The sequence below is a fragment of the Rattus norvegicus genome, chromosome 2 (assembly GCF_021556685.1).
Source record: "Rattus norvegicus strain SHRSP/BbbUtx chromosome 2, alternate assembly SHRSP_T2T, whole genome shotgun sequence".
Lineage (NCBI taxonomy): Eukaryota > Metazoa > Chordata > Mammalia > Rodentia > Muridae > Rattus > Rattus norvegicus.
In genome coordinates, this window is record NC_141535.1 from 114,023,565 (window position 1) to 114,311,922 (window position 288,358).

The 288,358-nt window shown below is 44.3% G+C and overlaps 6 protein-coding genes, 2 long non-coding RNA genes, 3 other non-coding genes and 3 pseudogenes across 60 annotated transcripts in view; 10 read left to right on the forward strand and 4 right to left on the reverse strand.

Moving 5' to 3' along the window:
• Nucleotides 1–7,357: 7,357 nt before the first annotated feature.
• Nucleotides 7,358–10,787, reverse strand: LOC147996204 (uncharacterized). The gene is made up of 3 exons (XR_015674377.1): nt 10,421–10,787; nt 9,580–9,654; nt 7,358–9,153 (listed from the first exon to the last, which is right to left on the reverse strand). It is a non-coding gene; the product is annotated as an uncharacterized LOC147996204 (long non-coding RNA).
• Nucleotides 9,111–35,874, forward strand: Lrrc31 (leucine rich repeat containing 31). Of its 3 annotated transcripts, none has more exons than XM_087621895.1 (9): nt 9,111–9,294; nt 16,512–16,637; nt 17,529–17,696; nt 18,774–18,941; nt 19,473–19,640; nt 20,807–20,974; nt 25,404–25,571; nt 30,041–30,208; nt 33,173–34,509. In XM_087621895.1, the coding sequence occupies exons 2-9, from the start codon at nt 16,514–16,516 to the stop codon at nt 33,502–33,504; spliced, it is 1,464 nt and encodes a 487-aa protein (XP_087478021.1). In that variant the 5' UTR covers nt 9,111–9,294; nt 16,512–16,513; the 3' UTR covers nt 33,505–34,509.
• Nucleotides 12,630–13,506, forward strand: LOC147996205 (heat shock cognate 71 kDa protein pseudogene; annotated as a pseudogene).
• Nucleotides 35,875–39,146: 3,272 nt separating the features above from the next.
• Lrriq4 (leucine-rich repeats and IQ motif containing 4) lies at nt 39,147–55,297 on the reverse strand. Its single transcript, XM_087640260.1, has 4 exons — nt 55,068–55,297; nt 49,691–49,829; nt 47,925–48,121; nt 39,147–39,437 (listed from the first exon to the last, which is right to left on the reverse strand). Exons 1-4 carry the CDS (start codon nt 55,077–55,079, stop codon nt 39,285–39,287), a joined length of 501 nt encoding a protein of 166 aa, XP_087496386.1. The 5' UTR covers nt 55,080–55,297; the 3' UTR covers nt 39,147–39,284.
• A 6,074-nt stretch (nt 55,298–61,371) lies between these two features.
• On the forward strand, nt 61,372–84,171 carry Lrrc34 (leucine rich repeat containing 34). 27 transcript variants are annotated; one of them, XR_015667460.1, is made up of 14 exons: nt 61,384–62,221; nt 64,436–64,653; nt 65,224–65,331; nt 67,478–67,598; nt 69,157–69,278; nt 69,378–69,442; nt 69,899–69,982; nt 76,377–76,505; nt 76,943–77,038; nt 79,546–79,700; nt 80,046–80,201; nt 80,798–80,924; nt 81,605–81,812; nt 83,538–84,171. XR_015667460.1 is itself a non-coding variant. In XM_087630644.1 (13 exons), the coding sequence occupies exons 4-13, from the start codon at nt 67,489–67,491 to the stop codon at nt 83,739–83,741; spliced, it is 1,248 nt and encodes a 415-aa protein (XP_087486770.1). In that variant the 5' UTR covers nt 61,384–62,221; nt 64,436–64,653; nt 65,224–65,331; nt 67,478–67,488; the 3' UTR covers nt 83,742–84,171.
• A 5,171-nt stretch (nt 84,172–89,342) lies between these two features.
• Mynn (myoneurin) lies at nt 89,343–106,636 on the reverse strand. 6 transcript variants are annotated; one of them, NM_001399703.1, is made up of 8 exons: nt 106,010–106,636; nt 105,059–105,225; nt 100,454–101,247; nt 99,274–99,433; nt 95,830–96,008; nt 94,927–95,010; nt 93,873–93,959; nt 89,343–91,324 (listed from the first exon to the last, which is right to left on the reverse strand). In NM_001399703.1, exons 3-8 carry the CDS (start codon nt 101,169–101,171, stop codon nt 91,062–91,064), a joined length of 1,491 nt encoding a protein of 496 aa, NP_001386632.1. In that variant the 5' UTR covers nt 101,172–101,247; nt 105,059–105,225; nt 106,010–106,636; the 3' UTR covers nt 89,343–91,061. The 6 variants fall into 6 exon arrangements, 4 of the variants coding, with proteins under 4 accessions (NP_001386632.1, NP_001386631.1, NP_001012178.1 ...); NM_001399702.1 differs by having other exon boundaries at nt 104,929–105,225; XR_015665270.1 differs by having other exon boundaries at nt 89,410–91,324; nt 99,350–99,433; nt 104,929–105,225; nt 106,010–106,069.
• A 905-nt stretch (nt 106,637–107,541) lies between these two features.
• On the reverse strand, nt 107,542–107,614 carry Trnav-aac1 (transfer RNA valine (anticodon AAC) 1). The gene has a single exon. It is a non-coding gene; the product is annotated as a tRNA-Val (tRNA).
• Nucleotides 107,615–108,719: 1,105 nt separating this feature from the next.
• Actrt3 (actin-related protein T3) lies at nt 108,720–110,735 on the forward strand. The gene is made up of 2 exons (NM_001108942.2): nt 108,720–108,942; nt 109,776–110,735. Exons 1-2 carry the CDS (start codon nt 108,743–108,745, stop codon nt 110,689–110,691), a joined length of 1,116 nt encoding a protein of 371 aa, NP_001102412.1. The 5' UTR covers nt 108,720–108,742; the 3' UTR covers nt 110,692–110,735.
• A 5,291-nt stretch (nt 110,736–116,026) lies between these two features.
• Nucleotides 116,027–124,511, forward strand: LOC147996206 (retrovirus-related Pol polyprotein-like; annotated as a pseudogene). The gene is made up of 6 exons (XR_015675272.1): nt 116,027–116,251; nt 116,469–116,924; nt 117,542–118,826; nt 119,506–119,632; nt 119,978–120,531; nt 124,059–124,511. The product of XR_015675272.1 is annotated as a retrovirus-related Pol polyprotein-like, transcript variant X2 (transcript).
• An 819-nt stretch (nt 124,512–125,330) lies between these two features.
• On the forward strand, nt 125,331–125,718 carry Terc (telomerase RNA component). Its single transcript, NR_001567.1, has one exon.
• Nucleotides 125,719–131,498: 5,780 nt separating this feature from the next.
• On the forward strand, nt 131,499–132,207 carry LOC108350239 (serine/arginine-rich splicing factor 7 pseudogene; annotated as a pseudogene).
• Nucleotides 132,208–168,869: 36,662 nt separating this feature from the next.
• Nucleotides 168,870–169,000, forward strand: LOC120101297 (small nucleolar RNA SNORA17). Its single transcript, XR_015679368.1, has one exon. It is a non-coding gene; the product is annotated as a small nucleolar RNA SNORA17 (small nucleolar RNA).
• A 40,025-nt stretch (nt 169,001–209,025) lies between these two features.
• On the forward strand, nt 209,026–210,391 carry LOC147996207 (uncharacterized). The gene is made up of 2 exons (XR_015674378.1): nt 209,026–209,259; nt 209,573–210,391. It is a non-coding gene; the product is annotated as an uncharacterized LOC147996207 (long non-coding RNA).
• Nucleotides 210,392–214,352: 3,961 nt separating this feature from the next.
• The window catches only part of Mecom (MDS1 and EVI1 complex locus), a 555,388-nt gene continuing 481,382 nt past the window's right edge, over nt 214,353–288,358 (forward strand). For all 16 annotated transcript variants that reach the window (NM_001389282.2, XM_087618730.1, XM_087618723.1 and 13 more), the window contains 1 exon segment: nt 214,353–214,666. In NM_001389282.2, coding sequence (NP_001376211.1) covers nt 214,630–214,666 — 37 coding nt within the window. In that variant the 5' untranslated portion in view covers nt 214,353–214,629.

A 288,358-nucleotide genomic window follows, 5' to 3' on the forward strand; every position in this document is an offset into this window, starting at 1 on the left:
ATCTGTGTCTCACCATCTTAGCAAAAGTCCTATTGGGTTATGATCCCAGCCTTACAGCCTCAAGACCTCAACTATACATGGCTAACTCTGCTGGCCTAATATAGACATTGGAGACAGGACTTTAATGTGGATGAATTTGAGGGGAGCAAAGAACATGTTTGCATGAGGTCAGTTTGAGCATCTTTCTCTTGTAGAGCCAAAATTGCCTCCTCATTACTTAGTTGAAAATAAATGAATTAAACATTCCAAGATGGTGATGTCTCTTGTCATACTGTCATGGCCACCAAACCAAGGGCCTAACTTATTTCTTCTGCTTATCCTGTAACAGAAACTCATTGACTAGAGAGTCTCTGGCCAGGCAGTGTGCCTGAACTGAAGAGGCAGCCAAGGGACCAGGACATGTTTTGCCCAGTAGCCACCCCTTGACCATCTTTGGGAGTTTAATGAAGTTGTTCCCGACAGCTGGGAGCACGCCTTAACTTCCTCAGCAGGACTTCTGTAGACCAGGGTTTCTCTGATATTTGATGCTTCTGTAAACAGAGAAGGAAAACGCGGCCACTGAATGCTGGCTTGAGTTGGAACCGTGTTGGTTATTGTTAGTAATACCCATAGCTGGGGCTGGAGAGATGGCTCAGTAGTTAAGGACCTCTTCCTAAGGTCCTGAGTTTAAATCCCAGCAACCATGTGGTGGCTCACAACCATCTGTAATGAAATATGATGTCCTCTTCTGGTGTGTCTGAAGACAGAGACAGTGTACTTATATATAATAAATAAATCTTTTAAAAAAAGTAATACCCACAGCCTATCTTGGCCACTTTATCCTCATGGTATTCTTCTGCCCTGCTCAACCCACGTTTGAGGCATGGTGAATCTAAGACTTTGAGAAATTTTGTAACTTGTGCACATAGCTACTTATTGGTGCCAGGTCTAGAGCCCAGGTTGTTTGCTTTTGGGGGATACAGATGCTGTGAATCCCAACTACGGTCTGGCTCTTTGGGGAAGGAGACCTGCCACTGATTTCATTCAATACTCTTCATTGATGGGCATTACCAAGATCCTACAGCAGCTGTCCTTGGTTTTCAGGGATTAAGCTTGCAAACTGAGCACTCATCATCTTAAAGAAACTTTGGACATGGGGCCTGGCCTATAGCATGCATAGGATACCTGCAAAGACGTGCTTTGTCTTGAAAGCTGAAGTGTAACTGTGGGGCTTTCCTAGTTAAGCATCATTAGGCTTTGGGGCTAACTACCAGTTGTCCAGTTAAGTCACTAACATGCTAATTAAATTCCTAAAGAGTTTGGTCAGTATTCAGAACTTTGTTCCATAAGTTCTGAATCTCTAGAGAACCCCAGCTAATACAGATTCTAGCACCGGAAGTGATTCCAGAGCAACAGAACTATAAGGACGGATTTTTTAGAAGTATCCTCAATAGACTTTCCATTTTGCCAACACCTACAGTTACTGAAGCCTGTCCTAGAAGCTCAGAGAGCACTGAGAGCCCGTGGTGTGAATTATCTTAACAACGTAAGGAAACTAATGAATTTGATTGTCCTGATTCACCAACTGTGAGAGATTTAATGAATTAATCAGATTCAATGAGTTAAATGATTAAATCATTTAATGATTCTGTACATTATAAAGCTTTGATAATTTGTGGAAGGTAGGGAAAATGGGGGCGCTGACTGATTGATCCTAGCATCTCAGGATAAATTGACAGAAGAATAAAGTGAGCTCTGTGACAAAGTTAACCAACTTCTAGCATTTCGGGATAAAGTGAAGGACAGCAGTGAACTTGGTGATAGAATTCACCAGCCCTGGATGCACAGAAGCAGTCTAAAGCTTTCTAAGTGTGCCCTGGAAGAGAATCTTCTTTCCAGTAGCTACAGAGCTCAAGTTGAAGAAAATCAGACTGAAGCCCTCATTATAAGGGTGGCTAAACTCTAGCAAAAATCTGAGTCCCAGCCTCGGAGGCTGTCAGAGGTTAAAATAATAACAATAACTTCAGAGAAAAAGATCCTATAACTTGAGATAGGGGTGTGTGGGAGGGGCCTGTGGAAGCTGTGAACTTTGAACCCTCTGATTCTCAAGGGTTTATCTCATCTGAGGAAATCTCTCCCACCACAGTAGAAGATGTACTGCCCCCACCCCCTGATATATTATTGCCTTTTATATCTTTGACTGAAGAAATTAATTCTCACGAATTAATCACTGCTTCCTAAAACCAGCAGTAACTTCTGTGGAAGGAAATACAGTATTTATGTCCCTCAGGGCCCACCAGGCCTCTAGACTCCATAGTCAGACTTAAGGAGAAGCAGGCTCCTGGAAGGGAGGTAGAGAGTGTGGTCCACGAGGAGATATGCTACACAACTAAGGAGCTTAAAGACTTTTCTAATTCATTCAAGCAGAAGTCTGGGGGAATGCGTGTGGGAAGGGATTTTAAGAGTGTGGAATAATAATGGAGGGAACCTAAAACTGAACCAGGTTGACTGTACTGATGTGGGGCCATTGGGCGAAGATTCCAGGTTTAATATGGTTTAAAAAGATATCAAAAGTTTGCAAGAATGGTTGCCTGAAGCATTTGTCATAGGATGCCCTTCTGAAAAGGAGTTGGAGATGCCTGATATCCTTTGGTGTAGTGTTGATGAAGGGATTTTAAGGCTCTGGGAAATTACAATGCTGAAGTGGGTTCATCGTGTAAAACCTTATTCCCCATAATGGGAAGGCCCAGGAGACAAGCCTCTCACTGATCCTATAAGACACAAAATGGTGAGAGGGGTGCCAGCATATTTGAAGAGTTTTGTTGTTGCCCGTTTCTTTGAGCCAGACCTTAGGGTTGGAGATGCTGCTCAACTGGATGAATTAAATGCAGTGGGTTTAACTGGGTCCCAAAGTAGCAGGGGCCAGGTAGCAGCTAAAGGCAAGGTGATTGTAGTTATCACAATGGGCACCATAGACAAAGCAATGTCCACAATGGTCTAACCTGTACATAGTGGTCAGCACAGGCAAAGTGGTTTTTATGGTTGCATGACTTCTATGGACCATTGGTACTCATTAATCAATCATGATGTTTACAGACATAAAATAGATATGAAGCCTGCTGCAGTTTTGTTTGAGCTGTATAAGTGGAGAAGTTCTTACACAAACAAAAGAAAGGCTGCACTAGATTGTGGCAAAAGGAAATCTTGGCCCATCAACCAATTTCCCAACTTGAGCCACTTTGCAGATCCAGAAACTCTTGATTAAAGAGACAACCAGTTATCCCTGAGGAAGGATCTTGATAAAATACCTAAAAGTTTTGCTGTTAGCCTTTCTCCAGTTCTTCCCCAGAGTGACCTACAGCCTTTTACAAGGGTAACTGTGCACTTGGGAAAAGGAAACAATCAGCTTTCCGGGGTCTATTAGATATTGGTTTTGAATTGACACTAAGAAGCATTATGGCCTTCGGTTAAAGTAGTGGCTTATGGAGTTCAGTTGATTAATGGGTTTTTGGCTGACATCTGACTCACAATAGACATCCAGTGAGTCCCTGAACTCATCTTATGGCTACTGCCTCAATCCCAGATCTTATAATTGGTGTGGATATACTTAGAAGTTGGCAGAATTCTCACATTGATTTCCTGACCCATGGAGTGAGGGCTATTATGCTTGAAAAGGCTGAATAAAAACCTTTAGAGTTGCCTCTGTCAGGAAAAATAGTGAATCAAAACCAGTATCACGTCCCTAGAGTAATTGTAGGAATTAGTACCACCATCCAGGATTTGAATGACACAGGGGCGGTGGTTCCTGCCACTTTTCCCTTTAGCTCTCTTATCTGGCCAGGGCGGAAGCCATATGGATCATGGAGAATGACAGTTGACTATCAAAAACTCAGTCTGCTATTAACTCAAACTGCAACTACTGTACCAGACGTGATGCCCTTCCTTCCTTATTTGAGCAGATTAACACATCTGGTACTCGGTATATACCTATTGATCTCGGTTCCTGTCCGTAATCACCACTAGAAGCAATTTGCTTTCTGCTGGCAAGGCCAGTGGCACACATTCACAGTTTTATCTCAAAAATATATCGTCTCCAGCTTTGCTTCATAACTTAGAAGGATCTCAATCATCTGTCTTCCACAAAATATCACATTGGTGCACTATAATGATAGTGATCACTTTGGACTTGTTGGTAACACATATGTGCAGCAGAGGACGGGAAATAAATCCAACCAAAATTCAAGGGCTGTCTCTCTTAGTAAGAGTCTTAGAATTCCACTGGGGTGGGGCGTGCAGAGCTATTCCTTCTAAAGTAAAGGATCAGCTATTGCACCTGCCAACCACCAAGAAAGAAGCACAATGTTTAGTGGGTCTATTTGGATTCTGAAGACAGAACATTCCTCAACTTGGTGCATTATTTCAGCCCTATACCAAGTGACTCAGAAAGACGCTAGCTTTGTGCGGGACCTGAAACAGGAGAAGGCTCTTTAAAAGGTTCAGGATGCCATGTGGCTACTCCACCACATGGACCATGTGGTCGAGCAGACCTTATGGTACTTGAGATAGCAATGGTGGAGAGAGATGTGTGGAGCCTCTGGCAGGTTCCTATAGATGAATCACAGAAGAGACCTTTGGGGTTTTGGAGCAAGGCTGTACTACTACCATTTGTAGACAACCATTTTCTGTTTGAGAGACAGTGCTTCGTCAGCATTGGGTCTTAGTGGAAACTGAGTGTTTGACAGTGGGTCACCAAGTTCCCATGTGATCTGAACTGCCCATCATGTGCTGGGTGCTATCAGACCCATCGAGTCATAAAGTAGGACGTGTACAACAACAGTCTAATACCAAATGGAAGTGGAATACATGCGATTGGGTCGAGGCAGGTCCTGGAGGTGCAGCAAACCGAATGAAGTTGTAAAATGCTTGTTTTCTACTCCTGTTACAATGCTGTCCACTGCCAAACATGCACCATACCCTCATGGGGTGTTCCCTATGATTGGTTTACTGAGGAAGAGAAGTGTTGTGTTTTATAAAAAGATAAAGAAGGAGGAATATGTTTGGTGGAGGTGCAGTATGGTGTGGGGGAAGGGAGTGCCTCTGCAGCCCCATGCTGAGGCATCCCTTTCTCCTAAGGTACCAGCCAGTTTACTTAGGGCATGGGAAGTAGAGACAGAGAGAGTAAAGGGAGAGAAGAGGAGTAGAGGCTGGCCATGAGCACGTGAAGAAAGAGGGAGGAGGAGAATGGGGAGGAAGGGGGAAGAGAGTAAGGGAGCAGAAGCAAAAGGAAAAAAGAGAAAAGAAGAGAACAAGAGAGTGAGGAGGGGGCAAGCAGCCCCTTTTTTAGTGAGTCAGGCACATCTGGCTGTTGCCAGGTAACTGTGGGGCAGAGCCTAGACTAAATGTCAGCCACTAGGACCTGGTTTACCATGGTTCTGCATGATGTGCAGGCACCATCCAGAAGTAAGACAGCTGTGTGTTACAACCCCTTTCTGAGACAACCCTGGGAAAGGGAGGGAGATCTTCACCGTGGGTAGAACTCTGGGCAGCACACATGGTCGTACCTTTTGTTTGGAGGAGAAATGGCCATGTGTGTGAATATTCACTTATTGATGAGCTGGTTCTCCCTCTCTCTGAAGCCATTAGTTGCCTGAAGCATGAGGAACAGAACTTTTGTTGTTGGTCTTATTTATTTCCCCTCCCCAGTCACCACTGCTTAGGTTTTCCTATCTAAGAAGTGAAAGATTCAGAGCTGCAGAGACTTGCCCTAGTGTCTCCTGGGAGTTTTCACCCTTCTGTGTAAGACTTCAATACATTTTAAGTTAGGTTGCTGCTGGTGCGAGGTAGGTGTCCACCCTTAGCAGATGAACGTGAAGGATTACATGCGTACTCAATTCCATTCCTGGTAACAGTCCTTAGTCCTGGGAACTGTCTACTGTTGGAGATTGGTTCTAATTCTTTGATCCAATCGGGAATCTGCATATTCAAACGCTAAAGATCCTTGCGGACAATTGGTTTTTGACTGATCAATAAAGATGCCTGCAGCCAATGGTTGGGCAAAGGAAGATGAGGCGGGACCCTTGGAGTTGTGCGGGTTAGGATACAATGGGGGGGAGCTGGAGGATCGCCATGGTGCCGTGGGAGACTGAAGAGATTTAGAGCTGCAGGAGAGAGAACCAACCAGCCATGTAAGAATTCAGGTGGGTTGCCACTTCCCCGATTGGGCCTGGGGTAGCAGAGGAAGGTTAAAGAGTGTCCAGCCTTTGAGGTAGCCGGGGAATTTTAAAATTAACTGGTGTGCGTGTTTGCATGTGTGTGCGTGTGTGTGTGTGTGTGCATGTGTGTGTGTTCCATTTGCGAATTCAAAGAGCTCCATGGCAGATGGCTGGAAGTGTGAGACCCACCAGGACCATAAAGCCGAGTAGCTGAAAACTCCTGCTGTAGTCTACTACTCTCTAAAATAAATATTAGCTGCTGCTGGAAAACCTTATGACAGCTGGATTCCTTCCCTTACCAATGGTTTGGCCTTTTACCAACCCCACCCCCCACCCCTACCCCCCGCCCACATCAGAATCAATAGTTTTTGCTAAACATGTCTTAGTGTTGCCAGTTTGGGGTGTATTTCCTTAGTCATGTTAGCTCGGTGTGTGAGTTAGTTATGAGGCTCTTTCTCTCTTTTAATCTTTTTCTGAGCTACAGGTCTCAGTGTTCACTTTCGGGTCTTATTGTGAGGAATCCTGTTATGGAGAAGGCTAGTTTCTCTCTGCTTTCCACTTGTACATTTTACTTTCTCACCAGCCCTTTTTATACTTTTAGGGCATTAAATTTTAGGGTTTAAATGTCCAAAATTTTGTTGATATTCTTTTTCCAACGGGTAGATTCCCCTCACCATGGTAGTATACTGAACCTGTGGACTCACTTTTTAAAAATACTTACTTAAAAAAAATTTGTACTATGTGAGTGTGCGTTTGCGTGCAAGTCTCTTCTTAGAGCTGGAATTATAGGTAATTGTGAGCTTCCCAATGTGAATTGACCCTGTGTCATATTATAGACATAGTGTAGACATAGCATAGACATTGTATAGATATAGCATAAACATAGTATAAACACAGTATAGACACAGGGCTCTTTGCACCCCTCAAATTCATACATACTGACATTCTGCCTCCAATGTTACTACTGTATTAGAGGTGTAGTATTTCGAGGTAATCAATTGAGGTCTTGAGGAAATAAAGGTAGGATTCTAATCTCATAGGATTTATAGGAAGAGAGGAGAGGCAGAGGTTTCTGTGTGGATATAAGAACACAGGAGGAAGGCGGCTAACTATACAGTACAGGGAGACTCAGGTATCAACGAAACAGCACCTCGACTAGCTCTGTATCTTCATCTATGAACATTTTCTTTTTCTTTTTGTTTATTTCCTTAATACAGGAATTCTGATGAAAACATACAAATTTAAAAGATTCAAACCCAGGATGCACATGTAAGATAGGATATGGTGTTAGTCCTGGTGGGTCTGTATTATCTCATTCAGAATGGCTGCTTCCAGCTCCATTCATTTGCTTGCACTTTTCCTCCCAGCTGAACAAAAACCCCATTGTATAAAATGAAACATCAGGAGAACAAGCGACCATCTTAAAAAGTGAGCTAGGAAGCTCATTAGCAAGATCTCAAAAGAATGATTACAAACGGCTGATATTTCTTAAAAATGTTCGGCGTCATTTGCTATTGGAAAAATGCAGATTAAAACTATTTTGAGATTTCATTTTACCAGAGTCAGAAAACAAATGACACAAATGCTGGTGTGGATGTTTGGGTGCGTGGGTGGACGAGTGGGTGCGTGGTGCGTGGGTGAGTGGATGCATGGGTGCATGAGTACTTGGTGCGTGGGTGGGTGCGTGGGTGTGAGGGTGCATGGCTGCGTGGGTGCGTGGAAAAGGGACATACCATTTGCTGTTGGTGGGAGTGCAGATGGGTGCAGCCGCTGTGGAAATCGTTGTGGAGGGTCCTCGGGAAGCTAGAAATGGAACTACCATGTGACCCAGCTAGACCACTCCCATATCCTACCAAATACATAGTCCTCCTCCATGTTCACAGCTGCACTATTCGTGATAGCCAGAAACAGCCAACATGTCCGTCTGTCAACTCTGCATGGATAATGAAAACACGTCATGTGTTGTAGTGACCATTTTCAGTGTATGGCTCAGTGGCGCGGAATGTACCCATCCCGCTGTACCACAGATGGCCAGAGCTTTCTTCTAGTCCCACTTTGCAACCTGAGCCTCCACATCCATTTCGTTTCTTCACCACGATTGCTACTTGGTTCCTGGCAAGCCGATCCTCCTGTTTGCATGAATTTGACTCTCAGAAACTTGGTGTAAGTCGTCTCATAAAGCACCCGCTCTACTGTAACTGGCTCACCTCTCGGCAGAATGTTCTCAAGGCTCTCACCCTGTGATTACAGGCAGCAAGATTTCCTTTCTTCTTAATGGACTATGTTTTGCGGGAGGATGGGGGTGGGGGGGGATGCACCTCTCTTTAATAAAGCCCTTAGAAGTGTTCTTCAAAAAAAAAATCTAAAATATGTTCAGTCAAAATGTAGTGACAGCAAAAAATCAATTATTCTTCACCTATCCAAAAGGAATAAAATAAAAACAGCTTATATAAGAGAAATAGATGAAATATTAATTCTTCTTCAGATTTCATGGAAAATAACCTCAACCTACCAATAACATCTTAAACATTAAAAGTTAGCGCTGAGTCAGTGCTGTCAACCTGAAAGGGAGAACACAGCCTAATTTAGTTTTTGCAGACACATTTTTGAAGAAAAATGAATAAAACGTTTTCTCTGTGTGAGTGTAGTAACCTTCTACTCCAAAAACTGTGCTAAGAAGATGCTTGCTGTGAGAAGATGCTTGCCCTTAACTCTTAACGCGTCTCCTTCCACTGTCCCTTGCCGTCTTCCCAGCTGTTGACCTGCTTAGCTTCTTTTTCTCTGGCTCTCTGCTCCCAGGGCCGCTTCCACCCAGCAGGCAGCCTGGCGAGGCTCGTTAACTGGGTGGGGCTGATCCAAGCCGGTGCCCAGGACATCGTGGACAAGGCTTGTTAATGGGTGGGGTTCCACTTGATCAAAGGCCTACGCTTTGGTACACCACCTGACAATTTCTCCTGAAGACCTGGGGAGTGGAGTCAGTGTGTTTAGGAAGAGGGGAAAAAAAAAACCCAAAAAAACCCCTGAAATCCTTTTCTGAGTCAGCTCTCTAGAAAACGACCCTGCATAGAACTTCTAAAGGTGAAATTGGAAAGACAAACTGGAGGTAAGCCTTGGATTGGGACTGGAAAACCCCCAAAGGAAGATTGTGGTCAGGGAGGTGGTGGGACTGAAGGTGCCAGTTATGAATAGATTTAGGAGTCAGTCTCTGCAAAAGCCCTTCCTGCCTCTTTCTTACCCAACCCACGAGACTCTGGTGAGCTCCGGGGTTGTAGGGCTGTGGTTGGGGGCAATTGTCTGGTTCCGTTGCTGTTTTGGGGTGTGTCAGGGCTAAGGGCTGCTCTACCCTAAATCATGAAAAGCAAGCTGAGCGAGGTGTGGTGATGCTTACCTTTAATGCCAGCACTCGGGAGACAGGCAGGTGGAGCTTTCTGCGTTTGAGGCCAGCCAGGGCTGCACAGTGAGTCTGTCGAGAAAAAGAAATAGAAAGAGGGAGGGAGGGGAGGACGGACAGATGGATGAACGGAGGGAGGGAGACCAGGAGGGTGGCCTTCCCTCCTTCAGATAGGCGCTGTAAGAGCAGTTGAGAGAACTGGTGTTTCTCAACTTCTGGGGGATCAAGCCTCTTTTGGGGGATCAAGTGGTCTTTCCTCAGGGGTCACCTTAGACCCCTGGAAAACATTGATTTTTACATTACCATCCACAACAGTAGCAAAGGTCAGTTATGAAGGAGCAGTAAAAATAAATGTATGGTTGTGGGTGACCACAACATGAGGAACTGTATTAAGGGGCATTAGGAAGGCTGAGAACCATTGGTTTAGAGAGTTCCCTGTGTAAAGTGTTTCTTGGGCCATTCTACAACATAGTATCACAGAGAAGCTACTTTACAAGGGAAGAAAGACAGTGTGCTTTCTAAGGACAACTAACAGGCATTGGTGGGTTGAGGTGCACACCTTTAATCCCAGACCTGGGAGGAAGAGGCATAAAGAAAGGTATCTACAACCACACAGATATTCTTCCATGCTTTCTCTCCTTTGATACAGACACCTAAACACATTTTTGAAGAAACAGAAACAAATACAATTGTATTTAGTATATTTTGGAATGCCTTTTTTTTTCCTTTTCAGGTTCATGTCTCAACTTCATAACCACCAATACGGTTCTATCTCCTTTCCCCAGCTTCATTGATCTGTGTAGTTAACTCCCAGCCACTGGTGCTCACTGTGCAGTACCTTAATTCTCATGGGGGTTCCTTTGTCTCCTCTCCTTGGTATCCTGGTCCCATGCAATCACCGAGGTGAAGGTTTCAATGTCACTGAAGAGAAGAGCTGTGACTTGCTCATAGTTGAACCTCTTCTGACTGGAACAGTAATTGCCTAATGGTCTTTTTCTCTTATGTTTAAGAAATGAATCAACTTACTACCGACATGTTTTTAAAGAGAGGGTGGTGTGGGACAAGAACAGAGAAAACGTGGAAATGACAAAGGGGACAGAGAGAAGAGGCCAGGTCATCTCTGGGGACAGCTTTGTAAACAGCCAACCCTATTTAGAGGCATGGGGAAATCCTTCTGCATTGACAGCTTTTTACAGGGGAACTGTAATCAGAGAGGACATTGAAAATGTATTGACACACTAGACTTCCTAGCCAAAGTGTTTAATGATCTATGTGCCGTGCAGTAAAGTGGGGCGGACTGGCACACTCAAGTCTGCCTTGGGTTTGTATCTGATAGCCATCTAGTGGTTCCAGGATGCTGGGTCACCATTCCCATTTTTACATTAATTATTAACAACAATGAAAACAGAAAGGTGAGAGTAGGAAAATAGGTCTTACAGGCTTGGCGGTGTGTTCCTTCTCAGACATCCTTGAAGACAGAAAGCACCAGGAAGTTGTCCTGTTTAGAAAGGCCACATTCAACTTGACCATGAGTGAAATGACTGAGGCAAACTCATCAGCTGGAGAAGCTAAACCCCACATTGTTTGAGGAACCGGGACAGACATGCTAAGAATAACGGGAGCTAAGGATGGGCGAGAGATGTAACTAGGAAACTGGTCAGAGAGGCATCTCACACAGTTGTGACGCTCCACAAATCTGTCCTTTGTTTGCAGGGGTCTCCATCCACCATTTGAAATGTGCTCCCATAAAGCCTTGTGTTTCCCTTCCCATTCCCTCTCTCATTGCTTTTCAGTCAATAAAAATATAAATTCCTAGAACAGGGATTGTAATAGCATAAATGTTGCTGTACCCCTCTCCAAAGTCATATTATACTCAGCTTCCCAAACGTCGTCAGACCTCAGTGTATGTGGGGCAGCTCCCAGGATTTGTCACCAGCCCAGCTGGGCCTATATGCAAGCAACCATGTCTGAGGGACCTGCTGTTGTCATTGATCATGGGGCCACCTACTCCGTGTGTGTGTGTGTGTGTGTGTGTGTGTGTGTGCGTGTGTGTGTGTCTTTCTGCCTAGCGGGATGGGAATAATTGCCAATAACCAAGGGTAAGTGAATCAAACCAGGTGCGATTGCTTTTACTGACACAGACTGAGGATGCTGTGAAAAATAAGGATTCGATGAACCCCAACAAACCAGTTCTTAATGCCAAATGTCTGATCCAGGGCAGGTCTGATGACCCTGAGGTTCGATGATGACGTTGTTCAGTCTGATATGAAGCAGTGTCTCTTCATGGTGGTGAATGATGTAGCAGGCCCCAAGGTCCAAGTAGAATACAAAGGAGTGACAAAATGTTTCTACACAGAGGAGGCGCCCTCCCTGGTTCTGACAAAGACCACGAAGATGAAGGAAGTGGCAGAAATCTGTCTTGGGAAGCCTGTTACAAATGCTATGGTCACTGTGCCAGCTTACTTCCATGACTCTCAGTGAGAGATGACAAAATATGCTGGAACTATTGTTGGCCTCAATGCACTTGCTTATGGCTTAGGAAGGCTGGGGCTGAAAGGAATGTGCTGATGTTTTATTTGGAGGTGGTGCTTTTGATGTAGCGGCCCTCACTATTAAGGATGGAACTTTTGAAGTGAAATCTACTGACAGAGATACATACAGAGTGAAGAAAACTTGGACAACCAAAAGATCAGCCATTTTTATTGCTGAGTTTAAACAGAAGCACAAGAAGCACATTAGTGAGATCAGAGAGTGGCCCACCTCTGCACATGGCTCATGCATGGGCTAAGCATACCCTCTCCTCTAACACCCAGGCCAGGATTAATGTGGATTTTCTCTGTGAGGAAACTGACTTCTATACCTCCATTACCCATGCTGGATTTGAGGAGTAGAATGCTGGCCTGCTGCATGGCACCAAGGACCCAGAAGAAAGGCCTCAAAGATGCCAAACTAGACAAGTCAGGCATCCATGATACTACTGCCCTTGTGGGTGTTCCGCACTGCTTTAGTGGGACAGAACCAAATACAAGTATTAACTTGATGAAGTAGTTGCTTACATTGCAGCTGTCCAGGAGGCCATTGTATTTGGCCATGAGTCTGAGAATGTTCAGGATTTGCTGCTCTTGGAGGTCACGCCCCTTCCCCTTGGTAATGACACTAGTCCCTATCCAGAGCATTCCCACCATTCTTACCAAGCAGGCACAGACCTTCAACACATACTCTGACAATCAACCAGGCATGCTCATGGCAGCGGGAGAGGCATGACCCAAGACAACAACCTGCTTGGAAAATTCGAAGTCACTGACACACCTTGTGCACCCCATGGTGTCCTCAGAACGAAGACATTGGTGACGTTAGTGCCAATGGCTTCCTCCATGTTTCTGCTGTAGATAAAGGTACACAAAAGGAGGACAAGGTCATTATCACCAATGACGGGGGCTGTTTGGACAGCGAGAATATTGATCCCATGGTCCAGGAAGCTGAGGAGGACAAAGCTGAACACAGGAAGCAGAGAGATAAGATATCCTCCTGGAATTCACTGGAGTCTTGAGCATTCAACATGAAAGCAACAACTGAGGATGAGAAACCTCAAGGCAAGATCATTGATGACGTCAGACAGAAGATTCTAACAAATGTGATGAAATCATCAGGCGGCTGGATAAGAACCAGCCTGCAGACAAGGAAGGAGCCAGACACCAGCAGAAAGAACTACAGAAAGTCTGCAAGCCCAGCATGCACCAGAGTGCTGATGGCTTGCCAGGAGGAGTGCTTGGGGCATTCCCCGGTGGGGAGCTGCTTCTTCTGGTCCTGCTTCTTCTGGACTCACCCTCAAAGAAGTTGGTTAAGTCACATCCAAATAGAGATGTAGCATGGATCCACAGGCAAACATTTGAAGACCCAGAATTAACAGGTTCTGTGGCAGCTTTAAGTTAGGCTGCTGCAGTAGCTTACACGACATTCTCGACACTTGACCTTTGAGTGTGAGCTCATGGAAAGGAGAGAGAGTCTTAGAGCTCAGGAGCTTGTTCTCTTGCTTCCCAAACTCACCCTGAGAACTTCTGGCTTTATTCAGAGCACAGGCCACGAGCAAAGGGTCCCCAATGGCCTCCACTGAACACAGGCCCCTCTCTTTTACACACTAGTGTGACATAAGAGACTAAATAGAGTAAACGAAGTAGAAATGCACATTGCCGAGATGCCAAAGGCCATTCATAAAGATGCACTCATTTTGATGTTTTGATAAACATTTCTCACACTGAGTTGTTTGGCAATTAAGGAACTGTGAAGACAATATAAATTATTATTCTTCACCAAATGCATATTTACCAAGTGTCTCTCAGGTCCCCTGTCCCCTTATTTTGTTCCAGGGAAACACATCAGACACGGACTGTGTCTGTTCTGCAGGTGAGTAAGCCAAGGCACCAGGGAAGTGAGGTGAGCTGTATCTGTCCGACTGACTTGGGATTTGAACCAGATCTTCTAACAGTGCTGCCTCAGGGTACCCACGTGTTCGCTGGACTGAGAAGAAATTGATAACCTATTAGTTCAGAGGCATTGCTGGTGACTTTTCTAAACTATTTGGATAAGTGAGTGTGTCAGCTGGAGGTAAAGGGCAAACTGGTGTTCGTGGTTTAGAGATTGGGCTGGTTATGCACAAAGTGATCCTTCCAGATGTTTGACAGTAAAGGGAGAGATTGGTGGAACAGTACCTCAAGGGGAAAAACAGACAGACAGATAGGCAGACAGACAAGAAAGAAAAACAGATAGAAAGGCAAGAAAGATAGAAGAAAGACAGACAACTTTGATAAGGCCAGAATTTATAAGTGTGATTATAAGTTGGACCCAAAATGAAACAAAACAAACTCATACACATAAGATAATACAAATAAATAAGTCTTTTAAAAAACTAGAGAAATCAAGGAAATGTGATGTGGAGAAATACTTTAAGGCACCAGGAGTTACACACACAAATACATGACATTCAGAGGACATTGGGGGAAACTGTTCTGGGTTCAATGCTGACTATGCTTTTTGCTGCTAATGTTAGTCCTCTAGGTCTCCAAGGCTCTGAAACAACTTAATTGTGATTTCTGGGATTAGGTTTGGAGAAGGTGGTCTGTATTTGCTGGCACAGGGGATACAGAGGTCCCTCCTTGTTCCCTGCCCCACTCAACACTGAAATTGTCTGATAGATTACATGCAATCATGAGGCATACTAAAAACAATTTTTTGTTTATCTAGAATCTGAGTTGGCTGGGTATGTGTTTTTCCTACATCTCTCTGCCCTACCAGCCCTCCCCAAAATACCTTGGCTCTAATGAGCCATGATAAAACTTAACATTCCATAGGGAAAATGTGAACTGATGTGTGGTGCTGCCCCCTACTGGTAGGCTACAGCAACACCATCCGCCTTAAAAGAAGTGCCTCACTGATGGTGGTCTGTTGCTGCTGTTTGTTTGTTTTTGTTTTTGTTGTTGTTATTGTTTTTTTTAACAGAACCACTGAGCATGGACACATAGCTAAGTGGAGTTTGGTTACCTTGACTCCTTTAATACAAACCTACGATCACATTAGTTCTCACTAGCACCTAACTGTGTGGCTTTACAACTTTTATAGGCTTTTTGTTGTTGTTGTTTTTGTTTTTGTTTTTGTTTTTCGGAGATGAGGACCGAACCCAGGGCCTTGCGCTTACTAGGCAAGCGCTCTACCACTGAGCTAAATCCCCAGCCCCCAACTTTTGTGTTTTAAGACAAGGTCTTGCTATGCAGTCCTGACTGCCACAGAACTCACTAGAGACCAAGGTTGTCTCAAACTCTTGGTAATCCTCCAGGCTCATCCTTCCAAGTGATGGGATTACAGATATATGTCACCATACCTGGCTGCTCGTAAACTTTTTGTTAGGGCAAGTGAAAATATCTGTAAATTTATGACTTAAAATTTGCATTGGATTTCAATATGCTATACCTATTTCTTTAAAATTGTACATTTTCACTTAACAAAACCATGTTATGGCTGCCATCAGTACATGCATGTTCTTTTGTTATGACAAAAGTATGTTGTGTGCCTTAAGTGCTAGTATATGTAAATACATGAAGAATTGATATGTAATTGGTGCTTAGAAAATCACTGACTTTTGCTATTATGTGTGTGCATGTGCATATATGTACATATGTGTGTGTATGTGTGTATATGCAAGTATATATGTATGCATGTGCATGTCTGTGTGAGCATGTATGTATGTGCATGTATGTGTTTGTGTGTGCATATGTGTGCATGTGTGTATGTCTATGTCCTAGATATTTTAGCATGCTGTTGCTACAGAGGAACTTAGAGGGGTGATGCAGAAATCATCCCAAATAGTGAGGAGGACCCAGAGGCTTTCGGAAGGCAACCCCTTCCGAAGTACAGCAAATGCTACAGCTCTCTTTCTCTCAAGGACTGCTCTCTCTCTCTGCACCTCTTCTGTGTGTCCGTGTCTTGGAATTGACCCTCATGTCTTTCCTCACTCCCAACGGCCATCTGGAACTCCTTGATAGCGAGATCAGCTCCTGACATTCTTCATCCAGTTGGTTTTAGGAGTTACCTACATTGTACTGGCCAGATGGACGAACGCTCTTCAAACAGCACATCTTTGAAATGCTAGACTAAGCTGCTCAGTGCACAACTCAGTACTGAAGCTGAGGAGCCCAGGGCTGGCCGGGAGAGGAAACCCACTGACTGCCTCAGACTGTAGGGTGCGGAGTCTGGACATGTGGTTCAGGACCAGGGGCCACTGGTTATCCCAGGCTCCCATCTCCCACCTTGCGAGTTTCCTAAGGGAACTTGGGGCTGTTACCTGTCTCTTTCCCCACTGTATTGTGGGTATTTATATTTTTAACTGTTTTTAGAGCAAATTCTTTGATTTTATGTATCTATACCTCTTGACTTAGAAATGGACCTGAAATCCAATATGCAAGAAAGCGACTGGTTCCAGATGAGGCGGAGCAGAAGGGCTGCTGACACATGTCTAGACCTGAACAGCTACGGATTAACAGCAGTGGATACGAAGGAAGCTGGTCTGTATGACGTTAACGTTGTATAGAGAGGGTAAGGCCTTTATAGGGAAGGGTACAGTCAAAACCTACACAGTGACCTACGCTAAGGTCTCTCTTGAGGTCCTGGACACTCTCAGAAAGTGGCAGTGCTACTATTTACTTTCAAAGCAAATGAACGTTATTAATTAAGGTGTCTTAGTCAAGAGAGCCTAGCTTTCTCCAAGCCCTGGTTCCCACCCTAGCCCTGTACAAACCTGCATTGCCACACTCAGGAGGCGAGAACTACTGGATCACAAGTTCAAAGTCATCCTTGGCTAAGTAGGAAGTTTCAAACCAGCCAGGGTAGGACCCATGAGCTCACAACTGTGAAACAAAACAAAACAAAACGAAGCAGCACCTTAGGTTCTAATAAGAACCCAGTTTGACCATTGGTTTTGAAAGTACTGTCAGTTGCTGGATTGATTCTTGTTTTACAGCAAAAGGTACTGTTCCTTTAAAAAAATAAAAGCTTTTCATGGTTGCTTCCCACTAAAAAGAAGTTAATTGGTTTTCCCGAAGCTTCGCAGATTTGACTTGAGCTTAGGGCCTCAATTCACTTGTTTTCTTCTTGAGCAATTTTAGCTACTGAGCGTCTGCGTCTTGCTCTTTGAGATAAAATCTGTTCCGTGTTTACAGAGTACATTTTTTTAAGGTGCAGAAATAGAAAATATCCCAAGAAAATAGGAAATTCAAATGGGATAATTTCACTTGCAAGCAAGAGACCCCTGCTTTGGTAAACGTCAATGTGCCTGCCCACCGTGTTTTCATATAATCCCAAGCTCCATCCTGTGCACATAGGCACTGAGCTCTATTTATTACAAATCACAAATACAGGTCTCACACACACAGGTCTGCATCTTCTGCCCCCTTTAGCTTCGCTTCTGCCTCTCCTCTCAGACTTGGAAGAATTGGACGTTTCCTGGAACGACTTTGTCAGCGGAACCCTCCACTCGTTCACTCAGCAAACACATCCTGTCAGCAAGTTAAAAGTCCTGAGGCTGAGTAGCTGCAGACTTACCACAGAGGATGTTCAAACACTAGGTATGGTGACTTCTCCCCTCAAACATGACTGCTTCCTGTATGCCAGCTTGAAAAATAAGTAAAGACAGGGGCTGGGGAGATGTCTCAGCTCATAAGAAGCTTGTCTTATAAACGCAAGGACCCGATTTTGAACTTCAGAATGTATGTAAGCCAAATACGGCAGCATAGGTTGAGATCCCAGGGCCGTGAAGGCAGAGACAGGCAGACCCCTGGGGCCTGCTAGCCAGCCAGTCCACTCAGCAAGCTCTGGGTCAGGGAACAAACAGAGGAGACAGAGGCCCTTGAGGTACCACACCAGAGGTTGTTTTATAGCTTCCTGTGTATGTGCACAACTGTGCAAACCACACATACTTGCATATCCACACACAGATTAAAAACTTAGAAATGAAAACAGAACACGTGTTTTCCCTTGAAGCACCACTCCAAACTGATCCCCCAGGGGCAAACCTTCAGTGCTGTCTCTTCGAGTGTGGATGACCAAGTGCATTCTGGGAATGGTGTTCCCCTGAGGCATCGAGTGACTGCCGAAAAGCTCTGTGCCTTGGACTCCAGCTTGTGCCGAGCTCTATGGATAAGGATGAGGACAGGGACAGAGCTGACCAGGCTCCTGCCTGTCCGGCTCTATAGTGTGGCTGTTGTAAAGCCAGCTCACGTTGGGTCTTATGACCTCATCCATAAATCAGAAGAACTGGAGCAGATAGCAGTTAATCTGTTTTTAAACTCCAGAATAATACCTCCTTCATTTTTCTAACCCACCTTTAAAAATTCATGAAAATGAGGGGCTTTTTTAAAACTGAAAATTGCCTTAACTGCAACCAAAACCTCAATTAAGTTAAATTACACACTGGAAAAAAAAGATAAGATTTGTGAAAACTCATACTGTTTTCCCAAATGCTTAGTGAACTATTGCCAGGGGCAGGGCAGGAACTGGGTCCCTTTCTTCTCCGTGCTCCTCATCAACTAACACAGCCTCTGCCCCAGCTTCCATTCGCCCCAAATGCTGGGTGTTCTGATTGTGGATGATGTTGCTGCCTTTCTGGGCCAGCACCCACTGAATCACGGGGAATTTTGTGCTAGGAGGCGCTCTTGAGTTGATTCCTGACCTTGAAGAACTGAGTTTGTCCTGGAACAGCCAAGTGGGAGGAAAGTTGCCTCAGGTTCTCCACACATTCCAACAAGGGAGCAAGATCCGAACACTTGAACTTGTGGACTGTGCCCTCACACCACAGGATGGAGAGTTTGTGGGTAGGTGGAATTCGGAAGAATTTGTCCCAGAAAAACATAGGAAAGATGCCTGTAGAGAGTTTTCTGTAAGCGCATGTTTTCCCTCCCAGTCCCAAGCTCCCTGCAACAATGACTTTGAGACTCAAACATATCTATAAATACCTAGGCCATGTAGCTAGGCATGTCCCCCAACTGGCTTATAATTTAATAACCCCACTATTCTATTTGTGGCTGATTACCTGTCCTCAGATCATCTTCATGTCTGGGACCCTAATCCTCCGACCTTGGCTTTATCCCAGAATCCTTTCTGCCTACCGGATGTCCCACCTTCTATTCTATGCTTTCCTACAGGCCATAGGTTTTTTTTAATGGACAAGTGATGCAACCATACAGTACACAAGAGACTCTCTCTCTACAGATGCCTGTGATTGGCAGCTAGGAACTGCCTGCAGATGCTCTCTGTCCCCAAGGCACAGAGCACTGCAGTACACTTCCTGCTTGCCCCTGACTTCTGCATGGATGCTCTTCCTGTTTGGATTTATTCCCTTCCAGGTCACTTGCTACCTAAGCTTCAGAGCCTTGAAGTATTTGACCTTTCCAACAACAGAAATATTGGCAGCAGTCTAGACATCATAGCACAAGGATTAAAAAGTACTCCAGGCCTGAAGATATTGAAGTTGCATTCCTGTGGATTATCCCCGAAGAGTGTCAGAATATTGGGTGAGTTAACAGTGGTTAAGTTTAACATCATGCATGTAAGATATAGCATGTATCATATATCATGGTTGGGGAGATGGCTCACTGGGTGTCTCCCAGTGGACATCACTCACACACACCCGCTTACACACCCACACACGATAGCAATAAGTGAAATGTTTTCAAATATATCATATAACATAAATGTATAGCTTATATGTTACTTTAAACCTATTAGAACATATAAATGTGAATGTTTTATTTATTAACTTGCTTCGGATCTGGGAATTGAACCCAGGGCTTTAGTGCATGCTATGCCAATTCATTTATATATATATATATATATATATATATATGTATATATATATATGTATGTATATAAACTTTCACAGTAACCGTACACTTTCATTATTACAAAAAAGAAACAAGAACACAAAAGAAGAGAACCCTCTTAAGTCAGGCTAGATGGTGTAGACCCCAAATCCTAAAGGCTGAGCAAGGAAGGTCGCGAAGTTAAAGCCAACACAGGCAACTTAATGAAATAAATAAGTAAATAATAAATAATAAATATCAATTTAAGAAGTAAGAAGAGAAAGAGGATGGGGTAGCTCACTGGGAGGACTCTCCCTTGCTTAGCCTGTGTGAGGCTCTGGGATCAATCCCACACAGCAGTCAAGCTTCTAAATGGACCAGCTCTACAATAGCTGGGAGATCTAGGGTATGGGCCGGACGCTGGGCAGGTTTACTATCGATGCCGAAGAAGTCAGCATTATTTTGTGCTCCGTGCTAGGAAGGTGGTGATCGATAAAACCAATAATGGCGGCTCTGGAGACATCTGTGGTAAGGACTGTCTCCGTGTAGAGTAGCTTCTTATAGGGAATTACAGCTTCCCCTGTGACTTCTTACTGGCAGCCTGAGTAAATCTAAGGTCAGTGATCAATGGCAGTTGGCGGCATAGCCAAGTGTCAGCATAGACAAGAGTTAGTGGCAGCCACGTGGTATCTGAGAGAGAGCTTGGGAGGTCACCGTTGGGTCTGTTGAGGCCGAGTAGGTAGACCCTGCCTCTATCCCTTTGCCAGGACAGCACGTTCAGTTGTCTCCTCTCCTGCCCTGCTCCCCTCCCTTCCCGCACTCTTCCCCACCGACTCACAATGTGGATTTCAGGACCTGGGTTGGGACCTGCTTTGTAGATGGTGCCTTTGCATCCTTGGATGCGCTGAGGATACTGGACCTCTCCTGCAACAAGGAACTGGGTAGAGGCTTTGAGGAGATGCCTGCTCGACTGGCTTTACTGAAGCATCTGGAAGTCCTAGACCTTCACCAGTGCTCGCTGACAGCCGAAGACGTGACGTCACTGAGTAAGTGACCCTGTGGGGCAGGCTCCGTGGCTATGCCTGGGAAGTAGACGGCGGATGTTCACTGGGCAAGTCATCCGAGTTTTGTGTGTGCACCGAGCACCCAGTAAATGTTAAGGAGTCCGGGATTTAGTACTTGAGGGAGAAACATTAAAACTTCTCTTGTTTTTAGAAACAAGTACCTTAGTGTCACAGCCACGATTACATGCAGATATGTAAAGAGGAGACCAAAACGAGGCTTTTAAATGACAAAGCGCAGTCAAGACACTCAGAGACAAGGGCAGTTACTGAAAAGGACACAGAGATGATACAAATGGACATTGCAACTTTAAATAATGACAGTGATCTTCCTACCGTCGACATGGGTCTGCGGTCGGTCACTACCTGTAATATATAAATGCAATTTCCCACAGCAAGAAGACCAGAAATTACTCTTCTTGCCCATATGTGGCCATATTGAACTTTCAACATATTCAACATGACTTATCACTCAAACCTCTGCTACCTTAGTTTGGGGACCTGACATCCCGTGCCTCAGCTGTTACAAGAGCCCAAACACCTTCCTGTCACTCTGTTTGTGCCTTTACTCCCCACCCCTCACCTCAAGGAACTCCGCTCAGACCTCACGGTTCTCAGACACGCCAGGCACACTGCAGTCTCTGTTCAGAGAGAGGGCTACTCCAGGTAGGACGGGGTCTGATCCTGAATCGCCCTGTTGCTCAGGTGTCGGTAGCTGCACAGTCCCTAGGTAAGGACATTCTGAAAGTCCAAAAGGAATGCAAAATAAGGATAGCACAGATTTTAAAAACAACTCAGGGAGGGAAAGTAGTAATATAAAAATTCAGGCCTAATCATCACCTTTTAGATCTGCTCTTTGCCCTTAATCTGGAAAAATGCAAAGAATTCAAGAATTTCATGAGACTTTAAAATGGAAAAGAGCCCCCCCCCTTCACTCTCCACAGACCACTGTGCGATATCCCCAACCTTTTACTCATAGGTGGACAGGATACTGCTGAGTTACCTGGTCACCACATCTCCACGGCACACCCGCAGCACTGAATGTCACATATTACATCGTTGCTCTCCTGGGACTACAGTGTGCTAGAACTGCTTCATTGTTAGCTGCTTGCATCACACAGGGCTAAACCCTCCTTGTCTTGTCTAGGACATGGGAGAGCTTATGTACGCATGCATGTATGCGTGCATGTATGCACGTATACATGCATGTAGGTATATATGTATGATGTGTGTATGTATGTGTATGCATGCATGTATACATGTATGTATGTGTGCATGTATGTGTGTATGCACGTATGCATGCATGTATATATGTATACATGTATGTACGTACGTATGTAAGAACTGTAGTAAGTGGCATTGTTCTGCTGTTTGATTTAATGGGGTGGAAGGGAGATGCTGCTGTGATGTGCATGGCTTTGGACTTGACCTGACTGGGTGATGGGGGATGATGAAATGGCAGACACAGCTACAGAAAGGCTGAGATCAGGTGGAGTGGAGACACACTCGCAGCCTGGAAACTCAGTGTGTTTATTATCTACCACTGAACGAGGGGGGAGTTTTATTATATACAGCTAACTGAGACGGTAGGCTTAATATACACGCGGAATGAGGAGGGTGGTTATTATGTAAAGCTAGTGAGGAGAGGTTATTATGTACAGTTGACTGAGGAAAGGGCTAGGTAGTCTTGTAGGACGTCTGTGTGGTGAAGCAGTCTTAGGCTGCAGTCATCAGAAGGAGGAAGCCGTGGCTGATACTTTTTTCCCACACTGTCAACATCTATCCTTAGACCAGAGGAAGGCCTTGCAAGTGCCAAGCCTGGGGAAGGCCTCGACATTACTGTGGGACTGAAGCTTTGGGGTCCTTGACATGGCTGTTCTCCTCCAACAAGTACACATTCACTCGAGACTTCATGGGCTCACCACAATGTGCATCTTGTTTTCTGCCTTATGCCAATAATAGTTTTATTTGTTTGTTTGCTTGCTTATTTATTTATTCATTTACCACCTCAAGTAACTATAAAGAACAGAATTACTGATCATTTAGCTTGTAACTGCTGATGAATCTTCCAGCTGGGAGGCACTGTGGCACGGCCTGCAGAAAATACAGCCAGAGCGTCAGTCTTGTAGGGTGGGAAGGAGGCAGTGTGTGCCCACGATGTGAGGTGAAGTGTGAGGTGCTTTGGTGGGAGCTAGGGAATAGTTACCCCAGGTTCCCACTCTTCCTCTTCTTTCCTTCCCCAGACCCCACCCCTATACACCTCTGTGTCTTGACATTCTGGTTGCTGACTCCCACCCTTGGGATGCGAGAGTCTCCCCGACTCAGTGCTTCCTCTCAGTGAGGAAGAAAAGCATAGGTAAGCAGGAGATCTCTGTGCAGTCGTGGGTGCTCTGAGAGAGATGAGTGGTGGCTATTGGTCACTTTCCCGTTGCTATGATAAAACACCATGGCCGAGGCAATGTACAGAAGGCAGAGCTTGTTTGGGCTCACGGCTTCAGGGGTGTAAGCATCCATGATGGTACAGCAGAGCCGTGGCAACCAGTGACAGGCACGGCTGGAGGAACAGAGGCTGAGAGCACATGCCTTGAACCTCTCAAGCACAAAGCAAGAGAGCAAATTGAAATGGTAATAGAGTCCTTAAACTTTCAAGTCCTGCCTCGACTTCTTATAAGACCACACATCCTAAACTTCCCCAGACCACAGTGCCTACTGGGAACCAAGTGTTCAAACTTTGACATTAAGGGACAGTCTCATTCAAACCACTATAGGATAGCGGCTGAGAGGTTACTTTGGCTTGGACCTCCCTGGAGAGTTCCAAGAGATAAGTCAGCTCCATGGACTCCTAGGATAATGGTTCCTATGGTGGTAGGTGTTAGGGAAAGGCCTATAAGCAGGGAATTAGCAGAAAGATAGTAGACTAGGGCTACCTGTAAGTGCCAGTGCTTGCTTACTGGGCAAGACTACCAGATATGGCCAGTGAGAAATGAATCTTTGACTAGGCCCAGGTTGGAAGGTTCACAGCAAGACTGAGACTGTGACACGTTTATTCCAAGCCATCAGACTTCTGACACCTTTATTAGAAGCAGAATATAACGGCAATTGCCAGGGTTCATACAATAGTAGCTGCCCGAATCCAGCAGCGTTCTCAGGCTGTACAAGATTCATGTATAAGACCAGTCGTCCTGTCAAATTCCTGTATGCTTTGTTGACTTCTAGGACATAGAGAATCTTGAGGCAGACTGACTGCTCCATTTGTGAGGAACTGAAAGGCACGCAGCACGCCAGGAGCTATGACCTCTAACCTGGAAACCCTATGATGCATGCCTCTCACGGCAACTAGAGCAGGCCGACTCCATCGTTGTCTCACTTGCCTTACTGGCACTTACCTCCTGAGAAGAGAATGATAATATCAGATGTTAGTATGTGCCAGCCGTGAAGGAAACTCCAAGGAACAAGCCACTTTATGTCTCAGTGATCTTGAGATTCAGAAAACTAAGGTTCTGAGTAGCCAGCTACTGCAAAACTGTACAGGATTTGTTATTGTCAAGGCTCTTGTGGTCCTGGAGTTTAGACCTAGGGCCTACTCATAGCTCACACGCATTCCACCACCAGGCTTTGTAGTGAGCATTTTGGTTTCTTTAAAAACATAGAAGTGCTATAGGAATGTGTTTTTGTTTTAATCCCAGGTATTGGGTGTGGGGCTGCTTCAGACTGTCCACAGCAGCTGACTATGATTTGCCCCGTGCTCTGGCAGGGGTGTGATTTTGCCAGCTGCAGATAGTTTTCACAAGTATATGATGTTTAGAATTCTGGGGACTCTCGAGAGTGTATAAAAATGGCCTGAGAGGGGCCGCAGCTGCTGCTTCTCCTGCAGCTGTTGCTGGTTGGAGATATTCTGATGACAAAGATCAAAACTGTCCCAAGAACCTCGACACCCCTAATCATCAGGAAGTAGTCTAACAATATCGAAGCCCCCTTTCCCCTCTAGCCTTCTTTCTCTCCTACCTACTGTTGGGGTTGAAGGGGTAAAGAGCATGGTGAGGGAAATAAGAACTCTAAAATAGCCAAAGAGTCAGGCTCTGTACCTAGTCCTCTTGTTTGCTTTTTATTTTGAGACAAGGTCTCACTCCGCTGATTAGGTGGGCCTTGAATGACCACCCTTCTTCCTTAGTCAGGCCCAGCTAATTACACAGTTCCTGTGCTTTTGCCTTCTAGTCTACAGAGAATAGAGAAGCCTGAGGAAGACCCTGGGGAAAGGTTGATGTGGCAGTGGTATGGTCTGCGTGCAGATTTCAGGGAGAGTAATGTCATACAAGGAGTTTGGTAGACACCAGGTCAGGAAGCCTGTGGGAGCCAGACAATCCCATGACTGTGAAACGGTGCCTCATACATGTCACGGTTGATATTTCAACAGCTCAGATTGTCCCTTTACTCTCCAACCTGGAAGAACTGGATTTGTCGTCCAACAGAGCCTTGGGCGGCTCCTTGGAGAGCCTACTGAGCAGACTCCGGTTTTTACCATCACTCAAGTCCTTGCTGATTAACAGTTGTGCTTTACAGCGTGAGAGCTTCACAGCCCTTGGTAAGAGAGCCAACTCTAGAACTCTATGTTTGATAACTTGTAATTTTGCTGAGAGGGAACGTGAATTGAGGTTTCTGTGAGTCTGGTGGGAAAATGAGTTGTTCACGTTTGCACTTAGCGGACCACCCAGCAATCATTCCCCACAGAACTTAATGCTCTCTTAGGACCTTAGGGCCATGTATCTATCCTAGCCTATATCACGGTCTACCAGATCTAGACTTTCTTCCCATCATGGCTGGCAAGTGGAGGGAGGTGCTTAGCAGTGCTGGGACACTGTAGAATTTCCCCCAATGAACCACACAGGTAAACCACCAGCACTTTGTGCATTCAGTACTGGGGTCCACAGCACCATTCCAGTTTTATTGATCCAGAGGAAGACTCAAGTCTCAGTATATAGTGACACTCATAGCAAAGATTTATTACAAGAAGATATGATCAGGAATAAGGAAAAATAAGATCAGGAAAGGAAAACATTTTGAGGCAAAGCCCCAAGGAAACCAAGAGCAATCTCCTGAAAGTTCTCTCACAATGAAGTTGTGCAGGTACATTTAACTACTCCAGCAATGAGTCATGACTCATGTGTGAAATATTTTCCTAGTGAAACTCACCTGAACCTACAAGCCCAGGGTTTCATTGAGATTCCATTGTACAAATATCCCCTCCTTAGAACATTTGAGAATTCCAGAATCACAGAAGGAAAACTAGAGGATGTCATAATCTATATTATCAATACAAACAGATTAGGCACAGTAAGCCACCCTTGTTAGTTTGGGATCCATGAAAGCGCTTCCTAACCCCAGGTTCTCTGGGTAGCATTCAAGGGCCAGGCCTGACTTTTTGGTCAGCCATGGGCCTTTCTAGGGCAGTAGTCTTGGTCTTGCTGTGCTAACTCTGTCATGATTTCCCTAGGCAATGTCCCCCCACAGTTCACATATTGAAGGCTTGATTCCCACTGGGGTGCTATCCTGAGGTGGCTAGGTTCTGAGGACTCTTACTTTATCAATGCATCAGCCATGATAGACTCAGCACTGAGTGGGCTCTTCATTTGTAATGGTGGGATCTGTAGGAGGCGTGGCCCAGCCAGAGGAAGGTATCCCAGATCAAGCCCCTGACAGCTGTATCCTATCCTAGGTTCTTTGTGCTTTTCCTCTCCTCTTGGCTGTTAGAAGGTGAGCTGCTCTGCTCCACCATTCACTCAGTGAGACGGTCTGTGTCACCAAAGCCTGAAGTTATAGAGCCGAGTCTTTGCTCCTTTGCTTTCCTTTGGTTATTTGTTTTGTCTTTGACACAAGGTCACACTCTGTAACTCAGACTGGACTGAGACTATCCACGTAGGCAGGCACCACCTTCTGAGGCATTTTGTCATAGCAATAGAAATCTGACTAATCTTGGCTCTTGGTGACATACTACCAGTCTCAGAAATTGAGTCATTATTACTGTCTTTAAGGTATTATTCTGATTCAAGATTAAAAATAGGAATATAAAACAAAACAAACAAGCAAAAAGAAAAACCAACATAAGTTGTAGTCTCTGGCATCGACTCCTGGAGAAGTTACAAGTTGTTCCCCAAATAAAATATTAAAATGACAAAACCCCAAAGAGACCTAATACACTCCTTTTATAATCCTACAGGTGACCAGAACTGTTTGATTTTGGTGTGAGTTAGCTCCTTCCTCAGAGTTGTGTCAAAATGCCTAACAAAAGCGGTTTAAGGGAAGAACTGTTTATTTTGTGCACAGTGTGAGATAGAGTGCCAGGGGTGTGGCCACATGGCAGCCACGCTAACAGAGAGATGTTTGTTGGCGCTCAGTTTGCTCCAGCACCCCATCAGTGGCATAAGGCTGCCCACTGCAGGAAGCATCTCCCTTCTTCAGTTAACCCTCGCAGGAAACACTCTCATAGGCACGCCAGAGGTGGGTTTCCACGGTGACTCTTGGATAATGATGAAAACAGCCCTGCTTTTGAGCCTCATATATTTATTATGTGTTAAAAGTCCATTTAAAATTGCACTGTGGAGGCTGGAGAGATGGCTCAGTGATTAAGGGCACTGACTGCTCTTCCAGAGGTCCTGAGTTCAAATCCTGGCAACCACATGGTGGCTCACAACCACCTATAATGGGATCTGATGCCCTCTTCTGTGTGTCTGAAGACGGTGACACTATACTTAGATATAATAAATAAATAAATCTTTAAAAAATAAATTGTACTGTGGGCCAGACAGGGCTGTAGTTAATGAAACAAATGTACCCTATTAATAGAAATAAGTAGTTATTTTTGGGTACTTATTAATAAACAACTTCTCCAAATTCTAGGAAGTCTATATTTAGAGAGCCCTTGCCCTCCTTCGTGCCCACACACTCGGTCTTTGCTGTGCACTGCTTCCCTCCCTGTCCCAGCATCCCATCTGGAGAAGTCCCTCCCAGGCTACAAAACTTTCAGACTTGATATTCTTAGCATTGGGCCTATCGTGTCTAAAGACGTGCTGGACAGGATCTGTGGGTGCCTTGACGTCCTTTGCAATCCCTCAGTGCAGGGCTGCTTGTTCATCTCCTGACTGTAGCAGCCCTGTGCTCAGATCTCCTCAATCAGGCACGACTCTGGTTCTTGTGGCCCATGTAGCCACAGGTCCCCAAGGCGACAGCTTTTTACTTCCTCATCTGTGAAATAGAGAAAGTGCGGCAACGCCCTGTGCATCACAAGGTTGCAAGAATCGAGTGGCTTTACTCCATAGACGGTTCTGAGGAAGCTGCCTGGCTCTCGATGCCCAAGAGGTTACCTGTTAATACTATTGCAGAGTCTGTAAATGTCACTTAAAACAAATTGGGTTTTATCGGTTTACAAATGGGCAGTGTACTTCCTGTAGTGTCTCAGGTAGAACCCATGTTGCTGGACGTGACCTGAAGGGGCCAGCTCTCCTCTCCAGCATCTTCCTCTTGTGCAGACAGATTCTTTCTGATCCTTCGGTCTGATTCTCAACTCTGGTATGTCTGACTTGGTCTCTCTGCTTCCCTGGTAGTTCCCACAACTTTCAGGTCTGTGTGACTTTTGCTTTTTAACACAGTCGCTACCTAAACTGGGAGCCTCTTCATAGGCTCTGTCCACCTTCATAATTAAGGCAGAGTATGTGCTGCCTGCCTGGAATCCCAACACCCAGGAGTCAGAGGCAGGAGGACCAGACCACTGGGGCCAGCCTGGGCGGTAGAGCAAGTACCCGTATCATGAATAAGATCTACTTCATGCATTTATTTGTAAGTAAGTAGATGAGCTGGCTTCTTAGAGGAGTCCGTAATTCATCAGATAAACACGCAAAATGAGACATTTTGCACTCAGTGTTCATTTGGGAAAATTGCAGAATACTCTGTGTTCGGGAGCATTGTGCTGTTTCATGAATGGAGCTCCTAGTTGGGAAAATCGCTCTTGGGAGACAGCTCCCTCTACACTGGCGGGATAATCAGCAAAGAATAAGGACACTCCACAAACCACATCATTGACGTGCTTACCCCAGTCAACCTGACGTGCACTCTACACCACTTCTAGAGGAAAAATAGAAAATCTGACTCCTCTTTATTATAGACATCTGTGGCAAGTGGGCGAGATTTCTCCTTGAACAGTATTGTTATTTAAAAAAAAAGCATTAAAATGCTTATGTGCTTGGGAATAAATTCTTATGATTTTAACTTAGGCGCCAACTGAGAATTAATTAGCATTGGAAAACTCTTCTGCGGAAGACGTCCGCTCTTTCCTTGTGCCTTAGTTACTTTTATATTGCTGTGAAGAGAGCCCCTGACCCAGGCAACTTGTGAAAGAAACCATTTAATTTGGGACTTGCTTAAGGTTAGAGGATGAGTTGGTGCCCATCGTGGGGAGGATCCTGGTGGCGGCAGGCTGGCATGGTACCTGGGCAGTAGCTGACACCTTACATCTGAGCTACAGGCCCCAGGCAGAGAGAGCAAGACTTGAGAGTTTTGAAATCTCAAAGCCCATCCAAAGTGACACAGGTCTGCCAAAAGGCCACACCTCCTAACCCTTCCACCAGTTCCATCAACTAGGAAGCAAACTTTTGAATGTATGGGCCGATTCTCATTCAAGCCACAATACCGTGCCTGGTTACTTGCATGAAATCAACACAAATACAGCTTGGTATATTTGCAGAGAAGCTTGGCTCCATCCCTGAATTTCAACTGGGACCACACATTGCATAGGTGCCAGTCAAGTCATACCCTGGAAATCCTGACCAGCTGTCCAAGTACCTGTCCGCAAGCACACAGGAAATCAAAGAAATCCTGGCGAATAGTGAATACCATTTAATCAAGGCTGGCTTGATTACTAAGGTTTCAGTAGTGCCCCGAGTACGACCTTCCAGTCCTGGGTCCCGTAATATATTGTCCCATCTCTCTTTGCGCAGATATGAAGCGTATGGTCTCTCTCGGGATCCAAGTTACTGATGCTCTCCATCTTTACGATTTTAGCGGAAGCCTCCGTGTACCTCCCTGCCCTGGAGATACTCGACCTTTCCTGGAATAAGTGTGTTGGTGGGAACCTGGAGCTGCTTCAACAAACACTAAATTTATCAAGGTCCCTTCGAGAGCTGCGACTGAGCAGCTGCTCCCTGGTGACGGAGGACGTGGCTCTCCTGGGTTTGTATTAACCCCTCCGTCTTGGCACAAACATGGGGAAAGTGGTGGACCTGGGGCTGAGGCAGCTTCCTTTCCCTTGGTGTCAGCTTAGGAGGGGTCTGGTTAAGCCAGATGGTGTAATCTTGAAGCCGAGTGGCAGGAGAGGATGAGGAGGAAGGAGGGAGGGAGGTTCCTGCCAGGCAGCTTCTGCTTCAGCCATCCACACGGAAGCCGTCATCTGCGGTGCACTCACACTGACGTTTGCACACTAGGTACAGGGTGCTCTCACTGTTCCTTTTTCCTACAAACTGACCCCAAATGCTTTACTTAAATGAGAAAGGAGTGAGAGCGAAAAGTCATTGGATGATGTCTATCCTCGTTAGCTTCCAAATGATCGAGACCCAGACTGTGATATTTTTATTTAGCTTTAGCAGAAACACTGGGGGTTGACTCCTAATCTACTTTTCTAGTGTTAGACTGAGTACTTCGCCACCTGTGCTCCCCCAAATACCTGTCTGTGTCTTCCTGGTTTATTTCTGTTCCATCGTCGTGGCCTCAGGGTCCATTTCACTCTGGCACGTGCTCCTGGTCCATCACGGCTCATGGAGACCTTCTGTTCTCTCTGTCTTCCTCCTCCTTCACTCTCCTTTCTCCTTCTCCATTTCCTCTTCTTCCTCCTCATGATCCCTACCTGCAAGACCCCCAGCCTGGTAAATGAAACTCTGCCTATTCCTATTCCCCACATAAATGGCCATAGACACTTATTTAATCAATAGCTTTAAAATGGGGAGCAAGGCTTACAAAGCAGCTTTTGTTGTACGTGAGGATCTGCTCTTCAAGGCAACCGGATCTTGGGAATCAGTATTTAGCATTTGAATACATAGCAGTACCAGACCAACCCCCAACATGAGAGTCTAAGGCTGTATCTCAGTGGTAGAGTGCTTGCCTGGCATGCATAGGACCTGGGTTCAATCCCTAGCATCTCAAAATGAGTTGGTAATACAAAGAATTAATTACAGCAGACTGGAGAGACGTCTCAGCAACTAAGAACACGTAATACTCTTGCACAAGATCCGTATTTGGTTCCCAGCTCCCACACTAGGGAACACACAGTTTCCACGGACACCTACAATTAGGTGTGCATAACCCCACATAGATACATACATACATGCATATAAAAATAATATATATTTTAAAATCAAGTATGTAAAGAAAGGAAATAAAAACATGGCTGGCAGTAGTCACACATGCCTTTAGTCACAGTGCTTGGGAGGCAGAGGCAGATGGTCAAGGCCAACCGGGTCTACAGAGTGAGTTCTAGGACAGCTATGGCTTAATATCTTAAATTAAAGATGAAGAAAAAGCAGGTGTCATCATAATCGAAATTTGAGTATCAATTATTACAGATATTAGCTTGCTGAAGGCTTTGAGTAGAAGTTCACTCTTTCTGTGTCAAAAAAAAATTGTGAAGAGGAGGCTTTAAGGGATGTTGTAGCACAAACCTCACACTTTCCACAGGGCAATTTAGAAGTGTGGAAAGATAATTAAATAAAGAACAATTTAAGCTATTGCAGTCCAGGCAAGGTACCTTAGCCCAATATCCCCTCAAATTACAAGAGCGGCGTCCACTTCCCATCTGGGAACCATGGTGAAGCATCATGCACCTCATCTAGCTTTAATAATCCCCATCACCACTCTGCTGCCAGCTGCCAGATTCCTGGAGCCATGAGTATTCCTGGAGATGAACTGACCAAGGTAGAGGGGAGTGACTGGACGGAGTTACTAGAAGATAGGCTGGGATGCTAGAAAGGGCTTCCTTCTGCAAGATCAGCCTCACAATGAAATGATAGAGGACTCTCGAAGGGATACTTCACAAATCACTCATCTATAGGTTTGATGAAGAGACTCCCAATATCCTTTGTTCTGAGATCCTGTATCACTTATCTCTTCTCCTTAATTCTTTTTGGGTTCAGCAGAAGTGGGAGGCAGAGGCCATTTGCCTTGGGTATCTTGCCTACTTCCTCTTGCAGAAGCCATCATCTACTCTAAGGTCAAAGTACATGTCTTAGTTAGGGTTTGTCTGCTGTGAACAGACACCATGACTAAGGCAACTCTTATCAGGACAACATTTAATTGGGGCTGGCTTATAGGTTCAGAGGTTCAGTCCATTATCATCAAGGCAGGAGCATGGCAGTGTCCAGGCAGGCATGGTGCAGGAGGAACTGAGAGTTCTACATCTTCATCTGAAGACTGCTAGTAGAATATTGGCTTCTGGGCAGCTAGGACGAGGGTATTATAAAGCCCATGCCCACAAGACCACGCCTACTCCGCCAAGGCCACATCTCCTAACAGTGCTACTCCCTGGGCCAAGCATATCCAAACCATGACAATGTGATAAGGGCTCTTCAAAGAGGAAATTATCTCATGTAGTAGAAGTCTCTAGAGTGAAATGGAAATTAGCCAGTGTGTTCTATACACTGACTTTACTGTTAGGGATGGTGATACAGCTCAGTGGTAGAGTGCTTACCGAGCATGTATGAGACACTAGACTCAATTTCCAGCACCTCCGAAATGAAAGTCCACTGTTGGATCCATAGCCAGCCTTAAACTTGCAGGTTTAATTCTGAGTACCAATGGTCCTTAATCAAAGCCAGCAAGCCATCCTTCTGTGCATTAATCAGTAAACATCTGCAGGAGAAACTGGGACTCCAGTGGTGCAAAGAACATGAGATAATAATACAAAAATGAAATCCTTCCAGCTGAGGTTTACAAAAGAGAGCCTGGGGGATCTGCTTTCGGGCTGTGTGTGGGATGCACAGAGGTAAATTTTCTCACTGAAATAATTTCTGATGCCCCAAATAAAACATCTGGTTAAAAGGACGTTATCACCAGCTGTCACTAACCTCAGAAGTGGTGTTACGGGAAAGGGGGCCAGTCAAGGGAGAGAGGAGGACCCTTATATCTTGGACTGATTTTGTTTTCCAGCCTTAGTCATGCAGACAGGGCATTTGGCCACGCTGCAGAAGCTTGACCTGAGCTACAATGATGGTATCTGTGATGCAGGATGGGCCATCTTCTGCCAAAACCTCTGCCGTCTTAAAGAGCTCACTGAACTAGACATTAGCCTTCGGCCCTCAAGCTCCCAAGAGTGTGGGCAGTGGTTTAGGCACTTGCTATGTGCTGTAACCCAACTTCCTGTGATCACCGGGATAGAGATGAGAAGATGGGTCATCCCAGCCCTCCAGGAAAAAGAACTAGACTGCTTTACCCAGGACCGCAGAAGGGACATCCGGTTTGACCACGGTGGGTTTCAGTGAGCTGCTTCATAAGCAATGAACAACCCCAGAGGAGGAGAAGAATGCGAACAGATCCTGCCATGCGCTGTGCTCAGCGTGTGGCTGTTTAGTAGCTTGTATAGGGTAAGATGTTTGTCACTATATCTATACGACAATGGTTCTCAACCTAGGGTCACGACCCCTTGGGGGGGTCAAATGACCCTCTCACAGGGGTCACATATCACACATTCCTGCATATCGGATATACACACTATGATTCACAACAGTAGAGGAATTATAGTTACAAAGTAGCAGCAAAATAATTTTATGGTTGAGGGGTTCACCGCAACATGAGGAACCCGGGTTAAAGGGTCAAAGCACTGAGGAATTTGAGAACCACTGGCATATGATAACCAAATATGGAGCTGGAAAGATAGCTCAGGTTAGAAGTGCTTGCCACATAAGCGTGAGAACCGGAATCTGATCTAAGTAGCACACATAAAACACAAGGAGTGATGGTGTGCTTTGAATCACAATGCAGTGGAGGCACAGACAGGCAGATCCCTGAGGTGCCCCAGCTAGCTCGACTGTCAGTGAGTTCCAGGCTAATGAAAGACCATGCCTCAAAAACCAGCTGGGTAGTGCACTAGAGAAGCAATACCAGAGGTTGGTGTCTGCTTTACACACACACACACACACACACACACACACACACACACACACACACACCACATACATCTGTACACACACACATATACATATACAAACACACCTGTATAAGCATACCCATTTGAACATACATATACCTGTACACATATACACTTATACACACACACACACACAATAGTGATAATAAAATGTGAGTATATCTTTAGTTTCTATCTTAGAGCAGGATTTTCATTTGTTTTAGGTGAATAATGAGTCTACTACTGTTTAGGAAGCCCACCAGAATGTTGATATTGTGGTAATGCTTCTGATTTATTTATTGTTCTGAGATTTTTTTCTGCCTGGTTTCCCTATATGTAAACAAAGATTTTTCAAAACCTACTTTAGTAAGGGTTCTTAAACGCTTTGATCTCCTTTGTAGCCTACCACCCAACAGAGGAAAGAAAAGGTTAATGGGGCAAGGGTGGGGGTATAGACCTGTTTATAAATAGTCCTTGGGGGGTGATTCCAGTCTGTGTTGTCAGGATACCAGCTGTTCGGTTCACATGAACCAGCAGTGGTAGCTCGATCCACTCGCAAACACCATTCACAAATCAGCGACAGCAGTTCCGTCAGAAGAAATCATGAGACCTGAGTCCGTGGAAGTAGCAAGAAGCCACTGGAATATCAGGAGTTTTTTGATCTATTATTTTCTCTATGAAGTCAGGACAAATGAAGATCAGCAAAGAAGGCCAGGTGAACCAATACCACAGCGTCATCAGCGTAGACCAACAAAGACCAGCAAAGGGTGGCAAGGTGAACCAATGTCATAGAGTCAGTCACTGTCTGTTTTACTTAGACCCTTTCCAAACATCACGTGTCTTCTCAAGCATCCACTCTAGCAAAATATCACATGGTCTTTCCCCAGGCTGCTTCCAGCAAAACACACATGTCTGTTCTCAGCAAAACATACCCCCAGCCCATGTTTCTGGGCTTTGTTTGTTTCAGCAAAACTCATAAGACAGTTTTCAGGAAAACATCACATGACACAACTGAGTCTCCAAGGAAACCAGAAATTTCCACTTCACCTATATGTTCTATGTATTCTACAAAGGTGTATATGTGTGCATGCACAGATGTCTGTGTATAATTCTGAGAAAGGCACTAACCTTTTCATATTAGTGTGTGTGTGTGTGTGTGTGTGCACATGGAGATCCAAAGATGATACCAGGTGTCTTCCATTGCTCTCCATTTTACTTACTGAGGCTGTGTCTCTCACTGAACCCAGAGCTTGATGATTCCAGCTTGTCTAGTCAGTCACTCTGCCCAGGGATTCCTTGTTTTTGTTTCTTAGTGCTACTATACCTGCATGGACTTGTGTAGGTTCTGAGGATCCCAACTCCAATCTTCATGCTTGCATAGTAAGTGCTGTATGCACTGAGCCATCTCCCCAGCACTCAGGCTATGTTAACTATTTGTGGTGGTTTGAATATGCTTGGCCCAGGGAGTGGCACTATTAGGAAATGTGGCCTTGTTGGACTAGGTGTGGCTTTTTTAGAGGAAGTGCATCACTGTGGGTCTAGGCAGTGAGACCCTCCTCCTAACCATGTGGGAGTCAGTATCCTGCTAGTGGTCTTTAGATGAAGATGTAGAACTCTCAGCTCCTCCCGTACCATGTCTACCTGGATGCTGCTATGCTCCCGCCTTGATAATAATGGACTGAACCTCTGAACCTGTAAGCCAGCCCCAATTAAATGTTGTCCTGGTAAGAATTGTCTTGGTCTTGGTCTCTGTTCACAGCAGTAAAACCCTAACTAAGACACTATTATTGTAACATATAAAATTTCTCCTATTATATTTCTTCCTTAGCTATAAACTATCCACAGTAGCAATGGCTACCAGCACATGTGAGTTTGTTTTCTTTTTTTAAGTAGCCAACAATTTAAAAGCCAAAATCATATCTTCCTAAAATAAAAATAAAACCTTCTTTGACTAGAACAAGCAAATTCCAATAAACATTTCTTCTGGCATTTCTTGCTTTTTGTTTGTTTGTGAAAGCTTTCGTTTTATGTTATCCAAGTTTTAAACATTTTCATTTCCTGGAGGGTAAGTCAATGAATGGCAAGAATGATTGCTATAAATTTATGTTCTGGTACATACATGCAAGTAAACTTGGGTTTATTTTCCTACATGACAACATGAATCATTAGAATTTCAACCATGGCTTAAAGATGTGTAAATGTAAAACCTGTGTGCTGGCTCAGAGGTAAACATGCTTGGTGCCAAGCCCAGCCATTTTAATTCAATCTCCAGGTCCCACACGATAAAGAGGAGATCTGACTGTGGCAAGTTGCCTCTGGACTCCACACATACACCCTGGCATGCACATGCCCTCCCAAGAAAGAAAGAAATAAGTGTGATAATGTTACATTTAAAATCAGCACTGTTCCAAAGCAAAGTCATCAAGCTGAGGGAGTTTTGAGAGCAGTAGAAGGGGTGCTTTGCAGATTGGGTTCTCTTGAGAATTCCCTTACAAACGTAATGTCTATGCAAAGACCTGTGTGTGAATATTCTCTGTAGCTTTATTCATAATAAGTTACCTTTCAATAATGAATGAACACAGAAACAGATTGAAAGACTAGGTCCCATGCCCAGCCACAAAGTGCGTAAGCTGGCCAGACCCACTGCAACAGTGATGCCAGTTAAGTGAGAGACTGTCAGTCAGAGAGCCATGGAGGAGGACACAGCATGTCCTGTTGTGTGATCATGAGCCCATGCATCTGCACACTTGTGTGCACACAAAGAGGATTAAATTAGATGCATGCAACAAGTTGGATGGACTAGAAGTAAGCTATGCTGGCAGTCAGTTCCAGGCCTGGTGAATACAGATGCTTGCCATAAAGCCTGTACATCTGAACGTGAGTCCCAAAAACCACATGGTGAAGAAAGAAAACTGATTGTCCCAAAAACTCTCCCAAAAGTGACCTCCATATGTTCACTGTGGCAGACACATGCACAGGCACACACAGTAAATAAACATAAAGTTTAAAAGAAGTTGCATAGGGTTGGAGAGATGGCTCAGTGGTTAAGAGAACTGACTGCTCTTCCCGAGGTCTCGAGTTCAAATCCAGCACCCACATGGTGGCTCACAACCATCATGCAAAGACCCATGCGTGAATATTCTCTGTAGCTTTATTCATAATAAATTCCCTTTCAATAATGAGTGAATGTCTGATGCCTTCTGATGTGTCTGAAGACAGCTACAGTGTATATAATAAATAAATAAATCTTTTTTTAAAAAAGAAAAGAAATCTCATGTATTGTTTGATGGGATCTTGGCACAGCCATAGCCACTGGAAACCGTGAGAGTCATGAAGCCAGCACGGCTGCTTGACACCGTTCCAGCAAAGCTGAGCTGAATGCTGTGAGCGCTGTTGCTCTGTCTCTCGCTTTTAGGTTCTGGTCTCTGCGTGTTGCATGCTTGGGAACTTTCTGCACTGTGATTCACTTTGTGTCTTTCCCCAAGAGAATGATGCCTGAGTCTTTTTTGAAAAGTCCTAAACTTACTATCCCTTCCGCTTTTAGAGAAATGACTGTATCTGGCCCTATTTTAAAGTCTTCCTCATGCCCTGGAGATTGTGATACGCACACAGAATACTAAGGTGGGCATCTTTAAATGAGGCCATGGCTCCAGGAACCTTCTTGGGTTATCCACTCTAGGCAAACTGAAATAACTGGAACAGGGTACATTTAGAAATAGTTGGCAAACTCCAACTGGCCGGGAGAATTGGTAACAGGTTCAAGGCCTCTTTTTACAGTGTTCTTAGAGCTCTCTGAAAATATAAACAGAGATAATTGACAAACTCCGACTGGCCAGGATAATTAGTAACATATTCAAGATTCAAGACCTCTTTTTACAAGACGAGTAGACCTCTCCAAAAATGTAATTTAAAGATAGGCGTTTGGATGGGGTACACCCCTGGAGGACTAGAACTCTGTAAATAAAATAGATTGAAGTAAGCTTTTCCTATGTTATAGTGTAGATGATGAAACAGTATAGTCAAGAGAGTTATATATTAGTATTCACTATTGATAAAAAGCTAGTTCAGATATTTTCTATTAGTCTGGAGTGCTTTACTTAGAGCTGCAAGCACTTCTAAAATCAGGCTGTCTTATAATAAATGTGTTTGCTCTGGTGGAGACACTCTTTAGATTCTTGGAGTTACAGGGCTAATAATAAAAACAAAATATGTTCTATTTGCACTTTCTAATTATGACTGAACTTGAAACCCTGGACATGTAATGAAGAATTAAACCCATGTCCAGAGACAAAATGACATCATCTGTACTTCTTGGATAAGCATTAGTTTGTTTTGTCCTGTGAAACCTCTAGAAATAAAAATAGAAACCAGTTGTTAGTCAGTCGGACCTGCAAGATGCCCCTGACCACCATGCCTGACTGGCTCCTCCCTTGCTGACTCCGTACCTCTTCTCAGGCCACCCTGTCTATCTCCAGGGCTGCCGTCTAGCAGGAAATGATGGGTAAATGGGATCGGTACACACTGCGTACCTACGAAAGACTGCAAAAGACTGTCACAGGGGGACTTACAAAGAGCAGCCCACGTCTTGACTGCAGTGGCGTTTGTAGAAAGCTGAGCATGACACAATCGCATTGGACTACATGATGCACACATGTTCACACAGGTGCACACACACCTGATAATTAGTGATGCTTATTGAAGCAATGTCAGCTTTCTGGTTTTGGTTTCATACTGTATAAGACGTCAGCACAGGTGCAGGGTGAGTGGACAGGCCAGTATATTCCCACGGGCCTGCTCGTTTATCCGTGGCTGCCCCCAAGTATTTTTAAACAGACAAAGGAATGTGTGCACCCCCACATGCTCCTCACCCACTGCTGTGCTTCTCAGCTTACATCTATCCCGCCTTGCTTCATTTGAACCCATGTCTCCTAGCCCCTTCAGCATGCGCTCTCTCTGAAGCAGTTCCCGGTGTCATATCATTCTTCCCACAAACATTCCAGTAAAATAAGATTCTTTTATTATTACAAACAGCCTTAATTTCGTGGGTAATTTTCATGTGGCTGATGTGTAGCCCCTAGACACGGTGCCCTTCCTGCTCTGTTAGCAATCTTTATTTTCATTCACCCATTTACATAATTATTTTTTATTCCCTTTTGCGGGTTTTCCTTTTGGGGCTGCTTTTCCTTTCTTATCCTTTGGAGGGGATTTTCCTTTCTTCCGGGCTTTTAGTAGCTCTTCGTAGGATCCATATCCTTTCCGGACCATGATTCCACGCCACCACGCCTGAATCTGAAAACAAGATAGACCCCCCCATCTTGGTGTTAGCTATGGTCTGGCTGTGGCTTACTTCTCTAAAAACATATTGAGGGATTGGGGGATGATGTAGATAGGAGTATTTTCTGTTCTACATGAAAACCTGAGTTCAAATACCAAACATCCTACATGTAACAGGCCTATAACCCCAAACACTGTGTGGTAGAAGCAGGCTCACTGGACAGCCAACCTAGCTGAAATGGTGTCCTTCCAGTTGGGTGAGAGCCCTTGTCTCAAGACAATTGGGTGGAGGGCCAGAGATTCTGAAGGCTATGCTCAGTAGTGGGGGTAGAGTCAATGTATGACTGAGCTTGAAGTGGAGCTCAGCTGAGAGAGGGCTGGCTCTAGGTCTGACCCCAATACCACATAAATAGATTTTGTGACCCATGCCTAAAATCACAGCATTTGGGAGATAGAGGCGAGAGGACCAGAAGTTCAAGAATATTCTTGGCTATGTTGTGAGTTCCAGGACAGCCTGGGCTACATGAGACCCTGCCTGAAAATGAAATTCCATCGGTTGTGTGTGCATGTGTGCATGTGTGCATGTGCATGTGCATCATGTAGCTCAATGCAATCGTGTCACACATTGCTTTGTACAAACTCCACTGCAGTCAAGACATGGGTGCTCTTCACAAGTCTACATTGTGACATTCTTCTGTAAGTGTATGAGTTCGCAATGGATGACATTAACAAGGGGGTACAGCAGCATATTGCATGAAGAGTCAGGAAATTGTGTGCAACCCACTGCCCTCTCATAAGGGGGAGGAATTAACAAAAATACCCCAATAGCCAGCAACTTCAGTTTATAAAAAGAACTAATTGAATTCTCCTTCATATAGTAAAAGGGACGCCAATTTCTAGAGCACCCACATTCTACACTGATGCAAAGAAGTCAGAAAATGTAGGTTGCAAAAATGTCAGAAAAAAATATAAGGTGGCTCAGAGCCCTTATAATGCAGTTAAAATTAGAACTGTATGCTATTCTTATGGTATTATTAAATTTTCCAGAATTTCTTAATGTAGTACTGACACTCAATAGGCAGAAAAGGATGTTTTGCGTATAAAAGCTACTGAAACTATTCAGGATCATTCAGAATGAACTTCAACTACAACAGTTGGTTTTTTGATGGGTCAATAAAGAGCCATCGGCCAATGGCTGGGCAGGGTGACAGAGGCGGGTCTTTTAGGATTCCAGGCAAGAAGCTCAGGGAAGAGGAAGAGGGGAGTAGGATAGGCCACGCTGTGAAGGAGCAGGAGGGTGAGACAGCTGAAATGTAGGTGCAAAGGAAAAACAGCCCTGTGCGAGGGCTGCCCAGAAGGAAACAGGGCAGCAAAGATAAAGTATAGATTTAGAAAGAATCACAAAGGGGGGGTGTGTGCTAGCAACTGGGGAGGTTTGGAAGTGCCCAGCCATTGAGCTAAAAGGCATATTAAAAATAACACTGCACATGTGTGCCTTTCACTTGTGAACCCAGAGCTCTTGGATGGGTGCAGAGCCATCACACCTGCCAGGATCGTGGAGCAGCTTTTAAATATTTACCACTACAGAGATCTAATCACACTTTAAATGAAATGCGCATAGAACAGAAAGGGGATAAAAGATCTCCCAGAAACATATTAAATAGTGCCTTATTGACTTTAATATTTAAAACATCAATGAGACAGATAACAGAACTGCTGAAATACACTGAATTTTTAGAAAAAACTGTGTGAATATGTGTGAGTGTGTGTGTGTATGTGTGTGTATTGTATGTGTGTGTATGTGTGTGTGTGTTGTATGTGTGTATGTGTGTGTATGTGTGTGTATGTGTGTGCGTGTGGAATCTTAGAGTGGAAGGCAAGAAATATATTGCACGGGGGAAAAGAATATTCTCTTATTTCAACAGGAGAAGAAAAGATATGCATTCCTTACAAATTGATAAAAATAAGATTCAACAGGTGGAGCTCCCCTGAAGATCTAGGCTGCACCCATGAAGGAAGAAGCCAAGAAGAGCAAAACAGTTAACAGAAATTGCTGATCTCCCTACATGGGAACAGCTCTGAGATGGCTGAGACGTGGAAATGTCTCCAGCCGGAACTTCCAGAACTTTAGTTATGCATAGTTAATAGTTTGTTGTACAGTCCAAACTAACTTATAAAAGAGACAGCTGCCTTACCTGCTCGACAGAGAGCAGAGAGTCATCTTTAACTGAATCATGCACATTACACATCCATGCATGTGTTATTCCAGAAATGTTTATTACCTGTGAGAGTTATATGTTTATAGACACCAGTGAAGTCAAAACATCCCTGACAAGATTTGTCCTCAGGGATGCTGAGACCCTGAGACATATTTACTTCAGCATCCGTCTTGATTCACTGAGCATCCTGCCTCAGTGTTGTTTCCTAAAACATCTGCATCCAGGACAATTTCTAAATGGCTAGCTGAATCGTCCAGCACCACAGACTGTTCCAGTCAGAGCTTCAGTTAAGCACTGAACTTTCTCAGCATGCAGAGACTGGACCACAAATGTTACAGCTGGCTTCTTAAAGACTGAACAATATCCCAAATTGAGGGACAAGGGCGAAAGGAAAACAAATCAGTAGAAAGCAGTTTTAAGAGAGTTGACACCCCCATTCCCAGAAGGTGGGTGGATGGGTTTTGGTCATTGAGTGTCCAGTCAGTGATCCAGCATGGGGAGGGAGAGGCTCATAAGCCCCACCCCTAGATGAGGAGTATCCCCTAGAGGAGAGTCAATTTTCTGCAAGGGTGTGACTGTGGGTATGTTACCCATGCTTCAGTGTCTGCCCCACCTCCGTGAGAACACAGGCTGCGTTAACTAGCCTCGGTGAGTTATGTAAGGGTATGTATGAGAAGGGCAATGTCTGGTCTACAACTCTGGCAAAAGACTCCTGATTTACCATAGGTTATGCCAGCACCTAGAACCCCACGTAAGCCCTGCCAAGAGACTGCCAACTCTCTCTCAGAGCGTGCCCAGCCTACCCTCAAGAGTTCCTGCTCCTCTTTACCATATCCTGGCCCACAACTGTGGCTGAAGCTCCCTGCCCATCAGAGGTCAAGCTGGGTTCTAGAAAATCAGCAGAGGTACCCGGATAGACCAGAGAATAAGCCATCTGCTAGGACTGCAGTGATAGCCAGAGAAAGAGAGAGAAACAGAAACAAAGGGAAAACCCATCCATCCAGCAAAGACAAACACAGAAATCAGACCTAGACCCATAACTACCCTAAACTCAGATGCCTAGATGCCAGCTTAGAAATGTCATCAACAATAGCCAAAGCGACATGTCACTACCAGCGCTCCGCTATCCTGCTTACAGCAAGCTCTTACTGTTCCAAGACACTGAAGTGAAAGGAGCCAACTTTATCAAGATGAAAGGTCCTTGAGGAAATGAATAAATCCTCTAAAAAAATTCAAAGAAAAGACAAACAAAAAAAAATGGAGGAAATGAATAAACCTCTTAAAGCCAAGGGAAGAAACATCAAAGAGTTGAAGGAAATGAATAAAATTGTTCAGAAACAAAAATAGAAGCAACAAAGAAACAGGGAATCCTGGAAATGGAAAACCTAGGAAAGAGAACAGGAACTGCATAGGCATCATCAACAGAATGCAAGAGATGGAAGAGAGACTCTGGCATAGAGGATACAATAGAAGAAATCAAAACAATGATCAAAGAAAATGTTAAATCTAAAAACTCCCAGCAGAAAATGTAGGCATAATGCCCTTACGTCCTGTTTAAAGATTGTCCTTGTGGGGTTGGGGATTTAGCTCAGTGGTAGAGCGCTTGCCTAGCAAGCGCAAGGCCCTGGGTTTGGTCCCCAGCTCCGAAAAAAAGAATTAAAAAAAAAAAAAAGATTGTCCTTGTATTGTCGAAGTGTTGACTTCTGTGCGCACATATCTGGTTGCAATCCTTATTCTAAGAGTCTCCAGTCTCAGTGTGGTGTAATCACTGTTCCCCAATTATTTCCTGATTGGTCAATAAAGCTAGCTGGTCATCCACTGATTGATCAGGGCAGCAAATAGGATTGGACTTCCTTCCTCCCAGCCAGGGGAGGGGGAGAGAGAGAGAGAGAGGAGGAGGAGGAGGAAGTAGGATTAACCACAGGGATAGCATCCAGAAAATAACCATAAGAAAACACATGGAGTCCAGAGAACCAGGTCAGTACTAAAATGGGGATTTTGACTGGGAAATAACCAGACTATTTTAGGGGATTAAAATAGATTAATCCTGCTCAGTTGTTGTATTCTTAAACTTGTTAAATAAATATAATATTCCAGTGTCAATTATTTGGGAGCTAGCTGGGATAAGAGGAAAACTACAACACTCTTTTAAAATAACAACAACAACAACAAATGTAGGAAATTAGGGACACTGTGAAAAAACAAACCTAAGAATAATAGGAACAGAGGAAGGAGAAGACTCCCAGCTCAAAGTCCCAGAAAATATTTTTAACGAATTCATAGAAGAATGGCGGACACCATGCAGGAAGAACTGCAGGGGACCACCACTGGAGATGGCCCACTGTCTTACACGGTTGTGATGAGTGAACCCTAGAAAGGTACAACCCCAAGAGCCTTGTCCAAGGAAGGGTTGCCTCCTGCTGCTCTTGTGTTTTCTCATGTTTGCCATTGCTGTTTTCCTCAATCTTCTGACCCTTTCTGTCTACAGTCTGTTATGATTGATTCCTACATATTAGTCCATGCTATGGAACACATTTCCTGCAAATCAACATGAAAATGAACTTTCATGAAATAATGCTATTTAGTTGAATTGATTATTTTATAATTCCTGATAATTTTTACAGAATTCCGGATTTGATTAAAAGAATTTTAAGAAGTCAGGATAGTTGACGGAAAGTTAAAATAAAAAATAGAACATGCCACCTCCTGTGGCATAGTTGGATGTACAGTTAGAAAAGGAGTTCAGTGAGCTTTCATGTTCTACGAGCACATCAGTTGCACTGGGAAGAAAAATAGGCTTAGAACAAATTAATGATCAAGAAAAGCATTCATTCTAAGTCAGGCCAGGGATGAGGCCACAGGTGTGCACCACGATAAAGTAAGGTCATGAACAAGGAATGGGAAACATTACATAAAGTGATGATGATGATGATGATGATGACCTATTGTTTTGAACTTTTACTAAGTTTATGAAATGAAAGAGAGATGAAACTTCTGCTTTGAACTTATAATCAACAATGCTGTTATAACTCCCTCTTGTGTATTTTATCTGTTTTTGAAGGAGGTAATTATTTTTATTAAATAGAGAATTTTGTCTTCAGGGATATAAAAGGACTAAAGCAAAAAATAATGTTATTAGAGTCTGCTCATTAGAGCTTCTCTTTATCCATCAACTGTATTTATGTGTGTGTGTGTGTGTGTGTGTGTGTGTGTGTGTGTGTGTGTGTATAAAATGGTTAGAACTTGTGCACCACAGTTTTGCTCTATCCACCAAATATGTAGACATGTATATATGTATATAGGTATATTGTGAAATGGTTGCAGCCCACTTTTCCTCATCAGGTGTGTGTATGCATGCATGCACACTTTTCTCTCTCCTTTTTTTCCTCGCTGGTCAGAGATAGTTCCAGGCCCAGATAATTAAGTTTTGCTCTAACCAGCACTACCGGTGCTGACCTTGTAAATTGCCTGCCATTTTTAGCCAGGGCCCTGTTGGTTGTTATAAGCATCAACTCCCAATTGCCTACTCCATACTTGCTGCCTTCCTCAGTTTACCCTGTGGAGTTGAAGTTGACCTTCAACAGAAGAAAAAAATTTTAATCTAAAGAAGGGCATGCCTATAAAGATACAAGATGCTTACAGAACACCAAATAGATTGTATCAAAACCAGAAAGTTCCCTCGCTGTGCAATAATCAAAATACTAAACATACAGAACGAAGAAAGAATATTAAAAGCTGTAAAGGGGAAATGGCCAAGTAACATGTTAGAATTACACTCAACTTCTAAGAGACTCTAAAAGCCAGAAGGAACTGGACAGATTGTCCCGTAGGCTCTAAGAGACAACAGATGCCATCCCAGATTTCTATATGCAGTTAAACCTTCAAACACCATAGATGGAGAAAACAAGATATGTTATGATAAAGTCAAATTTAAACAATATCTATCCACAATTCCAGATCTACAGAAGGTAGTAGAAGGAAAACTTCAACATAACTCATGAAAACACAGAAAATAATTGTATATCACTAAAAATAAGGGAAGTGAAGATAATGTGCATGCACACACACACACACACACACACACACACACACACACACACTCTACCACCACTACAGGAATTATCAATGTCAATGTCAATATCAATGGACTCAATTCCCCAATAAAAAGACATAGAATAACAGAATGGATGTGAAAACAGGATCTAACGTCAAATAGAACTCAACATCAAAGATAGACATTATCTCAAGAGTTCAGGGTTGGAAAAAAAATAAAGAGTTGATTCTTTGAGAAAATCAACAAGATAGACAAACATTTATGCAAACTAAAAAAAGAATATTTAAATTAACAAAGTCAGAGACAAAAGGAGGATATAACAGACTCCAAGGGAACCCAAAGAATTATTAGGTCATAGTTTACAAACCTGTACTCCAGAAAATTGGAGAATATAAAAGAATGGATAATTTTCTTGATAGCTACCACTTAACAATGTTAAATCAAGGTCAGATAAGCAATTTAAGCAGTCCTATAACCCTTAAGGAAATATAAATAGTCACTAAAAGTCTCCCAACTGAAAAACAGCTGTAACGATACTCAATACATACTTGGAAACAGAATCCATGGACACATCTAGAGGATCATGCACCATGATCAAGAAGGCTTACCCCAGAGATATGGAGATGTTGCCACATATAAATTGGTAAAGGCAGTCCATGATATAAGCAAACTGAAAGGAAAAACCCACATGACCATCTCATTAGATGCTGAAAATGGGCTGGAGAGATGGCTCAGTGGTTAAGAGCACTGGCTGCTCTTCCAGAGGTCCTGAGTTCAATTCCCAGCAACCATATGGTGGCTCACAACCACCTGTAATGAGATCAGATGCCTTCTCCTGGGGTGTCTGAAGATAGCAACAGTGTACTCATATATAGTAAATAAATAAATAAATAAATCTTTAAAAAATAGATTAAAAATTAAAATTAAAAAAATAAAAAAATAAATGCTGAAAAAGCCTTTGACAAAATTCAAGACCCCTTCAAGTCTTGGAGAGGTTAGGGATGCAAAAGACATACTTAAATATAATAAAGGCCATTTACAGCAAGCCCGTGAAAAACAACATATTAGATGGAAAGAAAATGAATTAATAAATGGGATGTCATGAAACCGAAAAGCTTCTGTAAGACAAAGGACACTGGCAATAGGACAACATGGCAGCCTACAGAGTGGGACAAGATTGCCAACTCCACATCCAACAGAGGACTAATATCCAATATATATAAAGAGTTCAAGAAACTAGGTAACACCAGCCCAAATAATACAATTAAAATATGGGGTACAGATCTCAACAAAGAATTCTCAACAGAGAAATCTCAAATGGCTGAGAAGCACTTAAAGAAATGTTTAACATCCTTAGCCATCAGAGAAATGCAAATCAAAACCACTTTGAGATTCCAACTTACACCTGTCAGAATGGCTAAGATCCAAACCTCAGGTGACAGCCTGTGCCGTTGAGGATGTGGAGGGGAGGGGATACCTACACATTGCTAGCGGGAGTGTACAGCCACTGTGGAAATCAATATGGCAGCTCAAATCAAATTAGCAATCAATCTACCTCAAGCCCCAGCTATACCAGTCTTGGAAGTATTCAAAGAACCACAAGGACATTTCCTGAACCGTGTTCATAGCAGCTTTATTCATAACAGTCAGAAGCTGGAAATAACCTGGGTGTCCCTCAAGAGAAGAATGGATTTTTTTTAAAAATGGGATACATTTACACAATGGAGTAGTACTCAGCTGTTAAAAAAGACAATGACTCCCTGACATTTGCAAATAAGTGGAACTAGAAAACAAATCATCCTGAGTGAGGTAACCCAGACCCAGAAAGACAAACATGGTGTGTACTCACTCGTAAGTGGACATTAGCTGCTAAGTAAAGGACAATCACGCTACAGTGCACAGACCCGAGAGGCTAAGTCACGAGGAAGGCTCAAGGAGAGAATGCATGCGTTTTTCTGGGAGTGGGACATAGAAGAGATTTTGGGAGGGGAGATAGATTGAGGGGAGGGGGTGGGGAGGGACTTGGAGGAGTGGAGGGAGGGGAAACTATAGTTAAGATGTAATATGTGCGAGAAGAATGAAGGAAAAAAAAGGAGCCTGAAGAGGGAGGGAAATGAAAGGGAGGGGGAGGGGAAAGAATAAGGGGTGTTTATTATCAAGATGCATTGTATGTGTGTATAAAATCACCTAAGAATACATTTTTTAAAAAGGAATCTGGGCTGAGTCTACCTTGGTGGCCATCACTTTCCTGATTCTGTTCTCCTTCAGGTGTCTCCATATGGCTTCGTTGCCCTGCTCGCACACTTCCATGGGAGGGTCCTCCATGAGGTTGTCGGTCAGCGTTAGGACCTTGAGATTCACCAGGTGATCAAGGTTCTCCGGGAGGCGACTGAGTAAATTGTCTTCCAGCAGGAGCTCTCTCAAATCTGGAAAGGTTTCCATTTTAATTGATTAGTTTAGCTTAGGACAGCAGCACCTAAACTCACTCAGATAAGATCGGTTGGTGAGGCGATGGAGAGGGAGGGAGGAACCACAATCCAGGCTTCTAATATCACTGATCAAATGTCTGTGTCTGCTCTTTGACAGCCTAGGAGAAGCCTGTTGATTCTTGCTAAATGAGGGTGAATGTTAAGGAATCAAGTGTGATTATGTTTTCCAAGGCAATCATACAATCCTAGAAATCCCCTTTGCTGGGTTCATCATCCTGGGTCAATAATTTTTCTTTTATTCAGAAGGTTTAATGACCTTAATAAACTTTCACATCAGGACCCCAACTCCCAATACCGTCAAATCATGTGTGTTCAATATCTGCTCTCAGTAGGTGTAGTGAAAGTATGAGTGTATACTTATTTTCTTAGTAACTACTATTTGCTTCTCTTGTTCATTCAAATTATAAACTACCTTTCTAAGACTCTTAGCTACACAAATATTGTATAGAGCCGTCTAAGCTCCGCCCACAGCCCACAGTTACCTGGCAACAGCCAGGTATGCTACACCCCACAGTGTTGCCAGGTATGCCTGACACTATAAAGGATGGCTTGCCCCTCCTCTCCTCTTGTTCTCTCTCTTGTTCTCTCTTGTTCTTGTCTTCTTGCTTCCCATCTCTTCCCATTCCCTTCCCCCCTCTCTCTCTCCATGTGCTCATAGCTGACCTCTACTTCCCTTCCCTTCCCTTCTTCCCTTCCCTTCCCTTCTTCCCTTCCCTTTCCTTCCCTTCCCTTTTCCTTTTCCCTTTTCCTCCCCTTTTCCCCTTTCTCTCCCCCTTTTCTCCCCCCTTTCCTCCTTTTCTCCTCCCCCTTTTCTCTCTTTTCTCCCACCTCCCTCTTCTCCAGCCTCCTCTTTCCCCTCCCCCTTTCCCCCTCCCCCCTCTTTCCCCCCTCTTTTTCTCCTCCCCCTCCCCCTCTTTTTCCCCCTCCCCTTTTCCCCTCCCCCTCTTTTCCCTCTCCCCTCTTTTCCCTCTCCCCTCTTTTTTCCCTCTCCCCTCCTTTTCCCCTTCTCCCCCCCTTTTCTCTGCCCCTTTTCTCCCCCTTCCCCTCCCCTCCCTTCTTCTCTCTCTCTCTCTCTCTCTCTCTCTCTCTCTCTCTCCCTCCCTCCCTCCCTCCCTCCCTCCCTCTCTTTCTGCCTTTATTACCCTCTTAACTCCCCTCCCATGCCTTCAGTAAACTCGATTCTATACTATACCGCCTGTCGCCTGTCGGCCGACATGTGGCTGGTCCCTCAGGAGGAAGGGATGCCTCAGCATGGATCTGCCGGGGCAGCCCCTTCCCCACACCTCACCACACATCCACCAGAACATACTCCTCTTCTCTTTATCTTTTATAAACACATCAAATATGTGTTATAAACTAGCTTCCCATGGAGTTGTTAGTGAGCCTGTAAATGGGTGATGATACAGGACTCAGATCTGCCAAATGTGAGACCAGGCGTTCAAGAAAGCCATCGATAGGAAATACGGGCCTCATTGTACTGGTCTGTGCATCTAGGAAGTCCCTTACCTCGAGTTTGGCAAATGGCATCTGGGAGTTGCCTAAGAAGGTTATGCCGGCAGTCAAGAACCTCCAGGTTTGGCATTAACCCCAAGGATGCCGGCAGCTGTTCCAGTTGGTTGTTCTCTATGTACAGCTCCTTAAGATTCTGCAGCAAACGGAGAGTGTGTGGTGAGAAAACTTGCCTTGACTAGTGAATTACCATAAGCAGACTTTCCTGTGTGTGCCCATCCCCGAGCATTAGGGAAATCGTGCTTGGGACTATGGAGAGACCTGCTTGTTTTTTGTTTTTTTTTTTTCAGTTTTTTTTTTTTTATTTATTTAATACTTAATAATAATTCTTCGGTTTCCGGGCAAACATCCCCCTCCCCCCTCCCCTTCCTTATGGGTGTTCCCCTCCCAACCCTCCCCCCATTGCCGCCCTCCCCCCATTGCCGCCCTCCCCCCATAGTCTAGTTCACTGGGGGTTCAGTCTTAGCAGGACCCAGGGCTTCCCCTTCCACTGGTGCTCTTACTAGGATATTCATTGCTACCTATGGGGTCAGAGTCCAGGGTCAGTCCATGTATAGTCTTTAGGTAGTGGCTTAGTCCCTGGAAGCTCTGGTTGCTTGGCATTGTTGTACATATGGGGTCTCGAGCCCCTTCAAGCTCTTCCAGTTCTTTCTCTGATTCCTTCAACGGGGGTTCTATTCTCAGTTCAGTGGTTTGCTGATGGCATTTGCCTCTGTATTTGCTGTATTCTGGCTGTGTCTCTCAGGAGAGATCTACATCCGGCTCCTGTCGGTCTGCACTTCTTTGCTTCATCCATCTTGTCTAATTGGGTGGCTGTATATGTATGGGCCACATGTGGGGCAGGCTCTGAATGGGAGTTCCTTCAGTCTCTGTTTTAATCTTTGCCTCTCTCTTCCCTGCCAAGGGTATTCTTGTTCCCCTTTTAAAGAAGGCATGAAACATTCACATTTTGATCATCCGTCTTGAGTTTCATTTGTTCTAGGCATCTAGGGTAATTCAAGCATTTGGGCTAATAGCCACTTATCAGTGAGTGCATACCATGTATGTCTTTCTGTGATTGGGTTAGCTCACTCAGGATGATATTTTCCAGTTCCAACCATTTGCCTACGAATTTCATAAAGCCGTTGTTTTTGATAGCTGAGTAATATTCCATTGTGTAGATGTACCACATTTTCTGTATCCATTCCTCTGTTGAAGGGCATCTGGGTTCTTTCCAGCTTCTGCCTATTATAAATAAGGCTGCGATGAACATAGTGGAGCACGTGTCTTTTTTATATGTTGGGACATCTTTTGGGTATATGCCCAAGAGAGGTATAGCTGGATCCTCAGGCAGTTCAATGTCCAATTTTCTGAGGAACCTCCAGACTGATTTCCAGAATGGTTGTACCAGTCTGCAATCCCACCAACAATGGAGGAGTGTTCCTCTTTCTCCGCATCCTCGCCAGCATCTGCTGTCACCTGAGTTTGTGATCTTAGCCATTCTCACTGGTGTGAGGTGAAATCTCAGGGTTGTTTTGATTTGCATTTCCCTTATGACTAAAGATGTTGAACATTTCTTTAGGTGTTTCTCAGCCATTCGGCATTCCTCAGCTGTGAATTCTTTGTTTAGCCCTGAACCCCATTTTTTAATAGGGTTATTTGTCTCCCTGCGGTCTAACTTCTTGAGTTCTTTGTATATTTTGGATATAAGGCCTCTATCTGTTGTAGGATTGGTAAAGATCTTTTCCCAATCTGTTGGTTGCCGATTTGTCCTAACCACAGTGTCCTTTGCCTTACAGAAGCTTTGCAGTTTTATGAGATCCCATTTGTTGATTCTTGATCTTAGAGCATAAGCCATTGGTGTTTTGTTCAGGAAATTTTTTCCAGTGCCCATGTGTTCCAGATGCTTCCCTAGTTTTTCTTCTATTAGTTTGAGTGTATCAGGTTTGATGTGGAGGTCCTTGATCCACTTGGACTTAAGCTTTGTACAGGGTGATAAGCATGGATCGATCTGCATTCTTCTACATGTTGACCTCCAGTTGAACCAGCACCATTTGCTGAAAATGCTATCTTTTTTCCATTGGATGGTTTTGGCTCCTTTGTCAAAAATCAAGTGACCATAGGTGTGTGGGTTCATTTCTGGGTCTTCAATTCTATTCCATTGGTCTATCTGTCTGTCTCTGTACCAATACCATGCAGTTTTTATCACTATTGCTCTGTAATACTGCTTGAGTTCAGGGATAGTGATTCCCCCTGAAGTCCTTTTATTGTTGAGGATAGTTTTAGCTATCCTGGGTTTTTTGTTATTCCAGATGAATTTGTAAATTGTTCTGTCTAGTTCTTTGAAGAATTGGATTGGTATTTTGATGGGGATTGCATTGAATCTATAGATCGCTTTTGGTAAAAATGGCCATTTTTACTATATTAATCCTGCCAATCCATGAGCATGGGAGATCTTTCCATCTTCTGAGGTCTTCTTCAATTTCTTTCTTCAGTGTCTTGAAGTTCTTATTGTACAGATCTTTTACTTGCTTGGTTAAAGTCACACCGAGGTACTTTATATTATTTGGGTCTATTATGAAGGGTGTCGTTTCCCTAATTTCTTTCTCGGCTTGTTTCTCTTTTGTGTAGAGGAAGGCTACTGATTTATTTGAGTTAATTTTATACCCAGCCACTTTGCTGAAGTTGTTTATCAGCTTTAGTAGTTCTCTGGTGGAACTTTTGGGATCACTTAAATAAACTATCATATCATCTGCAAATAGTGATATTTTGACTTCTTCTTTTCCGATCTGTATCCCCTTGACCTCCTTTTGTTGTCTGATTGCTCTGGCTAGGACTTCAAGAACTATATTGAATAAGTAGGGAGAGAGTGGGCAGCCTTGTCTAGTCCCTAATTTTAGTGGGATTGCTTCAAGTTTCTCTCCATTTAGTTTAATGTTAGCAACTGGTTTGCTGTATATGGCTTTTACTCTGTTTAGGTATGGATGGGCCTTGAATTCCTATTCTTTCCAGGACTTTTATCATGAAGGGGTGTTGAATTTTGTCAAATGCTTTCTCAGCATCTAATGAAATGATCATGTGGTTTTGTTCTTTCAGTTTGTTTATATAATGGATCACGTTGATGGTTTTCCGTATATTAAACCATCCCTGCATGCCTGGGATGAAGCCTACTTGATCATGGTGGATGATTGTTTTGATGTGCTCTTGGATTCGGTTTGCCAGAATTTTATTGAGTATTTTTGCGTCGATATTCATAAGGGAAATTGGTCTGAAGTTCTCTTTCTTTGTTGGGTCTTTGTGTGGTTTAGGTATAAGAGTAATTGTGGCTTCATAGAAGGAATTCGGGAGTGATCCATCTGTTTCAATTTTGTGGAATAGTTTGGATAATATTGGTATGAGGTCTTCTATGAAGGTTTGATAGAATTCTGCACTAAACCCATCTGGACCTGGGCTCTTTTTGGTTGGGAGACCTTTAATGACTGCTTCTATTTCCTTAGGATTTATGGGGTTGTTTAACTGGTTTATCTGTTCCTGATTTAACTTCGGTACCTGATATTTGTCTAGGAAATTGTCCATTTCCTGTAGATTTTCAAGTTTTGTTGAATATAGGCTTTTATAGTAAGATCTGATGATTTTTTGAATTTCCTCTGAATCTGTAGTTATGTCTCCCTTTTCATTTCTGATTTTGTTAATTTGGACACACTCTCTGGGTCCTCTCGTTAGTCTGGCTAAGGGTTTATCTATCTTGTTGATTTTCTCAAAGAACCAACTTTTGGTTCTGTTGATTGTTTCTATGGTCCTTTTTGTTTCTACTTGGTTGATTTCAGCTCTGAGTTTGATTATTTCCTGCCTTCTACTCCTCCTGGGTGTATTTGCTTCTTTTTGCTCTAGAGCTTTTAGGTGTGCTGTCAAGCTGCTGACATATGCTCTTTCCTGTTTCTTTCTGCAGGCACACAGCGCTATGAGTTTTCCTCTTAGCACAGAGACCTGCTTGTTGTGGGTGACTCTGAACTGTCCCTCGGGCTCATTTTTCAGGGATTATTCCCTAATTTGTGCTGCTTCTTGATGCTGTTGAGCCTAAGAAGTGAGCCTGACCGGCAAAGGCAAGCCCCTGAGATGCGGCCTTTGGAGGCCATGCTTGCCCCCAAGCTTTTGACTGCCTTTCTCGGCTTCCTGGTCTGCCAAGTTCGAGGAATATCTGCCACATGTCCCTGCTGCCATTGACAAAGTCACTCCTGCTGAGATGCTTGCCCACTGTGATAGGCTGAAATCCTCCAACTGAAGCCATATTAAACCTACCCTTCCTTGGGTTCACTCCTAGTGAGGTATATTGGTCACAGTGACAAAAGGAATAACTGATATAATATTTACAGAATTAATATCAAGAAATACAGCTGCTTTTGAGTAAAGTAGTAAATTAGTGTCCATTTATGTGGTGAAGTGAAAATACTGGGGCTTAGCTTTATCAGAACCTCATGAAAAAGTATTGGATTATTACAGCACGTGCCATTTACTCCGTTTTAATCACTAGTTATCTTTGGAAACGCCTACAGTTTTTCAACTAAGTACCCCAAACCATCTAGGTTAAAGTAGCCCAAATGCATAGACCATTGGTTTGAATATACTTAATTTATCTATGTTCAACTTTATTAGACAAAAACTAATTTTTTGCATTTCTGGCATTGGAAATGATATGTCATGTACAAGGAGTAAGACAATTAGATTAGATAGAATAATAGAGAATTAGGAAAAGGATCTCCGTGTCACACGAGAATTGTCAGTATTATATCCTGACATGGCTCAGTTCTATGACTGAAGGTTATGGGCGGCCCAGGGCTGCTGTATCATTAAGAGTGATGTAAGAGGAATATGGACGAATGGTTCTTAAAGAATACACACATGAAGACACTGTGTGAATGAGCTCATCTTGCTAACATCCCATGGAGAACTAAGGACCCATCCTCGGGTTGCCCAGAGCTAAGCAAGAAAGTCAGGTCATATTTCTCCTTATAGAGAAGTCCAGGGAACAAAAATCAGACTCCCAATCACGTCACCCACAGGACACTCTAACTTCTAAATTAATGTCACTCTCAAGGAGATACTTATGAAAAATAGAAACCAACTAGAAAATGGTGTGGGTCAATTTCTACAAAGAAAACATACTAAACTACAATAGGAGAAAGACGTATTGAAGAACCATGGGTGGAGTAGTGGTCTGGAAGTTAGGGAGATCACCAATCACTTTCTGCTAGGATTTTCAGTCTTTTTCACAGGAGTGTGAACCTGATATCACATGTCAAAAGCCCAAGGCTGAGGACATCATAGGCACCAGTGGAGAAAGTACTCCTGTTGTCTTGTTAAATGCTCTTGTTAACTGCCTTTATAATATACTCACATTTATACTCATAGATCAGTTCTGCCCTCCATTTCGGCTAGAGAGGTTTCTGTCTGTAGTAGAGCAGTTAATGTAGAGACTCATAACTGGTCAGATGTCTGAAAATAGGTGGATTTAAGTATCCAAAATAGGTCATCAATATTGATCCCATCAAACATGGGGGGACATAGTAGAAGAGGAGGCAGAAGATGGGGGGCATGTTGTGCAATGCAGTCTTCTGGACATGACATAGCTTGTGAACTCACAGAAGCTATGTTACCTCACAAGACAAGGTCAAGCCACGCAGAGGTCAGTCAGCGTTCTAGTGGGTAGCAGTAATGGATGGACACGGTGGGACTTTTAAAGAAAAGGAAGGTCTGAGGGCGTGCTGGCCAGGTTTACGTCAACTTAACAGAAGCTAGAGTTGCGTGAGAAAAAGGAACCTCAATTAAGAAAATGGCCCTATAAGTTCTGGCTGTAGGACATTTTCTTAACTAGTGATCATGGGGAGGGCCCAGCCTATTGTAGGTGGAGCCAGCCCTGGGCTATAAGAAAGCAGGCAGAGCAAGCCATGGGAGTAATCCAGTAAACAGCACCCCTCTCATTTTCTGCCCTCACTGCTTTTGGTGATGAATTGCCATATGGAACTGTGAGTGAAATAAACCCTTTCCTTCCCGAGTCGCTTTTGGCCATAGTGTCTTATCACAGCAATAGGAACCCTGACTAAGAAGGCAGCCGAGTTGGGAGCTGCCTTGGGGAGGTATGCAGGAAAGTTGGGGTGGGTAGGACCGTGATGTACTGTGTATGTGTATGAGATTGTTGGAGAATAAATAGAAGACATCTTTTTTTAGGACGACATATTGAACAAGCATAGTAGAGTATTGCGCGATAACAGTGAGCCTGCACATTTGAAACCCACTGTTTGCGACGACATCCCTTACACCATGAGGAAACACCGTCTCACGTTTCCTCAGTATTAGTGCACGGGTGTGGTATATGCACTTCTCGGCTGTTGATTGGGAAGGCTTACCGTCAGTTTCTTGATGTTTTCTGGCAAAGAGGAAAGCTTAGACCCCTGGTCTTGTCCGATATATAATTTCTCCAGGGACACTAAGGAAAAGATTTCCTCTGGGAAGGACACAAAGTCATTTCCTGTGAGCCCGAGGATCTTCAGTTTAGAAAGCGAACTTATGGCTGGTGGTAACTGGAAGTCCAAAAAGTTAAAGTTAAGGTCAAGATTATTTTTAAACACTCAAAACTAAGCTTCCTGGGTGCCCTGGTGGCAGTAGGTTATCAACGCTGACATCAGCACCACAGAAGTCGTGTGCTAGGCCCTGGTGCTAAATTCAACTGGCTTTATGACAAGAATTAAAAACAAAAGTAAGGGGTTGGGGATTTAGCTCAGTGGTAGAGCGCTTGCCGAGCAAGCACAAGGCCCTGGGTTCGGTCCCCAGCTCCGAAAAAAAGAAAAGAAAAGAAAAAACAAAAAAAAAAAAACAAAAAAAAACAACAAAAAAAAACAAAAGTAAGTTGAGCCTTGTGACTTTGAGAGAAGCTGCTACCTAAAAGGTTGAGTTGCTTAGTGTCTGCGAATGATGGGCAGCTTCTATATGTTTATGTTTATGTATGTGCTAGTTGATTTACCATAGATGTTTGCACATTGGCAGTTTGGGGTTCCATTTGTTTCTTGCCAAGGGAGACAACTGTTTGGTTTTGGTTATACACACACACACACACACACACACACACACCCTTGTGTAATACTGGACCTGTCAGGCTCTTTCTCCTGCAGACACTAGGCACATACATTCCTCTCCAAACAATGCACCTAGCAAGCTCAGAGCCCTGGGCAACTCCCACCCGCACCAGGCTACATGCACAGCCATCTCTGATTGGTAGCATAGATTGTCCTGTTCTGGTAATGGTCAAATGTAGACAGTATCTTTTCAAGCCCATTCTCAGCATATCCATGCATGATCAATAGAAGGGCCAATGTGGCCTGAACAAGGGTGTGCGTGCAATACGGTGGAATTGCGTTCTCTTGGTAACCTTTAGGGGTGGTCCCCTGCTTAACCATCTGTGTCTATGCACATTTAAATGTGGGTATCATTAAAATAAGAATCACTGGGCTGGAGAGATGATGGCTCAGTGGTTAAGAGCACTGACTGCTCTTCCAGAGGTCCTGAGTTCAAATCCCAGCAACCACATGGTGGCTCCCATCTGTAATGGGATCCGATGCCCTCTTCTGGTGTGACTGAAGACAGCGACAGTGTACCCATACACATGAAATAAACAAACAGACATAAATAGCGGTAAGAAGAGTGTGTATTCTAGCCCTCTAATACAGTGATTGAATATGCTGCTAGCTGGCTATGCCTCCCCTTTCCTTACCACCTCCCAGATAGAAAGGAGCATCACCTTCAGTGGAAATCCCTGTTAAAACAGTCAGGTTTACTACCTTTTTCATTCTGGTCCTCTAGAATTTCATGGGGGGAAAAAAAACCTCACTCTAACTTACACAACTCTCCTGCTCACTGTGCAACAAAGGTGACTTCTTTTGTTGTTAGAAAGGAAATCCCAGATGCATACTGAACAGTTTCTTAGCTGGCACACTCTTTCATCTGACTTCACTCCTAGCTGGGAAAGTCTTCCTCATTTTCCCACGGCTCCCTCACCTTCTCCCTCGTCTGTGCTTCTCTCCTGCTCTCCTTTCTGCTTAGCTTAGACCAAGGTGCTGCTCAGGCTCCCCACGGCTTTCCACAGCTCAGCACTGGGGAACAGGGTCCACTCACAGTTGGAAAAAGAAGGAAGCTCACCATAAATATAAGCTAAATTTCTGTAAAAGCTCTGCAGAGGGCTGGAGAGACGGCTCAGCGGTTAAGAGCACTGACTGCTCTTCCAGAGGTCCTGAGTTCAAATCCCAGCAACCACATGGTGGCCCACAACCATCTGTAATGAGAGCTGATGCCCTCTTCTGGTGTGTCTGAAGACAGCTACAGTGTACTTATATAAATAAGATAAAATAAAAATTTAAAAAAAAGTTCTGCAGAACTGGAATCTCAGAACATTTTTTATGTAATATGGCTTTTTAAAACATTGCTACAGATTATGTTCATTTTTTTATTTGCATGGGATTTTTTGTTTGGTTGGTTGATTTTGCTCTTTTGAGACAGGAGCTTGTGTAGCCCAGGCTGGCCTAGAACTTGGAATTTGAGGATGACCTCAAGTTTCTGATCTTCCTGCCTCTATTTCCCAAGAGCTGGGGTTAGAGGAATAGGTCTGCAAACCCAGTTTTATTTATTGACTTAGGAAATCAGATCGAGTTGGTCTCCAGGGAAAATGAGTTTAAGTCTTAAGAATCTAAAAATTCTTCATGAAGCTCTGGCTCCCCTTCAAGACCAAGCGCCTGCATTCATTAAGGTCAAAAGCATCAGGAAAAGACTCTGACTCAGCTTTTCATTTCCAAAGCACTCTGGATGTTCACAAGTCTCCACCCCTCACCAGCATTTCCAAGACCTCACAGTTTGCTTCATCAATTCGTGCTAACACACAGTGGAAGTAAATGTAGGCACGCAGACAGGACCTGGTGCAGTAGCCTGAGTCCCATTTCCAGAACCCACGTAAAGATTGAAGGCATAAATCGTCTCCATGAAATTGTCATCTGAGCACCATGTGTATGCTGTGGCACACTTACCTACACACACACACACACACTCTCTCTCTCTCTCTCTCTCTCTCTCTCTCTCTCTCTCTCTCTCTCTCTCTCTCTAATTTATAAAAATTGAAAAATCTAGACACCAGAGAATCTGCAGAGCATCATCAAGTTGGAGCAATTATTTATGACACTAAAATTGCCGATTTAGGGGTTGAATATCCTGCTCTTGCTTTCTCATTTTAGTAGTACTTTATAGGTAAAATTTATTTAGGTACCTATTGAAAGCTGTTTTCACACTTAAGTAGGAAAGAAGGAATTATTGGCCAGGCTTCAAGAGCCAGAAACCAATCAGATGAGTCCTTTGGGTAGGAGAGGGGAGGAGCTAGCTTAAAAGCGGTAATACCACAAAGAAGAGAGAAACTCTGATTTTAAGTTATAGCCTCAGTCAAAAATTGAGAGTGAAGGCTCGAAGGGGGAAAAATATCATCAGAATAACTGAAAACTGAGGACTAGTTCATAAGAACGTTGCCGTCAGCACAACATTTGTCCTACAGGTCTACACTCTGGCGGTTTGGTTTGTGGGGTAAACTGTTAGCAACCTGAATTCATGCCAGCACCTCCTCTGAAAATGTAAAGTTTCTCTCAACAAAAGGTTAGCTCTTGTCCATGACACAGCCATGATTAGGACGGTGTGTCATCCTTCTGTGGTGGCTAATTTTGGTTTCAACTGAACAAGCCTGGAAGGCGGAGACCCGTTTGAGGGCCGCTTCCATCAGATTGGCCTGTGGGCATGGCCACAAGGGGGCATTTTTCCCGATTTCCAATTGATATGGAAGGCCCAGCCCACGGTGCAGTGGGTCCCTATGCAGGTGGGCCTGAACTGTATAAGAAAGGTAGCCATGTGACAGCCGGGGAACAGCCTGTAAGAACCAGTATCTGTGGTTGCTTGCTAAGCTTGTTTCAGTTTCTGCTCTGATTTCCCTCAGTCACAGGTCAGTGACTAGGACGTTAGGATGAAATTAACCCTTTCCTCCTTGAGTTGTTTTAGGTTCTGATGTTCATCCCAGCAACAGAAGCAAACTAGAAAACCTTCGTACATGAATGAAATACTTTCTCCACTGGAAGAAATGTCTCCCCATCTCCTCTCTCTGTGCCTGTCTGTCTGCACACACACACACACACACACACACACACACACACACACACACACACACACCCTTGTAGGGGGACACAAGCAGAAGATGTATGTGGAGGCCATGTATTTTCACATTGTGCCTTGTTTGCGAGGCACTCTCTCTTGTGTCTTCTCAGCTGGCTGGTCCACTAGTTTCTAGGCAATGTTCCTGTCTCTACATTCCCTACTTGATTGTGCTTGTTTGTTTATGGCTCTGGTGATTGAGCTAGAACACTTCCTTACGGACGTGTTATTGCCTTTCTTGATTCCTCTTCCCAAAGGCAGCCAGCCACTCTTGGGAACGTGGTGGCTTTCCTGCCAATTCGTAGTCTTTATTGCTTTTTATATTTTTATTATTGTAAGTATTCATTAAATGGGCAGTATATGTACATGCATGTGTTTATATGTGTAATATTAAGCATTTATTACATTTATTTGTATGTGTGTGTGTGTGTGTGTGTGTGTGTGTGTGTGTGTACCTGTGAGGCCCTATGCAATAGAGTGAGTTTGGAGGTCAGAGGACAACTTGCAGAAGTCAGTTCTGTCCTCCTGCAATGTGCCCCCTGCCTTCCTGGGATCAAATTCACATTTCCAGTGGCAAGCAAGCACTTTAATCCAGCGGGCCATGCCATGGGCCTCTATTGTATGTGCTTCAACAATAAATATGTTCTTTTGGCCTGGGGTTCTTTTGTTTGTTTATTTTTGTTTCTTCTTGTTCTGGTTTGAGATGTCGCTAGACTGGCACACAGTTTTAGTTAGCTTATATTTCTGTATCATATGTCATTCTGTGAGGACCCTGCAGCTTATCTGAGTATTGCCCCCATTGACATTCTAATGGTCTGCTATAGCTCAGATGCTCAACGATGCTGTTATGAGCAGTCCCAAAGTGCACCGTCCTCCCACGGCCCCTGCAGCCATGGGGACAGCTTCTCCAGAAACAAAACAAAACAAAACAAAACAAAACAAAACAAAACAAAGCGAAACCCAACAGACCTTATCTTCAGTGTCCTGAGTGGAGGAACCTTTAAGACATAGGTATTCCCGGGGAGATGATGTGGCCAGGAGGAGCCTACTTTTTTTTTTTTTTTTTTTTTTTTTGGTTCTTTTTTTCGGAGCTGGGGCCTTGCGCTTCCTAGGTAAGCGCTCTACCACTGAGCTAAATCCCCAGCCCCCAGGAGCCTACTTCTTGTGGAAGCTGTCAGGTGGACTGTGTTAGGAGTAGAGATCCTGGCACCCAAAGCCTAGGTTGTAATCATCACGCTCTAACACTTAAAGACAACTCAATTCAGTTCTGTCTAAATGTGTCCTTAAGAACGAACTCCCCCACCCCCAGCCCACCCCAGTGACCGCTGCCCATGTCCTAAGTGAACATTAAATAGATATCAGAATTACTATTATTTGGAACGGAAGCATATGAAGTGGCACCATGTAGGATATCTTCGATAACCCTGTTTTGTTTTGTTTTGTTTTGTTTTGTTTTCGGTAGCCAGTTCAATAGACTTCCTGGCACAACAAGGAAGGGCAGATCAGAATGACAGCCGGAAAGGGAAGCAGTACCTGCTTCACTTTGTTATCATCCAGCGCCAGGATCTCCAGGTCCTTGAGTGTGCAGATCTGCACGGGAAAGTGATCTATGTGATTCTGGCTGAGGTCCAGGAAGCGCAGGTTGACCAGGTGCTTGAAGGAGCGCCGCAGCCCGTGCAGGCTGGTGTTGCGCAGATACAGCAGATGCAGCGATACCCAGTTGCAGAGCAGGCGCGGCACCTTCTCCAGCCGGTTGCCACTCAGCCCCACCTCCGTGAGCTCCGTGAGTTGCTCCAGGCTGTAGGGCAGGGAATGGATAGAGTTGTGGGTCAAATCCAGCACCGACAGCTTGCGGCAGTGGCTCAGAGACTCCGGTAGACCCATCAGGTGGTTAGACGCCACGTAGAACTTCTGCAGCCTCACTAGGTGCCCGATGTCTTCCGGGATGGTCTTCAGCTTGTTGTCGTCCAGATCGATCACCTCCAGGTTGCAGAGGACACATAGGTCGCAAGGGAAATTCTCGAAGTGATTCTGCTTCAGGTAGATCTCCCTGAGCTTGGTCTGGTTCACGATTTCCTTGGGCAGCGATTCCAGGTAGTTCTCTGACAGACCTAACAGCTCTAGGTGGTGCAGGGATTTGCAGATGCCCGAGGGAACCTCGGTCAGGCCGGTGTTGTAGAGCCTCAGCTCGCGAAGGGTGCGGAGGCGGCAGATGACCTGCAGCGAGGAGAGGACCAGCAGGTTGCCGCTCAGGTCCAGCGACTCCAGGTTGCTCAGCGACCCCAGCTCCTGGCACAGATTTTGCAGGCTGTTGTTATGCAGGTAGAGGACCTTGATTTTCTCTAAGTGCTGAATGCCCTGGGGAATTTCCGAGATCTGGTTATTCTCCAGATGCACTTCTTCTAATTCTTTTAATGCCAAAATCTCTGGCGGGATGGTCTTCAAATTCTGGTTGGAACCGTCAATGAAAAATGTTCTATCAGTGACCCGGTGGGGGTCATTTCTCTGAGGAGCCTGGGTTAAATGTTCTTGTCTGAGTAGTTCCTTGGTCAAGCTTTTGAAGGTGTCAATGATTTCAAATCTGAAATACCATGAAAAGGAGGGGAAATCAGATTTCCCTGACAACCAAACTGAATGGTGGTGGGGGACAGAAAGGTTAAATGACTGAAATATTCTGCAACATAAACTTTAGATTTTTTTAAAATTGCATGTCAGGGTGAGAGTTAAAGTGTAACCAACTCTTTCCAGTAAGTTTGTGCACATGTGCTAACACACAGATGGTCTCATTCTAGTTTTTAAAACTTGCTTGTTTAGGGGCTAAATGCCTTTAAAAACACTTTAAACACACTTACTGCTCTCACATAGGAACCCAGTTGGGGATCCCAACACCCAAATCTGGAGGTTCACGACTCCCTGTAAATCTGGCTCCAGAAGGATCCCATGCCTTCTCCTGTCCTCTGTGACCTCCTGTCCTCCCAACTGCTCACCCCAGAAAATGCATGATTTTTTAAAAATTGGTTTTTTCAAAGCTGAGCATAGTGTCGCACACCTTGAATCCCAAAACTGGGGAGGCAGAGACAAGTGGATCTTTGTGAGTTCGAGACCACACTGTTCTACACAGTGAGTTCCAGGACAGCCAGAGATACATAGTGAGATCCTGTCTCAAAAACAACAGAAAAACAAAAACAAATAACTTGAAGAAAAATGCTTATCTTGAGTTTCAAATGAATTCTAGAAGGTTGCAAAAGATCCCAGCTCTTGCCATCACCCCCAAAAGACACTGAGAAAAAGTATATTATATATAATATATAAAATTATCAGAGTTGTTATCTGCAAAGCGGGCTAAGGGATGAGAATTAATGATCAGCAACCACTTATTTTCTCTGTAAGTAGAGACCAGTGAGAGGCCATGTCTGGTGAGGCTGGTAGGCACAGAAACCAGCCTTCCATAATCAAACAAAAAGCTAGCTAAACAAACAAACCATGGCTGGGACAGGAGAACCCAACCAAAGAAAACAACTTTTAATAGTTCCAAGAGGAACCATTTTAATAGTCAAGAGGGGCAAGGCCTCTAGTCCGGAGTAATCGCAAGTGCAGGGTGAGCTCTCCCACTAGCCAGTGCTCCATTCGACAAGAGCCCTTTGAGGATGGTGCAGGTAGGACCAAGAAGAGTCCTGGTCTCAGTTGGCTTCTGTGCTGCTTGCTCCAGAGGCAGAACACACCCCCACCCTTTCTCCTTCCCCTTCCCCCCTCCCTTCCTACCTCCCTCCTCCCATCGCACCCTGCAGCATCTCCAACCGTTCCTTCCTTCCTTCCACCTTCTAAATTCAAAAGAATCTGAGAGAGAAAAGGACAGAGGCTAAGCTAGGCTGCCCCTCGACTTTCCTGGAAAGCCAAGAAGTAAATGCACATGTTTCTGCACTTTAGCACGTGGTGGTATAAGAGGACTCACGTATTTAGTTATTAACTTATCGCCTCTCCTAGATTTCTGTGACTGTTTCAGACCCTACTTCCTAACTAGGTCCTTCATCTGTAGGTCTGCGAGCCAGCATCTGAGGGTCTCGAGCACCCTGCCACGCCTCTTCATAGCCTTACTACAAAGATGCTAGGGCTCCACACAGATATGACCTTGCCTGACTCCATACTCTAGGTACTGACTGTACCTGTCCCTCTGCAGCTTGGCACTGGGGTAGTCTATCTCAGACTAGTCCGGAAGTCGCCCTCAAGGAAACTCTTCCAGTGGGCTCTACTTCACAAAATCCTTTAAACTACTATACACTTGGAGGTTCTACTATCGGATTCCGAGCTTAGCCCTCCACAAAAGGTGAGACAGGCTGGGTCACCAGGGTTTGTAGCCCTGGTCCCCCTAGCCCAGCAGACGAGACTCCTAAACCCTCGACGCTCCTCCTTCAGATTCTGTAACCAAGAGTGGGTGAGCGTAAAGTGATGATCACAGCCTCCCACTACAGGCCTCGAGGTTACAGGGTACCCCGCCCTCTTAACGGTGGCCCCGCCTCTTTCCTCTTCCTCCAAAAGGAAGCTTCTGTGGTTGCCATGGGAGCGACTCGGGTTGCTGGACTGATAGTGGGCCGAGCACGGTGAGGACAGAGCAGGGGCAGACTGTTGAGAAAGCCCATCTGCGGCGGCCTTCCTCGTCAGAGGTCGAGGTCGGCAAAGCGAGCTGGGTAAGGGATACAGGGCCCTGCGGCTCCAGGCCAAGAGAAGGACGGCGGATCCTACCGCAAAAGCCTCAGGTATGGCGTCGCCCTTGACCACCACTGGTCCCCTGTCTTTGTGAGGAGAGTGGCTTTGCTCTGGGGTCTGCTGGGGCCTCTTCTGCGCCCCTGAATTTGTGGAAGTCTCAGGAAAACACCCCAGATGAGCAAGAGGCTCCTCAGACATTTCTGAGTTCCCACTTCTAGACCACCTACAGTTTCTTTTAACCCCTTCATCTATTTTTTACTTAGCATATAGAAGAAAGGATTTCATCATGACATATATTACATCCACATGAGTATGGCTGCATCCGTGAATTTAAAAAATTAAACATAAGGCTGGGGATATACTCAGGGGCTGAGCAGTTGCCTAGCATCCAGAGAAACCAGAGTTCCTGCCACTACTTTGGGACGTCTGTTTGAAAAGTGTGTGTTGGGGGAGGGGGGAGAGACTGCCCAGAGAGACAGTAATAAGAGAAATAAGGTGAAAAAGGAGGGAACTCTGACGCCAAGACTCTGACATGGAGCCTGGTGGAGGAGGAGGATGTGGTTGTGGAAAGACTGAATGCTTTTGTCCTGCACCCATGGCTGTGACTGCTGTCTTCTCAGATCACTGGGCCTCTGAAGATTCGGGGGCCTGCCTTTGCTCTTGGCCCCTAGAGGACAGACACCAGAAGCGCTGGTTTTCCACCAACCCCAAGAAGTTAGTAGCCTGAGGTAGGAAGGGAGCCAGTGGAAGGGAGCCCAGATCTGGCTTTTGTTTAGAAACCATAATAGTGCCTGTTTCCAGGATGCTACTGCACTTGGTAGATGATGTTCCCTAAGTGCCACAGACATCTCAGAAATGGGGCATTCAGATCCCATCTCCCCTGTGAAGCTCGGCAACACAAAGAATCTTTGTGTACCTAAGTCTTTTAAATATCCTAAGTGTGTGTGTGCAGGGGCACACATGCACGTGCGCGCGCGTGCACACACACACACACACACACACACGTTGAAATTGCAATAAATAATTTTAAAATTATAAGAAAAGTTCATTTCCTTTTAACTTACCAGATCTTAAGTCTTGTTCTGCAGCTTTGATTGGTAAACTCTTAGGGTGTAGATGGCCACCGAGCAGTGGATGCTTCTAAGATATAGAAACGCAGAGAGGAAGCTGGCATCTAAAAATCACTACTAAAAGTGTGAGCTCTCAGAGTGCGCTGTGAAACACACGTACATGGAAAGTAGAATAATCAAGTCAGAAGCGTGTGCTTCTTACAAAAGTAAGACCATGACTTCCGTTCTGAAAGACCCAGGGTTCACAAGAAATGCCTTTAAAGTAATATTAAAGCCAGGTATGCTAGCGCACGCCTGTGATTCCTGCACTCAGGGAGCCGAGGAAGGACGAGTGTGAGTTCAAGGCCTTTCTGCCCACATCGAGACCCTGTGTTTAGAAGAAGGAAAGAAAGGAGAGATGGCTCAGTGGTTAAAGCACTGACTGCTCTTCCAGAGGTCCTGAGTTCAAATCCCAGCAACCACATGGTGACTCACAACCATCTGTAGTGACATCTGGTGCCCTCTTCTGGTGTGTCTGAAAACAGCTACAGTGTACTCATCTATAATAACTAAATAAATAAAGCTTAAAAAAGAAAGAAAAGAAAGGAAAGGTTAAGGTTAAAAGTAGTGAGACGATTAGGAAAGCTGTTATGTAACAGAGACCTGTTTGTTTTTATTAAAAGTAAAACTTAGGTGGGGTGGGGTGTTGGCTGAGCGGGTGCAGTGCTCACAGCACAAGTATGGGGGTCTGAGTTTTAACCCCTAACTCTTTTTTTTAATTCTTTTTTATTAACTTGAGTATTTCTTATTTACATTTCAAATGTTATTCCCTTTCCTGGTTTCCGGCCAACATCCCCCAACCCCTCTCCCTCCCCTTCTATATGGGTGTTCCCCTCCCCATCCTCCCCCCATTGCCGCCCTCCCCCCAACAATCAGGTTCACTGGGGTTCAGTCTTAGGAGGACCCAGGGCTTCCCCTTCCACTGGTGCCCTTACTAGGCTGTTCATTGCTGCCTATGAGGTTTTAACCCCTAACTCTTAAGTAACAGCCAGGCATGGAGTGTGTGCCTGAAGCCCCAGCGTTTGGGGTTGGAGATGGGCGGATCTCAAGGGCTTTCTGGCCAGCCGATCTAGCCTAAATAGTGTCAGTTACAGTGGCTCGGTGACCTGTAGACCCATTTCAAACAGTCAGGTGGAGAACAGAGGAAGACGATACCTGATGTCAACCTCTGGCTTCCACATGCACAATTCCCCACCACACACAAAGGAAGTAAAGAAGGAAATCGACCTTAGCACAAGGAAATGGAAGAGGGCCTGGGTAGGGAAGTGCTTTTGTGAGCCAGGCCTCAATCTGCTGTGAAGAGGCCACCAAATTGGTTTGGGGTCAAAGTATCCAGTCGAAGCGGGTTAATTTTCTGGGTCCTTCTGGAGGACTGTTGAATAAAATTGTCCTCACTTAGAAACCCTGTCCTTGGGACCCAAAGGGGCACATGCAGGCTTTAGAGTCAGTTTGATTTCACACAGAGTAATTCCTCTGGACATCTCTTCCTCCGCCGGCAAGCCCAACACACTGTAGAGGTCGTCCTCCTTCAGATAGGTGCTGACTGGAGTCACAGAATCCCCTCTGTCTGCCAACCTATTTACCGCCACCCACCCCCACCCTTAGCTCTCTCTCCTCTCCTTCCTCTCCCTCACCACACACACACACACACCCATTACACACACTTGCACGCACACACTCATTGCTCTGAGAGAAGCGTAGTTGCTGTGGGAGCTTCGGAGAGAATTTATACGTGACGATGACTGTTACATTCATGTTTCCAAAGCTCCGGAGTCTATGGAGAAGCTCCAGGACCAGTATTCTTTCCTTTGTTCAGAAAACATACGGAAAACTAATCCTTTAATACTGAACATACTCCAAAAACTGGATGAAGAAATCGAGAAGCGGTAAGGAGCTTCACTAGTCAACTGTACCAAAAATTCTCGCCGCTTCTCACGTCTGTGAAGCCCTGGACCATTGAGCCATCTTATCCCCACTTGAAAATGGCGTGGTAAAGTGGACATAGTTAATAGGTAGATGCGTGACACTGAGGTAGCTGACAGGGAACAGCACTAGACCAGGAGTCCTCAAGTCAGGGCCCTTGTAGTTCCCTTAGTTCCCGTGAGCTGGGTGAATTCAGGCAAGTCCTTTGTCCTGGTTGTTGCTCTTGTATTTCCGTCTGTTTTGTTTTGTCAACCTGACACACTAGATTTACATGGCCGAAGGCACCACTATTGAGAAAACGTTCCCATCAGGCTGCCCAAAGGCAAGTCAGTGGGGACATGATATTGGTTAACAGTGAATATAGAAGAGCCCAAATCACTGTGGGTTGGTGCCAACCCTGAGCATATGGTCCTGGGTAGTATAAGAAAACAGACGGAGGAATCTAAGGGCAGCAAGTCAGGACGCAGTGCTCCTCCATGGAGTCCTACCTCCAAGTCTCTGCCTTGAGTTCGTGCTTGACTTCCCTCAAGAGCAGGTATGGCCCTAAGGATTGCAAAATGAAATAAACCCTTCCCTCCCTAAATCGTGAGTTGATTTGGTCATGGTGTTTTACCATAACAATGACACCTGAGATGTCCTCAAAGTGTTTGGTGTTCTTATGTCAAACGTGTGTGTGTGTGTGTGTGTGTGTGTGTGTGTGTGTGTGTGTGTGCGATGATTAGCTTTGTCAACGTGACACAGCCTGGCGCCATTTGGGAACAATGAGGAGCTCTCTATGTTGGATTAAGCTGTGCCAGGATCTGTGGAAGATTCGCTTAATTAAGCCAGTTGGCTGGGCAGGCTCTGCCCACTGTAGGGCAGCATTATTTCTTAGACAGGGGTCGTGAATGAGAGAAGTCAAGCTGACCACATACACGAATTCATTTATTGCTGTCTGCTCTTAACTGTGAGTATGACAGCCACTTCAGGCTCCTTCTCCTGTGACCTCCCCTCAAGGGAGGATGACTTGTAATCAAACCTAAAACTCACATGTTCTGCCTTAAATTTCCTTTTCCTTCCTTTCTCTTCCCTTCCCTTCCCTTCCCTTCCCTTCCCTTCCCTTCCCTTCCCTTCCCTTCCCTTCCCTTCCCTTCCCTCCCTCCTCTCTTTCTTTCGTTTTTGTTTGAGACAGGGTTTCTGTGTATAACCCTGGCTGTCCTGGAACTCACTTTGTAGATCAGGCTAGCCCCAACCTCACAGAGCTCCACTGACCTCTGCCTTCTGAGTGTTGGGATGTAAGGTGTGTGCCAACAGAGCCTAACCTTAAATTTCTTTTTGTCCAGATGTTCTGTTAAAACAGAAGAAAAAAAAAAAAAAAAGCACGATAGCGGGGTTGTGAGGGAGAAATGAAACGATGGGGAAATTAGCTATGTTAACCCGGATGGTAGTCTCTTGATATTGCTTCTGACATTTGGGAGGGTTTCAAGCTTTGTGTCAACATTGTCCTCCACCTCAATTTCTTTGTCTCTCTTGTTTTGACAGACCCAAAGAAAAAATCACAGTAAACATTGCTGGTAACAGTCGCTTAGATTCAGGACAAAGGATAACAAGCGAGGACTTCTGGCTTCTTTCCAAAGCTTTAAGAAACCATCCGTGCATCGGTGGTACGTTTGCTTTCGGGTAACCACTGCCTGCTTTTCACTCTCCCGATTTTAGGTCGTCTGTGAGCGGGATACCAGTTTCTTCTTGCCTGTGTGTTTCAGGTGTGGATGTGAGGTATAACCTCATAGGCGATGTCGGTGCCTACTACGCTGCGAAACTACTTCAGGTACCTCGCTGCTGCCTCAGACGTCCTCATCCACCATGCTGCTGAGAGATGAGGACACCTAGACAAATGGCTCACGGCCAAGCACTAAGCCTAGAAAACACCAAAGGTCCTGAATCTGTGTTATGTGTCCAATGCCCGAAATACAGGGGGCCCACTTGTATTTGGTCTTAGGAGAGCTGGTACCTGCTCCCTCCTGAGTTGTCTTTTGCGAACCTGTATGCCATCGTTAAATACGCAGGGATGTTCACGCACCCAATTGCTGAAACTGAATTGAGTCTTTTCCTTTCAGTGACACCACGATTGTAATATCATTGAAAGAGAAAGGTGACTCTGATTGTCCTTAAACGGCGATTGCCTTTGTTAGAATTCTGTTAGCACTTTTAATTAAATAGTGTGCATTGGTTGACTGATTCTGGTAAATACAGATGTAATAGCTTCTTTCTCTCCTTACTATAGAAACAACCAAATATCACATACTTAAACCTTATGTTTAACGACATTGGACCTGAAGGCGGAGAATTGATTGCTAAAGCACTGCAGGTAGGCATTTGCATATCTCAAAGCAGTATGTCACTGCAGTATGTCAAAGCAGTATGTCACTGGCGATCCTGACTTCTAGGAGTTTGGGAACAACATAGCCAAAGTTAATGTGAGGTTATGTTACTTTTTTCCCCATTAATTTAACTATTTATTCACTTGACATCCCGATCGCAGCCCCTCTCCCATTATTTCAATTGTTTAGTCTGCCTCCATGCACTTGTGTGTGAGTGTGACTGTGTGTGTGAGAGAGACAGTGTGCATACTGTGTGTGTGTGAGAGAGAGAGGGGGGGGGGAGAGAGAGAGAGAGAGAGAGAGAGAGAGAGAGAGAGAGAGAGGCAGACAGACAGAGAGAGAGACACACACACACATACAGAGACTATATAATGTATGTGGGTGTTTTGCCTGCGTGTATGTCTGGCACCTGCAGAAGCCAGACGATGGCGTCAGATACTCTGGAGTTACTAAAGGTATGCATGGTTGTGAGCTGCCTTGTGGGTGCTGGGAAGCGAACCTGGGTACCCTGGAAGAGCAGTTCTCTTAGCCTGCATTATCATGTCTGTATGTGCCTGCAGAAGTGAGAAGAGGCCATTGTGTCTCCTGGAACTGGATGACTATTAACCACCATGGACATATTGGGAAACAAACAAGGTCTTTTGCAAGAGCAGCAATTGCTCTTACCCACTGAGCCATCTCCCCAGCCCCTTCAATATGTCGTTTTAATGTGTTTCCGTTTATAAAAGCATGGCTGCTATTTGAGGACTTTGGACTCATTGAAAAGAATTACCAACCAGCTTCGTTGGGTTATGGTGGTGCACACTTGTAACCTCGGAACACAGAAGGAAGAGGCAGGAGGGGAACTGAGTTCAAGTCAAGTCCAAGCAACATACATAGGAGACCTTGTCTCTGAAGGAATGCCACCATCTCTCTCTCTTTGATACTGGCTGTGGTACAATCTGACCAAGTCACCTTTCACCCCTCCTGCCACCTGCCACGCCTTTCCCACCACGGCAGTGTTTCCTGCTCTGCGAACCAAAGACGACCATCTCCTCCTCTAAGCTGTTTCTTGGCAGGATATTTGGTCACAGCAAGAAGAGATGTAAACAATACAGAAAATGCTACTGAGAGACTGTCACTGTAAAAAAAAAAAAAAAAAAACCCAAACCTATATAGTCTGTAGGCCTTCCTGTGGAAGGAACGTAAGAGCATTTGGAGCCATGAGCTAGGACATCCCTAGAAGTGGGGTTTGATGAGCCATTGTGTTAGGAGTTTGGAAGTCTGCGGTGCTACTAGAAATGTGGACATTGAGACGGATCTGTGAGTAAAAGCCATGCAAGCCTGGTGAGCTGAGCTGATTGTCTGCACTTCAGAAGGCAAGAGCCAACTCCCCAAAGCTGTCCTCTGCCTTTAACATGTGTGCCATAGCAGGTACACACACACACACACACACACACACACACACACACACACACACACACACACAGATGATAATGACAATAGAAAAAAGACTTGGCTAGAGAGATGGCTCAGTGGTTAAGAGTACTGACTGCTCTTCCAGAGGTCCTGAGTTCAATTCCCAGCAACCACATGGTGGCTCACAATCATCTGTAATGGGATCCAATGCCCTCTTCTGGTGTGTCTGAAGACAGCTACATTGTACTCAAACATAAAATACATAATACATACATACATACATACATACATACATACATACATACATACACACACACACACATACATCTTTAAAAAAGAGAGAGAGGCTGGAAATAATAGTTGTTCTTGCAGAGGGTCCAGATTTGGTTCCCAGCACCCGCACATCAGTTCACAACCATTTCTTAATTCCAGTCCCAAACGATCTGACATCCTCTTTTAGTCTCTGTGGGCACCCGGCACACAACTGCTACACAGACATACATGCGGGCAAAACCATAAAATAAAAATAAATAAAAGTTTAAAAAAAGAAAAGAAATGAGGGCAGAGGAGACAGGGCTGGTGCAGTTTCAAACGGAACAGACAGAGTGCGTTTGTGTTATAGTCTGGTGAAGAATCTGCTTATTTTCTGTGCCCTAATGTTTTGAGTGAGGCTGAATTCAAAGTTGCTTGGTGGAGGCGATCTCAAGACAACACAGCATCGGGCTGCAGCAGTTGCTGCTCAGTCAGTGCCTTTAGCCACAGGGAAGGGGGACAGGAAGCTATGGAGGCTGCACAGCCGGGGGGGGGGGGGGTGGAGGTAGGCATGGCTAGAGTTCAGAGCGGGCGTGTGCTGACAGAGCATCTGAAACCATTACCATGGGAAGTGAAGCCTCACACTTTAAACCAAACATTGCCTCGGATGCCAGACTGTCAGGTAGAGAACTCCAGGGAGTAGCAATGCAAATTCACCTCAAAGTAAATTTCCTGGGAAAAAACAAAAGCCTTCAAGATACCCTGTTGGAAAGGGGGTAGCTGAGGACGCTTTCTTGACAGCTGTCAACAGTGCAGGCATGCAGAAGCTGCTGTGGTTCAAGGAGGCCAGGCTATCTCATGAGCTGGCAGCAGACCTCAGGGGCATCTTCCATGAAGCACAGGTTTGGCAGGCATGCGAGGTGCAAGTGTGAGAGGTTTGTAGAGACTTGCGCCGAAGGTTCCATATAATGTGAGACCATACAAGATGCAGCAGGTCAGATCCTCGCATGGGGCTTCTGAGCTGTGCATGAATGTACGAGGGGTGAAGCCTAAGTGGTAGTGGAAAGCCAAGGTATTGGGAATACCAGAAACATGGGATGATTTTCAGGGAAAGAGGTGGGTAGGAAGAGGAGCCAGTCCATGAAAATGGCCATAACTGTCACAGGGAGCAAAGTTGGAAGAGCAGTGATCCAGCCCTAGTGGAGCTCCAGGATCTCGCTGCAGCCTGCTCCTTCTGTGTTAAGCTCACATTTCTCTCTGTTGGGATGTACTTGGTACCGCTGTATACAGTAAGTGTGTAACTTTCCCTCTCACACTACAGGGGCTCACAGAGTACCTTGAGTTTCAGAGCAGGATACTGTAAAGCTGGGACCACTAAGACTTAGGGGGATCACGGAAATGAGCTCAGGGCACGCTGCTCGTGAGAGGACCAGTGGTGGGTGCAGTTTCCAAGTGATGCATTTAGGTATCGAGTTGACAGAGAGTCGATCTGTTTAATGTTCGGTGTTCACTGTCTACTTGACTGCACTTGGGACCACAAGGGAGACACACTCTGAGTGTATTTGTGAGGGCATTTTCAGAGGTTTAACCAAGGAAACCTAATGTAAATGTGGGTGGTACCATTCCATGGACTATGGGATTGAATAAAAACCATGGGAATAGGAGGAAACCTCGTGAGCAGCAGCAGTATCCATCACTCTGCTTCCTGACTGCAGAAAGATGACTGTGACCAAACATGTCACTGTCTTGCTGTGCTAAACTGTATCTCAACTGTGAGCTTGAACATTTTCTTCCTTAAAAACAGTAGCAAAACTGATTGCAATATAATTTGCCCATGCAAAACACATTCTCCAAAAGTTTTCAGTTCAAAGGAAAATTTTAAAGTGTATTTAAAGAGGCTGGCAGTGGTGGTGTCCATCTTTAATCCCAGTACTTGGGAGGCAGAGGCAGGCAGATTTCTGTGAGTCTACGGCTGGTATGGTTTATAAACAGAGTTCCAGACCAGCCAGGGTTTCACAGTGAGACTCTGTCTGTCAATGAATGTGTTTAATTTACAGAATTGTGTAATCATCACTACCACCATTATCTTTAGAATGTTCTTGTATGTTTAGGTATGTATGTGTTAGGGATGTTACATGCACCCTCAATATCATTGCTGTCTCTTAGCAAGCCGTAGCCCTGCCATAATTTAGATTAAACTGGTTAGCCAGTGAATGTTCAGGATCTATCTGTTTCTGCACCCTGGACAAGTTACAGGTGTGGGCAGCCATGTTTGACTTTTTACCCGGGTGCTAGGGAGTTGAATTCAAGTGCTCATGTCAGCAGAGCAGTGCTTTTATCTACCAAGCTACTTCCCATCTTATAGAACATTCTTATAGCCTCCAAAGAAAATCCTTGTACTGGTTATTGAAGTCTCCTTTCTACTCCCCAGCCACACTGAGCCACTGATAATGCAAAAAGAATCATACAATGTTTGGCTTAAGATTTCAAGGTTCATCGATGTAAGACACTTTGAAATTTTATGTGTAGAAGTGTTATATCTGCATACATGTCTGCGTACCATATGCTTGCCTGGCACACCGGGAGGCCCGAGAGTATCAGATTCGCTGGTATTAGTTATGGCCAGTTGTGAGCTACTACTTGGGTAATCAAACTTAGGTCCTCTGGAGCAGCAGCCAGTGTTCACTGCTGAGCCATCACTCCAGTCCCATAACACATTTTATTGTTCAATAATATTCTATTCAATGGATATGTCACATTGTACTATACCTTTCCATCTCTACCCTTGTTGAGTGTTCTCTATTTTGGCTGGTTTGGCTAAGGGTTTGTTACTCATGTTTATCTTTTCAAAGAAACAATTTTTTTGAGCCTATGGATTATCTTTTTAGTGTCCATTTCATCATTTTGGAAAGTGTGTGTGTGTTGTATATGTATATATGGACATGGGTATGAAGTCCAGAGGTAGATGTTATCACTTGCCACCTATTTTTTGAGGCAGGGTCTCCGAGCCTGGAGCCCATTTTAGCTAGAGTAGCTAGCCAGTGAGTCCTTGGGAATGTTCTCTGGCCCCTGCCTCCCCCAGAGTGGGGATTCTAGATACACCACTGTGCCTGTGTGATTAGGACTGACCGTCCTCCTGCCTGCACAGCAAGCACTTTACCCTCTAAGGCATCTCCCAGACCTTTGTTCTAAGACCTTCTGGTACATAGTTATCTAGTTGAGTCCTCTGATTAATAAAACATCAAAACTTGGATTTGGGTATGTGTCTGTGTACATGTATGTGCCGTGATACGTGTGGAGGTCAGAGGACAACTTGGGAGTCTTCTTATGCCACATGAATCCTGGGGAATCCTAGTGTTCTGCTGTAACAAAACACATGGCTAACAGCAACTGGAGGAGGAAAGGCATTAACTCTTCTTCCAGCTTGTGGTCCACCATCCAAGGGAGTCAGGAAAGGAACTCAGGCAGGAGCGGATGCAGAGGCCACGAGTACAGCTTACCGGCTTGCTCTGTTTGCTACCTTATTACATGTACAGCAGAAAAGCCCCAGCCCAGCGTGGCACCACCCACCAAGGTCAGGGCCCTCCCTCATCAATCACTGATTAGGAAAATGCACTACACACCTGCCCAGAGGCCAATCTGATTGGGAGCGTTTCCTCAGTTGAGGGTCCCTCTTCCCAAATGACCCAAACATGTGTTAAACTGGCATAAGACTAGCAAGCACAGAACCAACTTAGGTAGCCGGGCTTGGCAGATCCTTCACACTGAGCCAGCTTGTTGGCAATGCTGTTTTTAACGAGCCACAGATTTAAGGATCGCTTCAGCTGTGTCTTAAAGCTTCCAAGAAGTCCGTTTTTTTATTGGGCACTAGGAAGTGTAAACGTCTAGTTCTTCAGTGACCCACCACCAGTCACCACTATGTCCTTCATCTTCCTGCCCCTGGACCTCTCTGAACCTCACCTCCTCCACTACGGTCTAATAAGATACGAGTAGCTATTTCAATTTAAAAAAGAGTGACTTTGTGGCTAAACTGTGATTTCTTTCCTCCATGCAGTCCTGAGAATAGTAGCAGCTTGCAGACCTCTGTGAAAACGTGACAGTTACAGTCTGTAACCCAGACTGGCCTCAAACTCATTGTTTAGCCAAGTATGACCCTGAATGCCTGACCCTGACCCTCCTCCTCTTCTTCCTCCTCCTCCTCCTCCCTCTCCTCCTCCTCCCCCCCTCCAGAGTGTAAGCACCAGTGCCCTTGGCTTGTTGAATCCACACTGATCTATGGCAGTTTAACTCTGAGGTTTCTTTGTTGATCTTTTCTGTGACCTATATTTGATGAGAGTAGATATTAAAATCACACATTATTATTGTATCAAGACCTTCCACTGTATGTCCAGTTGTGTTTGTTTTATGAAATTGGGTGCTCTAATGTTCAATACAATATACTTGCAATCATATCTTCTTGGTCCTGTGGAGGCTCAATTACCCAGGGGATGCTAGGGCAGTCAGGTGGGAGTGGGCAGACAGGTGGGGGGGCATCCTCACAGGGGCAAGGGGAGCGAGGATGGGAGAGGGGGTTTACAGAGGGGAAAATGGGAAGGGGATAACATTTGAAATGTAAATAACCAATAAAAAAATGAAAAAATGAATTTGCAAATAGTAATACAACCTTCTGACTCATGGATTCAAGTTTAAGCCACAGAACTTTGCTTGTCTTGATTCCTTTTTCTTTTCTAGAAAAACAAGACTCTTAAGTATTTGCGAATGACTGGAAATAAAATTGAGAACACGGGCGGCATGCTTTTCGCTGCAATGCTACAGATGAACTCCTCCCTGGAGAAACTGGACCTGGGTGACTGCGACCTGGTGAGTAAGCCGGAGAGGAGGAAAACCAAGCGGCAGGCGTCCTCCCAGAGGGCCTCACAGACCTGGTGAGGAAGGCAGGCAGATGGGGAGGTTCGTTGTTTGTTTTTGCGCATAGGTCCTGGCATGTAGCCCATGCTAGTTTGAACCCATAATTCTACCTTCATCTCCCAAGTGCTAGACTCCGCTGGAATCCATGGGTCTGTCTCTTCATTAGGGAAAACCTAAATGACTCAGGAGAAAGCCCAGAGTCACAGCTAGGAAACACCCTTTGAAATGTTAGGAAACCCCTATGCAGACTCACAGTAACAGTTCACTTCTGGGAAGAGATGTTTTAACCTTTGTACAAACAATTTTATCAGAACTCAGTTAATTGTCTTGTAATTGTAATGTAAGATTAATCCAATGTCAACTTCCTTAATGGATTTACCTGTTTGTAGGGACTGCAAAGTGTGATAGCATTTTCTACAGTACTAACTCAAAACAAAGCAATCAAGGGAATAAACCTGAACCGGCCCATACTGTACGGAGAACAGGTCTGTATTCAGTGTCCATGGCACTAAGACTAAAGTCCTATTGGCGTTTGTGGTACAGGGATACACTGCATTCTTAGAATTATACTGATTGTGTAAAACTGCAGCTTGTTAAGTGAAAAGTTTAAAGGAAAAGTATAACTATGTTACTTCTTGGTGATGTCCATGTTTAGCTGGTATTACTTAAGCAGCAAGTTTATGAAGCTCGGGTTCTGTGTAAACCTGTGTGAAGACAGACAAAAGAAAGTATGTATGCTTTTTTTTTTTTCCTTTTTCTTTTTTCCAAAGATGAGGACCGAACCCAGGGCCTTGTGCTTGCTAGGCAAGCACTCTACCACTGAGCTAAATTCCCAACCCGGAAAGTACGTATGCTTAAAGTTTCAAAATCCATGGTAACAGCCCAATATCAGCTGTTTCAATCATCTGTTTATATAGAGATGACCGAATTATTTTATCTTTGCATGTGTAGCAGTTTGGCAAGTTTGAACTTGATCCCTTCTGTAGATTAAGGTTCTTGGTGGAGGCAGATGAAAATGTGGCTGCTTTTTTCACATTCTTTTGCGGGGGATTCTTCTCCTTACAAGATAAGCACTTAGGCTGGAAAAACGGCTCAGTGTTAAAAACAAAACAAAAAAACTCCCACTGCTAAGCTCCTGATGACTGGAGTTAAATTTCTGTGTGTTGTCCTCTAATTACTATATTGCATTGTGGCATGTGCATACTCACACATACCTGATTCCCAGTTATATATACATATATATATGTATGTATGTATATATATATATACACACACATATACATATACACATACATATACATACACATACATACATATACATACACACACATACACACATACATATGAACTGATTCTATTACAGGCCTAAGCAAGGAGAAAAGAAAGGTCCAGGGTATCGTTTGTACAACAACTTTATAGGTTCACTTTCAAATAAATTTTGAGCTCTCTCAAAGTTCGAAGTACTGTCCATAATTTGAAATTATCTGCCTCAGTGTTCTTCCTTCATGTAACTGATAAATAACCGTATTTTAAAGTGCTATTTTTCATATTTGGAAGTACAACTCTTTTGTCTACATTTAACCAAAAGTTTTAGCATTTTTTGGTCATATTGTTTTATAACCATTAATCAGATACATTCAACAAATTACCGAAGATCCTTAAATAAACACATTTTAAAAACAACAACATTTAATGGGGCTGGAGAGATGGCTCTGTGGCTATGAGCACTGGCCACTTGTCCAGAGGACCAGGCTTTGTTTCCCAAACCCACATGCAGTTCACAGCCATCTGTAATTCCCCTCCCAGGGGACAACATGCATATATTAAGTCTAATTTTTTTAAAGCAAATACAGTGGTTTGTTCATCACTAAGAATGTTATGGGGACTTCTTAACAAAACTGCTTTGGCCCATTTATGCTTTCATTTTGATAGAAATGTAGGTCTATTTGGACTGCAAATTATTGAGGGGAAAATATATGTGTCCATGTATACTTTTTGCCTAAGAGCAGCAGGACTGTCAAATTTAAAATCAGGAAGCAAAACATACTCAGGAACCTGAGATCACTTTAAGAGGGAGTGAGTCATGGTTTCAAAACAGACTCAAGAATGAGAAATGTCCTTGTGTCTTAAGCCAGCAGGATGATCAGTGACAAAGGCATACTGAGAGGACCGAGAACGTTTAGAGAAATAAGATGTAACAAATAACTTTGCTAGTTCTCCTTTTAAAATAACTGTTATTGTCATTGTAAACCAAATTATGTATCTTCTTTTTAAAAGTCACTTAGTTACTGAGTTTTACAAGCTCTTGCTGTTTCTAAGAAGGTCCACATTTCATTTGTACATATCCTACACAGAGTGGTATAGTGTGTGTGTGCGCAAGCGCGATATGATGATATAATTTGGGGCAGTAACAATGGTTTTGTAATTTAAAAAGTATGCAAAATGCAAAATGGTAGACTCTGTTGTTGTTTTCAGGGTCCATGTGTGTCTGTGGTGTATGCATGTGGTGTATGTGTGTGCCTATGAGGGTGCATGCAGAGATGAGAGGACATAGAAGTCTTAGGAACTCTCTGCATCACTGTCTTCACACAGGGCCTCTCACTGAACAAAGTTCACTGTTTGTATTAGGCTAACTGGACACGAGCTCCCAAGATCTGCCTGAACAGCCAACAATGAAGCTCCAGGAAGCTGGCTGTGCCTGGCTTCCAAATGGACACTGGGAATTTGAACTCAGTCCTTACTACTCAGTGAGCCCTATCTCCAGCCCTAGACTAAGAGTCTTAATATAATATTTCTAACAAGCTAATTTAAGGCAGATGTGCCTGACACACCTGCCCTCAGGAGCCTGGAGCAACTGAGTTAAGACTGAGGCCAGTCTGAGCTGCATATTGAGGCCCTGTACCAACTTTAAGAAAATGTGTTTTAAAATGTAATGGCAATCAATAACATGTAATACTTCAAGATTAGAAACAAGAGTTTTATCTATTTTTAGGAAGAGTCTACAGTCCACATCGGCCACATGTTGAAACAAAATCACGTCCTTGTTGAACTGCATATGTGCAAACATGGTATGAAAAATTATGGTATACAACAGTTGTGCAATGCACTGCATTCGAATAGCACCCTACGCTACCTTGATGTCAGCTGGTAAGTGATAACTTACACGATCATGCAGACTGTCTTGAGGGCAGTACACGCAAATATTTACAGTATGTAAGACATGTTTGTTAGACATTATTTTCAGAAGCTGGAAATTATAACTGTTGACAAACTTTTATCGTAAGCTGTAGGATTTATTAGGTTAACTTAGACTGTAATCTACCTATATTAACTTGATTGCCAACCAGATGGGAGCGCCATTTCATGGTGAACCTTCATCCTTGGAAGTTGAGCAAACTAAAATAGAAAGCTTACTAAATGTTTTCAAATATCTTAGGAATGTAAGAATAATATTTTGTTTTTAAAATATTGCTAAATATGCTTCCTCCACAGCAATAAAATAACTCGTGATGGAATGGTGTTTTTGGCTGATGTTCTAAAAAGCAATAGTACTCTGGAAGTACTAGATCTCTCTTTTAACAGAATAGAAAATGCAGGCGCAAAGTACCTCAGTGAAACTCTAACTTCCCACAACAGGAGTCTTAAAGCGTTAGTATGGTCTTTTTATACTCAATCAAAATAACTACAAAATTCTCAATTGTATCTTTTAAAAATTAGGGTGAATCTAATAGGGTATTTGTGTATTCAAGTTCATAGAAAACCTTTCTTTTTATTTATGCATAAGTGTATTTACTGGCTTGTTTGTACACGCACTGAATGTGTGCCCACAGAATCCAGAGAGGGAATCAGATCTCCCTGAACTAGAGCTAAAGATGGTTGTTAGCGGCCTCTCTGGGAGCTGTGAACAGAACGTGGGTCCTCTACAAGAGTAGCAACTATTCTTAACTGCTGAGCCATCTCTCCAACACCCAAAACTTATTTATCCCAAATTCTTAACAAGAAATTCATAAGCACTTAACATAACACTTATATTTGCAATCTACTCAAACATTTACCTAATAGAGGTTAGAGCGACGGCTCAGTGGTTCAGAGCGTCTGTAATGGGATCTGATTTCCTCTCCTAGCTTATATTAAAACAGAATGCTCAGACACATAAAATTCATACATAAGTATTGAAAAAAGTGTTGATGCTGACTTCATCATTCTTTGTGGGACTTCAGAACTCCATTATTGTTTTCCTACAGATTGTCTGTAGTCAGCAACAAGATAGAGGGAGAAGGGCTTGTTGCACTTTCCCAATCAATGAATACAAACCTTGTATTGTCCAATATCTACATTTGGGGAAACAAATTTGATGAGGATACCTGTGTGGTAAGTGACTTCAGTTTTGGCCTTTGCTGGGCTCTTCTCAGTCACCTGTAGAGTTAATTTGATAAATGCTTTCAAAGAATGGAATCACACTATACTCTGGGAAGTTTTTAATTTAGACCCACAAGTAGCTAGGAAAGATCAGATGCCACACACAAGTATTAAGGATCACTGAGTCACACAAATGTCCAATTCCTCCAATTGAAAAAAATTACAATTGAGTTGATGTCAAGTTCCTAATGTGTCGAGCTGAGGTCTCAGAGACACTGTACTAGCTGTGTAACACGTGTTTGTGTATGAAAATTCTGAGTCGCCCGTTCTATTTCATACATGTTGAAACATCCTTGTGTCTCTGGACTGAAGCCTACTTCATTGTGGTAGATGATCCTTTAAATTTGTTCTTGAATTTGGTTTGCAAGGATTTTATTGAAAATTTTTGCATGCTGATAAAGGAAATTGATTTGTAATTCTCTTTGTTATTTATTAGGTTTTAGAGTAACTGTGTCCTCATAAAAAGATTTAGGCATGGTGGAATAGTTGGAATATTGGCATTAGTTCTTTGAAGTCTGGTAAAAATGCCAAATCCATCTGGCCCTGGGCTTTTTTGGATTGGAAAACATTTTCTAATTGATTTATTTATGTATTTGCTGTATATGGTTATTTTGTCTGCATGTATACACCAGAAGAGGGCATTGGATACTGTGGGACTACAGTTATGGCTGGTTGTAAGCTGCTATGTCAATGCTGGAAATTGAACTCAGGACTTCCAGAAGAGTAGCCAGTGCTCTTAACTGATGGGCCATCTCTCCAGGTTCTGCTTGGGAGACTTTAATTACTGCTTCTATCTTACTAGGGTCTGATTGAGACCTTTCTGATCTTGATTTAACTTTGGTAAGTGGTAGGTGGTGTGTGTTTGTGCGTGTGTGTATGCAAATAGATAAATAAATAAATAAATAAATAAATAAATGAATGAATAAATAAATAAAATCTACACCTCTTTTAAATGTTCCAATTTGGTACAGCACAGATTTTTAAAGTATGTTCTTATGATTCTCTTGATTTACTCAGTGTCCATTGGTCTGCTTTGTGTCTCTAATTTTATCAATTTGGATTTTCTCTGTCTACCTTTTAGTTAATTTGGATAAGGTTTGTCCATCTCTGTTCTTAAAGAACCAACTCTGTTTTGTTGAGCCTTTGTACTGGTTGTTGTCTGTATTTTATTGGTTTCAACCCTGAGTTTGATTATTTCCTGCTATCTAGTCCTTCTGAATGTGGGGTTGTTTTGTTTTGTTTGTTTGTTTTTTTGTCTAGAGCTTTCAGGTGTGCGATTAAGCTTCAAACGGAGGTCTCTCCAATTTTTGATGTAGGCATTTAGTGCTATGAACTCGCCTCTTAGAACAGTCTTCATTGTATCACAGGACATACTGTGTTTTCAATTTCATTCAATTCCAAAGTTTTTAATTTCCTTTTTGATTTCTGCCTTGACCTACTTGTAGCAGACTGTTCAATGTCCAAGAGTTTGCAAACCGTCTGTTGTAATATCTAGCTTTAATGTTCGTTGCTCAGATAGGATGCAGGATGTTACTTCAAACATTTTTGTATCCATTAACCTGCTTTGTGTCTAAGTATGTGGTCAATTTTGGAGAAAATTCCACAAGTTGCCGAGAATCAACTACTTTAGAAACAGAAAGCATAGTGACAAAGAGAGAAGAAAAAAAGGAGTGACTTAAAATAAAGTATGTGCTTCCCTACAAAAGTACCCACGGCTCCCAGAGAACTTCCCTCACAGGACGAGCTGCTCGTAGGCTCTGCAGTCAGAGATTGGAAAGTTACAACAGAAATAAGGAGAACTTGGAAGTCTCTCCATGTTGAAATTCTTGCCTGCTTTACTAACATAGCAGCTCACAATGTGTAAGATGCCCTTAGCATACATACCAAGAAGCCATACACAAAAAAATTTCTACAAATTAAAAAAAAAATTGATAGGTCTCTGAGGAATTCTTTTTTTTTTTTTCCCCCTTTTTTCTTTTTTTCGGAGCTGGGGACCAAACCCAGGGCCGTGGAATTCTTTTTTAAAACTAAAATTCCGTATCGAGTTCAAGGGACTCATCAACTAAGGTCCACATGGAGCTGCTGGTTGGTTTTGAGATGCGCATCCCGACTGATCATCAATATGACAGAGGAGGAATGCTGCTCGCTGGCCTTGAGCTCAGCCATCCTCTCGCCTAAGGAGTTCTGCATGTTGAGACTACAGGCCTGCGCAGCACACGTGGTCTCTACTCTGCCCTCTGCTGCCTCTCAAGAGTACCTAAGACTATTTGAAAACTTTGACCATGGTCCAAACCAGGGTATTACTGAGGATTAACTCAGACTCACAAAAGGATTTAGATATGAAAAACATGCCTTGTATGTTAGAACTTAAAAATTGGTTTTATAATATTATACTTACATTATGTATATATAACATTTTACCTATAATATCTGGAATAATACTAAAACTCAGCATGTTATTAAGAGTACTTTAACCTACAAAATAACAGCTCAATTAAATGTTTGAACAACCACTGTAAACTGAATAAATTATTCTTAATGACTTTTTTTTTCTAAAAATCCTAGGCATATTCAAATTTGATAGAGAGTGGCCGATTAAAGCCAGAGAATACAGATGTGGAACCGTACGTGGTGGATGAACACATCTACCTTTCCGAAGTCTCCAACGGCCTTAAAAGGCATTATTACTGGACACCGACTTACGGAGAATGTTACGTGCCGTCATCGTCTGCAGGCTTTGCTCTGGTTCCTGTGGGCGAGCGTCTATAAGAAACAAGCTTGAAAACAGTTTTCACACATTTGCCTCAACACTTTTAGAGACTAATATTTTGTGGACTATTTTTCCTTTTGTAAATTAGAACACATTTTTATCAAATTATAAAATTTTGTGTACTTGCCTCTTGTAGAGAAAAAAATGTGTTTCTTAACATAGAGACTAAAATATCATACCTTAACAAACCACAGAACTATAGTAATTCTTTTTGTAATGAAAAATGAACACAGAAATGAAAGACAGTAAAGTCACGACAGAAGTCTTAACCAAATGTTGGGGCAGATTCGGCTCTGCCGCTGGCAGATTTCCAGTGGCTTTTGAGAGCAGCTCACAAGTCAAAAAGTATTCCGCACAGATGTGCAGGCATTACACACAGGTGTTAACAGTCTTCACAAAAACAAGAAAATAAAGCTTCCTTGCACAGACGATCAGTGTCCTGGCTCTTCCTCATCCGGTATTGAGGAACGTTCCTCGTGCTGCTCAGTGTAGCTGTAGCCTGCTTTCATTGCCTTGGGACAGCATTCCACCCCGTGCTGGGTAAGAATCTACAGGATTCTGGAAGGAGATGGCCTTTTGGGATTACTCATTCAAGTCCCTGAGCAATGCAGTTTGCTTTCTCAGGTCTCAGTCTACTCCTGTGTGCCGCAGGGGGCCCCGAATGCTCCCATTTTCTCCCAAGAGGAAGTGTAGAAGATGGCTGAAGGGCCAGCAGTAAGGCTGCCCGAGACTGCAGTAGGAGGCATGGGCACCCATCCTGGGCTCCTACCACCTGTGTCTCCGTGGAGACACATGTCCACCCTTAGCTGAGGTGAACCCAGCCTAGAGGACAACAACTGTTTCTGACAATGGTAGGGAAACTTTGATGACACAGTAGGACACATTATTTACTGCCTCAGGCCAGCAGAATGCTCAGACCCATTTATTCTGATGCCATTACGTCACCTAGGCCCCTTCACACATCTGGATTCCACTTGAGAATAAAAGGTAGAAGCGTTCTTCCAAAGGACGAGCCTGAGCGTGGGCGGAGACGAGATTGTCCCCCAGACTTACCCTTAGGGAAGGACTGGAGGGGAGATGTGTAAGTTCTGTAGGACTCCTCCTCCTCTGTACATCTTACCCTGTGTAAACTCACCACAATGACTTGTCTATCCCTTGCAGCAAAGTGTCTCCTAAGATCCTGCTTAAATATAGCTGATTATAGCCACGGATCATATGATACTAAGAATGTTCAACTCTGAAAGCAAAGCTAAGTGGCACCGTTTTAGATAGGGATGAAGTGGCAATGGCTGAGAAGGCTTAGTGAAGTTCTGAACATCCTCAGCCACGGGCAGATGGAAGCTGGAGGGACTTTGGGGATCGCATCTTAGAGCAGTCACAACAGGGAGGTCAATAAAACAAATGGCAACTCATCCTGATGAGGATGTGGGCAAGGGGAACAGTACTCGGAAGTACAACCTTTTCAGTTCTTATGCAATCTGTGTGATGGGTCCTCAGGAAGCTGCGATATAGCTCGAGTTCAAACTACCTTTTGGGCATGTACCCAAAGGACCCTCTATCCTACCAGAGACATTTGCTCAACCATCCTCACTGCTGCTCTATCCAGAATAGGCAGAAATTGGAAAGAACCCAGCTGTCCATCGGTGGATGGACAGTGAAAATACTGTACAGCTGTTAAAACAAACGCATGAAATTCTCATGAGCTAGAAAAAGATCCCGAGTGAGTGAACTCAGGCTTCCAGAAGACCAACATAGCCATGTTTTATCTTACATGTTATGACTGCTCTTCTTGTCAACTTGACTACATCTGGAATTAGCTAAGGCTCACGCAGGTGGGCACACCCTGAGGGGTTTTTCTTGACTAGATCACTGAAGTCAGAGACCCACCTTAAATCTGGGCCATACTTCCAAGTGGCAGCTCATATAAAGGACGAGCAAGAAACTGCTTTTGCTTTTTGCCTGCTTGCCCTCACTCTTGCTGGCAGCTTCATTCCTGTATTGGTATTGGTCCTTACTTTTCTGGGATTCCAAGACAGTCATTATTGATCAAAGCTTATAAGGCACTCAAGCACTCAAGTGCTCGCTCTCTCTCTCTCTCTCTCTCTCTCTCTCTCCTCTCTCTCTCCACACACACACACACACACACACACACACACACACACACACACACACACACACAGTGGCCAAACTGAAGTAACAAAATAATTGTATGGTTGAGGGTCACCACAACATGAGGAGCTGTATTAAAGGATCACAACATTAGGAGAGTTGTGAAGCACTGATTTAAGACCCACTTCATAAGATAGAATTTATGCCTGACACTACTCAGTGGCCAAGAACTTGAGACTAGACAGGCCATGGGCCTAAGATAAACCCAAATATTTATTATGCTTCTGTTAAAGAAACTGCAATAAAGTGATTCCTAATAACATTCTACTGCCACCCATATATCAGTGTATCATATATCATTCAGCCATCGTCAGAGAAGCTGCTTCTTCAAGCACTTGGAAACTAACACAGGGACCCACAACTGGACAGTCTGAGGACAATGAGATTCTGGAGCACAGTCAGAAATGGATGTTGTCATCAAACCTTCCTGTTAAAGTTGGGGGCGGGAGGTGGGGGGAGGCACACAGAAGAGGACTCCGTGGGAAAGGCGTCTTCCAGATACAACAGGACTGAGGTACATAGTAAGAGTTTAGAGGCTATGGCAGCACACACAGAGCCTGCATAGTTAAGGTCAGACTGGGCCACAGTGCTGAGAGTGGGAAGTAGGCACGGGCTCCCACCCCTAAGCAAGAAGCTATCTGCTACCGACATCTGCCTGTGAAGGAAACACTGGTTTCTCCAATGGAGTATAGCCGGATATATTAGACATATTTCAGGATAGGTCTCAGGCCCTATAGCCAACATACAAAGAACTCGATGGTATTTTTGTCTTAAATTGCTTTTTTGAGTATTTTCTGTCTTCCTGGTCTTTTGTTGTATATTTTGGTTTCACTTTGTGTGTGAGCTTTTTATTTTGTTTGCTTATTTGTTTTTTAAGGGGGGGGGGGGGGCTGGAGCTGGGATAGGTGGGGAGGCATAGAGGATCTGGGAGGAGGTGGGGGAGGGCAGAGCACAACCAGAATACAATGTATGGAGAAAAATATAAACCCCTGACAGTGCTGACCTCCACACTCATTTTCACACTGGAACTGTGTCACTGTGTTTTCGTGTTTATCGGTCTGAGTTGTGATCCTTTGCTTAAAACACCAGCTTTCTCCAGTACTTGACTCCTCAACGACTTCCTGGCCAATTCCAAAGGATCTTCCCATCTACATCTTACTTAGCACTGCAGCATCCCAGGCTCGAGTTCTGGAGAACACTAGCTGTCTGCCTCAGAACCGCATCTCCTTGCTAGGTCAGCCGAGGCCACAGTGTGGAGTCATGTCACAAACCTGCCCTTCAGCAGTCAACTATGGTAGGGTGTGAGCACACAGGCTAGAAACGGGACCTAGCTAAGTCATGCTGCGTAAGTACTGTTTCAGTGGTCAGCTGGGCTAGACATCGGACTGTTCCCATTCTCCTTAGATGCTGTCTGCACTCTGTCTAGCGTCTCCTCACTCAGCCACAGGGGACATCTCCTCAGTCACTTGTCTGCCCAGGTGAACAATGGCCCGTTCTTTCTCCCCACAACTCCTGACTGCTCACACTTCCTCTCTGAGCTTCCTAGGCAACACCACTCCACATTTCTGCTTATTTTATAGCTACTGATCTTGGCTTTCTCGCTTCCCTGCAAGTGGGCATTTATTTTAGTACATTCCCTGGAAGGCACTATGTTTACAAGATAAATCTTTAAACACGGCAAATCTTTTGTCAATAAGCAGGGGCAGAGGTTGAAGAAGGCAAAAGAGGACTACATGATGGTCTCCAGAGATTAATGTAGAATGTGGTGGTATATAGCTATAACACCAGGACAGAGGAGTCTGAGGCAGCAGGATTACTGTGAATTCCATGATAATCTGGGCTGTTTAAAAAATTCAATCAACATGGTGATACATAATAAAACCAGTCTCAAAACTAAAAGAAACAGAAATCAATGTCCCAATATCTCAATCTCATTGTTATTCAAAATAGTGAGTGAAGACGCACACCTAATCTTTTATTTGGTAGTTTTTCTAACCAAATAATAGATTAAAAATCTCCAGGTAAGTGATAAAAAATTAGAACTTCATTTTAAGTGCTTCTCAAAGATAGAATACCAAGAAATGCTTGGGAAACAGCTCTCGATGTTTGTCCATGCAGAAGTCAGCTGTAAGGCTTCTCTATCGACCACCTGCACCAGCACATCTCACACAGTAAACTGAGTGGGTACAGAAATTCTTAAACTCCAGTCCAACAGGAATAAGGCGTTAAAACTGTCCACCTAGGGGTTGGGGATTTGGCTCAGTGGTAGAGCGCTTGCCTAGCAAGCCCAAGGCCCTGGGTTCGGTCCCCAGCTCCGAAAAAAAGAATAGGAAAAAAAAAACAAAAAAACAAAAAAAACAAAACTGTCCACCTAGGGTGTTTTCATAATCAGTGTAGATAGCTAAGTAGCTATTTAACTGCTTTGGTATGTATCGTTTCTGCAGGATTAAGATATAGAGAAATGTAAACTACTTTTGCAATGAACTGATAGACCTTCAATCTTGAAAAAGCTTTCTACAATTGCCCACTAAAATGATCCTATGGAATTAAACATGAACACTACCAAACAGTAAAATTTATTTAATATATAATCTATAATTCCCTCTTTAAGAACTTTAAAAGCTAACTCTAAAGTAAAATACAAATACAAAACAAAATTTAAAAATACTTTCTAAGGTACTCAGCATTTTAAAGAGTTTGAAAACCTTCTGTATCACTTAAATAATTAAGAATCTTCACCAAAACACTGCACCGTAACAAAATAGGTAAAGAACTCACCTCAATGATTCTTTGTATTAGAATGATTCCCAGAAAGTCCTAAAGGGCAGGCACGTTAGAGTAAGTAACAGCACCGTTATTTAAAGAATGACAACATTCAGCCTTTGAGCTTTCTTCACAAATAATTCTGGAAGAGCAAACGACTAAACCAGAACTTTAGATATGCACGTAACACAAATTTAAAACAGTCTGACCCACTCCACATTCCACTATATGAAATAATGCTGAGACACACAACTCAGGAGCTTTCCAAGGCTAGTTCCAAGGTCCGGGCTGTGTGGCTAGGTGTGCTGTGCACGCTGGGGAGTGCAGGAGGAGGACACTTTAGGTTACACAGAAGTCCTAGGCCAGCCAGGGCTATGAGGTGAGGGCACCACACAACTGAAGAGGGATAAACAAACAAGAGGCTATCGTTACCTTTGAGGGAACTGGGCAGTTTTGTCCTCATATCGAAGACGTATGAGATAGCAGCTTTTGGAATTTTTTTAATCTTCTTGCCTTAACTTTCCAGAATGTTGTGATTATAGGTATGCACATGCCCAACTAACTACAGCACTTAATAAATGTTCATGATGTGCTTGGATTAATGAAGCTGTGATTTTAAACATAACCTCTCCACTTTGGCAAACTTGTTAAAAAGGGTTGAGTCTTAGTTTTTTCAGTTTTGTTATATTCCAGTAAATTTTTATTGATCTTAAACCAGAAAAGATTAGCTGAACATTTTATACCTTACAAATTTTATTCAAACTCAGTATGTTCATTTAACATACACACAGATTTTTTAGCTGAATAATAAAATAAGTTTATTATACAAAGGTGGTATTTCATACTCTCTCGCTAGTTCAGTCAGGCTCACCGGTTGTAATTTACTGTGGAAATGTTATAGCTCTAAGAAATGTGAAGACACCCGCAGTTTGTAAGAACTGAGCGTTCGATTATGTCTTCTTAGTTCTATGACTTGGACCCAAACAGGAGAATTATGATCAAAGAGTTCAGTATCAGTGAACACCGTGAGTCTGTTTCAGTGCAGTGTAAATCCTGAAAACAAGTGAGACCTAACTAACTGATGGCAGAGAAGAGAAACAGTCACCATGACTTCATCGGCCACAGGAACTGACTGGGAAACTGTAACTTACAATGCCAAGTGAAATCAATGAATATGCAGGAAGAGAGGGAGCAGGCGTGAGGGATGGGGTGCCGCTGAGTTCTCTACACCCAGCTGGCATGGAAAGGACCACTCTAAAGCTACAGCCAACAACCAAAAGTTGCAGTTTAATTCATAAAATCGGAAATCCCATGTTTATAAAAAACTCAATATAAAATGGTAAACAAAATGATAATCCAAAAGTATAGCTTATAACTGAAGTTAGGATATTAATTCTATTTGTGTGTATGTGTGCTGCCTTAGGCATGCAACACAAGCTTCTTGATTTTTCTAAGTAATATATCAAATTTAGAAGCCAAGTGATTTCTAGTATGTATTTTATAGCTAGAAAATTCTTTTTAGAACATTTATTTTAAAAAGTGCATAACTGATACAAGATAGGCTTATCAAAAATTTCCAAAACTTGTTATATATTCACTTCCAATAATCTACAAATCTAATAAAATATAAAATGAATCAAATTCCAAAACTGTCTTCTGACCACTTAAAAACACCAAATATCTATTTAAAAAAATATAGTTTCAACTCAAACAAAAATTGATCTGAGTACTGGTTTTCTTTTTCTTTTCTTTTTTTCGGAGCTGGGGACCGACTGGTTTTCTTGAATACTGAATTCACTCTAAATGAACAAAAATGTACACACATTTTCTGGGTTTTAAGAGAAATACTTCGTTTGGCCTCATTAGAAAAGTTACCTCTAAAGGAATATATTAATAAATAGCACAAGTCTTCCTTAGTATCTAAATGTTCAGACATAAACATGAACTCCAATCCCTCCGAAAGTTTCCACACTGGTCCACAGGCCTCACAAACAAACACTTTGAAGCTGTTATTACTGCAGACTTTGTTTAAACAGCAAGGAGAGAACAACGAAAAACCCACAGGGCAGATTCTACCTAAGGATCAAGTAAGTCTACAATGCAAAAGAGATGGAATTAAGGCAGCTTTAACAGTGTCTAAAACTTACCCACCCAAAACAGGGCCACCATGGTAGAAGTCGCTCCTTGACAGGCTGGTTGTTTACAATGGAAGTCAAAGCCAGAACAAGCACTGACTGATGCAGTATCAGAATCGGTGCTTTTACTTCCGTGAATAAAAACTAGTGGTCACACAGCTCAACTGAGTGGGAGTCCATATGAATATGCACCTTACCAGACATGTTTACATTTACTGCCAAGGATGCCTTAGCAATTCCATGTCCTCGAAGTCAATATAATTGTTGTAAAAAAATCAACTGTGGTTCCGAATATCCATTCACAGTTGACCTCAGCAGTGTGTCTGATGTAGGAGACTGACTATCCGTGACAGGTAGAAGCATATGGTGGTCCTCAGTCCCAAGAGGAAGCGCTAAGGGTAGAGTCATATCAGAAGGCTTCACATCTAGCGTTTCTGACAAAGGACTTCTCTGTATGGAGTCTTGTTCACTTACAGCATGGTCATCTACACTGCAATCTGCATTTTTATCTGTACCTGAAACAGAAAGGAAAGCACACTGCCTTTAGCAATGTAAAACCAAACAACTGTCTGAGGTACACTGATCTACTTACAGGTCCTAGAGACTACAGTCAGCCTCCACACCCATGTGCAACCTGTTTCTCTCTCCCCAATGTGCCCGATTAACTCTGTACTGATACTATGGCACGTATCAAGAACAGGGTCAATCACAAAGACCACTACAAAAGTCTACACATCCTAAACACAGGTGAACTTTTCTCCTCTCCCTCACTAGAGAGCTCCCTCACTACCTCATCCTCCTCCCCGTGGCACCTGGTCCTCTCAGTCTTGTTTGGTTCTACTCGGACAGGCCTCCACTCCTCAACTGGGCTGTAAATCCTTGACGGTGAATGCTAAATTAAACTTCTCTAACTCCTTCCAAGTGCAGAAGGGCAACACAGTACACTGCCTTTATCGAGGAGGTCACACTAGCCAGTGGCTTCAAGTTTGCAGTACACAACTTATCAGAAGTGAGAAGCACTGTTCTCCTAGGAAATGAGCACACTGACTAGAGATGCACTTTGCCCTCACTGCATTCCTGGCTGTAACGTGTTGCTGCCACTCCAAGGTGCTGACATGACTGCAGCAGCCTTACTAGACAGCTAACGGTGCTTTGCTTACATTAAGTTGCAATTCTCTGTAGTCTGCAGTTTAACCAGTCAAGAAACAACCCGAGCTGTCTTGTCTCAGTGACTCGTCAAAATGTCCTCTGCTGCAATGACCCCACCCTGCCCATCTCTACCCCTGGAACTCTTCTCTCTTCAATTTCTGTAACAATAAATCTTCTCTCCTGACAGCCCTCCTCCCTTTTAGAGACTGTCATTATGGAGTTTAAGTTACCAATCTGCTTCCCCTCAGCATGCTGAGTACGCGACTGCAGGCATGTGCTACCATGTCCAGGTTAACGTAAGACCACTCTAATGCTTCAGAAGAAACATCTTCTTTAGTGCCTCTGCATTTATGAATGTTCTACAATTTCAATATAGTCAGATCTCTGACGTCACATCCAGGTTTTAAGGTCTTAAGAGAACCAGGACTATACCCTCCCTCTTCAACTTCATATGGCCTGCAGCTATGTGTATCCCAGAGGTATTAAATGAACTGCTGAAGAGACGCACTGCAGTTTTCAGATGTCTCTACCTTAACCCTTACAACTAAACTCACACACACACACACACACACACACAGACACACACACACACACACAGACAGACAGACAGACAGACAGACAGACGTACACACACACAATGAAGCATGTGTATGTATAAAGTTTGGTGCTGGTTACAGTACTTGGAGCCTCACGCATGCTGGATGAGCATCCTATCACACCTGCTGAGTCTCGTCCTAACTTGTGATTCCTTTCATCCTGGCAGACCGTCACGCTAAGTGCAGTAAATCAATCATCTATGTTAAGCCACAAGCCGATAAGTCTGCAGTCTGGCTTCTTACACTAACAGAACGGTTCTGAGCTTCCAAGGCTCTATTTCCTTCCACATTTGAATATTCATGAGCGCTCTTTCTTCCTAACTACAGTAGTCCTCCTCAGTCACCCAGACTGCATTATGGACAATAAGATTTGCTTGCTTAAATCTTCTTTCATTTTTGAAACTACTCAGAAGTCATGCTTTTTGTTTGTAGTTTGCTGAGACACGGACCACTTATGTAGCTCACCTTGAATAACAATTGTCTTTCTTGTCTCTTAAGTTACAGAATTACAGGTATGTGATATGTGCCACCATGCTTTGTGGCAAATCAGATTTTTAAAGGAGGAAATAGTTAAGGTATTTTATTACTATTTTATGTGTGGTGTACCTGGTGCCTGGGGGCTGGTAGAGGAGGACACTGGAACCCTGAGACTAGAGCTACAGACAGCTGTGAGCTGCCATGTGGGTGCTGGGACTCGAACCCAGGTCCTCTGGAAGGGCAGCCAGTGCTCTTAAATGCTGAGCCATCTCTCCAGACCCTGAATAGTTTAAATTTATTTTATTTTAATTTTTATGAAGTTCATTATTTCAAAATCGGTAGAAAAGGGGATCTTCTGTAAATTATAAAGCTACTTTTTTATATGTTCATACCTAAGTTTTTGTTATGTTTTCTAAAAACCACTTCATTTTAGTTATTTATTTGCTTGCTTATTTATTTATTTGTGTGTGTGTTTAAGTGTGTCAGAGGACAACTCTCAGGGAACAGTTCTCTGATGGTACCTGAGATCTGGGAATAGAATCTAGATCATCAGGCCTGAGCACAGCTTCTAGCGCTGTTTTGCTGGGAATTATTTGGATTGTTTTTTGAGACAAGGCTTCCCCATGTGGCTCAGGCTTGCCTGCAACCAGCTGTGGGGCCATGCTGGCCTTTGGGATCCTTCTGGGACCACTCCCTGCGCATTGAGATTCAAAGCATGTACCACTCTAGCTCCCTATCTCTACTTTAACATAGATCTAATCAAACTGTTGAAATGTGTATCTCGGCCTGTCAGGACCAGCACCAACGGAGAGGGACATGTTTAGCACACATGTGCTCTTACCAGAATGGACCTTTGTTTTATGCTTCTTTAAGTTTTTAATGTCAGTGTAAGAATTTCCACATAATTCACAGATAAATGGTCGTTCTCCTGAAAAACAAGGTAAGAACTTTAAAAACTTAAGTGTTTAAAGAATTGCTGGCTGACACAAAACTATCAAATGTTGATCAAAATAAAGCAAACATTCTTTAATCACTTAGTTATGACTGTGAGATGAGAAACCCTATACATATAGGTATACTACTTTATAATTAGTATAACCCAATTTGGGGTGAAATTAAGGACTTTCATTATCTGGAAGTCTCAAAAATACTCTATTCTTACCTCACAGATGAGGAAATCTAAGCAATACTGAGGACAGTCCACAATATAATTATTCTCAAATAAGAATGGTTCAGGCCGGGGACCTAGCTCAGCGGCGGCTGCATGCCTAGCGTAGGTAAAGCTGAGCACACTCCCCAGACCATGGGGCCAGGAGATGACTGAAGAACCACTTAATGTGTTACCCCAAAACCAAGAAACATGAGGACACCGAGCTGGCCGTGAGTTTACCAGGCCCCTTTTAGTATTTACAACATTTGGATGAGAATTATGAAATGGATTAAGAAAATGTGAACAGTATCTCTAAAATGTAGTTTTCCTTTAAATTTAATATTCAACATTTTCTTCATACTATTTACATACATTACATGCTATAACAAACATGTTGATAACAAAATCCATTCCTAAAACTTTCACATAAGAACCCTATTTTATAATTTTGATGGTATATCTATTCAGTCTAATGCAAATGTTTTCATTTGGAAATGATGGATATCTGGCACAATCCTTAGAAAATCTACACAGTTCTTAGCCAAATTTAAATTGTATTCTAAACAACTAAAAAAAGAATAACAAAAGAAATGAACAAATAAAAAAGCTGATATTTATACATTAAAAACTTGTTATCACTAAGTTATATTAGATACTAGATATTCCACAATGGTTTCAAAGTCAAGGTTTATGTACAAAGGAATTAAGAGAGAACAAAAACGGTGCGTTCTCCCTAAACACAGACCTGTATGGGATCGAAAGTGTTTGTTGAGCTCTCCTGAGGAGATAAAACTTTTCCCACAAATACCACATATGTATGGTTTTTCACCTAGATGGGAATAAAAGACAGCGGAGTGGTGTACTATACCAGTGTAATACTTATCAGTTACAAGAGATCTACAGTAAGCTTTTACAATTACCATCTATATGAGAGCCTTCCTATGATGTATCTTAGAGGCATCCAAGTAATGATCTATTAATTCATTCTACTTATCTAAATTGGTACTTTTCACACACTAAAACATTATTTCTGCAAATGTCTCTCCTCTCATTAAAGAGATGACCTGGGTAAACAATTTGATTCTTATGATTAAAAATGTCAAATTTAAGTGACATTTCAAATCTTGCTATCTACTTTATTGTTCAAGGAGAATAAAAACATTAAAGGAAGATCATAGCCAACAGCCCACTTCCAAAAGAGACTCTAACCAGTACACTTTGTTTTCAAAACTTCTAATTTGCATCTGACACATCTGTCTTGAGTTCCAGATCTTGGAATGTCTATGCAAAAGAAGACAGGTTTCTTGCCTAAGCCACCTCCCACTTAACTCCCCTTTCACATTCTTACAAGAGACAAATTCTCAAAAAAGGCTAACTAGTCATAAAAATATGGCTCAATTTGTATATACTTTCAGAATTCTCTTACTTTAATAAGCTAATAATAAGCTAATGATAAAATTTTCACCTACCTTGTATTATTCTAGAAAATGTCGGACTCAATCTAATGGTTATGTGAAAATCCTGAATTAGCTTCAAAACTACCAATGTAGATATCTAAAAAGTCTACAGTCTACCCTTTGAAAAGGCCCAATTCCTACCTTTCTTAGCTACAACCTTGTTACAGGCAACCTCAGCAGTAAACTCTCACCTGTGTGTTTCCGAGAATGAGTGATGAGAGAGCTAGAGACAGCAAAGGCCTTTCCGCAGGTGTCGCACACGTAAGGCTTTTCTCCAGTGTGCCTGCGGACATGATAGGTCAGGGTGCTGGCCTGGGCAAATCTCTGCCCACACCTATCACAGACATATGGCTTTTCTCCACTGTGTTTCCTGTTAGTAAATATAAAGTGACACAGCAGTAAGTAAAGCAATCCAGAGGCCATGTATACAGCAAGTATTCCTTACATAAAATGCTCTATTTCATGTAGCATTTTACTTCATCTCTGCGAGGGAAAACTACATACTTAGCCCGGCAGTGGTGGCTCATGCCCAGACGGGTGGATCTCTATGATCCAGGACATCCAGGGCTACACAGAGAAACCCTGTCTTGAAAAACAAAAACAAAGACTACATATTTAAATTCAATAGTTGTTTGTATGTAAAATACCACTGAAAAAATACTTTTAAGGTATCAAAATATCAGCAGTTCTGAAATGAGTTCAAAAACATTTTCCATCAACACTCTACAGCTGTTTTGGGGTTTCTGTTGCCATGGTAAATATAACCAAAGCAACCTGGGGAGGAGAGCTTATTTCGGCGTTCACTTCCGTCCGTGAGGGAAGTCAGGGCAAGAACCTGAAACAGGAACTGAAGCAGAAGCCAGACAACTGCTGCCTACTGGCTTGCTCAGTCTGCTTTTGTGTCCACCCGGGACCCCCTTCCCCGGGGTGGCACAACCACGGTGAGTCGAGGCCTCTCACACTAATCCATCAGCAACCCAATGGAGGTCTTCTCTCAAGCAAGATTCCCTCTTCCTAGATATGTCTAGGTTTATGTCAAAACTCAAAACAACCAGCACAGTAGTTATCACTGAGCCCCCAATACAGCAATTATTTTGCTAATCCATCTTCCTTGTCAAAAGTTCTTCCTCAAACTACTAGCACCTTCTTATGCACCTTTATGGCCAGCTGACAGTTGCTTTGCATTTCACTGAGAAAAAGTAAAAAAATTTGGGCCAGTGAAGTTGGCTGCATAAAGGTGCCTACGGCCATCTAAGTTTGATCTCTGAGTTCCACACTGTGGAAGGAGAGAACCAGCTCCCTTGGGTTGTCCTAAGGCCTCTACAGGCATGCCATTCATAGTGTAGATATATACAAATGTATACAAAAGTATTATTTAAAGAGAGAAAAGTTCCAAATCATAGCACCCTGTCTATAGCATCTGTACCTATATACCTTGTTCTTTTTCTGTCACTTGAAGGGTCAATTCCACTAAAAATAAATCACCTAACGCCGGGTATTAACAGTTTGAATCAAGAATGTTGCTTAAAGGCCAAATGCCAATGGCTTGGTTCCCAGGTAGAGGTAGTATTAGGGGTGGAAACTTTAGGAGGCTTGGCCTGACTTGCTTCTAACTAGACCTCACTTCCTAAAGAAACAGGTCACAGACTGTACCTTTGTCTCCAGCCCCTCTTCAACCTCTGCTTCTTGACTGCCACAAGATGAGCAGTGGATTCCACCATACCTTCTCTGTCTTATTTGTTTGCCTTATCAATGGCCCAGGAGCTATGAGGCCAGGAGAGCATGGACTGAAGCCTTGAGACCTGCCTGCCAACACAGGCCTTCCTTCTTAGGATAACTGCCTCATAGTGACAGCTGGGGACATGGAAAAAAGAAGGGTGCCAGGGATTCATTCACTGTGACTGTGTGAACTAGATAAAGTTTAGAGATGCAGGTTAGAGACGTTCTAGAAGACTCTAGCAGAGCTTGGTGGGCCATTCAGAAGACCATCATTCTGATAGAAATAGGAATGATGGCAATGATTCCAACACTCATGACACTAAGGCAAGAGCATTAAAAGTTTGAAGTCGGCTGGACTACAACGTTTAGAAAGGGGAGTCGGGGAGGGAGAGAGAGAGAATAGACTATGTCAGTAAAGACAGTGCTCCTGAGTTCTAGAAGGAAACAATGCTACTGGGAACTGAACTTGAGAACAATTTTTGCATTCTGGCAAATACCTTGTTTACATTTTATCCATGCCCTGAGGCTCTGAGCTGGGTTTAAAGACTTAACTATCTCAGGGGAAGAAATGTCACGGCTGCATGGTACACAGATGCTATGAGATTACTGACTACTTTTAGCCAGATTTACAGTGAGCAAACGCTAAGTGGAAATTTCTGAAGGACCTGGAAGTTTGGCTAAAAGAGAAGTACAAGTGAAGTTGGGAGCAAGGAAGGCACGGCTGAGGAATATTTAGCACATGAAAAGTGAGCCAATGGGCGGGGAATGCAGCTCAGTGGTAGAGCAATAGTCCAGCAAGTTGGAGGCCCAAATTTTAGTTCCTGGCTCCACAAAGCAAACCAAACAAAAAACAATGGTATATCCTTGTTATCCAATCTCTCAGGAAGTAGAGGTAGAAGGCTTTGGGGTATGTGACCAGCCTGGGCTACACAGCAAGACCCTATCTTAAACAAACAAAAAAGGTAGAAAACTAGCCAAATCCTAATCAAGTGATAGGGTGTGAGAAGTAAATTCATTTGCGAAAACGTACTAAGCTCCTTGCCCACATACTCTGCTTCCATGTGCTTGGTCCAGGGTCAGTCCCACAGGCACTCAGTCTACTGTGGCCACAGTTCATGAGGCAGGGCTACTACTTCCCCTGGAAGAGCTACCCATCAGAGCAATCAGGGAGAAGACAGAGGAGCCATGCAAGGAAAGCTGGGCCAAGACGCAACAATGAGAGTCTCAGGAATCAGTTCCTTAACCAGGTCTCAATACCTAAAATATCACCTTCTCTAATTCTCTGATTAAGTCAGAACCACTACCCCACAATCACCTTTGAACAGTTACACCGGGGAGTGTGCCTTCCACAAATGGACATTTGGGATGTATCTCAGATCCAAACTATATTCTACTGCTGCAGAGGTTCAAGTACACATCACATGTGAATGAATGCACTCAGCCATTTCTAAGATTCTCCAGCCAGCATAGCTTCAGGACCTCTCAAAATCTGGGTCTAAGCTAGGCCTTTAACCCCAGAACTCCAGAGGCAGAGACAGGTGGGTCTCTCTGAGGTGAAGGCCAGCCTGGTATACAGAGTCACTTCTAGGACAGCCAGGGCTACACAGAGAAAGCCTATCTTGAAACAAGAAGAACAAAAAAGTCCAAGTCTAAGGTCTCAGAGATTTGGGCAATTCTTACAAAAATCAGAACATAATTTACACAAATTCCACAGTACAATTCCCATTCCAAAGGTGAGCAGTGAGAAAATGCAAGGATGAGAGCCAGGTGGAAACCTGGGGGACAAGCATCTAACTCCATGATCATCATCATGTCATATGAGGCTTGCCCTGCGTGCTGTATGCTCATAGAAATGCACTCCTCATTAGACTGTATACTTAACTAATGTAAAGGTCAAAGAACTCATTTCCTTTTACCTTGCATGAATCTTGAGATTGCTAGAAGTTGCAAACTGTAAATTGCACACATCACATTTATAGGGTTTTTCCTCACCATGATGCATGCGACTATGGAAGACCAGCTGGCATTTCTGAGCAAATCCTTTATCACACAGTTCACATTTATATGGCCTTTCCCCTAAAAGAACAATAATATTTGTATTAGGCAGATATTAGGAACAATATTATATTAGGAAAAAATCCTAAAGTCATAAGCTCTTAAGGCTTTTAAGAGTGCCAACAGTACTGGTTTTTATTTTCGGAAAATGATATAACTTCAAAGTATCAAAAGCAAATGGGATGTCTTTCAGGACTACTGAAAACACTAGGAGCAAAGAAGTTAATCAAAACAGGGAAAGGTGATCAGCAAGAAAAATGTATAAAATATAAACCTAAGTGCACCAATGGACACTCATACTTTGCTAGCAGAAAGTCATGCAAATCAGAGGTAAACAGAAGAGCTGAGAAAGAATGTTCAAAAACCAATGAACTCTAGGAGCATGTAATGGGAAGGGTTGGTAATATGTGAAAACTGGCCTGAGTTTTAGTATTTAACTCTGTTAAACATTTAAAAAACTAAAACCAAGGCAGGTGTAATGGCGTACTTCTGTAAGCCTAACTACTCTGGAGATTGAGACAGGGGGATTGCAGATTCAAGGTCATTTTCAGCAACACAGCAAGACACTGTCTCAAAATAAAAAAAGTCACACTGGGAAGGGGGAAGGGCTAGCCTAGTGGTCGAGTGTTTACACAGCATGTTCAAGACCCTAGGTTCAATCCCCAGCAGGGGTGGAGGTTAGGACCAAGTTTACACTTATTATGGAGAGAAAAGGATGTAAAGACCTGACGCACTAGAACTTAAAATGTCAATTATAACAAAGCTGTTAAATACTTGCTTACAATTACAAACACAATTTTAGGATTCCAATGTTAAAACCTTTTACAGGTAAAGAATATGGCAAACTTTGTTCATAAGCAATGCATGTTGTATGCTACTGTGATCTGTATGTGCTAGAGATACAACTTAGTAGAACTAACTATGTGTGCTCACTTGGGGCCATGGCTTCAATTCCCAGTACAAAACAGAACAGAAAGCACAAACACTAACCCACCCCCACAGGAAAACAGAACAGCACGCCTTCCCACAGAGCAGCCTTACCTGTGTGAGTCCTCACATGAGTTTTCAGCTGGTTGCACTGGGTAAACGCCTTTCCACACAAGTGGCAGACGTACGGCTTGACTCCTTTGTGTATTCTCATGTGCCTTCGAAGGCTGCTGGCTTCTGAAAACACCTTCCCACACGTGTTACACATTGGCTTGGCCTTGGAATACCTTGGGTCCAGCTCTTCCCCGGCGTTCTCCAGCTCATATGGACTCTTTACACTGGCTATGTTAGACATGGAGTGTTCTTTCAGGGCACAATGTGACTGTGATTTTCGACGTTTCCGTTTGACTGTAACAGTTTGCACAATATCTTGTGCAGGAAAAGTATTCTCCACAACTGAGGTCAACTCAAGTTCTGAAGTGTCATTTCCTTGAATGACTTGTTCTACTGCAGGTGGGGACAACTTGTTCGCATCCAGGAATAACTCGACAGACGCACTCTCTGAAACACCACTGTGGTGTTGCAGTGCTTTAGCTCGCCCTGGGTTCTGGGAATTGAAGGCCTTTTTCTTCTTTTTACTTTGAGACGATTTCTTTGTCAATACCCGTTGTTTAGGGTTTGCCTGAACTGAGTCTGTGGAGACTTCTGATTTCTCCCGATTGTTATAATCTCGAAGAGTAAGAAGACAGGTCTGTTGATTCAACTCGATGTTCCCAGTAATACTAGATATTTCTGTAGAAGAGGGACTAGCAATGAAGGCGAAATCCTCCATCTTTATTTTACATTTTGTTACTACCTCTTCTACTTTGAGATAGTCAGCAGCCTGGTGGATTTCCTTAACATTCCAACTGAAGGGACACAAGACCAAATGACAATGTTCTGATCAAAACAAACTGGAAAGAGCTGTACATACTCAAATGCCTCTTACAGATCTAATAAAGCACAATGCCTGACAGTTTTAAACTAATTAACAAATGTGTAAAATGTAACTCAGTCAGAATGTTTGAGCAGGTATCTCCAGTTTTATGATACTGGAAAGATGAAAAGAATGCAGAGTAACAGAATGTTGTATTTTCTAGCTGCTTAGAAAACAGTAACAAGGCTGGAGAGATGGCTCAGCAGTTAAGAGCACTGACTGCTCTTCAGAGGTCCTGAGTTCAAATTCCAGCAACTACATGGTGGCTCACAATAAGGGGATCTAATGCCTTCTTCTGGTGTCTGAAGACAGCTACAGTGTACTTATAGATAATAAATAAATAAATAAATAAATAAATAAATATTTTTAAAAAAGAAACAATAACAAACAAAAAATAGTTGAATTTAAAAGCAACTGTTGGGTAGTCAGAAAGCAGGCTCAGCAGGGAAAGGCATTAGGTGTGAAAGCCTAAGACCCAAGGACCCCACTCCAGAAGGCACATGTCTGTTTCCAGCACTCTCCTGCAAGATGTGAGGGCAGAGACAGGCCAGCTAGCCAAGAGAGCTGTACAGCAGCAGAAACAAGACCCCACCTCAACAAGGTGAGAAGAGAAATGAGTCCCCCAAACTGATCATTGACTTCTTCATGCATGCAGTACACATGTTTGCGTCTGCACTCAAAAACACACACACACATTTGTTTTCTTTTGAGACAGGGTATCACTATGTAGCTTTGACTAACCTGAAACTTCCCATGTAGACCAGGCTGGACTCAAACTCCCCTGGGATTAAAGGCACACCATGCCTGGCTAATTTTTTTCTTTCTTTTAAACCTTGTTGGCAATACCCTGCTTCCTCCTATCTTCTCTGAGGCTTTTTCAGAAGCCAATCAACTTTTCTGGATGGCAACAAGAGTTCAATAAAAACTATTTCCTGGGCTGGAGAGATGGCTCAGCGGTTAAGAGCACCCGACTGCTCTTCCAGAGGTCAGACTGCTCTTCCAGAGGTCATGAGTTCAATTCCCAGCAACCACATGGTGGCTCACAACCATCTGTAAAGAGATCCGATGCCCTCTTCTGGTGTATCTGAAGACAGCTACAGTGTACTTATATATAATAAATAAATAAATCTTTAAAAAAAAAAAAAAGAAATATGAGACAAATATAAAATAATGATTAAAAAAAAAAAAAAACTATTTCCTAATCCTCCCTTCTGCCCTGGGAGGTACCTTTAACTATGTTTCTCAAGCTTTACTGTGAATATGAATTGTGGAGGGGTCTTGTTAATGAAAACTGAAATTCAGCCATCTATGAGAAAGTGCCAGAAGCCTGCAACAGTTATGCACTCCCTTCTAAGAAAGGTGCTCCAGTATGTTCAAGTCAATTTAAGATTTTTTTTCCACAAATAGTCAATGGAGAAAGAGAGAGCAGGTGGAAGGCAGGTGGCTTGTGTTTGCAGTCTAGCACTCTGGGGACTGTATTGAGACCATCCTCAGCCACGCAGTGAGTTTCTGGTCAAACCCACACAGTGAGATCTTGTCTCAAAACAAAAATAAAAAAGAAACATAAAAATTAAAAACTCTCCCCAAACCGACTGATCTGCAATTAGTATTAAATACTCTGCATTCTTCAACCAGAGGCATTCAACTCGACAAACTGTTCATCAATTATTTACCAAATTTTAATAATTGTGGGAGATTAACTTATCTCTGCTCATAACTCCAATGAGACAATTCTAAAACATGAATAGTTCCTTCTCAGAAAAACCAACGGGTGTTTTGATTCTAGCATGAATCAGAAGTATATTTCCGTAATAAGCTGCCAGCCATGAGGAAAGAATCTTAATTGTGTACACGCATACATCTGTAGAGATGGTGTGGAAAAGGATGTGCATGAAAAATATTAATAGTCCTAATCAGAAGGTGGCAGAATTTCATGGGTGTTTTCCTTTCTAAGTTTCCTCTAAGAAATGTGGAACTAAAGAGGGCACAGAGTGAAGAAGATAAAGCATAAAGTAAACAGATGTTTGTTGCACAGTGGGGGCTTCAAATAAGTTTTCACGCACTCTGTACAGTACAAATATTGTTACTATTATCTCACTTTTATGAGGAGATTAAGGATCAGAGAGGTCTTATCAAAGGAGACGGACGATCAGCCAGTCAGAAGGATACAATTCCAATGTCAATTTTTTTTTTCTTTCAGTAAGTTTTGCTGGCCTGGAACTCAAAGAGATGAATCCCAAGTTCTGGGTTAAAGGCATGTCCCTCCACAACCAGCCTATAAATCTGCTCTACCAGCCAATACTCTACTTGTGTTCGTGCTTCTATTAAAAATAAAGGAAAGGAGGCAAGCATAATGTGACTGGATTCTTTTTGGTTTTGTCCTTTCTACCATTTCTCCTACAACTAAGAACATAGTACTATTAGCCTAATTTTTATATATAGGATGTATTATAAGACTCTGAAGAACCTACTTACTATTAAAGGGGCAGCAGTAAGCAACTGTTGACATAGTAGTATGTGTATGTTCATGTGCACATGTGCATGCAGATGCAGGTGTATTTGTGCATGGAAGTCACAGATAGCTCTGCGTGTCTTCCTATGTTGCTCTTCATACCTCATTATATGAGACAGGATCTCTCACTGAGCTTAAAGCTCATAGATTCTGCTGGGTTGGCTGGCCGGGCTGGTGGGCTGACTGGCTGGCCGGCGGGCTAATGAGCTCCACGGAACCACCTGTATCCACCTTGGCAGCACTGGTATTACACAAATGCTTTTATATCGTGGCTGAGGATCTGACATCAGGTCCTCATCCTTTCAGGGCAAGCACTTGACCAATGCACCTCTGGAGCCCAGCCGTTCAGAGCCTTATGAGAAGCATAGTAATGCCTCTGGCTTCATTTAAACTTTGGATAGGTTAACAACAGTAACAGACTTATTGTTAGTCATAGTCCCACGAAGTTCCGTCTCAGTATCAGAGTCCTGCACATCCCCATTTCATGTGAGCAATAGAAGGCACTAGGCTATGAGGTCATGTGAGCAATAGAAGGCACTAGGCCATGAGGTCAGAGGTGGCTCTTTCTGCATACCTTAGAAGATCCTAGGTGTGAGAAAAGGCCTAAGGGACACCAAGACCGAACGTGGTGGGAAAGGAAAATCCACTTACAGTTCAGGATTTGTAAAATTAAAAAAGAGGTTTTTTTGGGGGCGTGGGGCAGTGAATAAGTTTGTCAGACAGAATTCTTTACCTTAATGTGTTTTGTTTGTTTGTTTGTTTTTGTTTTTTTTTCAAGACAGGGTTTCTCTGTGTAGCCCTGGCTGTCCTGGAACATGTTCCATTTGCTCAGGCTGGCCTCAAATTTACAGGGCCTGCCTCTGCCTTTCACCACACAGCTTTAATGTGGTTTGTTTTTCTGTTTGCTTTGTCTTCTTGTCTTTGTGCTTACCAAACATCTTTTCATCCTAAACAGAGCTACTCAAGCTATAGTGTGTGTGTTTGTGTGCTGTGTATCAACACTGAAAATTAGTGTGGAGAGCAAATGGGAAAAATATGAATCTATTTTAGCTCTAAAGATTTTGACTAGACTTTATAACTGAATAAAAACGTGTACTTTACCTGTCGAGATTTAAAGTTCCTGTATATATAAACTCCAACAGTTTCTGAAATCCGTCAGCCTTCACCTGACTCTGATCAAGAAAAACATTGTTCTCAGAAGTGCTTCTGTAGATCGCACCAAAATACTCACTAAAGGAGGCAAGCACATTCCTATGCGCCTTGAACTGGAATTCTCCAATCACTATGGTACAGTCACAAAGAAATCCTGCTTCTCGTTGTTTATTCAGTCTCTCTAAAAGGTGCTCACAGTGGTGTGAATACTGCATTTTGGTATCAGAATGGTATTTTACCCTTGATCTAAAAGACAAAAAGAAACAGTGAATTGATAACCATAAGCTCTCATCAAACACTCACCCATGCAGAAGTAAGGGAGGGTGGAGAAGGGACAAAAGACTAAACGAAGAACACAGCTCCCACTTCGTCCCCAACGTCGTCCATAAGCCCCATAGAACACTCGTAGCGATTAAATGCTTTTCTTTGTTTTACAGCACTAGAACATTAATGCAATAAACGGCAGTGAACAAAACCTATGTCACCAGTTGTAAAGAGGGCGGTAAAATTCTAAGCCTTTAGAGTTGACCCCTCAAACTTTCAATCTCCAACAGACATCTTCACCTGAAGGTGCTTAAACAAATAAACTAAGAAATGACTCCTTGAAACAGAGGACAAGAACATGATACGAGTTGTTTTCATTGCTCTCCTATCGCTGAAACCTGTAGGCTGAGATGGTGAGGTTCCAAGCGCAAGGCAAGTACTTGCAAGGGGGCGGGAACGCCCGGACTAGACAAGTCAAAGGTTCCATCTCTCTGGAGGACACACCCCTTGCCCGCTGCAAGCCGGGCAGCAACGGAGGGTGACAGTCCCAGCCAGTCTTCCCCAGCCTCCGCTGCCCTGCCCTCCCAGCTCGCACTCCCGCGAGTTCCCACGGCACGGGCCATGACTATAGCCACCGCGGAGGTTGCCTCTCCCAGGACACCCTCCTTCGCCCCGAATCGCGCTCGATCTCCGAGGCACCAGGCCACATAAGACCCCGGGGTCCCAGAACGGAGGGACGACAGGCCAGGAGGAGGGCGGCACTCACCCGTATCCGCCCAAGGGAAACAGTTTCTTCACTCTCTCACCGCCATCTTGGGAGGACGTCACCGCGACGCTCCTCCTCTCCCTGCCTCCTCCGCCGTCGCGTCACGTCCGGATGTGTGGTCCATGGGGACACCGGAGATAGGACTCTAGGTGTCCACTAGGGCCGGCGAGCTGGGTCTCTGAGCCCTGACTTCCCGGCATGCCCAGGTCTCCGGATCACACCTCACTGCTGACTTACATCCTGCGCCAGACGCTCACTTGTCAGCCCACCGCTGTCGGCCCAGAATCTGGGCGGAGACCCGGCTCAAGTGCACAGCCGGCCTCTCCAGGAACCGCGCTGCGCGCTGCATGCTGGGAGTTGTAGTTCTTTTTCTCGCCTGTCATCCTGTCTTCATTAGCGCCCCTCCAGTGGAGATGACTGCGTTGTGCACCCTGGTTCTTGACCGTGGTGGGTGGGAGGGATATGCTTAAGTCGAGACCAATCACTCCTTCCTCTTTTGCATATCCGAAAGCTCTTGGGACCCCCAGAGTTCTGTTTGAGCCGGCACACCGAAACTCATCTTCCAGAATGCCCTTACCTGGTGACAGAGGCTGAGATGCAGGAAAGCAAAGCAAAGCAGCAGGGCACACTGGGCATGCGCAACGTGAGAGGAAGGTGGGCTTTCTACCGGAAAAGGTTTTCCTGCTTCTGACCCAGAATAATTTTAGCACAATTATTTACCTCGAAATCAGAGTTAGTGCAGTAAAGGGAGAAGAGCAAAGTTATCGCTGCGCTATACAAAAGCGTCAAAAAGTTTTGATGTGTTCGTGCAGATTCTTCCCTAGAACCTGCGGACGTCATAAATATTAAAAAGCACAACTGAAACGTTTGTTGTTAAAAGTCATATTTCTGGACTTAAAAATGTTGAAGCTACTTTTTATATTTCTGAGTATAAATTTCCTTTTAATTCCACCTTTTTGTCAAATTTTCGATAATGTGTTAATTCTGAAATATTTAGTGAACTTGACATATAAATTAAGAATAAAATTTACCACTACCCGAAGACTACGCATGGACAGACCCATGGCTCCAGCTGCATATGTAACAGAGGATGGCCTTGTTGGGCACCAATGGGAGGGGAAGCCCTTGGTCCTGCAAAGCTGGAGCCCCAGTGCAGGGGAATGTCTGAGCAGTGAGGCAGGAAGGGGTGCGTGGTTGGGTGGGGGACCACCCTCATAAAAGAAGTGGGAAGGGATGGGATAGGGAGCTAGCTTATGGACGGGAAACCGGAAAAGGGAATAATATTTGAAATGTAAATTTTAAAAATCCAGTAAAAAATAATAAAATAAAATAAAATAAAATAAAATAAAATAAAATTTAGCCTGGCATGGAAGGGAAAATGGAAACTCCAGAGGGAAAAACTGAACACAGAGATGCTCCAGAGCATAGAGCTAAGAGAAAATGAAAGGAAAGTCTTCTAGGATCAGCAGCAACCTACCTCATCAGTTCTTTTTGTTTGGTGTTTTCCTGTCTGTTATTGGTTATAAAAATCGTGTTTCCGCCCGGTTTCGAACCGGGGACCTTTCGCGTGTTAGGCGAACGTGATAACCACTACACTACGGAAACCTGGCTGCTTCCTCTTGCTGAAATAGTTCCTCTTATGTTCTCATGCATGCTTCACAAGTTTTAAAATTCATGCATTTTTCAACGAGGAAAGAAAGAAAGAAAGAAAAAAAAGTAAACTGAACAGAGCACAGTTAACTGACTGAACAGTGCTGAAACTATTTCAAAAGTTTGAACTTGTTCTCTCCCTCTCTCTCCGGCTGGAGAAGCCTCAGCACGCCAGAGACTGTGAAATGGAGCAGAACCGTGCTTCAGCCGTTTTCTGGTGGGAGGACGTATAAATTACCTTTCCCCATCCTGCTTCGAAATACCTGCCAAAGCTTCTAATTTGTGTACTTTTTAAAAACCCTAAGGGACGCGCGAAATCAGACACCAAGACGCTCATTTTTGCCACGCAATGAATGTACTTTTTTTTTTTTTTTTTTAGCTGAACTTCATAATGATCTAAGACATTTATATTCCTTACCAAGTGGCAGTTCCTATTCCTAATACAATCAACCCCAGGAAATGAACGTTATCTTCATAGGATCTAGAGATATAATCCGAAAACGATGAAATGGGGGGGGGGGGAGTAAAGAAGGAAAGAAGGGAGGAAAGTAAGGAAGGAGGAAATGAGGGGGAAAAATAAAGGAAGAAAAGAAGGGAGGCAGGGAGGAATAAAGGAAAGAGAAAGGAGAAAGGACAAGGAGGAAGGAGGGGAGCCAAGCATCCCAGAACTCAGAGTCTGAAGAGGGGAATTCGAGGCTAGCCTGTGCTAAGATGCGGAACACCATCTTATGTTCATTTGTAGAAACCACAGGAAAGATATAACATTGTTTACTATGCAGAACATAAACTCGTTTCACACCCCAGCCTCTGCTGAAGTTGATCCTTACAGAAGCCAGGCAGAACCTTCCTACAACAATATTCCCAAGCCTTTCCTGGGTTTCAGGGTCCTTCCTCCTGTTTCCCACTCCTGTTAACCAGAGATCAAGGACTTGGGAGAATCTCAACCCACGGAAGCGGTCTCAGGAGGCACCGCGCGTCACGCGGGCCAGCAGATGGCGCGGTCCTCTGTGACGCGGGGCACCTGTCCCCAGCACAGCCAGCGAAGGAGCGGTCCGGAGGCGCAGATGCAGCAGCACCGGCAGCATGAGCAGCTACCAGCCACCAGTGGTGATCGACAACGGCTCGGGAATGATCAAGGCGGGCCTGGCTGGGGCCCGGGAGCCCCAGTTCGTCTACCCGAATATTCTGGGCCGGACCAAGAACCACAGCCCTGCGGCTGACAGCAAGCAGGAGCTGCGTGTGGGTGATCAAGCGCAGGAGCGCAGGAGCTTCCTGTCCATCAGGTACTGCAGGACGCTAAAGTCTGGGTCTGTGTGGAAGTGGGTGGAGAGCCCACAGCTAAAGCCTCCGGGAAAGGACCAGGAAAGGAACCCCAAGGCCTCAGCCAGCCACCCGTTACACAAACTTCTGTTCTCTGTGCACAAATATATTCAAACACACAGTGGCCATTCGTGTTAGACGTGCCTGCATAAGAACGTGACTTGATGTATGGCATTTGTCGTGTGGTGAGGTCCCTTTAACCATTTACTATACTTGAATAACGTAGGAAGTTTCCAACTTTTTGAAGTCACATTCTCCAAGGAGGAGAAAAATGGCAAAGCAAAATGACTGCAGAGAAAAGTAGTCGTGCTATTTACTGGAAGTTACCATGATAAATACTCTCCCTTTAGATGAAAAAGAGCAGAAAGGGAACGTGTTAATGGCTTCTGTCTAGGAATGGTACCCTGCACCTTTAATAAGGCAAAGACAGGGGAGTCTGTGAGTTCCAGGCCAAGTTGGTTTGCATACTGAGCCTATCTGTCTATTTATTTGATAGGATTTCTCTGCGTAGCCCTGGCTGTCCTAGAACTCATTCTGTAGACCAGACTGGTCTCAAACTCAGAGATCTGCCTGCCTCTGCCTCTTGAGTGCTGGAGGCAAGTGTCATGGGTTCTAAGGCAGCGAGGACAGCGTAGAGAGACTCTGTCTCAAAACAAGAACTATAATAATAATAATAATAATAATAACAACAACAACAACAACAACAACACAATACTTTTAAAGCCAAATCTAAAAACCACCACTAACAACAACCATAAAAACACAAGACATATATTTTTTTTTGTTCCCCCTCCAGCTATCCAGTGGAACGGGGTCTCATTTCTTCCTGGGGAGACATGGAGATCATGTGGAAACATATCTATGACTACAACCTGAACCTGAACCCCAGCGATGGCCCGGTCTTGGTTACAGAACCGGCTCTCAACCCATTGGCAGACCGGCAGCACATCTCCGAAGTGTTTTTTGAAAATCTGGGAGTCCCTGCCTTCTATATGTCTGTCCAGGCTGTGTTGGCTCTGTTTGCTGCTGGTTTTACCACTGGCCTTGTGCTGAACTCAGGTGCTGGGATTACTCAGTGTGTGCCCATCTTTGAGGGTTACTGCCTATCACATGGTGTAAAACAGCTAAACGTGGCAGGAATTGACCTCACCAACTACCTCATGATGTTGCTGAAGGATGATGGTATCATGCTGCTTAGAACTGGGGACAGAAAAACTGTCACAGACATTAAGGAGAATGCTTGCTATGTGGCAATGAACTATGATGAGGAAATGGTCAAGGAATCTAACGTAGAGAAAATGTACACCCTCCCTGACGGGAAGACTGTAAAACTCCGTAAGCAGGTATTCCGCTGCCCGGAGGCCCTCTTCTCTCCGTATCTTGTGAATGTGGATGCTCCTGGCATCGACAGGATATGCTTCAGCAGTATAATGAAGTGTGATGCAGATCTCAGGAACTCCTTCTTCTCCAACATCATCCTTTCCGGAGGATCGACCTCTTTTCCTGGTTTAGATAAGCGACTCATTAAGGATGTGGCAAAGTTGGCACCTGCCAATACCACCGTGCAGGTTGTAGCTCCTCCTGAAAGGAAAATTTCGGTGTGGATGGGGGGATCTATTCTTGCATCCTTGTCTGCCTTCCAAGACATGTGGATCACGGCTGCAGAATTCGAAGAAGTGGGACCCAACATTGTACACCAGAGGTGCTTCTGAAATGTATGCAGAATGAATGACGAGTAAAATTGCTTTGGATGTACATAACAAAATGCTTTGGGTATTCTTATTTGGGGAGGATGAAAAGAAGTTCTGTAATTGGGGTGGCCACTTTCTCTTTAAAAATGTTTTTGGTAGTTCTGGGAGTTGACCCTAGAGTCTCATGAATGCTAAGTGCTCTACCAGGGAACTATATTCCCAGTTTTCTCCCCCTCCTCCTCCTCCCCCTCCTCCTCCTCCTCCCCCTCCTCCTCCCCCTCCTCCCCCTCCTCCTCCTCTTCTTCCTCCTCTTCCTCCTCTTCTTCCTCCTTCTCCTCCTCTTCCTCCTCTTCTCCTTTTTTTTTTTTGAGATATTTTGAGATTAGATCTGCTAAACTGCCTAGGCTGGACTTGAAAACTTGTAATCCTTGTGCTTCAGTCTCCCAGATAGCTGGAATTACAACAACTTTGGGCCTGGTTTTCTTGAATTCTTCTAACAGGGCAGGAAACAATGTAATAAAAGTGGTCGGGTGTTGTAGGAGGTGAGGCGGGGCTCAGAAACTGCTGAAACAGTTTTAAGCTAGGTACAGCAGTTTTAAGCTAGCCAGAGTGGGGTATACTGTGATATCAGCACCCAGGAGGTGGAGGAAGAGAAAAATCACTGCATGTTCAAGAGCAGCTTGGGCTGCAGGATTGTTAGTCTAGCAAGAGCTCCCATAGCAAGATACCCTGGGGAGCAGTATTTATTGTAAATAATATAGGGAAAAATAGTCCAGAGGCATCTGGAGGAGTCCGAAGCAGAGAGAGAGAAGTAGGCTGGGCATGGGCAGGGCAGTCTGTAAGACAGGCAGAGTGTGAGAGAGCAGGGTTTGGGCAAATGTTGCAGATTCTGTCAGGTCCAAAGAAACGGGACAGATGGCCATCTGTGGTGTCTAATAACATATCCCAGCCTCTGGGCTCACTCAGTACCTGTGGCTCCTTACAGCTCTTCTCACTCTGCCCTCTATCCTATACTTCTCCGGTCATGGTCTCAGCTTCCTTCCTATATGACCCCGCAATTTCATCTATGTGCTCTCTTGGGCTTCCAGTCTTGATCCCCTCACACTTGCCCCACGGCTTTCCTCCCCTTTCGCTCTTCTCCCGTCCATCCTCTCATGGCCCAGTTCACTGCTGCTCTCTCTCCCTTCTCTGGACTTTTTCCAGACACACCTCTTCTTCACATGTACAATAAAAACCTTTCCTTCAACCATAACTAGGAGCAGCCATGTTCTCACTTTATATAATGAGGAGGACTGGTAGCTGAGGGGACCAACTCCTCCTGGGGACAGAAAACCCATTTCCCAAGTTCCTGAAGAATGCTAGCTGTTATTTAACCACAGAAAGTCCTTCTACAGTCCAACTTGAGCTCATGGATATAGAGACAGGTGTTAATTGCCCAAATAATAAGTCAAATGCTTTTATGGGAAACAGTATGTATTCTCCACTTTTCCCTTGGAAAGAGAGCAAGGGACAGTGCCCCATTTATTTTTGACAGGGTATCTTGGTATAGGAGCTCCTGCTGTACTAACAATCCTGTCGTTCAAGCTCCTCTTGAACCTGCAGTGATTTTTCTCTTCCCCCACCTCCTGGGTGCTGATGTCACAGCACACCCTTGCTGGGCCTAGTTTAAAACATTGTGTCAAATGAGTCAGATCTAAGGTTGTTGTTGAAGTTCAAGGAAAAAGGTTGCTGTGGGAAGGAATGAGTCCATGACAGGAAGAGAGCAGATATTCTGACAGCATGAGATTGAACTAGAGTCCGTGAACAAAGTGTGTTTCCTAGAATGGAGTGGATCGAGGGGTGTGACCGGAAGGTAAATTAAGGCAGAACTGACAGTGCTGGTACAGAGAACCCACCGAAGATGACCACTGAGACACGATTGATGGCCAATTTAAACCTCTGCAATGTCTCGTCCTATCACGGTCTTTCAGATGGCTGGAACAAAGTCTTAATTCCAGATGACTACACTCAGATATCCAGTCCCTAAGTGTAGCACCAAGTGCCAAGAGCATTAAGGTTTTGTTTTTGTTTTTGTTTTCCCCAAAGCTGAGGACCGAACCCAGGGCCTTGCACTTGCTAGTCAACCACTCTACCACTGAGCTAAATCCCCAACTCCAGAGCATGCAGTTTTTGAAAGCAAAAAAACATGCCCTGGCATATCCCTGGGAAGCTCCAGGGGAGCATTTTGGGTAAGCAAACAATTTATCAGAAGCTAAGATAAGCCGTTAGCTGAGGGGGAGGTTTGCAAGAAACAGGAAGTTTGGCAGAAGCTAAGATAAATTAGCTGGGGCATCTCAACCTCAGGTCCTAGATCAGAGTTGGGTAATTTTCCTTGGGATTCTCCATCAAGGAGATCAGTTTCTAGTTAAATCTGAAATGGCCTCAGCAGGAATGCAAGGTGGAGGAACCTCTGCACTGTCTTGTCCTATCACGGTCTTTCAAGTTAAATGCCCTCATGGCAGAGGAGGGCAACACCAGAAGACTAGGGATTTTATTAAGACAACTGAAGTGTTAATTTGCAGAATAAAACGGGACTGGGGAGATTCTAGAGCTTTGGTGATCCTTAGAAAGTTATTGATACAGATATAAAGTAGTCATATTCTTGGACTCAAGACTATAAACATTGGGAATTAAAAAATTACAGGGCTGGAGAGATGGCTCAGTGGTTAAGAGCACTGGTCGCTCTTCCAGAGGTCCTGAGTTCAATTCTCAGCAACCACACGGTGGCTCACAACCATCTGTAATGGGATCTGAAATGGGATCTACTGTTCTCTTCTGGTGTAAATAAAATAAATCTTTAAAAAAATCTAATTAGTGTCTTTGATGACCTGGGTAACTGAGACAATGGTGGAAATGAAAATGTGTAAATCAAGATATTTAGTATGTGCTCTTCCCGTGAAATGTGTGCTAACCCAGAAGTTACCTGTCCTCAGGAGTATCATTAGATCTGGACAATGTATTCCCTCAAGACTTGCCTGGAACCCTGATTAGGGAACAGAGAAAGAACAGACACATGGACAAGGGGTACAGAAAAGCTGGGTTAGTAGAGATGTGCTCACTTTAATGGAACAACACCTACTAGCAGGCAATTCAGGACCCCAGCATGTTTATTAGGTGCAGCGTAGGGTGACAGGTAACTTAGACTCTATGGTAGATGTTATGGTCTCACCCTCCACCCCCAGAATAGCTGTAGCCATTTTGTTCCCTGCCTGCCAGCTATTTTATGTTGTTGCTATAACATACCTGTCATCACTGACACAGAGAAGTGACTTGGCTCAGAGCAAGGACATGCTGGCCACCTACTTTGTTTTGTTCGTAGGTTCTATATGAAGTTTGCTAATCTTAAGAAATTCCACAAAGCTTTACATAGGACCCATCAAATCAAAGGTCAATATGAACTGTTATTGTAAGGCTCAAAGTGATCTTAACTACCGGGAGAGCCCCAAAGTGAGATACAACATCGGAGTTCGATGCAAATGCAAGAGGTTTATTTTCTGATGCATCGGGGTCGACCTTCAATCGACCTTCACGGCAAGTGACTGGAAGGTGACCCCAAATGGCTATAACAAGCAGTGTTTATACTTTTTAGGGGTACAGGTTACATCAGCAAGGTTACGGTTTAAACTGACTGGCTAAGCATATTGACCTTTGAATCTATTGGCTAGCAAGCATATGACATACATTTGAACTCTATCTGGGACCAGAGGGTCAGGTGACTATCAGTCAGTACATTCTGCAGATTTTCAAGAATGTCCCTGCTCCTTGGCCTAGCCTTGACCAGAGGTGGGAAGCTGGTAATCTTGACCTGAGGTGGTGGGTATAACGCTGGCGAAAGCCCTTAGGGTCCTTCACAGGAACTCCATAACCTACCTATTTTCTACCAGACCAAGCCTCTTAATAGCTCTTACGCTTCAGTAAGAACTAGGGTCCTTTATTTCGTCTAAAATACCTTGAGTCAGAGCTGATCACTGGGCAGCACTTCCTGCACCTACGTGCATATGAACTCTTTGTGGTTCTTGTGGGTTTTTTTTTTTTTTCTTTACAAACTGACAGAAAAAGATACTGAAAGACCCCAGCTTAGCAGCAGTAACGCCATTTTGCAAGGCTGTACTTAAGATGACTGGTTCAGGGAAAGGTTAGAACACTGAGTACACAGCGGCTGCCAAGCAGGATGTGTTTGGTTGAAGGCCTGGCAACAGGACGACTGCAGTTGAGCACCTGACAATGAGAAAAGCCCCGGGAGAGGTCCCACACCCTGGTGGGGGGCCGAGTCAGTCGTTATGTTCCAAGAAGGTAGCTAAGAAACTTGCCCCCGGGCTGAACCCTTGGGGGGCTGAGTCAGCCGTTATGTTTCAGGAAGGTAGCTAGGAAACTTGCCCCCGGGCTAAACCCTTGCCATATTAGAATCCACCAATTATATCCCTGTAACCATGCATCTGCTTCTGTATGCTTGCTTCTGCTTCCCAAAATCCTATAAAAGCCCATCCTTGGTTCCGTGGGGCGCGCCAGTCCCCCGAGTGACTGAAGCGCCCGCAGGTACCTGTGCCTGTGTATCCCGACAATAAACCAAATCCTCTTGCTGATTGCATCCTGTGGTGTCTCGGTCTGGTCTTTGGAGTTGGAGGGTCTCCATCCCGAGGGAAAGTTCTCCCTGAGAGCTTTTCATTTGGTGCATTGGCCGGGAAAGGAGATCCTCCACCCAGGGACCACCGACCACCCACTGGGAGGTAAGCCGGCCGACGTCTGTCTGTCTGTCTAATTTTGTCTCGTTCTACCTTATTCTGTCTGTTCTGTGAGCGCTCAGCCAGGTCTGTTCTGTGAACGCTCAGCCAGGTCTGTTCTGTGGGCGCTCAGCCAAGTCTGTTCTGTGAGCGCTCAGCCAGGTTCTGTGAGCACTCAGCCAGGTCTGTTCTGTGAGTGCTCAGCCAGGTTGTTTAGAATTTGGGCGGGACGAAGAAGGAGCTGACGAGCTCGGACTTCTCGCCCCGCAGCCCTGGAAGACGTTCCAAGGGTGTTAGGGGCCCGACTTTTCGGGGCCCAATCTGGGAGAGGAGAAAGATCCGGACTAACGGCACCTCTGTCTGTATTTTTGGCTTTCAGAGGGCCCCGGACCTTTGCCACCTCTATCTGAGAAAGATCCGGACTAACGGCACTCTGTCTGTATTTTTGGCTTTCAGAGGGCCCCGGACTTTTGCCACCTCTATCTGACTTTTTGCTTTCAGTTTGGTACCAAAGCCGTGCAGCACGCCTGTCTGTTGTTTGTTTGACTGTTGGTGTTGTTTGTTTTCTCTGTGTTCTAATCTTCCTTAGAACTAACATGGGACAGTCCCTAACAACGCCCCTAAGTCTCACTCTTGATCATTGGAAAGACGTCCACGACCGGGCACACAACCAGTCCGTCGAGGTTAAAAAAGGAAAATGGCAGACTCTCTGCACATCCGAGTGGCCCACCTTCGGAGCCGGATGGCCAGTGAATGGCACATTTAATAAGATCATTATTTTACAGGTTAAAGATCGGGTCATCCACGGACATCCTGACCAGGTTCCTTATATTATCACTTGGGAGAGTCTTGCCTTATACCCCCCCCCTTGGGCGGAACCCTTCGTGGACCCGAATTGGCCTCCCCTCAACCCCCAGCTTGTCCCCTCGGCCCCGCCCGGTTTGCTGGCCCCGTCTTCCTCTCTCTACCCCACTCTAATTAAATCAGAGCCTTCTAAGAAACCTGTCCTCCCGGCAGACTCAAACTCCCCTCTCATAGATCTTCTCTCTGACAGGCCCGGCTGAAACGGAGGAGGCAGAGCCGCCGGCCAGATCAGTTGCCGGGCCACAGTCTGATAAGGGTTTCTCCCCTGTCGCAGGGAGATTGCGCAATAAGCGCGAGGTGATGCCAGATTCAACCTCCCAGGCTTTCCCACTTAGACAGGGAACCGGTGGCCAGACCCAATACTGGCCGTTTTCAGCAGCTGACATTTACAATTGGAAACAACACAACCCTTCTTTCTCCAAAGATCCGGTGGCACTCACTGACCTAATAGAATCTGTTTTACTTACCCACCAGCCTACTTGGGATGACTGCCAACAGCTCTTACAGGCCCTCTTAACCTCAGAAAAAAAACAAAGAGTGTTCCTAGAGGCCAAAAAGCATGTTCTGGGAGATGATGGGCGTCCCACCCAGCTGCCTGAGGACCAAACTGGGATTTTAATACAGCTGAAGGTAAGGGACACCTACGCCTTTTTCGCCAGTTGCTTCTAGCGGGTCTCCGAGGGGCTATACGACGCCCTACTAATTTGGCTCAGGTAAAACAGGTATTACAGGAAGCAGGGGAAACTCCCTCCGCCTTTCTAGAGAGACTTAAGGAGGCCTACCGTATGTACACTCACTATGATCCAGATGACCCAGGACAAATGACGAGTGTCTCTATGTCCTTCATCTGGTAGGCTGCTCCAGATATCAAGACTAAGTTACAGAGGTTAAAAAATTTACAGGGCTATACATTACAGGATTTACTTAAAGAAGCTGAAAAGATTTTTAATAAGAGAGAGATAAAAAAGAAACTAAGAATTGAGTCGAATCTTGGCCGCCGTAGTTCAGGGCCAAAAAAGGAAGGGAGATAGCGGGGGAGCTCGAAAGGGGCTGAAGCTGGATAAAGATCAATGTGCCTATTACAAAGAGAAAGGACACTGGGCCAGAGAGTGCCCCAAGAAGCCTGGCGGACCCCGAAAGCCTCGACCACGAACCTCCCTCTTGGCTCTAGATAAAGATTAGAGAGGTCAGGGCCAGGAGCCCCCCCCCCCCCCCGAGCCCAGGGTAACGCTTAAGTTGGGGGGCAGCTGGTTACTTTCCTGGTAGACACAGGAGCCCAGCATTCAGTCCTCACTCAAGCTTCAGGACAACTCAGCGACCGGACGGCCTGGGTACAAGGAGCTACTGGTGAGAAACAATACCGATGGACTACGGACCGCCGGGTTCAGCTGGCTACTGGTAAGGTGACCCATTCCTTCTTACATGTTCCGGACTGCCCGTACCCTCTGCTGGGCCGTGACCTGCTCACCAAACTAAAAGCACAAATTCATTTTGAGGAAGGAGGGGCCCAAATAACTGGCCCCCACGGAACTCCCCTTCAAGTTCTAACCCTATGAACCGGGATAGGACACTGGCTTGGGCAGAGACTGGTGGGATGGGGTTGGCGCTCCAACAGCCCCCCTTAATTACAACTCCAGTCTCCATAAAACAATACCCCCTGTCACATGAAGCTTATCAAGGTATAAGGCCTCACATTACGAGGCTTCTAGATCAAGGCATCCTAATCCCCTGCCGGTCGCCTTGGAATACGCCTCTTCTGCCTGTAAGAAACCTGGCACTGGAGATTATAGGCCAGTACAAGACTTGAGAAAGGTCAACAAGAGGATAGAAGATATTCATCTGACTGTTCCAAACCCTTACAATTTGCTCCTGACTTTAGGGTTCAACATCCCACCCTCATACTCCTGCAAACCTTTTGAACTGTTCATCGATGAGAAACAGGGGTATGCTAAAGGGGTCCTAACACAAAGGTTGGGACCCTAGAAACGCCCTGTGGCCTACCTGTCTAAGAAATTGGACCCTGTGGCCTCCGGCTGGCCACCGTGCCTAAGGATGGTGGCTGCTATTGCTGTCCTGATCAAGGACACTGGAAAATTGACTTTGGGACAGCCACTCACCATCCTAACACCCCACGCAGTGGAGGCCTTGGTAAAGCAGCCCCCAGACCGCTGGCTCTCTAATTCTCACACCAAGCCTTGTTACTGGATGCAGAACGGGTTCAGTTTGGGCCCGTAGTCACCCTCAATCCTGCCACCTTGCTTCCTCTACCAGAGGAGGCAAAACAGCATGACTGCCTACAAATCCTCGCAGAAGTACATGGAACCAGGCCGGACCTATCGGACCAGCCTCTTCAGAATGCTGACCACACATGGTACACGGATGACAACAGCTTCTTGGCAGAGGGAGAGCGAAAGGCTGGAGCTGCGGTCACTACGGAGGACAAAGTGATTTGGGCGAAAGCCCTGCCTGCTGGTACCTCCGCACAACGGGCTGAACTCATCGCCTTGACTCAGGCGTTCAAGATGACAAAAGGTAAGAGGCTAAATATATATACAGACAGCCGTTATGCCTTTGCCACGGCACACATCCACGGGGAGATCTACCGGAGGCGGGGGCTGCTCACATCTGAGGGTAAAAATATGGCTAAAATTCTGGCCCTCTTAGAAGCCCTATTCTTGCCCAAAAGACTGAGTATTATACATTGTCCAGGACACCAGAAAGGGCACAACCCAGAGGCACGAGGAAACCGGCTGGCCGATGCCACGGCGCGAGAAGTGGCCATGAGCAAACAAATCTTACCCTTAAATAGCCCAGACCAACCCACGCCCCCACCAGTGGGACAAACCAGTTGGGTTTATGCCCATGAGGACATAGAGCTCCTAGAAAAAATGGGGGCCATCTACCACCCTCAACTAAAACAGTGGGTCTACAAAGGAAAGACAGTTATGCCAATAAAAATGACTTTTGAATTGATCTCTTTTTTTACACAAATTAACCCATTTGGGGTTTAAGAAGATAAAAACCTTACTAGATCGGGAAGAGATAAATCTGTGGTTTTTGAATCGGGACAAAGCGATACAAAAGGTGACTGAGAGTTGCAAAGCGTGCGCTCAGGTTAACCCGGGAAGGACCATGATTGGACAAGGAGTTCGTCCTAGGGGACACCGTCCCGACATCCATTGGGAAATTGATTTTACTGAAATTAAACCAGGTATGTATGGATACAAGTATCTCCTAGTGTTTGTAGACACCTTCTCAGGATGGGTCGAAGCCTTCCCCACAAAGCACGAGACTACAAAAATGGTCACCAAGAAGCTCCTCGAGGAAATCTTTCCCAGGTATGACATGCCTCAAGCGTTGGGGTCGGACAACGGGCCCGCTTTCGTCTCCCACGTAAGTCAGTTGGTGGCCAAATTGCTGGGGATTGATTGGAAATTACATTGTGCCTATAGACCCCAGAGTTCAGGTCAGGTAGAACGCATGAATAGAACAATTAAGGAGACTTTATCCAAACTTACGCTTACAACTGGCTCAAAGGATTGGGTGACCCTCCTTCCCCTAGTTCTCTATCGGGCCCGGAATACCCCGGGCCCCCATGGTCTAACTCCTTTTGAAATAATATATAGAACACCACCCCCATTTGTCCATTTCTTTGATTCAAACATTGCTGATTTTGCTGACAGCCCTTCTCTGAGGGCCCATTTACAGGCCCTACAGATTGTGCAGAGAGACGTCTGGAGACCTTTGGCCACTGCTTACCAGGACAAGCTTGAGCATCCGGTGGTGTCACACCCGTTCCAGATTGGAGACACCGTGTGGGTGCACAGACACCAGACCAAAAATCTCGAGCCACGGTGAAAAGGACCCTACACCGTCCTCCTGACTACCCCGACCGCCCTAAAGGTAGACGGAGTCTCGGCTTAGATCCACACACCACACGTCAAGGCAGTCCGGTCTGAGGAATTGACTAATCACAACACTACACCCCAGACATGGAGAGTTCAACACATTCCAAACCCCTTAAAGTTAAAACTCCTACGTGGCTCCTCCTAGCCCTTTTGTGGCCTAGAGTCAGTGGGGGAATAAGCCCCCACCAGACAGAAATCTCTTGACCAAGTCGAGTGAAAGATTTCACTCAAAGTTAACAAAAAAAAAAATGGGGGAATGAAAGACCCCAGCTTAGCAGCAGTAACGCCATTTTGCAAGGCTGTACTTAAGATGACTGGTTCAGGGAAAGGTTAGAACACTGAGTACACAGCGGCTGCCAAGCAGGATGTGTTTGGTTGAAGGCCTGGCAACAGGACGACTGCAGTTGAGCACCTGACAATGAGAAAAGCCCCGGGAGAGGTCCCACACCCTGGTGGGGGGCCGAGTCAGTCGTTATGTTCCAAGAAGGTAGCTAAGAAACTTGCCCCCGGGCTGAACCCTTGGGGGGCTGAGTCAGCCGTTATGTTTCAGGAAGGTAGCTAGGAAACTTGCCCCCGGGCTAAACCCTTGCCATATTAGAATCCACCAATTATATCCCTGTAACCATGCATCTGCTTCTGTATGCTTGCTTCTGCTTCCCAAAATCCTATAAAAGCCCATCCTTGGTTCCGTGGGGCGCGCCAGTCCCCCGAGTGACTGAAGCGCCCACAGGTGCCTGTGCCTGTGTATCCCGACAATAAACCAAATCCTCTTGCTGATTGCATCCTGTGGTGTCTCGGTCTGGTCTTTGGAGTTGGAGGGTCTCCATCCCGAGGGAAAGTTCTCCCTGAGAGCTTTTCAATACGTGTTGTCATAGTTCAGATAATTCTGAACTATGTCCCTGGACTGACCAGTATGAGGGTATGTGTTCAATAAACTCTTCTTGCTTAACTGAGATCAGTGTTTATATGGTTTGTGTGGCAATTCCTGAACCCCGGCAGTAGGAAGTCTCTGCAGAGGAGCAGTGTCTGGCTGTACAAATCCAGGGGGGAAAGGAAGATGCAGTTATTAGTTTTTATAAAAGCTTCCACTTGGACCAGAGGAAGAAATGTTAAAACTGAGAATAAAGAGGAGAAAAGACTAAGTCCACGATTGTCCAATTAAAGCAAGCTATATTTTGGGCTGCACTTGGGACTGGCCAGCCAGTGCCTCACCATAAGTCAGGATTTGAGAAAGCAGCCCCTGCTGGCTTCTTGAAGTCCCTTTCTGTGAGAGGTAAGATGTTCACAGGGGCAAGAGAGTTGGCCGTTGTACATTGTTTGGATACAATGAATCCTATGAACGGGCTTGCAAGCAGTTTACATCAGATCTAAGAAACAGGCACTCTAAATTATAAATAGAAACTTTAACATGCAAGGACTTAACACGGGACAAACAGGAAGGTTTTCTTAACTGCCTTATCTGCAAACGGAACCCTTAGCCTGCAGCGTATTTTTTTCTATTTTGGTCTCCCATGAATTCGCAAGGCACAAGATTCTTGTTTTGGTCTCGCAGAAGAAGCCTGACCCATACAGGGGAAGAGCTCTGTCAACTTGTCAGGGGTCCAAGGTCTTGGTCTTTCTCATGGCTGTGTCCCCATTAATAATACAAACTCAACTTCACTCAAGCCACTCACACACTGCTTCCTCCATCCCCTACAACATGCAGACACTGTCAAGACAACAGACGGCACCGGTCTCATGAGAAAGCAGCATGCAACATTAAAATGTCCAATACAGATCCAGTTTAAGGAAGACACTGGGAGGTGTGGCTTTGGGCTAGGCGTGAAAGGTGGTTAGAATTTAGATCTATTAGAAGCTGGGCGTGGTGGCTTACCCACCCAGCTTCTTTTAATCTTAAGGGAAGCCGAGGCAGGAGGGTTGAAGCAAATTCAAGGTCAGGCTGGTCTACTTAGTGAGTTCTAAGCCACCCAAAGCTACACAGGCTGTTTGTGTGCCTTTCCAATGAGTTTAGGTGATGTAGCAAGCACAGCCACAGGTGTCACAGGGATCTGGATAGGAGGGGGATATAGACAGGCACACGAGACACTGAGTTCACTTCAAGAATGTACAATTTTTATTTTTTTCCCATGTTCCTTGTTTTTAGCTGATAGAGTTAGCACTTTGAGCAGACCTTGAGCAGACAGTGTTAAATCCTCGGTAAAATATTAAGGCCTAGGTGAAACGTTAAGGCCTAGGTTTCTGGGTTAGCCTATCATAAGGAAACTTTCTCACATGTTTCTGCAGATACTAGAAAACGTTCTAATGCCAAGATAGATTACATATTCTGCTATGTTCCATGCCCTTGGAAACCAATAGAACTATTTTGTATAGTTACCCACAATTAACTTGGACCCGAACCAACCACCCAACAGCGCTTTCTGCACCTGCGTATTAGCTTTTATGGTATAAGCGGCCCCTGGGATAGACCCCGGCATAAGAGAGACAGCTGTACCCAATATAGGAAACTATCTGAAATAAGACTTCCATTTTGAGTAGTGGTCTAGGAAAGTTTAAGTTCCCAAGACTTTCCTGGGAAATGACATCCTACTTGGCAGACATTCTGGTTGGCAAGTTAAGACATGAATGTTACACAGGTCCATTCCTAGTAGACAAGTTAGGACATGAATATTAGACAACCTCAACCAATAGAAACAGGATAAATGTATAACAGACATGTTCCTAAGGAAGTCTCCTATCCCTAAATCCTGATTAATGAAATAATTTGGCACAGATGTTTGTGGATTGGGGGGGGGGCTTTAAAACCCTGTCGGATCTTACCTTGGGGTCGTGGTTAAGTTCCCAAATTTGGACTGTGGCTCTGGTTGACCAGCCCTGGGTTGTATGCTCAATCAACTATCCATAGCTGACTGAGATTGGTACTTGTGTGGTTTGTGAAGCATTCCTGGACCCCAACAACAGTGTCTTCTGCTCTCCTTATGTGAGTTCTCCCTTCTGTACTTTCCTGAACTTGCTGTGGCCTTGTTTGGCCTAGAGGACATTCCTTCTAGGTTCTGTCTACTCGTGCATTTTTCTGTAGTCCTTGGGCACATTTGGGTCAAGCTTTGGGCTTGAGAAAGGAACTGCAGATCATCTGGGCCCCCCATTTAGGTTAAACTCTGTACCAGTTATCTTACTTAAGCACACCATGGAAGCTAATGAGCACACAGCTCCTCACTGATAAGGTGGGGCCGCTCAAGGTCATTGTGAAGTTCAGTCAGGATGAACGTATTTAAAGGCATATGAAAAGACAACAAAATATTGGGATTTGTTTTTGAAAAAGAAATAATTTCCAGAGGCAGTGGGGTTAGGCTGAGATTCTAAGTTGCCCGCTGGTAGGTGCCCCCTCCATCAGAGTGAACACATCTTGATTGACCCTGACTTTCTGTAGCCCTGTCTGTGTGTCTGTCCTCTCTCCATTCCCTTGCTGGCCCTAAACCGGGTTCCAGGACCCAAGCCTTGAGAAAGGCAGTAGTATGTCACCTAGTTGAAATGACACTCTGTACAGCATCAAAGTGACCTCTTCGTGCTAGCCAGAACATTATATTGGACTATGGCTGACCACTTGGCATATGCAGGGGTTCCTCGTTTTCTCATTTTTTAACATTTGTTTGTTTGTTTGTTTACTTATTAGTAGGAATCAGCTCTTGCCTTCCACCATGTGGCTTCTACACGGTTCCTCAGGGTTCGCCTGGCCCCTGTTTTTGTGTTCTGGAACAGTTTTCATAAATGTTGTCTGGACTCCAAGTGAAAGACCCCAGCTTAGCAGCAGTAACGCCATTTTGCAAGGCTGTACTTAAGATGACTGGTTCAGAGAAAGGTTAGAACACTGAGTACACAGCGGCTGCCAAACAAGATGTGTTTGGTTGAAGGCCTGGCAACAGGAGGACTGCCGTTGAGCACCTGACAATGAGAAAAGCCCCGGGAGAGGTCCCACACCCTGGTGGGGGGCCGAGTCAGCCGTTATGTTCCAAGAAGGTAGCTATGAAACTTGCCCCCGGGCTGAACCCTTGGGGGGCCGAGTCAGTCCTTATGTTTCAGGAAGGTAGCTAGGAAACTTGCCCCCGGGCTAAACCCTTGCCATATTAGAATCCACCAATTATATCCCTGTAACCATGCATCTGCTTCTGTATGCTTGCTTCTGCTCCCCAAAATCCTATAAAAGCCCATCCTTGGTTCCGTGGGGCGCGCCAGTCCCCCGAGTGACTGAAGCGCCCGCAGGTGCCTGTGCCTGTGTATCCCGACAATAAACCAAATCCTCTTGCTGATTGCATCCTGTGGTGTCTCGGTCTGGTCTTTGGAGTTGGAGGGTTTCCATCCCGAGGGAAAGTTCTCCCCGAGAGCTTTTCACAAGTTGGCTTTGACTCCTACAGCTATGAGCCTCTGTGACAGTAAATGCACCAGTATCTTCTGGTTTGTCTTTCTCTGTGAGTAGTGGTGCTCTACAAGGGGCCGTGAGGTTTTCCTTCCATCTCTTTCCCCTTCCATGCCTTCGGTGGTCCTCTGCCAGTAGATATGTAGACACCACATTGATCAGAAGCCTTCCCGCCCTGTAGAGAACTGTAGGGGAAAAAGACCGAGATGGGGAAAGGATGGGCAGGTAGAAGAGGTACGTAACTCGGCCAGAAAACAAAACAGCAAAAAGGAAATTAAAAAAAAAAAAAACGGTGACCTTGAACTGCTTACCTCCTGCCTCAGCCTTCCTATATGCTGGGATTATAGGCGTGTGCCAGCTACCCTTGAGTCTTTCTTTCTGGAACTCGGTGCATACACCAAGTTGGCCATGAATTTACAAAAGATCTGCCTGCCTTTTGCCTCTCAAATTCTGGGAGTAAAGATTTGCGACACTTCCCCTGTGGGAATGGACTGGGATGAAGGTGAAGTTTAATTTTTCTTTTAAATGGAAGGGGGGAATTGGAAAGATCCTTAGTTTCGACTCTAATGTATTTCATAAGCTGAATCTCAGAGATGTGGGGGGGGGGGGGGGTGTGGGCTGGGGGTGGGCGTGGGCGCGTGCGTGCGCGCACGTGAGGGCTCAGCCAATCAGCGCGAGCTGTCGGGTATTTAGGGACAAGGGCCGCGCGACTTCTGCGTCTAACCCTATTGTTATAGCTGTGGGTTCTGTTCTTTTGTTCTCCGCCCGCTGTTTTTCTCGCTGACTTTCAGCGGGCCTGGAAAGTTCAGACCTGCAGCGGGTCACCGCGCATTCTGGAACCTCAAAAAATGTCAGCGTAGGAGCTCTGGTGCCAGAGCTCCGCGGCGCTGGGCCGCCCAGCCCGGTACCCGCCTGGAGGCCGCGGACGGCCTGGGGTCTTAGAACTCCGCTGCCGCCGTGAAGAGCTAGTCTCTGTTAGCTACGGGGCACCGGGCGCTGGGGTCAGGCCGGGAGAGCGCCGCAAGGACAGTAACGGAACTGGTCCCTGAGTTCGGTGGCTTTCCTGAGATGTGGGAAGTGCACCTGGAACTCAGTTCCTACAACCCCCACTTCCGCTGGGAAATGCCTTGCTACCTGGCGGGGCGCTAGAACTGCAACCGGGAGGAACGGGGCCAAGGTGTGTGCACGAGGCCACGGTGCTCACAAATGGATGGGTGTTCAGTCAGGGTCGCCAGCCAAAGGGCGGGTTTTGCCTTCACGGCCCGCCTCCATTTGTATTATATTCATGTTTCTGCTCTGCAGATTTTGCAGGAGTTTCGCTGGCCCCGCCTGAACTACCTTTGCAGTCATAGGGTCCTTACAGGCATGTACCTTCATACTGGGTTTGTGTAGTGCCAGGACTTGAACCTAGAACTTCCTAAACTATCAATGGGAGATGTTTTTTTCTCTGTATATGAAGTCGTTGAACATTTTGTAAAAGTTAGAAAATCTAGTAGTTTTTTTTTTTTTAATGAAAACATTTTTTCTTTGTCTTTTTGGTGCAAACCATTAAATGGAAGCTGAGAAAGAAGTTTAGAGAGATACATGTATTCCCTCTTCCCCGGCCTACCTTCACTTCACACATTGAGTCTTTTTTTTTTTTTTTTTTTAGATTTATTTTATGTATGTAAGTACACAGTTGCTCTCTTCAGACACACCAGAAGACATCAGATCCCATCACGGATGGTTGTGAGCCACCAATGTAGTTGCTGGGATTTTAACTCAGGACCTCTGGAAGAGCAGTCAGTGCACTTAACCGCTGAGCCATCTCTCCACAGTCTGGTTTCTTTGCAGAAAAGAAGATGAGAGGCACTTGGGAGGCAGAGGCAGGTGGATCTCTAGTTCAAGGCCATCCTGGTTCTACAGAGCAGTTTCAGGACAGTCAGGCGGACACCAGGAAACTATGTATCACAAAAACAAAACAAAAACAAAGAAGAAAGGGTCTGTGTGTGGGTGGCAGACAACTTTAATCCCAATGCTTGGGAGGCAGGCAAGTGGGTATCCGAAGGACAGCCAAGACTGAGTCAAAAACCAAAACCAAACAAACGCAAAGAGGAGAAAGGGAGAGGGAGGAGGAGTGGGGAGAGGACGAGGAGGAGCCCATAGTGATCAGTCCGCAGCCCACCAATCTCCCAGGAGTAGCTATATGTTTGTGAATGTCTCCCGCCAATGCAGTGCCCTAACTTCCTCAATACTTTTGTGAGGTGCTAGCCAGGGTCTGTGCATAAAAACATTGAAGAGATGAAGAGGCGTATGTATGTCCAGCACTTTTGTGAACTATATGCCATCTATCAACCCAGTCACCTGAAACAGGCCCTTTGCAGCTAATATGTTTCTTAGTATTACTGTTCTAAAGACTTGGGGAAATGAGTTGGGTTGTAGCTTAAGGAGGTAGAACGCTAGCCTAGAATGCTAAGGGGTCTGAGTTTAGTACCCAATCAGAAAAAAGAGGGGGAGGGAGTCGGGAATCAGCACACACAAACATAGGCACATATATGTGGTGTGAGTGTGTGTGTGTGTGTGTGTGTGTGTGTGTGTGTGTGTGTGTGAAATTTGAGGCTTGTGTGATGGTTCAGTGGGTAAAGCACTTGCTGTTTAAGTCTGAGGACCTGAGTTCTAGTCCCGAGAACCCACATGAGGCTGGACATGGTAGTATAAACCTGTGATGGAGGCGATGGAAGCTTGCAGACCAGCTAGTCTGACATACATACGCAGCAAGGATCCAGAGAGACTCTGCCCTAAGGTAGTAGGTGAGAACAGACACCTGCACTCACCACCCTACACACACACACACACACACACACACACACACACACACACACACACGCATCACACAATTCTGGCTCCTTAGAGTGGTCATTGAGAATTTGCCAGTGTTTGTGGAGAAGAGCACTGGATATGGAAGGAATGAAGCTCTAGGACCAGCTTTGCCAGCTACTGGTATATGTTCTTGGTGTAACAACTCTTTATGTTTTCTTTTTCTTTTTCTTTTTTTCCCTTTTTTTTTTTTTTTTTTTTAAACTTTTAAACACAAGGTCTCAGACTGTAGCCAAGGCTTGCCTGGAACTCACTATGCTTATAGCTCAAACAGGATTGCAATTAATTGGCTGTACTTAAGGTGGTCCCTAACCCCTCTTCCCCCTTTGAAGACAGGGCCTCCTGTAGTCCAGTCTGGCCTTGAACTGCTGATCAGTAGTAGGGAATGCATTGAACTTCGATCTTTTGTCTCTTCTTCCCGAGTGAACTTTGATCTTTTGTCTCTTCTTCCCGAGTGCTGATATTAAAAGGTGCACGGTACAAGCTCAGGTTTCTGATGTGCTGGGGTTAGTGTTTGCTGAGCAAACATTTCAAACGAACCACATCCCCAGTCCTGATGCTAACCTTGAGCTCATCCCAAAATTAAGTCCTTTTAAGATTAGCCCCAAACCGTGGCTTAGTTCCTGGACTGCAGCTAGAAATGTCTTTTGTTCTTGCTCCATCTAGTGGTAATTTAGAGCCTCCACATTTAGAAAATTCCTACTTGTTTTGGGCTTTGATAATCATACACTATGAATGGCTTTCCTTGAAGGAAAAAAAAATTAAACATTTTAAGTTGTTGTCTGAGATAGTTTTAGTATATACCTAGGCTTATTGTGCCTGCTGATCTTGCTTCAGCCTTTAGAGTACGAGGTTATAGGAATGGACCGCTATAGACAAAAATAAATAAATTTTAAGAGAAGCCCACTGAAGTCTAGTTCCTAGGTTTGAAAACTCCACTTTAATTAATGTCTTACAAGCACTGCAAAGAAAAATTACAAACTTTTTGTGGCAAAATTACTATATACTATCAGAGTAAGAAAGGGCTATTGAATTCATCCAACAATATATATGGAAAGTGTTTATAGATAGTAAATAATGATGGCAAGTGTTACCTGTGTTAGCGAGGGTTCTCTAGAAGAATAGAAGGGATAGAATGGGTCTCTCTCTCTGTCTCTCTCTGTCTCTGTCTCTCTCTGTGTGTCTCTGTCTCTGTCTCTGTCTCTGTCTCTCTCTCTCTCTCTCTCTCTCTCTCTCTCCCTCCCTCCACCTCTCCTCCCTCCCTCCCTCTCTCCTGGCAAGGTCCAATAACCAGTAGCTGTTCAGTCCACGAGGCTGGGTGTCTCAGCTGGTCTTCAGTATCAGCTGGAACCCTGAAGAAGTAGGTTCCAACGCCAGTGTAGGAATGGACTTATCAGGGAGACTAAGAGTAAGCCAGGAAAGAGATCAAGCTTCCTTCCGCGTGCTTTATAAAGGCTGCCAGGAGAAGGTGTGGCCCAGATTAAAATGGATCTTCCTGCCTCAAAAGATCTAGATTAAAAGTGGGCCTTTCAAGTTCAACATCCTTAATTAAAAAAGAACCCCTTACAGGTGTTTTAGTTAACGCCTTATATGATCAGGTTGACAATTAAGAATAGCCATCACATTACCTGTTGCTCTATTGCAGGTAATAATTATGCTCAAATGTTACTATTCTACAATGTAAAAGGCTGCTTGGAGGGGTTTAAATGAATTGTTGTCCTCCTTGCTTTCTCCTCCTCCCCCTCCTCTTCCTAGGCAGCATGTAATTATTAATAAACAATCCACTATATCACGAGCTACTCTCCAGCTGCAGTGGTCTCCCAGCCCCAATGGCTAACCCCAAGTGGTGGTCTCCCCCATTTCCCACTGTTAGCTGGGGGCACACTCTCACCTTCCGGGTCATCCGTCCCTTGTGGCTAGTCTGTCACAACTTGCTCTAAGTACTGAGCCCTGTATAAAGGAAACTCCAGAGGCTTGTAATTTATCAGTCAGATTTATATCAGTAAATTCTCAACCCCCAAAATGCCCCACAAAGAACTCAAAACTCAGTTGATATAAACACAAGCTGCACTCACAGATGGGACAAATTACCCTATATTATTCTATTGCTCTTCTACGATATCCATAGCTACCCGTGACTCTTTCAAGCCACGTGGGTCAGGTTCATCTTCCTCTCTTTTAAGTTCCACCTTGTCTTTTCATCTCTGTCCTCCTCTCTCTTTGTCCATCTTTGCTCTCAGCCCTCTTTCCTTTCCCACTGCCCAACCACAGGCTCTAGCCTTGTCTTTCACCTGCCCTCACCTGCGTATAGAAGGCAATGTATATTTCCCCCTTTATGTCCAATTAAAAGGCTCTTTCCTCAGATGTAATTTATAAAGTATGAGATACATCCAACACCCAGTCTATAGTTTTGTCAACTAAATAAAGCACTCTGACATCTATCCTAACTTAAAAAGGCTTATAATTCTACACCTGCTGTGTCTTGGTTTAGCTTGTATAATCTCTGAAAACCATCCTCTCAAATATATTGTAGAGAGCCTTTTGGGGCCATTGGCTTCTAGACACTAGGTAGGAATCTGACATTATCAGGACAAAAGAAATAAGCCTGGGGCAAAAAATCTGGCTTTGGGTTTGGGTTCAGGAAATGGGTCCTGATTAAGAAGAACATTTACATTTGAGTTAAGGCGAAGCTCAGAGCTGGCTCAGTGGAAGCATGTGTGGCAAGTCCTTTTGTCTCAGTCATCCTGACCAGCCCCTAGAAAGGCGTTTGTCTACTGGGAAGGTCCAATAACCCAATTACCAGTAGCTGTTCAGTCCACGAGGCTGGGTGTCTCATCTGGTCTTCAGTATCAGCTGGAACCCTGAAGAAGTGGGCTCCAACGCCAGCGAAGGGATGGATTTACTAGGGAGAATAAGAGTAAGCCAGGAAAGAGATCAAGCTATTATTCCTAGACAGGAACTTTGCTTGTTCCTTGACCCAGAACTGATCTTATTATTCTGCATGTAATTAAAATGGTATAAAAGCAGATTGGAAAATAAAACATCTGCTTCAGCTTCAGAACTGGCTGGAGTTATGTTACATGTTGTCTAATTGTCTTTTTTTCTTTTCAATCCTCACTCCTGTCCTGGAGAACTTGTTGTTTGACTGAGGGAGCTTGTGTGTGTGTGTGTGTGTGTGTGTGTGTGTGTGTGTGTGTGTGTGTGTGTGTATTCTTTAATGCTAAATAGCCTGGGTTGGCTAAAAGACTATGGTTAGTTAGTCTTCAATCCCACTGGGACATAAAATTTACCTGAAAATATAGGAAGTCTAACAATGCTTTACAAATGGAAACAAATTGTAGAGACAGCTGCCTGCCTATATAGTCCCCTGTTTTTCAACACGTTGAAGCATCAAATTGTGTCTGTTTGGCCCAGGATCATGTGACGGACCTTCGTAACGCAGAATTATGAAGGATTGACTACCCTGTCTTGGCAGAGATAATCAGTCGACTATCCTGCATCGTGTGTCCCTTTTTTCTGGGTAGTAATTTGTCTGTAGATGAATAGGCAGTTTCTGCCCAGTGGCTATCTTGCCACAATGTACAACCTCATCTGGAGGTAAAGATGCTCAGTTTCTTCTTTGAATCCAAGAATGGGGAGCTGTTAGGAGCAGATATGTCTCAACAGCAAGGGATTACATAACATTAAACAGGTGTACATAGGTGTACATAACATAAGGCACATTCTGAGGATTTCTGATGTTTTTCAAATGTATCTATGTCAAGTAATTTGGACTGTTGCTCTTTAACTAATCTCAGCTATTTCTAATTAAAATATCTTAAAAACATCCTAACAATTAACTCGAGAGTCACTAATTTTCTGTCTCTTAACTCGTAGGTTTAAGCATCTAAAATCGGTTTGTAAAGGTGGTTATAAAAGGACTAGGTCAGTGCCGCCGGGATCGCTGGCAGAGGTTGTGCAGCGGCTTCTGTGCTACTCCTGCTGTGAGCATTGCATTGCAAGCTAGAGCCAAGCACACGGGCTGCCATCATGTCGTGTTACAGGTGGTATGGAGGAGAAAGCAGGGCATATGTTGGTAACCTGGGAACTAGTGCTGGTTAAGGAGGGTTAGAAAGGGCATTCAGTTACTATGGGCCCTTAAGAACTGTATGGATTGCCAGAAATCCTCCAGGATTTGCCTTTGTGGAATTTGAAGACTCTAGAGATGCAGAGGATGCCGTTTGAGGGTTGGATGGGAAAGTGATTTGTGGTTCTCAAGTGAGAGTTGAATTATCAACAGGCATGCCTTGGAGATCTCGTTTTGATAGACCACCTGCCCATCGTCCCTTTGATCCTAATGATAGACGCTATGAGTGTGGTGAAAGGGGACAATATGCTTGTGACCGTCATTGCTATAGCCAATGAAGGAGAAGCAGGTCATGATCTAGATCACATTTGGATCCAAGGGAAGGAGATACTATGCAGCAGGAGCAGCGGAAGGAGGTCAAGTTCACCATCTCTTCAACAATCAAGGTCTGTGTCTCTTCGTAGATCAATATCAGCTCCACTCAGAAGATCTAGGTCTGGTTCTATAATAGGATTGAGGTACTTCCCATCCTGCTCAGGGTTGAGATCAAGACCCAGGTCTATTTCATGACCAAGAAGCAGCTGATCAAAATCCAGATCTCCATCTCCTGAAAGAAGTCGTTCCCTATCAGGAAGTCTACATAGAAGTGCAAGCCCAGAAAGAATCAACTGAAGTTCTCAAGTTCACCCATTAGGGAAAAGTTATTTTGTTTATATTTATTTTAAACAGAAAGACCTCTAACAAGAATAGGGATGGGGGGAACAAAAATGTGAAAATACCACTTCATAGGGCACAAAAAGGCAAAATTACTTTGTTTATCCTTAGTTGGCAGTCTCTCTGGACTAACCAAAGTTTTCACCATCCTGTACCTGTCTAAATGACCATGAGAGCACCACAGGTTATTGAAGTATGAGGGTACAAAAAAAGGTTTAGTGTTTAGATGTGTTACGTGCCTGAACCCCAGTACTTGGGAGGCTGAGGAAAAAGAATTAAGAGTTCAAAGCCAGTCTGAGCTATATGATAGGACCTGTCTTAAACACAGTTTTAGTGGGTAGTTTTGCTATTCTACAAATACTAAGAATTAGCTTTATGAATTTTCAGGATTGAAAACAGAGCTTTGAATTTCCTAGGTAAGTATTTGACCAACTGAGAGACATCCCCAGCTCCTTCTCCTTTTCATTCAGTTCAACCCACTGGGGTAGTGCTGCACAAATTCACAGTGGGCCTTCCACCTCATGAAGACTTCTCAGGAAGGCGCTCACATGGATACCTAATGGTGTGTCTCCTAGGTGATTCCAAATAGAGCCAAACCGATGATGACGATAAACAAAACCCACCGGATTCCACCATAGTAAAACCATGAACCCTAAAAATGTAACATCTTCATTTTGATTTTAAACATTGAAAACAGATTCTTCTCTCATACAATACATCCTAACCACATGTTCCCCCTCCTCGACTTCTCCAAGCTCCCTCCAAGCTCCCTTCTCCCCCAGATCCACTTCCCCTCCATTTCCCTTCAGAAAAGAGCAGGTCTCCAAGAGACAACATCCAAATAGAACAAGATACATTGGGACAAAACAGAAGCCCTCATACATAGTCTGGGCAAGGCAAACCAGGAGGAGGAAATGAGTCCCAAGAGCAGGCAAAAGAGTCAGAGGTACTGATTCCCCCACTGTTAGGAGTCCCACAAGAACATCAAGGTAGCAACCCTAATGTGTGCAGAGAATCTGGGGCAGACCCATGCAGGCTGCATGCCTGCCGCTTCAGTTTCTGTGAGCTCTTGTGTGCCCTGCTTAGTTGATTCTGTGGGCCTTGTTCTCCTGGTGTCCTCCATCCCCTCTGACTCCTACCAGCTTTCCTCCTGCTCTTTGTGGGGTTCTTCAAACTCCAGGAGCCCTGGTGGAGATGTCCAATTTAGACATTCTTGGAATATGTCTGATTGTGGGTCTTCACACTCCCTCCCATCTGTTGCTGGAGGAAGCCTCTCTTGATGATGACTGGGCAAGGCACTAGTCTATAGCTATAGCAGAATATCATTAGGAATAATTGAATTGAATTTGTTTACTTATTGGTCAGTTGTGTTTGATTCTATTCTACTTCTTGGTGCGATCCAGTCTCAGGTGCCTGGTCATTCCAGGTAGTGTGGGGCATGAGTTCCCTCTTGTGGTGTCAGCCTCAAGTTAAACCAGACATTAGTTAGTCCACCACCCAGCAGATCTTGCTGGCAGGATAGATGTTGGTCAGAGGTTCAGCGGCTGGGTTGGTGTCCAGGTTTATCTTTCCATATCCTGCAGAGCACCTTCCCATGCCAAAGAGACTAGAACATAGGGGTGAGGTCTCCATGAAGGCACTGGCTCGACCTCTGTACATTCACTAAGCTGTGTGGATATTGTCCTTGGCAGTGGGGTCCCGCTGTCAGTTTTCAGAGAGCAACTGTCCTAGCATCCATCTGGGTTGTTTAGGAATCCCCTCCAGACCTCCTAGGCCAACAACTCAAACAAAGGCAACCGAGTCCCACCCCTGGGAGCCTTGCCTCACTACAGAAGATGGGCAGCTCAGACTCCATATCCTCCATTATTAGGAGTCCTCTCTAGGGAGTCCTTCATAAATTCCAGGAAGATTCCACATGACTCTCCAAATGACCCCCAATTCCAGCTGTCTCCCCAGTACCCTCTCCCTCCATTCCCTGCTTCTCACCTGATCCCTACCATTCCCATCCCCACCCACCCCAGTCTATCCTCAGAATGTATTATATTTCTCCTTCTCAGGGAGATCCATGTGTTTCCCCTAGAGCCCTCCTTGTTGCTTAGCCTATCAGGGTTTCTGCCTTGTAGCTTCCTTACCATTTACCTAACAGCTAATATCCACTTAAAAGTGAATATAGTCTATATTTTTCTTTCTGTGTTACCTAATGTGATTTTTTTCTAGTTGCAAAGTTTATGATGCCTTTTAAAAACAACAACAACAACAACAACAACAACAACAACAACAACAAATGCAGCTGAGTAACTGTAAATTTCCTCGTTTTCTATCTTTATCCATTCTTCTGTTGAGGTGCATGTAGGTTTTTTCCGGTTTCTGGCTATTATGAATAAAGCTGCTACAAACATAGTTGAACAAGTGTCCCTGTGGTAGGATGGAGCATCCTTTAGGTGTATGACCAAGAGTGGTCTTGACCATATTGATTTCCATAGTGACTGTGCAAGTTTGCACTTTCCCCAGCAATGGGAGAGTGCTTCCCTTTGCTCCACATCCTCCCCAGCAGGAGTACAAGTGACAACTTGTGTTATTGATCTTAGCCATTCCGACAGATGTAAGATAGGATTTCAAGCTAGTTTTGATTTGCATTTCCCTGATGCCTAAGAATATTGAACATTTCTTTATGTATTTCTCAGCCATTTAATCAATTCCTTTATTGAGATTTCTCTGTTTAGATCTGTACCTCATATTTTAATTGGATTATTTGGGTTTTTTTGATATCTAGTTTCTTGAGTTTTTAAATATATATTTTTAGATGTTAGACTTCTATCTCTCCCCATTTTTTAGACTTTTAGACTTCCCCATTTTTTACTTTGTTCAGTTGATGGTATCCTTTGTCTTATAGAGGTTTTTCAGTTTCATGAGATCCCATTTATTAATTGTTGATCTTAGTGCCTATGCTATGGGTGTTGTGTTCAGAAAGTTACCTTCTGTGCTACTACATTCAAGGCTGTTGCCCATGTTTGCTTCTATCAGATTCAGTGTGTCCAGTTTTATGTTGAGAATTTTGATCCACTTGGATTTGAGTTTTGTACAGGGGGATAAATATGGATCTGTTTGCATTCTTTTACATGCAGACATCTAATTTAACCAGCACCATTTGTTGAAGATGCTTTCTTTTTTCCAGTGTGTATTTCTGGCTTCTCTTAAAAAAAAAATCAGGTGTCCATATATGTGTGGATTTTTGTCTGGGTCGTCAATTAAATTCTGTTGATCAGTATGTGAGGGCAAATATTTGAGTTAAATTATAGTAATGTTTCTTTCACAAGCTTGTGTGTCTCTGTGATCAGGGCATAGATGTTAAGAGTTGAAATGACATTTTGGTGAGTTTTTTCCCTTTGATATGAGTGTGAAGTGTCCTTCCCCATCTCTTTTAATTAATTTTGGTTTAGAGTTTTATTAGTTATTTTAGAATTTTGTTTAGCTATTAACCTGGCAGCACCAGCTTGCTCGGAAAATCTTTTTCCAACTGTTTACCATGTGGTAATGCCTATTATTGATATTGAGGTGTGGTTCTTATATGTAGCAGGGAGACGGATCCTGCCTTTGCATCCATCCAGTGAGCCTGTGCCTTTTTATTGGGGAATTGAGAGCATTGATAGTGAAAGATATCAATGACCAATGATTGTTAATTCATGTTATTTTGTTGTTGGTGGTGATGTTGTATGTTTCTCTTCTTTTGGCTTCACAGTGTGAGATATTTCCTGTTTTGTCACTGGTGTAGTTAACCTCTTTTTTTTTAAACGTTTTTTCTTTTAGCACCTTCTATAGGGCTGTAAGACTACAGAAGTCTGTTTGACTTTATTGTGGGATCTCTTATTTCTCTATCCATGGTGATTGAAAACTTTGCTGGGTATAGTTATCTGAACCGGCATTTTTGGTTTCTTACAGGTCTGTAAGACATCTATCCATGCTCTTCTGACTTTTAGAGTCTCCACTGAGAAGTCAGGTGTAATAGGTCTGCCTTTATATGTTATTTGATCTTTTTCTCTTACTTCTTTTAATATTGTTTCTTTGTGCTGTATGTTTCGTGTTTTGATTATTATGTGTTGAGGGGACTTTCTTTTCTGGTCCAATCTATTTGGTGTTCTGTAAGCTTCTTGTTCCTTTATATGTATCTCCTTTAGGTTAGGACAATTTTCTTTTACTGTTTTGTGGAAAATATTTTCTGGGCCTCTTAGCTGGGCTTCTTCCTATGATCCTATTATTCTTAGGTTTGGTCTTTTAATACTGTTCCAGATTTCCTGGATGTTTTCTGTCAGGAGTTACTTAGATTTAACGTTTTCTTTGACAATTGTATTTATTTCTTCTATTGTAAGTGCCTGAGAGTCTCTCTTCCGTCTTTTTGGAGTGTTGGGAATGTCTTCCTCAAGCTGGACCTTTGAAACACACCCAATGGCTTATGCTAATGAAATGCCTCAGAACAGAGACTGGTCTTAAACCACGTGGCTGGTGCTTTCTATTCAGCTTTTCTGGAGGGTAGGCACATCAGAGATGGAGTCACACTGTTAGTGATTCGACTAATTGGGCCCATAATGAGCTGTCAATAAAAGCTAGACACCCCGAAGCTTGGATGAACTTCCTTGTTTGGCACACTCTGTGTTGTGTATGAATAGAGGAACAGTGACTTTGCTTTGAGATATTTTCTTACCTAACCCTGTGTCTGCTTCTGATATGACTCTTTCTGTTCTAATGAAGCTGTGATTACTGCTCCACTGAGATGACTCACTGAGGACCTGCTGCCGAGCCCGATGACCTGAGTCTGGTCTCTTAGAGTACACATGGCACAAAAATGCCACAAAAATTGTTCTCTCATCTTCATCTGTGTGCCATGGCTACATGTTCGCACACACACACACACACCCAAGCACTCATGAACCACATACATAAAGACTAATTAAAGCAAATGCTGCACTTCTAAACTTCTAAGTATAGCACTTTTCTGAAGTCCGTGAGTTACAATGAATTGTCAAGCCTAAGGGTGCGGCAGGAAGTTTGTGAAGAGAACTTAGCCACTCAGGACCCTTCAACTGCATGGAGTTACGCATGCCCCTCTCCAAACAAAGCAACCAGTCACTTGACCCCAACAACTCTAATAGTAAGACAGGCTGATTCCATGACAGGCTTCAAATTGGCAGTTAAGGAGGTGGGCCCTGAAATTTCTGTTTCCAAGAACTGGGCAATTCCAGGCAAGCCCAGGCAAGTCAGAACAACAACAGCAACGACAACAACAATAACAGCAACACACCCAGATTTCAGGAAGCCAGTCAGAAGCTGCCCCGTCACCTGGCCTGAGGCAAGGACAATGGGTCAGCAGCAGTTTCCAGACTTCCCCAGCAACAGTTCCTGATAGCAACATGTCCTGATAATGGTTCTGGAATGTCCGTAGAGATGGACCCAACAGATTAAGATAGGGGTCACCTACCCCCAGAATCAGGCCTGCAAGCTCACATGGTTACTTATCTTGCTAACGGGAGACTCCAGCATGCTGGACTTCTGCAGAATAAAACACTCTGCATTAACATATGGTTTGAGTCTGGGGTTTCATTCTTCAGTGACTAATGGACTCTTACAATAGTTTTTCAGAAACTCCCTCCTAACACTGCTTTTGTGATCCAACATATTGTCCTGACTAGACGCAGTGCTGAATTGGCCCGGCTTGGTTTTAGGTGCATGTACACAATAAGACTAGGTGTGTCCTTAAGATGAATGCTTAAAAAAAATTCCCATAATCATCATCCTATGCCTGCACATGATTAAGCACACAGATGATCATAGGTACATGGGAAAGGACATAGGCAGTTAGTTTCCAGTGGCTTACATGGCCCAGAACTATCAATCAAAATAAAACAAAACAAATCACTCAGACCCTGCCCCTAGCAGCCAACTTCCTCCCCTCTTCCTCCTGGACCCACAGAAGGAAGCTCCGAGGGTAGCACACGTCTCCTGAGCAATTCTGCTCAGGTCTGATAATGCCTTGCAGCACATTAATTTCGGGTGCCCCTGATAAAACCCTTTGCTTCGTGTGCTTCTCTTTCAAGAGGACAAGTACCTGGTAACTTCCAGTCCAGACCTTGTTACCTTCCAGCCACAGGTAACAAGGAGGTGGTAATAGGAACTTCTGGATGTGTAGGTCAGAGAGAGGGTGCTTGAGAGAATCCATACCCTGTGGATGGTGTCTGAAGCAAGGGTCTTGCCAAAGATTTTTCCCACCAGCCTCCCATTGCTGGTGTCTAATGTTACTGCAGTTGGACCATCAAAAACAAAACAAAACACCCAAAACAACAACAAACCCCCAACTCACTGAGGGGCAGGTTGCTCTTGCAGAAGATCTGGGTTTGAGCCTCAGCACCAACACAGTGCGTTTAAACTGACTGTAGTTCCATTTTTAGGATGCCCACCCTCTTCTGACCTTCCAGCACTAGACATACAAATGGTGCACAGGCATGCATGTATTCAAAATGCCCATACACATAAAATAAATACATGTGAAAAAAACGAAAACCCCTTGAAAGAATGACAAGTTACAAACTCATGACCTCTGGCCTTGGCAATGCAGCCATGAATGCTTTCCATAGACAGGAGGGACCCTACCAAGCCCAGTGTAAAGGTGTTTGAGAGGAAGCTATGGTTCTTGGTAGTTTTTATAGGCCTCTGGGGCCTCAGGACAGATGTTTTGAAAATAGCAGCACTCCTTGCCCACATATGGGACCTAGGACATTTGTTCAGTGGTTCTTCCTGAAAGACAGGTCTGTCTTGAGCTGTGAAGGGACAGCTCCCATCATTGTGAGGAAATAAGGCCACTTCCCCATACCTGTTTGTTTCTGGGAAAGTGTCCAAGTGTTGTTCCTTCCTTGGGATGATGGGGAACAGAAGAAGTGGTCATAAGGGCACCACTGTGGTCCACGGGGTGAGTGACTCAACTCTAGATCACACGGGTGTCCAATGCATAACCCTGACTTCCCTTGAAGGGTGGAGCAGGCAAAGCATGGGTATATAAGAACAATGGCATCGTGCAGGGGGAGGGGTCTTGCATTCTATACGTCACGGTTAAGGATTTTCAGCAGTGCTGGGCTACGAGGACGTGTGCTTCCTTTATGGTGGGCGTGTAGGTAATGGGAATGTGGAGAGAGGTAGAAGTCATGCCAGTGTGTGAACTTTCTTATGTAACATAAATCATGAACTTGGTGAATATCAATAAAACTGATGCTTTAGATATTCGACTAGCCTATTTTGTCTTGAAGGCTAATTGTATTGATATATACATATGGATGTATGTATATGATATATTAATAAATATAGATAGATGACATCAATCTATATTGATATCTAGTATATTTATATGATACACAATTATTTATCATCAACTATATTGATGATATAAGCTATTCTTACTAGTCTATAGCAGAGGTATTAAAAAACATAATTATGGAGGAGATGGATCAGAGGGCAAGGCGCTTGTGCAAGCCTGAGGACCTGAGTTCAATGCCCAGTGCCCATGTAGAAGAAGAACAAAGTGGTATGCACTGTAGTCCCAGGGCTGGGGAGGCAAAGGTGATCCTTGGGCTTTCTGGTCAGCCAGTACAGCTAAATCAGTCCATTCTAGTTAAAGATGTCTCAAAAAAAAAAAAAAAAAAAAGAAGAAGATAGAGAGCAATTGAGGAAGGAAGACACCTAGTGTACCTCAGGCCTCTAATAGAACGCACATACATGCGCTTACACATGAGTAAGCATGCACACACACACACACACACACACACACACACACACACACCACACACACACACACACACACACACACACACACACCACACCTACATCCAAAAGACATAATTTTAGTTATTAAAAGCAGTTTAAAGAAAAGAAGACGTAGCAATTAAGAAATATACTGAATTTAAAAAATTTTTTTTGTTTTGTTTTTTGTTGTTTGTTTTCAAGACAGGGTTCCTCCGTATAACCCTGGCTGCCCTGGAACTTGCTCTGTAGACCAGACTGGCCTTGAACTTACAGAGATCTACCTGCTTCTACCTCCTGAGTGCTAGAATTAAAGGCATGTGCTACTACTACTGGGCTTAAGTATTACTTTTTAAACAATATTTTTATTTTGTGTGACTGTGGCATTCAGGGGACAACTTGAAGTAACCGTTCTCCCTTTCTGCTATGTGGACCCTGGGGAATCTAACTTGGGTTTTCAGGTTAGGTGGCAGATGCCTTTACCCACAGAGTCATTTCACTGGCCAATCACTCAGCTTTTATATGAATAATTTTGCATTTTATATTGTAGCCAAAATGAAAAACAAACACCACTTACATATACCTTTGAAGTAGCAGTGCTCACGTGACTTTCTTTTAATGGAAGGAGCTTGCTAAACTGAATCAAGTGGCTTCTTTACAACCTCGGAAGAAAAACTTAAAAACTCATGGAACTACCATAGCACCAAGGAGTTGAACTTAACCTCGTGTGCCAGATAATAATCATCTTCCTAGAGCACAAATGAGGAAGTACATTTATCAGAGAAGAAAAATACATTTGTTCCAAGATTATTTACAGCTTTAGGAAGATGAAAAAAATCTTCCAGAAACATCTGAACACCTAACTCAAGTGCTGTTGGAAAACGTCTCATGTTCAGAGACTGTGGGGACAACTAAAATAGTTTTGAAGGGAATGGAGAGATAACCCAGCAGCCAAGAATGTTGGCTGGGGTTGGGGATTTAGCTCAGTGGTAGAGCGCTTGCTTAGCAAGCTCAAGGCCCTGATTCGGTCCCCAGCTCCGAAAAAAAAAAGAAAAAGAAAAAAAAAAGAACGTTGGCTACTTTTCCTGAGAACCTGGGTTCAATTTCCAGCACCCACATCAGCTCACGACAACCTAAGTCCAATCCCAGGACCTGACATCCTCCTCTGGCCTCTGGTGGCTCTGCATGCATATGGTACACAGACACACATGTAGGCAAAACACCCATATCCATTAGATAGAAAGAAGTTCTCAAAAGTGTTTTCTAAAAAGTACTTTGAGTTGTGGTTCTCCATCACAGCTAAGAATCATTGCTTGTCTGGGGCCCCTCCACTAGAAAAACAAAACAGAACAACAGGAGAGTAACAATAACCAACTTGGTTTAGTTTCATGCCGTGTCTCTGAGGTAAGACAGCTAACAGGACCTCCCTTTTCAAGTGGAGAAACTGAAACCCAGAGAAATAAAGTGGCGTGAGGAAGGTCAGAAGCAGGCCCAAGAACTTAGACACTAAACCTTTAACTCCATTTTTTGGTGTAACTACAGAAAACCAAGCAAGCAAAAGCTAAAAAGCTAAACATTTCATGCCTCTTCACTCTCATCTCAAGCAACAACTTATTGCCCACCATGTTTCGTTGTTGTCTTGGTCTGCCTCAGTGAGGACAACTGCTTTAAATCCTTTGCACGAGAACTAGAATCCCGCCAGTGCTTGTGGTGTGAAGGGTCCCGTGAGGTGAATAGCCTACCCTTTAGCCACATCCCAGCCACAATACCTGTCATTTTATCAGAGGTTGAAATAAGCGAAGTATTCACTTCAGAAGCCTGCTGCACACTGACTCTGCAGCCTGCTGTGTTGTTTGCCGTGTTGAGGCATGGAGGGTGAAACCCTTCTGTAAAAGGCTTCCTGGAGAGAAAGATCATACACACATTCCCATGGCACCGGTCTGTGCTGTTTAAACCACTTAAATTCTCCGTTTAAACTCCCATGCCTGTTTCTTCCTCACTTTTCTCATTTCGGTAAATGCAATGCATCCGCCCTTCATCCAGAATCAGGGCACTGTGCCCAGTATTTTGCCTCCCCTCTGTTACAAGACACATCTTTTGTTATGTTCAAATCTGCACAGCCACAGAGTCTGATTCTAGTTCATTGTCTTTTGCAAAGAGCGCCCCCCTTAGTCTCCACACTTCTTGTCTTCAACTTATGTCTTAGTTTGAGTTTCTATTGCTACAAAGAGGCATCATGACCACGACAACTCTTATAAAGACAAGTAATTAATTAGGGCTCGCTTATGAGTTACACAAGTTCAGCCCATTATCATCATGGCAGGAAGCATGGCCGCACATGGGAAGGCATGGTGCTGGAGAAGGAGCCAAGGGTTTTACATCCAGATTGGCAGGCAGCAGGAAGGAAGATTGTGACACACTGGTCAGGTCAAGCTTCTGAGACCCCAAAGTCCACCCTCTAGTGACTCACTTCCTCCAACAAGGCCACACTTCCCAATAGTGCCACTCCCTATGAAGCTATGGGGGCCATTTTATTCAAACCACTGCAACATGCCACCAGTTGATTCTTCACAAAGCAGGCAGAATGACTTGATTAAAAAGCAAAATGATGCATCCACCTTTTGGTCTTCCTTCTTCTTGAGCTTCATATGGTCTGTAAATTGTATCTTGGGTAATCTGAGCTTTTGGGCTAATATCCCAAAATATTATTCCTGTTCTTTTTTTTTTTTCTTTTTTTCGGAGCTGGGGACCGAACCCAGGGCCTTGCGCTTCCTAGGCAAGCGCTCTACCACTGAGCTAAATCCCCAACCCCCCAAAATACTATTCCTTATCAGGGGATGCATACCGTTTGTGTTCTTTTGTGATTGGGCTACCTCACTCATGATGATATTTTCTAGTTCATTTCATTTGCCTATGAATTTCATGAAGTCATTGTTTGTAATAGCTGAGTAATATTCCATTGTGTAAATGTACCACATTTTCTGTATCCATTCCTCTGTTGAAGGACATCTGGATTGTTACCGGCTTCTGACTATCATAAATAAAGGTGCTATGAACATAGTGGCATCAGTTCTTCTTAGAAAGGGGACAAAATATTCAGGGGAGAAAATACAGGGACAATGAGTGGAGCAGAGACTGAAGGAAAGGCCATTCAGAGACTGCCCCACTTAGGGATCCATCCCATATGCAGCCACCAAGCCCAGTTACTATTGCTGATGCCAAGGAGTGCATGCTGACAGGACCTGATATTGATGTCTCCTGAGAGGCTCTGCCAGAGCCTGACAAATATAGAGGCAGATACTCAGAGCCAACCATCAGATTGAGCACGGGGACCCCAATGGAGGAGTTAGAGAAAGGACTGAAGGAGCTGAAGGGGTTTGCAACACCATAGGAAGAACAGCAATATCAACCAACCAGACCACCCCACCCCCGAGCTTCCTAGGACTAAACAACCAACCAAAGAGTACACATGGAGGGACCCATGGCTCTATCCACATATGTAGCAGAGGATGGCATTGTCTGGCATCAACAGGAGGAGGAACCCTTGGTCCTATGAAGGTTCCTTTCCCTACTGTGGGGGAATGCCAGGGTGTTGAGGTAGGAGTAGGTGGGTGGAAGGGAAAGCATCCTCATAGAAGCAGGGAAAAGGAGGATGGAAAGGGGGGAACCTGGAGGGGGATAACATTTGAAATGTAAATGCATAAACTATCCAATAATATTTTATTTCGTGGTATCAGTACCAAAATTCACAAGGCAACATACCCAACATGATTAAAAGAGACAAAGACAAAGCTACCATAGATAAAAGGCTTCAGGAATGTACGTCTAGGTGACACTGCATCCATGAGTCAACCGCTGCTGCACTTTTGCAAACTGTGGCTATGACAGTCCTGTTTAAGCTGCAGCAGTAACCCAACTGACTGGACCATCGCTCCTTTGGTGGCAGATTTTCACAGTTCCTCTAATGCATTTGGGATGACTGTCTCAGAGTAATCTGCAGCTTTCCTGACAGCTCCTCGCTCTCCTGCTAGGAACTGTAGCCCTTCTCTGATGTTTTAAAAACCTTCTGCTCAGAGGAAAGGGAGCGGGAGATGGAGGAAGGATTGTGGGAGGGGGTGACAAGGAGGGTGTACTGAGCAGGATGTAAGTTAATACATAAAAAGTAATATTAAATTTAAAAATAGAATTATGCAACATAAGCATTACTTTATTATTATAAGCAGCAAATTCAATTCTAAATTTATCTTGCTCTCTCTATATATGTGTACACACACACACACACACACACACACACACACACACACACACACCCCTTCTGCTACTTTATCTATTATTTCCACCATCAGACTCATGGCCGCCACCACAGGGATTGCCTAAGTGTCCTCCACCACACTGGTCTGCTTCATGGGTCTATATTTGAATGCTATTGTCCACTGTAATTTCCAAAGTCATTATAGTTACCACCACCACCATAGTTACCACCACCAAATTTATTCCTTCATTGTAACAATTGTATTTTCCTCTCCACCATGTTGATTTCCATATGCTGGTCCATCACTACCACAGCCGCCTCTACCACTGTAACCAGGACTGGCACCATAGCTGCCACCATTATATCCACCATCACCTCTTCCACAACTACCTCTGCGGCCACAGACTCCACTATCATAGCTTTGTCTTCTACCAAAGTGTCCACCACGACTAAATTACCTCTACCACCCCCGAAGTTTCCACCATGAGCCATAAAGCTGCCCGACCCACCTCCACGATCCCTCTGTGCTTCAGCAGACTGAATCACTTCTTGAGAAAGGGCCCTTCTCATTTCAGATACAACCGTGAATGATGCATTTCTGAGCCACAATCTTATCAACTGTGTCACGATCTTCAAACGTTGAAAATAGAGGGGGAGACATGGCAGTGTGGCTCAGTCCTTAAGAGCATTTCTTGCTCTTAAAGAGGACTGAGGTTTGATTCTCAGCGTCTACATGGAAGCTCAGAATCATCCATAACTCCAGTTCCATGGAATTCAGTGCCTCTTTCTGACCTCCTCAGATACCAGGCACCGGCATGAGCCGTGAGCAAAACATACAACATAGAACAATTGAAGTTACAAAAGCAAATCCTCTCTTTCCATGCCATGCTCTTCATAGTAACCCCTCAACTGTATTCTTTTGTATCTCATGACCCAGACTGTCAACAGGAATTCTTGTCCCTAAACTGCTTGTCTCCTTTCTGTGTCCTCTTGTCCTCCAATGCCCTAGCCACCAAAGAGATAACCTAGCTGACTTTTGGTCGTTAGGGGATATGGTTGAATCTGGCTGTTTTGGAACACTGTGTTGCCCTGGCTGGCCTTGATCTCATGATCCTCTTGTCTCAGACTCATGCTGACACTACAGGAGTAATTGCCACACTCAGTGGGTATTCTTACTTTAGATGCCAACTCTTTTTTTAAAAAAAGATTTATTTATTATATATAAGTACACTGTAGCTGTCTTCAGACACACCAGAAGAGGGCACCAGATCTCGTTACAGGTGGTTGTGAGCCACCATGTGGTTGCTGGGATTTGAACTCTGGAAGAGCAGTCAGTGCTCTTAACCACTGAACCATCTTTCCAGCCCAGAAGCCAACTCTTCTTCCATCAAAATTTAGTATAGTAGCTAAATAGATTACTTGGTATGTAAAATCTGGACCAGAGCAGAGAAAGCTGATTTAATGTCCCCACATGGAGACAGAGATCTAAAGAGAGAATATCTGGGCTTAAGCCTCAACTGTACCGTCTAGTCTTGCGGACACCCTGGGATACCTCTGGACTCAAACTCCTTTCTATAGAGAAACCCATAAGCTGCTCCCTCTGATTGGGTTGGGTGAACCATGTGACTGTGTCCTGCTATGTAATTTAAACCATAGCTCCCTTTTCCTGACAAGAACCATTTCGAATCAACCCAAGAATGAAGGTAAAGAAAAGTAGTTTAAACCCATGGAAGCAATCCGATTCTGACCTTAGAGGAGGTGTCTGGCAGAGCAGGGAAGACGAAGGGTGACAACAAGAAGAATCTCAGTCATCCAGAATTTAGCTAACTAAAGAGAGATTGGTGAAAGTCAATATTAATTACGTATTTCCCAGTTCCAGTGCTCCAAACAAATGCCCTGAGGGCTGGAACTGGGAAATACGTAATTAATATTTATCTTGATTAAAATCCCATGCATGAATCTTCACTCCGTGGCCGTGGCTGTGGCAGCTGGCATGAGGAGGGCGACAGGAAGCACCCAGTGTGTGGTGTCCTGGACTTGCCCCAAAGTCATGGACGTGTGGCTCTTGGTTGTCCTCTGAGACCCGGGGCTTCTTCCACAGTATTACAACTCCTTTTTTATTGTGGGAGATGCTCGGTTAGAGTCTCACATTACTTCCGTCCCAAAGCACATTAGTCAATACACCTTAAAATGTATAATCTTTTCTACCTGTCCAGGCTTCCACCTAATGCTGGCCTCTCTTCAATGACTTCACCCCACTGTCATTAGCACTCCAACGTGGCCCACCTCATAATCAATACTACCTTATACTAATCTTACATGAGATAACCTCGGGTCCCTCCCCCCAATTCTTCCAATCATTTGTAGCATGTCTTTGATTTCTTTCTGAATACTCAATGGTCCTGGGGCTTCACAGAAGCAGCAGTTGACAGACCATCGATAACAAGCAAGAAGTCTGTCCTATCACATTTATTTATTTACTTATTTACGTACTTGGGGTAACATATGATATCTGTGTGGGAGGAAGTCAGTTGGCTCCTTCCACTTATGGGAATGCTGACCCACCACTCCCACCTTAAGAAGCCTGGTTTGGAATCAGAAATGTATCTGTATCACTTGCTCCGTCCCTGTACTGACTGGATTTAGGACCTGTTGTTGATCCCCTTGAACTTGACAGATAGTGTCAAAAATCTTCACTTTTATTTGATCTTTTTTACCTGTCCAGGCTCTCACCTAATGCTGGCCTCTCTTCAATGACCTCACCTCATTGCTGTCAGCACTCCAGCCCAGTCCGCCTTTATTTTAAAGCTTAGTCCTGGACCTCATGCAGGGGGTGAGTCAGAGTCTGATGGACTGAATATAAAAACTGTTCAGCCTTCCTCTTGTCTCTGTGTCTGAGTGTGTCCCAGTGTCTGTAGCTTAGGAAACAAATCAGTAACCAGGACCTTGTCAAGTTGAAATTAGAAATCATATCCCACACCTTCTAGATGTTGTTGTTGTTTTTCCTATGTGAAACTTGGAACTTTTATTTCAGGTCTCAGTTCAGTTGTTCAATTCTAAATGTTAGCTAGCCCCTTGGTTTCCTAACTCACTTGCCAACTCTCTGGTATGTCTCCTGGGTATCTCTGACTATGTGTTCTAGCTTTTACACAGGCTGGTTTTACCTTCCCTCCTGCCTCAGCCTCTGAGTCCCTGGGATTACTTGTCCAGACCCTGCTTCTCTTGGTTAAGTTTACACTCTTGGTTAAGTCCTACACTGTTGGTTCTACTTTGCTGTGATTCCTTCTCACTGAATGACTAGTAGAACTGTGCATCTAATACTTAGAACTTCTGATGGTTTGGCGAACGGTAGAGTAGGAAATCACCATGCTGATACTAGGTACTGTTTTGTAGTCATTGAGAGGTTACAGGAATTTCTACTTTATAAAAAAATGGCAAAACTATATATAGCAGGGTTAGTCGATTCCCCAAGTCCAACTGCTGATTACGTTGACGACAGATTCAACGGCAAGTCTACTTATATCCCAAGTCCCTGATGGCCAGCAATCTCTGTCCCTCTCCTCTCTCCTTCCCCATCCTCCTCTCCTCATTTTCTCTCCTCTTTCCTCCCTCTCTTCCCCTCTAACCACACTTCCTCCATCACGTCCTCCCTTACTCATTTCTCTCTGAGCTTATTCTCACTAGGCAACTAAGGCTGGCCTGGAATGGAGTTTGTGGTCTAGTTTCCCAGATTCTGGGGTTGTAGTTATGTGTAACCACTTAAGATGTGGAATAAATGATTCTTAACTGGTAGAATTATCTTTTCAATTATGTGTGTGTGTGTGTGTGTGTGTGTGTGTGTGTGTGTATGAACATTTATTTTCTTCCTTGATGGCCCAGAAGACACTTCTGAATATTATCCCAGAAAAATGAAGATGTGCATTCATACAAAACCCATACATAACTGTCCATGGCAGCTTTATTTTTAACAGTCCCAAACTGGGGACAGTCAAAATGTTCCTTAGTCGGTCAGTGGTGGCTCAACCTATGTCGTAGTCATAACTTGAATACAGAATAAAGAGGACTGAAGTTGACACAGTGCAGATGTCTTAGGGTTTTACTGCTGTGATCAGGCACCATGACCAATGCAACTTTTATAAGGACAACATTTAATTGGGGCTGGCTTACAGGATTAGAGGTTCAGTCCATTATCATCAAGGCAGGAGCATAGCAGTGTCCAAGCAGGCATGATGCAGGAGGAGCTGAGAGTTCTACATCTTCATTCTAAGGCCACTAGGAGAAGACTGGCTCCCATGTGGATTGGAGAAGGATCTTAAAGCCCATGCCCATGGTGACACACTTCTTCCAACAAGGTCACACCTCCAAATAGTGCCACTCCCTAGGTCAAGTATATTCAAACCACCACAACATGTAATAACCTCCATATGTCTTAGACATCTTGATTCTGATTGATCTACATAATCAAATAGGAAACAATCGAGTTATACAAGGTCATATTCCATATGATTCTATCAGTGTGCTATCTTTGAAATGAGAAAATTGTTGAGAGGAAGGACAGGTCAATGTTTGCCTGCCAGGGGTAAGTTTGGCAGAGAAAGGAAGGAATTAACTATGAGGGGTAGATGAAAAAGTCTTGTGTCTTGATCTTGATCTCATTGTTGGTTATACAAGTCTACACATGACAGCATGACAAAGAAACACAGATACACATGCATGCATGCCTGCTTGCAGACACACAATGTATCTATGTGAACTTCCTGATTTTGACATTGGGCTATAGTTAAAAATAAACTAGGTGAAGAGTACCCCAGAACTGCTCTGTGTTATCTTTGCAACTTCTCATGACTCTGCTAAATATTTCAAAATAAAAGTTTTCTTTAATGGTAAAGAATTGCTTTATTAGAAGTGACAATAACACACAACCTTCAATAGTTACATTGTAGAAAGATCAGAAACATCCTAATGAACAAAAGTTTGTTTTAAAATAGTTCCATCCAGGACAGCTACACAGACAAGCTCACCATGTTTGGGCTAGCCTGCACAAGACCTGTGCAAGCCCAAGCCAGACCAAATCTCAGCATGGGAGAGGGAGTTGGGTGCACAATTAATTACACCTTTAGCTGTGACATCATTGTTAGCTGTTGAGGAGGGACAGGGTTTTCTCTAAGCGTGTAGTCCGTTATAAGCTGATCACACTTCAGTAAAAGACCACGGGCCTCAGACATTTTGATACCATGAACGGGTCTGGAGAAGCAGAGGGGAGGACACAGTGGATGGGTTGGAGAAGAGGGGTGTCTGGGAAACATTGGAGGAAGCAGTAAATATGATCAAGACACATATAAAATACAAAGAACTACTAAAAAACAAAATAATTGATTTCTACGTGTCCCTCTGTATCTTCTCTTCTTTGGCTCAGCTTGCTATTCTCTCAGAGACCAGGCAACATTAAAGTCCACTCTTGTCTTCTGCTTTTAAGCCGAGCGGCTGATCTTGTCTATGTCCCTCCTTGTGGTGTCCTCCCGTTTCAGGATGTTGCACATTTCTGTTTCCCTCTGTGTCAGCCATCCAGTGTGGCCTACGCCAGTTCCCTTCTACTTCTGTTGTTGCTGTTTTCCCCATGTAACCCAGGTAGACATGGCTGGGACAGCTCTGCATGACCCTTCTTAGCAGACTCTTGCTGGCACACACGAGCATGTGCCATTGATCACTGACCGCAGGGTCTCAGAAAACATCCTTCCTCTGCTGATCATGAGCTGTTCAGTTTTCTGTCACCACACCTCCCTAGATTCTTTCTGTGTCCCTCTAAGCAGAAACCAATTTGTCACCTTTTATTTTACATAGCAACCTTCCTTCTACCACAGAATATCTAACTCATTCTTCAAATCAAGCCGTGAGGTTTGCTTCTCTCTTGCCTCCTGTAGACCACAAGGCTCCTTGAGGGATGAGAAGCTTTTCTTACAACACTGGGGACAGCACTGGGGATTGGGGATTGGACTCTCTCTCTCTCTGTCTCTGACACACACACACACACACACACACACACACACACACACACACACGCACACACATACATATATACACATCATACATGCATACATACACTCATACAGACACATCATACATACACTCATACACACATATACTCACGATACACACACACTCGTACATTATACACTCATATACACACTGATGATAATAATAAAAATAATTAAAATTTAAGGGCGGAGCAGAGTTTGGCTGTTGACAGAGTTAAATATTCTTTAAAGGAGAAAATGCATTTTGATGCGCAAAACCAACTGAGTGTCTCCTACGAAACCATTTCCTTCAGCACTAACTACATCAGCCTCCATAACAAGGACAGGCCGTTCTTCCCAAGATTGATCTGAGGGCCCAAACTCCATCTCCCTAGACTAGCATGGCTGGATTCTCTGACTCTGAGGTATGGTTCTTTTGCCATTTATTGTTTTGTATTGTTTTGCTTTTTTTAAGACAGAGTTTTTCTGTGTAGCTCTGGCTGTCCTGAAACTCCCTCTGTAGGCCAGGCTGGTGATCTTGAACTCACAGAGATCCTCCTGCCTCTGCCTCTCAAGTGCTGGGACTAGAGGTGTGCACCACCATGCCTGGCTTTTGTGGCAGCTTCTTCTTCTTTTGTTTAAATTGATAGTGGCTTCCTCTCTATCTGAGCTTAAGCGTGTATTATAAAGGCCTAACACAGGCTAAGTGATAACTACCTTAATTTTCTTAAGAAAACGTATTCGAAAGTGAGTACAAAATTAAATACTTTGTTATGAGCACTTCCAGTGGAATTTATGGGAAGACAAAGAAAAGTAACAGTCTAGATGCGAAGTTAACTTCTGAAATGACGTTAAACTATTTTTAAGGGGGAAATACCGTTTTGGGTCCTGGCGGCCAGTTCCCAGTAACTCTCTAAAAGAACAGACACAAGGGTCAAGAGGAGGGGCGCTCCTATGTGTCCTCTTGGCCTTTTAGGAAACATGGAGTTATTCCTTTGGCCTGGTTCATGAGACTCTACAAGAAGGGTGATACTGTAGACATCAAGGGAATGGGCACTGTTCAAAAAGGAATGCCCCAGATGTGTTAACCACGGCAAAACCGGAAGAGTCTACGATGCCACCCAGCATGCCGTGTACATCATTGGAAGCAAGCAAGTTAAGGGCAAGATTCTTGCCAAGAGAATCAATGTGCGGACTGAGCAAATCAAGCATTCTAAGAGCAAAGACAGCTTCCTGAGGGAGCCAAAGGGAAAGGCACCTGGGCTCAGCTGACGCTGGCACCAGCCTGTGCTTACCCCACCCAGAGACGCACACTTAGCGAGGACTAACAGGAAGGAGCCGGAGCAGCTGGAACCCCTTTGCATGGCCGAATGTACAAAAAGAAATAGAGGACCCGGACAGTAAAGTGGTGTGTGTGTGTGTGTGTGTGTGTGTTATCGCTTGCATTTCTAGGAGAGAGGGAGACAAACTCACTGTGTAGTTCTGCTTAACCTGGAATTTAACTGTCGGAAAAAGACTGGCCTTAAACTCAGAGATCCTCCCGCGGCTCCTCCTGAGTGTTGGAGTTAAAGGTACGTGCCGCCACACCTGCCAGCCCATTTCTTCTCCTGTATTATAGTAACAAATATTGTGAGTCACATGGAAACGGATAAAACACGATTTGCTTTCATTTTTTAATCAAAAGTATGAACCCTTTATTCATACAATTTCTCTGATTTTAGGGGCAACTCTCCTCATTTATTACACATTCTATTCTGTTTCGTTCTCAAATTATGAATACTAAGTTCCACATGATTGAGAAGAAACTATGCTGAGCTATGCTTTCCCCATTTTAATTGTAAATAGAACGTGTCTAAAGCCTCCATAAGGCTGAGAAACTTTTGGCTTGACCATTTTCCTTTTTCTCAACAGTAGATGGCAATATTTGTTCACCTGTAGCAAAGACTCCTATTACTCTAGTAGCTTTAGGATTTCATTCCTTTTCGTCACTCAGGAGAATGAAATTGTTCTATTGAACACTGCAAATTGAAGGTGAAAATGGTTTGTGTACTAGTGATCTTATATTTAAAATTTTTATTGAAGACATACAAATGTTTGCAAGTCCATAAAAACAGGCAATGTAGACAGGCAGTGGCTGCTGGGAGTGTGGGTGAACAAAGGAGCCCGGGTGCCAGACAAGTGCAGACGGGACTCAGCAAACAACTTTAGCTTTGTTCCCTTGAAATTGTCGAATCATGTTGCCAGTTTGTTTCCTTACTTCTTGTTTTAAATTCCAACATCGTAGCCAACCCTACATATGCTCTTTCTTCTCAAAAAAAAAAAAAAAACAAAAAACAAAAAACCCTGTGAGAGGTCCTCCCGAGGCCATGTCAGTTACCCCTTAAAGACTGGCTCTCCAGGGTTAGACAGAAGCAGTGTTTCTCCACAGCACCAAGAACCCCAGAAGCGCTCAGCTCAAGGTTTAAAGATCGCCGTTAGTCAAGTCAAAGTGCTTTACTGTCACTCAGGATCCAGTGAGTGTTGCCTGTGTCAAGGAAGTAAATGCTGTCTTCTCCTTCTCAATTTCCAGAATAATCTTGGCCTTTGAAAGCACCACTGTGTGATTTTGTCCACTCGGATGAGGGGACCTGGAGGTGTAAGAGCTCAACAGTGTTGTTTTAGGAATCTCCATAACGAATGTTACTTTTATCGACATTATTTTTGATGCGTGGTGTGCTGAAGTTGGGACCACTTCTTCCCAGTCCCATGCCTGCAGAAATAAGACTCAGACTCAAAATGTATTTACAATTATCTCAGCTATACAGCTAGGCTCTTCTCCGACTAGAGTCATAACATAAGACAACCCTTTTGTTTTAGCCTACATTCTGTCACGTGACTGGTGTTCAGTACCACACATCGGTCTCCTCACATCTTCTGGGCAGATCTCCCAGCAAATCTCCTGCCTGGCTCTACCCCACAATTGTTTCACCTCCTGGATGTCCTAATTCTGTTCCTGCCTAAGCCATAGGCCATCGGCCTTTTGACAGGTGATATCATCCATACAATACACACGTTAGTCTCTCTGCGCACTGTTTGGTACTAAGTGGGTTGTTCATTGGCAATAACTTTCAGCTTCCTGTTTAATTCTTTTGTTTGATTTTGCCTTTTCTGAGCCACTGTGTAGTCTAAGCTATCCTTAAGTGTTTGGGTTAGGTCCTTGCCACCACCCTTGGCGTGGGTCTGTGCTTTAGGACGAGTCATCCTTTGCAGATAGCCTGTCACTTATAGTTTACATCTGGGAGTGCTTTGGATGGACAAAGACCCCTTTTCAGACAGACCTGCTAGGGTGCATGGCAAGCATCAAACTATATGTGAAACACAAAGAAAAAAGAGGGGATGTTTCATACCTGATGCTATCAAATTAACACGTTTTTTCACAATTTCATGCTGACCAAGACTTCAAAGGTGTCTATGGTACACATTGACATTGGCCACTCTTTATTCCCCTATTTTTATAGTTGATAATCAGTTTCTCAGGACCAATAGATCCAACTATAATCCTTTTGGATTCATTTTAAAGGATAAAATGATTTATGTTAAGTAGCTAGGTTTTAAGGGTAAATGTTTTAAAAATGTTCTATTTTTTAAATTTTATTTTGTGCATATGAGTGTTTTGCTTACATATATGTCTGTGCTTAGTGACCCAAGAGGCCATTATAAGGAGTTGGAACTGGAGTTACAGATAGTGGACGCTACCACACGAGAGTGCTGGGACTCAATCCTGGGCCCTCTGGAAGATCAGGAAGTGTGCTTAACAGCTGAGCCATCTCTCCAGCCCCAAAGATTTTAGATTTTCATGTGCGTGCGTGTGTGTGTGTGTGTGTGTGTGTGTGTGTGTGTGTGTGTGTGTGTGACTTCAGTACTGGAGGAGGCCAGGGAAGTGCACTGGACCCCTTGGAGCTGGAGTTGTGGGTAGTTAGGAGCTGTCACACATTGGGCTGCGAACCAGACGTGGATCCTGTGCAAGAGCACTGAGCAATCTTAACTGCCGAGCCCTCTCTCCAGCCTCAAGAGTAGACGTTTTGGAATTTCAATGACAAGTACAATTCAATCTATCTTCAGGTCTGTTGCTGTTGGCAACTGCTAATTTCAGGGCCAAATTTTTTAGGCTTCTAAAGATTTACATTGATTTTAAATTTCTGTCTAGGAACTCATACAATTTTGAGAAGGGAACAGAATGTGTGGCCTGCTGACAGGTATTACATAAATAAAGCTATCATGTTCTGTGAAGTTTTGATGGGCTTATAGTCAAATGAAGGGGATGTTTTGGGTCTTTGTGGGTGTTTCCTATAGAGAAAAGCAGTGTTTTCTCTCCGTGTCTCCCACAAGATGGCGGCTTTTGCAGCTGAAGGGTACTTACATTTTTAGGATCACTGATCATCTATTAATAACATCTATTAATAACGTATCTTATGTTAGGCAGAGTTCCAAATTTCATTTCTCTCATCATATCAAGACGCGCCCTGAGATCAGCTAGGGACACTGTTGTAGCTTGTGTATGTCTATATGCTTTTGTCTTAGGAAACAGTGTGAGTTTCTTTCTAACACACCTCTCTTGTTGCATAATAGTCTATGCTCAGCCTCTAGTTTGATGGCCTCAAATCTGTACAAAGGTAAGTGTGGATTTAAGCACAGACCTTAAGGTTGCAAGCTTCCTTCCACATCAGGAGGCGTTAAGAGTTCAACTTAATAGCCTGCATCCAGAGGCTGCTGGGAACGGAGAGTGACCTTGTAGGTGTGAACTGGCTGGCTTCTGCATTCATTCTTGTCTCAAAAGGTGGGACTACTAGCAGATGGGGTCACAAAAGCATTCTATTAACAACTGAGAAGAATTAAGGATGATAAGAGTATTTCGTGACCTAATTTTATTTCTTCTATGCAAACTGCTGGGTGGGAATCATTTCTTCTGAAAAAAAAATTCTAGTTTTTTTTTAAAATTCTCTATTGCACCTGTCCTATTGCTAATTGAATATTTTCCTCCCAGCATCTTATCATAAGTAACCTGATATTTGATTACTCACATGGACATGTGCGAACTTAAATTTAGATGACCAATATTTTAAAATGTTAGCTAGTAACTTGTGTGGGGCCTGCTCGATCAAGAGCAATGTCCTCCTGAGAAAGTGTCTTCCTTTGGTGCCTATTATATCCCAATGCCCTGGACTAGTGTGCTGCCAGTCTAGGGTGTGAGGCACTCTTGTTCCTGGTGTTATTATTTTCTCCATGGGTAGAAGGCCAGAGAGAATGAGAGCTAGTGGAAGCGGCACGAGGATGAATGACCCTATCCTTTGAGATTTAACGAACAAAGTCAGTACTTCATTCCATATGGGGTATGAGGAGAGGCAGCCCTTTTCTCTCTGAGGTCACATGGGAGAGCTTCGGATGCCGGCTCTTGGTCGTGCCTCCCTGCTTTTGGAAGTCTCTTCCTCCACTGTGTGTGTACTTTACTTTTTCTTCTGCCTATCTCCACAAACATCTTCTTCCTAGATATAAACCCAATTCCTTCACTGCCCAATGACCTGACAGCTCAGGGATGAGGTCTAAGCCAAGTTGTACACACTACTTATAACTGAATTTTAACTATACTGCACTCAAAAGCCCTTAACTATTCCTACCACTTAGGAGTTGCTGTGTTCTCCTAGGAATATTTAACTCTCCTAACTTCAGAAGAGCATTCCTCCAAGGCCTCCTTTTCCCCCTGGTTATCTATTGCCCTAAACCAGCAAGCCCTGGTTTTTTCTTGTGCAGAACAGTTTTGTTATTTGTCTTCCTGTCTTTGGAGACAGATATCTATGATGAGTTCTCTTTGTTTCTTTATGAAACCAACATTTATTCAATGTGCGATGCTAAATGTTAATAGTTTAATCTCCTGAAATATTTGGAGATTTATAAGGGATTAGACTGGGGAAATGAGAAGTGTTTGACCAGCAGAATATTTTCATCCCCTACAAACTGTTCTTTGGAGGCCATTTTTTTTTCCTGTAATTTTGAATTCTTTTTATTTTGGTATTGTTTCTCAGCAGGCATATATTTGAATATAGAAAGAATCATTTAATGAAAAGATGGAAATAGAGGGGCTGGAGAGATGGCTCAGTGGATAAGAGCACTGGCTGTTCTTCCAGAGGACCTGGGTTCAATTCCCAGCACCCACATGGCAACTCACAACTATAACTCCAGATCTAGTGGATCCGACAGCCTCACACAGACAAGCATACAGGCAAAACACCATGCACATGGAAATAAGATGGGAGTAGGACCCTTTGGTCAAGTTTAAGTGGATTTCTGTGTTAGCCCATTTCTGTATAAACAAATCCTATAAGGGAGAATCTACTGTGTGACAGGAAAGTCTCTCTCATGAAGGCAGTCGCCCAGGGAAGTGCATGCAGCGGTTCCAGTTTAGATTGGGCTTATTCCAGAATTCTTCATCACTTGGCTAAAGTGACATTCAGCGTGTACCTTTTATCCATGGATCAACTGATGGCATTTCTTTTCTTTTTAATATTTATTCATTTATTATATATAAGTACACTGTAGCTGTCTTCAGACACACCAGAAGAGGGCATCGGATCTCTTTACAGATGGTTGTGAGCCACCATGTGGTTGCTGGGATTTGAACTCAGGACCTCTGGAAGAGCAGTCGGTGCTCTTAACCGCTGAGCCATCTCTCCAGCCCCCCTGATGGCATTTCTGTAATGACAGAAGTCCATTGATTTCATAGTGCTTTTTTTTTTTTTTTTTTTTTTTTTTGGTCAGCAAATGTGATATTGTTTTATTGTAAGTATTTCCTTATATGTAAACATGAATCACTTGGTTGTGGTACGTGCTGTTTGTGTGAACAATCTGAACCAACAATAAGATATTCAGATAGCACAGCACGCTCCTTTGTTAGCATGCGCTGCACATGGGTGCATGATATAACTCATACATCGTTCCCCTGGCAATTTCCTTCCCTCACTTTACTGTCAAGAGGACTATATGAGATCGAGTTGTTATTTGGAAAGGTTTTGCTTGTTAGATTGCAGTAACGTGATAAGCCTTATGTTGACGTTAAATACGAGAGAGCAGTTAGTACTGCTGAGTCGCGATGACCTTCACCATGACTCCTCTGAAGAGCAGGCGCTGATACACATACATTCATAAAATCATTTCATAGCTGGCCGTGGTGGTGTGCGCCTTTAATCCCAGCACTTAGAAGGCAGAGGCATGTGGATCTTGGTGAGTTTGAGGTCAGCCTGGTCTACAAAGCAAGTCCTAGGACAGCCAGTGCTGTTATAGAGAGAAACCCTGTCTTAAAAAAATGAAACAAAACTTTAAAAGGTGGGAAAACTATAAAATCATCTCATAGCAAAAAGAGGCTCATTTTCAAATGACTCATAGAGAAAAATATTCAATTCAAAATTGCATTAAATTGTTACATAGGTACATTAATGTTGACTAAAAACCCTAAGTTATAAAAACATACTTGGTAAATGTTTTTTTTCTCCCACCTCTGGTCTTCCTCTGTATGTAAATATACATTATAGGCATGTAAATTCAATGTAAATATATCATGTATTCTCCCCTGGTACATTTGAATTAACTAACAACTTGACACCGCCTAGAATCACCTAAAACAAGTCCCAGTGAGGACCCTGCATAGCATAAGTCTGTTAGTGAGGGATGGTCTTGATTGTCTTAACTGATGTGTGAAAGTTCAACCCACTGTGAGTGGCCCTATTTCCTGGGCAGGTGGTCTTGGGAGGGGGCCAAAGAGTGAGCCAGCAAACAGATCTTCCACAGTTCTGCCTCCAGGTTCCTGCCTTGACTTCTGGAAATAATAAATTGTGACTTTTCCAAGTGTAAGCTTAAATCAAATAACCCTTTCCTCTCCAAGCTGCAGTGAATAAAACCAGGACACGTGTAGAGCATGTACACGCTCTCCCATGCTTAGCTTTCTTCATTTAACATTATATCAGGAACTTTCCCCATATCAACATGGAACTAACTTTTGGTGTGTGTTGGTGTTGGGGATCAAATCCAGGACCTCACGCATCTTAAGTGCATACTCTACCATTGAGCTACATCCACAGACCCATAAATGTTTTATTTTGAGCTGGGTATGGTGACACATACTTGTAGTGACAGCATTCAGGGGATTTGGTCAAGAACTAACTCATGAAGACCCTATTCAAACATCTTCCTCCCAAAATATCTCTTTTTCCAACTGATTTATTCAGTTGTGTGATATACTCTTATTTATTTAGTTACTATTCAATAAATGACATTTTATTTGAACTACTTATTTATTATGTGTGTGCACATACATACATGTATGCAAAGAGGACAGAGAACAACCTGCAGAACTTGGCTTGGTTCTTTCATTCTACAGTGGGGCCCTGGGGAATCAACTCTGGGTATCAGAGTTGGTGGCAATCATGCTAATCATCTAATTGGCCCAGAACTGTTTTTCCCTAAGACTGAGTCTTACAGTGTATTCTGGATTGACCTCAAGCTTGCAATCCTCTTGCCTCAACCTCCCAAGTGTGCACCACTATCCCTGGCTCTCTCTACACTTCTACCATTTTAAAGAGTGTTCAACAATCTATGAAGAGTCATTTACAAAGTGACAAGAAGTACATAAAGAACACATACATTTGTAAATTGATGGGCTTTCTACTGTTGCTCTCTCTTGGAGTGTTCTGATGTACAAATAAACAATAATATGGAACTAATGCACAGTGTTCTTACTAGCCTCAGTCTTGGGCTTGCACAGTGCTACACAGAATGAAACTTCCACTTGTTCCTGGTTAGATGATTATGCCTCTTTTACTTGAGTCAAAGATTATTTTTGTTATTAAAAAAAATCACACTGTAGTCTGAGGCTTTGAATAAGTTGTGTCCATTTTATTATTATAGCATCCTCTCTTCTTTTGAAATTCTCCTTCTAGGGGTTTGCAGTCAACCCCCAGAAGCACCGTGTGGCTGAGTGGATAAGCCTTTTGCTCTCTCTGCAGACTGTGTTTCTTTCCAAGTGAGTGATCAGGTGGCAAGGGTATGATTGCTGTGCATCAGAACCTGATGGCTGTGTTAGTGATTTATCTGATGGGGACGGTCTCTCGAGGAGCAGTGTTGATGATGCTCCCCTGAGTCAGCTGCCCCTGCTTTGTTGAGCATAGCTGCACCAGGTTTGAGACCAGACAGGAGACACAGAAGTAAACCGCAGGCAGACAGACAGAACTCTGGAGTATTCCCAACAAAACAGGGGCCTGACAAGGAAGAATACATGTTGACAGCATTTCTTAGGACACGCTTCAAGGAACCCATTAAAACATCTCCACAGGGTGCACACTTCAATCAGCAGAAGATATTCTGGATCTCGAGTATCACAGGGTCGAGCTTTCCAGTGACTCCAGCATGGCAGCCAACACAGCATGGCTGGAGTAATTAAACAGATCATGGGGCCATTGAGAACTCATGGCCAAATACAGACAAACTTTTCTGCATTGTCATGTTCAGGTACTTTCAGACACTGACAGCCTGATCTAACGGAGAGAGCTATTGAAATGGGAAAGGTTTATTAGAAAGGAAGATTGTTTTTCTGCCACAAGTGACAGTGTTTTGAAAAATCCTTCTGTGGGTACCATGTAAGCTTTCAAGGGAAAGAAGCAAGAGATAATCATCCCCAGCTATGATTCCTATGCTGGATAGTTTTATGACGATTTGGTCCAAGCTAGAGTTATATGAAAGGAGGGAACCCTCAATTGAGAAAATGCCTCCATAAGATCAGGCTGTAGGGCATTTTCTTAATTAGTGACTGGTGAGGGAGGGCCCAGGACACTGTGGTTGGTGCCCTCCCTGGGCTGGTGTTCTGGGTTATATAATAAAGTAGGCTGAGGAATTCATGATGAGCAGGTCAGTAAACAACACCCCATCATAGCCTCTACATCAGCTCCTGCTTCCAGGTTTCTTTCCTGTTTGAGTTCTTATCATAGCTTTCCTCAGTGATCCATATTTATCACCTTGCCCAAAACTCAAGTCCAAGTGGATCAAAGATCTCAATGTAAAACCAGATACAAATTTAATAGAACAGAAAGTGGGGAATAGCCTTGAATTCATTATCACAGGAGTCAACTTCCTGAACAGAACACCAATGGCTCAGCTACTAAGAGCAACAATTAATAAATGGGACTCATCCTGCCCCACATATACCCCATACATATACAGCCACCCAATTAGACAAGATGGATGAAGCAAAGAAGTGCAGGCCAACAGGAGCTGGATGTAGATCTCTCCTGAGAGACACAGCCAGAATACAGCAAATACAGAGGTGAATGCCAGCAGCAAAGCACTGAACTGAGAACATGACCCCCGTTGAAGGAATCAGAGAAAGAACTGGAAGAGCTTGAAGGGGCTCGAGACCCCACATGAACAACAATGCCAAGCAACCAGAGCTTCCAGGGACTAAGCCACTACCTAAAGACTATACATGGACTGACCCTGGACTCTGACCCCATAGGTAGCAATGAATATCCTAGTAAGAGCACCAGTGGAAGGGGAAGCCCTTGGTCCTGCTAAGACTGAACCCCCAGTGAACGTGATTGTTGTGGGGAGGGCGGTAATGGGGGGAGGATGGGGAGGGGAACACCCATATAGAAGGGGAGGTGGAAGGGTTAGGGGGATGTTGGCCCAGAAACCATGAAAGGGAATAACGATTGAAATGTAAATAAGAAATACTCATTAATAAAGATAAAAAAAAGAAAAAATAAATGGGGCTTATGAAACTGAAAAACTTCTGTAAGTCAAAGGGCACCATCAATAGGACAAGACAATGGCCTACAAACTGGGAAAGAAATCTCCACCAACCATACATCTGACAGAGGGCTAATATCCAAGATATATAAAGAATTCAAGAAGTCCCACACCCGCGGATCCCGGCCCGCAGCAGCTCTCTGCTCCCAGACACCGTGGGAGAGAGACCCGACCGCCTGGTCAGGTGGGCACTCCTGAGGCTGCAGAGCGGAAGAGACCACCAACACTGCCCACCCCTGCCCACATCCCTGGCCCAAGAGGAAACTGTATAAGGCCTCTGGGTTCCCGTGGGGGAGGGCCCAGGAGCGGCAGGACCGCTGCCTCTGAGACACCGCCAGAACCTGAAGGAAACAGACCGGATAAACAGTTCTCTGCACCCAAATCCCGTGGGAGGGAGAGCTAAACCCTCAGAGAGGCAGACACGCCTGGGAAACCAGAAGAGACTGCACTCTGCACACACATCTCGGACGCCAGAGGAAAACACCAAACGCCATCTGGAACCCTGGTGCACTGAAGCTCCCGGAAACGGCAGCACAGATCTTCCTGGTTGCTGACGCCGCAGAGAGCTCTTGGGCAGCACCCCGCGAGCAAACTTGAGCCTCGGGACCACAGGTAAGACCAACTTTTCTGCTGCAAGTGACCTGTCTGGTGAACTCAAGACACAGGCCCACAGGAACAGCTGAAGACCTGTAGAGAGGGAAAACTACACGCCCGAAAGCAGAACACTCTGTCGCCATAACAGGCTGAAAGAAAACAGGAAAACAGGTCTACAGCACTCCTGACACACAGGCTTATAGGGCAGTCTAGCCACTGTCAGAAATAGCAGAACAAAGTAACACTAGAGATAATCTGATGGCGAGAGGCAAGCGCAGGAACCCAAGCAACAGAAACCAAGACTACATGGCATCATCGGAGCCCAATTCTCCCACCAAAACAAACATGGAATGTCCAAACACACCAGAAACGCAAGATCCAGTTTCAAAATCATATTTGATCATGATGCTGGAGGACTTCAAGAAAGACGTGAAGAACTCCCTTAGAGAACAAGTAGAAGCCTACAGAGAGGAATCACAAAAATGCCTGAAAGAATTCCAAGAAAACATAATTAAACAAGTAGAAGCCCATAGAGAGGAGTCACAAAAATCCCTGAAAGAATTCCAGGAAATCATAAATAAACAAGTAGAAGCCCATAGAGAGGAGTCACAAAAATCCCTGAAAGAATTCCAGGAAAACACAATCAAACAGTTGAAGGAATTAAAAATGGAAATAGAAGCAATCAAGAAAGAACACATGGAAACAACCCTGGATATAGAAAACCAAAAGAAGAGACAAGGAGCTGTAGATACAAGCTTCACCAACAGAATACAAGAGATGGAAGAGAGAATCTCGGGAGCAGAAGATTCCATAGAAATCATTGACTCAACTGTCAAAGATAATGTAAAGCAGAAAAAGCTACTGGTCCAAAACATACAGGAAATCCAGGACTCAATGAGAAGATCAAACCTAAGGATAATAGGTATAGAAGAGAGTGAAGACTCCCAGCTCAAAGGACCAGTAAAGAAGATTCAACAAAATCATAGAAGAAAACTTCCCTTACCTAAAAAAAGAGATACCCATAGGCATACAAGAAGCCTACAGAACTCCAAATAGATTGGACCAGAAAAGAAACACCTCCCGTCACATAATAGTCAAAACACCAAACGCACAAAATAAAGAAAGAATATTAAAAGCAGTAAGGGAAAAAGGTCAAGTAACATATAAAGGCAGACCTATCAGAATCACACCAGACTTTTCGCCAGAAACTATGAAGGCCAGAAGATCCTGGACAGATGTCATACAGACCCTAAGAGAACACAAATGCCAGCCCAGGTTACTGTATCCTGCAAAACTCTCAATTAACATAGATGGAGAAACCAAGATATTCCATGACAAAACCAAATTTACACAATATCTTTCTACAAATCCAGCACTACAAAGGATAAAAAGGGTAAAGCCCAACATAAGGAGGCAAGCTATACCCTAGAAGAAGCAAGAAACTAATCGTCTTGGCAACAAAACAAAGAGAAGAAAAGCACACAAACATAACCTCACATCCAAATATGAATACGACAGGAAGCAATAATCACTATTCCTTAATATCTCTCAATATCAATGGCCTCAACTCCCCAATAAAGAGACATAGATTAACAAACTGGATACGCAACGAGGACCCTGCATTCTGCTGCCTACAGGAAACACACCTCAGAGACAAAGACAGACACTACCTCAGAGTGAAAGGCTGGAAAACAACTTTCCAAGCAAATGGTCGGAAGAAGCAAGCTGGAGTTGCCATTCTAATATCAGATAAAATCAATTTTCAACTAAAAGTCATCAAAAAAGATAAGGAAGGACACTTCATATTCATCAAAGGAAAAATCCACCAAGATGAACTCTCAATCCTAAATATCTATGCCCCAAATACAAGGGCACCTACATACGTAAAAGAAACAGGTGTAGGGAAAGCAGGGGAGAGAAACCAGAAATTGGCAATAGGTTGTAGGAACACATCTCTTTAGGGGCACATCTCTAGAACGTGCCAGAGACCTGGGAGGTGGGAGGCCCCTGGGTGTCTATGGGGGTGACTCTAACTGAGACTCCTAACAGTGGGAGATATGGATCCTGAAGTGACCAGTTCCTGTACCTACACAGGACTCTCGGTAGAGGGATAAGGACACCAACCCACTCCACGACACCTTTGATCCAAAATGTATCCTGCCTATAAGATGTACAGGGACAAGAATAGAGCAAATGGCCAACCATGATCAGCTCGAACTTAGACCCACATGGGTAAGAACCAGTCCCTGACACTATTAGAGATACTCTGTTATGGCTTCAGATAAGAGCCTAACGTAACTGTCCTCTGAGAGGTTCCATCCAGCAGCCAATGGAAACGGATACAAAACCCTACAACCAAACATTAGATGGAGCTTGGGGAGTCTTGTGGAAAAGTTGCGGACAGGGACTCCACAGGAAGACCAACAGAATCAACTAACCTATATCCTTAAGGGACTCTCAGAGACTGAACCATCAGCCAAAGAGCAAGCATGGGCTGGACCTAGGCTTCCCACACGTGTGTAGCCGATGTGCAACTTGGTCTTCATGCAGGTTCCTTAACAACTTGAGCAGGGGATGCTCCTGAATCCGTTGCCTACCTATGGATCCTGTCCACCTAACTGGGCTACCTTGTCTGGCCTCAATGGGAGAGGATGTATCAAGTCCTACAGTGCTGGGAGGAGTTGTTGATACCCAAGGAGGGCTTCTGCTTCTCAGAGATGAAGGAGAGGTGGGAATGGGGGGAAAATCTGTGTGAGGGGGCATTGGGGTAAGAGAGGGTGCTGATATTGGGATGTAAAGGAATTTTTAAAAGGTACAAACAGTCCAGCGGGATTATCTCAAACTACAAAGCTTCTATGTGAAGAGACGATGTGAAAGTGGAAGAAAATATTTGCAACCTCCATCTGACAAAGATTAATATCCAGGATACATAAAAGAATCAAACAATTCAATGCCAGGGAGATGACTAGGCAGGTAAAGGCATTTGCCACCAAGCCTCATGAGCTGAATGAGATTCCAGGGTCCAGCAGGGAGGGAACCAAGTCCCTTAAGTTATCCTCTGATGTCCACATCCATGTGATGGAATGTGTGTGTCCCCTCATCATACACACACACACACAAGTACATGAATAAAAAGTGTAAAAGATGGTTTGGATGCTCAGTTCTCAGAAGACATACAAGTGTACTTATATAAGCATAAGTATTCAAATATAGAGACCTAAACATTTGAGGTAAGTTTAATATTGCTTATTATCAACAAAATGAATGGGATGGTGTGGTGGTTTGGATAGGAGTGGCTCCCATAGGCTCATAGATGTCAATGGTTGATCATCAGGGAGTGGCACCACTTGAGAAGGACTAGAAGGTGTGGCCTTATTGGAGGAAGTGAGTCACTGGGATTGGGCTTTGGAGTTTCACAAGGTCAAGTCAGTTCTGGCCTCTCTTCCTGCTGCCTGCAGATGCAGATGTAGAACTCCCGGCTCCTTCTCCAGCACCATGTCTGCCTGTGTGCCGCCATGCTTCCTGCCACGGCAATGGACTCAACTTCTGAAACTGTAAGCCAGCTCCAACTGAATGCTTTCCTTTATAGGAGTTGCCACGACTGTGGTTTCTCTTCACAGCAATGCCGACTAAGACAGATACCTATTATAAGAGACAAAAAGTCACAGATGTGGATGAAGACATGAGAAAGGAGAACAGCTTAAAAGCTTTGGTGGAAATGTAAGTCAGTATAAATGCTGTGGAAAACAGTATAGTTAATCCATAGAGACTGTACTACCTACCCTAAAATCCCACGTAACCTACCTAAGCTATCATACCAAAGTAATACCCAAATCCCTAGGTTGAACATAGCACTATTCACCAAGATAAAGACCCAACCAATGGAGTGCTATACAGCCAGGAAAAGAATGAAACTCCATCATTTGTATTGAAGTAGGTAAAAGTGGAGGTCTTCACATTAAGAGAACCAAGGTAGACACACTACAGTATTCTCATTTATTTCTGGAAACTGAAAAGTGTAGTGGGCATTGGAGACTGAGAGGGAAGGGAGGGTTGGAGGATAAGGAACAGTAAGACATATTTGGGGACATTAGTTTTGTGTTCTGTGGTTCAGTAAGGTAGTTGCAGTGTGCACCAATCTACTATAGATTTCAAAATAGCCAGAGGAGAGGGGATTCCAAATACTTAGAACGGGTAATGGTCAAGGAGATAAATACCTTAGTGGCTGTGACTAATCTATACATTACCATATCTATTTGATTATCATATGATACTTCATAGATATGTACAAATACATTTGAATATAGCTTAAAAAGAAGTCCCCCGGAGAATAAGTGAGCAGAGATAATCTTTTAATGTTTTAAATTTTAAATTATTACATTTGTTTAGTTTGTAAATACATATGTGTACAGGGAGTCATGGGCCACAGTGCATTTGTGGTGTTCACAGGACAACGTTCAGAAGTCAGACCTCCCCTTCCACCATGGGAGTCACAGGGATGATTCTTAGGTCATCAGGTTTGGCAGCAAGCCCCTTTATGCACTGAGCCACCTTGCTAACCCCTCTTGTTTTGATCTCAAACAGACAATCATCTTAAAAACTCCAGGGAAAAGGGGTCTGCATTTTCTCCGTGCATCTCAGTGGTGGGAATTGATTTTTGTTTGTCTTAAGCTGAATAACATTTAGAACAATGTCTGGCTTATGGTGAGCACCAGACAAGGAGAGAGGAAATCTATTAGGTGCTCTTGAAGTCTCTAGGTGGAGAGAGAAGAAAGCCCTGAGGTGCTTGGGTTTTCAGGGTCTGTCCCACCCCTGGGTGCTATTACTGGGTCCGTCTCCCACACGGAGTCTTCCTTAGCATGCTGCAGTTCCCGCGTCTCATCCTGAGGAACGGTGCTCATTTAGAAAGTAGCAAGCTTATGTCTCTTAACTTCTCAGCGGCATTTCCCCATTACATGACACTTGCCTTTTCTAAATACTATTTCATTATTTTATCAATTATCAATCAATATTTTATTAATTATTAAGCACATACACATAATGTGTTTTGATCATAATTACCCCCATTTTCCCCCTTCATTCCTCCCAGAAAACCCTCACCCTCCCATTCTCAGCATTATGGCTTCTTTTCATAGCTTGTCCAGTCCAGTCTATGCTGCCCCTATACTCTCATATGTGTGGGTCAACCTACCAGGGATCACACCTTAAAGAAAAGGGATTCTCTTTCCTCCAGAAGCCATCAACTGTCATTGCCTCAGTCAGGGGCGGGGCTTGTTAAGCCCCTCCCCCTATCCATGCTGGCATGCTGACTGGCTTAATCTTGTGCCTATCTCATTCAGGCAACCACAGATACTGTGAATTTATGAATCTGGTAGTTCAGATGACACTCTTTTGCTCCAGTCACCCATCCATTGCCTTGCCTCTTATAATCTTTCTACCCGCTCTTTTAGAAGATTCCTGAGTCCTGGGGAAGAGCGTGATACAGACGTTTCATCTGTGGCTGAGCTCTCTGCTGATACTTTGCGTTCGCTATTTTTGTATAGCTGCAACATCATAACTGAGGCGACCCGTAAAAAGAAGGACTTGTTTTGGGCTTATGGTGTCAGAGGGATCAGAGTTCATCATCATCATGGCAGACAGGGCAGTACGTCTACTGGAGCAGTAGCCGACAGCAGAGGGCTCACATTTTCAACTGCAAAGAGGGCAGAGAGAGGGTGTTGGGTACGGCAGGATCCTTTTCTCAAAGGCTGCCTGGTAGTCACGTACTTTTACCAACAAGGCCACAACTTCTAACTCCCCAAACCTCAACCACCTGGAGACTAAGTCTTCAATCCTCCGGACTATAGGGGAGTCTCATCACATGCTCAGGCCCTGCACATGGACCAGTGTGAGCTTCTCTGTTAACCACCACTCCCTGCACAGAGGAACTCTGATTAGGCTTGAGAGCTGTGCCACAGCCAGACGTAGAGAGACATGAATTTCGAGGGACGTTTGAGGCTGTGCTCATTTAGAAAAAGCACTAGTAGTTTCACTCTTGAGAGCCGTGAGTGCCCCAGCCACGAATTCTTGGTCAGAACATTGCAAGGCAATGTTTCTTCTTGTAGAGTGGGCTTACATCTAACTGGAAAGCAGTTGGTAGTCTTAGTTAGGATTAACATTACCGTGATAAAATAGCATAACCAAAAGCAACTAGGAGAAGAGAGGTTTTATTTGGCTTACATATCTTAATCACAGTCCACAGAGGGAAGCTGTGATGGTTTGGATATGCTTGGCCCAGGGAGACAGTGGCATCATTAGGAGGCATGGCCTTGCTGGAGGAAGTGTGTTACTGAAGGGGTGGGCTCGGAGACCCTTCTAGCTGCCCTAGAAGCTGCCAGTCTTCTCCCGCTTGTTTTCGGAACAAGGTGTAGAACTCTTAGCTCCTCCAGCACCATGTCTGCCTGGATGCTGCCACACCATGATGTTAATGGACTGAATCTCAGAACCTGTAAGCCAGCCTCAATGAAATGTTGCCCCTTTATAAATAAGAATGATTTATCTTGGTCACAGTGACTCTTCACAGCAATGAAAACTCTAAGTCAGAAGCCAAGGCAGAAACCCTAGCAGGTCATGAACCTGGAGGCAGGAGCTGATGCAGAGGCCATGGAGGGGTGCTGCTTACTGGCTTGCTCCTTATGGCTTGCTAGGCTGCTTTCTTGTAGAACCCAGGACCACCAGTCCATAGATGGCATCACTGACAAATGGACTGGGCCCTCACCCATCAATCACTAATTAAGGAAAATGCCCTACAGCTGGATCTTAAGGAGGCATTTTCCTAATCAAGGCTTCCTCCTCCCCAAACACTCCACCTTGTGTCAAGCTGACATGAAATTAGCCAGCACTGTCACTTCTATCACACTCATGGGACTTTTGTACCACACTCATGGGGCATGCCTTGCCAGGTTAGTCATCCACAGGGTTCATAACTGAGAAAATCTACTGATGATATTTTCACCCCAGCCTACCCAGCACCTTCTATGCTATCCACCAGGAAGGAGGTTCCTGGTTAGTACCAACTTGATTTCTCCAAGACCTGTGACCAAACTATATAGTGTTTCAAAGAATACAGGCTTCTTACCATCAAGTTCTGATGGGCTATCCAAGTAAATGGCCCTCCCCTTAGAGGTATTGTGGGTGTGGCTGCTGTGTTGCACGTGTGTCGTAGGTGGCAGAGAGGAGAGAGGCCAAGTCTTTGCTCAGTGTTCTGACCTGTGGACATCTGAATGGTTAGTAGCCTAACATTCCCTGAAAAGGGCAAGCCGGAGACTACAACCAGTCTGGTATCAGGGGACTTGGACAGGGAGCTAGCCTGAGATGACTACCAGTTCAGGCCAGCACAAGCCTGTTGGGGGGTGGGAAGTGGAGGGCAGACCTTCCCCAAGATGATCCTTGCCTAGTGATATAACACACAAACAGGGCACAACACTCCTGAGACCACTTCTGAGGCAACCCCAGACACTCAGAGACCTTGAGTGCCTCCAAGAGGACCAAGTAAGTGGTGGAGAAATGGAAGAGAAACAGAAGGATGTGGGCACAATGAAGAGAAGCAGACCTGGAGACTGGAGGGTAGTGGGGAATAGCCTGATGTGAGTAGCCAGTGATGCCACCTGGGACCATGGTGAGGTCCTGACCTGTGATGTCACTGAGGGTCACATCTGGGTCCATGACCCTGCAGAAGTAGGGGTCTGTTACCACCAAAGGTCAGGTGGCTTTCCTGGTCTGGGCTGCTGCTTGGGGACATGTTGTCTGAAGGCTGTGCAGAACTGGCCCCACCCCTCACCTGGGTATTGTGGATAGCTGGCTCTGGAATCCAAGCCCTAGCTTCTTCAGCACTCAGGAGAGTGCCCCTTTCCCCAGTTGTGGGAGTTGCAGGTGAGCTAGCCCAAGGATAAGAGTGTAGGAGAACTGACTTTACCACTCCCATAAGGTGGTGTGAACAAGGGAGAGATACCTTCCTCCTTTACCACCTACAGCAGGTGGGAGACCTGGTCCTGGGGTCATGAGAGCCAGAGAACTGGCCCTGACAATCATTAGCTGCAGCACTCAGGAGAGCAGACCCTGTGCCTCACCTGAGCAGCAGGGTAGAGCTGGCTCTGGATGTGGGGATTGCAGATGAGGTGGCCTGAGGACATGAGTGTGGAGTGCCAGCCTTTCCTCTTGTCTGATGTTTAGTGGCATGTGTGAGGGAGAGATCCCCTCCCCTTCCCTTTGCCCTCACTCTCTATGGCAGGTGGCAGAGTACAGAGGGGGTCATGAGAGCAGGAGGGCTGGCCCCGTCCTTCATGTTGTAGCACTCAGGAGAGCAGGCCCTGCGCCTCACCTGGGCTGCACAGTAGAGCTGCCTGGTGGTGGGGGAGCAGGTGAGCCAGCCCTGAGGGAGTGACCCTGGGAGAGTTGGTTCTACAACTTGTCTGCCATGGGACAGCATGGACAAGGGAAATATGCCTTCCCCAACCCGTGCCTCTATAGCAGGCAGGGGGAGAGCTGGCCCTGGGATGCATGATGTGAAATTCACAAAGAACCAATAAGAAGTGAAGAAGGAGAAGGAGGAGGAGGAGGAGGAGGAGGGGGAGGGGGAGGGGGAGGGGGAGGGGGAGGGGGAGGGAGAAGGTGAAGAAATGGTAAAAGCATGTATCATTTTGGGTCATTGTGTTTACTCAGGATCACCCCACGAGTAACATCTTAAGGTGAGGCATTTCACAGTTGAGATTTGGACTTTCTATTTGGAAACCCATGGCTTCTAGAAGGATCATTTATCTTCTGTGTCAGTTTCCTTCCTCCCACCCCTTCCTCTACCTGTCCTTTTTGTTGTTGTTGTTGTTGTTGTTGATTTTTGTTTTGTTTTGTTTTGTTTGCTGTGTGGCTTGTGTCTACCCAGTGTGAATTTGGACAAACTCATTCACTTTCCTTTTTGTGAATCAGAATACCAGGGGTTTGTAGGCAGATCACGAGACAGAAGAACTTGCAGTGTATTCTATTTACCCCAATCACAATCTCTTGCTTCTTATCTCGCTTCTTTTTGATACTATTTCCCCCGAAACAGAATTTTCTTCTTGTGCTAACAAGTGTAACTTTATTCTGGGGCCAAAAGTTGTGCTGGTGAGTAGACTTTGGAGCTCGTAGGTTCCAGTCTGCCTTGTGCAGTGGGTTCCAGCCTGTCTCATTGCCATGAGGCAATCACTCATCCATGCCCTCACTGGAAAGACACCACACTGGTAAGTGGTGGGGATGCTTTCGAATGAAGGTCTTCTTCAGGTTAGTGACACATGGGTGTCAAATAAATTCACCATGAGCCCTAGTTTCAAGATCTCTTTTCTGCCTCTCATGAATGAAGAGGCATAGTAATTATTCCCCTATGAAATTATAAAAGAGGAAAAAAGTAAAACTCTCTCTGGGAATTATGGCACATACCGAGAATGCTAGAACCCAGTAGACTGAGGTATTGCCACAAGTTCAAGGCCAGCCTGTTACACAGTGAATTGTAGATTAGCCTGAGCTAGTGAAACCTCACCCTCAAAAGCAGAAAAATATTAAATTAAAGCAGAAAAACAATAGTCAATGAATGTAACTCAATCATTGTTTTGAAATGATTAATACAGTGTTTAAACTTAGCCAAAGAATTAGGAATTCTGTGGGGGATGGCTCACTTTTCTTCTTCTGAGATGCTGGGCATTGACCCCATGCTAGAGAAATGCTGGTCTATGCTGTGCTATGTCTTTGAGTAAGACGCTGACTATGTTTTCTTCTGCACGCTCCTTCCTTCCTTCAGTGTCAATACTGTTTGGTGTAAGTAGGATATCTCTGTGGAGCAAAGGAAGGACACACTTGCTGTCATGGATAGCGTTGTCAACTTGACAGAATCTAGAACAACCCAGCAGACAGCCCTCTGGGCACTTGGGGGATTATTTTAATTATAATGGTTGATGTGGGAACACCCACTTTAACATCACAGGGCCTTTCCTCGACTGTAAAATGGAGAGAGTAAACTGAGAAGTAGCAAATGCCCTACACTGCCTGCTTCTTGACTGCAGACATGATGTGACCAGCTGCCTCAAGCTCTTGCTTCTGGGACTTCCCTGCCTGGTGAACCACAGCCTGAAACTGTGAGCCGAATCAAGCATTTTCGACCCTGAAGTTGCTTTTATTAGAGTATTTTATCCCCAAAACAGAAGAAGCTAAGACACTCAATAGAGAAGATTCTGGTGCCCTAAGCTTAGTGTTTCTCTCCTCTAACACAACTGGTTACAACCTCCGGGGTACTTACCTCTATGCATGATCTCACGGGAATCTGTGTTTAGGAAACCTCAGTCAGCTGCTATTTTTGTGAATGGTAAGTGGAACTTCATCTCTCAGTTGGAAAGTTTTGTGTCTTCTAGAAGGATCCACAATGCTGTAGGTGCTAACGTCTCAGCTTGAAATAGTGTAAAATCTATACCCGTCACCATGCTTGATCCAAAAGACTAAAAAAAATCACTTATTACTAATATCAGGAATGAAAGAGGAAATATCACCTGTAGATTCTAAAATCTTATTAACAGAATAAGTAAAAAAGGGTAAGGGTGCACCCAGGGCAGAGCATGCCCATAGAATGCAAGAGGTCCTGGCTCTAATCATCAACATGGAACGAGGAGGGGGGGGAGGAGGAGGGGGGGAGGAGGAGGGGGGGAGGAGGAGGAGGAGGAGGAGGAGGAGGAGGAGGGAACAAAACAAAATAAAAAGATGGTTAACATCTCCAAATCTGTAAAACCAGCACCCAGAAGCCACAAATATCCAAAACTCCCTGAGATAAAACAGAGTTCTATATCTTTTAAAGAAGAAACATGTTTGCTTTTATTTTGTTTTGTTGTTGTTTGTTTTGTTTTTGTTTTTGTTTTCCAGGTCAGGGTTTCTCTCTGTAGCCTCGGCATAACGAGTGTCCTTGGACATTGTCTCTGGCCCAAGTGACAATTGTTTTCTTTGTAAGGCTTCTGGGCTATCTTCCACTTAAGCGTGGGCTTCCCCTCATTTCTCTCTCTCTCTCTCTCTCTCTCTCTCTCTCTCTCTCTCTCTCTCTCTCTCTCTCGTTTCTAAGAATTGTGGTGGTGCCATCCTCACTAGAGGAGTATTTATGTTTACTGAAAATAAGAATCCTTTAAAATCCTCAACACCGACAATGTTCCACTAACTCAATCTGGGAGACCCATCTCTGGACAGTACTGCCTAAGGTTAGTGGAGTCGCCAGGAGTCTGGTGATAGACACTTAAAATGTGGGGGTTGCTCAGCTGAGGACCATGAGAATGAACGCTCTGGCTATCCCGGAACTCGCTCTGTAGACCAGGCTGGCCTCGAATCCACAGAGATCTGCCTGCCTCTGCCTTTCAAGTGCTGGGACTAAAGGTGTGGCCAGCACACCCAGCTCTTATTTATATTTTCTTATATCTTCTGATAAAAACAAAACAGAACAGAACAAAGCTGATGATGACAGCAACAGCAGCAGCAGCAGCAACAATAACAGCAACAACAGCAACAATAACAGCAACAGTAGCAGCAGCAACAGCAACAGTAGCAGCAGCAGCAACAGCAACAATAGCAGCAGCAACAACAGCAACAGTAGCAGCAGCAGCAACAGCAACAGTAGCAGCAGCAACGACAGCAACAGTAGCAGCAGCAACAACAGCAGCAGCAGCAGCAGCAGCAGCAACAGTGCCCAGCCTTAGTGTTCCAGCGGTGAATTCTACCAAATGGCGAGGCGTAGACTTACTTCACTGCTGTATAATCTCTTCAAGAAAACACAAGAGCATGACATCTTCCCGGTTTATTTTTGTGAAACAAATGTTATTCTGAATCCAAAAGCAGACACACATTACAAGACTTCTATGGATCGGTCTCCTTCCTGGAGAGACTGCAGAATCCTCAACTAAATAAAAGAATATCTAAACTAGCAATATATAATAAAATAATATGTGATGATGAAGTAGAGTTTGCACCAGGCACACAAGACAGATTCAGCATCCAAAACTCAATCAGTGTAACCCGCTGTATATAACCTCTTAAATAGTAAAAATGATTTGATCAAATTAGCAGATGAAAAAGACTCATTTGGTAAAATTCAATGTCTATTCACGATGAGAATTCTGATATATATCAGAATCTTTTATAACGAATAAACATCTTAAGTTTTTCTGTTGCCGTGATAAAATACACAAACATAAGGGGAAGGGCGTATTTGGCTCACAGTTCCAGACTGCATCCACTTTAGCAGAGGGCAGAAATGAACCACTTAATATTATTAAATGGATCCACAAAAATCCTGCAGTTAATATTCTACTTCAGGATCAAACAGTATTTTCCCGAGATTAACAAGAAGACAGACTATCCACTTTCATCAAACCTATTACAGTGGTTCTCAGCCTGTGGGCTGCAACCCCTTTGGGGTCACCAATCAGCTATCCTGCATGTCAGATTTTACATTATGATTCATAACAGTACCAAAACTACAGTTATGAAGTAGCAATGGGATAATTTTACGGTTGGGGTCATCACAACATGAGGAACCGTATTATAGGGTGACAGCATTAGGAAGGCTGAGAACCACGTATTAAAAACTATTGGAAGCCAATAAATGAGATGAGACAGAGGAGGGCATATAAGGCTTGGCTAGTGAGAAAGAAATGAAAACTCTTTCTATTAGCAGGAAGTTTGAAGGCAGAGATGGAGAGATGATAGCTTAGTGATTAAGAGAACGCATTGTGGGGGCTGGAGAGATGGCTCAGAGGTTAAGAGCACCCGACTGCTCTTCCAGAGGTCATGAGTTCAATTCCCAGCAACCACATGGTGGCTCACAACCATCTGTAAAGAGATCTGATGCCCTCTTCTGGTGTATCTGAAGACAGCTACAGTGTACTTATATATAATAAATGAATAAATCTTTAAAAAAAAAAAAAAAAAAAGAGAACACATTGCTTTTGCAGAGGACCAGCGTAGCTCCCAGCGCTAATGTAGGGCAGTTTACAACCATCAACTCCCAGATACCTGACACCCTCTTCTGGCTGCCTAGGGCACTACATGCATTTGTGCAACCTCACACAAAGACAGGCATTTGCATAATTAAAAATAATTTTAAAATCTTTTAAAAAGGAAGGCCTTTATAAAAGCTCCCGGAACTAATTAAATTCAGTAAGTATATGTCATATAAAAATCACATCTTGAAAAATCAACTGTGTGTTTTACCAACAGTGAAAAAAATTGTACTAGTTTTTTTAGAAAAGGAAGAAAGGAAAGAAAGAAATGGGAAAGGAAGAGAAAATAGAGAAAGGGAAGGAAGAGAGAAGAAAACAGGAAAACTGGATGTGACTGCTCACCCCTGTAATTCTAGCCTTTGGATGGTGGAGGTGGGGCTATTGTGAGTTCCAGGCCAGACTGCGCTATACTGTGACTATATAGTGTCTTTAAAAAAAGGCATCTATTAGTGTATATCTAATTAACTGCACACACACAACACACAACACACACACACACACACGAGTCTGTTGTAGATAAGAATGCAATATCTTTAGTCACTGAAAACTGGAAACATCTTAAATAACCTTCAACTTGTACAAATAGTGACACATCCTTCTAATAGCACTCTCCATATGTAGCAAAAGGAAAAAGATAATATGTTTTGCATATAACAATTTAACAACATGAGTGAGTCCAGTGTGTTAGTAGAGAAAGAGAAGCTAGGCTCAAAGGCTGTCTGTTAGGTAGCTGAGGGCTAGTATAGCACAGCAGTTCAAATTGAGTAGTTTATAAATTCTGTACATTTAATTCACAAAGTGTAGGTAGGAGACAGGGAAGTCCAGGTTCCAGGTGAGCAGGCCAGTGTCTATTGAAGGCCATCTTCCTGCTGCTGCTGTGACCAGTGTGTGTAAAAGGAAGAAACCTTCACACCTCTTTTTCTTTGATTTTACTTTTATTTACCTGTGTGTGCACGTGAGTGTGCGTGCATGTGCATGCGTGTTCATGGCATGGCCTGCCTCTGAGAGTCAGAAGCATTCTTGTAGGAGTCCCGTGGTCCTTCCACCAGCTGGGAACCAAGGTAGCCTGTCTTGATGGTACCATTACCTGCAGAACCACCTTGCCGGCCCTTGGGCCTCTTATATCAGAACACTAATCCTACCTGTAAATTCTTTGCACTTGTGACTTAATCACCTCCCCATGTTCCCACCTCTTAACGCAAACACATCTGGAATTGGGTTTCAGCACATGAACCAGGGAGGACAGAAGCACAGACCACAGCAGCAGGATTCTGTGTGTATGACATAATTCTGGAGCAGGCAAAGCTCCAGATGAGCAGATGGGACATTTTGCTTTGGGAAGCAGTAACAGCTGCCCAGAGAGAACATTTCAGGAGTTGTGAGCCTGTTCTGTAGCATGACTGCTGTGCTGATCACACACTTTTGTGTACTTTTCAAAACTCAACAGATGGTTTACCAGAAGTACAACATATTACTGTATTTAAAACTTGCAGATTCCAAGAACACCGAGGATAGTGGTGAAGAGTTAGAAAGAACCAGAGGAGAGTAAGGTTTAAAAGTTTTGTAACTTTTGCTGACAAGAAGGAATAAGGAGGGACTTTGTCCTGGATGAGAATACAGAAGGCTGCAGAGTGCTTCCCTGGCAAGCTCAAGGTCCTGGTTTCATTCTCCAGCACTGAACAAAGACAAGCAAAAGGCCCAAGAGCAGACAGTTTCAAACTCTGAAGTCAGCACATCATCTTCCTGCTCTTACTGCGAATTGCCTCGTTATTGAGTTCTTCAAGGTCAGCCCATCTAAGCATCTGTCCATTGGTATTGCATGCTGCTGGAAGATGGATGGACCCACGAGCCCCACCCCCATTACACTTTGAGCAACTCTGCAGGGTAGCATGGGGAAGAGGGGCTTCTCTATACTGGCTCCTTGGAACCTTTATTCTTTTGATTTTATGAAAAGTAAAAAGTTACTGGTTGAAGACATTTGAAAGTGGCAGTCCTGGATTAAAACCGTCAGCTCCAAGAGCTCCAAGATTTAAATAAATAAATAGATAGACAAAAAATAAAACTGGCTGAGCATGGTGGCACATACCTTTAATCCAGCCAAGGTAGGAAGATTTTTACCTTTGAGGCCAGCCTAGCTACACAGAGAGCTTCGGGATAGTCAGGGCTATACAGAGAAATCATCAAAACAAAGCAAGCATGCAAACAGAAGGAGAGAGAGAGAGAGAAAGAGAGAGAGAGAGAGAGAGAGAGAGAGAGAGAGAGAGAGAAGGGAGGAGGAGGAGGAGAGGGAGAGAGAGAGAGAGAACTTCTGCCTGCCCCAAGAAAAACAACACCTTTCAGTCTATAGTACAAAATCCAAAGGCAATAAAAGATCACCAAATTCAATTGCATATTTGATAAATTTCTTTACAGCCAAAACATTAGAAGTCGAAAACTGGAGACAAGTTGGGAAATTATTTGACTTTTTTTTTTTTTAATTACAAAAAGGACTAGCAGTTTCAAGAAATTGAGACGATCCCAACAAATCAACAAAATTAGCAAAAAACATGAATATTCCACAGAGCAAGAAGTAGGAATTTTTTTAATTAAATTATGTCAAGTTGCTCAACTTCAGTCACAAAAAGAGAGCCTCAAAAACTGATAACTGTGCTGAAATACTTGGAAGGGAGGGAACCGAGTGCTTTTCTCTCTGTAAAGGGAACTTGGCAGTGTGCAGCAAAGGTCTCTGGCTTGGAAAGAGACATGGTTATTCAAAGCTTTCCATGCAGACAACTTCAGTCGTAGGGAAGACAGAGAGGTGTCTGCATAGCTGTCAGTTAGGGAGTGGTAGGATAAAGTATTGGGTATCAATGAAACAAAGTATCAAATCTCCATGAGTGGGGAAGCCCAACACTGTAGCGGAGTGGCCACCAGACTAATTGTCCACCAAAACAAGATGGAGAAGTTGTTTCATATGCCATTGTTTTATGAGGAAATGTGCTGCATTCTTGTTTTGTGGACAGTCCAATACCAGTGGAGCTGGCAGGGGGGACCCTATTCCTTGTATGATTTCTCCTTGAGCGTGGGCGGGACCAGCCAATATGATGCTATCCTGCAGGACTAGAAAAAAACAAAACTAGTCCTTTTGCCAACTTGCATATGAAGACATCTCTGTGTCATGGGTAGCTGGAAGCAGATCAAATAACAAAAACCCACTTCAGTCCTACACCCACAGGAACCAGTGAACTTGGGAAAGGATCCTGATATCAGGATAAAGGATATCAGATTTGTATAGTACCAAGATTTCAGCTTTGGGATACCTTAAACAGAATATCCAGTAACATTGCTCAGGCTTTAGGCCTATAGAAACTATGAGATAACACGTATTCTTTGTTTTAAGCCACTAAATTTGTGGTGATGTACTTGTAGCAAAGGAAACCTATATACAAATAGAAGGAAAACATTCATGGGAGAGTCAGGGTGATGAAATTGTTCAATAGACTTTCTAATGATCTATTTTTATTTTGGTTGTGAGCCTAGCCTTTAACGGCTGAGCCATCTCTCCAGCCCGATTTATTTTTATTTTATGTGTATTTACCTATGTCCTGTGTTTTATGAGTGTTTACCTATGTCCTGTGTGTGCCTGGTGCCAGTGGGGGTCAGAAGAGGACACTGATCCTCTGGAAATAGAGTTCCAGATGTGGAAGCTGCTGTGTATGTGGTGGGAACCAAACCCAAGTCCTCTGCAGGCACAGCAGAAGCTCGTACTCACTCAGCTGTCTCTCCAGCCCCATACTTTTGAATTTAAACCACGAGAAGACATTATCTATTTAGGACAAACTTAAACAAGAAAATAAAGTGAAGACAGAAGCTCTGAAATGGAAGGGGGAAGTTCTGGGGTACAGCTAGGCCCGGTTTCTCCACACAGTTCTGCTTCCTGCTCCGGGTCTTCCCAAATGTACAGGGCTCATCCTGATATCTTTGTTTCCTATAAATCAATTCCAGAAGGCGAGGGCCAGCAGCTGGAGAAACAACAGGCATGGAGGTAGGCTCCTTGTGTCCTTTAAGGAATACGCCCATGAGGACATGCAGGAACATCGTGTGAGGATTGAGTCAAGCTTCCTCCAGGTTCTGCAATATAACTCTCCTTTTCTCAACTGTAGGAGAAGCACACACACACACACACACACACACACACACACACACACACACACACACACACCCCACCCCAATAGCCATGTTCTTATACTTTCAGAAATGCCTTCTGTGTGTTCTCATCAGCGACAACACTTCTGAGACAGTTTGGGAATATTTATGCAGCCAATCCGGGTTACAAACAGCAGTAGGGAAGAAGTCATTGGAAATCAGATAAACGATGAAACAGGACTCTGAGGAAAAAAATAAGGCCTAGCAGAAAACACAGAACAAGCATGTCAGAGACAGGAGGAGTAGGCCAGAGTATGGACGTGCATCGGAGGTTATAGCTCAAGACCCTTAGCTGCAAATGCAGAGATGGAAAGGCTTTCCTGTCAAGGAAAGGATTTTGGTTTGCTGTGTTCAGCTGGTGCTCATCTGCACGGCTGAAACATGTACTTCTCTGGGTCTGGCGTGGGCAGGACAGTGGGGCTGGCTCCTAGAAAAGGAAGTTTTGCTCTTCTTTCCCCTCATGGGATTGTATTAGTGTGCTGCCAGGTCACTGGCAGTTTGCAATCATGTTTGTGTCCACGGTGACAAGTTCCCCAGGGAGACACCAGGAATTCCAGAGATGGCGTTGCAGCCCAGTTGTGTGTGTCCAGAGGTCACTTTGCTCCTCTGCTTGGGGTCTGAGAAATCAGGAGAAGAACCCTGTGGCTATGGAGTGCCGACATGAGAGTGTCTGCCAAGATCAAAATGTTCCCCATCTTTGCGAGTAGATGAGATCTTAGAACCTGGAATCACAGAGTCCCAGCTCCAGCAGGGCTTCTGGCAACAGCCCCTGTGTCTTCAGCTACAGACATCACCTCTGAAGATGCCAAGAAAAGCAAACACAGGCCCCGATCTCTTCTTGCACCAACTGGAAAGGAGCCCACAGCAGCAGAGGAACTGAGCTGAGAGGACAGCGCTCTTAGGACTCTGAGTTTCCAACCGCCCCCACCTCCCAGCCCTCCACCCCCACCCCCGCATCTGAATCAGTCAAGCAAACAGCAGACTTGCAATAAAACCTGCAGGTGTGACTACTTTCTACTCCGAGATGCTGGGATAAAATGGCGAATAAAGCTGGGAGGTGCAGTACGTCCCATCTTGCTGGGACAGGAGGAGCCCCGCTGTGGGAACGGACTCCTTTTAGTAGCCCAAACTTGTGTCCTTCCACATACTCTCTAGACAGAGCTTGAGAAATTCTTCCAAGTTTCTCTTCCTGGGGAGAAGAGCGGGAGGTATGAGTGGGATGGAGATGACTCTGTAAGCTTAACAAGTCAAGTGACAGAGTACCACGGAGGGACCCTGGCTGTCCAATCTTGGTGACAAGACCGGAAAGCCCCAACAGGGCGCGCCTTCCTTAGCTTCCGGAGTGGCGAGGCGGAATTGATAATTCTTCAAGGGAAGCTGCCAAGGAGAGGGAACTGTCTATAGTTTACCAAAGAGAAACATCGATGGCACACAGTGGGTGGATAGGAGGTGTGGGAGCTGAAGAATGGGAAAACAGAGCCTGAGGGCTGTGGGCGACGCAGGTGCTTCAGCCGCCCACAAAGCTTTAGCTCCCATTGAATAACGTGAATTCTCTTTCTAGTTAGATATTACCTTTCTAGACGGTCAGTGGGCAAATGTAAAGCGCGAGACTCTCAAAGTCAACCACTCCTGCACTGGGGAAGTACCTCAATTGGTACATGCCTGCCTAGTGTTTGTGAAGTCTTGAGTTCAATCCCCGGCACTAGATAACTAAGCCAGGCATGGTGGTTTATATCTACAATTTCGGCACTTGGGAGGTAAGTGCAGGAGAATCAGGTTGAGGTCACCCTCAGCTACATAGTGAGTCTGAGGCTAGCCTGTGCTACATGAAAACCTGTCTTTAAAAGAGCGGTTCACATGCATAGTTTGTTTACTACCAAAAAAAAAAACCACCCCAAAACTCAAAACAAAAACAAACAAACAAACAAAAAACAAAAAGCAAGCAAGCAAGCAAGCAAACAAACAGAACTCCTGAAAGCAAATTCACAAGTGTACATCCCAGGAAAAGAGAAGGAACACTGACCACCCCCATTTTCAGTCAAAGTGTAGGCTCATAGTTGAGCATGAAGATGGACTAGTGTTAGTTCTTGGAGTTCTTCTCAAGGATGACCTTGGGAAGCTATAGAAGGGAGGGGAATAATGCTGCTGTCATCTCCCTGTCACATATACAGCCAGTTCTGCCACAACCACTCTGAACCATCCTGCCCATATGTAAAGTCTTGGGGGATGTCATCTGATTGGCCAAGTCCGTGTCATGTGATTTCACCCTGGCTGTTAAGGAGCTGATAGGAGGAATTTGATCTTCTGTGGTTTCCCTCAAGGGAGGAGGGACAGGCCTCTGTCTCCCTTTAGTTCTTATTTCTCTCAAATAGGAAAGGGATTTATGTACCGACCACAAGAATGATAAAAGACATTGTACCGAACTCAAACCCAGGATAAGGTCATCCTTGAGAAGAACTCCAAGAACTAACACTAGTCCATCTTCATGCTCAACTATGAGCCTACACTTTGACTGAAAGTGGGGGTGGTCAGTGTTCCTTCTCTTATCCTGGGATGGGCAGTCCTCTCAACTCCATCGAGCATGGACAACATTCATTCAGCTTCTCAACTTCATCTGATCATGTAATTCAAAGAGTTCAGCTCTGGACCTATCACCATTCTTCTCCCCTACTGCTTTGCGAGGTGAGTCCCCCACTCACTCAAATCAGAAACCTGGATGCCATCCCATAATTCCCTAGTACCTTACCTAACTAGTCTTGACGCCGACGGACCATACCCATCCCTAGCCCACTTCCTTTGTCTGTGGTGCAGCGTGTACCTGTGTGTGAGCTCCTGGGTGTGTGGGAATCAGGGGGCAACTTCACAGTCCTTCCTCAGGAGGACCATTCATCTTTCTTTTGAGATGATATTGCAGTGGCCTGGAACTGAGTAATTAAGCTAGGCTGACTGGTCAGTGAGCCCTAGGGATCTTCATTCTCCACCTACCTCCCCAGTACTGCACATGACTCTTTATACAAGAGTTCTGGGTGATTGAGCTGTGCTCTGACCTGAACCATCCCCCTTCCACAGATCCATGCTCTTTGCTTAATCCAGACTTCTTCACTCTTCACCCGTGGCCGACTCATCTTGGTTTGGACTCCAGGTTCTGAGAGAAAGACTTGAGTGCAAGTAATTTATCTGAGAGGTGAGGAACACACACGGACAGCATTTTTCAACAGAGAACACTAGGAGGAGCGAGACATGGAAGGGAGAGCCAAAATGTCTGCTGTCCAGCTGGCTACCGCTGTGGTGCCTCGGGATTACTCCCATCTGAGGTACAACAGATGCCCCAGAGCCGTTCACCAGCCCTGTCCTGACAGAACCGGGGCATTTATCTTCTGACACTTCAGGCCTGCCACAGGCAGTGGGGTGCATTTTAGCAGGAGAGAAAGCTTGCTGGGGACGAAATGCACATGTCTGCTGCTGGAGGCCTAATGGGGTGGCCCTATGTTCCTAGCATGAGGGGTTAAGGGTGGGCAGCGGTTGCATGAGGCACAGATGCCAACTACTGCTCTTGCATATATGGTACCCTACTATATTGCACTAAAGAAATTGATATTTCTAAAATTGAAACCTCATCGTGACAGACTCCTTTTAAGGCTTTCTGTAGCTTTCTGTATATGATCCAAATGGTGTCACAATGCTTACAGCTTTCCTCCATTATTTTTTTTTCTTTTTTTGGAGCTGGGGACCGAACCCAGGGTCTTGCTCTTGCTGGGCAAGTGCTCTACCACTGAGCTAAATCTCCAACCCCCTTTCCTCCATTATTTTTGTCTTGCTTCTCCCCTAGACCCACAATGGGGATTGAATCTAGGACCATGTGCATATAAAGTCTGCCACTGTGCTATGCCCACACCCTTCTTTTTTTTACTTCTTTAAAAATTTGTTTTGGGGGCTGGAGAGATGGTTCAGGGGTTAAGAGCACTGACTGCTCTTCCAGAGGTTCTGAGTTCAATTCCCAGCAACCACGTGGTGGCTCACAACCATCTGTAATGGGATCTGATGTCTTCTGCTGCTGTGTCTGAAGACAGCTACAGTGTACTCACATACAGCAAATAAGTAAATCTTAAAAAATAATTGTCTGGAATAAGACCTAAGGTGCCCAGGAATGTGTGTAGGTTGGCATGATTTAGACTCACTGCACAGTCTGCTCATTTACTTGTGTGTGTATGCATGCTTGTGTGTGTGCATGCTTGTGCGTGTGTGTATGCTTGCATGTGTATGCATGTTTGTGTGTGTGCATACTTGTGTGTGTATGCATGCTTGTGTGTGTATGCATGTTTGTGTGCGTATGCATGTTTGTGTGTGTATACATGTTTGTGTGTGTATGCATGCTTGTGTGTGTATGCATGCTTGTGTGTGTATGCATGCTTGTGTGTGTGCATGCTTGTGTGTGTGTATGCTTGCGTGTGTATGCATGCTTGTGTGTGTATGCATGCTTGTGTGTGTATGCATGCTTGTATGTGTGTGCATACTTGTGTGTGTATACATGCTTATGTGTGGAGGCCACAGGTTAACATCAAGTGTCTTCCTCAGTCATCTTTCACTTCACTTTTTGAGACAAGGTCTCTTACCTTGGAGCTTGCCAAGGGGTCTTCTCTCTCTGCCTCACAGGCACCGAGATTACAGATACATGCAGTCCCACCTTGCTTTTTAACCTGTGTGCTAAGCATCCAAACACTCGTGTCATGGCACTTGTGTGGCAAGCACTTTACCGTGGAACCATCTCCCTCATCCCTGGCCCGTGGAGCCTTGAACTTGATGCTCCTGCTTCTGCACTCTGAATGGTTGGGATTCCAGGCCACTCTGCCTGTGCTTGCTTATGTTAGCCTTTCTTACTAGCTCTTCTCAGTATCTCCTTACCAAACACATTATTTTATTTGTGGGATTCTGTTTGTTGTTTTTTTTCTGAGATGTCTGTTTCGTGTTTTCACTGTGTAACTGAGACTGATCTGGAACTCCCTCTGCCCCTCAGACGTCCTTAGACTCATGGTCCTTCTGCCTCCACCTCTGAAGCCCTGGGATTTCAGACATAATCCGAATATTGTAGTAGATTATTGTGGTAGTTCCCCAGTGCACCAGTCTTCTGTGTCTCTGCATATCCTATGTATACACTGCTTTTCCCATTGTTGTGATAAAATGCCTGACACACACAATGTAAGGAAGGAATGTTTTTCTGGTACACAGTCTGAGGGGATACAGTCTACCATGTCGGTGAAAGCCGGGTGGCAGGAATTGAGACAACTTGTCATATTGTATAAAACACAGGAAGCAAGGAGACACATTATAGAGGCCAGCTTGCTTTCTCCTTTTTATTCAGTCTGGGGTCTCAGCCCGTGGAATGGTGCCTCCCACATTCAGGGTGGGCCTCCCATTATTAGCTAAACCTGTTTGGAAACATCTTCACAGACTCATCCAGAGTGAAGTTTCTATCGAAATGTAAATCCAGTCAGGTTGGCAACTTATCATGCCTTGGAATCCCTCTCCATACCTCTCCTGGCCTTCCGAAGGCTATGAGTTTGCTGATACACAGGACTGAGTGTAGGCTGTCATAATTCAACCAGAGCACAGAGAGGGGAGAGGAGGTCTGTACATGCGCATTTGTGGCTGTGTGCGTTTTCCATGAATGCTTTCTCCTGCAACGTGCCCTGCTACTAATAAAATAGAAGGAGAATTTGAAAATGACAGAATTAGATGGTTGGAATCCAGCGCTGACGAACATTTGAATCCTACCAAGAGCCCCTCAGTTCATATTCCTAAGTGCTTGCCAACCAACTTCCTGGTTATAATTTGATTTAAAAATGCACGGAGAAAGCACAGGTGCTGTGGTTTGAGTGTTTGCGTTCCCCTATAAATTCACGACTGGAAACCCAAATCCCTAAGTGACAGTAATCAGGGGTGGGGTGTTTGGGAGGTGATTATGAATGGGATTAGTACCTTTTTCCTTTTATTGAAAATAGACTTTTCCCCCCTCACAAAATATATTTTGATTATGGTTTCTCCTCCCTCTACTCCTCCCAGTTCCTCTCCAGTTCACCTCCAGTCTGGATCCACCCACGTTCTGTCTCTCATTAGAAAATAAACAGGCTTCTAAGGGATGATAATAAAATGAGTAGGACAAAGCGAGCAGAAGGAAAAGAGGCGGAGGAAGGCACAAATGCAGACACAGAGACCCATTTGTTTACACATTCAGGAATTCCGTAAAAACACAAAACCGGAAGTCATTATCTATATGTAAAGGATCGGTGGGGTAAAAAGAGAGAAAAAATAAATGAAAAATAAGATAAAATTAAAGAGGGATTGGGGAGGAAAGGCTCTGCCATGACGTCACGAGACAAGGAATCTCTAAGGATGTTTTGAGTTCATTTTCTGTTGGCCATCTATAGCCCGGCTAGTCCAACAATGGCGGCCTATGAATGGAAGGTCTAAGAATCCAGTACTTGTTCAGTTCCTGAGGCTGGAGGTCTCGATGGTCTTCAGTGTATTCCGGAGTCCCCTGAAATTAGGCCTCAATGCCAGTAAGCAAATAGACTTGCAGAGAGCAAGCAGGCAGAGAGAGAGAGAGAGAGAGAGAGAGAGAGACAGAGAGACAGAGAGACAGAGAGAGACAGAGAGACAGAGAGACACAGAGAGAGACAGAGACAGACAAAGACAAAGACAGAGAGAGAGAGAAACAGACAGAGACAGTCAAAGAGAGACAGAGACAGAGACAGAGTCAGAGAGAAAACTTCCTTTTCCCTTGTACAGGCTGCCAACAGAAGGTGTGGTCCAGATTAAAGGTAGACCTTCCTACCTTAAAGGTCCAGATTAGAAGTGAATCTTCCTACTTTAAATGATTGAATTTAGGGAAAAAATTCTCCTACAGACGTGCCCAGTCATTCGTATTTTAGTTAATTCCAGGTACAGTCGGGTTGACAATCGAGAGAGGCATCACAGACCCCGTCTGGGGCAGGGCAGCAGGCCCTGTGCAGCCTCCTCCATCTCTGCGAGTTTATGAATGTGTCCAGCCTGACGGATTAGAGGACTCTGTTTCCTTGGTGCCTTCCATCCCCTCTGTCTCTTACATTTCTGCAAGCTTCTCTGAGCCCCAAGGGAAGGGACAGGATGGGTAAATCCTGCTTAGGGCTGAGTGTTCCTAGGTCTCTCATTCTCCATACAATGTCTGGCTGTGGGTCTCTGTGTTTGTCCTGTCTACTGCAGGAGGAAGCTTCTCTAATGATGGCTGAGCAAGGCACTGATCTATGAAGATATAATTAGGAGTCACCTTATTGTTTTGTTTTGTTTTGTTTTGTTTTGTTTTTAAGAAGAGTAGTATTTGGTTTTGCCATAGGTCCCTGGGCTATGTAGTCTCAAATTCTTAGTCACCGAAGCCGTGTTAGGTATGGGTTCCTTCTTGTGGAGTGGGCCTTAAGTCAAATCAGATTTTGGTTGGTTATTCCCACAGGCTTTATGTCACAATTGCCTTGGTGTGTCTTGCAGACAGGACACCTTTGTAGACCAAAGGGTAGAGAGCTTGGTTGGTGTTCATGTTACTGTTTTGGTAGTGTGCAGAAAACCTTCCTGTACCAGAGATGCTAACACGTAGGGGTGAAGGCTCTATGTAGGCACCATCTCGACTTCTCCATGCTCAACAATCCACGCTCCATGGGTAGATGCTGTCGTCAGCAATGGAATCTTGCCATCAGTTAGTGGAGAACAAACTCTCATCTTGACAAAACCCTGTGCTTTCTGGGGGTTCCCATGGGACAGCTATGACCAACTCAATTATATGTAACCCAACCCCCACACCTGAAGCTTCATTTGGTAACAAGAGAGGGCCAGTTGACCCTCTTTGTAGTCCTCTACTGTAGTAGGGTTCCATACTACCCTTCGAATGGCCCTCAGTTTTAGCTGTCTCTTCCCACACTCCCTCCTTTGTCCCTTTCTTCCTTTTTCCACTTGATCCTCCAGTTCCAGCCCCCTCCCAGACACCTATCACTATGCATTCTGCATTCTATTTTTCTTTCATAGGGAGATCTGTCTGTCACCCTGTCCCCAGTCCTTTACTCTATACCTACCCTCTGTGATTCTCAGATTTTAGCTAGGTTGTCATTGACTTCACAGCTAATATCTCTATATAAAGGAATACATATCATATTTGTCTTTCTGGGTGTGGGATAGCTCACTCAGTATGATTTTTTTCTTGTTTCATCCCTTTACCTGAAAATTTCATTTCATTTTTTTTTCTTTTTTTCGGAGCTGGGGACCGAACCCAGGGCCTTGCGCTTGCTAGGCAAGTGCTCTACTGCTGAGCTAAATCCCCAACCCCTTCATTTCATTTTTAATGGCCAAGTAATACTCCATTGTGTAAATGTACCACATTTTCTTTATCCGTTCATCTGTTGAGGAACACCTGGGTTGTTTCCAATTTATGGCTATTGTGAATAAATTGCAATGAGCATGGTTGAACAAGTGATATCTTCTCTGTGATAGGATGAAGCATCACTTGGGTATATGCCCAAGAGTATGGTATGGCTGGATCTTGAAGTAGATTGATTCTAGTCTTCCCGAGGAACCCACAAACTGATTTCCAAGTTTGCACTCCCACCAGCAATGCACCAGTGTCCCCCTTGCTCTACATTCTGGCTAGCGTGAGCTGATATTTGTTTGTTTCCTCTTAGCCATTTTGATGTTGTAATATAAAATCTTTCTTTTTAAAAAATAATTCACTTCATTTTATGTGTGTAAGTGTTTTTCCCACGTGTGTCTATGTGCACAATATTGTGCATACTTGGTGTTCAAGGTCAGAAGAGGGCATCGAATCCCCTGGAACTGGAATTGCAGACAATTGTGAGATGCCATGTGGGTGCTGGGACTTGAACCTGGATCCTCTAGAAGAATGGCAAGTGCTCTTAAGCACTGAACCATCTCAAAATGAATCTCAAAGTAGTTTTAATTTCCATGACAACTAGGGATGTTGAACATTTCTTTAAGGGTTCCTTGGTCAGTTGAGTTTTCTCTTTGAGAGTTCTCTGTTTATATCTGTATGCTGGTTTTAGTTGGGTCATTTACCTTCCAGCTTTTTGAGTTCTCTCTGTAGTTTAGATATTAGCCCTCTGTTGGATTTGTAGACGTTTTCAGTTTCATCAGCGCAGGCCCTTCTGGCTGTTGGAGTCTCCCCTGAGGAGTTAGGTGTTACTCTACTAGGTCTGCCTTCGCACAGTGCTTAGGCTAAGTGGTGGAGTGTAGCTCAGCAGGACATTTTACCACACATGGTTCAAACCCTTTCTGTCAAGGACACTTATGCTTTCAGTCCTTTATGATTCATAATATTTGCAAGATTTTTTTAGGGGGTGGGGGAGGGGAAGAGATGGCTCACTGGATAAAGTACTTGGTGCTCAAATGTAAGAGCTAAGAGTTTGGATGCCCAGAACCCATGTAAATGTTAGGTGGGCATGTCCGTCACCTGTAATCCCAGTCCTCAGGGTGGAGATATAGGGGAAGCCCCACCGCAAGCTTGCCATCTACACTCGCCCTTATTGGCAAGCTCTGGATTCAACTGAAAGACCCCACCTCAGTGAATATGGTGGCGGGCAATCAAGGAAAACCCAAGTGTCAAGCTTGGGCCTCCACACACACTCCTGCACACATGCATATAAATAAACATGCGCAACACATACCATCAAACATTTATATTCATGAAGATCAAAAACACGAATACACTCAAAAAAAGGTACTTAAAAAAATCTTAGCATGAACTAATTCAAGTGAAAATGCCATTTTAGACTCCTAGTCTGTGAGCTAACTCATTGTTCACTGGCCGACACACATTTATTTTACTATTTTATTTTATTTTACTTTATTTTATTTTTTATTTGTATTTCCAAACAGGGGTTTAACCTAACTTTAATTTGAATTTTTGAATACCATAGCAAAACACTTTTTTAAAAAGTAAAGTTGGAAGAAGCATTTGTTATGATTTCCGGAGACAGTCTGAAGAGCCTAAATAAACATTAAATCAAGAAATGGAATAAGTGATAATTTCCTGTCATCAAGTCACCAACATAATATAATGGGAGATACTACAATGTTCTTTCTTCTTTTTCCAACATAATATTTTTATTGATTATTTGGGAGTTCTATATAACGCACTCCCAGCACACTGACTTCCCATGCCCCTCAGGTCCACCCTCCCACCCTTGTGACCTCCCCTAAAAAAATTACACCAAGTCAAATTTGTGTTGTCCATATACTCACTGGAGCATGGTCAAGCTCCCGGTGGCTGGCCCTTAAAGAAAACTGAGCTTCCCCACCTCCGTTGGTCTAAACCTCTTCCATGCTGCTCAGAGTCTTCTTTGCATTTTGGCTTGTCTCAGAGTTTTTTTTGCATCTTTTATTTATACTCTGGCAGGGAGGGGCCTAGTGAATTTGCTCAGTTTCAGTGACTTCCTGAAACTATTCATGTTGTTTGTCTTCTTGCTTAAGTAGACATCCTGTGGGATGGAATGTTTCAACTTCTTAGAAAACTATTACACAAGTGTTAAGACTTGTGTTTACAGTTCTTTGTTTTCCTTTCTTGCAGCTTCTCAGAGAGGGTAGCCACCATGGTTACAACTGCTTCTATTATCCCTTACCTCTGCATTTATCTCCCATCCTCAACTTGGTCATCTATGGGTAGTGGGTGGTCACCAGCTTATTCAATGCCAAAGTTCACCAAGTTGAAATCTAGTGTTATTTCAGAGGCTTAGTATCTCAAGCTAAAAATCAGCTAATTCACCAGTATCTTGTGTGCTCAAACCAATTATTTTCTGTAGGAGACATTTTCAAATTGGTACACTTTATTTACCTCCAGTTTTCTGTTAGATAGTCTTCTTTGTTGCTCTGAATTCAAGCGGTTAGTGGTAGTGGTCCAAGGCAGGCATGAGCTCAGCCTTGCCTAGTCATTATATCTTGTCTTCCTCTCCAAGATGCTAGAACAAGACTAGAATCATGCCAGTGAGCTGCATACCCTCATTGGCTCTGTGGAGGTTGGGAGTGGGTGCTGACTAGTGGGATCTAAGCCTGTGGTGACTCACTATCCAATGTAGAATTGAAGGAGGATGTGAGGGAGGTGAGATTTGATGACATCGTTGAGCCACTTGTGCCAGCCACACCTAGGCACTTGCCTCTGCTTCTCATCTGTGTTGTATTACTGTTAAATGGTGGCTGAGTGTGTTCTGAAGAATAACCATTTTCTGTCCCCACTCTACACCGTTAGTCTCCCCCAAAATAGCCCTTTTTCCCTCTTCCTTGACAATTCCATGTTTTTCTTTAAAATTGAATTCAAGCACTAATTCCTAGGTAGAGTCCTCTACTACCTCTGCCTCAACCTGTGAACAGTAGTTTGTAGCAATCATACCACAGTGTGAGTGCTGGTGCATTCGTGAGTCTGTGGCGGACACTGCTTGCTACCAACGAATGTCCCTTCTCCCTTTTCTCAATGCAGAGCTTCTGTGTTGTTCAGAGGGATGACGTGTCAGCTTGCTTTTTCTTTCTTTCTTTCCTTTCTTCCCTCTTTCCTGGCAAGAGCCGGGAAGCAGGAGGTAGAAGTCGTTGGGTAGGACCTGTGGTAAGTGTTAGAAGTAATCTAGAGAGGATTTAAAGTTTATGAACAAAGTGTGTGGGCTGTAAGTGAATTCCACCACATTTTATATAAGAGACTTGCACATCTGCAGAATTTGGTATCCTGGAGAGGAGACATCGAGGATACTAAGAAACAACTGTACAGATACCAGGTACACCTACTGCTTGGCAAATGGTAAAAAAAAAATCACCCCTATACTGAAAATGATATTCCTCAGATTCATTTCAATTCCAAGATTTCATTAATACCATCACCACTACCACCATCACCACAACCACAACCACCATCATCATCACCATCACCACCACCACCATCATCATCATCAAAACAGTGTCTTGCTATATAGACTAGGCTGGCCTTGAATGTTCTTTGTAGCACAGGGTCAAACTCAGGATCTTCCTACCTCAGTTTCCCCAAGTGATGTAATTACATATCATAGCCTGTTTGATTCATGGTTTTATTTTGGGAACCACTTCTAGCACCTGCTTTTGTTCCAGTGCCTGGCCACCTCTTAGCCATCCCGAATGTATTATTTTGAAGGGAACCTCTGACGTTAAGAAGCACTGGATGGTCTCTACTGATCTGTGATCTGGGTTTCTATTCGTGTTTACTTTCCTTGCCTGATAAACATCTGAACATTTAGCCATCTCTTATTTCTGTTTTAGACATGAGTTTCGGGCCCCTTTGAGTATGGTTTCACTCAGAAAACACTTACAATCAGAATTCCGACTAGAGGAATTTGAGACAGTAACAGGTGCCAAGAGCAGCCCTCAAATTTGTCTCCCAGCGATGCTGCCCTAGGGCACGGGTAGACTCCGTCATCTTAGTTAAACATGCATGTCCTAGGTTCTGACTTGTGCTCCGGGGGACCAATCAGGCTGATGGCGATGGTTATTGCAATTACTGTAATGATTACCAATCACTATTGGCTGAAAGCGGACTCCAGCATTTCTAAAATTAAAACAAAATAGCGATTATTTTACCAGGGAAGAAATCTCCGTCGCCCTGGACACCTGCTGTTTATCTCCCATCGTGAAGGAAGATTACCACACACTCCTCCTTGGCATCAGAACTCAAAGTTGATTTCTCCCGATGAGATTTTGAAAGCAGAGCGGTTGCCATTTAGAAGGAAACACAAATCCGGTTATAATCTTCTATTAAAAGAGAATTCGGTGGAGAAGGCGGTCGTTTCTCAGAGCGGCGGTAAAGAGCGGCGGCGGCAGCGTGAGCTGTAAGGAGATCAGCGTGTGCAGAGACCACTACGAAGCTGCATGATCTGGATACCGATGCACTCGGCTCCTTACCAAAAGTCCCCCGCGATCCAAAGTCCTTGGGTCCACGAGACTTATTAAAGAACCTGGCTATCCAGCTAAGGTGAGAGGACGCCAGCTTGTCCAAAGGACATGTGAGGAAGCACAGTACCGTACGATGCAGACGGTGCTCTTAAAGATGAAGTGCTGACTTTAGTCTTCCAGAGATACCGTCTCTTTATTGTTACACTGATCCCTAGAGGTTATCTTTTATTTTTTTTAAATTCTTAATGTATTTATTTTATATATCAGTCCACTGTGGCTGTCAGACATGCCAGAAGAGGGCGTCAGATCCCATTACAGATGGTCGTGAGCCACCATGTAGTCGCTGGGAATCGAACTCAGGACCTCTGGAAGAGCAGTCAGTGCTCTTAACCACTGAGCCATCTCTCCAGCCCTAGAGGTTATCTTTTAGCGTAGCTTTTGGTGCCCTTGGAATGTTGATTAAAATTACTTTATTTGTTGCACAAATGCCACGAAGATGAGAAAACTTAGTGATGTAATAGTATGGATGATGGCTAATATAGAAGAGGTTAGGAAGGGACTTCGGGATCGTACAACATGATGGATTGGATGAAGGCCACAGAATGAATGATCAGGGATCCAAAGCGGCTTTTCAGTTAAGAGAGAATGGTCCAGTAGAAGGCCAAGAAAACCAAGCAGAAGCAGATGCTTTAGGATTTCTTCCTAGAGTGTGAAGTACATTTGGAATATATGGTTCCCTCCCTCTGCAACAAAGGCGGAGCACCTGGGAAGGGGACTGAGTGGAGGCGACAGCTGCAGCAGAGACTGTGCCACTCTGGCTCGGTTTGATTTTTCTTCCTCTTCCTCTTCCTCTTCCTCTTCTTCTTCCTCTTCTTCTTCCTCTTCCTCTTCCTCTTCTTCCTCTTCCTCTTCCTCTTCTTCTTCTTCCTCCTCCTCCTCCTTCCTCCTCCTCCTCTTCCTCCCCTTCTCCTCCTCCCCCTCCTCCTCCTTCTCCTCTTCCTCCTCTAAAAAAAGATTTATTTATTTTATTTATATGTGTACACTGTAGCTGTCTTCAGACACATCAGAAGAGGGCATCAGATCCCATTACAGATGGTTGTGAGCCACCATGCGGTTGCTGGGAATTGAACTCAGGACCCCTGGAAGAGCAGTCAGTGCTCTCAAACACTGAGCCACCTCTCAGTTTGAATTCTTCTAACTATAGCAGGAAATGATTAGTCATGGTCTGATTTATGGATTTATAAAGCAATCCAGGTTTCCTTACAGAAGGTGGATGTTATGAGGCAAGAGTGGAGAAGGAGACAGAGAGTCTGTGAATGAAGACATTTAGACCAGAGCGATGGGAAATGGATTCAGTACATGATTTAGAAGACTATGCCATAGAACAAGTTAATGAACTATTCTTAGGGTATGAAAGAAAGAAAAGGAACAGAGCTAGAAGTCAGTGGACAGGTGAAAATAGAAGACTTGGAAGGAGCCTGGTAATTTTGCAGCTCTCAGGAAGAAGAGTATAAACACAGAGATGTAAAGAATTCCGAGAAGAGGAGGCTGACCTTAATAACAGCCCGTTCCCTGGACTACCGAGGAAGTTGAGGGAATGGGTGAAGGCAATTCTTTCCCAGAAATCTTACTACAGAGACACCCTGTGGTGACTACAACTAATGTGGAGGCCAAGAGCTTTGTCTTGTTCTGAGTTGGAAAATACTGAAGTCCGTTTGAACATTGCTGGGAAAACTCCACTGGTTTCTGTGATGGTTTCTATGATGGTTTCTGTGATGGGGGGAAGCAGACATCTAAAAGGACAAAGGATGCTTGGCCTTTAATGGGAGGACTCTGCTTTTTTTTCTACTTCTTTATGTTTTTTATGTGTACTGATGTTCTGTCTGCATTTGTGTCTATACCAGAAGAATGTATCAGATTACACAAGTCTTCGGTTATAGATGCTTTGAGCTGCTATGTGGGTTCTGGGAGTTGAACTCCAGACCTCAGACAAGCAGCCAGTGCTTTTTAGCCATTTCTCCAGCCCCTGCCATTTCTTTTAAAGAAATATGTGTATGTTTCCGTGTGTCTGTCGGGTGAAGGCTGGTGTTCACAGAGGCCAAAAGAAGGGATTGGAGTTAACGAGCCGTCTGATGTGAATGCTGGGTGTCAAGCTGGAGTCCTCAGAAAGAGCATCGCGGGATCTTAATTGCTGAGCCATCTTTCCAGCTCAGAAGAACTCATTACTGATAACAGAGGAGGAAAGCAGAGAGCATGGGGCTGGAGAGATGGCTCACAGTTATGAGCATTTGCTGCTCTTGAAGACTAGGGAGTTTGGTTCCTGGTACCCATATTGGGCAGCTCACAACTGCCTGTAACGTCACCTCCATGGGATCTGCTGCCATCTTCTGGCTGCCACAAGCACCCATACTTGTATGCACATGCTCACACATATAATTAAAAGTAAAACAAAATTTCCCTTTCAAAGTGTTGGCACTCATGTGGGTAAATTTGTAGAGATGGAGGAGAAGAAGACAGGCTTCATCTCCCATTTCTATTTCTCCCAAATGCTGAGACCAGACCATCAGCCATGAGGAGTGGGAGGGCAGAAAATTACAGACTTGGGGTAGAAGGGAGCACGCAATGTGGGATATGAAAATCCAAAGCAGGATAGGATTGTGAGCTGTGTTGTGTGTTCAACTGAAATTTGCCCTACTTATTCAAAATTAAAACGTCATCGAGGTTACTGTGTTTCCCCCTGGGAATGTTTGGCGATCTAACAATGCTAGGAGACTCCAGAAAAGGAATATGACTAAGTGAAGAGGGATGAACCATTGGAGCCTGAATACCAGGACACAGAGGAGTGATGGGCAGTGAAGAAGACACTACAGACAGGAATGAGGACCTTTGGAACGCTCAGTGACTTATGGCCAAGACAGTGCTTACCTAAGTGAACAGACATCCCTTGGGGGTGCTATTGAAATGTAGAGGTGTTTAAGCTTCAGCCTCAAAGATTTTGATTTGGTTCCCATGGATTGGAATCTCAAAATCAGTGTTTTTTTCCCTTTTTTTTTCTTTTGGAGCTGGGGACCGAACCCAGGGCCTTGCGCTTGCTAGGCAAGTGCTCTACCACTGAGCTAAATCCCCAACCCCCAAAATCAGTGTTTTGAAAAGCCTCTTGGGTCTTCACAGGCACACCTCTGGTTAAAGGACATTAGGTACAGCCTGTTCTGCTCTAGTCATGTAGCTTGCATCTGGAGCCCTGACTAGTGTGGAGAGACAATGAAGATAGGGTGTACACATGGACACACATAGAGAAAGGCTGGGTCAGAACTGGGTACACCCATTGATGAAGCCATCCCCACTACCACTGCAACCCAGAAACCTATTGTTTCTTAAGTACAGCACAATGGGAGGGATTAGTTAGGGTAGGAGGTCTCTGTAGATGTGTGTGATGGTTTCTATATGCTCTGCCCAGGGAGTGGCACTATTAGAAGGTGTGGCCCTGTTGGAGTGGGTGTGGCCTTGTGGGCATTGGTTTTAAGAATTTAATGCCCTCTTCTGGCCTTTGGGGCACTGCATGCATGTGGTGCACAGATATGTGTGTAAGCAAAACACACATACACATTAAAAGCAAACAAAAAAACCCAGTATTACTATGGCTTAATGAGATAAAAAATTATTTCCTTTATACCGGTCAAAAAATATAGTGAGAGAGCAATTTTAGAACAGAGTGCTATTCATATCAAAGTGCACTTGTGTGTGTGCAACGTAACAGTGTTTCCAGGTTTGCTGGATCATTTAAACAGTCATGCCGGGGTTATTTCAGGAGCTCTCGGGTAGTGGCGACTTGATAGTACCCAGACAGATATGCTCCCAGGCCTTAAAATCTACATGGGGCCTTTTACTTACCTATATACTCTCAAAGGAGTCAAGTGGCAGAAAACAGACGTGAAATCAAAGAGCAATCAAAGAAAAAATGTCACACGATAACCAGCTCTGAAACTTACAGGCACCAAATGAGGTTAAATGTGGACCAAAAAATAATATATTTATATATAGAATTTGTCTGAACAGGGCTTCTTTTGTTACTTACTGCATCAAAAATAAAAATAAAAATGCATGTACATTTAAGAGAAAATAAACTACAAGACATTGAAAACGTTGAATGTGACCCGCGGATCCCGGCCCGTAGCAGCTCTCTGCCCCCAAACCCCGGGGGAGAGAGACCTCACCGCCTGATCAGGTGGGCACTCCTGAGGCTGCAGAGCAGAAAAGACCACCAACACTGCCCACCCCTGCCCACATCCCTGGCCCAAGAGGCAACTGTATAAGGCCTCTGGGTTCCCGTAGGGGAGGGCCTGGGAGCGGCAGGACCCCTGCGCCTGAGACACCGCCGGAACCTGAAGGAAACAGACCGGATAAACAGTTCTCTGCACCCAAATCCCGTGGGAGGGAGAGCTAAACCTTCAGAGAGGCGGACACGCCTGGGAAACCAGAAGAGACTGCACTCTGTGCACATCCAGACGCCAGAGGAAAACACCAAACGTCATCTGGAACCCTGGTGCACGGAGGCTCCCAGAAAGAGCGGCACAGATCTTCCCGGTTGCTGCCACAGCGGAGAGGACTTAGGCAGTACCCCACAAGCAAACTTGAGCCTTGGAACCACAGGTAGGACCAACTTTTCCCCTGCAAGAAACCTACCTGGTGAACTCAAGACACAGGCCCACAGGAACAGCTGAAGACCTACACGCCCGAAAGCAGAACACTCTGTCCCCATAACTGGCTGAAAGAAAACAGGAAAACAGGTCTACAGCACTCCTGACACACAGGCTTATAGGACAGTCTAGCCACTGTCAGAAATAGCAGAACAAAGTAACACTAGAGATAATCTGATGGCGAGAGGCAAGCGCAGGAACCCAAGCAACAGAGATCAAGACTACATGGCATCATCGGAGCCCAATTCTCCCACCAAAGCAAACACGAAATATCCAAACACACCAGAAAAGCAAGATCTTGTTTCAAAATCATATTTGATCATGATGCTGGAGGACTTCAAGAAAGACATAAAGAACTCCCTTAGAGAACAAGTAGAAGCCTACAGAGAGGAATCGCAAAAATCCCTGAAAGAATTCCAGGAAAACACAACCAAACAGTTGAAGGAATTAAAAATGGAAATAGAAGCAATCAAGAAAGAACACATGGAAACAACCCTGGACATAGAAAATCAAAAGAAAAGACAAGGAGCTGTAGATACAAGCTTCACCAACAGAATACAAGAGATGGAAGAGAGAATCTCGGGAGCAGAAGATTCCATAGAAATCATTGACTCAACTGTCAAAGATAATGTAAAGCAGAAAAAGCTACTGGTCCAAAACATACAGGAAATCCAGGACTCAATGAGAAGATCAAACCTAAGGATAATAGGTATAGAAGAGAGTGAAGACTCCCAGCTCAAAGGACCAGTAAATATCTTCAACAAAATCATAGAAGAAAACTTCCCTTACCTAAAAAAAGAGATACCCATAGGCATACAAGAAGCCTACAGAACTCCAAATAGATTGGACCAGAAAAGAAACACCTCCCGTCACATAATAGTCAAAACACCAAACACACAAAATAAAGAAAGAATATTAAAAGCAGTAAGGGAAAAAGGTCAAGTAACATATAAAGGCAGACCTATCAGAATCACACCAGACTTTTTGCCAGAAACTATGAAGGCCAGAAGATCCTGGACAGATGTCATACAGACCCTAAGAGAACACAAATGCCAGCCCAGGTTACTGTATCCTGCAAAACTCTCAATTAACATAGATGGAGAAACCAAGATATTCCATGACAAAACCAGATTTACACAATATCTTTCTACAAATCCAGCACTACAAAGGATAATAAAGGGTAAAGCCCAACATAAGGAGGTAAGCTATACCCTAGAAGAAGCAAGAAACTAATCATCTTGGCAACAAAACAAAGAGAAGAAAAGCACACAAACATAACCTCACATCCAAATATGAATATAACAGGAAGCAATAATCACTATTCCTTAATATCTCTCAACATCAATGGCCTCAACTCCCCAATAAAAAGACATAGATTAACAAACTGGATACGCAATGAGGACCCTGCATTCTGCTGCCTACAGGAAACACACCTCAGAGACAAAGACAGACACTACCTCAGAGTGAAAGGCTGGAAAACAACTTTCCAAGCAAATGGTCAGAAGAAGCAAGCTGGAGTAGCCATCCTAATATCAAATAAAATCAATTTTCAATTAAAAGTCATCAAAAAAGATAAGGAAGGACACTTCATATTAATCAAAGGAAAAATCCACCAAGATGAACTCTCAATCCTCATCTTCGGTTGGTTTATACACACGTGTGCAATTTCTAGGCTTGAAAGTAAAATGATGCTATCTGGTGCTGGATAGAGGAGCCTTATTTTTTATTATGGCAGCTTGCTATTTTTGTAACATAGTGATTTGGTTGAACACAATAAAGTACAGTAGTAACTGATCTCCCCTTCTTCCTGGATGAGTGAGGAGATGATTAAATGTTGATGTCAGCATCCTTGAGCATATTCAGATGAGCTTCTGCTTCTGTTGAAAAGGATGCTGTGTTTGATTGTGGTCCGAAGCTTTGAAGCACTACTTGGCATCTCCTTCCTTGGAGGTCTCACTGTTTAAACATAACAGATTTGATAGCTTGTTGGTAAGGTGAGGTCCAGCTTGTCTCCACTAGGTCATCTTCATGTGAATCCGGTGGTTATACGGTTTTGTTTTAGGGATATTTCATTTTTTTAATAACGGTTTTAGCTGACATTCATGGAGAGAATGAATCCTTAGAACTGTGCCACTAGTGAAAGGAAATCCTGTCTAGAGTATGTTTCTTTACAAAGCTGTGTCACACCATCCTTTGGGCCCTCTGCTGGAAAAGTAGAATCAAGTCTCAAATAATGCCTTTTAAATTGTATCCTCTAGTATTATAGATGTAGGACAGTACTGTATCATACCTCTGTGGATGTAAAATAGCTTGTACCTGCTTTATGATACGTAGTAGTGACCGTGCTTTATCAGAGCTGTTTTTAATGATGTTGCTCAGAATGTTTTCTTTCCAGATGATGATTGAGAAGCTAATTAAAAAAAAAATGGTGCCAGGTACCACAAGAGTAACAGAACTGTGCTGTTTTCTCGGGTTTTGTTTTTTTACTTTTTTTTTTTTTTTAATGGAGTGTGCTGGATGTCTCTACAGTTTTGTTCAGATGACTGCAGAACCTGGAAAAGCGGTTGCTGCTGTTGATGCATAACACACTGCTATTATTGGTCTTTTTATATAAATATAAATATATATATACAGATATATAATTTGAATTTTTTGAAACTTTAGCTGTGCTGTCAACTTTGGAAAAAAGTATCCCCGTTTACTGTGTTGAGTTGGCACTGTATAGAAATTAACAGCCATATTGGTCTAGAAATGTTGAACTTAAGTTTTTTCCATTTGTACAGGGGTAACACACTGTATTAAATATGTAAGGTCTTATCTACGTGGGTTTGATTACAAAAACTAATAAAGTATTCTCTAAATTTAAAAAAAAAGAAAACGTTGAATGTTTCCTATTTTTGTTGTTTTGTTGTTGTTGTTGTTTATGATGATGATGATGTTTAAACCAAAATTGTATTGTAAGGGAGCAAAAATGATCGAACCAGGTCCAAAAGGGTAAAATTGAATGTAAATACAGTAACCGCTAGGGACAGCAACCCTAGCTGTTAACATGACGATGTTTTCATTGTCTCAAACATTTGGTTTAACTTAATCCCCAGAATATATTACTGCCAAAAGGAATCTCAATGACAAGAGCTAATGCGTTGGTTACTCCTAAAACTATCCCCTTTTAAGTGTTGGCTTACTGGTAGTGTTTGTCAGGGAAAGGACTGTTTTTATTACCACTGTCATCAATCGCTGCGAAGTACAGAGATACTGGCTTGTAGTCGCTATAGTTTATTTCTCTGCTGGTTAGAACCCACATGTGTGAACAAGAGCTCAGGGCTCCGGGCACCGCTACACTTCTATCAGATGACAGTTTGCTGGTGCTGGGATCCATGGGTATGCTTTGGCTGGGCTTCCACTCCAGATTCACTTAATGAAAACCAACAAAGCACACAATGAACACCCATTTAAAAAGCTTTTACAGGAGCAACCGGAGCAGCTCTGTTTCCGGTGCGGTGCTGGGTTGATAGCTTCCGGTGCGGAGCGCGGATTGATCACTTCTTCAACACATCTCACTAGTTTTTCCACATACGCCTCAGCTTCAGAACAGCAGCAGCAGCAGCAGCAGCAGCAGCAACAATAACAACAACAACAACAACAAAACCAACAAAACAATACAACCCTGGGTTCGGTCCCCAGCTCCGAAAAAAAAAAGAACCAAAAAAAAAAAAAATACAAAAAAGCAGCACAAGTGAGAACTTCCAAGACGGTGTGTAACTGTGTTAATGAAATCACCTGCATTAGGAAGGACTCGGAGAGGGGAAGACATTCAGAAAACTAAGCTGGGCTCCAGTTCAGTTGTCAGGTTATGGTCAGTCATGATGTTTCTTTTGTGGGACCTGGCTTCCTGGGCAGTAAAACAGGAGAGATCTAGTTTATCAACTGTGCAAACTACAGCTCTCCTGACTCTTTAGATGAGGAGGGGCGGGAAACCCCGTGGAGGCAAATTACTTGTTTTCAGTGTACACTGTTGGAATTCCAGATCAGATGAGGAAAGCAACAGCCTAGAAAAAGGGAAAAATGAACCTGGTAGAGTCTTTGCTGCCTACGAGGAAGTATTCAAGGACATAGTTGGTCAGTCTTGGTTTAACCAGACAGCTAATATATCTAATGGTTTGCATTACCACTGGCTAGTTTATTCTCTGGAAATTCACCTTCCCTAACTCTTAGACTCCCCTCCTGCCGGTGTGTCACCAACAGCTCACAGTCTTTCCTTAGTAAACTTCAGACACTTTCCTTGATTGACAGCTACTGTAACTCTTTGCATAACTAATAGTACTGAATTATATTACCCTCAGTCTTTGTCGGGGAGTAACCATGCCATGCGGCTTTGGTATTGGGAGAAAACCCAGATGAGTAACAGAGATTTCATAGGGCTAACCTCCTACCAGTTAAGCCCCTTCTCAAAGTTACTTAAATTTCCTTAAATTTAACACCAGTTAGTCCAGTTATAAAAATAAGGTTAGAAATGACAGAATTAGCCTGAGGGAAAAAAAGCAGCATAAACAATAACAAAAGCAGCATAATGGTTAACAGTCCACACCTCTGACAGCAAACTGTCATCTGATAGAAGTGTAGCGGTGCCCGGAGCCCCGAGCTCTTGTTCACACATGTGGGTTCTAAGCAGCAGAGAAATAAACTATAGTGACTACAAGCTAGTCTCTCTGTACTTCGCAGAGACTGATGACAGTGGAAATATAAACTACTTTATAGTTTCTGGAATTACCATTATCATGGAAAACATTAGTGGGAAGGCTGGACCTGGGATGTCATTTGAAGGCTGAATATGCATTTGGTGGGTGGAGAAGGGAGGTAGAGAATGGGCAATTAAAAATGTGAGAAAAGGCTTTTTCCCTTTTTTCTTTTAATTTTTTTTTTTAAAATTCTACTTACAAATGACATTTGCTTTGGGACACAGAGCTTTCTTTGAAAATAAAAGGGTTTTAAGGGGGGGAGGGATGAACTTGGAGTTCACTAACAGCAAATCACCACAGGTATTTTCGAGTCTTGATTGTCTGGTCTTTTAACACATTAAATAATCTGTAGTTCTTTCTTTCACAGATCACAGAAGTAGCCTGCTTAGTAACAAAATGGTCTTGACTAAAAGTAAGGAAATTTTCTGTAACCAAACTTAAGAGGGTTCCAAAGTCTGGGAGCTTAGGTTGTGACAAGTCAAAAGTCAAAGTTGAAAACTTGGAGTTTATGTTTCAAAACTTTTGTGAAATCAGGTCACAGGGCTCTGGTCCGACATGAATGCAGAGACTGAACTCAGAAGGTGAGAATGGAGCTGGGTCTGGAGGAACTTCACCTCCACTGAACAAAGGTAGAAAACTAGTAGCTCATTCCCGGCAGAGACAAGAGGCTACTATGTAACTGTCCCCAGCAAGCCTGTAGCCTAGGTCCTTGGTTTTCATGATACTTCTTCCTCCATGGGCAGAAAGCCCCAGGCTGCTAAATTAATGAAAATAGGGGGTAACCCTGGAGAAGATGACAAAAAAAATGAAACCTTCCCTGGAAGATCTGTCTTCAAGTCAGTTTGAACTCAGTTTCCAGAGGTGGGGGAGGGGAAATCATGCTAAAGGTGAACCACGTTTTACAATTCTGAAACACAGGGGGGGGGGGGATGATTGCAATGTCTCAGTATTACCAAGGTTTGGATTAGAACCCTTGAACTAATACACCTTTCAAATGAAGGGAATATTTCTAAAATGTCTAAAAGCTTAACCCGGAGAACCAAAACAAAAGGTCAATAAGGGTGTGAAAACGTAGTCAGTACATCTTTAAAGCTATCAAATATAAATGGCAGAAAAGTAATGGTTAAATAGATTATTAGGCAAATCTAAAGAAAGAGTTGACTGAACTTGAATACAAATCTGAGGAAGTTATTCAGAATTAAAAAATCTGAGGGAGTTATTCAGAATTAAGCATAAGAAAAGTGGTAGAATTTGTGACTAAGAAGAAAGTCCAACATATTCCTAGTTAGAAAAAAGAAAGACATCAATGCTGAAAGGGAGACAGGATTGTAAAAGGAGATGGCTGAGTGTCTGTTGAAGTTCTTTCAAAACAAAAAGTCCTTACATTTATAAAGTACAAGTTCTAAACAACATGTGGGTTGAAATTGGATTCAAGAAAGTTAGATACGGGGCTGGAGAGATGGCTCAGTGGTTAAGAGCACCCGACTGTTCTTCCAGAGGTCATGAGTTCAATTCCCAGCAACCACATGGTAGCTCACAACCATCTGTAAAGAGATCCAATGCCCTCTTCTGGTGTATCTGAAGACAGCTACAGTATACTTATATATAATAAATGAATAAATCTTAAAAAAAAGAAAGTTAGATACGAACAATCCCTCAATGAATTTATATAGCCCATGAAGAGAAATCATGGAGTCACAGACAAAACCACCATAGAAAGCAAGTACGCCACAGGAAATTGTTGCTGCTTCTGGTTTAAAAGACTATCTCCACATGATATTGGAGCAGGCGATGTTTCAGTAGATGGTTAAACTGGGTGTAATCAGAGAATCTGTAATCCACTGGATATGCCTGCTTGGCCTTACCAAGGCACATTTCTGGTGACACCATTCCCTACTCAGAGTTGTCAAGAAAGACCCCTTAATTTTTTCAAGACAAATCCATAAATGCTTTTGACATAATATGCACTCGACACATATTTTGAAACTTACTTCTGCAATCACTTTCTGAATTCTGTAACTCAGGCAGATTTATTCAGTTTTAAAAGTTTATTTGTGTTGGGGATTTAGCTCAGTGGTAGAGCGCTTGCCTAGCAAGCGCAAGGCCCTGGGTTCGGTCCCCAGCTCTGGAAAAAAAAGTTTATTTGTTATTTTGTGTGTGTGTGTGTGTGTGTGTGTGTGTGTGTGTGTGTGTGTGTGTGTGTTTTGCCTGTATGTCTGCCGGTGAACCTCCTGTAATGCATGTGTGGTTCCCACAGAGGCCAGAAGAGGGCGTCAGATTCCCTGGAGTAAGAGTTAAAAACAGTTGTGGGCTGCCATGTGGGAAACAAACTTGGGTCCTCTTGAAGAGCAAGGATTTAAGGTCACCTCTGCCTATGTAGTAGGAGCTTGTTCTTAATTACTGAGCCATCTCGTTAACCCCTACGTGAGGATTCCTTATGCTTTTTCTGTGTACCCGATTGCTTTCCCTTCCCATTCCTGTTTCCCTATATAGAATACCTGAAAGTGAAAGGCAAGATTTGGGGTCTGCATCTTAAAAGTAGCTGACAGGTTTTGAATATGTTTTTATTGCTTACTTTCTTTTTCAGACAGGATATTGTGGGTTCCCAAATCAAACAAAGGGTGGTAGAGCATGACCTGTCCCTTGGACATCTCTCAGAGAGCATAGTAGCAGTGGGGCCCCTCTGTACCCAAATCAGGACTGGGCTTACCGAACTCTATAGAGACAAAGGCCAGACGTCATGATAAAGCCAGCTAGGTTTCTGTTTCCCTGCCAGAGAACTGGATTCTCAGACACCATGTGACTGGCAGTCTGTTAATAAACGATGCATTTGGAAGGCCCCTGCCCTCTACTGTAACACCTCCTCCCTTATCCTTGTTTCTCCCCTCCCTGGCTAGTCCAGCTATTTCAATAACCAAGCTGTCCTCAGAAACAGTCTCCCTGGTCCTTCAAACCTACCGAATTTGCTACTACTTGAGACCTAGCTCCCCAGGTCCTCCTCATTCTGAGACACAGGTACACAGCAGCCAATCTGGGGTGGGAGGACCCAGAGAATACCACGATATAACACAGTCTGACCTCAGTCTTGAGCTTCTCCTGTCTCAGATTCCCAGACTTCTGGACTTTCAGGGCACGGATCACTTTACCCAACCTTTTGACTGTGTTGAGTAGGAGAAGTATGCCTTCAGAAATGACTCCTAGGGAGCAGGTCCCCACCCTTGCCTGTGCAGCACAGTAGAGCTGGCCCTGGTGGTATAAGCCACAGAGAGCCCAACTGAGTGTGAGAGCAGTTGAGCTGCCCCAGCCCCTTGCCTGCCTCAGTGCTCTGGACAGCTCTGGGCAGTGCTGGAGAGCTGGCCCAGGTAGCAAGAGTGTGGAAGAACTGCACCCAGGTGTGAGCATGGGAGAGCTTTCAGGCTGACCAATTCAGCTATTATTACTCAGTGCAGCTCAGCTCCCTACCCTCCAGGGCTTTGAGTTGGCCCATCCCAAAATCTACCTCAGCTATGAACTGCTGGAGTTAGTGAAGAGGCTGGTTCTACAGAATCAAAACTGCAGGATTTTGGTGACAGAGGGCAAAGACAGGATATCTGAGAGGAGTCCCAGAGAGGATCCGGCATTGATAGTGTAACAGAAGCCAGAGGCCTACAACCAGACCAACAACTCCCTTCAATGAACATTTGCAAGAAAGGAAAATTTGTTTAGACAAAAGGGTATATACTGTGTGACATACTATGACACGCGACAGTTTCCATGGTAAGATTGGGGGGAGAGCATTGTTTGTTTCCTAGTTTGCTTTCTTTTGGGAGGAGGTTGTAAGGGCAAAAGACATATATGGAAGGGCAGCAAGATGGGATTAAGGCACATGAGGTAAATTCACAAAGAATCAATAAAAAGTTGTTTGTTTGTTTGTTTTTTAGGAAAAAATGCCCCAGGATGTGTAGGAAAGACTAGAACAGGAGATGCCTGGAGTCAGTCCTCCATCCCTGAATGTTCCCATTTGGGATGGCCTGTGAGGCACTGGGTGGCTCATTAAGTCAGATGAAGAAGGTTGCATGCCAATGCAGTCTTAGAGATTTTGCACACAAATATAAAAATCTCGGCAGGACATTTTCACTACCAAAACAGGCATCTAAATACTGTTTGTTATCTTGGCTTAACTGGGCTGCATTCAGAAGTAAACTGCTTCTCAGGTGCCATGAATGTCCAATATCAGAGTTCCAGTCCAACTCCAAGCAGCTAAGGGGAAACCTAGGTATGACTTAGATGCTGCCATTTTTGCCTACAGACTTATTCTTTTGTGAACGCACACCCAGGCTAATCCTAGAATTATTCTTTAGTCCTTCTGCAACACAGAAAATTCTTCCCAAGATCTGTTTGTTTGTTTTTTAGTTTTCTGGTGGCTTCATGATGAGACAGGGTTTCTTCCATGGAGTCCCAGGCAGTTTGAGCTTCCTGTTGTCCTGCCTCAATCTCTCCAAGGCTGGGAGGGATTACAGGATGGCGGTCTCACGCCTGACTTCTCAGTTTTAAGAAGTGTTTTTTCAAAAGTGTTGATAGAGTTGATTTGCAAAGTTACACCTAGTAACAAGCATTGTGATCATTGTGTGTTAGCAGTTGGGCCTCTAACCCAGGAGAGCCTACGTAAGAGCTCAAAGTGGTCAGTAGATCAGTAGTTCAGCCCTACTGTTTCTTCTGCGTAGAACTGACTCTGTAGAAGTTGCTGGTTTCCCAATCTCAGAGCTGTGATGTGCTTCTTGACCTTAATCTTTGAAAAAGATTATGAAATGTTTGAAATGGGACATGCATCACCATTTAAAAAATAAAATGTTACCCCAATAGCTATTTTTCCAGGGGAAGCGAGTATAAATCAAATTTTTGTAAGTCAAATCCTATTTTTTAATGTCCTGGAGGCCTCATTATTTAATAAATCAGCACCGAGCAAACAATCATATTTTGACTTGGCATTTAGAAGCCCAGGCACACCTGTGTCCCACTGTCATGGTTTTAGGACCCACTGACTCTATAGAGGAATTTGAAGGTTGTCAACTCTGCCTTGGACTCGGTTCAAGAGAATTAAGTTAGTGAGCACTGAGGCTCTTGATCCAAGATAGTCCTGCTCATAACTGTCTCAGCATGGATTCTGTAGAAAGTGCTTTAAAAAAAAAAGTATGGAAATCTACTATAAGTTTTAAAGGACATTAAGCAAATTGATATGTTTTGGTTATGTGTGATGATATTCTCATGTTAACCACAACCATGTATCCGAGTAAATAATATTAAAGTACTCTATGTAAAAAAAAATACAACAAATCTTATTTAATGCCAGTGAACTAACCTTAATAATTTTATGTATTGAAAGTAAAGAGAACAGCCAGACGCGTGGAGAGTTAAAATGAAACCTGCTGAAGAAACAAAGCAGAATTTTTAAAAGGATGAAAGAAAAAAAAAAGAACTTAGTTTGCTAAAAAAAAAAAAAACAAAACAAAACAAAAAAAAACAAAAAAAACACTTTCTGTTGAAATTACTTTGTGGCTTTCAACTCACAGACAGAGAAGCAGGGTAACCTAGAAACTTTAGACATCTTCAAATACTCTCTCTGGATGGGTTGTGAGGAAAGACTCGTGTTTGGTGAGGCCAGGGCAGGAAAGAAGCATCTTTCAATTAGTTTCCTGGTTCTTGCCATGTGGTTTGGATTCTCCTGGGTTCTGCTGTGCTGTGTCAGCCTGTCTGGGAGATGGTCTGGACCTCCTTTGGTGTCACATATTGACAGTAGCTTGGTATTAGGGACTGATTTGTCAGTTCTCATGTACACAACCATTTTTAAGAGTACGTAACCCAAACCCGTGCATACATGGGTGCCCATTCAAGCTGCAATGTTAAAGTGAAGATCCAGTTACAGCAACTCATATATATCAAACCCTTGGGTTCTGCTGTGTGAAGAGACAGCCGGCTGACCAAAGGCAAAAATATCCCATTACAGCTGTGAATGAGAGAAGACAGAGCCTAAGACCACACACACACACACACACACACACACACACACACACACACACACACAGAGAGAGAGAGAGAGAGAGAGAGAGAGAGAGAGAGAGAGATCATTCCTTGTCATTATTTTAACTTTCAAAACATCAGAGTTTGGAGCTGTGAATAGTTTCACTTATCAAGTCTCTTCTACAAAGCAAACTCCGTACTAGGTACTTTGTATATTATTTTTAATCCCCACAATAATCCTGCAAGATGTGCATACATAATTATTACAACCATACAAAGAAGAAAACGAGAACGCAGTCATTTGCCTGAATTCACACAGTTGGTTAAAATATACTATATTTGAACTATATTTGAGTACTGTATTTGAACCTTCAATAGATCAGTTCTTAAGATATTAAAATCTGCTGGATGTAGTGGCTATCACCTTTATCTCCATACTTAGGAGGCAGAGGCAGGGGAATTTCTGTGAGTTCTGGGCCAGCCAAGTGTGTGACTTTGTTTCTTTAAAAAAAATCTTAAAAAAATTTGATCTTGTTGGCTGATGGACAGTGCCCCTAAAATCTGGATATAGCTATTTCTTAGCAACAGCAAGCATGGCCACACACGAAGAGAAACATGCCCATGCTGCAGATGAAAATTTCAAAATTTGGTCAATGCAAGAAACAGCTTTCAGGATGCCCACAGCTAAGAAGGGAAGGGCGAGGAGTAAACAAAAACTGTAAGGGGTGGGGAATAAAAGGCAGAGAGACGACCGAAAAATATGGAAGCAACTAGAGAAGAGTGGGGGAAGGGCTGCCCATCCGATGGGGATCCAGGAAACCTCTCCAGAGGCTTTTGGGTGATTTCTACAAAGGACAGAGTAGGTGTAGATTTTAAATGAGTAGAGTCTGACACCGCTCTTTCTGCGACCAAGGCAGAAAAAAAAGGGGTTCAGCTGCCGGGGTGGAGGTGACTTAACCAGACAGAAATCTTGGCCAGATACTTTCAAGAGTGGTGCTTCTCAAACTGCATTATTTCGGAGAAAATGTCCTTCCGAGTTGGTGTGGCTAACTCGGCCCTGAGATTTTGAGCTTCTTAATAAAGTCCAGGTAATGGTGGGCTTCGAGGAGCATCTGCGCAACCTGCAAGTGAGCTCAGAAACGCAGAGTGCTTGAGCCGCACCGCAGATTTCCTGGATCCGAATCTGCATGTTAACAAGATCCCCAGGTGATTCGTGCGCACATTAAACTTTGGCAACATTCTTCTAAACGATTCTTTGTTCAATGCAAAGATCTAAAGAGGGCCTCTGGCATTGCACGCCAGCAGTCTGGCTTCTTTCTGGGGCTCCATATCCCTCAGGACAGAAAGATTTGTGCCCCGAGTAGCAGCTCCTCCAGATCCTGAGCCGGTAGCAGCGTTGGGAGTTGCTCTCCTCATAATCCTCGCTGGGTTCCTTCCCACCCCAACTCGCGCTTCCCCGGGGCGCCCCAGCTGTGTCCCACCCCCCAAGCCTAAGCGGCTACTGTGCACAGCTGGAGCCCTCCGTGGCTGGAGCTTCCGAGCTGCGGCGGCGGAGAGAGCCAGGCGGGGGCGCCGCAGACTAGGCTGTGCGGGAGGAGACCGCGCCCGGCGCCGGGAGCCTGGAGAGGGCCGCCAGAGAGACGCGCGGGGGAGCGCGAGCTCCGCGTGGGCTGCAAACCCGAGTGCCTCTAAGCCACCCTGGCGCGGCCCGGTACCGCGCGAGTGGCGGATCACACCAAGGAGGCGGCGTGTATTACCTCGATCGGTGGCCCTTCGCCCTCAGCTTCCAGCCTCGAGGGCCAGTAGTCAGCCGACTAGCTCGGAGAAAAAACCCGTTATCATTCCGGGCTGGATGGGGAGCCTGGGAGGTTCGGATTGATGCACTGACTATTTAAAACCAGCAGCGCACTTCCCTACAAAGCGGCACCCATTTTAGGCTTCTGGGAGCAGGTGGATGTTGCAGGGAGAAGGGGCAGGGTCATTTTGCTAAGAAAACTGGGATCAAAAGCGCAATTTACAAAAGGGTGGCATTTATAAGGTGGTGGAGGTGGCTGGCCAGCCGAGGCCGGCCGCTGATCTAGCCTTGTGTGCTCGCCCTTGGCCTGCCAGCAGCTTTGCGCGGTAAAGCTGCGGCTGCGGTGCAGAGCGAGCATTTCGCAGGAAGAGGAGACTATAGGGCGCAGGGTCTGCGTGCAGCCGGGAGGGACAGCCCTGCATCCCCACGCCTCCGCTGCCTAGCTGACGTCGGGCTCTCGCCTTGCAGAGGTACGAAGCCCGGATTCCCCGCCAGCAGCGTCCTGTTCAAGGCCAAGCTGGACCGGCGGTTGAGAGCTAACACCTTTGCCTATAACCGGCTGAGGCAGGGGGATACGAGACCTGGCCCTTGCCGAAATCAACGAAAGTGTGCGTTTCTCGGTCCGAGGATGTCAAACAGAATCAGGAGTCTGAATATTTCTGAAAGCTTCCGTGTTCTGTCTCGAGACCCATCGGATTTGTTCAAACTTTCGCGAGTGTGTGAATGTACGCGTGTCTCCACCCTCTCCGACTCCCCTCCACCCCCACCCCGCCCTTGCCGGCCGAAGTCGTCCTATATAGCGATGATAAATATCCCTGTTGATCACTTGATTGATTACCTCCCTGAAAGGTCACGCGGGCTCGCAGTAATTTCCTTTTGCCTAAGGCTCCCTTTTCACTTTTACTCCAGTCCGACAGCTCCGAATGCACAGGATCTTTATTTTTGATTTTAACCCCTAAATGCAACCCCTCCCGAAAACAATGCAGACAAGAAAAATCGAATAAAATCAACTCGAGACCTTTCTGTACATTCGCAGCCTCCCTCCTGGTCTTTCCTCCTTTCTTCTTTCTCGTGGCCTCCACCCCCTCCTACTCCGGCTCCCTCTCCCCAGCTCCAATGTATTCTGGACACTGTTTAATAGATGAGTGTCTTGCAAGTAAACTCAGGCGTCCCTTGGGTCTGCATTTCATGTCTGTGACGCTCTCCCTTTCTCTCCTGTGGACTGAAAATTCGGATTTAAACCACCAGACAAGCTATTAATTTAGCTAGGCTACCCAGGGTCCTGAACCCAATTAATTTCTAATAATTATAGCCCAAGGGGGCTAGATAGATCTCCCTGCCTCTTTCTTTTATTGCCACACCACGCCACCGAGGTCAGCGTATAATAATAAAGTGTATATTTTGAAAGCGATCCCCAGAACAAGTGAGTTATTGCAATGAATGAAAATTGTTTCCATTTTGGCTAATTGAGCCCCTGGCCGAAAGCTGGACTCTGAGACTTTAATAAAGAGAACTGTTTCATTTCAACATGAAGAAACTCCTGCCTACCTCTGGTCACCCAGTGAGAGTTTAATTTCTTAACAGCCAACCTGAAACCCAGCGTTGGGTAAACAGTATTAATAATTACATTACAATGATTAAATTAATCTTGCTGGTAGTCAGGCGAATATAGGTTTCGATTCAATAGCATGTAAAGTTCACTGCACAAAGACAATAGGCCACGAAATACCTCCATAAAGAATCCAAACTTTCTTCTAAAGGTACGGTGGGGTTGGCTCAATTATAGTGCCAGGAAAGGAAAGGAACATTTCCGGTTCCTCGCTGTTTCTAGCATTAATTAAAGAAACAGTTGGAAAGAGGTTACCGGTCTGCCTCTTCCTTTTTAATAACGTATCCTCCTTTCAACTCCTACCTCTATCTCCCCATTTCTGCTCAAAGGAAGAAAGGAAGGGCAGGGGAAAAAATGTACACACACACACACACACACACACACACACACACACACACACACACACCCCCCCAAACAAACCCAAACAGTTATTAAGCTCATGGATTTTTCCAAGTTGTCACCGCTTCCAGGGTGCTGGTTTCCCTAGAAGGAAAGACAAGAAAAACTTAGGTCTAGCGTGCCTGCCCCCCACCCCTGAAACGAATTCGAGTAGAAGGAAAGGCGGGTGCTTGTGCAGGGGCCCAAAAAGCAGCTCCAGGCTTCACCAATTTGTTAGCCCCCCCTCACCCCCTTGGGACTCCTTAGATCTGTGTCGAGAAGGTGTTAGCACTTCCGGAGGCCGCCACAGAAAGTCACCTGCTGTGATCTCACGCCTGGGACTAGGGACAGGTGGAGTTGACAGGGACTAGGAGCTTGGGAATGAGAACCGGCCGGGACCAGGGGACCACCTCACCACAGGCAGCAGTGCACCGCCATTTGAGGGGCATTCGCTCCATCAGGTTGAACACACTTGAACTAGCAACTTCGCTCTTTTATTACTGCACACTTAGGGCAGGAAACAAGAGACATTGAAAGAAAAGAGAGAGAGAGAGAGAGAGAGAGAGAGAGAGAGAGAGAGAGAGAGAGAGGAGAGAAATCAGCTTTGAAGTTGAAAAATTTAAATATTATGACTACTTTGATTTAGTTATTTTATTTTTTAAATGCTTTGAAGAAAGGTGCCACATCTTTTTCATACTGATTCGGCTTGAGGACACAAAAGAATGTGTTTGCTACTGCAGTTAGAAGAAGCCGGATTCAACCACTTCTGCAGAAATTTTAGAAAGACCTTTGAGAAAGACCAGTTCACTGAAAGACGAGAACGGGGACTTTAGACACCAGAAGGAGTGGGTACCCACAGTTACCTACTACTGCCCTGACCCCCCCCCCCCCACTTTCTGTAAAAGTTTGAAAGGCAGATCTTTGCATCTGAAGATTTGGAGACTCTAGATTCGGTTTTGTCTTTCAGTCTATCGCCTTTTACTGAAACCACCCTACCCTATAGTCGGCTACAAGATTTTTACTTTCGAAGTGCAAACCAGCCCAGTGTCCAAGTGGGTCTTGTTTTTAATCTCAGAGTTTGGCAACCTGGTCCCTTCCTTTCTTAGAAACTTCCACCAGATCCAACTAGGTATTGACAGACTCCTGGGGGCTAGGCGAAGGGAACCGTGTTGAGGTGAGAGAGTAGGTTCTGCTTCCCACATCTGCATTTTGCTTTTATTCTCCATAGGGTGGCCAGTGAAATGAAATATCCCACCTTGAATTTTCCCGTCTAAGATGCTCTGCCATCTCCAGGTGCCAGGCCCTGGAAAATTCCACCTCCTTTCTGGGGAGGTCAAACAATTCTAGGACCTGAGAGCTGGGATACTCTGTCTTCAGGCCTAAGTAATGCCCCCCCCCCCCAAAGTCTCTTACAGACAAGAAGCTGCTATATGAAGCCCTCGCTTGTCTGCCTAGAATTTTTCCCTGTGAATATGACCTCTGCAAAACCTTCAAATCTCACACCTCCCTGTCCTAGGAGAACATTTACTGGTCAGAAGGAGATCACTCCTAAACAGAGAGTAGTTTATGGATTGGGGGTGGGTGTAGAGTAGTCATTGGTGTCTTTGAATATATTAAAAGTAGTCCCCCCCTCGTGCTCGTGCATGTGTGCGAGAACACACACACACACACACACACACCTGCACACAGTAGGCTACTGGAGCTCTAGTAGGTCTTGTAAATTCCTAGGTGCCTCTGTGGGGGAGGGGAGATGGCAGAATTCCCTGGGGTTCACGTGTGTGCGGGCTCCAGCATTTTCTCTTCTGGAAGCTGTTTTCACTCCTGTTCTCTGCCATTTCCTCCTTTACCTCCTCTGTCTCTTCCTCATATTTCAAGGTTACACATCTGTCTCCCTTGGGAGCTGTAGTTCGGTTCTCTAGGGACCTGTATTTTATGTCTGAATGCCCCTGGAATTACACAGCTCTGGGGAGGGGAAGGTGGTGGGTATCCTTAGTTGAGGTAGGTCTTGTAAGCGTTGGTTTTCTTGGCCACCGAAGCCCCCTGGGAATTGAACCTAGATATTAGCTCTCTCACAACCGCAGTCTGAGCTCAGACAAAATGAATACCAACAGGTGCAACTGAGTCCCAACAACCCGCCTGTCATCCATTCTCTCTCAGAGAAGACGCCAGGACCAGCTTCCCCCCCTGTTCTTTCTGACTTGAGTATGAGGATGGTAGCAGCACCGCACGGAAAAGATTGCAATTTTCTTTTATGGCGTCTGGCAGGATTTGCAGCAGATATTAATGGAGACATAAATAGCACGTGGAAGGTATTGAACACAACTGTTTAATGAAAGAAGGTTGTACTAAGAGAAAAATCCATACTGAGTTGGGAGTGATTCATACCTCGAACACACCTAACCCCTTGCGTCCTCCTCTCTGCCTGCACACTTCATTAGTAAATTCAGTAATTAGGCACATTTCAACAATGTTCTTTTTGTATTTTCTAGGTATGCGTATGGAATTTCCCCCCTTCCTCCTTCTGGTGACCCCAAAGGTTGTAGGTTTCAGTAAGTGAGTGGAAACGGCAGGCAGACTGAGTAGCAGCAGGAGGCCGGAAGGTGACGGCCGACCTTAGGCAAGGCAGGAGGTCTTGGATGTCAAACACCCAGCACGGCGGGACCCGAGCATCAAGGGCGATTGTTGCTACTTGATGGAAACAGACTACTGAAATGTTCCAAGGATAGCAGCTACCGTTAGTATTATAGCTAAAATCGAGAACCGGTTATTCATCCAAAGCGGAAGCCCCAGGAACTTCAGGAGGAGAGCGCGGGCAGCAACAGCAGATCTCTCAAGTTCAAGATGCTTCTCGCCTTCTGATAATGCGTTCACGGTCCAGCCCTCAATCTAGTTCTTTTGAAGACGGAAAGATTTAACCTAAAGTATTTTTTTTCCTCCTCCGCTCGTTTCCCCTATAGACAATGTAATTTATGGTGGAGAAAACATTAATAATAATTACAGTGCAGGCTTATTGTTGACTCCCACACAGGCACAGTCCTCTGCCCCACGAATCAATTCTCTGTCCAAGACTTTGCATTTCTTTTCTTTTTCTCCCCCCCCCCCCCGTTTGGGTGAAGTGTCTGCTCCCCTCCAGCTCCCCACGCTCGCTCCCCGCCCCCTGCCGCCCTCCCCGTAGCTCCCTTTCTCCGCCTCCTCGGCGATTGCCATCTGACAAGATCTCCAAATCAAAGTGATAAATCGCTCCAAACTTTTTTTGGCGGCGCTGAGATGTTGGAGGGGCGTCTAACGCGCATGTGCGAAGGTGTCCAAACTGACAATGCTAGAGATAGCGAGTGTGGATTGAGAGAAAGAGAGAGAGGGAGGGAGAGAGAGAGTGAAAGACCGAGTGTGTGTGTGCGTGTGTGAGACGAGAGAGAGAGAGAGAGAGAGAGAGAGAGAGAGGAGGAGGAGGGAGGGGGAGAGAGAGACCAAAAGAAGGAAAAGATCCAAGAAAAAAAAAACCTAACCACCCAGCAGCGGCTGCAGAACTGGGCACAGCATGAGATCCAAAGGCAGGGCAAGGAAACTGGCCACAAGTAGGTGCAATATCCCTTTTCTATTGGCTTCCCCCCCCCCCTTCTCTGCCATCTTGCATATCTGTGTCTAGCACTCGGGGAGAGAGCGCGGGCTGCTTTGGCGCGGGGGGCCCCGGGTGGAAGGCAGGCGCAGCGCAGCCTGCAGCCCGAGCAACCTGCCGATTTCTGCCTCCGCTCCCTGGCTCCTGCTCTGGGCGCAGTGGAGCCGCGGTAGCCCTGAGCCCCGCACCAGGACCAGCTGTGGCAACTCCGGGGTGGGGGTGGGGGCAGCAAAAAGCTGAGTGGGAGGGAGGAGAGCGCGCGCGAGTGAGCGCGAAGGGGTGGGGGGAGAGGAGAGTGTGTCCCCCTCCCCTCCCTTCCCCCCCAGGCGGGGGAGAGTCGCCTCTGGCCAACCAGCTAGTCCCCGGAGCTGGAGGAGGGGGGAGGGGGGCGGGCAGGGGAAGGGCGCCTTTCCGAAGCTCTGTTTGTTTCTGGGGTTTGGGATGGGTGGCGGGCTCAGAGGGAGCCGTGGTGGCTGTGGCGGCAGCGGGCCGCGATGGAGTTGGGAAAAGTTGCGAGGCGGCCGCTTGCAAGTTGCGCGGGCGATCGGCGCTGCGCCGAGCCGCGGCTGCGGTAGTGGGCGCTGTGCGCTCGGTCCTTGTGTGCGGCGGCGTGTGCGGCGCGCCGGGAGCCCTGGGGAAGGGGAGGCAGAGGTGTGGGGGGGGCGCGGTCCTGGGGATGGGTTGGGGGAGCTCCGGCAGCGCCGAGCTCTCGGCTTCGCAGAGTCACTGGGCAGGTGGGGAGAGCGGAGGCCTCGCTGGCGTTCTCCGGCCTGGGGGCGGAGGGCGCGCGGCCAGCCGAGAACGCAGCACCATAAGGCCGGGAGGGCGCGCTCCGACCCGAGAAGCCCGGGCTGGCAGGGCGCCGAGTGACCCCCAGGGGGCGGGCTGTCGGAACTCGGGGCCGCGGAGGGGGCGCAGTTCAGTCTGCCACTTTCTTTCTGGGTGCAGCAGGGGTCCCGGGTCATTGGTCCTCCCCGGCGCCCTCTGCCTGCCCGGAGCGGAGCAGCCTCGGTCACGCGGGACTAGGGCAGTGGGGTTTGAGGCTACGGGGAACGGGACTCCCATCCCCCACGCTTTCAGCGAAGGCTTGGGTGACACTCAGGGACAGCGTAGGGTGGGAAGCGTTGCTTAGCACGGACCAGCAGGCGTCTGAGCTGGGTTTGTTCAAATGCTTCCGCCCAGCGTTGAAGGGGACCCGGCGAGCAGCCTGCAGTGTACTTTCTCCCTCGGATATCAGAGCTGCTTCGAGAGGGGACCGGCCAGACCGCCCATGCCTCTCACACTTGGACTTGAGGAATCTCGAACTCTCTTTAATTGTTTTGTTTCGGATCAGAGGCAAAAGATAGGATGTGGGTATATGTTTTCCCCAGTGAAGTCCCCAAGCGTACCCCCCTCCCAATCCCTTGCACATTGGAATTTAGGGCTGGAGGCACTGCATGCGGCACCACCGGGCGCGTCCTGGCTCAGCGGCGCCGGCTACAGTCGCAGCTCCCCTGCATTCTCGTTGTGGAGAATCCAACGTAACGCCCGGCGAGACGCCGTCCTCGCGGGCGTCTTTCCAGAGCTCCAGCCACTCCGTACTCGTGTCTGGCACTCACACACTCTCTAGCGGCATCTTTTCTCTCAGAACTCAGGTCGCAGGGATCAATCTAAATACAGGGCCGTCGGCCTCCTGGGTCAGTCAGCCTGCTTCTTTCTCTGCTCCCACGGCTCCTTTCACTTCGTTGTAACAGTGTAAAGTGCGCCAGCGAAACTGTTTTTCCTGTTGGCTTTTCATTGAGCCCGGTGTCTTTATTTTCACCTGAGAGAGAATAAATGCACACATGCTTGATGGCTTTGAGACTTCAAAGGTTAGGTGTGTGTGTGTGTGTGTGTGTGTGTGTGTGTGTGTGTGTGTGTGTGTCTGTGTGTGTTTGAGGGGAGGCGGGGAGATCGTTTCAACCGAGCAGTAAGTTGTGAAATGAAAGCCTGACTAAGGCTTTGCACCCTGCCTGGTTGCCCTGCATCCGACCAAGCGAAAGCAGAAAGCAAAACCTTTCGAATTTTCTTAAGGATCGTACCCCCCCTCCCCGCCCCGACCCCGCGAGCCTTAGCCATGTTAATTGCTAAGCAAGCTGTACACCCTGTAGCCCACTACTGAGCCCAGAAGCTGAGCCTCCTTTCTGATCTGATGAGACTTGTCAGTCACCGCATGTGAGATACATTGATTTTTGTCTCGTGTCGGGTAAGGATGCCCGTGTGCTTTCTAAAGAGCGGGACCCCAGGCTTAGGAACTTTTCCTGCTGAGCCCCGGGTTCCCACTAGCAGGGCTTTACTGCTTCGGCGGCGGCTGCCTTCCAGAGACACGGGCGCTGCTTCGTGCAGTTTTCAGCTACCGTCTGAGCAATAAAGGAAATCATATCAGAACTACGGATTTTTGTATTTTAAAGCGCTATTTCCTTTCGCCAAACTGCGCGTGGCAGAGGTGGCTGGTGACCCCTGCGGTGCAATCATCCAACGGAAACTTAGCTGTTTGCAGGCACTATTCCCCCCCCCCCCCTTTCCTGAGTTAGGAAGAGGTAATGTAACCATCATATCTGAAACAAAACAAGACAAAACCAATTTACCGTAATCCTGGCAAACGTAAGCATTACAAGAGAAACAAACCACACACAAATAGTTCTTTCTCCCAAACTCGATTATTTCTTTTCTTTTGTGTGCGTCTTTTGGTGGATGTCAGTTTAATTTGGTCTTGACTAAAGCCCAAGGTTAGAGACCAGAGACCACATACCTTGAAAATACTCCCTGATGTTACAGGGACAGATTGCGAGCACTATCTTGGGTCTAATTTATAGGACTTATTTTTTGCACAATACTTGAAACTAATAATTTCGTTGTATCCCGTACGGGAAGATAGAAAGATTTAATGTAAAAAAGTTTTTTTTTAAAGGGAAAAGCAAGAGAACTGACTATATACTGCCTAAAACCCTTTGACTTACATTTCCATCTTCGAGAAAAGAAAACTAAATAAAGCAAGCCCATTCTGGCAGCCAGGAGACTTCTCAGCCGTTTTATTTGGGGTGTGTGGGGCAGCTGGAGAAGCACCTGGGCCTTGCCAGAAATTCCAGTTGCCGCTCTTCCTCGGGGTGGGGGTGGGGGAAGGAAGTGAGGTAGGGTCTGCCTTGCATGTCTAGAGCCTAAAATACTGGAGGAAACCCACCCCACTTTGCCAAAGCACCAGCCTGCGGGGTTTCAATCAAAGCAATGAACGTGTTGCATCCAGTAACCCCCTTATTGCTGGTCTCCCCGGAAGTCGCTTAAGAAGGCGACGAGATTATCAAAACCCTGGCGGTGACCCGAGGCACTTGTTACTTCTGTACTTGATCTTTGTTTGGGAACAGGCACCGAAGTAGGAAAAGTAGACGCCTGCTTTGCCTCCCGTGTTTAAATTCGCTCTCGCAGGCCAGCACCTAGGATTCTAAGGTTAATTCACAGCCGGGTTCAGACAGGGCGCCTTGCACATTCATTCACCCTTAAGAAGCTGCATCCGGATAGAGACTTGCTTTCAAGTATATGTTTATTTGTTTATTCCAGACTGCTTTGCAGGAGGAAAAAATTGTTCTCCCGACAGAGGCTGAAGCTTCTTCTAGAAAGGCGCTTCGTTCGCCATTATTTGAGCATTACCCTGGCTGGCTTGGGGCTTCTTTATTTCATTTGGCACTCCAAGGCACCATTTCACCGCGGTTTGCACCCCCTTTCGGGTCTGTGTTTAGGGGAAGGTTAATTATGCTTTTCATTCTACCCCTCATCCCCAACACCATGGGAGAGGACGGTTCATTAGCTGCAGAGCCTTATGTGCCGGTACTGGGAGTCTCAGGTTTTGGCGACTGTGTGCTTCTGTTCTGTGTCCTCTGAGTGAGCTTGTAATTTTTGAGGATAGCCCCGTCTCACACTTTTTTAACGGGCCTACTCCCCTGTGCTGACACTCAACAAGGATTGTAGAATAGAAATTAAGCCTTTCCAGGAGATTCATATTCTCTTTCTCTTTCTCTCTCAAATTGAAGGTAAGGGGTTTTGTAAGCAGTTTCTTTTTAAACTTGTGGTCGTCTGAGAGCTTATTTTGTTTTACTTTTGGAAGTATGGGGCAGGTTAACAGAGGCTACAGCATGGACCAGGGCAGGGAGGCCACAGCGGAGGACTTCTGGCTGGGTCTAACCCTGGCCAGAGGGGCAAGAGGGCACAATTAGTAGTTCCCTGAGCTCCCACCTTGGACTCCTCTCTTGTGGCATCCCCCCACAAGTATGTCAGAGTGGAGGGGCTTCACTGGTCACAAGGTCATTCGAGGTTCCTAAGGTAGGAGCTAGACAGCTCAGTTCTTTATAGCTGATGACACCTGGGACTCTTCATTTCCAAACTGCTGGGTGTAGAGAAGAAAACTGGCCCTCATGGCGCCTCCGAGCTGAATAGGGAAAGTCACAGGAATGTCCCCTCCTTCAGAGCATACTGTTTCCAGTTCCTTCCAGTCCTGTTGCCTCCCCAGACTTCTTGTTTTGAGCTCAAGGATTTGATTAGACAGTGCACCCCCTCTTCCACTCCAGGGTGCTTAGCATCTCATGCACCACTTGCCTTGAGCCTTGTTTACCACAGTGTAGACACATGCAGACCATGGGTAAATCTCTCACAGTCCTGTGCCCGGTTCTGGAACATTCTTGTGCACCACATCATTTATTCACTCCCTCCGCAGGGCATTCCCTAAGGTCTGAGGGAAGGGCTCTGAGGTGGGCTTATGGGGAGACACCCAGCAAAGATGCCATGCACTGTTTTCTGGGGTGATGCTTAACCCATTCAGGACTGGGAGGTGTGGTCCAGGCATTTCTGTAACAAGCCCTTCTGAGGTGATCCGCAGTCCTCTGACCATTTCCCCACCCCACTAGCCAGGATCCTCTTTCTAAAATTAGATTCTTCCCCTCTTCCCACTCTTCTGGCCTCCTGAGGAGTTTCAAGGAACTTGGCTGCTTTGAGAGGACTGCCTGAGGAGAGGGGAGGGGCCGGAGAGGGGCAGAATTCTTCTTCCAGACCCCTAGTTTGTACACATTGCTATCCCCACCCTTAATATATACAGAGAAAAAAAAATTGTTAACTGCTTTTGCTTACCTGCCATGCAAGAAACTTCAGAGAAGTTTCAGCACAGGGGAGAAAATGTTTACAAAACTCTGCAGGCCTGGGGCACTACTGGAGCAGAGCAAGAATGACGCACACTTGCCCTCCGTAAGTGCCCTGCTTGGGGCAGATTGTTTGAGTGTGGTTCAGATAGTGCTGCGGCTCTAACTAATGGCTTCTACCTTTTTAGTTCAAGTGGGAAGCGAGAAAGGCCTGGATTCCTTGTCCAATGGGTCCCTCTGGAGACCAGGTCCTGGCTCCTGGCCAGTTCTGTACAATGTCAACATTGAATATTTGAATTCCCAGACTCCATTTAACAAGTTTCTAAATAAATAAACTCATTGTGTGTCTGTGTTTAAAATTATTTCACCTCTTTCACAAAAGCTCAATACATTGATCTCGCAAGTCGATTTTCAAAAAATTAAAATAAGATAAACAAACAAACAGAGCTTAAGCCATTTTTAACAGCCAGGACTCCTCCACAGTCCGTGTGTATCGCAAAGGCGTTCTCGTACTAGGGTGTGGGCAGAGGCTTGTTAGAGGCTGAGTTATTCCATGGGACTGGAGAGCACATCAGAATAAAAAAAAAAGCCAAAAGTTCAGGCAGATAGCAACTTAGAATAAAACAAACCAAATAGAATAGGGTAAGTTCAGAAAGTCAGCGAAACATTAATCATATCTAAAATGAGGGTGCAATTGTGTGAATTCAGTGTCTTGAGTTATTTGATAATCCTGAACAGTGGATCTGTCAGGGTTTCCCTGGCTTCATATAGACCTTTCAACTCTCAAAATATACAAAGGCAAGAAGGAAGGATCTTTTTATGGGGGTTTGATTCTGGGCATTTTCTGTGTAAGCTGGATGGAATACATACATTATCCCAATGTTTCAGTTTAGTCAAGAGAACAATGTGAATCTTACTGCGTGATCCCAGATCTTTTACTCAGGCTTTTTTTTTTTTTTTTTGGACAGCCACAAAGTGTTTTATGCAGATGAGAGCTCCAAGTCATGCCATGTTGTCTAGTGGTTCTAAGAAGTCTTTTCCTTTCCTTTCCTTTCCTTTCTTTCTCTCTTTCTTCCTTCCTTCCTTCCTTCCTTTCTTTCTTTCTTTCTTTCTTTCTTTCTTTCTTTCTTTCTTTCCTTACTCTCTCTCTTTTTTTAAGAAAAGCAAGTTCCAGGTCTCTTTTGAGTGTGGACTCCACCTGGAGTTGTTAGGAAAGAAAGTGGAATTTGCTTTAATTTATTTGTGTAAAAGTCCATTATTAAAAAGAATGGGATCTGAAAGGGCACATAGCAAAACCCATAACATTTAGCTGGTAATGTGGAGAGCTCAAAGCCAAGGGAAAAATACCACCAACCCATGCAAACCCTGAAATAGACTACAATGACCTCAGTCATTTTCGTTTTCAGAAATAATAGCCATAATTAAACTGGGAGGGGGGAGAGTTTGGCTCGGATATGCGTTCTTCTGCATTATTGTTAAGTTCTTTTGTCATTAAAGAACTGTTTCATTATAAGAGAGGGGGAAGCAACTGAATTTTTAATCAAACTGCTGACTCTTCAAAGGTGTTCGTTCTGGAATTACTTTTAATTTTGACTTCAGTTATTCTATTCAGCAACAAACATGTTTTTGGTTTGCATGTTCAGTCCAATCATTGGCTACTAACTTTATTATAATTCCAAAGGATAAATCATCTAGCAAACAGATTGTATTAATTCTTCTGTTAAGGACGTGCTCAGGAGTCAATGACTGTGTAGCAGGGAGGGCTGAGAAGGAATATTACCCTTGTTAAGAAGCTGCCTGAGGATTTAATTTTGTACACTGCTGTTGTTCGAATGATGGTATTTACAAAAGTTTCTTCAATGCAGCTGTCGGTAGGGTTTGCTGATATTTTATACAACAAATATTAACGAAGTCCTGCTGTGTGGTAGGCTCCATGCTTGGTAATGCATGGTTTCGGCTCTCACGAACATTTAAAATGTGCACAGCAGTGTTTGAATTGAGTGTGGTCCCTGATTGAATAGCTAGGTCAGCTGCAAGCTATTGGTGGCCCCTTCTGAAGCTAGAGCAATCATAGCACCCTCTCTGGGCATCTTGTGAAGTGGAAGTAATGATACCACCCTCTCTGGGCATCTTGTGAAGTGGAAGTAATGATACCATCGGCCTTGGGCTCTTGAGAAGTAGGAGTGACGTCTGTCCATCCGGTGAACGTTAGCCAAGTGCAGCTTCAATCACCCACTCACTTAGTCAATCATATATCTTAATCATTTCCTGTTTGATTTATTAATTAAAATTCCAGAAGAGGAAATACTCCCTTCAGTTTGCTAGTCTATGTTTTTATCCAGCCTCAGTTTTAGAAGTATTTATATGCCCATAGGAAACGTCTAATTTGCCTTCCTGGTAAGTTATACCTTTGGATAAAGGCAGGTTGCATATACAATGTGGACACATTAAAATTGAAGCCAAACTAGGCAATAAATTTATTGTGAAAAGTCAAGAAGCTTGTTTAGTGTGTGTGTGTGTGTGTGTGTGTGTGTGATATGTATGTGTGTTTGTTACATGTGTTTGTGTGTGTTTATATATGTGTGTGGTTTGTGCATGCATGTGTATGTATGGAGTGTGTATATGTGTGTGTGTGTATGTGTGGTGTGTGTGTATGTATGTGTGTGTTTAGTGTGTATATGTATGTGTGTTATGTATGTGTGTGTATGTATGTGTGTGTTTAGTGTGTATATGTATGTGTGTTATGTATGTGTGTATGTGTTTATGTATGTGTTTATGTATGTGTGTGGTATGTGTTTATGTATGTGTGTGGTATGTGTGTGGTATGTGTGTGTGTTTGTGGTATGTGTGCATGCACACTTGCCTATGTTTTGATAGGTGGAAGTACTTACCCCAGGATCTGATATCTGACCATTCTAGAAAGGAATCTATGACAGTAAAGTTGTGTCTTTCTTTCTCTCTATGCTTGCCCATCGTTACTTGGCCAACAACAACAACAACAACAACAACAACAACAACAACAACGACAACGACAACCAAATGGAAACACTTTTTCCTCCCTTTGTAACCACAGGACCCCAATCTTTTTTATTTCTTATTTAATCCAGTTCTTTGGTTTGTGGGCTAGGGGTATGGGAATAGTAAACAATTAGGAGACATGGGGTTCTCCACTGAGCATATTCAGAGGAAAAGTTGGCCCTGCCTTTCTGGGAGTCCAACTGATATTAAGAGCCTAAATCTAAGGGAAGGGGAGAAACTATTCTTTTAAAGGATTAATTATATTAACTGGCTGGAGTGGCTTTCTTGGAGATGAAAGTTAGATGTGTTCCGAGGGCATGTGAAAATAAACACGTCGGTCTCAGTGATCATGCAGTGTGCTGCTGGCTTAGGCACAGGTGAATAAGAAGCCAAGTCAGGCTCTGAGGATTCCAAGGGTGCAAAGCCGTGGCACAGTAGCAGTGCAATAGACACAGCTCAGGAAGGTTGGACTGAGCTATTATGTCAGTGCTTTGCCATCCAACATAGCCGGGACATTGTTATACACATAGAAGCATGTTTGAGTAGTAATGAGACATGCTTATAAGAAATTCCAATGAGTCCTCAGATACTTGCCCCCCAATTTTGCACCCAATGCTAAGATCTAGTTTCCGTTACACTCTGGAGCCTGGGTGACTTGAGCGAATGTTGGTTCTGGTTCCGAGCCTGCCTCTCAGCTGCTCACTAGCTGGATGAAGTAAGAGCACGTGGCTTGATCATCCTGGCTTCCAGCTTCCCTCCTTATGGACAGGGGCAGTTGTATCATCTGAGATTTGACCATTCGACGGATATGGAATGTGTTAAGTGGAACGCAGGCACGACTCGGGTTCATTGTGTCTCACTAACTTTTTAAGCTCTTTCTACCTTTAGTTTAACATGCCCTTTCAGTCTGTCCTTCTCTCCCTCTGACTAGCCACCCTTCTGTTTCTCCCTTCCAGCTCTTGGCTGTGAAGTTGCCAGTGATAAACCACCTGGAAAGCACATTCGGAAAGGAGGTATCAGTCCAAGTTTTCACCAATGCAATCCTTCATTCACATAGTCTGTAAACCAATGCATACTGTCCTTTGACTGTTAACGGCTAGCTCCTTATGATCCCATCTAAATTCTCACTTATTCAGGCTCCTCCTGAAGGACTGCTAGAGTGGAGATTTCTCTATGTTTCACCCCGACTGTGTAGCATTAACATGTCACCATTTTGGAATTTTATGACACAACCTCCCATCTTCATTGTATCTCTCTTCTTTCCCTGGCTTAATCAGACAGAGCCCTGGTCTGATTTGTGCCTACTATGAGGCTTGCATAGGCAGTTATCACTCCCATTTGGTGATGTGCTTAGTGCTGGACTTCCGTGGGTTATGCCAAACTCCTTCAGTTTCTTCGCCTGGGAAACCTATGCAGTTGGTAATGTCAGCACTCGGACTCAGGGATAGATGAAACTTTAGTTGTATACTAAATCCCCAGTTGGCCTGTCTTGACAGTGAGAAACCACCTGGAAAGCACATTTGGAAAGGAGGTGTCATTTTAAGTTTTCACCAATAGTATCTCTCATTTTGCCAGTGCGGGCCCATCTCCTGGCTCCTCACTTGAGTCCCACCTGACTCTAAACTGCGGGTCATGTGGAGCTGTCGGTGGAGCCAAGGGAGAAACAGTGAAGATGTTGATGGATTCAAGGCATTCTTGTATGGTGACACATGGGGACTTTTATCTCACAGAAGTCATCAGAAGCCACATTTCTACGTAAATCCTGACCCATTCATGTAATATTAATATAGGCATAAAAACAAAGAGTTTTGTGGTCTATTTTTATGCTCCTTTGTGATTAAGGAGTCTTTCACACGGCTTAAGCTTGACAGATGATGTTGTACTGAATCTTGTTTTACTGAGACTAGATGAAGCCCCCTCTTCCCACTCTGCCCCTTCAGAGACATGCAAGACTGACTTCTTCTCTGTCTGGCCACTCCCCTACTCCCAATTTCACAAGTGCCTCATTTCTATGGAGGAAACAGAATTATTCCTTAGGTAACTTTGCTCAAACTTGAACAGCCAAAGGGCTTCAGTGCTGAAAGCCTCTTGCTTCAAAACCTGTCTAGTGTGACTTCCTGTGCTGTCTAGTGTGACTTCCTGTGTTGGTATTAGGAATAACTATAAATTGGGTAGGAGCCTGTGTGTGTGTGTGTGTGTGTGTGTGTGTGTGTGTACTCATCCATGCAGGTGTACATGGAGGCCAAAGATCACTGTTAGATTGTCTTTCCCATTTGCTTGTGTGATTTATTTTCAAGTTGGGCTCTTTGCTGAACCTAAAGTTTACCTCTCTGGTTAGACAAGCTGAGCAGTGCATTCATTAGGTTCAGATGCATGCACAGCCATGTCTGCGTTTCATGCTTTCTAGAAGGTACCCAAATACACAACCGGTCATACCACTTTGAGAGGTCATGGACTTCCAAATTTCAGTCATGAATATTAAAGAAGTTTACCTCTAAACTCACCCTGGTATATTATAACGTAAGATCCTAAAGTCCTCAACATTCTTTTAGGATAACCTTAGAAATGTTATTATTTTTTTATCACAGAATTTACACTCTACATATAACTAAAAGACTGTCACACAGAAAGTACAATTTGTTGTTGCTGTTGCTGTATACCACTTGCTAACAGGCACCGCTCTTCACTCATCTTTACATGAAAATTCCTGCACTTTTCCTCATGTACATAATAGATATTAGCATATATATGTATGCACACACATCTATATATACATACAGGTAATATACATGTACACATATGTGCACACACAAACATGCATGGACATACATGTATACATACAAACATGCATGCATGCATGCATACATGCGTGTTTATGACTTGCTTTTGTCTGTACATGTCATTTTGACTCATTCTTTTCAAAAGCAGCAGAGCTCCACCGTTTGGACCTAACACATCATGCTCAACCAGTCCTCCGCTTTAGAATGACATTTCGGTATTTTTCCAGTTTTCAGAAAAGAACAGACAGGGAAGTTCCCCTAACTAGGGCTCTGAGGGAAACTGAAAGCAAAGTCTACAATTAAAGAGGCAGTTCAGGATGAAGCATGCCGGCCTCTGAGATACAGGCACAGCAGGCTTCCAGGAGGTCAAGGAGGGCTACCTCACCCTGTCAGGGCAGATCTGATTTCCTAGCGTCTTTACACACCCCGCTCCCACCCGACCGACTGGAGGATCAAGGGTCTAAGCCCAGAGCCAAGGTACATCTTTGAAAGATCCACTGTGATCTATCAGAGATTTGAGCATAAGGAATTCCTTTGGACCTGTCTTTCTGCCCCATTTGCATTTTCTCCTGCTGTGTGGAGCAGGCCAGGCTTGAGTCAATACACATGGTCCCAACTGGACAAGCAGGTTGTCAGGGTTTAAAGTTTTAATTGTTTTTGTAATTTCCTTGTTGAGAGGGTACATTATCATCACACTGCCCTGTCCATTGAGTATACTTTAAGCTGGTGGACGCAGGCATTGCATAAACGAGGAAGGCTACCGAAGCCAATATGAACTTACTTTGATATTCTTAAAAACTTGTCTATAATAATTTCTAGCTTATGAATTGGAAAGACCATTTATGTAGCAAATGTTTTTAACTGGCTAAGCAGACTATGGAAAAAATTTTATAATGGAAACTATCTCTTATTTATAACTATAGCATTTAAAAAGTGACAGTATAATGTTATACCCTGAAGTCCATAAGATGCAAAACTCCATTTTATTGTAAGTTATAAACCAGGATAGGGAGATTTCTGAAGGGTGACTTTCTTTGGCAATGTTTTTGATTAAATATAAAAAAATACTGAAATAATTAGTTCAACTCACACACATAGTTTTACACACACACACACACACACACACACACACACACACACACACACACACACACACAAAGAGACACACCAACACAGAGTGTTGAATAGCTGAGTTTTAGTTCTACTGGGAACTACTTTGCTTATTAAAGCTCATTGGATTGTATGAGATTAAAACTATACTGGTATTTTAGATTATGTTTGCCCAGATACCACTCAAGGAATTAAAATCTAACCATATAAATCTTTTAATGAATTAAGTTACTTCAATTTTGATTCCTTAGAGTTCAGAAGTTGTTATGAGTTCATTTTTTAATGTTGTGTGTGTGTGTTTGAATGCACAGAACATTTTTTTCAAATACATTTTAAATTAAATCCATCAAATCAGACCAATAAACCATCATAGAGCGGTTGGTATAGATAACAAGACAAACAAAAAACTCTGAGAAACTCTGTTCCTTAGAACCATTTGACAGATGTGTTTATGGCTTGGCCGTGGTTTGTAAGTAAGAGGGTAGCCATGTCATCTTGCTGTTTATCAGTGAGGACAAAGCAGATCCAGAGCTTGAAGCATGGATCCTATGTCTATTCTTTCATCAAATATTTTTATTAGCACTGTGAAGCCAGTGCCTGTGCAGTTGGTGATCACTGCCTTCACCTCTCTCCCCAACCCATACAACAGATGTTTACTGATCACCTAAATTCTAAGGGAAGGAGGGCAAGAGACAACAACCCTGGTAAGGCTTCTGCCCATGTGGAGCTCACATGGGTTATATGCTAAGGAGTACCCATGTCATGCATGTGTGTAGCAGTCAGGGGACAGACTCAGACATTGCTTCTCACTCTTCACCTCATTGAGACAGGGTCTTTTGTTGTTTGTTCCATGGATATGCTAATCTTGTTGGCCCTCAAGCTTCTGGGAATTGTGTTTCTGCCTCCTATCACTCTGTAGGAGTTGAGTCACAGTTATGCATCAACACTTCCAGCTTTACAGGACTTCTGGGGATTTGAACTTGGGTCCTCAAGCTTGTTTGGGCAAATGATTTAGTTTCTGAGCTCAATGGGGGATCTTTATTATGTGCTTGATGGGTGGCACAGTGATAGTTGGAAAGTTGCAGACATAGACATTTGCTTTCTTCTTAATTCTTGGAAGAGGCAGATAAAACATACATGTTATAAGTAATACTCACTTCATGCACTTCATACATTTATTGTGGCATGCATTTATAGACACTGCATGGTACACATTTACTTGACTCCATGAACGAGGAGCTTACAAAGAGATGCTTCTGTACCTTTATAGATGGAGGGAGTGAGAGCCCTGTGTTTGATCTGCAAACACTGGGTTAGAGGCACCATCAGAGAAAGCATACTAAATTCCGGGACCCCAAATTTAGTTCAGTTAAATAAATATTTATTGAGCACACACATTAAGAATTTCAAGGCTTGCGCTGAGCATATAAAGAGAAATAAAATTTGTTCCCTGCCCTTAAGGAAGGTAGAGTCCTTTGGGATGCATGCAAACATGCAAACAGATTGTTTTCATGCAGGGGTGGGGCCCGATGATGAGAATGAAAGCAAGGACAGGGGTCAGACTGACTGAAGTGCAGTGACCTGAATAGGTAGGGCAGTGTGAACAGGAGTCAGTGCAGTGTCCTGAGCAGTAGATAGGTGTGAATCGGATGCCCCATTATGTCAGTTCCCAGACGAGAATTCAGTATTCCTTCATTTCTTTTTCAGGAAAAATGCTTCAATTTTGAGAATTACAACTTACATGATTTTTTAAAAAAGATTTCTAAAATATTTATTTGTTTTTATTTTCTTGTGCATGTCTGGTGCCCATGGAGACAAGAGGAAGGCACTAGATCCTCGAGAACTGAAGCTACAAATAGCTATGAGGCACCATGTGCTGGGGATCAAACCTGGGTTTTCAGGAAGAGCAGCGTGTGCTTTTAACCGCTAAGCAATCTCTCCAATCCTTATAAACACTTTTAAATGACATTAAACATGTGTGTGTGTGTGTGTGTGTGTGTGTGTGTGTGTGTGTGTGTGCGCGTGCGTGTGATCATATTAACTGAGTTGGCACAGGATGCCCTTGGGACTCTGCTCTAGTGTGGTTCTGTGGATGAGTGCGTCGTCCGTTCCCGCTGTCCCAGCTTTAAGTTTTGCCCCATGTGTAATTCTCATACCCTTTCCTGACATTGGCCAAAAAGTTCTTTCGGTAGATGTTTCCTCTCTTATCCATGAGCAGCTCTGGTTGCAAAATGATGCTCAAACTGAAGTTTGAGTTTTTTCAAAAGGAATGTCTTATTTCTAGGCTCAATCTCCTCCCACTCAGTCACTCACTCACTCTTCCTCCTCCCACTGTCACTCACTCACTCTTCCTCCTCCCACTCGTTCCTCTTCCTTCTCTGCCCTCTCTCGCTTCCTCCTCCTTTTTGTTCTTATTCTTCTTGTTTTGAGACTGGGTCTCATGTAGTCCAGGTCAGCTTCAAAATCTCTCTGTATCCAAAGACGACCTTGCACTTCTGGGATTGTAGGCATGGACTGCGATACTGGTTTCATTCAAGTCTGGGGATGGAATCCAGACAGGTCATTGTGCATGCCTCGCAAGCACTTTAGAAACTGAGAGGTACACCCCAGGCCCTAGGTTTAATCTTTATCCCACACAAAAAGAACATTACCCAAAGATGACCATATTGTCTGAAAAGTGGCTTGTGGTGCCTCATGCAGCCATGTGATTTTGTTGTTCATAAAACAGAAATAAGAAGAAAAAGAATTGCTTTTTCTTCCAGCTCTCTTTGCCAGCATCTTGCTGAGCTATGTGTGTGTCCCAGCCAATGTTCCAGACACAGGCTTGGCATGGAGATCGGCACATCCAATGTCATTACCACTGGGCACGGACTGAAATCCTGAGCAAAACTCCCCGTTAGTCTCTGTGCAGATGATGCTCGGACTTTAAGCTTCCTGTTGACAGTATTGTAATGTTAAAACACGGCACAGTTGTTTGACGCATTAGCAGCCTTCTATCTCTGCTTCTTCGGCTTGGTAGCTGGATCATTAAAGAGGGTTGGAAATGCCAAGGTAAAATGCATCGTGTATCCAGAGTTTTCACTGGGCCTCAAGATCATCAGCTATCTCTTCCTGCCCTTGAGTGATGGTAATCTAAGTCACCAAGGTTTACTTCTGTTACCTAATGCAGTGCAGGGGGCTATACTCTTAATCAACCTTTTAAATTAATCTTGGACATTGTCCAGGACTGTAGATGGCTTCTGAGGTGTGGAAATTTTGACTACCTGTTTCCTTTACTGATTTCAGAGTGATGAGCCTGACTGCATCGCCATTAATGAGGTAGAATTCATAGTGGCTAAGAGCTTTGCTAAAGGGAGGGTGACATCTACAGTGTTTTAGGCCCCAGCCACCTTAAAGATAGGTTAATAGATCTTTTCCACCTTAGATGTGAATGCTTCAAAAGTATATTTTGAAGGTTGGGGGGTGGTTTAGTGGGTAAAAAATTGCTTTCAGTTTAAGTATGGGAACCTGAGTTTGGATCTCTAGCCCTCATACAAAAGTCAGATGTGGTAGTGAATGCCCTGCGACTACATACTGGAAGAAAAGACAAGCATATCGCTGAACTTCTCTGGCCAACCATCCTATGTGAGATGGTGAGCACCAGGTCCAGGGAGAGACCCTGTCTCAAAAAATTAGGTGGCACACTGATGATGAGACCCTATTTATTGCTGTAGACAACACTTACAGATCTTGTTGAACACAGATCAAACTTGTGCTTAACTCAAAATTCTACCAGAATTTTGCAGATTAGTGTTCATGGTATGGGAAGGCACCATGAGCTCCTAGAGGAGAAAGGTAAATGCTAACCAACTAGAAGTGCTGTGATCTACAGCGTTGACCTGTCAGCCTGACATGTAACAGTGGCCCAAGTGTTGTGGGAGTCACCAACCACTTTCTGATTGGCTTTAAAGACCACTCCACGAGACGAAACCCATGCCTGATACTGCTTGGGTGGCCAAGAACCTGAGATTAGGTAGGCCGTGGACCTAGGAGAAAACCAAATGCTACCATTTGGCTAAATAAACACATCAATAAAATGACTCTTAATGACATTCTGTGTACCTATAGATCAGTGTCTCTCTTAGCCATCATCAGAGAAGCTTCCTTCTGTAGTAGATGGGAGTCAATACAGAGACCCACAACTGGACAGTGTGCAGAGAGTAAGAGATTTTGGAGCACTCAACTCTGAATGGGATGTCTCCCCTCAGGACTTCAGGAGCTATGGGAGACAGGAGGCAGAGAGATTGAAAGACCCAAAGGAGATGGGCAATTCCAAGGACACAGTGTCTTTAGACATAGGCGGATTCACACGCGTGTGAACTCACAGAGACTGTGGCAGCATAAGCTCTGTACAGGTGAAATTGGACAGGGTCCCAGTACTGAAGAGGATGCTCTCTCCGGCTGACATAAACTTCCAAGGGAAAATTTAGTTTTCTTCGATTGAATCTCACAGAATATATTGGTTATACTTAAAAGTAGGCTCCACGTCCAACAATAGAGGGTCAACATAAAATAAATTCAAGGATATTTCTGTAGACTTTTGTCTCATGGGGGGGCATATTTGGTTTTACTGACATTTTGAAGGTTTCTAGATTTTCTGTATATTTTTATCACCATAATCATCATTGCTGTTGGTTGTTTGTTTTCTAAAGAGAAAGAGAAAGAACATGGCATGGAGAGGTGAATCTGGGTGGAGCTGGGGGAGGCAAACCATTATCAGAATATATTCTCTGGAAAATTGAGGTGGAGAAGGGATTGAAAAAGATATCCCAGTGTCAGCTTTTGGCCTCCACGGGTTATCATATGGGTGAACATAGCTGCATACATGTGTATCCCACACATATAAACAAATTAAAAAATTAGAAATTGTAGTTTGGGTGCTCTAAGTGTGTATTTTCATGAATGAAACTGTCTTGGGGGAGTCAAGATGGTTATTTAATTCCAACCTTATTCCGTTATTACTGTGGAACTTTCTGGCAGAGTCTGAACTTGTGGAGCCTCAGGACCCTTAGGTATAGAAGGTCAGTAACAATTACCTCTGCTTTGTTTTTCTCCGTAAAAGAAGAGGACACATGTGTTAGGTTTGATATGCCACAAAGAGCGATGCGAATTTAATAATCTAGAATATGCATATCGATGTAGAGCCACACTGGATTGAGATCTTGGCTGGATGACCATAAGAAGCTACATGACTTCTCTGTACTTTAATTCTTACTCCCCACATTGCAGATAAATAGTCACAATTATAAATAATAATAATAATAATAATAATAATAACAATAACAACACCAAGAGAGATTATTGAGTTTTTTGTGGACGAGTGAAGCTTATTTTCACACCTTTCTGAGGTGGGTATTGCTGTCTTCATTAAAGATGAACACTTCAGAGACAGGTGATCTGTTTGCCGGGTCTCCTCACCTGAAGCGCAGAGCCTCGGCTCCAATGCTGCTAATCTGCTTCTCTCTAGAGCCCAGGAAGTTAATGGGAGCCTTCTTCTGCCGTATTCTTTTCCATCCTGAAATAAAGGCAGAGTATCATGTTGCCTGGGCATTTCAGTGCTCATAAAAGGTAATACGATTTTAGATTGAAGACACCTGAAGTTAGAGAAGTGATTTCATACAACTCTTCGCAGAGGAGTTCTGCAGCAATTTTCAGCGAGTAATCTCCTCCGGACAGGGCGGTCATCTCTTTGTCATCCGTTTTCTTCCAGAGTTACCTGCATCACGGTTTCCCGTTACATTGTGATTTCAGCTTCATTCAGGGAACTTTGTAAGTCTTTGTTGAATGAATGACATCATTACTTCATTACTAAAATTGCAAGCTAATTACACCTTACAACTTCCCACACGGTGGTGCTGAGCTCTGATTTCCACTTTCTTCACAATATACCAGGGACGTGAGCTGGCCCGAGCTTACCAGAAAACTTTAAAGGGGAGGCAGGCAAGCCACAACCCTCTGAATCTTTTCTTTTGTATCTGTTCACAACTCTCCAGCGTCATTCAAACACTTAAGTTGCTTGGATCTTGCAGCAAACTATTTGTCTGCTTGAGTAATTGGATAAACTGTGTGATTTGGAAGAGGGGCCCAACAAACTCTCAGACTTAGTACTTTATTAAGTTAAATTTATGTTGGGAAGAAGGCAGTGAAACAGTTAGGATAGAATGACCTAAAAGTGGCTGCTCAGGGAGAGTATTAAAAAATACTCTCTATGCCCAGAACAATGGCAATCAGAGTCCCTGGCTCAGGTGGGGAAGCAGTCTGAGGAATGGATGGCTTTGTGAGGAGGTTAAAGAAGGGTGGAGGGCACAGAGAGGTTCCACTTTAGTGTAAGCCTGCTCGTCTCCTGTTAGCACACGCAAGTACTGTCTCCCGTTAGTGGAAGCCTGTAGTATCTCCCACTAGTGAAAGCCTGTAGTATCTCCCACTAGTGAAAGCCTGTAGTATCTCCCACTAGTGAAAGCCTGTAGTATCTCCCACTAGTGAAAGCCTGTAGTATCTCCCACTAGTGAAAGCCTGTAGTATCTCCCATTAGTGTAAGCCTGTAGTATCTTCCATTAATGGAAGCCTGTAGTATCTCCCATTAGTGGAAGCCTGTAGTATCTCCCATTAGTGGAAGCCTGTAGTATCTCCCACTAGTGGAAGCCTGTAGTATCTCCCACTAGTGGAAGCCTGTAGTATCTCCATTAGTGTAAGCCTGTAGTATCTCCCACTAGTGGAAGTCTGTAGTATCTCCCATTAGTGTAAGCCTGTAGTATCTCCCATTAGTGGAAGCCTGTAGTATCTCCCATTAGTGGAAGCCTGTAGTATCTCCCGTTAGTGGACACCTTCTTTCCCTGCTTACAGGTAACACGTTGCCGTTTTACCCCTCTTTAAATATTTTTCTTTTGCAATGGCAGGTAATGCATTTCCCATTGTGAAAGAACATTGTAGGGGAGACTTTACCCAAGAGAGAGCAATTTGGTGATTTTGGGGGAACTCTGGAGCTTGGACATCATTCTATTCTTGCATCCGCTTTTAAGGAGATAATAACCTGTTGTAATTTAAACATAGGTAACAAAACTGTCCGGATGACAGTAGATCTGGCAGCTGCCTTGCGTGGGGGTCTTTTCAGTCACACCTGCGTTTTGTCTTTCCCCCAACTTCCCCAGGCAAGGGGAGTGCCGAGCATCCCAGACAGGGCACGAAGGGATCCAGAAAGGAAGCATTAGAGAGGAGGTGTTTTTCTACCTGGAAACATTACACATCAGGAAGGTTTGGTCTAGCCTGGAATTGTGCTGTGTGTTAGGGGTTTGGATGTTGGCTGCTGGGACCTCTTGGGAGCCATTGCTTCTCATCAGTGTGGTATCAGCCACCCCCTTGCACACACACGGAAATTCACTAGATAAACTTTTGCTGTTGGACAGTGCGGGTGTGTTTAGCCGTACCTGAGTGTATGTTTGTTCAATGCACCCAATGGTTCTAAAATTTTAGGTGAGCATGGCGGGATGGGCCACCCAAACAACCCGTGACTGTAAGACATGCTTTTGTGAGCACATAGGGCAGGGCTGGGCCAGGAGAAAGGTGTGGGTGTATTTATAATGTGTGCGGCTGTATCCTTTCTGGCTGCCCGGGGCGCCCTGCTCCAGCTTCGGTTACAGCTGTTTCTTTCAAAGTTGCTCCCTTTATCCAAAGTCTCTGCAGGTCTTCACTTGAGCTCATCCACTCAGCTCAGCAACGTTTCGTTTCACTGCTCAACTGGGTTTTCTTCTCCCTAAAACTTGCCTTTTATAACCGTTAGAATAGTCTTCCTACCAGGTCTACAGGGATAAAAAGGTTCAGTTACACAAAACAGGTTAAAACCAAGTTTTCCTAAGAGTTTTGGATTGATGACTTATTATTATTACTAATTGTTATTTTAGTATATCATGTTTAAAGTATAGAGTATATAATACTTTATAGATATACTATACTATGTCTATAGTATTTATCTATACTTTATCTGTATACTTTATTTATAGGGTGGGACCCGAGAGCATAGTTTTGTAGTCTCAGGAGGTAGTCTTCAGTCAGAATCCCACATTTCTGAGAATCTGTGTATTTTAGTGAGAGAGAGAGAGAGAGAGAGAGAGAGAGAGAGAGAGAGAGAGTAAATAAAGGTGTGGTGTGGATTTGGTGGGAGGATGTGGGAGGAGTTGGGGGAGAAGAAACCATAATCAGAATACATTAATAAAAAAGTATATTCAATAAAACATAAATTTAAAAAAGTAAAAGATAAAAGAAGGGATAAGCTTCTCCTCCTCCTCCTCCTCCTCCTCCTCCTCCTCCTCCTCCTCCTCCTCCTCCTCCTCCTCCTCCTCCTCCTCCTCCTCCTCCTCCTCCTCCTCCTCCTCCTCCTCCTCCTCCTCCTCCTCCTCCTCCTCTTCTTCTTCTTCTTCTTCTTCTTCTTCTTCTTCTTCTTCTTCTTCTTCTTCTTCTTCTTCTTCTTCTTCAAAAGAGTGTTATGAGCAAGAGGACTGGAGCAATTTTGTTGTATTCTGCAGAGGGCGAGCCAGAGAAAACAAAGGGAGTCTGGTCTACAGGCAGGGTTGAAACAGGAAGACAGCGAACATCTGCATGCCACCCATGGGAGCGGGGCAGAAACGGAGAGTGGGTTCCCTGGTTGGTTTCTCAGCGGCTGGACTGTCGTGCCCTTTGCATGAGGAAACTTTGTGATTTACTCTATGGCAGTCAAATATCTGTCGTTGAGGGTCCCCTTTTTAACTCTTGGACGCTGGGTGTCGTTTCTGCTGCAGAGCTCTTTAATGTAATCGGGACAAAGCCGGAAGCTGTGCTGTTGGGCGTCAGGCCAGGCTGGGATCTTCCTGGGGCCTCAGTCCATGCTCTTCAAACTTTCACTCGGTGAACAATTTTGGATGAAGGATTCTTTTAATAATTTTATAAGTGACCCATTTCTCCCTACGAAACTTCTGTTTTGAGAGTAAGCAAAAGGAAATGGTAGTACTAACAAGGTTGGTTTTTTGCTCGTTCACACTTTCCTGCCCCTTGGATTATGGAAGTGGTGAGGAGAGAGGGCAGTAAGAAGGCAGGATGCTAAACCCAGGTGTGGAGAGAGAGCGCCCAAATGCAAGGTGGCTCTCCAGAGGGTTTGTGCAGAGGCGCAGGGCTAATTATTCAGCATTTAAACATTTGTATTTGGGGATTCACATATTTCCATGAATAGGTCTGTGGAGAGGAGGCTTAGTAGAGCCTGATTGATGACTGATATAATTTAATTAGACTTCAGCCTCATAAATATGCAATGTTATTTGAATAAATAACATTGACTCACGAGGCTCCCTGAGAAAAATGCCAATTTGGCTTGCTTCAGAGCTGGCCACGGACATGCTTGCCTTGCTCTAAGTGGGTAAAATAGTTTGGCACTTTGAAAATTAGGAGAAAGACCCAGTTTGATGGTGCAATTGCAGAAACCATTTGTGGGGGTGCCCACACAGCTCTGGTTCTTTTTTTTTTTTTTACAGTTCTGCAGGTAGATACTCCTGTCTTGAACCATGTTGTCTTTCAAAGCTTTGGGAGATGCTGGTAGGTCTGTCTGCCCTCCGTCCCTGTTCTCAGCTAGCATTGCAAGAACAAACTATAGGGACTTTACAATGCTATTGAAACCACTCAGGTGACTGAAGAGACTTTAGGTGGCAGGCCGAGGGTAAGGGAAGGTATCATTTTATTTTATTTCTTTAAAAAAATTTGTTAGGATCTGGGAAGATGGCTCAGTCTGCAAAGTCAGAACTGAGTACAAGGCGAGTACAAGGATCTGAGTTTGACTCTCTGGCATCCACATTTAAAAAAAAATGCCAGTTGTGGTGGTAGGAACACGTCATACCAGCATCTGGATGCCCAGATGAGAGGACCCCGGGGGGATTTCTGGACATTTGGTCTAGTCAGATTGGTGAGCTCCAGTTTTATACTGAGAGGCCCTGTCCGAAACGCTAGAAGTAGAGAGGATTGAGACAAATACCCGACTTCAACTGAACAGAAAACAGAATTTCTTTGTTAAACATGAACCAGGGAAAATACTCCCTCTGTCTTAGAATTTTGTCTTCTCTCTCTCAACCACTTTCTACTTCTGGCCAAGACTCTCCCCTACCCCCACCCCCACTCCCACCCCCACCTTTTTTAGGATTGTTGATAGTTGGCTCATGGACCTGCTCTCTGGTTGATGAATCTGCAGATTTCTGAACATTTTCATCGGCTATCCAAGCATTTTAAAAATCCCATCTGCAAATATTTTGCTTCTCCTTGTCCCTCCTGCACGTTCGGAATGGATAAAGCAGAGTTTTATTTTTATGCCTACCATTCCCAGCGCTGTCTGCGGCAGCATCCTGGTATTCTCTTTAAGCCATTCTGCTACAGTCTTCGTGAAAATGAAATATGTGAGTAATAACTGGGAAGGCCCTTACTCGTGATGGATAACTACTCTTAGAAACATTGTCATTTGCAATTCATTAAATGCCTTATTTGCCATTTATATTTACTGAAAATTGATACTCCCATGTATTAGTTCTTTCTCAGTGACAGATCACTGGTAAATGTATAATTAAAAGAGCTTAATTCCAATTTGTCTTCATTTCTCCCTGAAATAACTTTACAGTTGTCAGATGCGCTGTCTTCGTTCCAATGTGCTCCTCTTTGCCAAGGTCCACAATTGTTCTTCCATTGATGAAAGGAAATGAATGTCCTATTGTCAGCAGACCTAGATTCTGCCTCTGCCCCGGCTGTGCAGCTTTGGGCAAATCAGGAACAGCTCCTGACTCCACTTTTCTCATGCAAAAAGTGGGCGAGTAGTTCTTTCCCAGAATTCTGTGGAGATGAGACACAACCGGAAACATGTTGTGAGGGGAAACAAGCCACCCATGGCTTGGCTGAATCAGCCAACGTGGTCTTCAAGCCTCCTTGCATGAAATGCATGTGATATGGCAGTGCATTTGCTGAGGTAATCTGCAAGGGGAAATGAAAGACTGGCAAAGGCATTCAGGGACACTGTACATGAACAGTCCCAAATCTCTTTTCTGCCAGGAGCTAGAGCCACCACGAGGCGTGGCTGTAATCAGTAAGTACTCACTGGTGGGGTTAAGGTCACACCAAAGTGCCGACTCATCTGAGCTCAGCACTAGGTAGGTAGGCTGACTGACTGATTGTCTTTTCCCTGGCCCCTCCCTAACTCCTGTGATAAATCTCACCGCCTTCCTACCTCTTCCTACCTCACTCTTACATTCCTGTCCTTTAGACCTCAGCCCAGGCTCCTGGCTCTTTAATAAACCACTGTATCCTTCACCACACGAGGCTTTCTAGACCCCATTTCTGTCACTGCCTTGGTGTCCTTAATTCTGTTTTCAATAGGGTTTCATTTAAAGACAGATAGAACACTAGCGTAAGAAGACTTTCACACTGTTGGTGCTGAACCTTCCTGCCCACAGAGGCCAACGGAAACTTTAGGGAGTTGATCAAAGGCTTCAAGCTGTCTGTTGAAACATGCACTGAGTATGATTACTAGAGAGGCTGATATCTTTCCAAGGACACGTACTGATGGTTAAGGGAAATTGCTGTGTGTCTTGTTGGGCTCACGATTCTCATAGGGCGGTGTTTTGTCTGTTTGCCATCCCTTTTCTTGATGGACAGTACAGCTTTAAATCTGATGTGGCAGAGATGAGACCCTGGCAGAGATGGGATTTGGCTCTAGGAGGTCACATTCCTATGATGCTCTGTGCTTGTATATTTGAGGTTCCTTCTTATAATTCTTCTCTGTTCTGTACCTTACACACAGCTGAGACCGTGAGCACCACCCAATATAGAGTACAGTCCCTATGAAATATTAGAATACTACAGATAAACGGACATTCTCCTTTAGGTAGGATTCCTATCTAAATTTCTCTCCTCAAATTCCAATGAAACATCAATTTTTTTTTCTTGTTTTGCCTCCTCCTGAACAGCTTCTTTCACAACTCAAAGTAGTAAAAGACAATTTCAATGATTACTTACAAACAGTCCAATGTCTTTTAATCTTGTATGACCGTATCCTCAGGGCAATGAATGGTAAGGATGGACCTGATAATTCTTTCGGAGCTTATTAGTCCTTTGGTAGGTAATTGAGGATTTCTTAATCTTCTGTACTATGGCTGACTTTCACTGTCTAAATGAAATATTTGAATATTAATTCTTTTAGATTTAGTCATGTTTTATTTGTGTGTGTGTGTGTGTGTGTGTGTGTGTGTGTGTGTATGTGTGTATGTCTGTGTGCCATGTGGATGCTTGGTGGTGACTTTGGGGGTCAGAAGAAGGAATCAGAAGTTACACATAGTTGTGAACCACCATGTGGGTGCTGGGACCCTAACCTAAGTCTTCCACAAAATCAACCAATGCTCCTAACCACTGAGCCACCTCTCCAGCTCTTATTTGAATATCTTTAATTAAACATTTAAACAACGAACTTCAATATTGATCAACTTAAATATTTACTGTCTCTTGGGGGAGAATTTCCTAGCCCCGAGACTTCAGATTTACCCTGAGTAATGCATGTGATAGAAGTTTCTCAGATTCAGCACGTGCTTCACTGTGTTCGATGAGCTATGCTAGAAACCATTTTAATTACCCGAGGCTGGGGGAAAGATGGGCTATACACCTTAACATTGGCGATGAGTAATCTTGTTACAAGCCAATGTGATTTGGGACACTTTTTGTTACTGCACAATAATAGCTTATTATGACTGGATAGATATATGAGTATTTTGAGTAATATTTTATGTGTCAACTATATGTCTTTTCTTACTTTTGGGGTTGAGTGAGCTCTGAATTCTGTTTCATATTATAATTGGTTCAATTTATTTCTCCTTCAATATGGAAGCAGAATTACCCACTCCAAGCTTTTCTTAGTCATAGTCAATAGAACACAGAAAATTTAATTTTCTTAGAATGTTGAGAGACTGATCTTTCTGTTAGCTGGCTTGAGAGGTAATATGTCAGCTATAGAGGACACTCTTGTGGGTTGAGGAATGTCTGAAGTGATGGCTTCAGAGTTGGGACTCATGCCCACCCCACACCAAATGAGAACTCATACTTGGAGTTTAGAATGATGCTGGAGGATTATAAGCGAGCTAGATTCTGAAATAGATAAATTCAAATATTTCTCTTATCTAGCGTAATAGACATTTACTTCTTAGTCAAAGCACATCCACCGCAGGCATGACTAATCCTAAATAAGAGTTTATTTAGACACCAAGATTTCAGTATTTTGTACTGAAATCTTCCTCTTCAATACAGAATTGTAAAAACTGTCATAAAAGAGATCTTGGCCGGGGTTGGGGTTGGGGGTGGGGGTGAGGGGGCCGTCATCAGCACCTCTTAATTATCACAGCTCAGAAGCAATGCCTATCACTTTTGCTCACATTGCTTTGGTGAGCCACACGGTCCCTATTCGGCCAAGAAGGGGGTGAAGTATGGAAAGGCCCCTTGAGAATCTGTGACCCAGCGCCTACCTACTTCTTACCATAGAAGGCAGCAGGCATCTTTGAAGTCAGGCAGCTCAAAGAGAGAAGAATGAAGTGACTATTATGTAGGCGACTAGACACTCCAACTCTACCAGAAAACCTGGTTTCCACATCAGGCAGACACTGACTTATACAGAAACAGACACATAAGCCCTCTCCTGGCCGACTGCTGGGACCAAAACTCTTTATATTATTTGAAAATAACTTCATACAATAGTAAGCTACTAAGTACCCGCTAACATCTACGTGCAAGCCGTCAACTTCCCCTCCTGGAAGTGTAGGTGAGGCCCAAACCTCACCACTGATTGGAGGTCAGATATACAAATAATGTCCGGGAGGACTGCTGGCGAAGAAATCAGAAGGCATTACTGAGGGTCACACACAGGGACTACCTACACAAATAGAATGGAATCACGACATTCACCTTGAGGGGGATTGAGGAACGTGGAGAAGGGAAACTCTGGGTAGACAGGTAGGTAGATAGAAGCATCAAGAAATTTCAGAGAAAACCACAGCAGTGCAGCAGAAATAAGTGGCCTGAAGGACAAGCCCATCAACAGTGAGGAGAGTTAAGTGCAAGCATCTGTAACGCAGGAGTTTCAGGATCAAACCTATGAAGTGCTTTGTTTTCTTACCCGTCCGCTGTCATGTTGCAGATTTTTTTTCCCTCTAGAGAGACCTCTGATTGGAATTTCCCCTACCTCTTGATTGCTCAGCCACTGTCCTCTGTGCTGAAGTTGTAATCATTTGTTTACTTTGGACAGTCTCTCATTCTGGCATCCATGCTAAGTTGAAGCAGAAGCTATGTGCCCTTTGACCCTAATTACATACTCATTACCTCACAGCGTGCATGGAAAAATATGGACCACGGCGTTTAATCATCTATGAGCCATAGTTGTGTTTATTGTTTGTTTTTCCTTAAACTTCAAAATGTAGCTCCCCTGTTCAAATACAACTCTAAATGCTGAAAATTTTTTAACTTTTAGAATTTTAGGATCACATATAATGAGTTTTTGGTGCAATCCCAGTGGATGGATTTGGAGTGAAATCAGATGTCCCTGCTCTGTGCTGCTCTGCTAGCCGTTCTGCCCGAACAGGCTTCTAAAACTCCCCAGCTCATAGCTTCTCTCTGCCTAATAATCTTGTTAGACAAAACCGAGTATACAGGGTCATAAAATATACACGCGAAACACTTATTGAGGATAAACCACAAAAGGTATTTTTAAACAATTCCTTGGTATACGTATAATTTTATCATACTAGATGAAAGAGCCAATTTGCACCTTAGTAAGAAGGGTATGCCTGCTTCCTTTTACAGAAAGCCGTCAGTCTTACCTGAATGTCTGATGCTGGGAGAAGCCAGAAGCCAGTCTGGGCTCTTACATTGTCTAATCCTCAGTGTGGAATACAAAACGGCAGAAGTCTCAAGAGCATTTCAAAAACTGTTAGAAACTTTAGCCTAACTCTGAGCCAATAGTAATTTAACAATTCGTTTTAAGGAAACTCAAGTTAGTAACTTAAATAACAACTTAAAAACAAATTTTCTACGGGGCCGGAGAGATGGTTTGGCTGTTAAGAACACTTCTGATTTTCTAGAAGCCATGAGTTTGGTTCACAGAGCTCACGTTGGGCAGCTCACAAATACTTATGAGTCCAGCTCCAGGGATCCAACATCTCTTCTGGCCTCCAAGAGTATTTGTCTACATGAGGCATACACACACACACACACACACACACACACACACACGAAAATAAAAATAAATCTTAAAGAAATAAACGCACTCTAGCAGAACTTAGAGGTATGGTGTTTTGATGCCGTCATGCTGAGGCATCATGGGAGAAAAACATTAAAGTTTCTTGTCTGAAATTAAGCCACTGCTTTTGGCCTCCAGAGGCACTGCGTGCACATGATGCAAACATGTAGACGAAGCACCCATACACGTGGCAGCAAACGTCTTAGAGAAAGAAATTGTTTTTCAGAGTTTTGTTTTGTCTTTGCGGTCAAAGTCGGGATAAGGGCTGCACGAGACTGCCAATGGAGTGATGATCCAAAAGTCTTGTGCTGGGGAGTCTTCCGTAAATGGCTGTTGTTATGTGCTCTTGCCTTGTTTTATATTGGGGACCTCGATGCAGAAAGAATGCTTCATAGATTTCACAGATGTCTTTACTGGATGATACAGATGGTTTGGAAGATAACGCAGCATGCTATAAATGACTTTTTTATCAAGTTGAAACTCTGCTCTCTGACCTACAAGCGGCCATTCAGGAGTCACTAGTGCCAACTTGTTCGTTTAGGTTTAGGAAATTAATTGCATAATCATTGTCTGGCTTGACAGCAAATTCAAGCAAAGAGTAATTAGTTGAACAGAAGCTCTGTATGAGTAAGAGATAGCAGAGCTGGCATTCGCTTAGGGGGCAATAAAGAAGTAAATCAGTTACGAGGTGACCCACCCCTGCGCTCAGTGTGTAAGTCAGAGCCTGTCTGGAGTATTCCACATTGTACCAGTTGGCAATGTTTGAAGAAAGACACTGACAATCAGGGACAGGAACCTGAGGAGGAAACAGATTATGAAGAGTTTGCAAGGGCCAGAGAGATGGTTCGGTGGTTAAGAGCGCTGACTGCTCTTCCAGAGGTCCTGAGTTCAATTTCCAGCAACCACATGGTGGCTCACAACCATCTGTAATGGGATCTGATGCCCTCTTCTGGTGTGTCTGAAGACAGCTACAGTGTACTCATATACATGAAATAAATACATCTTTTTTTTTTTTTTTTTAAAGAGAGTTTGGAAACTGTGTTCTAACAGAACCTAGAGGTGTTATTTCGTTAGGATAAAATAGAGATGTTGAATTTTATGGAATCGAGTGTCTGAGGATTTAAGCCAACAGAACGGTATTGAAAGACGGATCTGATTCTGATAGGAATGTGGAGGGATAGGGACCTGTGGAGATGACTGTATGAACTGAGTCAAAGACTTACGAGCTCTACCAAGAAAATGACAAGCCACCTCCTTTGAGTTAGACATGTTCCTTGGGAGATGAGGCCGACATTGTAGGCTGGGGCAGGTGGCTCCAACTTTTGAGTGTGACACCAAATTGTGTGTTTGCCTCAGTGGAGTGTAATCCAAGGTTTATAAACTAAGGACTAAGCCATGGTAATGCCGATGAAGAAAGTGTCAATTTTGATTCCACATAAACACTGCAAAGCTACATATGGTATTTTCATAGCGTAGATTAAAGAGCAGGGCCCAGAAGCCTAGGAGCATCCCCAAAGTCACAGCAGATTTGAGTGGCGGCAGAGCAGCGTGGCCTTGATTTTGCCTTCTGTCCCCTGGACAATACTCTGGGAGGACTGAGGGGGCTGAACTGCCTGCCCCAGCATGCTTGTGCCCTTCTTCGAATGTACTGTACCATAAGAACACGGTCCCCCGCCCCAGAGCCCGTCCTGGACTGGCATTTCACTTGCCTCTGCCACTTGGAACTCCCAGACAGAATAACAAAGCACTAGAGATAGAGGAAGCAGATGGCTTAGCGAACGGTGATTACGAGGCCGTGTTTACTTTTTGGATTCTGAAGCCTTTCAAGCTCAAGTTTGAACACCGAGTCTTGGGCGGCGTATCCTGACTCTGGTTCAGGCCAAGAGTTGGGTGTGTCCAATAGAGAGTGATTTAAGGGTCATTTAACGTTGAGTACTCCCACATGACCATTACCCCAGATACAGAAGGTTCAATTCTGGCTCTGCAGACGTTCACAAAAGAGACCCTTTGGCCCTTTGTTCAACTCCTCCTGCTGCCCGAAGGCCTCATAAGTTTGGAGCTACTTGGGTGGCATTGATATCCAGACCAAGGTTGGCTGGAGCCAGGGCACTCCTGTCCACTGCTTGCAGTGATGACAATTGCCAATCAGTAATCATCAACAGGACAGACTAGGTATTAAATGAAAGGTAGGCAAGGCAAGGGCTGTGGGTATATAAGCCACCCTGAAAAGTCCTTGCTGCGGGCCCATGAGAGATGGCTCTGCAGGTGAAGGTGCTTGATGCTGAGGACCATGACCCGAGCTCTGTCTCTGGGACGCACACACAGTGGAAGGCAGGGATTAACTCTCCCAAATTATCCTCTGACCTCCACATGCAAGCCATGGAGCACAGGTACCTACACATACATCCTCCAAATAGCTAATTTATGAACGAACATTGAAAGTCTTTTACCGAGTCACCTATGAATCAGTGCAGTACTCTGGTGGCAGAGACAGTAGGATTGCTGTGACTTCGAGTCCTGCCTGGTCTTCATAGCAAGCTCTGGGCCAGTGGGGGCTGCATAGTGAGACTCTGTTTTGGAAAAACAAACAAAAGAACAAACAAACAAGCTCCCAAGAAAGCCAAAACAGAACAGCCCAAAAGCTAACTAAAAACCTTATGAGTATGATTTTAGAAACTCTTCTATTAGCACTGGTTAATGAGCTTATTATCTTGTTGCCTGGAAAGGTGTGTGTGTGTGTGTGTGTGTGTGTGTGTGTGTGTGTGTGTGTGTAGTGTGTGTATGGCATATATGTGGGTAAGGGGTGTATGTATGTGTATGTGGGATGTGTATGTGTGTGTGCATATGGGTGTGTGTAGTGTGTGTGGTATGTGTATGAGTGGTGTGGTGTATGTGTGTATGTGTATGTGTGTGTGGTATTGCATATATATATATATACACACACATATATATATGGTGTGTGTGCATGTGTATGTATGTGGTATGTATATGGTGTGTGTAGTATAGTATGTATATGTGTATACATGGTATGTGATATGTGTGTGTGTTGTGTGTGTATGTGATGTGGTATGTGTGTTATGTGTGTGTTGTGTATGTGTGTGTTGTGTGTATGTGTGTACATGTCTATGGGTGTGTATGGTATGTGTGTAGTGTGGTATGTGTATGTATGGTATGCAGTATGTATGTGTGTAGTGTGGTATGTATGTTTGTGGTATGTGGTATGTATATGCTATGTGTGTGTATGTGGTATGTGATGTGTATTGCTTTGTGTATGTGGTGTGTGTGTGTGGTGTATATGCATGTATGCATGTGTATGTGTCTGGTGTGTGTATGTAGTATGTGATGTGTGCTTTGTGTATGTGTGTGGTGTGTACGCATGTGTGCATATGTATGTATCTGGTGTGTGTATATGTATGTAGGCCTATTTCTTTTCCAGGAGACCAATGTTAGTTCAGTTAGGAGTACAGTTTTTCTTTCCTATAACCATGGATACAGGGCATCACCGTGTTCTTATCCCTGCTGAGGCTATTCTGTGGCTGTTCAGGCATCCAGTGTAGTGGTAGGCCAAATGAGCGCAGGACTGTAATGTGGACACTAGTCACTCTCTCAGCTCCCTTTTTGCTCCCTGCCTCTTTTCTACTTTTGGGTATTTTGCTTCCTCTCTGACTTTTCTTTCCCCTTCTGGAATCTTAGTCTTCTTCAGTTTTCTTTTGTTCTACAAGAGTCCACCTCTCTTCTGAAGTCGGCTGACCTTGGGGCATGGGTCACTTTGCCTGACATCTTGAGGTCTTTCCTGAAAAGGCACTTGGAGGTCTCTGTGCTTGCATAATGAGCCAGTTTGGAGACCATCTTCCCAGTGGTTGATCTATCCAGGGAGAACATGTGGGTGAAGCATGCGCTTTCTGTGTGCAGCAATCAGTGCTAACTCCTAGAGTAACGTGTTGACGGGACTTGCCCCTTTGTTTCTTGAATCCCATTCCTGCGAGTGATGTGTTAGTGACATGGGGGGGGGGGCTCAAGTGCAAGGTTTCCCCTGTAACTCATCTAGTATTTGCATATCTATCTTCTGCCAAACTGTACAGGTACAAGATGAACAGGAATTCGGGGTCATATTATATCTGAGCTACGTACACCACTATCACTGTCCTCATCGGTCTGTTTGAGAGGCCAGAAGATGGTAGCTAAATTGACAATGTGTTTCTCTGAGTGGGGAGTGAGCAAAACATCTGCTTTTATCATAGTCTGCTTGTCTGGATAGGTTAAATGCCATTTGGTGTTCCAGAAGACTTTCAGCAAATATACTGCTGCCTTTCAATGACTCAGAACTTCCTGTTTTGTGATTTTTAAAAAGAATGCCTTGGGAGGATGGTGATGTTCACAGACTTCTGTGTTGTTTAAAGCTATTCTCAGTCCCCCGGTTATCACGGGGGAAGATTGATTAGGAAGCTCCATGGGATAGAAAACAGATGCTGGGCTCAGCCCACTGCTTTTCTCTTCCGAGCAGTGTTTGTTGACACTATAGTGGGACACAATGATCCTACTGTTAGTGAGCCAAGAGCCAAGAGGTGGTACACTCTGAAGGATGCCGAGAGCCCATCTACGCTGCCCCCTTCTGCTTTACGGCCTCCTCTCCCAGAGGGCTTCCAACATTCAGACCACAGTAAGGAAACCTGGGGTCTGGAGATAGAATTCAGATGTGGTTCGGCTCTGTGCTGATCTAGGTTCAGTGTCCTCTTCCAGAACAAAAAGGAAAGGAAGAACAAAAGTAAGAAGAAAAAAAAGAAAAGAAATGCTGGGATGAGTTGCCTAAGACGGACTGCCACAGATTCCACGAAGAATTTGAAGGACTGAAATATCTCTGGGTGTCATTGGCGGATGGAATGATTTTTCTGCCGCTTACAAGCAAAATCTGTACCTCTGGCGTCTAATATTTGACTCAGAAGCATCAGATTTAAGAGTGTGGATATAGATATGGATGTATGTGTATATGAATGTATACGTGGGTATGTATGTGTGTTACATGTATGGTTATGGATGGACATATGTATATGGATGCATATATGTGTAGGTATACGTATGCATATATATATATATATGTATGTGTACATATATAGATGTGCTATATATGCAGCTACTGTTTCCCGAGCTTTGGGAATTCTTCAGCTCACGATCATGCCTTAAGGAAGTCTGGGTCAGCTCATCTCTAAAATGGAGAAGTTAGGCTAGAGTTGAGGAAAGACCTCTCTCCACACAGTACTCTGTGACCAGCAGCTCACCTCCTCAGAGCTTGAGTCATCCTACTGCAAATGAATCCCTTCATAGAATTTGTGCTCAGAGGGATGATCTGATCAGTGGATGCCAGATGACTAGTGTGGGGATGGGGTGTTTTGTGTGAAGGTTGGTGTCATTGCATGGTCTTGCCCCATATTGAAAGAATCCCTTGATTTTGATGGGCTTTCATGTGGCTTTATTTTGAATATGTTTGAATTTTCATGGCATTTAAATTATTCCCAGGCTGCTTCTAGGGAAATGAAAAGGAAGAAATAAGCAAGAAATGATGACGATTTGTAATATTTATTTATTCTTAATTTGAGCTGGGCTTGGGAAGCCAAGCCCTGTTGTGAGACTCAGTGACTTTAGGACTGATGCTGAGCACAACAGTCAAATGCTGCTGTTTTCCCTGAGGCCCGGAAAGAGAAAGCAAAGGCCCCGACAGGGCCAGACAGAGCCTCAGATTTCTGCATAATTAGCATGGGGTTTCCCAAAGTGTGGGCTGTAGACTAGAAGGGAGGATCGAGTGGTTTCAGTGGTTCATGGGGCTGTGTACTCAGTAGCCTTGAAGCCTTGAACCCAGAAGTGACAGGCATTTCCTTTCAAGGGCTTGCTCTTTCCAATAATCCAAAGGATAAATGTGACTTACTTTGTGCCAGTCAACAAAAAGAGAGCATCTTTGTCCAGTAACAGAAGTGAGCCTGATTTAATAATTAAGATAAATTCACTCTTTAGCAAATGATACTGATTTTAGATTTAAAGTTACTCTTTTATAATTAGTTTAAGGGATGTTGGTGAGTGAGGAGACCCAGTAAATAGCTGTAGTCCAGCAGATGAGGAGGAGGAAGAGAAAGAGGACGGTCAGGATGATGCATAATTTGTGAAGAAGTTATCAGGTTGAACAAAGCTTGGAAAACAGTGGCTACAAATATCTATGTAATATAATAGATATTTCCTACACATATACATCCACACATGCACATCCACATATATGCACATATGTATAACCATATACATAACATGCACACACATCCATGTATACATTCATACATACATACACATCCATACCATATATAACCATATATCCAGACACATATATATCCATACACGTACACATCCATATACATATAAATACAGACATACATATACATACATATATTACAACACTTTATTTTTTTAAGAGGCTAAGTTGAGGCTTTGGAGCCAGGACTGAGTGGACGCTGTGGTCCTCTTGAAGGGTCTGGGTGCTGTGCTGCCGGAGCTGCACAGAGCCCCATCTGACTTGACAGAGAGGGCCTCATGTGCTTTCAGGAATGCAGATGTTGAGATTTCTCTGTTTCCATGTGGGTCTCAAAGCTTCCCTCTTCCAGGCTCAGCAAACTTTCATGAGTTGGGTTTGGGGGTAGAATTTTTGGAATAGTGAGGCCTGAGAGAAAAAATGCCCCAAGCTGCCAGTTCCCCTGTGGACACTGGACTGACCTAGGTGCTTCTGTGAAAAGGCCAATCACACCCTGCTCTCAGAAAACCTGGAGTCTATTTATCGAGATTTGCTGCTGCTGCTGCTGTTCCTGTGCACAGCTCTGTGTTTTGCTCTGGAACTTGGCTTTCTTTCCCTCTTGGAGCACAGTAGATGCTGACTTTGAGACGGCATAGGTACTGTGACAAAAAGCTGCCCTGAGCTTCCATCCCCAAAGACAGAAGCCGGGTTTCTTTCTCCATCATGTGGGGTTATCAGAGCCATGCTCACTCCATCTGCTAGCAGTGCTGGGACTATTCAAGTGGCCAATGGACGAGCAGCCTGGGACTCCTCACCCCTACATCCTTCTTGCAGGACTTTAGCAAGGAGTGAGTTGGGCTGCAGGGGGAACTGGCACTTGGCTGCTTTGATGGATGGTCAGGCAGCTTGGGCAGCTCAGACCACCAGCGGTGGCTGAGGTGGTGAAGTGTGTCCCCATTAACACCATTCTGGGCAGTGAACTGGAGAGGGAGCAAAGCCCAGGAAATGGACCTGTGCCGATGGTGGGAAGAGTGACCCACAGCAAAGCTCATTGCTTTCCTTGGGCTATTCAGCCATTTCAGGGCTTAAAAAGAGTTGAGAATCTTAGCAGGAGAGTCCGGAGAGGTGCATAGATTCTCTGCAAAGGTGTTACCTGCATGTGTGCTCTTGCACAGACACAGCTTTTCAACGTTCTTCTTAAAGATGCTTATCTAGATCTGGAGGCGGGGGATGGGGGGTGGGTACTCAGTCAATAAAGTGCTTGCTAGGCAAAGCACAGAGACCTGAGTTCTGACCTTAGGAGTCTTGTAATGAAGCTAGGTGTGCTGGAACATATATAATGCACTGGGGAGGCAGAGACAGGCAGGTCCCCGGGGCTCTCTGGCCACCCAGCCTAGGAGAGCCATGAGTCTAAGGCCAGTGAGATGCTTCATCTCAAACCCTCAAGAAAAGCTGGGTGACATCAGAAGAACGTGACCTCTGACCTTGAGTATGGACACATACCCACATCTACACCTTGGAAACTCACTTCCTTGACTGATGCCTGATGCAGGATGTTGAGTGAGGGTTGGAGATCCCAGACTTGAGTGTAACAATTCACCTGCTCTGTATTCTGATACCCAGCACAATTCACCTGCCCTGTATTCTGATACCCAGCACAATTCACCTGCTCTGTATTCTGATACCCAGCAGCCACTTTCGGATTGCCCGGCCTGTGCCCTAGCGTTAACTAGCTCTGTGCCTTACTTCCCCTCAGCCCCTCCTACAGAACTTGAAGCTCCTGCAAAGTCTTAGTGTCCTTGCTTACTCTTTGGAACTCCGATGGCCTGCCCTTTCAGCGTGACCTCTGCAGCCTGTTGCTCTATGGAATGAGTTAGTCCTTTCCTCGAGACCACAGGACGAGTTAGTTGTGTGAGCCTGGGCAGTGCACACAATCAGTGGGTTGTTTCACCATACTATCAGCTTCCCACACAGAACAACATCTTGTTCATGCTACAATCCGGAGCTAAGTGCCCTGTAGAGTAGGTTGTTCCCTGTATATGCTAACTCTAGCAGAGTCTTTTAAACAATAAGTGTAGCCTCTAGCACCATAAAAATTAAACAAAAAAACCCTCAGAAGCAACAATGTGCAGTAAAAATTAATTTGAAAAATTTCCTTCCATCTACTGGTAGTGAAGTACTTTACTTTTTTATAGGTCTCCCCTGTGCCGTAAAACTCTTGAGCGTTCTAAGAATATTTTAAAAAGTCGGCATTTAGAACCTCTTTAATGAACTATTTCCAAATGTGGCTGAGAGGTTTGAGACTTAGCCTGCATCAGATGTTAAGACTGGTGTTGGGAGCTGAGGACTAGGAAACTTGGGGTTCTTGGCCCACAGATGGGCAGTGTACTGAAAGGCTATAGGTGGCAGGTGACACTGTTCTTGGGGAGACCAAGGACAAGGTTGAGGTTCTTACTGGTGGTCTTCTTCGGACTTGAGAGCACTTCTTGAACTCTTGTGAACTTGCTCATGCGTGTCTAACTCTTCCCGAACTTGAAATTTGTCGTCATGAGGGCTCCACCCCACTGCATAAAGTCTGCAACCTGAATGACAGCTTCAGCCACCCTTCCCAGAACTGTCAGTTAATTACTGCCCTTTCTCTGGATTTCTCAATGGCCTTTGTTTACACGTGCTTGATGGTCAAGGGTGTCTTCTCTCTTACAAGTTGGCATCAAGAAGACAAAGTTTAGACTAAAAGCACATCAGGAATTAAGAGTTAGAAAGAGGGTCCAGGGACCAAACAATAAGCTGTGAATTCTTTCACCTTCATTTGCTCCTAAGAGCTTAGCATCACACGCTCCCATTAGCATGTGCCGTTAGGATTTCAACATTACATTGCAATTCAGGTTGATTGTGATGCCTGGTTTCAGTTAGTCGTTGACCATTCACACGAGTGTATATGTTGAAATGAAAATTTCCATTCTCTGTCTAAAAATTGCCGTGTTCACCTAGGATCAAATGATAACAACCTACAGTGGTTTAGTTCAGCGTAAGAATCCATTGACGGATTTCTTTCTGTGCTTGGCGCGTGCCAATGCGTATCGCATGCAGTATGGAAAAGCATTCGCTACTGGGTTAAGGAACATCCTTCCCTGTCAGTTTCAGGTGTGAGTATGTGAGTAGTGAGACTTCCAATCTGTGCTGGTGTCTCGGCAGCAGGTGGCCTGTCACTCCTCCGTCAGTTCTCTGGGGCTAGTGCACATAGAATGGCGTTCATGTCTTCTTTCAAACTTCGCAGTGTAGTGCCGTTTTTGTTGGGCCTTGTATACCCGCTTTCACTAGAATCCACTCATAAAACTGTCAGTGACCCCTTTCACAGTTTTGACTGCTGGAACTCGCTTAAAAGGGTTAAGACGCCAGCATGTTAGTGATGTATTGAGCACTTACATGTTCCTTAGAAAGCATAGTGTTGAGTTGTGTGTGTGTGTGTGTGTGTGTGTGTGTGTGTGTGTGTGTGTGTATTCACAGGAGTTAAGATATTTATGAGAACCAATTGAGAACTGGAAAAGCTAAATACTTAACTTATTGGAACGTTAGAAATAGGAGAAACAGGAATGAGATGGAACAGAGAAAGGGAAAGAGGGTTAAAAGTCACATGAAATTGTGACGGAGAGAATAGACACCCAGAGTCTTCTAGGACCCCAGAATTTCTGAGATGAATGTGTAAAAGGGGCACTATGACTCCTGCTGCTGGGTATGCTTAAAGCATAAGGGTAAGGGAAGAAGCTTAGCCGGTAAGGCTCGAACTTGCTGTCACTGGAGGAAAAGGATGGCAAGCCAGCCTCTGAGCTGCTGTCTGCAGTTCACCTCAGTGATGCCATGGGTGAAGGGAGAGGGACAGGTAAAGTCTCCCTTGAGAATTTCTAAAGTCTGCAACCTGCCAATGTCTCCATTATCCACCTTAAGGGCAAACACATGTTAGGGCAACAAGCTACTTCCTTCCTCCCCAAACCCTTCCCAATTATGACTAGCTTTCTGGTGGGGCCATAGAGAAATGGATACAGACTGGTTTTGCCTTATACAGTCTTGTCAGTGGAAGTGTGAGGGGCCTTCAGGCTTAAAAGGGTGGGGAGTTAGGCAGCAAGTGCACAGATAGTAGATATTATAAAAACCCAAGTCTGGCTCGTCTGAATTCCTTCTGGCGTTGTATTCTGCTCCGACACCGAAAGGGGAAAGTCCCAAGGGAATGTTACAAGAATCTTTTTGGTCTGTCACAATCACCATTTACTAAGGTAAACTTAAGAATAAAATGAGAGAAAAGTTACATACCAGGTATGTTCATGTGACTCCCCCAACCCCTGGGCCAGTATGTCAGTCTCTGAAAGGCAACGTCTTTGATAGTAAGTCCCAAACGTCTGACTTCATCTTGGGATCTGTGATTGCTCTTCCCTTTATGGGAATGATTGCTGATTACTGGTCAGTTGCCTTGGGAGTCTCAGACGGAAACGAAATTCAAGTTGCCAAATGTTTTTTACTGGGTCCTAATGACAGATCTCCTAAGCGTATCCTTCCTCAATAACTAACCTCAATTTAGAAGACATTTAGAGCCCTTTGGAAGACATTTACTAGCAAGAGGGAGATTTGCAGGAAGATGGGGAATCTCAGCCTTTCAGGTGGAAGGTGATGGCAGGGTTGGTGTCTCTCCTCCTGAGACACTTGTTTGTGTTCCCACCTCCAAAGCAGGGGAACTGATGCTTTTCACAGAAACAAGCCCCGAACCCAAAAGCTCACACAATTGCTAAGACGTTAGACTGCTTTATGGGAGCCAACAGTGAAGACTATTATGTGTGCTTAGTGTATAACAGGCAAATCTTAGGAGGCTGGAAGAAAGGAAAATGTGCAAAGACATCTTTAGCCAGTGGAGAATAAGAGGGAGCAGGTCAGGAGATGCTTGACTCCTCTCCTCCCCTTTCTTACCCTCCCCTCCCCCTTCCCCCCTCCCTTCCCCCCTCCCCTCCCCCCTCCCCTCCCCTCCTCTCCTCCCTTCTCCTCCCCTCTCTTACCCTCCCCCTCCCCTCCCCTCCTCCCCTCCCCTCCTCCCCTCCCCTCCTCTCCTCCCCTCCCCTCCTCTCCTCCCCTCTCCTCCCCTCCCCCTCCCCCCTCCCCTCCCCTCCCCTCCTCTCCTCCCCTCTCCTCTCCTCCCCTTCCCTTTCCTTTCCTTTCTTTTCTTAGAACAGCCTTCTCCAGTCCAACTCTGAAATTCAGAAGGGCTGGGAGCTCTGGGGATGCTCAGAGATTTCAATCTTCATGAGAAATCCCTTGTCAGCTACAAAGCAAGTCTGTTTTCCCATAGGGGGTTGGTAAAAATACACACACATTAGTAAAGTAAATCGGTTGTGGGGAGATACTGCTGGGTCTAGCTGTCCAGTGAGAAGTGGAAATGTTTGCGTTCACCAGACGTGTGTCTGACTACCTCGAGGGTAGACTCTCGAGGGAGAGTCCCTGTTTGGTCTGGGAAAACAGCTCTGTGTTTACCACAGGGGAAGGCCTAAGGCTGAGTGACAATGAGCAGACACAAGCATTAGGACAAGCCTCTGTTCTAAATGTCTGTCACCTTAGGATGACTAGAAACACTTCTCTCCCCCAGCATGATCTCTGAGATGAGATAGAACAACCCAAAGATTTGTTCCTGTCAGAGGGGGCAGCCAGCTCTGTGAGGATGGACACTTGAGAAGACGGGTGTCATTTCTAAGGCAGCAACTCAAGCTGTCTTCTAACTTCTCTTCTTTGGTTACTTTCAGGGACCTCCCTGCCAGAACAGAGTGTTTGGCCAACTTCAGAGGGCTCTGCTCAATCTAGTCTCACTTCCTGAACAAAAATTATTTTTGACATGAACATCCAAGAGGGTAGTCAGTGTACCATGCAGGTGAAGAGACACCGAGATCAGGAGAGACTACCCACCAGCCTGTGGAGCATTTATCTCAGCTTTTGTGAAGGGAGGCTTTGGTCAAGCCATGCGAGAACCCACCCATTTCCCAGTAGTGGAGCTCTGTTCACAGACTGTTGAATGGAGCGCTGGGAGATGTGGTTCCCCAGACCCCAGAGCTGCATGTCTGAGATCAGGCCCAGGCCGGAAGGACTTTTATAATGACTTTTAAAGACCAGACACATAATGGAATCAGAGATGTTAGGGGAGGATGTTACAAAAGAGGTGGATAGTCGTCCTGTTTAACCAGAGTCCTCAGAGTTTAAGGCAGTCTGGAATGGGCAGTTCAGAAATAGTAGAGAAAATACAAAGAAAGGAGGTGCATGGGAAACACCTGTGTACATTCACACACACACACACACACATGCATACATACACACATATACAAACACACACACACATACACACACATGCACACATACACACATACACATGTATACAAACATACACACACATACACACAAATGGGCACGCACACACACACGCACACCCATATACACATACACATGTACACACGTACACATATACACACATACACACATGCCATATCAAACCACACACACACACACACACACACACACACATACACACTGCTGGTGGATTCAAAGAAGCGTATGTATGCTTGTACATATACACTTAGGTTTTATGAGACCCAGCATTTTTCTTCTTTGTAAAGATCTGTTAACTTTTTTTTTCTGGGTAGGGAAGATGGTTCAGCAAATACGTGGATTTCTGCCTAGCTTCATGACCCGTCCTGGATGCCAGAAACCCACTTGGTGGAAGGAGAGAAAGAACTTCCACTAAGCTGTCCTCTGACTTGCACACATTTGGCATGAAGTAGCTTGTGTACGTACACACTAACGTACAATGAATATTTATTGGCCAGTTAGAGAGTTTAAGGGCTGAGTTGGGTAAATAGAGAAAATGCGCAGCCGTACATCGCCTTTTCCAACATCTGTGCATCTAAAAAGTGCCAATCATCACCCACCTGCCAGAAGATTAGTTCGACAAGAGTTGCCAGCATTAGTCTCTACCTTCACAAGCTGAGTGTGTGTGCTGCCGTTGGGACTTCATTTCTGAAATCCCAGGAGTACTTGTTGATTCAGTGGAGACTGTAGGGCAGCCGCTCCTTACTAATCCCCCATCATTTTACTATGGAGTATGATGCAGGGGCACTGGGGCAGCTTTCTGTGCGGCTGTGGCCACGGTTACACATTTTCAACATTATCTTTGTGGGTTTGAGGAGACACACGTGATTCTGGGTGCCCGTAGGTGGATTGTTTGGGCTCACTCTGCATTCTGAGAATGATTTGAGAGGAGTTAGTTTTCCATTCAGGGGTATGAAGAAGGGCTTCGCCTGTAGTCCACATTGTGACTTGACTCATGCTTGACGCCATTTCCTTCCTTGTTTTAGGTGCCAAATATGTAGAAGCAGTGTGTTTGATGTCAGGAGGTTCCCCCTTTTCTTCCCTGTCTCCCCCTTCTTTTCTCCTCCAGACCCTTTCTCTTTCTCTCCTACCCCTCTCCCATTTCCCCTCCCCTTTCCTTTCCTTTATGTTCTTCCCTCCCCACCTTGGGTATTGAACCTGGGACCTTGTACTTGTTAGGCAAGTGCTGAACCACTGGGCTACATTCCAGCCCTCTAACTTTCTCCTCATTCTTTGCATCTCATCTTTGGCTCACTGGAGAATTCCTTTCTGGGAGCAGAGCTGAACTGGGAGGAGACAGTGAAGTAAGGAAGTTCCTCGCTCTGAATTACACACTGTTCTTCCTTCTAGTGACCATGACCCGGGGCAGTCTGAGCCCACAGGCTGTTCTTTTAAGCATCCTGTGATATGGTCTGAGAGTCCTCAAGGATCTGGCTTGCTTTTACTAGTGTTTGATCTTATCTTGGAAACTCTGGTGCCAGGGTAGTGCCAGGCACACAATAGGAGCTTGTAAAAGACAAGTGATAGGGTGATTAACCAGATTTACAGACTCTCGCTGTCTTGGCTTTTTTATTCTGACACACGAAAAAAAAATTCCCCATAATAAGTGAGCTCATCTTTGCAGAAAGGCAGAGGCTGGAGCTGTGGGGTATGCTTAGTACAGCACCTGCCCTTACGTACTCTGAAGTACCCTCTCTGTCCTGTGAGGCCCGAGCTACGTAGGACCTTAGGTATGCAGAGTTCCGAGACCAGAAGTGACTAGGGTCTGACTCACTTTGTTTAAGAATGAAACGACTTCAGTAACTGTTGGCTGCATACAGTCAGTATGGATACAAAGGGTTAGAGTTGTCATTATTATTATTATTATTATTATTATTATTATTATTATTATTATACCAGCTTTTGCAGTGCTAGGACTCTGACCCAGGACCTTGATTTGCGAGGCATTCACTCTGCCACTTGTCCACACCCCAAGCTCAACAAATTGTCAAACTTTTAAGCTTGGCACCTGATATCTCTCGTTTAAAAAACTTGGTTAAAATTGATCAATGTGTAAGTGAGTGTGCGTGTGTGTGCTTGCACACATGTGCAGGAGTGGGTCGTGGGGATTGAACTCAGACCTTCAAGTATGGCAGCAGGCGCCCTCACTCACCAAGCCATCGCACCAGCCTGCTTACAGTTTTTTAAGAAGGCATTTTCTTGGTCTCCTTGGATTTCACCTTCCCTGAGAGGTGGCTTTCCTGTGACTGTGTCACAGCAGAGCCCGTATCACCCATGTTCTGACGGAGTGAACCAAGTGATGGACAGTTTGAGGAGTCTTCCGTTAAACAGCCCCCGCTTGAGCTTCTTTCTTTCCAGAAATATAGGTAAACAGATAAACACAACTGCTCTGCTTCAGCTAGCTGTGTGCTGGGACTTGCTGACTGTCTGTCATTGAAAAGTTTTACAAGGAAAGCTCTCTTCTAACTACTGACACTGAGACTGGGGTGTGGCTCAATTGGAAGTACGCTTGCCCAGCATGCACAGAACCCGTCTTCCATCCCCGCACGGGGCTGTGTAAACCAGGAGAGATGTTCGTGCCTGAAATCCCGGTACCAGGGAGGTGGAGAATTTCAAGGTTACTGGTGGGCACACAGGGGACAGGCTAGCTCTGGGGTGAGGTATAGTGGTGTTAAGTCATTAAGAAATATCAGGTGAACTAAGTTTCAAGTCCGTGTTATCTGTCACACTAGACTATTCCTTTTGATTCCTTTACAAGTTTGGATCTATCTGGGATAGTTATCCCAGACTTTCTGATCTGAAGGGGAATTTGGAGAGCACCTTGTCCCCCAGCATTATTGTTGATTAGGAATTCAAGTCACAGAGAGACGAGGTGACTTCCCCAAGGTTACACAGCTCTCTAAAGCCAACTTCAAACCCCACATCTTTTCTTCTGTATTTGCATTTTTTTATGTTGCTTTTTCATTTTTTTTAAAATGGCACGAAATCACAGTATTTCCCCATCTCCTTTACAGATCAGGAAACAAAGACACTTCTTACAAATAATTAGATTCCAAGCCCTTATTGAATACTTATCAACACTAGCACTAGTTTGCTTAAAATTGGCCATGTCTGAGGCCTGGACCTTTGCTTGCCCCCATTAATCTGGAGCCCGGCTGCACCCAGATAAAAGTAATAATAGGTGCTATCTGCCTCTCATATTCTGCTCTCGCCGGGGTATTTTGGCTGTGGTTATTTCCGGAGTCCATGGAGACAACCTTGGATGAATCACTTAAAACACTTTTAAATCACAACTGAGCGCCTTTGCCACCAAAATAACTCCTTTTAAAACTGTCCCGATGTGTTCAACAGACGTTCGTCAGACTGCATCAGGAAAAGTAGTAGCAGGTAGCATGATTAGACGAGGAAAAAGAACAAGCAGAAAGATTTAGCCAGGAGCGAGAGTTTAGCAAATAGGAGTTCCCAAGTCTTCATCCCAAGCCTGTCACCAGAGGAGCAAAGAACCTTCCCAGGGCCTTTTGGAATGGCGGAACAACAAAGGGTCTGGGTTCTCAGGGAGAGGAAGCAGAAGCCAGCGTGCTCACCATTTACGGCATCGTGGGCTGGGCGTTTTTGGGCGTTGGAAGCCCCGGGCTGCAATGGAAATAAACCTGTTGAAAACCAAATAAGATGAACACCAGGGAGTACAAAAGAAGGAAGGAAGATGGCCAGCACTCGGCCCCTGAGCCTCGTGTTAAAATGAGAATTCTGTCCTCTTCTAAGAATAAGTCTTCCAGTACTCGCTTCAGGAAGTCCCATTGCCTCAGCTTGGATGGCGAATATGAAAAACAAAGCGATTGTTTGTTGACACGTATTCCAGCAGGTGCGGTTCCGTTCTAAACAAGAAGCCGCTATTGTTTTCAGGAATCTGGGTGATGACTGTCTTAGAACATGAAGGGCTGGTTCCCCAGGGGGACACCAGGGCTCTGTTTTCCACGTTAACCCTTGGGCCTGGTGGTTTTCATCCTCTGCGTCTTTAGGATTAGTGGCCCCTATAGGTGTACGAGAGCTTCAAAAGAGAGATCTAGGCTGAACCTATAGCCGTGTAGTATTTAGGAGACTGCTCGCCTAGCATGTGGAAGATTCTGGGTTTGATTCAGCACTGGATAAACAGTGTGATGGCCCACACCTATAATCCCAAGATTACAGATAGGGGCAGGAGGATCAGGAATTTAAGGCCAACCTGGGCTACACTAGACTGTCTTAAAAAACAAAGGGCTAGGGGTTGGGGATTTAGCTCAGTGGTAGAGCGCTTGCCTAGCAAGCGCAAGGCCCTGGGTTCGGTCCCCAGCTCCGAGAAAAAAAAAAAAAAAAAAAAAAAAAGAAAAAAAACAAAGGGCTGGCCAAATGACCCTTGAGAAGTGACTTTGGAATTAAGGGTTCAGGGTGACCTGTCCTTGGTGAAATCCCTGGATACATGGGGCTCAGTCTTTTTCCCAGGCGACAAAGGGAAGGGGCAGTGAGGGAGGAGGAGCAGACAGAAGAGCCTCCAGACAGAAGAGCCAGGCTCGGCAGAGGCATGCAGGATGCCCCTTCATTTTGTACAGCGGTGGCACCTCTCTAGCCTGCCCTTATTTGTGAGATGCCGAGTCCTGTGGAGGGCTGCGTGATTTATGGGCTGCATCAAGTAGTAATCCCTCCCCTGGCTCTCTCCTCGGCCTTCTCAGCACAGAGGCACTAAATATCCAGCCGGTCTGGGGATGCTCTGCTGCTGGTGCACTAGGAACAAGGGCTGTGCTAGCCTCTCCATATACTTTTTCCAAACCATGATAAATTCAAGCACAAATGGCAGCAGAATTAACTGTGAAAATGCCACCACTGTATGCAGGTACGAGCTCTGGTTGGTTCAGATATGATTTAATATTTTTTTTAGAGGTGATTTTCTTCAGTGGAGGTTGAATGGATCTCTCTTCACATTTTAAGTGTGTGTGTGTGTGTGTGTGTGTGTGTGTGTGTGTGTGTACTATAGTGTGAATGTGGAGGTCAGAGGACAACTTGAAGGATTCAGCTCCCTCACTCCATCACGTGGCCTTGGGTATTGAACTGCAAGCCCCTTTACCAGCGGAGCCATCCCCTCTGCCTTTCTCTTGCGTGGTTAAAGTTTAGGTGAGAGATGATCCACTTCAACACAGCACTGCTACTAAGTGGAAAAAGAAACTCTCGCTGATCTGAGAGGACAGTAGCTTTGGGGCCTCTCTGGTTTGTGTCAGATTTCAGTATCTTCTGCCAGAATCTCATTCATTTCCCATCACTACTATCGCTGGACAATATTTAATCGATGTACACCATATGCCTTACATAGAGTGGGAAAGCAGGATGCAAATACCGTGACTAAGCCAGAATTAATGAAATAATTTTAGTCAAATACTGGTCAATGGGTGTAAGCCGTGCTGAATCTCGTGAGCGCATAACAGCTCAGAGCTGTCGGCTGTGTTTTGTTTTTTCTGTTTCTGAAGCAAAATAGTGACTGATGGACAAATGGCATGAAAATAAATGGGCAGTAATGAAATGCAGCCTGGTCTTCTCGGTCTCCTGGGTCCCCCATAGCTACTTTAGCTTCTCTACTGTCTTTGTCCACGCTGGAGCATCTTCGATGGTCTGTCGTCCTGCTGTAGATGATGGGGGTAGTAGGCGCCTCGAATGGAGAGGCTCTCCCCAGTTTTTCAACCATGTCCTTTCTTTGCCTTCTCTGCCCAAGGTCTGTCTAAAAGCTGCCTGTACTCACCTGCAGGTGCCACTGCGCCTCCTAAGGACACTCAGGCGGAGATGTGGAGGACAAGTAGCAATAACTCAGAGGCCTCAGTGCCCATGGGCTTTTGTTCATGGCTCAGAGGAAACATGGCATCTGTGGAGTCATCTAAAGATATAGATATTCATGCTGAAATATCTTCATTTCCAAAAGGTGATTGGCAACACATCCTAGGCTATCGAGGTTAAATGAGAGGATAGAGATGAGGTCATGCTGTCCTCTTGATGACACCGAATGGGAAAACAAAGGAGCTTTAGGAAATGAAAAAGGAAAAGCCCAGGGTCTGTCTGGGAGCCACGCAGGAAGAGGAACCTAGGAAGAAGCTTGATACAATTGAACTGAGGACTGAGGAACAGACCGTGAAGGATAAACTCCACCTACCTTGAAGGAAGAGGGAGAAAGTTGCTTCATATGGTATGGGAGGGCTAGTCAAGCCTCCTCATGTCAGGACCCAAAACCTTCTTCATAGTATAGATACGACAGGAGACTTGGTATCGGGTGACACATCCCTCTTCCTCTTCTTCCTCTTCTCCTTCTTCATGGATTTTGCAAGGAGGAAGGATTGACCTCCACTTATGTTTCAGAAACTACAGACATAGTCATTAGGCATGGTTCTTTCTGGGCCATGGTGAGGCAAATCATCATGGTGGGAAACATTTGGTGGAACAATACTGCTGAGATCATGGGCATCTGGGAACGAGAGAACAGAGAATCAGAGATAAAGGTGTGTATGTGTGTGTGTGTGTGTGTGTGTGCATGTGCTCATGAGAGAGAGAGAGAGAGAGAGAGAGAGAGAGAGAGAGAGAGAGAGAGAGGCTGTTGGAGAGACTAGGATCTCATTATAACTTCAGAGTCACTCCCCAGTAACTTACTTCTTCCAGCTCAGCCTCTGCTCCTGAACTATCCAGTTTTGTAGTAGAATTCTTAGAAATATGACTATTGCCTGTCCCTAGATTCTTCCCAGTATAAAGTAGGGACAACATCATCATTGCAGATAAAAGTCACGCAAAGAAAAGAACCAGGTCTGTTACAGACTGAGCTTTGTAAGCTAATTCAGCTCTTCTTTAATTTTTTTGTTAAAAAGACTATTTTTATTCAATGTATGTGGGTATTTGCCTGCACATATGTCTGTGGCAATGTGCATGCAATGTCTGTGGAGGCCAGAAGAGAACTGGAGCTACACAGATGTGAGCAGTCACGTGGGTGCTGGGATCCAAACCTCTGCAAGAGCAGCCAGTGACTTTAACTGTTGAGCCATCATTTCGGGCCTGATTATCGACTTTAAATGTGGGACCAGGGTGTTGGAGAGACAGTAGCAGTTAGGAGAACGTACAGTTTTCTAGAGGACTTAGATTCCCAGGACATGTGGGTAGCTCACAACTGCTTGGAACATCAGGGATCCAACACCCTCTTCTGGCATCTGCAGGGATTGCATTCGTGTGTGTATTCATATGTGTAGATACACACACTGATACACACACATACACACATACACTCACACACACACATACACACACACCTACACATGTACACACACACATGCACACACACATACACACATACACTCACACACACACACTCACACATACACACACATGCACACACACATACACACATACACACATACACTCACACACATTCACACATACACACACACCTACACATGCACACACACACATGCACACACACATACACACATACACTCACACACACTCACACATACACACACACCTACACATGCACACACACACATGCACACACACATACACACATACACTCACATACACACACACAGTCACATACGCACACACTCACACAAACCCCACGTAATTAAAATAATTATAAATCCTAAAAAAAAGTGGGGCCATGTTTTATCACTTCTTTTGATGTAATAGGAGAATTTGGTACCCAGAAAGCTTTCAATGTGATGGACACTACACAATATAATTTCTTACCAAAGTACTCTTTTCCAGATCAGCAATGTGGGCACCATTTGAGAATCTGTTAGAAGTAGAGCCGCCCAGGCCTTTCCAGACCCACATAACCAGCACCTGCATTACTGAAAGGATGTACACACAAGTGGTTTGCATTAGAGTCAAGACTGCATAGTTAGCCCCTGTGTGTACACATGAACATTTACTTAAACACAAACACACAGTTACTTATTGTGCAAATGACTAATACTTATAAGGCTACTAGAATGTACACATATAGAGAAATGAATGCTATCCGTCTCACCACCCTTGGTGCTTCTTTGATTTGTCTTTGGGGGAGGATGTGGTAGGACTGGGATCTGAACACCCAGGGTACTACGCATGCAACTCAGGAGCCAAGAAGAACCTGGGAGCCTCTGTCTTTTATCTTAGAGTTTGGACTTGGGGCTGGAGAGACGGGTCAGCAGTTAAGACAACTCGCTGGTCTGCAGAGGACCTGGGCCTAGCTCCTAACATCAAGCACAGGAGTCAGAGCCCTTTGTGACTCCAGGTCCAGGGGCATCCAATGCCCTTTTCTGCCCTCCTTAGGTACCCGACGCATTCACACGTACAGGCAAAACACACTTAGAAAATAATAGTACAAAGTCTAGACTTTCTTAAGAGAGGGGAACACTAATCCTGAAAGCTAAATGACACATCCTCAAACATTATATTGGACTTGAGTAATGTATCAATATTTGGGTACAAAATAAAATAAAAACATAAATTTCTATGGTGTTCCTGGCATTTAGACATTCTAAGGTATCAGCAGATTTATTACTAACTTCAAGTTGCTTTATAATTTTTTTTTTGAGATAAGGTTTTTCTAGCCCTGGCTGTCCTGGAACTCACTCTATAAACCAGACTGGCCTCAGACTCATAGGATCCCTCTACGTCTGCCTCCCTTGCTGGGACTGAAAGCGTGTGCCATCACACCTGACCTTTATAGTCATTGTTAAGTAGTAGTAAGCTTGGAGTTGTTGACTTGGTTTAGTTATGGAGGCTTTAGCATGTATGAAGTCCTGGGTTCGATCCCCAGTGTCACCAAAATGAACACACACACACACACACACACACACACACACACACACACAGAGAGAGAGAGAGAGAGAGAGAGAGAGAGAGAGAGAGAGAGAGAGAGAGAGAGGTGTAGCAAAAGGCTGATCTTTCTCAGTGTGTCACTGTGCTCAGCTCTTGCCTGACAGAGACCCTCCCCGCCTCTTCTCCCTCTCCCTCTGGCTTCAAGGGCTGGCAGCCGCAGCCATTTGACAAAAACTTGGAAAGGAGCCACTGACAGGAATCATTGAACAATTGCTCCGTGAAACCTAAGATAACACTTTGTTCCACCACAGTGGAGCTGTTGTGTGACAGTAGGAAATTATCTGTTTAGTCCCTTGATTAACATTTATGTGAGAAAAATAAAATTAAAGTTGATGGTATCTGATCCAAGAAATGTTCGTATTTACTTGAAAGAGCGAATATTAACTCAGCACTCTTAGACAGTTGGCTGTAATCAACTTTAGAAGATTTGTTGTTTGAGTTACAACTGCCTAACAAAAACCAAACCAAAACCAAACCCAGCAACACATTTAGGAGGCCAGTGGGATACTTCCCGACTACCAAGTGAAGTTCTCTGAAGTCAGTGGGATTTCCAGAAAGTACTGGATGGTTAAAACGGTAGTCTATCTCCATGGTTACTTGGCAGGTATGCGTGTGGATGTATTTTATTTTAATAGATGTTTACTTATTTTTAACACATAGAAAAAGCTGAGCAAAGCTTACTGAGTTCATTACAAATTTCCCATCAATTTAAGAGAGCAGACATAGGGAGGAGGCTCTTGAAGTCGGCCCTAGCTCTAGGGTGCATTCCAGGCCATTCTGTGAGATGCTATCTCTCTGGGACTCCTCCCCACCACTCCAAAATTAGGAAAGAAAATGTTTTACAATTAAAATATAAGTGATGTCAATAAGATTTAGATTTTTCAAACTAAAGACTTGAGTTTACATATTCATGCATTCATTCATTCATTCATTCAGCACATGTTTTCTGAAGACCTGGTATTTGTAGGACACTGTTTCAGGCTCCTTTGGGGATGGTGTGAGGAGGAGGAATGAGTTCTCGGGTTCGTCTGTAGTCAGCTGGTGCAGACTTGAACATGATCACCCCATAGTGATCTGAGGCAGGCAAGCAGGCTTTCAGCTATCCCCAAGTTATCTCTAGACTCTTATTCCCTTATGAACAGGGAGGTGTTTTTTTTTTTTTTTTTTTTTTGAGCCTGTGTGTTTCATAAATATGGAAGTAGTAATTTACACGACCGTGTACCGTGGGCCAGTTTCTTTCCCCTTTTTTCTGTTTGCCATGCCTGGGGATTGAACCCAGAGCTTTCCACCTGCTGTGAAGGTTCTTCCTGGGCTTCACCCAAGAACCTGGGCCCGAAGCCTTTGAATAGCTGTGGAGATGTCAGCTCACATCATCTATGGTTACTAATCCCCTCGTTCACAAATGCAGGAGCTGCGGTGCATCCGGTGGGATAACACCCTAGCTTGGTGGGAGAAGACGTGAGCTTGTGAGCTTCAGGCTGGTCTTCCTATGTAATGTGACTCTCTACAGTGGTGACCACAGCCATGCAGTCTTAGTTAAAAGTATATGGCACAGCTGCCTGCACATTGACTCTCTTTTCCCAGACTCGGGTCTGCTTATCAAACCCGTGTTTGTACTGATTGATAAGCAGATATCACAGAACGATAAGCAGGCTTATCTTCCTGATCTGTGGAACTCAAACTGCTATGCTGGTTTGAAAAAGAAAATGGGCAACGGTTATTCAGAGGCACCCAGCGTTTACCAGGGAGGGCTATGCTGCACCAGGCCTTCTGTTTGTCCTCCTTGAAATTCCCTTTATTCCTTCTTAAATTTGGATGTTGGACCTCATTTATGGCATTTTTATTAAATTGAAATTAATCCAGATTCTGTTTATGCTGGTTAGTTCTTAGCCCAGATTTTAGAGAATCAAACAATAAGGAAGGAATTTTGGACCGCTGTCCGTGCTAATCTGGAGTTCTGTTAAGGGTGTTTATAGGAAAAGCTGTTTGTATCCTGGAGTCATCCTGAGACTTGTGCTCATCACAACTCCACTCCCACGGTTTAGTTATGTGTGTTTGGAGAGGGGGAAAGGGGAGAGAGAGAGAGAGAGAGAGAGAGAGGAGAGAGAGAGAGCATGCACGAGCAAGCTGGGAGGGAGGAAAGAGAAAGTAAGTGAAGACTATTATGGAAGGAGATGAAATAATGGATATATGAGCTCATTATAATTGATATGACACACACATAAACTCACATCCACTCACACACAAGTCACACCCATCCACTCATACCCACTCACATCCACTCACACACACACTCACACACGCTCGCACACACATTCACTCACACTCTTACATTCCCACACTCATACACACACTCACACATCCACTCACACACACACACGCTCACACACGCTCACACACACACGAACATGTTGTCCAGTTAGATGTAAAAAGAAGTTTTAACAAGGGGCTGAGCTTTAGCCTGGATCTAGTTTCTTGCTAACAGGGACTCTGGTTTAGTTATTCCCAGTGCCTCAGAGAGAGCCTGGCGTGAGCAGGTACCCTGGTAAGAAGCTGTAGAATGGATAGGTCAGAGGCCCTGGCTTCTGCAGGAAGCTCTCCTTAGAGGAAAGACCCCTCCTGCTGAAGACACTCACTGGCCAGGTGCCACATCCTCCTTTATGTCTCCCTGTCCCACTGAACTCACCGACTTTGAAGCCCAGAGAGGCTTGCTTAGGAACCCAGCAGGGCAGCCTTGGTCTGTGACCTGATTCCACCCCCACCCCCACCCCTGGGTTTGGGGATGGGGGCAGAATCAGGAGATTACAATGTCCTTGTTGTAAGGCTCCGGGTACAAGGCCAGATTACTTGGGTCACAGGTCCACATTGTTGAATGAAGCAGAAGCATTAATTAGTGACAATTACCTATTGGAAAAAAGAAGTTGAGTCCTCAGTGCTCCTTCCAAAAAACTTAAAGACAGAAGGAAGCTTCTAACAATGGGTAGGGGCAGATGCATTTCCGCCCCAGTGTCAAAAACAAGGTACTGACTAACTGATGAGTAGCAAGAGCTCCCAGCCACGCTTTGATGAGCCATCTCCTGCTTCCTGATATTGTGACCCCCTCTGCAAACACTGACAAATCAAACCAGCATGCCTTCGATGTAACTGAGGGCACACTATCTGAGGAGACACTTCACTTCAGGATGTGTTTGAAATCCTGTTATGAAAAAGGTTTACATCCTTGCCTCTGAAATAATATTTTTGTACTGTGGAACTCAGTGGTAAGGGAAAAAAAAAGGACAGGTCATGTAATGTGTAAACAGTTTAACTTTGATGTAATATCTTGTTTGTTGGATTTGAACTTGGGGACAGTCAGAGAACACGTTGCTTAGCCGATTTCTCTCTCTCCTTCCTGTTTAATTTCTCTTACCTTGTATGGCATTTTAAAAAAAGGAGCATAAGTGAGACCAGGGTCGTATCCCAACGCCATCCTTTCAGTCTGCTCCCTTTACTCTTGAGGGAAATCCTTAGGTGAGGAGAACCTTCCCGGGCCCTGACTATAACTAGAACCTGGGAGATGGGGTGTGAGGGATGGTGAGACTGTGTATTTTGTTCCGTTAGGGAACTCGTAGAGAATTTGAGGGTTCTGAGCTGCGGACGGAACTCAGATCTTTTGAGGCTTGAGTTCCATTTGCTCTTGGCAAAGCACAATTTCCTGGTTCAAAAGAAAATAAGCACATAAGAAAAGGGCCCCCAGGCTTCGTGGACATCAAAGCTTATGAGATACTCTTATAAAAAAGCATTCTGATGGTTTGTAGATTGTAAGAACCAGGAACATAGAGATTAAAATTATGCCTACAGAACCCTCAAGTTTAGGAAAAAAAAAAACCAATAAAAACCCAACCACAGATCACCCTAGAACAGAGGTGCTGCAACTCACAGTCCTCTGGGTGTCTCTGCCAAACTGAGGTGTCTTAGCGAGTCTCTGTGCTGCTGTGCCGCATCGTTATTATTATTATTATTATTATTATTATTATTATTATTACTTTACTATTAGTTTGCAAAATTTTAGCCTTGATCTGGTGTTCATCAGATGTTACACCTAAAAATGGTAGTCAAGATGCTCCTGAGGTTTTTGTTTTTGTTTTTGTTTTTGGAAATTATATGCCCAGTTTTGTTTGATGTTTAAACAACTTTATAGACTAATAATCCTTCTACTGAAGTACCAAATATTGACGAACATATCTGTTACAATGTTACAAATGAATTGCTTTTTTTTTTTTTTAAGAAAACAAACAGATAGACTGATACAGTTTCTTTTGACCCAGGATAGTTTTGAGTTCACTGTGTAGTTGAAGATGACCTTGAACCCCTGATCTTCCTGCCTTTGCCTCTCAAGGGCTGAGATTCCCCGTGTGGAAGACTATGCTTTATGTGGTGCTGGGACTCAAGCCTGGGGCTTTACCCATGCTAAGCAAGCCTTCCGCTAACTGAGCTCTATCTCTAGGTCCCCTCAGTCCTTCTCAGCTGGATGTGGTTCCGATGCCTTGATGCTCAGGTGTCAGCCGATACTACGTGGAGACTTTGGAAGCTAACTACTGGCTTCCGTGTCCCACAATGCACACACTTCTGTCTGCAAACAAGAAATTATCAGGCTCAAAATGTCAAAGCCACAGTGGTTTGGAAACCCTGTTTGAGACTGTAGGAGACTCAGAAGCCTTATCGTTTCTACCTTCTTACCTTTCTCTCAAGCAAAATTGATGTTCTTTGCTGATTTCTGGGCATAAATGATCAGATTAGAGGAGTAGAGATAAGAATGAGAAAAAGAAAGGGGGAAGATTTATGTGGGAAATGTAATCTTTTAGTGCCAAGGTCTTTATTCCTGTCCCATTATAACTAAGGAAAGTAAGTACTTTAAAAGAGGTAACCCCGGGCCTGAGGACCCGAGATTATTAGCTGTTACAAGCTGGGTCCTTAAGAAAGCAATGGAAACAGGATATATTAATAAATTTTGTTTGCCATTGTTCCCATGCAATTCTGTTCAACCCCAAACTGAGGCTTATGAAACACTTCCGCCCTTCACAACTGCCTGGCTTGTTTATTTTGCCCACACACCCGGCATCTGCTTCACCATTATTCCTTCAGTAGACATCAATGCTCACAGAAAGAACAGGGTTGGGGAAGAAGCGTGAGATGGGCAGCCTCCCCAGACTCGGCTAGAGGGCTAGCTAGGCAGGGTCCGGCAGACAAGTCCGTCCAGACAGAAACACAGTTTAACATAGTTTGTGGCCTTTTTTTTTTCAATGAGATGGTGGTTTGTATCAAGACTATGTTGACCACTCTTGAAGAATCTGAAGATGTCTTCTGCTACTGCACACGTATGTCTCAGGATTCAGACTAGCATGTTTTAGGCAGGGTTTCCTAGCCTTAAAAAATCACCCGAGCATCTGCCCCAAACCCAGAAATTTTGACAGAAATAGATTCCTGGCCTCTACTCCATGGCACTAGCTTCCCTGTGTAAACACAGGGAAGTTGAGGCTAGGCTCATCATCCTTGGCTCTCCCAAGTCTCTCATTCTCTCAGCTGATAAGATCATTCTAGATTAGTAGCTTCAGTCGAAATGTGCTGCTCACCCTCTCTGTACCCGTGCTGGTCCACAGTCTGGTGATGTAAGGCCTAGAAGGTTCCTGCCCTCATAGAGCCTGTGCACACCACACCACAGGAGCTGAACTGTCTCAGAGCACTTTACCTGCGAAGCTCCTTGTCTCATGCAGATCAGAAGCACGGCCTTACGCTGTGAGGAAACCATGCAGAGGACCTTATGCAGGCGTATAGCAGCTGCATCTGGTGCTCGGCAACAGATTATTTGTGTGAGCTTAGAAACGTCTCTGTGCCCGGTCACTATCTGCAAAAAGGATACACAACACATATTTTCCATTGTCATCCTTGTACTGATCTATTTTTTTTCTGTCATCATCAAATCTCTCCATTTCCAGCAGTACCACCGAGGGGAAAATATGCTTGGCTAGTTTTTTTTCTGTTGTTGTTGTTATTAAATAAGGGACTGGGTTTCTCTGTGTAGCCCTGGCTGTTTTGGAACTCACCCTGTAGACCAGGCTGGCCTTGAACACACAGAGATCCTGCCTTTGCCTCACAAATGCTGGGATTACATGCTTGAGCCACCACTGCTTGGCTATGTTTGGCATTCTTACGAGTATGAACTCCTTTATACCCTCAAGCATATAGCTCACATATAGTCAGGGAAGACTTGTCAAATTATGGTTGGGTGCTGAATTTAAAAATATAAATTGGGAGAAGTATCTCCCAGTTCATCCACAATGATCGCTTAGGTAGAAAACCATCCGGGTAGAGGAACCATGTTCTAAGATTCTAGAATAATGTGATTTCTCCTGGCAAGGGCTATTTGCGATGTGAAGACATGTCCTCCTTGGTGGACAGGTAGGACCGAGTGTGTTCTGTAAGAATATAGCAGAGACTAAGTTACACTGACTATTAAATTGAGTTGAATTTGGACTACAGTGCCCATCCTTCCTCTAGCCTGTGTTTACAAAGGGAGCCTGGGAGAGAGCACCTCAGGAATAATGGGATAAAGGGCTAACCTGGGAACCTCACATTTAACATGAGCTCTTTAGGGGAATACATACTTGAGTTCCAAATAACCGTTCCACAAGTTGATTGGCTTTTGTCAACTAGACACAAGCCTAGACAAATCTGGGAAAGCCTCTCTATAAGACTGGCCCATAGACAAGGCTGTAGGCCATTTACTGGATCAATGATTAATGTGGGAGGGCCTAGCTCACTGGGAGTGGTGTAGCTCCGGCCTTGTTTGTGGTCTTGGAGAGTATAAGAAAGCTGGCTGAGCAACCCGTGGGGACTGAGCCGGTAAGGAGCATGCCTCACAGCTTCCGTTCCCTCTTCCTTCCAGGTGTCCACCTCCATTTCCTGCCCTGACCTCCCTCAGTGATGAAGTGTGACCTGAAGGTTGAAAGCTTAAAAAAAAAACCAAAAAGCAAAACAAAACAACAAAACAGACAAACAAAACACCCCCCTCCCACTATCCTGCCCAAGTTGATTTTGGTCATGGTGCTTTACCACAGCCGTAAAACTCCTCACTAAGACAACCTCTGCCTTGTAAGTCGTGGATTGCGTGGGTTCGTTATGGGTTCAAAGGGGAGACGGTGTCTTGAGTCTCTTAGTCACAAAGGCTGACGTTTGTCAGCTTCTTACTAATGACTCTCAGATCCAGCGAGATCTCGTCCAGAGGCTTAAACAATGGCGTGCAGCTCACAGGCAGTCTCCCGCCACTCTGTGTTTTACTTATCTGGACTTTGGGATATAATTTGGGAATCGGGCACTGTTCTTGCTTGCTTCACTTGGAAAGGAAAAATGATTAACTGAAGTAGTACTGTGCATTGCTCAGCTTTAATTACGTTTGTAATATATCAGCCGGTGATATGGGGCAACGTCTTCCCACTCACTTCCGCCACGCGTTTCTCATAACATATGGTCCTCGTGAAATAGTTTCGACTCAGAGTCCAAAGCAGCATATGGCGAGGACGGGAAAAAAAAAGAAAAGAAAGGCCCCTCAAGTTAAATGCAAAGTAAGGGCCAGCCTCTGCGCCCCAGAGGAGGCCTCCATCGGCTGTGAGCAGGGCGGGCTGGAGTCGGAATTGGTGTCACAATCTCACCCATCAGGAAGATTTTACATTTGGCTTGGGACCGTGGAGCGCAAGGTTCTGGATGTAAAAGTCAGAAGAGATATGGCCTTTGTAGTGTCTAGAGAGATCCCTGTGTCGATAAGGTCAGCGGGAAGTTAATAGATTCTTATCTCCTCATCACACGGACTTAATATAGTGCAGCTCTTCGGTGGGAGTGGGGTGGTAGAGCGAGAGGAGAAGCCCCTCGTGCTTCCCAGGATATTTTAGGTCTGTGGTGCAGTTCTTCTCAAGGCTTAGAAAAGAATCACCTAAATAACAGAAGTCTTGGATAAGAGCTTCAAACGTGGTGTAACATCCCTGACTAAAAACAATTGCAGTTACAGCCGGACTCGCTTTCTCCTTTGTGCTGGTGCTTCAGTCACACACGAGTAAGACAAGCTGGCGTTTATGGCACATTAGCAGAATGGGAGCCAGTTCAACTTAAATGCCTTCGGGCGAATGCTCAGAGTCAGGAGGCAGCCCCATCAGGACTGCTTCATTCCTCCACCAGACCCTTAATGACTGCAGTGTGCCTGCCCTGAAGGGAAGGCCCTTCCGTCAGCCACTGGCACATGCCCAGAAATACCAATGGAGGGAGGGTGGTGTGTGTGAAACCTGCCACCAAGGGCAGCATCAAGAGGGGGACTGGGGGACTTCGGCAGGGAAAAAGCCAGGCCGATTCCAGATGTCATCTTTGAAAATCTCTAGGCTGTATTACTTTGAACCAATGTAATGTTTGGAAGCATCATGGCTCAGCTGCCCAGATGGCTCTGGGAATGCCTTCTGCATCGTGGGGATCCTCACTGAGGGCTACAGGAAAACGGAGAGGCTGAAACGCACGCAGAATCCATGAAGGGACAATACTGGGTCACAGTGACTCACAGGCCTCAGCGATCAAACATGTCACACCTGTCTTGGCCACTGGTGCAGGTGTTCTAGGTCAGCTCTCACTGTGGTTATCAATCGCTGACAGTTGACAGTTTAATTTTACACCACAAGTACCTCATTACTTGTGTAGGCACTTGGAGAACATGTGGGCACTGGATCGGATCAGTGATCAATGACAAAGGTTGCGCAGGGTGCAAGTGGTATCAGGGAATGTGAAGGTCTCCGTGCATGAGTTGGCAGTGGTAGGGATACATGACAGGGGGAGTTTAACTGACAAACAGTCTGTCAGGTCGAAAAGAATGGAGATTTGCCAGGGAGCCAGCGAGAGATTATAAAATATATCTCTTGATTTGAGAGAAAGGAAAGAGGGAAAGCTGCCTCAAGTGGAGCCTTCCATTCTTGGAAGTGTTTACGCAAATTTTATGAATGTGTGGGGTTGTAAATTGGTTTTCTAACAGCATTTATCTCATGACATAGATCCATCAGGTGTGAAGGGATTTACGATTAGCAGGATGCACTGATGCTGTTTCGTAAGAGTGTGTGTGCATGTGTGTGTGTGTGTGTGTGTGTGCGTGCGCGTGTATATGAGTGTGTATATTCTGTGCATATCTGTATATATGTTTGAGTGTGTGTATATATATGTATATGTGTATATGTGTATATGTATGTGTATCTGTGCATATGTGTATATATTTATGAGTATGTGTATGTGTATATATGTATGAATGTGTGTATAATTCCAGCACCACCAAACCAGACTCATGGCTTTGGCAGTTTAATGCACATATTCAATTAACAGCCATTCCATATGCACCTTTCATACTTATCAATAAAATTTAGGTTCACCAAAATAATCTATTTATAGTGGTAGGAAAATAATGTCTAGGTGACTTTTATGCATGTGTCTGTGCTTGTGTGTGCGTGTGCGTGTGAATACACACATTTGTCTACATAATGTGTGTGCATATCTGTTTATATTAGTGTAGAGTCCAGAGGCTGACATCTGGCGTCTTCAACTGCTTCCTCACCTTAATTCTACTGTGATGTGTTTTCGAAATGGTCTTACTATCGTGTAGCTCTGTTGACTCACGATGCCCTCAGGGGACCGGGGGCTTGCCAATAGACTGCCTGGCTGGTTCCTCAGGGATCCTTCTGTCTCAGCACAAGCTGCTGCATCTGGGTGCTGCGGATCCCGGGTCCCCGTGTATGTGGATGAGCCAACCCCTGCTTCCAAGAGCATTTTATAGTGTTATTTCAACAGTGTCTTTACATTCTGTCTCCCTTCAAAACAGGACCTTATGACATTTCCCCCTCATTTAAGTTTTACATTCATGCTATTATTTCCTTACAGGGCGGTATTATAAAAATTATACATGGTACGTTTCCTCTGTTTCAAATTCCATTTTTAATTTCAATCTGTTTGTGTGTTTGGGTGTTCTGCGTGCACGTATGGCTGTGTATCCCTTTCATGCCCAGTGCCCACAGAGACCAGAAGGCACTGGCTCCTCTGGAACTAGAGTTACAGATTGTTATTAGCTGCTGTGTGGTTGCTGGGAATGGAATCTTGGTCCTCCGGAAGAGCAGCCAGTGTTCTTGACTGCTGAGACATCTCTCTGACCCTGCATGTGGCATGAGTTTTAGTCTTTCTTGTATTCTTGTGTCCCAGGAGTCGGATTAATTAGTAGGCACACTTTCCCCAAGTGTAGCAGAATGACTCAAGTTTGGATTCTATCTCTGGTGTTTCCTGCTACAGCACTGGGGAGAATTACTGATCTCCTCAAGTATAAACGAAGTTTTACAGCAGGATCGCTGGGAAGACTTCTTGGGATGAGATGGCAGAGTCCACATTGTCTTGGGAGTTTGTTCTTCTCTCCTTTTATAATTGGAGCCTATAACTTACCTAGGCAAATGGTCCTCACGGGCTATGTATCTAACCTCTTAACTGGAGTTAGATTTAGACACACCGTTAGCAGTCTGTGTGGGTACTCAAGGTCTGAAGCAATGGTACGTGTTCAGCGTTACGCTTAAACTCTCTGCCACTTACACAAAGAAGCCTCCTGCCCGTCTCTTTTCTCTTTACTCTTCCAATGGGTGTGAAAGTAGACTGTTGGCAGAGAGTCCACTCTGACTGTGTGCAACACCCAGGAAATGGCAGGACCATAGGCCAGAAGGGACTTGGAACCCTGAATGACCTTGTGGAGCAGGACTGCCTCTCTGCATTGCCTGCATAATTCTAGGTGGCCACACAGGGAACAAACACATTCCTCTCCCATTTAAACTTCTATAGTTTGGTGCCCCTTGGTTGTAGCAGCTTGACTTCCGTGCTTATATTCTTGATTCGTGGATATCACGAGATAAACAGCTGGCACATAGTAGTTTAGCAAACATGTTTGTTGTTGAAAACAATGTATGTTGTTTAATTGCTGATCAGGCTCATGAATACCACTGGGACGAAGTTAAATATTAACCAGAAGGCATTTGCTTGGTGGCTAGGTTAAATAACCCTCGTTTCCCCTCTGCACTGGTCCTGCCAGTCACGTGTACAGGCCCGGAGAAGGTTCACCTTTGCAGGTTGTTCTGGTTTCTTGGCAGACTCATTTCTTTCACTCTTGGCATTTTACTCAAGAATCCAAGGAGTAAAGAAGCTTCACTTGTCCCATACAATTCGATAGACTATGTCATTTATATAAAAAGATGATTTGCCTCAGTTACGCATCACATCGCATCTAGCGGGGCAACCTGAAAATAGGGTAAATTTTAGTATACGTGTTCATTTATAGGTAAAAATAAATGGATCTGCAGAATACCAGTCAATACACTGATGATTAAAAAGATGTAGGAGACCTAGATAAATCTAAATACAAATTTAAAAGGTATTTTAAATTACACCTTTGTTTGCGTGTGTGCGTGTGCGTGTGCGTGTGTGTGTCTATGTGACATGGTGCAAGTGTGCAGGCCAGGGGACATCTTATGGGAACCAGTTCGTTGCTCTGTGTGGGTGTCAGAGATAGAACTCATGCTGTCAGGTTTCGTGTACTTGCTGGGCCGTCTTACTGGCCCCTGGATAAATTCTGAGTGTGACGTATTCTCACCTGGTCACAGAGAGTCACCTGTCTGCTGACTCCTCGCCCTCTTATCACCTCCTCTCTTCCTGTAGGATGATTGTGTAGCACCAGCTGTCATCGTCCAGCGCTGCTAAGTTCTGCTGGCTCATGGGACACTGAGGACATTTCTTGTGGCATGGACCATATGTTGTTCCTTTACCTTTCCTTTTCTAGAGCTGTGCCTATGGAAGAAGAAAAGGTAACACACATCTCACTCAAAGATATGCAATGCTGCCATTTTCTCCCAGTGTGGTCAACTTTCAGTCCCAGTGAAGCTCACAGACACACTGGCTGCTGTGAAAAGCTGACGTGGCTTTGATTTTAGAGGTGGGACTTAAAGGCTCTGCCAAAGGTCCATCTGGACCCACTGGTGTGACACCCCACAGAGGACCTGTGTGCCATCTCATCCTCTTTTCTTGGCTAGCTCCTTTGTATCTGGGAACCTGCCAACCATGTCATTATCTTGGGCATCTCTGTGCCTGCTGAAAGGTCTCACCAGAGGTTTGTGACTGTCCATCCTTACATCCCTGGGAATTTCTAGGAGCTTCTCGGTGCTGTCTCTGAGCAAAGCCCCACAACCCAACTATTGCAGGATGAAATAGATGCGAGAGGAGATGCAGCCTCAGCCTCAGCTTCTGTGCTGGTCTTAGACAGGTGATCAGCGTTTCCTCAGAAGAGCTAGTGTGTGTGTGTGTGTGTGTGTGTGTGTGTGTGTGTGTGAGAGAGAGAGAGAGAGAGAGAGACAGAGAGACAGAGAGACAGAGAGACAGAGAGACAGAGAGGCAGAGAGACAGAAAGACACAGACAGAAAGACAGAGAGATATGGAGAGACAGACAGAGAGACAGAGACAGAGAGACAGAGAGACACACAGAGAGAGACAGAGAGAGAGACAGAAAGACAGAGAGAGAGACAGAGAGACACAGACAGAAAGACAGAGAGATATGGAGAGACAGACAGAGAGAGAGACAGAGAGACAGAGAGACACAGACAGAGAGACAGAGAGATATGGAGAAACAGACACACACACACACACACACACACACACACACACACACACAGAGAGAGAGAGAGAGAGAGAGAGAGAGAGAGAGAATCTGAAAGAGAAGAGAGTCAGTCTTAGTTTGAGGTGGACATGGGGCTGTGTGAGAAAAGGAACAAAGATTATCTGTCCCCAAGGAATGCTGCTTCTCCAGACTCTCAGACCTTTAACTTTCTGCTCTGCCCTGGAAGACTCTGTGACTGTAGCAGCTTCCTCTAGAGGGCAGCTCCAGAATGGTCTCTAGCAAGTTCCTTTTCTGTCTTTAGGACCAAGTAGGCCCTTGTTAGAAGGGCTTTCTCCAAGAGTTTGTTTCTGATAGCTTGGGGAAGCAGGTCCCTGTGCCCTTTGCAGCTTTGGAGAGGCCGGTCTTCCCTTATATGTCCTTGGCTCTCATGCTCTTAGCTGTCTGTTGTTCATGCTGGAGTCTAGTTCCCAACTCCATCTGCCTAGGCGTCTCCACACTGCTCACAGGAACAAACATGGAAGGTCCTAGCCAGATTGTTCTTCTAGCCCATCATTCACAATGGCCTCAGGCAATCATGCCTAAGGGTTTTATTCTGGGAAAATAGAATCTGGATTCAAACTGATGTTTATTTATTTATTGAGCCAGCATTTCATTCTGTAGGTCAGGTTGGCCAGGAAGTCACTATGTAGCTTTAGCTGGCCTCAAACTCAAGATGATCCTCCTGCTTCAGCATCTCAAGGGCTGAGGTTTTAGGGAAATCACTATGCTTGTCTTTGAACTGGTGGTTTTGTTAGTTTTGGTTTTTTTGGGGGGGGGAGATGGGGTCTTCCTAGGGAGCATTAGCTAGGATTCACAGAGATTTGCCTGCCTTTGCCTCCCAAGTGCTAAATTAGAGCATGTCCCAACCATCTTACCATGCCCAATTTAAATTGGCTGTGTGTGTGTGTGTGTGTGTGTGTGTGTGTGTGTGTGTGTGTATGTATGTGTTGTTGTTGTTGTTGTTGCTGCTGTTGTTGGGATAGAAATCTTGGCTTAAGTTTGGACAAAACACAATGAGCCAACATGGTTCCCTGTGGAAAGGTTTAGTGAGAGAAGAGTAGAAGAGGAGAGGAGTAGAGGCCAGCCATGAGCATGTGGAGGGAAGTGGGGTGGGGAATGGGGAGAGAAGTGACAAAGGGAAGAGGGGAAGAGGGCAAGAGGCAAAACAGCAAGAGAGAGAATGAGGAGGGGCTAAGCAGCCCTTTTACAATGAGTCAGGCATATTTGACTGTTGCCAGATAACTGTGGGGGAGGGAGGAGCATACCTGGGTGTTGCCAGGTAACTGTGGGGGTGGAGCTTAGATAGAATGCCAACATTCCCCCCTTTTGGTTTAATTAAAAAAGAAAAATTAGAAAGGCGATGGTGGAGCAGGAATAGGGTCTTTGTGATCACATAAGAGACAGCAGAGGGAGGGAGAGATGAGAGATGAGAGAGAACTTGTCTTCGTTTCCTCTCTTTAAATCACTCAAGGGTGAGATTGTTTGTAAACCGAGCTACAGGCATAGCTCCATCATGCTTACAGGCAAGTTCTCCCTGACATTTTCTTCCTTCTAGATGCTCCTCACTATCTTCCTCATTCTCTGTTTTGTAACAGAGAAGGCACTTATACAAACTTCCTTAGAGACTTTGGAATCCTAGGAATCTTATCTACCAAAGAGCTTAAGACGTCTACAAGCCTCCTGTGACCCTCTTAGAATTTCTGTCAGCCTGATATATCTAACAAAAAATGACATTTCCAAAAGCACTGAAATAAACAAATATATAAGTTATTTAATCTTTATTTTTCATAGTTCTTATAATCCCTGGATTAAATTGTGAGTCACATTGGAAGTTAATATGTCTACTGTTTGTAGTTTCTGCCTATGTACAAACATTTGTGAAGAATGTGTTGATGGGCTAATCTGGGAACCTATCCACTACCTAAACATTTCTGTGGGAAGATTGATGTTCTCTCTCTCTCTCTCTCTCTCTCTCTCTCTCTCTCTCTCACCCTTTGTGTGTGTGTGTGTGTGTGTGTGTGTGTGTGCCCACTTGCGCACGTGTGTGTGCATGCACATATTACATGAAGACCAGAGGTGACATTCCTTAGGAACCTTTGCCTTTGTCCTTTTTAAAAAAAAATTATGCTCTGCTCCCAAACCCCGTGGGAGAGAGACCTCACCGCCTGGTCAGGTGGGCACTCCTGAGGCTGCAAAGCGGAGGAGACCACCAACACTGCCCACCCCTGCCCACATCCCTGGCCCAAGAGGAAACTGTATAAGGCCTCTGGGTTCCCGTAGGGGAGGGCCCAGGAGCGGCAGGATCCCTGCGCCTGAGACACCGCCGGAACCTGAAGGAAACAGACCGGATAAACAGTTCTCTGCACCCAAATCCCGTGGGAGGGAGAGCTAAAACTACAGAGAGGCAGACACGCCGGGGAAACCAGAAGAGACTGCACTCTGCGCACATCCAGATGCCAGAGGAAAACACCAAACGCCATCTGGAACCCTGGTGCATGGAGGCTCCCAGAAAGAGCGGCGCAGATCTCCTCGGTTGCTGCCGCCGCGGAGAGGACTTAGGCAGTACCCCACGAGCACACTTGAGCCTCGGAACCTCAAGTAGGACCAACTTTTCCCCTGCAAGTGACCTGCCTGGTGAACTCAAAACACAGGCCCACAGGAACAGCTGAAGACCTGTAGAGAGGAAAAACTACACGCCCGAAAGCAGAACACTCTGTCCCCATAACTGGCTGAAAGAAAACAGGAAAACAGGTCTACAGCACTCCTGACACACAGGCTTATAGGACAGTCCAGCCACTGTCAGAAATAGCAGAACAAAGTAACACTACAGATAATCTGATGGTGGGAGGCAAGCGCAGGAACCCAAGCAACAGAAACCAAGACTACATGGCATCATCGGAGCTCAATTCTCCCACCAAAATAAACATGGAATATCCAAACACACCAGAAAAGCAAGATCTAGTTTCAAAATCATATTTGATCATGATGCTGGAGGACTTCAAGAAAGACGTGAAGAACTCCCTTAGAGAACAAGTAGAAGCCTACAGAGAGGAATCGCAAAAACGCCTGAAAGAATTCCAGGAAAACACAATCAAACAGTTGAAGGAATTAAAAATGGAAATAGAAGCAATCAAGAAAGAACACATGGAAACAACCCTGGATATAGAAAATCAAAAGAAGAGACAAGGAGCTGTAGATAGAAGCCTCACCAACAGAATATAAGAGATGGAAGAGAGAATCTCGGGAGCAGACGATTCCCTAGAAATCATTGACTCAACTGTCAAAGATAATGTAAAGCAGAAAAAGCTACTGGTCCAAAACATACAGGAAATCCAGGACTCAATGAGAAGATTAAACCTAAGGATAATAGGTATAGAAGAGAGTGAAGACTCCCAGCTCAAAGTACCAGTAAATATCTTCAACAAAATCATAGAAGAAAACTTCCCTAACCTAAAAAAAGAGATACCCATAGGCATACAAGAAGCCTACAGAACTCCAAATAGATTGGACCAGAAAAGAAACACCTCCTGTCACATAATAGTCAAAACACCAAACGCACAAAATAAAGAAAGAATATTAAAAGCAGTAAGGGAAAAAGGTCAAGTAACATATAAAGGCAGACCTATCAGAATCACACCAGACTTTTCGCCAGAAACTATGAAGGCCAGAAGATCCTGGACAGATGTCATACAGACCCTAAGAGAACACAAGTGCCAGCCCAGGTTACTGTATCCTGCAAAACTCTCAATTAACATAGATGGAGAAACCAAGATATTCCATGACAAAACCAAATTAACACAATATCTTTCTACAAATCCAGCACTACAAAGGATAATAAATGGTAAAGCCCAACATAAGGAGGCAAGCTATACCCTAGAAGAAGCAAGAAACTAATCGTCTTGGCAACAAAACAAAGGGAACAAAAGCACACAAACATAACCTCACATCCAAATATGAATATAACAGGAAGCAATAATCACTATTCCTTAATATCTCTCAACATCAATGGCCTCAACTCCCCAATAAAAAGACATAGATTAACAAACTGGATACGCAATGAGGACCCTGCATTCTGCTGCCTACAGGAAACACACCTCAGAGACAAAGACAGACACTACCTCAGAGTGAAAGGCTGGAAAACAACTTTCCAAGCAAATGGTCAGAAGAAGCAAGCTGGAGTAGCCATTCTAATATCACATAAAATCAATTTTCAATTAAAAGTCATCAAAAAAGATAAGGAAGGACACTTCATATTCATCAAAGGAAAAATCCACCAAGATGAACTCTCAATCCTAAATATCTATGCCCCAAATACAAGGGCACCTACATACCCTTACTATGGGTAAGTAAAAGAAACCTTACTAAAGCTCAAAACACACATTGCACCTCACACAATAATAGTGGGAGATTTCAACACCCCACTCTCATCAATGGACAGATCATGGAAACAGAAATTACACAGAGGTGTAGACAGACTAAGAGAAGTCATGAGCCAAATGGACTTAACAGATATTTATAGAACATTCTATCCTAAAGCAAAAGGATATACCTTCTTCTCAGCTCCTCATGGTACTTTCTCCAAAATTGACCATATAGTTGGTCAAAAAACGGGCCTCAACAGGTACAGAAAGATAGAAATAATCCCATGCGTGCTATCAGACCACCACGGCCTAAAACTGGTCTTCAATAACAATAAGGGAAGAATGCCCACATATACGTGGAAATTGAACAATGCTCTACTCAATGATAACCTAGTCAAGGAAGAAATAAAGAAAGAAATTAAAAACTTTTTAGAATTTAATGAAAATGAAGGTACGACATACCCAAACTTATGGGACACAATGAAAGCTGTGCTAAGAGGAAAACTCATAGCGCTGTGTGCCTGCAGAAAGAAACAGGAAAGAGCATATGTCAGCAGCTTGACAGCACACCTAAAAGCTCTAGAGCAAAAAGAAGCAAATACACCCAGGAGGAGTGGAAGGCAGGAAATAATCAAACTCAGAGCTGAAATCAACCAAGTAGAAACAAAAAGGACCATAGAAAGAATCAACAGAACCAAAAGTTGGTTCTTTGAGAAAATCAACAAGATAGATAAACCCTTAGCCAGACTAACGAGAGGACCCAGAGAGTGTGTCCAAATTAACAAAATCAGAAATGAAAAGGGAGACATAACTACAGATTCAGAGGAAATTCAAAAAATCATCAGATCTTACTATAAAAGCCTATATTCAACAAAACTTGAAAATCTACAGGAAATGGACAGTTTCCTAGACAAATATCAGGTACCGAAGTTAAATCAGGAACAGATAAACCAGTTAAACAACCCCATAACTCCTAAGGAAATAGAAGCAGTCATTAAAGGTCTCCCAACCAAAAAGAGTCCAGGTCCAGATGGGTTTAGTGCAGAATTCTATCAAACCTTCATAGAAGACCTCATACCAATATTATCCAAACTATTCCACAAAATTGAAACAGATGGATCACTCCCGAATTCCTTCTATGAAGCCACAATTACTCTTATACCTAAACCACACAAAGACACAACAAAGAAAGAGAACTTCAGACCAATTTCCCTTATGAATATCGACGCAAAAATACTCAATAAAATTCTGGCAAACCGAATCCAAGAGCACATCAAAACAATCATCCACCATGATCAAGTAGGCTTCATCCCAGGCATGCAGGGATGGTTTAATATACGGAAAACCATCAACGTGATCGATTATATAAACAAACCTAAAGAACAAAACCACATGATCATTTCATTAGATGCTGAGAAAGCATTTGACAAAATTCAACACCCCTTCATGATAAAAGTCCTGGAGAGAATAGGAATTCAAGGCCCATACCTAAACATAGTAAAAACCATATACAGCAAACCAGTTGCTAACATTAAACTAAATGGAGAGAAACTTGAAGCAATCCCACTAAAATCAGGGACTAGACAAGGCTGCCCACTCTCTCCCTACTTATTCAATATAGTTCTTGAAGTTCTAGCCAGAGTAATCAGACAACAAAAGGAGGTCAAGGGGATACAGATCGGAAAAGAAGAAGTCAAAATATCACTATTTGCAGATGATATGATAGTTTATTTAAGTGATCCCAAAAGTTCCACCAGAGAACTACTAAAGCTGATAAACAACTTCAGCAAAGTGGCTGGGTATAAAATTAACTCAAATAAATCAGTAGCCTTCCTCTACACAAAAGAGAAACAAGCCGAGAAAGAAATTAGGGAAATGACACCCTTCATAATAGACCCAAATAATATAAAGTACCTCGGTGTGACTTTAACCAAGCAAGTAAAAGATCTGAACAATAAGAACTTCAAGACACTGAAGAAAGAAACTGAAGAAGACCTCAGAAGATGGAAAGATCTCCCATGCTCATGGATTGGCAGGATTAATATAGTAAAAATGGCCATTTTACCAAAAGCGATCTACAGATTCAATGCAATCCCCATCAAAATACCAATCCAATTCTTCAAAGAGTTAGACAGAACAATTTGCAAATTCATCTGGAATAACAAAAAACCAAGGATAGCTAAAACTATCCTTAACAGTAAAAGGACTTCAGGGGGAATCACTATCCCTGAACTCAAGCAGTATTACAGAGCAATAGTGATAAAAACTGCATGGTATTGGTACAGAGACAGACAGATAGACCAATGGAATAGAATTGAAGACCCAGAAATGAACCCACACACCTATGGTCACTTGATTTTTGACAAAGGAGCCAAAACCATCCAATGGAAAAAAGATAGCATTTTCAGCAAATGGTGCTGGTTCAACTGGAGGTCAACATGTAGAAGAATGCAGATCGATCCATGCTTATCACCCTGTACAAAGCTTAAGTCCAAGTGGATCAAGGACCTCCACATCAAACCAGATACACTCAAACTAATAGAAGAAAAACTAGGGAAGCATGTGGAACACATGGGCACTGGAAAAAATTTCCTGAACAAAACACCAATGGCTTATGCTCTAAGATCAAGAATCGACAAATGGGATCTCATAAAACTGCAAAGCTTCTGTAAGGCAAAGGATACTGTGGTTAGGACAAATCGGCAACCAACAGATTGGGAAAAGATCTTTACCAATCCTACAACAGATAGAGGCCTTATATCCAAAATATATAAAGAACTCAAGAAGTTAGACCGCAGGGAGACAAATAACCCTATTAAAAAATGGGTTTCAGAGCTAAACAAAGAATTCACAGCTGAGGAATGCCGAATGGCTGAGAAACACCTAAAGAAATGTTCAACATCTTTAGTCATAAGGGAAATGCAAATCAAAACAACCCTGAGATTTCACCTCACACCAGTGAGAATGGCTAAGATCAAAAACTCAGGTGACAGCAGATGCTGGCGAGGATGCGGAGAAAGAGGAACACTCCTCCATTGTTGGTGGGATTGCAGACTGGTACAACCATTCTGGAAATCAGTCTGGAGGTTCCTCAGAAAATTGGACATTGAACTGCCTGAGGATCCAGCTATACCTCTCTTGGGCATATACCCAAAAGATGCCCCAACATATAAAAAAGACACGTGCTCCACTATGTTCATCGCAGCCTTATTTATAATAGCCAGAAGCTGGAAAGAACCCAGATGCCCTTCAACAGAGGAACGGATACAGAAAATGTGGTACATCTACACAATGGAATATTACTCAGCTATCAAAAACAACTGCTTTATGAAATTCGTAGGCAAATGGTTGGAACTGGAAAATATCATCCTGAGTGAGCTAACCCAAACACAGAAAGACATACATGGTATGCACTCACTGATAAGTGGCTATTAGCCCAAATGCTTGAATTACCCTAGATCCCTAGAACAAACGAAACTCAAGACGGATGATCAAAATGTGAATGCTTCACTCCTTCTTTAAATGAGGAAAAAGAATACTCTTGGCAGGGAAGGGAGAGGCAAAGATTAAAACAGAGACTGAAGGAACACCCATTCAGAGCCTGCCCCACATGTGGCCCATACATATACAGCCACCCAATTAGACAAGATGGATGAAGCAAAGAAGTGCAGACCGACAGGAGCCGGATGTAGATCGCTCCTGAGAGACACAGCCAGAATACAGCAAATATAGAGGCGAATGCCAGCAGCAAACCACTGAACTGAGAATAGGTCCCCTATTGAAGGAATCAGAGAAAGAACTGGAAGAGCTTGAAGGGGCTCGAGACCCCAAAAGTACAACAATGCCAAGCAACCAGAGCTTCCAGGGACTAAGCCACTACCTAAAGACTATGCATGGACTGACCCTGGACTCTGACCTCATAGGTAGCAATGAATATCCTAGTAAGAGCACCAGTGGAAGGGGAAGCCCTGGGTCCTCTTAAGACTGAACCCCCAGTGAACTAGACTGTTGGGGGGAGGGCGGCAATGGGGGGAGGGTTGGGAGGGGAACACCCATAAGGTAGGGGAGGGGGGAGGGGGATGTTTGCCCGAAACCAAAGAATTATTATTAAGTATTAAATAAATAAATAAAAAAATTATTTATTTATGGTATATAAGTACACTGTAGCTATTTTCAGACACACCAGAAGAAGGCATCAGATCCCTTTACAGTTGGATGTGAGCCACCACGTGGTTGCTGGGAATTGAACTCAGGACCTCTGGAAGAGCAATCAGTGCTCTTAACCACTGAGCCATCTCTCCAGCCCCACCTTTGTCTGTTTTGAGACATGATCTCATTGGCCTAAAGCTTGCCTGGCAGGTAGGCTGGCTGGTCAATAATGACCTCTCTAGCCTTTCTAGAATTGAGATTCCACGCACCCAAGTTTTTTTGCTCCCTGAACTACATTTTGGGAATGGAACTCAAGTTCTCAAGCTTGCAAGGCAAGGGCTTTACTAGTCTTGAGGGGGACAGAAACAGAGATGCAGTTGGACCTTCTGCCACAGACAACCATCTGAGCTCAATGTCACTGGTGCTGAGGTCAGGAAATCTGGCAGCGGTAGATAAAGAGCCAGATCTTTGTCTAGATATAAGAAAGACTATACAAGTATTCTTTCACGGAAAAGAGGAGACCTACTTCTCGTCTCAGTCACTGTGTTGTCTCAGGTTCGTAACTGGGAACTAGGTGTTAAGGCCGTCTGGAAGTGCTAGTCATCTGCTAGCTGATGGATGGGTAAGGTTGTCTTTCTAAAGTTGATCTTTGGAAAGTTGGCCAATGACTTACATGCTACCACATGCAATAACCAAATACCAGATGCAGAATGTTTTACTCAAACTATCATTTGGATCTGATTGCATTTCTATCTCTCATTTTCTGAATCTGAGGTTTCGTTTTCATTGATGAAGAGCAATATCCAGGACACTGGTATATGTTAGCATACACATTCTTGCTTGATAAATTGCTATTTAGCCATTATTAGTCGCTATGAGGGACTTGAAATTATATGTGTAGGAAAGTGAAAATCCCATTTTATTTCTTTTGAGGCCGATGATTAATTATGGATAAAGTTAGAGACAGACAGAAAGCTTGTCCTTGTCAAGGAATACAGCAATGGTACAGGATAGTTTAGACCTTTGGAATTTTACATCTGGAAAATTATCAACCAGCTGTTGGAACCTGTGTGGTCCCAGCATTATCTGTGTCCTTTGCTTGTTTTAGAAAGTTCGTGTGACCAAGTGTGAGTGAGTTTGCCTCTTCCTTTTGGGAGGCAGTTGCTTCTCAAGTTTCTGGGTTGTAGAAGGAGTCTGTACAAGAAAGCTTGCTCTGTGAGTAGGGGAAATGCCGTCAACTCTCAGGCACCCTGAGAATACCTGCTCCTCACATGCTGGGCTCTGGCCAGGTGTGTGTGGGGAGAGAATTTTGCATCAAAGCAGCCTCATGTCTAGTTCAGTGTGGGATCTTGGTGCTGGAACTCAGTGGTGCCTGCCCATCAATGCTGCCCGGTAGAGTCACATTCAACAATACATTCCTTGTGGGAAGAGACTTCCTAGCCTTGGCGTCTCCACTGCCTTCGTCCTTCACAAGCCCTCCAAGGTGTTAGGGGCTGTTGCAAAGAGAGGTCTCTATATTTGGCAGGACCACTGGACTTCTTTCTTTCTCTCTCTCTCTCCCTCTCTCCCTCTCTCTCTCTCTCTCTCTTTCTTTTCAGCTTTGAAAGGAATGGTTTTTCTAACCTACTCATCAACTCCGCTCCCTGTGGAGCATTCCCCTGGACTATTTTAAGCTGGGGGTTGGCACAGGAATTGGCTTGTAAAACTTCAGGATTGGTTTGAGTGTGGGGTTTGTGGCGGCACCTAAGTGTAGGTGCTTTGGCATCTGGCTTTTAGCTCCATTTGGAGAATCTTCCTGGCTTTCATGGTACATGTAATTTTAACCACTAATAACTTTAGAGAAGCCTAATGCTGTGGCAATTATTCCATGGATCGCCAGAGTCAGACATGGAGCTTTTGAGGTTGAGTGTTTCTAGCTACAGAGCTAGGATCCTTGACCATGCCAAACTTTGGAGGAAGAATCTTTAAAACGGAAGTATTGTGGAGAGTCCCAAGTTGGGCTTTCTGTGCTACTTTCCAAATTAAGAAAAATAATTAGTCCTTTTACCTTATTTAAACACTTTTAGCCACGGTATCTTGGAGCTCTGCCAAAAACAATCACCTGAAATTTTGTTTATGATTTGCTCACAAACGTGGCCATACTTTTTAAAAAGGGGTGCAAAAAAGAACATTTGAAGAATGTGTGAGCTCATTATGAACCTAATATATTTTAAAAACATTCACCTTGTAAACTCCTGAAATGTGGTTTATAATGGAAACACCAGCAGGCTTTTCTGGAGTGGAATTGAGCCTCCAGCTTCGAAGCCTTTGCAGACCTGGTTCCCCTGAAAGGGAGAGAATTAATCATGGCCACAGGTTAACTGCTGCTTCTTGGTTTTGGACTCCTAAATGACACTTAGTACATTTATGGATCTGTTTCCACGTGAGTTATTTTGAGACATCATGCACACATTTCATCTATTGTATTTGAGACCTCTTTTTTTCAAAGTTTGAAAGCCAGCCTACATTTATAAATTTCCCTGACCTTTTTAATTAAAAATTTACATATATGCATTATCTAGTCATCTCTCTCTGCATTTCATAGGTCTATTGGCATGTTCATGCCACAGCTTGTTCCCAATGTCAGAGGACGTCTTGCTGGAGTCCGTTCTCCTCTTCCACCATTTTGGATTCCACAGATTGAATTCAGGTGGTCAGACAGGGCAGCAACAGCCTTTACCTGATAAACCATCTTTTCAGGCTCTACTTTTTTTAAATTAAATTATTTGTTTACATTCCAAATGTTGGCCTCCTTCCCAGTGCCCTCTCCCAGAGTTCTTCACCCCATCCCCCCTCCACTTCAGCTCTGAGAGGGTGTTCTCCACCCCGGGGCCCCTGCCTTATTGTTTCAAAGGCATTGCTCATGCACACAGACACTTTGTTACTCATGTTTCTTTGTTACTTTGTTTCCTGCCCAAGTTGATACTAAATTTCAACAACTTTTTTTTTTTCTGGAGCTGGGGACTGAACCCAGGGTCTTGTGCTTGCTAGGCAAGCGCTCTACCACTAAGCTAAATCCCCAACTCCAATTTCAACAACTTTTAATCTCAAGAAATGAATTTTATGGGGTTGGGGATTTAGCTCAGTGGTAGAGCGCTTGCTTAGGAAGCACAAGGCCCTGGGTTCGGTCCCCAGCTCCGAAAAAAAAAGAACCAAAAAAAAAAAAAAAAAGAAAGAAAAGAAATGAATTTTGTAGAGTAGCATATGAACAGAAAATAAGAACTCGGCTGGGGGTGCTATGTATGTAGCTTAAGTGGTGCTTGCCTAACATGGAGGAGGTTTTGGGTCCGAAGTCAGATGGGGTGGCCCATGCCTGTAATTTCAGCACTCAGAGGGTAGAGACAGGAGATGCAGACATGAAAACCCTTTTCCTGACTATGTAACATGTTTGAGAGGTCAAGACAAGCTTGGGATACAAACAAACAAACTGAACTGAGTTGACATGCTATGACTTCATTTTAACAAGCGAGTTCCTATAAAAGAAAAA

Coding starts and splice junctions, on each gene's coding strand:
- Lrrc34 (XM_087630628.1), top strand. CDS start 61,604: ATGCAGCGATACCCAGTTGCAGAGCAGGCGCGGCACCTTCTCCAGCCG. Junction 76,506..76,942: donor ACCTGGGTGACTGCGACCTG/GTGAGTAAGCCG, acceptor ACCTGTTTGTAG/GGACTGCAAAGTGTGATAGC. Junction 77,039..79,545: donor CCATACTGTACGGAGAACAG/GTCTGTATTCAG, acceptor ATCTATTTTTAG/GAAGAGTCTACAGTCCACAT.
- Mynn (NM_001399702.1), bottom strand. CDS start 105,194: ATGCAGTATTCACACCACTGTGAGCACCTTTTAGAGAGACTGAATAAA. Junction 101,248..104,928: donor GGAACTTTAAATCTCGACAG/GTAAAGTACACG, acceptor GTGTCCCTTCAG/TTGGAATGTTAAGGAAATCC. Junction 93,960..94,926: donor ACACTTTCGATCCCATACAG/GTCTGTGTTTAG, acceptor CTTGTTTTTCAG/GAGAACGACCATTTATCTGT.
- Actrt3 (NM_001108942.2), top strand. CDS start 108,743: ATGAGCAGCTACCAGCCACCAGTGGTGATCGACAACGGCTCGGGAATG. Junction 108,943..109,775: donor AGGAGCTTCCTGTCCATCAG/GTACTGCAGGAC, acceptor TTCCCCCTCCAG/CTATCCAGTGGAACGGGGTC.
- Lrriq4 (XM_087640260.1), bottom strand. Junction 48,122..49,690: donor TGCCATTTGCCAAACTCGAG/GTAAGGGACTTC, acceptor AAACCTTTCCAG/ATTTGAGAGAGCTCCTGCTG. Junction 39,438..47,924: donor GGAAAGTGATGGCCACCAAG/GTAGACTCAGCC, acceptor TCTTGTTTTCAG/ATTCAGGCGTGGTGGCGTGG.
- Lrrc31 (XM_087621892.1), top strand. CDS start 17,399: ATGTGCCTGCCCACCGTGTTTTCATATAATCCCAAGCTCCATCCTGTG. Junction 20,975..25,403: donor CGAAGACGTGACGTCACTGA/GTAAGTGACCCT, acceptor ATATTTCAACAG/CTCAGATTGTCCCTTTACTC. Junction 25,572..30,040: donor TGAGAGCTTCACAGCCCTTG/GTAAGAGAGCCA, acceptor TTACGATTTTAG/CGGAAGCCTCCGTGTACCTC.